This window comes from Hoplias malabaricus, chromosome 6, assembly GCF_029633855.1.
Source record: "Hoplias malabaricus isolate fHopMal1 chromosome 6, fHopMal1.hap1, whole genome shotgun sequence".
NCBI classification, from domain to species: domain Eukaryota; kingdom Metazoa; phylum Chordata; class Actinopteri; order Characiformes; family Erythrinidae; genus Hoplias; species Hoplias malabaricus.
Window position 1 is genome coordinate 17267583 of NC_089805.1, and position 288358 is coordinate 17555940.

At 38.7% G+C, this 288358-nt stretch overlaps 1 protein-coding gene across 1 annotated transcript; it reads left to right on the forward strand.

Moving 5' to 3' along the window:
- The first annotated feature begins 81539 nt into the window (after positions 1 to 81539).
- efna3a (ephrin-A3a) lies at positions 81540 to 243308 on the forward strand. The gene is made up of 7 exons (XM_066674605.1): positions 81540 to 81617; positions 81940 to 82090; positions 82209 to 82557; positions 226391 to 226692; positions 235014 to 235079; positions 236269 to 236340; positions 241555 to 243308. Exons 3-7 carry the CDS (start codon positions 82448 to 82450, stop codon positions 241671 to 241673), a joined length of 669 nt encoding a protein of 222 aa, XP_066530702.1. The 5' UTR covers positions 81540 to 81617; positions 81940 to 82090; positions 82209 to 82447; the 3' UTR covers positions 241674 to 243308.
- The last annotated feature ends 45050 nt before the right edge of the window (positions 243309 to 288358 follow it).

Here is a 288358-nt window from a genome sequence, read left to right on the forward strand (position 1 = left end):
TCGGACCCACCATTGGATAGAAGAATGCAAGAAAAGGTTGGAGACAAGGTAGAGGTTGGAGCAAGTTTGTCCGACGTGGAAATGACATGAGTTTGCAGGGTATATATAAAGCTGAGTTTGGGCATGGTCCTACTCCCAAAATTGTTATTACATAACTTCAATAAATATTTAAAAGAAAAACTTTGCTTTGAGGTCAACCTGAAGTGAAAATTTGGATCACTGACCAACTGTACAACTGCTTTTGCTGACCTTTAAACAACTGACATTTGAAAAGGTTTGTCTGAAGGCATTTAATGTTCAAAACAAAAAGAGTTATGGCTATACAGTTTTTTTTCCGAACGGTCTATAAATGAATAACAAAATGAAAGGTGACAGACTGTGGAGGCACACCAAGCCAGGAAATTAGCTCTTAATAACATGACTTTTCTGCTTTTATTATATATAGCGTGCAAGTTTCCTTATTCTCACCACAGTTTCATCATTAGTATTTTCCCAGTGTCCCCAGAGCTCTGTAGTTTTAAGGCCTTAACTCTCCAGGGCCTCGTACTACCAGGGTCCTTTGATCCCTAACAAAAACACAAATATACATACCTCTGAGATATTAACAATTTTTATTCATTCATTCATTCAAAGTAACAGCTTGTGCATTTCAGGGATGAGTTGGGTCCGGAGCCCCCCTGGAGTCACTGGGCCCAAGACAGGATCACATGGCTATTTATAATTTTACCAAGTTTAATATACTGATTGGAAGCAAGATTTATAAATGTCAGGATCCTCTCAGATGGTTTGCATCACAGTGTTTTGCAAATGCAGCTAACCCAGTTGAGTGTTTTCTCCCCTCATATTTCCTCAAATCACAGTAGTCATACCTGTTTCACGAAAAGATGTGAATTGCAAATGTCTGTTGTGACTGCAGCCTCACTCAGAATGTGTCAGGATTAGAGCAGGAGGTGAAATAATAATTTCTGTAAACTACTCTAGCCCAGATTATTACTATCTCAATGTGTCATTCTCCCTTAATACGTTCTGTTGTCTGCATTAGTAGATGACCCTTAGCTAACTCCAGCTCATCTTGAGACATGTTATCGTAGAATGTCTCAGATGTAAAAAGGCCTAGATGGGTTTTTTAAAGCCTGGTCGTCATCAGAACTGTCCCTTCTGTGTCATGTTCTGATGGAGTGCTGAGAGAAAAGAGCCTCCAAATGGCAGAGGTAAATAACACGTAACAACATAAAAGCCATCATAAACTCAAAGAGGTCTATTTCGCTGCAGAGAAGTTTTGCAGTTAAAGGAGTTTGCTGAAAATGAATAAGTAAAGTGAATTTACCTTCACATTGATAGTCACAAGTGAAGCATGTTCATTTTCCATCATCAGTATTAACAGCACAGTTGCATACAGTGGTGGGATGTGACTTTAGCCTTTTTGTCATTGAATAATTGAACAGCAGTACAAACTGCTGCTTGTTAAATCTCTTAAGTTATAGCAGCTTTCACATGACTCACAACGACAGCACATAATTTTACCACATGTTGTTTTGAAGAGGTTTATATGCTCCTTGGGCCAATGTCTGACAAAAATACATAGTGAAAGGCAGACGTGCAACATGTAAAACTGATCTGTGAGAACTGGGGCGTGGAGCTGTGTTTAGTCTAAAAAACAAAAACAACACACCAATACAGTAACTTTACCACTGCCGTTGTTGTGGTTTTCAAAGCCAGTGATTCGAACCCATGTGGTAGAAAAGCAAAACCCCATTTTCTGTGATTAAACTTAATATTTCAATAACAAAGCTAGCTAGTGCTATAAAACTGACAAGAATACTAATAACATATAACATAAAACTATCCATGCGCTAAAACAGGGAATATTGGGAATTTTCCCTGAAAGGAGTCTGTTGCCCACATGTTTAACTGACCTGACTGAGAGGCATTAATTTCCCATAGTAAACAAATGCCTACATATACTAACAGCTCAGTTGTTTATGTCTGTGGAGTGCTTCAGTGGCTTTAGCCTAGCTGTCATTGCAGAGCTGCTATTGCTTACACAGCTCATTAGCAAAGCTCTGATGGGCAAAGAGTGTAAAGCTAGCTCTATAGGAAATCGATGGCTAATCAGGGTGGGAGTCTTCTTTAAAAAAAACAAAAAACAAAACAAAACAAACAAACAAAAAAAATAACATGCAGTGGTTTTCCTTTTTCCGGAAATGTATAGTAAAGACATGTGGACGCAGGACTTAGTCATGTTAGCAGCCAGGGATAAAGAGTTGTACTTAGTGAAGGAGTAATATAGCAGAAAATGCTGTGACAGATTTACCGTCCCCTTCACCATCCTATCAACAATCCCACTGAGGTTTCACTGTTTGTTTGGGTTTAATGGCTTTTTGAACACAGGGTGACACAAGCAAAGTACTTTGCAAGCAAAGCCGTTGAGAGGCCGCTTATCTCCGCTTTATCTGAGGCAAAACACAGACACACACAGACCGAAAAAGAGACAGACAGACATACTGAGAGAGAGAGAGAGAGAGAGAGAGAGAGAGAGAGAGAGAGAGAGAGATGAGATCACTAGTGCAGAGCCTCATTTCTAATGCATATGATGCACTTTGAAATACTAAGCAAATAGGTGACTTCTGATTAACATTATCACAACAACCTATCAACTCCAGTGGCCTCAGAATGAAGAGCAGAAATGGCAACTACAGTTGAAATGTCACCATTGTTAATCTAAAATATTTTCCAATCATATATTAAGTTAGGTTTTTGGGCCAATTTGTTGTGTTGTTTACACAATCCTTGCTTGCCCTTTATGTGGCCCCATCACAGGATTAGTAATTGTGCCACAAGGATAAATTTTTAATGGTCATAAGAGATTTATTACTCATAATGTAGTTGTCAATATTTCACAGTGTTAATAACATGTTCAGAAATAATATAAACCCATTTCCAAAAAAAGATGGAAGGCTGTACATCAATGTTTTCATATTCTTGCTTCATATAGGAGTTTAGCTGTTCAAGAGGTCAGGGACTCATATATTTTTCTTTTTGTAATGCACCAAGTGCTTTAGCACCTGAACTCTTTCAATAATCCATGCAAAATGAAGAGTGGCCTTGTTTAATTTGTATCTGTGGATGCAATGACAAACTATAGGGTCAGAGACAGTGGGCTTCTCAGGGTGAAGAAGCTCACATTTATTATGTCCCGCATGTGATGGATATGCAATGATTTCCCTTGCCCTTTCCCAACTTGTAAAGTGTACACATCTTGCAGAGAGTGCAAATTAGACCCATTGATTTTAATTCTGCAGACCTGATTATAATTTGTAGCCTGTTTATGTCTTGTTTGGAAGCTGCAAATAATCAGACAATGATGGATGTACAAAAGGACAGATTCAATAGCAACAGGGTAGAATTGGACTGTTGTATTTTTTTAATTGTAGTGGAAGGAATATCCACTGCTGTGCTTTTGTCTCATGGCCAAATTTGTGTTGGACTCCCATTTTAAAGCTTTATAAATAATGGTGCCAAGCAATCTGAAGTATTACACAATTGACACTATGCTGTTCAAGATGTTAAGGGGATTGGTATTGAGGGTTCTTTCTTACTTCAATTTTAATATCCACATTTGTTTTATTCAAGGGTGGCACAGTGGTGCAGCATATAGTGTCACTGTCACAAACTGAGGAGTTTGGTGTGTTCTCTGTGTGGGTTTCCTCCCACAGTCAAAGAATTTATGTTGGTAGGTGGAGTTGCAGCTCAAACGTGTCCATAGGTGTGAATGTGTGAGTGTGTATCGCCTTGCGAAGGACCGGCGCCCCCTCCAGTATCTGTTCCACCTTGCGCCTTGTGATTCCGTGTAGGCTCCGGATCCACAGCGAAGTTGAATTGGATAAGCAGTTACAGACAACGAATGAATAAATTAATGAATTAATGTGTCATTTAAACTAGAAATTGTTAAACATTCATTTATATTACCATAAGATCTGTTATGTTCTATGTGAGTAGTTTCTAACAAAATCTTAATTCAGGATATTTAAGACAGTAATAAAACTTATGTCTGTTCATTAATAGTAAGGCATAACAACCTACTTGTAACCAGTAGTAACTGTATTTGTTCATGAGTTGTCTTTGTATAGTGACTAGGTTATTATAGACCCTTATTGTAAAGTGTTACAGAAAAGGTTACCAAAATTCTGCCATTAGAAGTTTACCAGCCCCTTAAGCTAAGTTCTTAAGCTAAGTTAGCAGAAATAAAGCTTCAACATTATCATCATATAATTTATCATCTCTCTGCAAGCAAATTTTTAAAGTACTTTCCAAAAAGATATTTAAATCCATAAAAATGTTTTTTTAAAAATATATTATCTTTGTAAAAGCAACATAAAATTAGTAGTTCACTGAAACAAAACTTTATTGTTGAAATAACTACCAAGACACATTTTGTAAAAGTTGTTTTATCTAACATAAATAAATAAATAAATAGGACATTTACTAATTATATATTTTTCTGAACTGTATCACCAATACTAAGTTAGCAGGACTGTAGAAGATTTCACAATCATCACTAGTGAAATTTCACTGGTTTGCTATTCATTTGTGTTATTGGGTGTAATTAAGATTGTCTTTTTTTTTGGTGTAACAACATTTACCTAGCTATACGTTATGGGGAGACTCTAGATTGCTTGTTTTTATTCCAGCAGGAGTACTGAAAGGCCACAGGGAGGGAAAAAAACAAGCAAAAAAAAAAAAAACAGAAGGCCATTTCTCTGGTTTGGTTGAGACATGATCTCATAAGCCTTATAACTGTGACTTATAGCCGTAGGGAGAGCCGGATGGTGCTAAGGAGAAGGATGCTGCTCTCCAGCTAGTGCTGTTCCAGGCTATTGATTGTCGCATGAAGAGGTGCTTGTGGAATGTGAGCGGGCACTTGTTCCTCCATTACAATAATAGTGGCGTGCATCAACCCCAGCACTCGGGATGAATAAACAGCACCGATAATGACGCTCCTTTGTCTCAAATGTCTTCCCCCTGTCTTTCTAAGTGCTGCTGCTGATGGCACATCACTAGGAAGATCATCATGAGCCTTGAGGCGCCCAAAAATAAACATAAATCATTAACAGGGAATAAATACTCCACTATTTGATCAGTGAGACGAGGTCTGAGGGGCTGAGGAACAGAATACAAAGTGCTTCATTAAAACTGTAACCTATGTTTGGAAGAATAAGGGGTCGGAAAAACTACTTATGGGGCTCACTTCGAGGCATTAAAACACATTAAAGTGCAATAGCTTGGCTTATATATATATATATATATATATATATATATATATATATATATATATATATATATATATATATATGAGGTGCACATTTTTTAAACTATTGTGCTTAAAATATCAGCGTTATATAAATGCATGCAATTCAATTCATATTTACTTACACTTACACAAATCAGCTATTACATTATGATCACCACCTTGTTTCTACACTGACGGTTCTTTCTCTCTGCTCAATTACCATACAATTACAAATGGTAGTCTATCTGTTGCTCTGCATAAATTGAAGAACCTCTCTGTTCTCCAATGCTCAGTACCCCCACAGGACTACTAAAGAGCAGGTATGATTTGAGTGGTGGATCATTCTCAGCACTTTAGTAACACACATGGTGGTGTTGCATTAGTGGGTGTTGCACTGATATGAGTGGATCAGACACAGCAGGGCTCCTGGAGTTTTTAAACCCACAGTGTCACTTCTGGACTGGGAATGGACTGGTCCACCAACCAAAATTATCCAGCCAACATTGTCCTGTGTCCACTGATGAAGGACTGGAAGATGACCAACACTAACAGTGAAACAACACTTTCTGACTTACATCTACAAGGTGGACCAACAAGGTAGGTGTAGATAACAGAGTGGACAGTGTTTAAAAACTCGAGCATCCCTGCTGTGTCTGATCCACTTTCACCAGCACAACACATGAACACACCACTACCATGTCAGTGTCACTGCAGCACAGAGAATGATCACCCATTTCATACATGCTCTGTGGGGGTCCTGAATATTAAAGAACAGGGTGACAGGGAGCAAACAGATATGCAGAGCAAGGGATGCACTACAGTCATTGTAGACCTACAAAGGGACCATGAGTATGGAAACAAAGAGGTGGTCATAATGTTATGGTTGATCAGAGTACAATGAATGAATTAATTCATACACACTGCTTGTGTAGGCACCCAAAGTGCTTTACACTTTTGGAAAAACATAGGGGAGTTGCCTCAAGCCCACTACCATGTATGGTATAAATCAGATTTATTCCCTGTTCGTTGTGTGTCAATCATAAAACTACATGGTCTGAGCTTTGGTCCAACTGAGATTTGTAGATATCGGCTGTGACCCTTCTTGCCATAAGGGCACAGCTCCTAGTGTTCTGTTTGACATGCTGGGGTCATTCTGAAGGGGTTTTATAGGCCGGAACACCTAGAATTAGCATTTGACAAAAGGGCAGCAGTGTCGGCACATCACAGAAGCAGAAAGGTCACCGGGTTTGCTGGCAGAGAAAGAGCCTTTAAATTTCACAGTTAAAATCTGCCTCTGCCACTATGCCTTAGAGCTGCTGCCTGAGGTGTGTTCTCACACGCAATGCGAATCTATCTCCAGTGACATTATAAGGGTCATTTAGCACAGGGGATGGTGGGTCATAATGGGCCCAGTGTTGTCAGTGGGGGCCTAACTCTGAAATATGGTACCACTGCAGAAAGCAAAGGAGTGTTTCTGATCTATCAGATCAGACAGTCAGAGCTCACATATTTTAGCAGGAACACATGATCAAGAAAATATTTGTTGGGAAGTATGACCATTAAAATGTGAAAATTCTAATTCCAAATTGGTCTAAAGGAGCTTTGATACTTTTAGCATTAAAAACTAGCACACTATTTACTATACTTAAATAAACTGATTTGTAATCCTGGACTTATCCTGTTATACTCTATAGAATGGCTCCCCAAACATCAGTAGCCATATTTAAAATAGATTTATTATTGATGCCAGGCCACTTGCAGTTTCATATTTTTAAAAATGTATCATTTGCCCCATATAACACATGAAAATATCAAAATGAAAGGATTCACACTAGGGATTGTCATTTCAGTCAGGTTTTATATTTGACATAGTTATCTTTCAGGACAAATATTATTCATTCTATTCCGTATTAATTTTTCTCTAAAATAATTGAACATACAGAGTGGGGAAGTGTCAGGATCACGGGGCGGACTGACAGAGGCGGACGCACTCGATAAAACACAGTACTTTAATAACAAAAAAGAACAAAACAAAGAGACTTTAACAGAAGGAAAACAAACAGGGAGCCAAGCAGGATAAACTAGACACGGGGAGCTAAACAGGGCAAACGGGACTGACAGACTAAAGAGTTAACGAAATAACGACAGAGGAAATGAAACTACAACATGAAACAACGACTTAGAAAACAATCACGGAGAAAATGCAGAGAGAGACAGACGGACTAGATAACATGACCGACTTGACATAGTACAAAGGAGAAATGTTCGACAAACAGGAGACACACAAGGGAACTTAAATACAAGACGCAGACAAGATACACCTGGACAGATAACAAGGAGGACGGACAAGGAGGCAGAACAAAGGCGGGACTAGGGCAACAACAAAGAGCCATGTGCTGAGAACGAGCATATGGTTGCAAAAACACATGACAGGACGAGGGTGACAGGACAGGAAGATTTTGGAACTTTTTGTTCTTCTCTTGTTCTGTCACCAAGGGACAAAATTTTGTACAAATTTTTTTTACATCAAGATAAGATTATTGCAGTGAGCTATAGTCAGGATGCTCCAGCAGAAACCTGGAGGTTAAGGTCTTCCTTAAAACAAGAAAATTTTATCATATCAGCCCAGTTTTATCAGCCTTTCTCTGGATTCCTGTTAAATTCTATATTGCTTACAAAATTCTTTTACTAACATATAAAGCCTTGCATGGTCTTGCCCCCGAATACCTGCGAGACCTCATCACGCACTATGAACCACCAAGATTACTTAGATCACAGGACACAGGCCTCTTACTAGTTCCCAGAATTCATAAGACTTCAGTGGGGGGAAAAGCTTTCTCCTACAAATCCCCTCAGCTCTGGAACGATCTTCCAGCTAGTGTTCAGGACATAGACACAGTCACTACGTTTAAGTCTAGGCTGAAAACACACTTGTTCAGTTTAGCTTTGGGTAAGTAACTTCTTCCTCTAGATTAAAGTTGCTGTTTCAGGAGCTCATGGACATGGGTAAAGTCGGATGCTGCGCTCTATGACGCTGTGCTCACAATCACTCTGGTTTGACGATGGTGAAGCGGGTGCACGCTGATGTTTCAGGGTGATCTAATGTCTGTTCCCTTTGGTTTCCTTCCTTCCAGTCAGTCTGTTACAGTCAGATCAGCTGGAGTCACTACACTAATAAAATTATTTACATTTGCTTTTCTATTGCACTCAACTAAACTAATTCCTTCTCTTTAATGGAAGAGAATCTCATTGTCCGATGGGTTCTCCTGTGGTCCACACCAGACCAGCTGCTCACCTTCATCTACTGCTGCCAGCCTCGGACTACTCATCATTACCCGACATCATCAATTACACTGATGTAAAAATGGAATTTGATTAGCAACACTCAGACTGATGCTTCTAGCTATTGTAACTCTAATAATTACGCTATAGTATAATTATAGACTTGATGTCTGTTGTAAAAAGCGCTATATAAATAAATGTTGATTTGATTTGACATACTGATTTGTAAATGTGCAAATTTGTCCAAAGAATTTGTGATGGTGTAAATATTATGTTGTATGTGTAGGAGATATTTGGAACTCCTAAAGCATTTTTTTCGATGACTTTACTGATATTTAATAATTTACTGATAAATTTACTGATACACATGTGACTATTTTCTACACCAACAAATTCCACCACCACAGGTGCTCAGTTGTTTTGCTAAAACAATACCTTTATACAAAACAACTATTAATACATTTGATTGCAAAAGAAAGGCTCAAAGAAAATGTGTCCACACATTTGCCAATGTTGTGTACTTGGACAAATTACAAGAATACTGTTTCAATGTCTGAAAGGAAGCAAACAACTCAAGTACCTGAGTATCCATAGCCATGACTGTTTGTAGGTGGCATTGTGGCTCAGTACTGATAGAGTGGTTAGATGTGGGAGAGTGGGGGGTACTGGAAGGAGCCTCTGTCTTTTGTCCTGGGAAGTGGCGGAGCATGGCATGCACATTGCTCTGAGAAACCAGCCAGCCAGGACCTCTTTGGAGAGTGGTAACAAGGAATGAGAGTGTGTGTGTGTCTCTGTGTGTGTGTCTCTGTGTGTGTGTCTGTGTTACTAGGCCCATACAGTATTTACATGGTTGAGCTACCTAAGCTGAAAGATACAACAGGCGTTGAGAGGATTTGGAAGATGTGCTCTTTGGGAGACTTCTCATGGTTAGAAATAAATTTGTCAAATTGTTCCATATAGCACTTTCAACATATTTTTACACTAAAATTGCAGCTTCAAAATCATTGTGGAGTTTAACAGACCTGTAAAAAGGGAAATTTAGCCTCTGTCATTATTACTCCTGGTTCAACATTGCAGAAACTGCATTGTGTAACTGTTGGAGGAGGATAGGACTATAACTGATCATTAAGGACATGGTCTAAAATAATTAAATATAAATATAAAGTTTATGGTTTATGTTCAGAATTTATGAACACCATTTATCCTATTCAGGGTTGTGGTGGGTCTGCAACCTACCTGGAATCATTGAGCATAAAACAGGAACACACCCTGGATGGGGCGCCAGTCTACCACAGGCCTTCACACACTTACTCACACTTATGGACACTTTTGCACAGCCATTCCACTCACCATCACGTGTTTTGTAGACTGCGGAAGGAAACCGGAGCACCTGGAGAAAACCCACACAGGCACTGGTAGAACACAACAAACTCTTAAAATGCAGAGTCTCAAGATGGTAATTGAATACACAACCCCAGGACCGTGGAGCTGTGTGACAGCAGTAGTACTGTTTTGCAGACGCATCTGTTCAAACACATTTTATATAATCTCAAATAAATAAACAGGAATGCAAAATGTCCTTGTAGCAACATGTGGTAGGTTGCATGATCAGTAACAAATGTCCCATTAACATAACCTACGACTGTTTGATAATAACCATGATCTCTAAATGCTGTATCATACTTATTTTATACTTGGGGCAACAAACAAACTCATCAGCAAGGATCCCAACATATTTTTATATTAATTATTATTTTTTGAAAAATCATTTTGGCCTAACTTCTGATTTTTGTTCTAAACCATTATTCCATCTCAATATTTTTCACTATCAGATGTTTATGATTATCAACAACTTTACACCTCTTCTACCCCTCCCCTCCTTCTTCTATTTGTCCTTTAGTCTACATGGCATAAGCTGGAGCAGGTGAATAAATCACGGAGATGCTGAGCTGGAGATAACGAGGCAATGGGGGATTCTTCGAGCCGCAGATGCGTGCAGATGCATTGCCCAAGGCCAAATGGAGGAGGACCAAGACAACCCATGCACACATACAAACACACAAAAACATTGAGGAATAAGTGCATCATGTTTCAGGACCTTGAGGGTCTTGGATCATATTCAAGCTGAATAGAGATCAGGTTGAACTCAGTCTTCAGATTTAAGGTAATGTTCATTGGAGAAGACACTGATCCAGAGTCAGCAGGGCTGCATGAATATCATGTCTTTGTCTTTCTTTATCTTGCATCATTGATTTATGCCACTAACAAAGACATGGAGGGCTACAGAACTGTTCCAGTGCATCCCAAAAAATGTGTCTGATTCTGTCACTAATATTAAGCAGCTAAAAATTCTCCTTTGAATTGAGCTCACTGAAGTTCTGCCACAATTCTCAAATTGGTAGCATGCCCACGTATAGTTTGCTCTATGTGAAAAAAGCATATCAATGAGCATTATGGTAATTATCGATGCTTTTTTCCCATGAATGTTACCTGCTTTTCCATTTTCTCATCTCCACTGACGAGAGTTCTACAAAACACCTTGTAGTTCTACAATTACAGGCTGGAGTCTATCTGTTGCTCTGTATATTTGTTTGCATCTTCAATGATCAGAACCTCCACAAGACCACCCCAGAGCAGGTATGAATTCTCACTGCAGTGTCACTGACATGGTGGCGGTGTGCTATTGTGTGTTGTTCTGGTATAAGTGGATCACACACAGCAGTGCTACATGAGTTTTTGAAAACCCACACTGTCACTGCTGGACTGGGGATAGTCCCCCAACCAAAATTATCCAGCCAATATTTTCATGTGTCATTTCATGTGCTCAGAGAATGGACAGTAAGTGTAGAAACAATGAGGTGATCATGATGTTATAGTTGTAAACATGGCAGTGCGACAACTGGCCAGAGAGACTTGTTTTGCTAGTATAGGCCTATGAAGGCTGAAAAAGGGAGTCAAACATACATATAATTTTGTACATGAAGCTGAGCTCTCTCATTGGATAGTGTTGAAAATAATTTTTCTTACACTCTCTTCCTCACATGAACTCTAAGATAATTCAGGATGCAACCACCTTAGTGACTTTGTATAATGTAATTACCATGGGGTGCCTTTTGTTCCAACCATTTGGGCCAAGCTGAAGACAGACTAGATGTCCCCAACACAGCAGGGGTTCTCCATTTCTGTTAACCCGATTGCTATGGTAATTGATTAGGTGTGGTTAAGGGTGGGAGGATCACTGTGTTATTCTTAAAAGGGTATTGTACAGAGAGAGTTTCAGACTTGTTTAGGAAGAGACCCATGCGCACCCAATAAACTTCATTTTCATCTCTACTTTATGAGTCTCCTCTCCTATTTTCAAGAAACAACTTGCCAGCAGAAAAACAACAACTTCCAGCGACGAAAGCAGGAACAAAAGAACAAATTTTGAAAGACAACAATAGGAAACACAAGAAAGAAGGGTGGAGAAGTTAATGAAAAGTGAGGTATGATCAAAGTATGATAAAACTTTACAGATATGTCTGAACCTGTACGTGGCTAATCCATTTTGAGTCCCAGAAGCAATGTGAGAATACACGATGGGTAAACAGCAATTAAGGTTACTGCCACTGTTGTTGTAGTTTCCAAAAACCAACAGCTCCCATTAGAGACCGTGTTTTGTCATCTCTTGGGAAGCCATTGTACTGGAAAGCCAACAGGTACCAAAAAGCAAGTAGAGCCGAATAGATTTGAGTAGTGTAGGTGCCATGCAGTGGTAAAGTGCCATAAAAGTGCTTGGCTGTATTAGAATACTATTTATAACTTTAATTTTAGATTCATACAATATCAATTCAGCTCTGTCCAAAAGAGCTAGCATGGGTGAAGCAATATTCATAACTCAGAGGATTTAATCTGAGTGAAAATATACATACTTCTGTTACCAAAACATGAAATAGAACATCATTCATCTTTCTGAGAGAAAGAGCTTTGCCATTTTCCAGTCAATTTCTTTCAAATATGTGAAACAGATAAACAGTATTTTAGAAATGTTTTTGATTTTGATTTCTTTTTATATATTTGTCATATTTATGTTTCAAATGATCAATTAAATTCAATTAAAACTTATTTAGGAGCTTTTTACAGCTGCTGTTGTCATAAAGTAATTTTAAAATATTCCATGTCCTAGTTCCAGGTGGGCAAGTGCTTAAGAGGGCCAAGGAAAAAAATCCATCATAAGGAAAAAACCCACAAAAAGGGTAACTTATCCTCCTCTGTCCAACACTGGAGTAAAATAATCAGGGGTGTTGTGAAGGTGTAAACAAACAATGCCATTTGTAACTTTTGAAAATATGAATTAGTGTTACTTCACTTGTTAAATTTCCTCTTTGTATTTTAGTGTGGCCCTGGTGTTCTAAATGTATGTAAAGTAGCTGGTTCTCTCTGTACCTCAGTGTAGTTTCATTAACATCAGAGAAGATCTAATGGAATTAATATCCACTGCTTGCTGTTCATATTCTCAGCAAATATCTGAAGATTTTTTTTGACATTTTCAGATTTATTTCTTCAATAGCTTCCAAACAATGCATGTAAAAAGTTATTATTTATAAATTATCATTGCTGACAAAAAGTAAGCTACAGCTCTTTTTGTGTATTAAAATTTTTAAGAATGTGATGGCTTATGTTTCCTGCTGTTACCACAACAAGAAACAAATAAAGGATGAAAGAAACAAAAAGGATGTTTGGTTTCTATGCTGTTGGCACAATAGGTAGTGTCGCTGTCACAGCGCTCTTGGCTCCTGAGGTTGTGTGTTCAAACCCCACCTTGGGTCACTCGGGGTAGGTTTTGCATTTTTCTTGTGTCTGTGTGGATTGCCTCAGAGTGCTCTCAGTTTCTCCCTTAATCCAAAAACACATAGTGGTAAGTTGATTGGCAATTCAAAGTGTCCATAAGATGTGTGACTGAATATGTCATGTATGATATCCTATGATGGACTTGCATCTGGTGATTCCAGTTGGGCTCCAGCCTTACTGCTACGCTGAACAGAATAAAATAGTTAGAGAAAATTCCATGCTAATGACAGATGTGTTTTCTGTTCCTATACCGATAACAGACGCTGAATTTTCAGTTTAACAAAGTGTTCTACAATGTGTTATAAACTACTCCATACTACTTCAAAAACAAAAATACAGGAAACCAAGTGGCAGCGCAGCACCCAGGATCTAATAACAAAATACTCACCTTTTAACCACTACATAATTATTTTATATGATATAAAATGAGCCACTGATTATTTGTGGTTTGTTGATGGGTACATTGCTGATAGAGGTCATCTTGTGATTCCATGTAGCCAAAGAGGACATCTACGATTGTAGGGAAATGCTGTTCTCTCTGGTTTGTTTACGTTGAGATGCTCTGTGTCTATTAAGGTGGAATGGTATATTTGAGTGGAAAAACTGTCTGTGTATTTGGCTGAAATTGAACTTTCCTGTAAGTTTATATTCACTCATTGAATTACCACAAAAACAAATTTGTGTAGTTTTGTTGCACTTGCAGTAGTACAGTTAGATGTCTTCCAAGTTTAAAGACATTTACACCTTAAGTAATATGAAACAGCAAAATAAGTCAGTATTACTTACTTATGAAGCAGGAATAGAGCATCTTTTCAATGTTTTGAGTTCTCTCTGTTGTCTAAAAACCCCAGATGTCTTTTCTCTGTTGTGTGGAAAGAGAGAAAAAAAGCCTAGCAAATCTGACAAGGACAATTTGATAGTTTTGCTGACTGACAGTGGGGCTTTGTAAACAGGTTAGACTGGCTTTGAACACTCAAACAGACTGGACAGCTAGCAAATGGTGTGGAAATATCCTCAGAATTTTATAAATAATAAATTATAAAAGTGGGAACGTCCTCTTTAATGACAATATGAAATAGCAGTTGGGCCCTATTCAATACATCTAAACTTCGAGAATATTGTGTCTTTTCTGAAAATATAGGGTTATTAAAAGAAAACTAAAACATGAAATGGTGATAAAGGACATACAAGGCGTTTGCCTTTGGCATTTCTCATGTTATACCCTGTAGTTACTTTAAGCTCCCAAAGCACTCTTATAACTTGCACATTTTGAGAGAAAGAGAAAGAAAGGGATGGAGAGGTCTAGAATTGAATCTCCATGAATATACTGTCTCCTCCTCACAGATGAGAGCAGTTTGTCAATTGCCACAAGGAGATTGATGAAAATGTAATTACCAGATGCATTACAAGAGAGAGGATAAGCAGTTATAGACAATGAATGAATTAATGAATTACAAGACAGATGAATGGCATTGTTGCCGGGACACATATTGACAGACAGGTGGAGATTGATTGGGCTGGGGCTGTTTAGGCCACAAATGCAGCATGCAAATAAAGGGCTAGAAATCCACTGACACACTTTAAACTTGAGATCAAATTTCTGTAAATGGAAAAAGATTATGCTCATCTGCAGTTAGAGAACAGCTAGATATCTGTCATGATTGTGTTGTCTAACCATGCCTTGTACATTGAGCTGTTAATGGGTCATGTGACAGAGCTCACAGGTGCTTTGCGTTGTCTAGCTATAGGTTTTTAAGCTTGGTGCATTTGTCTTTACACTGTTTTTTTAATTTGATGTAGAGATGTTTAAGTCAATATTTGGTGTTGATATTTCTACATTTCAATGTTTGTAGGTTTTGTTCTCTACATCTTAATATGTGTTATTGTAGTATTCACCTTTTGTATAATAAACTTCCACCTCTACAAGTGCATCTGCCATCCTGTTCTATCTATTCCTCTCTCAGAGACTCACCCACACTATCCACTGCCTCTTTATTAAATATAGAATAGTGAGATAGCAGGAAAAGGAGTGAGGAAGACACTAAGCAGGTCAATATAAATCCAAATAGAGAGCTTGGGATTTAGCAATATAAAGATAAATGGGTAGAACATTTAAACTTTTGAAGGAGAAAGATAAATGAAAAAAGAACAATTACAAGCACACACTGAAGAGGGGACAGTTTTCCAGCATCAAATTATGTTTCCATAATTAGTGTCACAATTTGATTTGGACATGAAAAGATATGCTATTAAGCCCCTATACCATTATCATTTTCACAGAATATCATTAAGACTGCTTTTAAAGGACCTATTACTCACTTTTATTAAGTGGGTTCTACTCAAATCTGGGATAAAAACAGATAAATCTCTACATTAGCTCAATGGCCTAATGATATTTTGTTGATCTTCTACAAAAAATAAGCATTCATTAACAATAAACACCCTTCTACAGACTTTCAATCATAGGTATTTTAATTTCCTGAATTTAAAATAATGTGTGTCCTGTTTAAAAGTTACAATACATCATGTAGTTTCCAGAATAAAAGACAATTTTTTTCCCAGAAATTACTGTTCACTTAAAGGAACTTATATATAATAAACATTTAAAACAGAATAAATGTGATACAAATTAATGTTTTTTTAATTTATAAAACAATAAAACGAAAAGAAATGAATTGAAGAAATGAGTCAGTCGTGAAGGATGACTTTATAAAAATGAATAAGCTGTTCCATAACCCTTAGGCTGTGGCAGAAAAAGTCAGCTTGCCTTTACCTTCATCTGAGAGCATGAAATAGTAAACAGCAACTTGATGGCATGTCTTAAAGCTTTGAAAAAAGAATGGAAACAGAAGAGGACAGAGATCGAGCTAAAATCCTTAAAGTATCATGTAAAGTCTATATTTAAACTACAACCACTGAATAAAGGATTTTTTCCCTATCTTCCTCCAAAAGATACATAGTGTAGTTCAGTTTTTGCAGTGCTGAGCCCAGAGTAGCAATGACAGAAGCTCTATTCTCCCTGTCATGGTTGAGCAGGGAGGACGAGGGAGGCGGACGTACATGCAAGGATTTTATTTAACAAAAGAGAGAATCAAAATAAACACAGGTAGATACATGGAAACTAGACAAGACAGCCATGAACCGGGGTAGACATGGGAGACACAGAGACTGAGTAAAAAAAAAAAAACACACACACACACACACACACACACACACACGGGTACATCAGGACAAGACAAACGAGGAACACCTGGAGACAATAATGAGACAAAGGCAGGACTAAGGCGGAACTAGGGCGGAGAGAGGAACAACAACAAACAGAGCCATGTGCTACATGAGCACAAGGTGGGGAAAACAGACAGGACAGGGCCAGGGTGTGACAGATGGCCCCTCCTAAACGCACAACTCCCGGGGTGTGTAAACCTAGACCTCCCAGGAGCTGGCGCAGGAGAGGAGCCTGGCAAACTAAACAGAACAGAAACTCAGACAGGGGACTGAACTAGAGACTAGAGTAGAGACTGGACTGGCAACTGACAAAGGGGTGCAGGAGATGGGACTCCTGACAGGACCAGAAACAGATGACAAAACACAACCAGACTGGGAAGGGGATGGGACAAATGACTGACAGGGGGACTGAGGCTAGGTACTGGGACTGGACAGGATTTGGCAGGGGAACAGGGACCAGAATGTTCACAGGGACTGACACAAACACAGTGACAGGAACCGGGACTGAGACAAGCAGATAAAGGTACAGGAACATGGACAGAGACAGGAACCAGGACAGGAACTGACAGAGGAACCAAAACAATTGGGAAGTGCCAGGACTGGTAAAAGTCTGAGGGAATGTCTGAGAGGCCAGCCTGGTCACAGTTCTAGGGATCAGCCCCAAAGTCCTTGGGGCCAATCTAGGGACACGAAGAGAAGTGGCCGCCTGTCGCCTTCACAGGGACAGGAGCGGCGGATGCTGCTTTCACAGGCACAGGAGCGGCAGGGTTTTCCGCCATCACAGGAACAGGAGCGGCTGGGATCACCGCCATCACAGGGACAGGAGCGGCTGGTTTCGCCGCCATCACAGGAACAGGAGCGGCTGAGGAAGCTGCCATCACAAGAGCAGGAGCAGCAGGGTTCGCAATCACAGGAGTAGGAGCAGGAGGGACAGGGTTCTCTGGTGTCACAGGAGCAGGAGCGGCTGAGGAAGCTGCCATCAAAGGAGCAGGAGCGGCGGGGTTCGTCACTATCACAGGATAGTTCATTACAAAGGTCTGTTGTTCTGTCATGGCTGAGCAGGGAGGATGAGGGAGGCGGAGGTACATGCAAGGATTTTATTTAACAAAAGACAGAATCAAAATAAACACGGGTACATGGAAACTAGACAAGACTAATCTATGAATTAACCAAAGACAAACAGGAGACAGCCAATGAACCGGGGTAGACATGGAAGACACAGAGACCGAGTAACACACATACACAACACCAGACAAAGGAGCACTCAAACCACAGGGGTATATCAGGACAAGACAATCGAGGAATACCTGGAGACAATAATGAGACAGAGGCAGGACTAAGGCGGAACTAGGGCAGAGACAGGAACAACAACAACACTCCCTATTATAGGTTATAGCACCATGTTGTGGTCAAATAAACAAATGGCAATGTAATGATTATAGCACTAATTATTATTTTATTTGCATATGGTATTGGGTTTAATATCTGTTCTTCTGTACAGGTCGAGATTCTAACAGTTATAGCAAATAAAGGTCTCTTGAAAAAATTTCATTCACTTTTCTCACTCAATGTGTATATAAGACACAAAGTCCATTTAATACTTGTGAAGCCTCACTGGAGGCTCTTTGGGCAATATAATTTCTGTATAATATGTACAAGACTGCTCAATTTTAAGAAGACTAACCAAACCTCATCAGCTCATATTTCAAGTATAAACATTTTTTTTAGGTAATTAACAATTTTCTGTCCATGGGAAGGCTTGCACAGTAGGCCCAATTTGTCCATTTGAGGTGAGAACCCTGCTAATTTCTTCTTGCTGCTACATTTACAGAGATAAAAGTCGAGTGGTTGTATGGACGGTTGATCTGGGTAGCCATTACATAGGACTTTTGACTCATCCTGTATTATTATTGAGGATAGAAGGGCACTCATCAAACTCACTCAGCATATTTGGCTTCGCTGACTAAGAACATTAAAAACACTTTTAGAGTACATTTTAAACGTATAATCACACTTGCAAGTTTTTGACAATATCAAAAATATTAGGGAAAAAATGTGTATTAAGGACAACTTGTTTGTCATGGTCATGCCCTGGTCCTGTCATGTGTATGTTATCCCCATCATATGCTCTTGCACTCTGTTCTGTTTATTATTGTTCCTATCTCCACACTAGTCCTGACTTAGATCCACCTCCTCATCAGTGTCTCCATCTGTGTCTCCTTTGTAATCCTGCCCCCTTGTTATCTGTAACAAGTGTCCCTTGTCTGTGTTGTATATTTAAGTTCCTTTGTGTGACTTCCTGGTGGTTAGACATTTGTCTGTCTGTTCCGTCTGTTCCTTCCCTGTGCTTATGTGCTCTGTTTCCCTCTGGTATGTTAGTTTCCCTTTCTGTACTCGGTTTGTCTGTTTCCCTTTCTCTAGTCTGTTAGCATTTCTCTCTCTCTCTAGTCGGTTAGCATTTCCTCCTCTCTCTAGTCCATCAGTAATTCCCTCTCTTTGGTTAGTATGTAATTCCCTCTCTCTCTAATCTGTTAAGTATGTCTCCCAGTCTAGGTCTTTCTGTATCTTTCTCAGTCCAGTTTTGTCTGTATCTATATCTCAGTCTAGTTCTCTCTATATCGGTCCTCTGTCCAAGTCTTACTCTGTCTTAATATCCTGTCTAGTTATCCAAGTATAGTTTTCTGTGTTGGTTTCCTGTTGTGTTAATAAAAGTCTGTGTTATTGCACTTGCGTCTGCCTCTGCCCGCTCCTGACAGTCATGTAATTGCGGCCAATATAAAACCATATGTAATTACAGAATTACCCTCTTCCACAGCTAGAACTGGAGAAAATTATAATTTGAACAATCTAAACTTTCAATGCAATTCCCTTTCAACTAGTTAAAAGGGGCGCAGCAGGAAATGTCGCAGTCCAGGGACCTGGAGGTTGTGGGTTCGAGTCCCGCTCTGGATGACTGTCTGTGAGGAGTTTGTGTCCTCCCTGTGTCTGTGTGGGTTTCCTCTAGGTGCTACTGAGGAATTGTATGCATTGAGTATTAGAAAAACAAACAATTATATAAAATAGGTTCAGCAGGTAGTGTTGCAGTCACACAGCTCCAGACTAGTATCTACATGGGTTTCCTCCGGGTTCTCTGGTTTCCTCCCACGGTCCAAAAACACATGTTGGTAGGTGGATTGGCTGCTCAAAAGTGTCCGTAGGTGTGAGTGTATGAGTGAATGTGTGTGTGCAGGACCAGTGAAGGACTGGCTTCAGAGTGTATTCCTGCCTTGCACCCAGTGATTCCAGGTAGGCTCCAGACCCACCGCGACCCTGAACTGGATAAGCGGTTACAGATAATGAATGAATGAGTTATAAGCAAATCCATTTTGATGATTGTAAACCTTTTCCTTAGCCTCTGTCACATATTCAAAGCTTTTAAACTACACTTTGCCAAAAAGGCAACATAGTTGTCACTAAAGGTACAAACAATGCAACTGTACCATTAAAGTTAAAGTGGTTTTTAAAGTCCAGTTTTGTTCCCCAAAGGTACAATAAATTCTTTTCTCCAGAAAGAGGTTAATATTTGTAAACTTTTATTATAGAATCAACAAAATCAACACAATTTTTAAATCTACAATTAAAATAGAACAAGGTACAGTCATGTTCTCTAAATAAAGGTAGAGAAGATGTACCCTAGAGGGTACCACCACAGTGACTTTTTTTTTCTGACAGTGATGCAGTTATTAGACCTCGGAGCAAGAAACCAAATACTGGCCATACGGCATTGTCAAATTATTTCTAATCTACGGTTTATAGCTAAGATCTTAGAAAAAGCAGTGCCCCAACCACGGTATTCATACCTGCATAAGAATCACATATATGAAAAAATCCAATCCAGATTCAGGTTGCATTATAGCACTGAGACAGGTCTTATTAAGATAACAAATGATCTTCATTTTGCCTCCTATGAAGGCTGTGAGTCCACGCTGGTGTAAGTCTGCCTCAGCTCAGCTTTTGATAAAACAGACCACATTATTTTCCTAGAAACATCAGAGAATATGGTCGGAGGCTCAGGAATAAGCATATCAGGGATCAAATCCTTCCTAAACGAATGCTATCATTTCATAAACATAAATTATTTATTATTCTTCTAATTATATAAGAATGGTGGCACGATGGCGCAACATGTAGGGTCACTGTCACACAGCTCCAGTTTCCATGTGGGTCCATGTGGGTTTCCTCCACGCACTGCAACCTGGATAAGCAGTTACAGACAATGAATGAATGAATGAATGAATGAATGAGCTGTGCACCATCTCACTTCTGAATACCTGCAAGACCTCATTTCTTATTATTATGAACCACCACAATTTCTTAAATTACAGTATGCTGGCAACACTATTATTATTATTATTATTATTATTAACTTAGAGAGTGTAAAATTATTACACTAACAGTGTTAATTTAACACTAATAGTGTTGATATAACACTGGTGAATTTACTGTGTAGTTCAGCAGAAACCAGAAAGCTTAGCAAGGGGAGGAACTTTTTCTCATAAAACCCCCAACTCTATAACTGGTATAATATTCCAGATAAAGTTCCGGACTCAGACACTTCAAATATAGGCTCAAAACTTACTTGTTTTGGATGTAGGGAATTGTGCTTCCTTCTTGCTCTCTCCTTTTTAACTTGTTATATTCAGATTTGATGTTGCCACACTCTAAAAATACACACATTCGCCACACTCCAAAAGCCCAAAGTCAATTTATATGATATATTTACTCTTTCGTGAGTAAATGACTGCCACACCTGTCCTGTCTTATACTGACTGATGACTGTCTGGCAGGGTCTGCTGCTACCTGCCCCCAAATCAGCTGCTCACATCTACTGCTACCCATTGCAGATTAGTTGCCCACCCTCCATTATCAACTACATTGAAGTTTACATGGACTATTGCTGTTATTATAGCCATTAAACATCATTCCTTTTATTTTTCTCACTACACTTCTCATATTTATTTCTCATTTTATTATCACTACAATGTAGTACTATATCAGTACATCTGAGAACATCAATAGAGCATCTATAATCTATAATTGGTTTTGACAAGAGGAGGATAGGTCCCTTTTGGGAATCTTAGCTCGTCCAAAGGTTCCTTTCTCCTGTTTTGAGGGAGTATTTTGTGCCATTGTTGCCTTTGGCTTGCTCACTTGGCTGTTTTATTTTACATGTTGTTCATCCTTTGGTGATTTCTGTGAAGTTGCTTTGTGGCAACATCAATTTTGATTGATTGATTGATTGATTGATTGATAGATTGATTGATTGATTGAGATGTTTGGTGTTCCTTTGTCTTTGTTTAGTACTTTAAATGGAATGTCTACAATTGTGCTGTCTCTCTGGTTTGTGTACATTCAGAAGTTCCAAGTCTTTTAAGATGCAACAATATATTTGAGAAGAAAAAAGAATGTGGTATGTTTTTATTCACTGTTTGAATTACAGCAGAAACTCATTTGTAAAACTAATTGTTTACTTTAATACTTTGGGTCTGTTACATTCATAAAGTTCACAGTCTCCTGAATTTTGAGTGGGTTTCTACATAAATATTCTGAAACAGCAAAAAAAAAAATTGTCAATATTACCCACCTATTGAGCAGAAATAAAACAATAACCTTTCATGATTCTTTCAATATATTTTCATGATTTTCAACATTTGGAAGTCTCTCTTTGCTGTTTGTCTGCCATGAGCAGAGACAGAGGAAGCCTAGCATGTTTGATCAAGACAAGTGTTTCATAAAAACATTACACTGATTTGCAGTGTGCAAACAGACTGGAGAATTAGTGAGTGGTGAGCTAATATCTTTTTCTAAAATTTATGTCTGAATTTTATGAAAAGTGTTTTTGATTACAACAGTGAACGTCACAATTAAGCCACAATAAATGTTGTAGAATGTTCCTCTCAGCACGGTGTTGCAAAGCCCAGAAAAAGCAACTGCTCCACACAGACGGATCACAAGGGATGATGTGAAGTGACATGCCTTTATGATCACTGTACTGTACTAAACACACTCACACTATAATATTGTCTTCTACATTGTCTATTATTTTTTCACTGGAGGAATATTTGGATGACTTCTTTCACCTGGAAATTTTGTACTGCACTCTGCCATCTTTCATGTACAATGGTGTGTGAGGAGTCACTTTCTTGTCTCTTCAGGAAGACAACACAAAATATGGGGAGGGTTAGTGTTTCCTGTCCGGGTCTAAAGTGCTTGTATAACCAGAAAATCTATGAATACAAAGAGACGGTATTTGAGAGAGGGTAACAGATGAGACACAGACGAGGAGGCGGAACAAAGGCGGGACTAGGGTAACAACAAACAGAGCCATGTGCTGATAGAGCACATGGCCGGAAAAATCAAATCAAATCAAATTTATTTATATAGCGCTTTTCACAACTGATGTTGTCACAAAGTGGCTTCACAGAATTCCAGTAAGACAAGATTTGACATGAAATGTAAAAACAAAATGTAAAACCCTCAAGTGAGCAAGCCAGGGGTGACAGTGGCAAGGAAAAACTCCCCCAGCTGAGGAAGAAACCTTGGGAGGAACCAAGGCTCACAAGGGGTGACCCATCCTCCTCTGGTCAATCTACTGGTGATAATAGTTAGTAGTCCATGAGAATTTCAGTGTAGGGGCAGCTTCAAGGCACTTGGTGGTTGCAGGAGCGTGGGCAGCTGATCTGAAGTGTGGAGGAGGATTCTTAGGAAAAACAGACATGACAAGACGAGGGCGTGACACACAGGGTGTGTGTGACTTCATTCTATGCTCATGATACCTTTATTCTATGTCTTTGCATAGAAATTAATGTTAGATAGATGTTAGATAATTAGTTCTGGATCACGAATGCCACTTCAGATCATCCCAGAGCGATTGGTGTTTCTTCATCACTCCAGAGAAAATGGATAGGTTTCCTGAAGTGTGTTTATTATGGCTGTGTATTATAAGGACTTAATTACTAGATATTTATCTCATTATTTCAAATATTTTTTGCAAAAGTACATTAATACTTTTAAAATTTGATTACATGCATGGATTTACCAAATAATAGCAGTGGGAATATAATCACTAATTGGAATTATTATTATTATTGGGCTTCATGGATTAGGCTGCCTTCCTGGAGGGGTTCAATTTGGCCTCATTAACACAGCAGACTCACTGTGACTATCTCTATTCTGATATCACTGCATTATAGCTAAGCTTTTAACAACATTGCTGAACCAACTCATTGGCAGTGCTGAAATCAAGCTGTCTGTGCCATCCTTTAAGTGGATACCTATTATATATATATCCATCCATTATCTGTAACTGCTTATCCAATTTAGGGTCGCGGGGGGTCCAGAGCCTACCTGGAATCATTGGGCGCAAGGCTGGAATACACCCTGGAGGGGACGCCAGTCCTTCACAGGGCTTTTATATATATATATATATATATATATATATATATATATATATATAATAATGAACAACACAAGCAAAACAGTGGATATAAACAATACCTATTAATACATAACATATTTTTAAGTGTAGCAATTGGCTATAATGTTTTACATTCACTTTCTAAATATTAATAACAGTAACAACAGTTATCAGGTTGTTATTTGCTTCTTCCTTATTGGTGGATAAAATTTCACATGCAGTGTCTGTGTACCAAAAAGGATACCATTTATTATAAATAAATAACATTCTGCCCATAGCCTGGCAATTAGTTCATGCCAGTAATGTGTGTGTGATCCTGATTTTTTCATTTTTTAAATCTGTAATTGCTATTTTATTAATGCTTTTTAATTAACATGATAAAGCTGAACATTCTTAGAAAATTCCTGTTGGCTTGGAGAACTGAGAACTAGGCTAATTAAATTTTATGCAGCTTGATAAATAATGTTATGTATTTAAAACATAATACATCACGGACAGGAACACACAGGAATGACCTTGAACCAATGTGGACATACACAAAAACACTCAGATGTAAAAGCCCACACACACACACACACACACACACATATATATATATATATATATATATATATATATATATATATATATATATATATATATATATATATATATGTATGTATGTATGTGTGTGTGTGTGTGTGTGTGTGTGCAAGGAGCACAGACAAAGAACACCTGGGAAAGGTAACAAGAGGGCAGGGCAGCAAAGGAAACACAGGTGGAAACACTGATGACAAGATGGGGGGCTAAGGCAAAGGAGGAGACTCTCATTGTCTTTGACAAAGAACAATACAAAAACAGAGCCATGTGTAAAAGGAGTACATGGCAGGGAAACAGCAGTCACAAAACCAAGCAGGAAAGCATGAGACAGGGCAAGAGCATGACGCGTAAGATTACTATGAAGTAATAAATAGCATAGCAACATCACTATTTTAACCCTAGCATAAATAGCATTATGTGATTTTACTTCGGCAGGTGGATTGGCGACTTGAAAGTGTCCGTAGGTGTGAATGTGTGTATGTCTGTGTTGCCCTGTGAAGGACTGGCGTCCCCTCCAGGGTGTATTCCTGCCTTGCGCCCAATGATTCCAGGTAGGCTCTGGACCCCCCGCGACCCTAAATTGGATAAGCGGTTACAGATAATGGATGGATGGATGGATTTTACTTCGTTATTTATTATTTAAATTAAGTACATGCATTTTTCGTAATATTGTCATTTTCTAGCTAGCCTATTAACAGACTTTTCTAGAAGAACAGATAACATTTCTCTCCCGAGACCTAATTTATTTTTAAATATTATAAGGAATAATGGTTAATGCATGATTATAAATATAAATTAGTACTAACACATTATTAACTTATTAGATTGAAGAACTAAAAGTGTGACTTATGTAACATATAGAGCAAATATCAATACTTACGCTTACACATTGCTCAAAATACCACAAGGAATACGCACCACAGCACCATTCTTACTGTGTTTAATTAACCACAGTTTTCTGGAAAGCTGGTTTCAGCACCTGTTTAAATGAGCCAGTGCAGTTTTTGTTGTATTTTGCTCAATCCTTTTGCTTCTCCATTCTTATTTTAGCAATTTTCCTGGTTTTACATCGTTTAACCTCATCTTTGTGTACTAACATATACTTGTGTTCAGCACAGTGTTTTAGAAAATTGTTGATTATCTTAAAGACAATTTTATCATAGTTGTCCCAACACATATATTCCTCTAATGCAATCATATATGTTAATTATGAGATTATACCTGAGCATGCTTAATACCAAGTGTGGAATCAAAGGGTATAAAGGCCCCCATTGTCACGCCCTCGTCCTGTCATGTCTGTTTTCCCCGCCATGTGCTCTCTCAGCACATGGCTCTGTTTGTTATTGTCCATGCCTCCGCCTATGTCCCGCCTTTCCTCCTCCCCATCTTTATCTGTCTCAGGTACGTCTCATCTGTGTTAAGTATTTAAGTCCCCTTGTATCACTTCCTCTTGTTGGTCATTTGTACTGTTTCGGTCCCTGTTATCAAGTCTGTCTGTTGCCGCTGATTCTCCGTCATTGTTTTCCATGTCGTCGTTTTGTTTCGTTTCCAAGTCTAGTCTGTCTCTGCTGTTCCTTGTTTCGTTTCCTCTGTCGTGATTTGTTTTTCAGTTATCGTGTTTCCTTTCTTTTGAAGTCTCTTTGTTTTGTTATATTTCGTAAATAAAGTACTGTTTTTTAGCGAGTGCGTCCGCCTCCGTCAGTCCGCCCACCGTGATTCCTGACACCCATGAACTGGCCATTGGACCAGTGTAACTCATCTCTAGAGTGATCAACCAATGTTGAACTCTTTAGTTTCCACTGTGGAGGTGCTTCATTACTCCAGAAAAATTTCCACTGCTCTACAGCTTTAGGCAACATTTACAAATGGGCTTGGAGACCTTAGGCTCACATGTAGCTACTCCTAAGCATATCTCTATTGCCCTAATTGCTAAATGCTAAACACATCCTCACAACAATGGCACTGAACAATGTTAAGTTTTCAAGCAGAGTAGAGAGAGTTAATGTAGTCAAATTTGTAACGAATGACAGAATTCTGATAAATATTCTTAACCATTATTTTGCCTTGTGAATGGATAATAGGTTTGTGTGTGCGTGTGTGTATGTGTTAGGATGTGCTTTGTTAAATACTTAATGGTCACTACAACAATGCCTTATTTATTAATGCCTCTGCATATTGGCTAGGCAAATGGAAGCTCAATTAAGGAGAATAAATTAGGATTAAAGGGGGAAACATGCAGCATTTTCATTTTAATTAAATGTGTTTATTATTTATTTTCAGTGTATATAGTTTGGGGAATAAGAGCAGATGAAATGCTGGGCTTGGCCTCCAATACATAACAGGAAAAAATAAAGAAACACAGGAAACAAGTCAGAAGTTAAGGTTGTATACTAGAAAAAAATGCTAGATTTAATTATTTCAATGTCTAACTGCATTTAAGAGCTCTGCAACTTTTTCATGATTGCTTTTTTGTCCTCTGTTTTCATAAATAATGCATTACCCCACAGAGTTATTCATGTACTCCATTTACTTGAGCTGAGTTTAGAAATAGCACAGCATTGTAGTGATGCAGGTAATATCGCTGCCACACAGCTCCAGGGTCCATGGTTCCTGGGTTTGATTCTCCTCTAACATTATCGTGAGAGTGAGTATGTTCTGCCTCATCTTGAGTGTATTCCTTCCTTGTTTCCAATGATAACAAGTTGGCTTCGGACTTTCTACCACAAGACGGAATGTCTGATACTTTCAGTGCATTAAGCTGGCCTCGCTGTCAAGATTCTGCCAGTTGCATTCTGACTGGCTATCTGTATCTGCTTACAAGTACTTCCGTACACCCTCAGGAAAAAAAGGTACAGTAGAGGTACACTAATGGTCACTAAAGGTGCAAGCAGTTTTTGCACCTTTAAAGGCACAACAGTGGTTTTAAAGTTCAGTTGTGTTCCCTAAAGGTACATTACATTACAATGCATTACTCTTCTCCAGAACAAGAGGTGAATATTTATGTTTTCATTATACAAATGTGTAAAATTAAAGAAGATAATATAAGTCTTGGAAATGAAATGGGGTGTATGAAATTAGCACCGTTTTAAAACCTACAATAATGTTTTCCAACTGAAGGTACAAAAATGTACCCTTGAGGGTACCACCACACTGCTGTGTATTGTCTGCACTGGCTCTAGTACTGGTCCAGCACGAATACACAAATTAATGCATGAATATTATGCCAAAATAGCAGACCTGCGATTGTTCTTTTTGCATGTCAGTCACATTTCTCTTCCCGCAGAAGTAGGTCGATCTTGCTTGTGATTTAATCTCTGAATGACAACTCCCAAGCTGCAGTCCCACCCCTATGAAAAAAACAATCAAATCACAGAACACTGTAATCCCGCCCTATAGGAATACAGCCCATCAGATTCTTTGTGTGGCAGAGCTTTCAGTGCTGCTGCCCCCAAACTTTGGAATACTCTTCCATCCTTTCTTCATAACTGCTCGTCCCACTCATCCTTAGGGATGGCTCTGAATATTTGGCTTTTCAGACATTCGTTCGTTGGATAGGAAACTGGTTTATAATTTTGAGATTCAGATATTAATTTTTTTGGATATATGTGGCAACCCTCCACCCCACATGTATTCAGCCTTGTCATCATAAACAAAGCCTAAAATAATACAGCATCCTACTTAAAACGAAGCATAGCAAAGCTACAATTCATTTTGTAAGCTTTACACCTCATATTAAAACACATCCACGAAGCTCTAGTTTATTTGTGTAAACTCTTTGCCCTTAGTGGCATCGTGTATGCACGAGTTAGTGAATGACTCAGCAAGTGGAGCCATGCTGGGAGCTGCATCCATCATCTGTAACTGCTTATCCAATTCAGTGTCACAGTGGGTCCAGAGCCTACCTGGAATCATTGGTTGCAAGGCAGGAATACATCCTGGAGGGGGCGCCAGTCCTTCACAGGGCAACACAGACACACACAAACATTCACTCACACACTCACACCTACAGACACTTTTGAGTCGCCAATCCACCTACCAACGTGTGTTTTTGGACTATGGGAGGAAACCGGAGCACCTGGAGGAAACCCACGCGGACACGGGGAGTCACCCGGAGCAGGAATCGAACCCACAACCTCCAGGCCCCTGGAGCTGTGTGACTGCGACACTACCTGCTGCGCCACCGTGACCCGCTGGGAGCTGCAGTGCAGCCTTAATTTTAAAGTGGACATTGAGCGCTGATTTTCTGAACAATAGGGCTTGCCTGTTGTATTTGGGTATTCAGGTATTTGTTGGTTGTGTATGTATTTGGTTTCTAATTTTGAGATTCTGATTTTCAGTTTTTTGGATAATTGTGGTTATGGACGAAGGCAACGTTCCACAACATTCAGGTTCTCCAGCAGTAAAAACAGTGCTGTCTCCACTCCACCTATATTCAGTCTCTTTAACATAAAAGCTTTTGTGCAAGTGAAGCCTAAAACTCACATAAAACAGCCTAACATGCTAAAACAACACACTTACAACAAAGTGAGGCGATGACACAGTTCATTTTATCAGTTTTTTGCCTGAAATTAGAAAACCTCAGTTCAAACTGGTTAAATTGTATATACTCTGTGTCCTTAATTAGCGAGCTAGTTAGCAGGTTAGCCAGCATAGGTAGCGAGTGAAGCCACGCTGTGAGCCATAGAGCAGCCTGGAGAGAGGGATAGTAAAGCAGGTGTTGGAAGCGGATTTTGTTAATGACAACAATATACACCACCCCACTCTCCGAGTTTTCGTATATTCACCGAATATCCCGGCCAAGCTCTGAAGCCCTAAACATGGTCAAATATTTGCTTAACACTTTCCTGTTTTCTCTCTGGATTAATCATTACTTTTCTTTTGTAACTATGTATAGCGTCCTTGGGTTTGTGAAATACACTATAAAAACTGAACTTATTATTGTTATTATTAAAGTCTGCATTTCAATATTTGGAAGGGCTAAGCGTCTGTACTTCTACAGCTTTTGGCAAACCAGTGACAATACAGGTGACATGCTTATGAATAAAGCTAACATTTATAACAATAGTTAGCCAGTTATATGGCATTCCATCACTTTTGTTATATGTTTACAATGGCAAAGGCAAATGCAAACTCTTACATCACTTGGAAAACATGATTAGCTATTCTTCTAGCTATTCGTTAACTTTTTTTTTACTGAAAAGGCTGAGCTAGTTTCTTGTCAGACTGGTATGTGTTTACAGCCTCAGAAGCAAGTGATAATCTTGATGCCTCTGAAGCTGTTAGTTACACATATTCTCCTTCCAGGCTCTTTATTGGGTACTAAGCTAGTTTCCTGTCAAATTGGTAAGTGTGCATAGCCTCTGAAGCTGTTTGTTACACACTTTCTCCTTCCAGGCTCTTAAGGGGCCACTGAGCTAGTTTCCTGTCAGGCTGGAATGTGTGTTCAGCCTCAGAGGTAATAATGATCTTGACGCTTCTGAAGCTGTTTGTTACACACTTTCTCCTTCCAATCTCTTTTTTTGCCACTGTGCTAGATTCCTGTCAGGCTGGTAAGTGTGTACAGCCACAGAGGCAATAATGATCTTGATGCCTCTGAAGCTGTTACACACATTTTCCTTCCAGGCTCATTATCAGGTACCGTGCTAGTTTCCTGTCAGGCTGGTAAATGTTTACAGCCTCAGAGTCAATTAATGATGTTGATGTTTTAGAGCTGTTTGTTACAAATGTTTGCTTTCCAGGTTCTTTATTATCTGTTGTGCTAAGGGTCATATGGAAAAGGGTGAGCTAGAGGTCTGTCTGGTTGGTTCACTTCTGTTGCCTGAGACATTTAAAATGTTGATGCATTCTAGGATTTTAACAAACCATTATCTTACAGCAGGCTGCTTATAAAATAATTATTAGTGTCAGACCAAAACATAGATTAGATTGATTTTGGGCTCCATGTTGTTAACAGCCTGAGATGTTGTTAAAGACATGTTTGCCTCTCAGGGAATTTATTAGTCCTTCCCGACTGTTTATAGGTAATTGTGCATTGTTGCTGTCAGGCTGGATAGTCTACAACCTCATAGGCAGGTAAGTATGTTTATGCCAGTAACTCCAGATATGTTAATAAATTCAACAGCTCTGTTGTGTCTGATACATCCCTAGCATCCTACCATTGCAACACACACTAACCTACAGTGATCCACAATCCAAATAATAAAATAATTTCTGGTCATCTGTGGCCCTATGGACCCTTTCCATTGATGGAGAAGCTGATAATCTGTAAAGCAAATGATGGCCTATAGGTGCTATATTCCTGTGGGCTTAGTGAAATGGCGAGCAAGGTGAGGGAGCCTAATAGTCTGGAAGCTCAGTGTATGTAGTGTTATTCTGTCATTTTTCTACATCTGTAATTATTTTCAGAGTGAGAACACATGTATTTTAATCACTAATCATTCCAATTTTTGCTTGAACATGTTAATTCTGTAAAAATGTTTGAGCATATCACATTGACTTATGTTCAGAAAATGTTATTTTTTGAGATTATGATGGAAGACGTCTGGGTGAAGGCAGGGGATGAAAAAATCCGTAAGGACAATGTCACGCCCTCGTCTCGTCATGTCCGTTTTCTCTGCACATGGCTTTGTTTTGTTGTTGTTCCTGTCTCCGCCCTAGCCCCACCTTAGTCCTGCCTCTGTCTCATTATTGTCTTCAGGTGTTCCTCGTTTGCCTTGTTCTTATATAGCCCATTGGACCTCTCGAACCCTCAACAGCTCCAACACGTGCCGTGCAAGTAGCCCAAGCCCATGTCTCCAAGGGCGATTCCGGAGGACTTCACACTCCAGATCCAGCGAGGGTGGCAATCCAGGCCGCTACGGATCCAGAGAAGGCAGCGCCTCCAGCCGCTCCTGTCCTCGTGAAAGCGGTGCCTCCAGCCGCTCCTGTCCTCGTGAAAGAGGCGCAGCCAGCCGCTCCTGTCCTCCTGAAAGCGGCACAGCCAGCCGCTCCTGTCCTCGTGAACGCGGCTTCCACAGCCGCACATGCCCCAGAGAAGGCGGTTTCTACGGCCATTTCTGCCCCCGTGACTGTGGCTACGGCCATTTCTGCTCCTGTGACTGTGGCCCCGGCCACTCTTGGTTGTGTCTATGGGACGGCCCCAAGGACTTCGGGGCCGATCCCCAGAACTGTGCCCAGGCTGGTTCCTCAGACTTACACTCAGATATTTGCCAGTCCTGGGCACCCCTATGTTGTTTTGGTTCCCCTGTCCTAGTTCCTGTCTCTCTCCTTGTCCCTGTACCCGTGTCTGCTTTTGTTTCGATTCCTGTCCCTGTCACTGTGTTCATTTCTGTTCCTGTAAACATCTTGGTCCCTTTTCCCTCGCCTAGTCCTGTCCAGTCCCCTGTTAGTCCTGTCCAGGCCCCGTTTCAATCTTCTGTCCTGTCTCAAGTCCTGTCACCATCCAGTCTATGTTCCAGTCCAGTATCTGTCCCCCTATTTCCAGAATAGTCCGGTCCCTGTTTCAGTCCCCTGTCTCTGCTCCTGTCTTGTCCAATGTTAAGCACCCCGTCAAGTCTCTTGTGTCCACTCCCATCTTGTCCAGTCCGTTCCAGTCTCTTGTTCAGTCACCTGTCACCCCTCTTTGTCGGTCTACTGTCCTGTCCCAGGTCCAGCCCCCAGTTTCCAGTCCTGTCAAGTTCTCAGCTCCATTTCCTGTGTCTGTTCCCGTCCTGTCCTGAGTCCTGTCTCCCACGGTTCCTTGTCTTAGTCTTTTTTGTTTTCCGTGCTCCCTCCTGCGCCAGTTGCGCGTTCAGGAGGGGGCATCTGTCACGCCCTCGTCTCGTCATGTCTGTTTTCTCTGCACATGGCTTTTTGTTGTTGTTCCTGTCTCCACCCTAGCCCCACCTTAGTCCTGTCTCTGTCTCATTATTGTCTTCAGGTGTTCCTCGTTTGCCTTGTTCCTATATAGTCCCTTTGTTTCAGTGCTCCCTTGTCTGGTGTTGTGTGCGTAGATGTGTGTTAATCCCTTTTTGTGTGTCTCACAGGTCTACCCCAGTTCATGGCTGTCTCCTTTCTGTCTTTGGTTAATTCATAGTTTAGTCTTGTCTAGTTTCCGTGTATCTACCCGTGTTTATTTTGATTCTATCTGTGTTTAATAAAACTTCCTTGCGTTTACGTCCGTCTCCTCGTCCTCCCTGCACTGCCGTGACAGACAAAGCTCCTCAGATCCAGAGAACTATTAAATAAATGAACAATGAATCGCAAGAAATTTTTATGAAGAATCATTTGCAAAGTATAATAAATGAGAATAAGGGCAAATTTACTTACAGGAAAAACAGACCAAACCCTTTACCATGGAGGCATGAATGCTCCAACTGTTCATCTGGAAGATCTTCTGGAAATCCATAAAACACTCGTGCAAATTCTTGCATAGCTTATGTGTTATTTCAGTTTATTAATATGAACGAACTCAGGGGTGTGTAATAAGAGCCTTGCTTTATACATACTGACATATTGAGACATAGTTGCCACAATCTTTATAATCACAAGGAAAAATCCATCAGTCTTACTGATGAAGGCTTATGGCAACATATTTTTGAATGGTTATCACAAGGCCATTGCAATATTGCCATTCTACTAAAAACTGTTAAATGGACAGAGGGTACTGTTACACCTAAAGACATCAGAAACATCAGGAAGATTTTTATTTTAGAGCAACGAATGGATGGTAATGACTGCATCACTGTGGACAAATTGATCAAATCAGGTATAAAGGACAGCATTCTTTATTATCAACCACTATCACATTGTCAGGACTGGCGTTCCTTCCTTTCCTATTAGTCTAGTTTTGTCATTTGTATTGGTTCTTCTCACATTTTCTCACCTCTTTAGGTCTCTGCTGTTTGTGTTTCCTGTTTACTTCTTCCACGTGCTTGACTTTTTGTGTCTGCCCTAGCCATGCCCCTTCCTCATGTGATTGGACTGCTCCAGGTTTCCCTCGTTTGTGTGTGTGTGTATGTGTGTGTTTGGTGATTTTTCTGGCACTAAGTATCTTTTTCTGTTTCCTGCATTAATCACTGTGTTCCTCCCATTGGTTGTTAGTTGGATTTTTGGCTTGTTTAGGTTCATGTTCCTTGTACTAATTCTGTTTATCTCTTGTACAGGTATGTTAACTAATAGTTGTACCGTTGCACTGGTAGTTGAAAATAAGTTTTCCTATTTTCAGCCAAGGGAATGTCTCGAATTAACAATAAATAGATCAGTGTGTGTTGGTTGGTATTATTGAATTGTTACCTAAATTGGCATTTGTATTACAACTAAATCTGCACCAATTAATATTATTTATTTCCCATACTTTAATATTCTATGTATGAAAATGTTAATGAGATTGATTCATTAACATACTTCACTGAACGTTTTGCACATTTCTCTATTTGAGGTATTATAGCTCTGTATTTAAAGGCATCTGGTTGCTATGACAACTTAATTTCCCTCAATGGATTCATAAAATTCATCAAATCTAGCTAGCAAACTATTAATAGCATGTTAACAGCAGGTTGTTAGCTAGATTTTATGGACTGTGAACTGGAACAAAGCTGAATGCTGTCTACTATGGGTAATACACTGACTAGGCATAGGTACCTCATACATACCCACTTCAAAACAACAGAAATATTTTTAAAAGGAATATGATGTTCAGTAGACTTCAAATATTTTAATAGGCATGTTCATATCTTCATATTCAGAGTAAATTTCAAATGCATTACTTGAGTACAATATTTTGGTACTATTTCCACCTCTGCTTACTAATTAAATGTTTCTCTTAGTATTGCCATTTACATTAATTGTACTGTGTTCCATTTTGCTGCTTAGCATTGTCTTTGTTAGTTACATTGCAGTTGGAAATAAACCAGATAGCAAGGAGACGAGAAACCACTGTTGGTCTTCTGCACAGTTGGGTGTCCATTGGCATTTTGCACTGCTTTTCTGGGTGGACAACTGGTGATTGAAACAAATTTTAGACAAAATGCCACATTTTAGCACTTTTCTATACACAGTACAATTTACTTATTTTTCCTACATTATAATCTTTTAATATACTTTGCAAATTAGATTAGTAAATATTTTGAACCCAACTCATTATTATATCTCTCATAGTTGTAGATAATATTTGTATTAGTTTGTTTTCCAGAATAAAAGTCTCTGTGAATGTAAAATCTGTTTGAGGAGATTAAAAATTAGTTATATCCTGTACAGGACAGTAATCTGAGTGGTTCGTTCATGGACCAGAAGTGGTCTACAGTCAGTGGTGTGCCAATCTTTTTACGTCAGTGGACCGATATATGCTCGCTGTATGGGACAGTGTTTGTTCTGGGGTTAATATTTCACTCATCAGTAGATCTTATTGTGATTACAACTGTTACATTCTCTGTGTAGCTGTAGAGTACAATGTGTTGTAACAAAGGTTTCTGTTTATTTTTTTCATTCTCTGTTGTGCTCTCAGAGGCATATCGTTTGCTGGAAAACTTTGGTACATGATTTTCCTTCAAACACACAGTTCATATTCAAATAAAGGTGTTGCTTAATTGTTTTGTTCCTCTGTCATTCCATTATCGTCATCATCATCATCATCTTTTTCTTTTAAACCATTTCAGGGTTGCAGCATTTCATTATCAACAGAACATTATTAAAGATGGTCACCACTTCACTTTGAAGGCTACAAACATCATGAACATGTGAAGAAATAATGATTTAGTAATGCTTAACAGTCTTGTTCTATTAGGTGTTGCCTGGCCAGCCAGTGTTTATTTATCTGATGACTACCATGAAGACCTGTATGAACATCATGATTAAATATTCATTCATTCATTATCTGTAACCGCTTATTCAATTCAGGGTCGCTGTGGGTCCAGAGCCTACCTGGAATCATTGGGCGCAAGGCGGGAATACACCCTGGAGGGGGCGCCAGTCCTTCACAGGGCAACACAGACACACACACATTCACTCACACACTCACACCTACGGACACCTACCAACGTGTGTTTTTTGGACTGTGGGAGGAAATCGGAGCACCCGGAGGAAACCCACGCGGACACGGGGAGAACACACCAACTCCTCACAGACAGTCACCCGGAGCAGGAATCGAACCCACAACCTCCAGGCCCCTGGAGCTGTGTGACTGCGACACTACCTGCTGCGGCACCGTGCCGCCCATGATTAAATATTGTAATTTGATATTTGTACCTTAATTACCACTTTAATTGACACATTGCTCCTGCATTAAGGCATGCATGAGACATGCTTACTTCATGTATATTCATGATGGCTCAATCCTGCAGGAATTATTCATTCATTCATTCATTGTCTGTAACCGCTTATCCAGTTCAGGGTCAGGGAGGGTCCAGAGCCTACCTGGAATCATTGGGCACAAGGCAGGAACACACCCTGGAGAGGGCGCCAGTCCTTCACAGGGCAACACACACACTCACACATTCACTTACACCTATAGACATTTCTGAGTAGCCAAATCCACCTACCAATATGTGTTTTGGATGCTGGGAGAACACACCAAACTCCTCACAGACAGTCACCCAGAGTGGGACTCAAAGGGAACACACCCTTGAGGAGGTGCCAGTCCATCACAGGGTGACTCACACACACACACACACACACACACACATTCACACCTATGGACACAGTTGAGTTGCCAATCCACCTACCAATGTATGTTTTTAGACCTCACAGACAGTCACCTGGAGCTGTGTGACTGTGACACTACTTTTATTATATATTTTAATATTTTGAGATACAGAATTTCTGATTTCAGGAGCTATAAGATATAAGCCATATTGATGAAAAGTAGAACAAAAAGGCTTGAAATATGCAACTTTACATTTGACCATTCTTAATTTCTTAATGAAATTAAATTATTATATATCTTTTAGATGCACTGATATTCTGTAATACTAAGTACGAATTGTTTCATATTCCTGGTATTATTCTACAACAGATACAGGCTTGATTAAAGGGTTGTAACTAGTGCTTAGAAACATACATCCTCAGTTAATTTTGTGCACATTGACATCTCACTTGTTGTAGGTCCAGGGCTGACATGCCATGAACCCTTTGTTTTAACCTTTATTACAACTTTTTTTTGTTTTGTTTTTATCATTTCTGCAGTAGGAGACAGGAGTATTTGTAGACATATATTCTGGGGCCCCTACACTCCATATTAACTCATCCACTGTCACTTGGTTTCTTATGTTAGGAAGGTAACATAAAAAGTTAAGTAGGTCACAACACCAGTTATTTCTAACATTACAAAAAAAAAAAAAAAAACTGAAATAGTATAATGTAATACACAAAATGTAAAAACATAAATGCCAAGTTCATTTTCTGTCTTTGACCAAACGAAAATGTTAAAACATGCTGTACTTTTTGAAAAAATAGCTTTATTGTGGGACACTGGTGTAGTCTGAGAGCTTGTGGAGGACAAGGCAGCCTGAGCACTAGGTATTAGAGTATTAGACTGAGAAGAAGATATGGGTGGAGTAGTTTGAGCAGTACATATGGAAGGGGAGGTCTGAGAGATAGACAACGGAGGTGTAACCTGTTGTGGGATATGGGGTTGGGGCAGTCTCACTGGTTGATGTGAATGAGATAATCTAAGGGGTAGATGAGTGAGATCTAGCACGTGGTTTTGTAGAAGGTGTTGTAGTCTGAATGGTTGATTTGGACAGAGTAGTAGGACATGTTGCAGTTGGTGGGGTAGTCTGAAATGTAGATGGCATTGTAGAAAGGTTATTAGGAGAAGTGGGGCAGAGTTCAGAATTGTGAAACGGTTGTACTGGTAATTGTCTCACATTTGAGGTTGTAAGTGGCTTTTCATTGAAGGTTTTGGGAATGTGCATTGCCAATTGAACATCAAGAGATGAGTAAGAGTGAGTTATTAAATTAGAGGAAGCCACTCTCATCCTGCGTTTGCTTGGCTGAGTACTGTGGTCTGGAGAAAAATAAAATATTTAGTTTGCGCACTGCCATATCTGCCATGTTAATATCTTATTCCTCCATTTTAAAAATGAATCACCTCTGTTTAAATTATTGTTTTCTGTTTTATATATGATTGGTATTTACATCAAATCTTTTTTTGACTCAGACACATTTGAAAAACAATCAAAACCAGAAGGCCACACAGACACGGGAGCATTCTGAAACACTGGCATCCCTCCGCTCCACCGTCAACAAACCTGAGTGATCGCGTGAAGCGGCGGGACGACAGCACCAGCGTCTCAGTTTACTATAATTCCCTGTGTCCATGGACCCCCCGGATCTGCCGCATTTATCTATGGGGGAGCATTAGCTACCAAAAGATAAACTAAACCAATTAGTTTTTAGCCTAGATTTGAAGATTGCGACTGTGTCTGAGTCCCGAACATTTTCTGGAAGATCATTCCAGAGTTTGGGGGCTTTATAAGAAAAGGCTCTTCCCCCAGCTGAGGCCTTCTGAATTCTGGGAACAATTAAAAATCCAGTATTCTGTGATCTGAGTAAACGTGGAGGCTCATAATAGGAAATTGTATCTTGAAGGTATTCAGGAGCAAGCCCATGTAGAGCTTTATATGTTAATAACAGAATTTTGTAATCAATGCGGAATTTTACAGGCAGCCAATTAAGTGATGATAAAACTGGACTGATATGTTCAAATTTTCTAGTTTTAGTGAGGACCCTGGCTGCAGAAATTTTGAACTTGTTGAAGTTTTCTTAAATTGCTGCTGGTGCATCCTGACAGTAGTGCGTTACAGTAGTCAAGCCTTGAAGTAATAAAGGCATGTACTAATGTTTCTGCATCCTGAAGGGATAAGGCATTTTTAATCTTAGCAATATTGCGAAGATGTAAAAAAGCTGTCCTAGTGATACTGCCTATGTGTTGATCAAATGATAAATCCGGGTCAATTATGACACCAAGATTTTTTGCTGCTGAACCAGGTTTAACTTTTGACTGGAAAGTCAGCGAGATTTAAAATTAAATCTGATAATTTATTTCTTGCCACTTTTGGACCCAAAAGCAGGACCTCTGATTTGTTGCTGTTTAGAAGGAGGAAGTTACACAACATCTAGCCTTTCACGTCTTTTACACAGTCCTCTATTTTCTTTAATCTGTGTTTGTAATCGGGCTTGGTTGAAATATACAATTGCATGTCGTCTGCGTAACAGTGAAAGTTAATGTCATGGTTTCTTATAATTGTGCCTAGCGGTAACATGTATAATGTAAATAATAGTGGTCCTAAAATAGAGCCTTGTGGAATTCCAAATCTTTAATTTGAATTTAGATTGTTTACTTTTACGAATTGATAACGTTCCGTTAAGTAAGATTTGAACCATAATAGGGCTGTCCCTGTAATTCCAATCATGTTTTCTAACCTTTCTAGGAGAATATAGTGGTCAGCTGCGCTGAGGTCAAGAAGCACCAACAGGCATACGAGGCCTTGATCAGAGGCAAGAAGAAGATCATTTGTTATCTTGACTAGAGCTGTCTCTGTACTATGATGTGGCCTGAATACCGATTGGAATTTTTCATATATATGATTCTTATGTAGATATGAACTAAGTTGTTGGGCCACGGCTTTTTCTAAGATCTTGGACAGAAATGGCAAATTTGAAATAGGCCTGTAATTAGACAGTGTACTAGCATCAAGATTTGGTTTCTTGATCATAGGTTTAATAACTGCTAGTTTAAAAGTTTGGGTACATGGCCCAGGCTAAGGGATGAGTTTACTATAGTTAAAAGAGGATCGATAATAGCTGGTAGTAATTCTTTGAGCAATTTTGTGGGAATTGCATCAAGTGTGCAAGTTGTACAGTTTGCGGAGGTGATAATCTTCTCTAGTTCTAACTGTGGGAGTGGGTAAAAGGTTTCAAGTCTTTCTTTTACAATTACATTATGTTTCATATCATTCACATTGGGTGGCAGCCAGGACGGATTTAATCCTGTGGCTTGAGTTTGTTGTCTAATATTCTCAATTTTATTATTACATAAGTCCATAAAATCTTTACTGGTGAGAGTTGCTGGAATTAGTTGTTCGGAACCTGCTTTATTTTTTTTGTAATTCTAGAAAACACATTAAACTGTGCTTTCGGATTATTTTTATTATTGGAGATCAGCGAGGCCAGATATGCTGAGCGAGCTTTAGTGAGGGCATTTCTATACTCTATAAGGCTGTCCTTCCAGGCAGAATGGAACACTTCCAGCTTGGTTGATCACAATTTCCGCTCTAGTTTCCGTAATGTTTGTTTTAAAGTACAGGTTTTATCATTATACCATGTTGCGAGCTTTTTCTGTCTTATATTTTTATGTTTAAGTGGTGCTACCTTTTCTAAAGTAGATCGACAGGTATTTTCTAGGGAATCAGTTAGTACATCTAGGTCCATTGGGTCTGATGGTGTGGGAACTGGTGTTGATATTTCTGGGAGGTTTTCTATAAATTGTAGGGCGATAGATGGTTTTATTATACGCCTTGTAGAATAGCGAGGGTTCTTACATATATTATGGCTAAGACGTAGCTCATATGAAATTAGGTAATGGTCGGAGATTGCTGAGGATTGCGGTAAGATATTAATTTTGTCAATGTTAAGACCTAGTGTCAGAACTAAGTCTAAAGTGTGACTGCAGTAGTGTGTAGGCCCTGTTACATTTTGAGTAATACCAATAAAGTCTAAGATTGAGGTAAATGCCTTTTTAGTGGGTCACTTTCCTTCTCAAAATGGATAATGAAATCTCCTACAATTATAACTTTGCACACCACTAGGTTTGTAGCAAAATCGCTGAATTCTTTCAGAAATTCTAAGTAAGGCCCTGGTGGTCTGTAAATGTTGCATAATAAAAATGTGTCCTTTTTTTGTGACCGGATTTGTAATAGTAGTGGAGAGAACCTCGAAAGAAGTGAAGGTGTCACATTGTTTAAGACTAATTTCTAGGGTATTTTGGTAAATTACACATACTCCACCTACTTTGCCTGATATTGTTGGGCTATGTACATAATTATAGCCTAGGGGGTGGCTTCATTTAGTGCTGAATATTCATTTGGTCTAACCCATGTTTCCGTGAGACAGAAAACATTGAATTTATGATCACTTATGATATCATTTACAATGACTGCTTTTGAATTTAGTGATCTTATGTTGAGTAACCCAAATTTTAGTTCTGAGGTGTTGCTGCTAGGTGTTGTGTATGATTTAATATTGATTAGGTTACTGAAACAGGCTGATTTTGTTTTTCAACTTTTACATTTAGTTCGGGGGAAAGACAGAGTCTCAATACAGTTGAACCTAGGTGACGCCTTAAGACAGTTCGCAGATGGTTGGTTTAGCCTGTCTGTCGCCGGCCTGGTCCCGGCTCTGGATTGTCAGCAGCTGTCTACACTACTCTGCTGACTAACTAAAATACTATGTGCTATGCTGCAAGAAAGTAAGGCAGCACCCTCCCGCGTGGGGTGGATACCATCCCTACCTATAAGACCAGGCTTGCCCTCGAAACGTAACCAATTGTCTATAAAGCCCACTTGATTTTTGGAACACCACTTGGACATCCAGCAGTTTAACACTGAAAGTCTGCTGTAAGCTTCAGCGCCACACCGCATTGGTATGGGACCAGAGCAGATTACGGCATCGGACATCATCTGGGCCAGTGTAATCACCTCTCTAATATTACCCTTAGTTACCTCAGACTGCCGCAGACGAATATCATTGGCCCCTACATGAATGACTACCCTCGAATATCTCCTATTAGCTAACAGTCTAAGGTTGCCACTAATTTCTGGCACTCTGGCTCCCGATAAACAGCTAACTGTTACTGCCGGCGCCCCTAAAGGAGTAGCTAATTTCACGTGTCGAACAATAGAGTCTCCTATAACCAGAGCACTCTTAACAGGCTCCTCAGCGGGTGCTTCGCTGAGCGGGGCAAACCTGTTTGACACGCGAATCGGAGGAGTGTGGTGTCCCGGTGGGCTAGCTTTGGCCTCAGCATTAGCATCAGCCTTAGCTTTCCGGCTATGACGCCGAGACGTCACCCATTCACCCTGCTGTGAGGGCTCTAATGCCGGAGTCGAGGGGGTGCTAACTCTCCCTAAGGCACCCGGAGTTGCTAGCACTGAATCTCGCTGTTTATACCTTGACAATAATAAGCTCCGGATGCGCACTTCTAGCTGGTCCACTTTATCCACCAGAGAGCTAACTAGATGACACTTAGCACAAACACAACCACTATCATTGTCACTAGAGGTGGAAAAGTGGGTTAAGCTAAACATGCCACACTCTGAGCAGGCAAAACAGCCAGTAGTAGCCATGGAATTGCAGGTACTTACTGCTTTTAGTTGATTTTATTAACTTACACCAAAAACGTTACTCTAAGGTCCAGTGGCAGTTTTAGTGCCTCTGTAATAAATATTCCTGCAGAGACAATCTAAAAGATAGATCTATGGATGGTTAGTAGGTTATAAAAACAGATATAAGTACAGAAATAACAGTAGAAACGAGTAAACAGGAAAACCTGAGCGATCAAAACAGCTTCTTCTAAACGGGTACAGGAACAGCCAAACGGGTTGCCTCATAAGCTTATACCTCACTGAGGGTTACCTCAGTAAAGCTTATAAGAAAATGGACTTACCAGTTGTCATCTTTTTTATGTATAAAGAAAATTAATGTATTTGAGAAATTGTTTTAATGTCAAACTGAGGCAAAGCAACAATTCTGAGCAATTCTTTGATTTGAGTAGTGCTCTTAAAAACTTGTCACAATCGTAAACCTAATACTTAAGATTTCAGTATTGTTATCAGAAAAAAAATCAAGCGTAGAGCTCTACCATATCTTACCTCATTCTTTAATCAAATACTAAGCACAATCTTCAAACAGATGTTAAAAATACATGTATAAAACTGATTAAATATCCTAGAAAGAAAATGTCTTTTAAACATTAGGGCATTACACTGTTTAGACCCAGCAGCTACCTCTAAGTTTTATGTATTAAACATAGTTTGGAAAGATAATTTCCATCGTAAACATGCAACAGATGTGGCATCAGTCCCTTAATTAGTCTGTTAAGCTGCAAAATGTCAGCCATGTACCGAGGTTAGGCCTGGGAGATATCTTTCAATAATTATATTATTGAAGTTGCCACCAGGATAACACACACCTTAAATGAAAACATGTATGGTAATTAAAAATGCAGAGGCATCTTGGAGCCAAAAAAATGTTCCTTTGTTCAGTCTATCATGAAGCACAGTGGCCCCTGAAAAGCATGGAAAGAGGATTAGTATAGTAAATATATTTACACACATATTTGCAGGCCACATAAACATGATTACTTGTCTCTGAGGCTGTGAGCATTTTCCAGATTAACATGAAAACAGCACAATGGATAATAAACAGCCTGGAAGAAGAACTTGTGTTATAAACAGCTTAAGAGACATCATGATCATTACCTGCCTCTGAGGTTATGAACAATTATGAGCCTGACAGCAAACTTGCTAACCCTTTTCAGAATGACACTTAGCACGACGGCTAATATAAAACCTAGAAAAAGAGAATGTATAATAAACAGCTTCAGAGGAATCAAGATGATAACTTGTCTCTGAGGCTGTAAACACTTATCAGCCTGACAGGAAAATAGGTCAAAGCCCGATAAATAGCTTGGAAGGAAAATGTGTGTAACAAACAGCTCCAGAGGCTGTACACACTTACCAGCCTGACAGGAAACTAGCACAGTGGCCCTTAAAGAACCTGGAAGGATAAATTGTGTAACAAACAGCTTCAGAGACTATATACACCAGACTGACAGGAGGCTAGCACAATGGCCAATAAAGTGCCTGGAAGGAGAAAGTGTGTAACAAACAGTTTCAGAGGCATAAATACCATTGTTGTCTCTGAGGCTGTACACATTTACTAGCATGATAGGAAACTAGCACAGTGGCTCATAAACAGCCTGACAGGAGAAACTGTGTAACAAACAGGTTCAGAGGCATCAAGATCATTTTTGCCTCTGAGTCTGTAAACATTTATTAGCCTGACAGGAAACTAGCAAAGTGCCCGATAAAGAGCCTGGAAAGAGAATGTGTGTAAGAACTTCAGAGGCATCAATATCATTATTGCCTTTCAGGCTGTACACACATTCCAGCCTGACAGGAACCTAGCACAGTGGCCCATAAAGAGCCTGGAAGGAGAAAGTGTGAAACAAACAGCTTCAGAAGCTGTACACACTTACCAGCCTGACAGGAAACTAACTCAGTGCCTGATAAAGAGCCTGGGAGGAGAAAACGAGTAACTAACAGCATCAGAGGCATCAAGATCATTACTTGCCTCTGAGGCTGTAAACACTTACCAGCCGGACTGGAACCTAGAACAGCCTTTTCATTTAGACACTTAACAGAATGGCACTTAACACAAGTGCTAATTCTGAAACATACTAAGAAATTTACACAATTCCTTATATTTCTAGCAGATGTGTAGCACTTCCATAAATTGAAATGCAGACTTTAGCAGTGGAAAAATGGTTGAAATGTATTATTTGAAATCCCTTTATGCAATCTGATTAGCTGCGTTCCTATAGGGCATGATAACAGAATTCTGTGATTTGATTGGTTTTGTTGTTCAGGGCTTAAACGCCTCACGAGCGAAACAGGTGGATGCGAGCAATAATAGTATGAGACCTAGCGCCCTCCTCAGGACGGTGATAAAGTAAGTAAGTAAAATTTATTTTTACAGCACTTTTCTCAGACACAAGCCACAAAGTGCTTTACAAAGACATGCCATAACATGAAATACAACAAAACACATAAAAAAGTAACAATAATAATAATATTAATAAAATAAAATAAAATAAAAAAATCGGAAACATTGCTGTCTTATCCAATTATCCAAATGCCTGCTTAAAAAGGGAGCAATGTGTGAAGGAAGCAGATCAACCACATACAGAGGAGCCTGACCATGTAATGCTCTGTAAATAACTGTAAGGATTTTAAACTGTATTCTATACTTAACAGGAAGTTACTACCAGTTACTAACAGAGATACCAACAGATGGGTAACATGAGACTGTCTGTTTGATTTATGAAGTAATTTTGCTGACGCATTCCGAACCAGTCACAAGCTGACATATTAAGTGAAGAAAAATGCATGTATAATCATCTCTAGTTCATCATCTCTAGTTCTAGTACAGACCTTAATTTATAACATTTTCTCCAGTGGAAAAAACAAGATCTCACCAGCAACTTAACATGTGCATCGAACAACAAAGGCTGATCAAATATAACACTCAAATTACACAGGCTAGAGTGGACAGCAGGGGGAAGACGCCCAAGATTTTGTTTAATCATTCGGGAAACCTTTTCAGGAGCAGCAATCAAGACTTCAGTCTTTTCTTCATTAAGCTGTAAAATGTTATTTGATGTCCATTCTCTGATAGCTTTAAGACAGTCTATAAGCCCACATAAATCATGCAACTCACTAGGTTTAAATGAGAAATAAAGCTGAATATCATCAGCACATAAATGATAAGCACTATTAAAACTATTTATAATCTGCCCCAAAAGCAACATAAATAAAGATAACAAAAATGGCCCCAAAACTGAACCCTGAGGAACCCCACAGGATAATGGAGTAGACTCCACAGTAGGAGTAGACACAAAATCAGTGATGGTCACTGTGAAACGTCTCTCAGTGGGATAAGATGTAAACCAATCCTGTGCTGTGCCAGATATGCCCACCCAGTCGCATAACCCATTTATCAGTATATGATGGTCTACCATATCAAACGCAGAGCTAAGGTTGAGTAACACTAACACAACTAAAATAACCTGTGCGCATGATCCACCAGCAGCAATAAGTTAAAATTTTCTTCATCAAGGAGCCTAAGCAGCAGTTCAGCAATAAAATCTGCGTGTCATATTCCCTCTGCTCCTTTGGGAATTCCAATGATCCAAATATTGTTTCTCCAAGACCAAAAGATTCTTTAAACTCATTCACTTCCGATCTGTCAGCTGATAAGGTCTGTTCCAAGCTGCTCAATCAGGGTGAGATGTTGTCAAGCCCTCCTTGGATAGAAGTCTCCAGGTTTTTAGCCCAGTTTGGTGGAGAATCACATTCCACTTTTTTTTTAATTTCACCCTTTTCCTGCAATATTCTGAGTCCACTAGAGGGCACACGCCAAACACTACTGACCTTTGCTAAAACCAAGTCTATTAGTTCTACAAATATTCATCTGTCACATTTGCCATTGAGTTGACTGCTACTACCCCTCTGGAGTCACAGATCATGCCAGTGTGATCTAACCACTTGGCTGGTTTAAGACGTCACACATAAACGATTAAATTTTGTTAAAAGTGCTGCCTTAAATGCTGTATTGGTTTTATTTAGACTGCAATACACCAAGCAGAAACAAAAATAATTAAAAAAAACATTACGAAATCGCATTCACACATAATTAAATGAGTCTGGCATTTCATTTATATTCAAAAATTCATGATTTATTCATTATGTTTGAATGTGCTGACTCTGGGAATGAAATGTTTGAATGTGTTCGTCAGGGAGAGTGCACAACTAAATTGTCTCCAAACTTCGATACACTTGCAGAAAAGGGTGACCAACAACACTGTTCCCACTAAAACTGAATAAGGTAGGTAGGCAAACTTTAATTCTTAGGTTTCCCATGTAATTTATTATATTAGTTCCCACTCCCCATAGCCCCCACCTCTCGGCCCTGCCTGTTAGTGCCCTTGAGCTGAAAGGTTTGCCCATCCCTGTTTTAGAGCATATACCTGCTCTGTATGAATTATTGATTATCTTTTCTCGGTGGCACCTTAAAGTAGCTGAATTTTTTAAAACCTAGGATGTCTACAAATACATATGTCACCCATAATTATTAGGTGTACAATTAAGTTCTGGAGCTTTTCTTTTTGTGTAATATATTATTGTAATTTCAAACATCCTCCTTGAAGGAGAGTGAGAGGACCCAGTCTCTCACCCTGAAAATGGTTCTCAAGGCCTAGAGGACCTAAAGCACCCTGCTGCTGTCTCAAACACACTGACAACACACTGTAGTATGCTGGACAAGAGGAGATGAAAGAAATTTAAATGGAGACAGACCTTGAGCAGTGCCTTTGGCTGCTTACACACCCTTTGAACTTGCTGACATACTTACCGTGAGCTAGATAAATATTTTACAAAACACACACACACACACACACACATATGCATGGTCAAATCCCTGTGTGAGGACACACGCTGTCTATCACTGAGGAGAAAAAAAAAAGTCTAACCTAACCTTTGTCCAAATCCAAGCAGACTTTGACTCATTTTTGCTGCTTGGTAAATAAACTACACAACACTACTCGGTTCATCTCAATTTTTCGTACCTGGTACCACCTTCCCAACCCTCACCCCTCTGACCCTAAAATGTAGCATCCCTACTAGGAACAGAGCCTATATTTTTACTCATGCAAGACCAGGCTCATTCATTCATTCATTCATTCAATATCTGTAACCGCTTATCCAGGTCAGGGTCGCAGTATGTCTAAAGTCTACCCGGAATTATTGGGCGCAAGGTGGGATCACACCCTGGAGGGGGCACCTGTCCTTCACAGGGCAACACATACACTCACACACTCACACCTATGGACACTTTTGAGTTGCCAAACCACCTACCAACATGTGTTTTTGGATTGTGGAAGGAAATCGGAGCACCTGGAGGAAACCCACGCAGACATAGGGAGAACACATCTCCTCACAGACCTGGAGCAGGACTCCAGGTCCCTGGAGCTGTGTGACTGCAACAATACAAGCTGCCCCAAGACCAGACTCTTATCTCTTTAAATAAACTTAAAGCCAGAGTAAAATATCAGAAACTTATTTGAAATTACTGGTAAAATTTGCTGAATGTATGAAATAATAATAATAATAAAGCATACCAAAGTGTTTTTGTTGTTGTTTTTGTTTGTTTGTTTGTTTGTTGTGTTTTCCCTGTGTCCGTGTGTGTTTCCTCCGCGCGCTCCGGTTTCCTCCCACAGACCAAAAACACACATTTGTAGGTGGACTGGCGACTCAAAAGTATCCATAGGTGTGAGTATGTGGGTGAATGTGTGAGTGTGTGTGTTGCCCTGTGAAGGACCGCCCCCCATCCCCCCCAGGTGTGAGCTTGTGCCCAATGATTCCAGGTAGGCTCTGGACCCACCGCAACCCTGAACTGGATAAGCGGATACAGATAATGAATGAATGAGTGAATGTTTGTTTGTTTGTTTTGTGTTTTTGTTTGTTTTCCCCCCTCCCCAACCACAGTGAGCTTACTGTCTCTTGTCACTGAAGGATGAAAATCTGAACTGGACCAAATTGGACTGGACATGCTAGATTCAGCCTGTAGTATAAATCTCATGAGCCACATGTCAACTAAACAAGATACAGATGATTAAGACAGTTGGAGCCTTATAACATTTAGAGCATTATTTGTCCTCGTGAACAATCTCAAACACACAAACTCACTCTCACACCAGGGTGTCAGGCAATTATTCAGACAGTTTATTAGGCCAGTCCTCTGTCAGCTTTCAACAGTGAAATGTGTGAGACACTGTAGTCTGACCCACTGACCCATCTACCCCTAGGCATCCCGTAATGCAGCCTACCACTGGCCTGCTGCCCACTTAGGCCATACACAGGCTGTCTGTCAAAAAGAGGTCTATGGGCAGGAAGTCTCAAGGGTTTTCTATAAATAATGGATGTCTTGTGGAACCTTCTGCAGTTGTGGAGCATGGTTAATGTTCCTTCAGTGAAGTTAAGCCTGTGATTGAGTAGTGAAGTGTTAAGGGGGTATTGTTAGCAACTAAAAGGCTATACTGTCCTCTGGCTGTTTTGGCTGGTAGTTAATGAAGTAGCATATTATTTAAGGCTTAAAAAAGAAATACAAGGAAATCAAGTTTGCTTCTCCTTCAGGAAATGATAAGGTTAAGGGGAAAGACAGTGGACTAACACAGGATAACACCCCCCACTCTCTTCCCACCACCTCCTTGTGTCTGGCAAAATCAGACCCCGTTGTGTTCTTTCTTGACTGTCCACCAGTACAGAAGAATTACCCTCTATAAAAACATGATAACATAATTAAAAGGAAGCAAGTGAAATATTCTTCTCAACTTGTGCAGTACCCCAATGCACATGGCTATTCCTAAACTTTATTGGACCCAACAGCCTGCAGTTCTTCCATTCGTTTTTGCCCCTTGAAATCCATACATGTTTTAAAAGTTCTTTACATGTGTTAAAATATAAGGTACCGTTTTAGAATAAGACTACACTTACAAACCGGATTCCAAAAAAGTTGGGACACTAAACAAATTGTGAATAAAAACTGAATGCAATGATGTGGAGGTGCCAACATCTAATATTTTATTCAGAATAGAACACAAATCACAGATCAAAAGTTTAAACTGAGAGAATGTATCATTTTAAGGGAAAAATATGTTGTTTCAAAATTTCATGGCATCAACAAATCCCCAAAAAGTTGGGACAAGGCCACTTTTTACCACTGTGTGGCATCCCCTCTTCTTCTTTCAACACTCAACAGACGTCTGGGGACAGAGGAGACCAGTTTCTCAAGTTTAGAAATAGGAATGCTCTCCCATTCATCTCTAATATAGGCCTCTAACTGTTCAATTGTCTTGGGCCTTCTTTGTTGCACCTTCCTCTTTATGATGCGCCAAATGTTCTCTATAGGTGAAAAATCTGGAATGCAGGCTGGCCATTTCAGTACCCGGATCCTTCTCCTACGTAGCCATGATGTTGTGATTGCTGCAGAATGTGGTCTGGCCATATCTTGTTGAAAAATGCAGGGTCTTCCCTGAAAGAGATGATGTCTAGATGGGAGCATATGTTGTTCTAGAACCTGAACATAGTTCTCTGCATTAATGGTGCCTTTCCAGACATGCAAGCTGCCCACGCCACAAGCACTCATGCGCCTCCATACCATCAGTGATGCTGGCTTCTGAACGGAGCGTTGATAACAACTTGGGTTATCCTTTTCCTCTCTGGTCCGGATGACATGGCGTCCCAGTGTTCCATAAAGAACTTCAAATCGTGACTCATCTGACCAGTCTTCCATTTTGCCACACTCCATTTTAAAAGACCCCTGGCCCAGTGCAAACGTCTAAGCTTGTGGAGCTTTCTTAGAAATGGTTTCCTCTTTGCACTGTAGAGATTCAGCTGACAACGGCGGATGGCACGGTGGATTGTGTTCACTGACAATGATTTCTGGAAGTATTCCTGAGCCCATTCTGTTATTTCCTTGACAGTGGCATTCCTGTTTGAGGTGCAGTGATGATTAAGGGCCCTGAGATCACGAGCATCCAGTAGAGTTTTACGGCCTTGACCCTTACGCACAGCAATTGTTCCAGATTCTCTGAATCTTTTGATGATGTTATGCACGGTTGATGATGATAACTTAAAAGTCTTTGCTATTTTATGCTGGGTAACACCATTCTGGTATTGCTGCCCTATCTTTCCGCGCAACAATGGTGGAATTGGTGATCCTCTTACCATCTTGGCTTCAGAGACACACTGACACTCTGAGAAGCTCTTTTTATACCCAATGTTGTCAATTGACCTAATTAGTGTTAATTGGTCTTCCAGCTGTTTGTTATATGCTCAATTTCCTTTTTCCAGCCACTTATTGCTACTTGTCCCAACTTTTTGGGGATTTGTTGACACTGTGAAATTTTGAATCAACATATTTTTCCTTTAAAATGTTACATTAACTTAGATTAAACTGAGATTAAACTCAGATTAGGCTTAGAATGGCAGAAATAGCTTAAAAATAGGCCTACTTTGCAACTACAAAGACAGAACAGCGATCTTAAAGGAACTCTATGTAATGATTTTTTTACCTTAGAATTACAGCTTCAAAATTATTTTGATGGTTCACTGAGCTCTTAACAGAGGGAATAGAGCCTCTGTCAAAGCTAATCTTGGCTCAGCACGGTAGAAACTGCACTTTTGGAGGAGGGTAGGCACATTTTATTGTGTGTCCCCACTCCTCATCGCAAGTATTTTTATTTTTATTTTATTTATTTATTTGGAAACATCTATATTTTTCCTTTTTTTAACCTCTTTATTCATTCTGTGACATCTGTCTGAGGAAATATCTGGTGTTGAATTGCTGCTGTCTGTACTGTGGAGGAGTTCATATTTTTGGACTTCCTCAGTTCAATTTGTTCCATGTTTATCTGACTGCTGATCAGTCACAGTCATTGTGGTCTGCGTCGATGCAATGCATAGTTAGTTATATTTCTGGAGAGGTGTGAGTCAAGTTACAGTGTAGGCTTCAGTTCGATGCATGCACTACGGCATAGGTTTAACGCAGAATTATAAATTGGGCTTAATACTCAGGAGACAGCGACGTCTGTTGGTTTGGAGGGGAAAAACCTTGGGTGCATGTGGCAGTTAATATAACATTCATTGTAATTAATCTTTAGCCGTTTCTGTTGTGTTCATCAGTGTCCGACTAATTAATGACATTCTATTAAAAGACCAGTAAACCAACAGTGACACTAGAGTCTTTTCACCTACAACATATTGATTAAGCATGTTACAAAATTTATAATAGGACATTAGAACCATAATAAATAATTGTACTTTTACTTTTGATACTTAAGTACATTTGAAAGTAAATATTTTTGTACTTTTACTCAAGTAGAGATCTAAATCAAGGACATTTAATTTTACTGGAGTAATATTTTGCATTGACTATCTGTACTTTAACTCACATACACGGTTTGTGTACTTTGTCCACCACTGCTTCAGACACACTGCAGCCCTAATCAAGATGAAGCCATTTCAGGAGATTCATTAATTTTATAATTGCTATTAACTGTCAATTCATATGTTACAATGTTTTATTTCATAAAATATAATGATTATTGTTGTAGATGCTATTAATATATAGCAGTGTTAGCGGAGTGTTCCATCCATCCATTATCCACCGCTTATCCGGGTCCGGGTCGCGGGGGAAGCAGTCGGAGCAAAGAAACCCAGACCTCCCTCTCCCCAGCCCCTCTCCAGCTCCTCCAGGGGTATACCAAGGCGTTCCCAGGCCAGTTGAGACATATAGTCTCTCCAGCGTGTTCTTGGTCTGCCCCGGGGCCTCCTCCCCGTTGGACATGCCCGGAACACCTCTCCAGGAAGGCGTCCAGGAGGCATCCGAACCAGATGCCCGAACCACCTCAACTGGCTCCTCTCGACGTGGAGGAGCAGTGGCTCCACTCCGAGTCTCTCCCGGATGTCCGAGCTCCTAACCCTATCTCTAAGGGAGAGTCCAGACATCCTGCGGAGAAAACTCATTTCAGCCGCTTGTACCAGCGATCTCGTTCTTTCGGTCACTACCCAAAGCTCGTGACCATAGGTGAGGGTTGGGACGTAGATTGAACGGTAAATCGAGAGCTTTGCTTTTCTGCTCAGCTCTCTCTTCACCACAACGGACCGGTACAGAGCCCGCATTACTGCTGTAGACTGGTTGAGCAAACTCCCATGCACCCTCCAGGATCCTAGCGAGGGTAAAGAGCTGGTCCTGTGTTCCACGACCGGGGCGGAATCCGCATTGTTCCTCCTGGATCCGAGGTTCAACTATCAGTCGGACTCTCTTCTCCAGTACCCCCGCATAGACCTTACCGGAGAGGCTGAGGAGTGTGATCCCCCTATAGTTGGAACACACCCTCCGATCCCCCTTTTTAAAAAGGGGAACCACCACCCCAGTCTGCCAGTCCAGAGGCACTGCCCCCGATGTCCACGCGATGTTGCAAAGACGTGTCAACCAGGACAGCCCCACAACATCCAGAGCCTTGAGGAACCCGGGGTGAACCTCATCCACCCCCGGGGCCCTACCGCCAAGGAGTTTCCCTACCACCTTGGCCACTTCAGCCCCAGTGATAGACGAGCCCCCCCCGGGGTCCCCAAGCTCTGCTTCCTCTGCGGAAGATGTGCTGGTGGGATTGAGAAGATCCTCGAAGTATTCCTTCCACCATCTGGTGACGTCCCCAGTCGAGGTCAACAACTCCCCACCCCCACCATATACAGTGTTGGTGGAAAACTGCTTTCCCCTCCTGAGTCGCCTGACGGTTTGCCAGAAACTTCTCGGGACCGACCGAAAGTCGTTTTCCATGTTCTCACCGAACTCCTCCCACACCCGAGTTTTTGCCTCAGCGACTGCCGAGGCTGCGAGCCACTTGGCTCCTCAGTACCCGTCGGCTGCCTCCGGAGTCCCTTGAGCCAACCAGGCTCGATAGGACTCTTTCTTCAGCTTGACAGCCCCCCTCACCCGGGGTGTCCACCACCGAGTGATCCTCCTTGGATCACCACCTTAACGTGGTGGAGGGGTTTGCGTGCTTGCGTGAGCCTAGGAGCTATGTTGTCGGGGGCAATAGCCCCTGGTAGGGTCTCCCAAGGCAAATTGGTCCTAGGTGATGGGCCAGACAAAGAGTGATCCATAAAGACACGGATGAAAAAGTTAATAACATGGACACAGCCTCCCTTGCCCGGAGCAGGGTTACCGGGGCCTCACCCTGGAGCCAGGCCTGGGGAAGGGGCTCCTTGGCGAGCGCCTGGTGGCCGGACTTTCACCTATGGGGTCCGGCCGGGCTTAGCCCGAAGGAGATACATGGGTCCACTCTCCCATGGGCCCACCTTCTGTGGGAGAGGTAGTAATCCGGGTCTGGTGCATTGTGGATGGGGTGGCGGTCGGGGTTGGGGGCACTGGCGTTCTGATCCTCGGTTGATGGAGTGTTGTTGTGAATCATTTGCAATCTAGATGAACAGGGTCAGAGTTGTGTTTAAGGGAGTATACATTAAATTTGTCTCAACTGTTTTGGCTATTATACATAAAAAAAAATCAACTACAATCCAGGCCTTATCTTTTTCACAAGAGCTGGACCTAGTTCTTCCCATTCATTCAGTTTCTGTAAATGTAAAGCTTAGCTGTAAGAGCTTTATCAAGTCTGCTGGCAGGTCTTTTCAAGTACTTTCCATTGCAAAGTGTCTCAGCAAAGCCTAGAGAAGATCTGCTTGCTTGACTCAATATGTGATCATGTTAAAGCCTCACTGAATCAGCAGGAAGTGACACCTACTGTAGTGTCTCTGGGATTGTGGCCAAGTTACAATCCCCATGCACTACTGACCACAGACGGCACATGGCACAGCTTGGGTTTGATCCCAGCTCTTGAGATTTATCTGCTTTGTATGACAATTCTTTAACAGACAAAAGTGTTAAAAGGCCCATATTCTACCATTTAAACTCTATAGCATTTTCCCCTTATGAATGTATTAGGTTGGTAATTGTTACTGCAGTGTAAATCTATATAAAAAAAAGCAGACTGAAGAATTCACCAGTGTTGTTCCCATATATGGACTAGGAATTTAATGGTGCATTTTACATTTTTTATGTTTATTTTACATGAAACTCACACTTTATAAATGCAAATTGTGTGTGTATGCGCATCTGTGTGTGTCTGTCTGTGTGTGTGTGTGTGTGTGTGTGTACCAGGAATATATCACATTGTAGTGGCTAAAATCTGTATATCCAATTATACAGTGGGAACTTTGAATCCTGGTGCCCACCAGTGCTAATTTTGGCAGCTGAATAATTTCTTTGAGTGTCATTGCCGTGACAAAAGCAAACAAACTGATTTAATTTCCTTGTGATTTTCAGGTTTCTAATCAGAAATCTGGTAACAGGTCTTCATCAGTCTTGGACATAATCATTAAGTTTTTATTTGTTGGCAAAATATGGAAAACATATCATCATAGTTCTCATCGTAAAATGATTATTTTTTATTTTAGATTTCATTTTTGTTGGGAAAAAACATATTTTGGCATAATTTGAATCCTCTCCTCACAATGAAATCATATAATTTCAAGTTGAAAATATGTTTAAATTTAAGGTAAAATTAATGTTAGGTTTAGGGTATGTTTAGGTTTAAGCTAGCCACAGTTGCTCTGCCCACACATTGACAAAGATTTTTATATATATATATAAATATATAGCAGTGTGGACACAGCTCTACAATCATTGTCTGACAAAAAACCTTACTATCTGAACCTTAATTACACACACACACACACACACACACACACATAAACACACACTGTGAGTGAGCCCTTGCACTGATAGCCACTGTGACATTTCATCTCTTCCCCCTCAGGGCTCTGCAGATCCCTTGCGTCACCTCAGCCACTTTCATCAGGTCTTCTCTCCATTCTCCCCTCCTCTATTCATCCTTCTATCCCAGAAAAAAAAAAGGTCAACAGTGCCATTATTTTACTCTGAACCTTTGACATAACATTTGTAGTGAAGGCAAAATATCCTCTGAAGTGAAATATAGAGAGGAAACACAGACTAAGGTGGAAAACTGTGTCGTTGGAAAGCCTTATGACAACTGGTTAAAATCTGTCAGTGGAATGTTTAAAAAGATGCCTAGATATCAGGTACATTTAAGGGAAAATATAGGTTTGTCACGGTTGGGACAGCTCTAATCTACTTTGTTGTTGTTGTTTTTTACATTATTTTTATTCCCACATAGTATGGAAATGCAGGTTGTTCTTAATATGGTGTTAATAAGTGATATTATATTATCAAGTGACAAATAGCAAGCCTCACTATGCATCACTGCTTTAAAACATGCTGGGCACAAGAATGCAGACTTGGTGTTGAATTCAATTCATCTGCAGATATGCTTTCCCTTTAAGAAAACAGGTCCTGGGAAATCAGTACTGGGAAGATGAAAGGTTTTATTGACTCATTTTTCAAGTGGTGGTCAATAATATAAAAAAAGTATCAGCAATATGGTTGAATATATATTTGTGTGCAGCTTAACTCTATTTATTTGGATTTATTTTATATTTATTGTTTTACTAAAGAAGTGTCATTTGTGCTTCATACATTTTGTGACAAATTATGAGCACAAACCTTCATTAGGTACGTAATACATTTCATTTTATTGACAAAAAAAAAAAAAAAAAATATATATATATATATATATATATATATATATATATATATGTTTTTTTTTTATTCAAATTATTGTTGAATGAATGAAGCAAAGACAGAAAATATATTTGGTGTGTTGGGGTTGCTGTGCTGATTTTGGTGGGGACAAAACCAGCGAGGTCTGATAGTGGTGTGGACATGTGCTTTGTTATTTCCCCTAATTTCTCCTGTAAAGTTGCCATTTTGGTACAAGTTGGTGTCCTGACAGCAAAGATGTAATGTTTAGATAAGTTGAAAACAGATGATTCTATAGGACACAGTGTTCAATTTTACAATACCGAAATCTGGTTCTACTTTATTTTACATGAAACCTACAGTGCTGTAGCTTTAGGTTTGTTGTTTTTTTAAATTAAATATGTCAAAACAAAACATTGTTTGTTATTTTTCTGCTAATGCTACTAAGGGATTGTTTGCATTGAGTATTAGAAAAACAAACAATTATATAAAATAGGGCAGCACATTGGTGCAGCAGGTAGTGTTGCCGTCACACAGCTCCAGACTAGTGTCTGCGTGGGTTTCCTCCGGGTTCTCCGGTTTCCTCCCACAATCTAAAAAACACGCGTTGGTAGGTGGATTGGCGACTCAAAAGTGTCCGTAGGTGTGTGTGTGTGTGTGTGCGCCCAATGATTCCAGGTAGGCTCTAAACATGCTGATATTTTATGAACACCCAACACCCAACATCCAGCATTTCATCCAAATGTAGGGTATTACTAGAAAGTTTGTCCCATCTATGTGACATTCATTCACATGTTTAAATGAAATAAATTCAATGTAGCACTTGTTTCAGTGTAAGTGTAGCATAGAAAATGCAAGGAAAAACTGTATATATATATATATATATATATATATATATATATATATATATATATATATATTGGAATGAATAAAGTTATACAGAAATTTAATGTTTAATTTTAATCATTAATAAGGAAGGACAAATGGTTGATTGCACATTTGATGAGGTCATAGCATTAATCACCATTTAAGTAATGCCAGGAAAAATGATTGATGGTATCACTTTTATATCTGTTCCTGCTCTGTCTGCAATCTACATTATATGTCCTGAAGTATGTAGACATTTGCTTATCCTATGCTTTTTCTCTGCAGTTACTGTTTCTACTTTATGCAAATAAGTCCTGACACCACACTGCATTTAGCTAGTCAGGTGACAGTGGACTGATTTTATTCTTAATGACAAGGAAAAAAAGCTCTGCAGTTAAAGAGAGGAAACAATGGACCATTCGGTCCTATAAATCCTTAATATAAACAGCATAAAAAATAAATGTGGCAAGAAAATGAACGTGGATTACTTGCCATATAACTGAGAAATTACACATCTGACACAGTGATGCCACAGACAACCACATATGGTCGAATATATATGCCTACACCCATTGCTCAGCATGATGCCAGCTGGTGGTGCCAGTTGGAAAAGATTCAGTAGTTGGCTTCACAAGTCCCAGAGGATGCCTGTGATAGCTTTCACCCACCCAGCAGGGTGTGATTGGAGGAGACCTTGGAACTGCACATACCTGAATTGTGGAATTAAGTGATTAAAAAAAAGTAGCCATTGCCAGTAAGTTTAAAAAAAAATAATATGAATGGTGTGAGCCAATGATAAAAAGACCTTTTTTAAAAAAGATGATTATATTATGTGATTAGGTGTACAAAACCTATTTAATGCATGTTTGGTATATCATTTTTATTAAAAATGCAAAGATTCTCCAGCAGTTTTTTTTTTCACTTTATGGTAACTGTTGTGTAGTAATACAAATGAAACTTGTCCTTTAATAATAATAATAATAATAATAATAATAATACAAATAAATAAATAATAACAATAATAATTTGAAAAAAGTTTGAAAATGGCCGGTGAAAAAATGTATTAGTCACTGCATTCATTATCAGTTTATTAGCATGTGCATCAATTTGTTCAGTATTTAGCTATAATATATCCAAAAGTGCGTATTAGTTTTGATTAAGGCTATTTAAAAATAGTGATTCCAATTTTTTTAAACATAATGACAATTGTCATTTTTATATCTATGCAACAGCTAACACAAAATGATAAAAAAAAGAGCAGGACAATTTTAGAATTTTGAATTACAGCTACTTTAAACAAAAAAATGCTTTGAAACATTAATAAGAAAGGACAAATGGTTCATTGCACATAGGATGAGGTCATGACATTAATCACCATTGTTATGCAAGGAAAAAAAGATTGATGGTGTTAATATATATCTTTTCCAGCCAGCAGGTTACATTAAATGTCCCAAAGATGCCCCATTAGATAAATACTATGAAGAGCAGGAGGGCGGAGTTACAGAGTATACAAAGAATATAGTACATAAACAAATATATATATATAATATATTTATTTTTGTCTATGTACTATATTTTTCTGTAACTCTGCAAATTGTCACGCCTTCCACTGAGTTACTAGACACTTTCTTTCAGGTTTCCATTGAAAGAAGGGGAAGATTTTAAATGGTAAGTACTGCCAGCCGCACTTACAAAAACGCTCACCCACTGTAAACTGTGAAATGCTGGAAAAATGCTGTGGCCCTCCTGCTCTTCATAGTATTTATCTAATGCTGAAAGCTGAACCTAAGCTTTACCTTTTGAGCCTGCAGTTCAGCATGAATCAACATTAGTGCACACAAGGTCATTAGATGGTTTCATCAATCAATCAGAAGTGCAATCCATCAACAATCACACACATCTTTGACAAAGTGGCAAGCTAAGCAGAGTTGTTGCAGTTCTGGGGTGTCACTTTTGATACGGTATTAATTCTGACATCTCCTATTAATTTAGAAACATGCTTATCTTATTGGCACAGGTATGAGAGAGAGAGAGAGAGAGAGAGAGAGAGAGAGAGAGAGAGAGAGAGAGAGCTGACCCACTGTAGGAGACATATTGAGAAAGGTAGTAAGAAATATAAAGACATGAAGAACTGAAACAAAGTGGACTGTAAGGGGAAACAAGCCGATAGGTTCATTGAGCACCTTACTTAATTGCTTCCTTAATCGATTGGGCCGGTTGTTGCTCGGTCAGTAGAGATGGCTGGTCTGGGGCCAGTTATTGACCCAGCTGTTGATAGCGCATTTGCTTTGTTGTACAGAAACCAAACCCTCAGTCGGTTAAGAAAGAGCCAGACGAGGGAAAAATTCCTGTGCTGTACTCAAAACAAGAGAGGTGGATTTATGTATAGCAAGCCTTTACTTATGCTTAAGCAGCCTTTGGCTGCACTGAAGCCACACATTTCCTTTTATACAGAGCTGGCAGATCACCGAAAACTTGCAAAGTGACACCAGTTGCTATAAATAGTTACAAACTATCAGGAAAACCTAAAATGAATAATAATATAAAAGTGGACATTGTCAGCCTAAGGAACTGAACAAAAACATAATTTGACAAAGTACGCCAAAGCTCTTGCTCCCAACTACATTTGAATAAAACAACCAGTGTTTACTTCATTGAATTGTGTAGAAGGGGTTAATTTGAGTCAAGTAGAGTACATCGACACAATTAATGCACATCTTTTTACATACTTTTAGCAAATGTTTATTTACATATAAACATTAGAATAAATAAACGTACAAAGATAACCAATGCAAAAATGCTTCCCAGAAGGTGAACAATATTGTGGCATATTCAGAGGTGGAGCAATGAGATTAAGCCCTTGTTGTGTTTAATAAGGGCACTAGCTGTAAAGAGCAAGTGAACATTTGGGATTAGTGTGTGGCAGGACTGGTGATGACTGTCATCTACCCTCTACCCCAAACTCTGGAGGGAATAATACTCGGCCTATGGAGATTGCTGCACAAAACGTCCAACAAAAACACATCCACCCACAAACACAACAGTAAGACCACAAAATTAATCACAAATAAACCCAAAAGTAACAAAATGGGTTGCCAGATATAACAAAGTAGCAAAAAATGCAGAGCATATTCAGCAGTGGGTTAATATTTATTTATTTATTTCCTGTAAACCCTGCATTATATTTATCCAGCTAGCAATGAATGTTTGGCTCAAAACTGGGTACATGTGCCATTCTATTTCGGCCCACATTTGGTCTATAATTTGGCTGCCTCCATTCAGCCCCAAATTTATCTATTATAGGCCAGATGTCAGGTGTGATGTGGAACAAATTCGGAACAAACCAAAATTTGGCTCACATCTTGGCCAGGTCATGATATCTAGCCCAAATCCAGCCCACACAACATGTGCCAGTGCCATAATTGAGCTGTAAGTGCCAAAAGCTAGACCGATTTGGCCCAAATGCTTTCTGGGTAGAGTTGCGGTGAGTCTGGAGCCTACCCAGAATCAGACCCACACATTGTAACTTTACACAGCAAATCTACCTACCAGCATGTGTATTTCGACTGTGGCAGGAAAAATGAGCACCTGGAGGAAACCCATGCAGACAGAGGGAGAACACACCAAATTCCTCACAGACCTCAAAGACCTGAGATTATGGCAAAAAGGAAAATGTTCAAGTGACTTTAAAAGAGTGTTAATCAATATGGTAGGAATGGCAAGAGCTTAAGTCACAAAAACTGCTCAACTGACCACTGTTCTAAAAGGAACTGTCACTTAAGATCAGCCAATAGATTTGGAAGCTGTGGTCAAACATACACATTAGTGAGTCAATATAATATATACAGATAAGTCAAAACCAAGTGTTTCTGCACTCATTGTACACTGTACTGGCTTCACTTACCATACAAGTGCCCTTTGTGGTTCAACTACTACAGACTGTAGTCCATCTATTGCTCTGCATACAGTGTTAACCCAAATTCAGTCATTATTGTTCGTGTCCTCCTTCAGATATATGGCTCTTAAAGGGTATGTCAATGATTGTTCAGAACTGCAAGCTCTCTCTGGTTTGTTTACGCATTTTTTAAGGTGGAATGGTATGTTTGAGGAGAAAAAATACTGTTGTTTGTGTGTGGCTGGAGTTTAACTTATCTGTAAATTTGTATTCACTATTTGAATTACCAAAAAAATTAATTGTTATTCAAGTTGTTTAATTTTAAAGTTTGACTGTATTCGAGTCATCAGTAACTACTATTCATTCAAATACACAGTTTTTGGATCTGTAGTAGTGATGGGAATTTCGACTCTTTTTGGGGAGCCAGATCTTTCGGCTCCTAAATGGCTCTTTGCTTTACCACTTATTTCCACTGGTACAGAACAATATTACCTACATTTTACAAAACTATTTGGACAAAATATTATTGTTCAATATTAAAAATAATAAATACTGTTGCAATGGCCATTTTTTTTTATGGCTGTCTTGTAATAACTCACTGATTGCACTCACACATTCAATTGTATAAATAACTGGATTTTTATTTTAACACCTTAATAAAAAATCACTTGTAAACTCTGAAATATAGCCAATGGAACCCAAAAGGTAGGTATTAAAAAATAGCTTATTAAATTAAATAATCATCCATTTCTGGGTAATAAAATGAACAAATACAAAGTGCAAAACAGCAGCATTCAACGGTAGTGATTAAAACAACCACAACTGTCAACAAACATTTCACTGATTTAACATATTCTTCAACTATTTTTTGGAAGGCAGATTGGCATTCAGGAAAACCAAGTGTCTCATCTTGGAGGGTTGGAGGGTTGGAGCTTGCTCGTTGCTCTCTGATTGGTTGAATGACAAGCCTTAGAAAAAAATGGCTCGGTCTTAGACGAGAACCGGCTCTCATCGTTCACTTACAAGAGAACCGGTTTGTTTGCGACCGACACATCACTAATCTGTAGAGTCTCAAATCACTCACTGCGGGTCAGAGTCAGTTGGAGATTTATTAAACACAATACTTGAAATGAGGTCAAAACCAGAAGAAATATTCCAAAACCCAAAAATCAGTATAGAGAGAAGTCCAAAAGACAAAAACGAATATCCGGCAAGAAGTCAGAAAAACAAAACCATAGCCTGTTTAAGAAACAGGTGTCTCAGAATAGCAGAAATATCTCGAAATGTACTCTGCAACTATGTAGATAAAATTTTCATCTTACAGTTACAGCTTCAAAATCATTGTGATGCTTCACTGACCTGTAATAGAGCCTCTGTCATGCTCAGCACTGCAGAAACGGTACTATGTAACATTTGGAAGAGGGTAGGAAACCACTGTGCTGTAAAGGTTAACAACTGGTACTGATGCCTCCTGAATGCCTTCCTGGTGAGGTGTGTCGGGAAGACCCAGAACATGCTGGAGAGATTATATGTCTCAACTGGCCTGGGAATGCTTTGGAATCCCCCCGGAAGAGCTGGAAGAAGTGGCTGGGGAGAGGGAGGTCTGGGTTTCTTTATTTACTGCCCCCATCCATGACCCAGACCCGGATAAGCAGTGGAAAATGGATGGATGGATGGACTTAGGAGACAGCTACTTCTTTTGGTTTGGAGGGGCAGCACCTTGGGTGTATATAACATATAACATAAACATATAACATATAACAGCTGATATAACATAATTCATTTTATTTAATTTTTGGCTATTTCTGTTGTGTTCAGTGTCAGACATATTACTGATATTCTATTAAAAGACTGGGGAACCAACAGTGACTCTAGAGTTTTTTCACCTACAAACTTAAACTTGAGTCTTGTTACAAAAATTATAATAGGACATTAGAGCCATAATATGTCATGGTACTTTTATTTTTGATACTTAACTACATTTGAAAGTAAATACTTTTGTATTTTTACTGAAGTGGAGATCTACAACTTTGACTTTTATTTCTTGAGTATCTGTACTTTAACTCAAGTACATGGTTTGGTACTTTGTCCACCACTGAGTTAAACACTGAACAAATTAAAATGCCATGAATGAGAAATCATTACACTAAAGAATTCAATAATTTTGCTTATGTGCATTTTCTTGAACAAACAAAAACAGAAACTTTTGCAGCATTCAGTACACTGAAAATGTGAGAGATATGTATAATCACCTTACTTCTGCAATTGCTTATTTGATATATTGTATAGAATTAAATGATTCAGAGACTACAGTCTTTAAATGAAAATGCTCATGAAAAGTTATGATAGGTGGTGTTATGTGCTTTTTACCATTATTTTCTGTGTGCAGGGAATGTCAGACTTTTTGCTTTATTGGTGTAGTACTTTTGGTATATTTTTGGTAGGTTATATGATTATAAGTGGCAATAAACAAAACACTTTATATGAGCGATTATTACCTTGTCTGTTGCATGGAAGACATTCTTTAAATGTTTGAGAGTGTCCATTACTCTGTTTAAATTTTAATCTGGCTCTGACTAAGAGCAATAATTGCTCACATTTTTGGAAAGAAATGTAGTCCCTGTAGTGAATTTGCATGCCATGTTGTGTAGTTCTGCTCAGCAATCCAGGATAAGTTAGATTTTTAATCGCAGGGGCACAAAAAACCCCCACAAACTTTTGTTTCATAGGCTCAAATATATAACTTCACTGAATGCAATTCGCTCTTCCTGTTTCTCTAATTTAATTAATGGGTTTGGCCAATATTCTACAAGAATTTTCTCTAACTCAAGCAGTTAAATCCTCACCTACTTCTCTTCTCAGTCCTTGCAGCAGTTTCTTCTCTAACTTCTGTCCTGTTGAGCTGAATACATCTATGAGATAATCTCCAAACCTAAATCCTCATCAGGTTAACTTGACCCTGCTTCAACCCCATTCATAAAGCTGTCTCTTTGACATTTCTACCCTGATTTTCCTATCTCATTAACATCTCACTAACTTCTGGCTATTTTATTTGTGCTGGAAAAAGGCTGCTGTTACCAATATAATTAAAAAACAGTGCCTTGACAGTTCAGTTATGGAAAATTTGGCTGCAATATTCTTTGAGAAATTTCAGTTGGGTTTTTGCCCTCATCGTACTACAGAGGCTGCTTTTATCCATGCCTTAACTATCTGCTCCCCTCTGACTATGTCATGCATCTTTTTTCTGCTTGAATTAGTGCAGGCTTTGATACAGTGTATCATGTCATACTCTTTTCACAACTTTCTAGTATTGGACTCTCTGACACTGTGCTATCTTTTATTACATCTTCCTTAACAGATAGGTCTCATTTTGTTATTATTGGGAGGCACAAATCAATTTCTGCTTCAGTTATTCAGGGAGTTCCACAAGGCTCTGTTCTTAGTCCCTTGTTATTTATCTATATGCTTCTCCTTGGAAAAATAATTTGCTCCCATGACCTCAATCTCAATTGCTATGCAGATGATGCCCAGATCCTTTTCAGCCTTAAACCCACAGAATAATTTCCGATCATTTATGCTGTTATCTTTTATTCAGTAGTTAACACATTGGTTGAAATCAAAGGGTGGTTTTCCAGACAGGGTTTAAGCCTAGTCTAGGACTACACAGATATTTTTTTTTTTTTTATTTATTGTGATGTTCCATTGAAAGGAGCATATAGTCAAGGACTAAGCTTAATCCCTGTCTGGGAAACCAACCCTAAACATTTTAAGCTAAACGAAATAAATAAATGAATAAATAAAATGAATCTTTTGATTATTGTTAAATCAGTCATCTCGACCTTTTCAACTTACACTCTTGTTGTTGGTGATACTGTTGTGTGAAACTCTGTGTCCTATTTGATCCATGAATACATATATATATATATATATATATATATATATTCCAAGATGGAAGAGATTTTATATATATATATATATATATATTAAATCTCTTCCATCTTGGAAATATTGCTAGACTTCACCCAAAGCCTAAATCAATTGCTTACCAGCTAAAACTCTTCACTCCCTTCAGTACATCCCAAATATCTGCAGCTCAGTATCCACTAAAAAGTCTGCCTATATTACCTCCATTCTTTATCACTTACATTAGCTTCCAGTTTCAGAATGCCTCAAAGTCCTGCTGTTAACCTTTAAAGGCTTGCACCTAATAATCCCTCTGCTTGTTACATCGTAATGCCCCACCAGGCAAGCTGATGTCCTCTGATTCTGGTCTTCTAGTTGTTCCTAGGTTCAGGCTTTCCACTATTGGTGGCAGGCCTTTTAATATTGCTGGTTCTGTATTATGGACGTATTTGTCTTTTTTGTATTATTATATTTATAATTTTGTATTACTATTATTATTATTTTGTTGTAGGGCGGCACGGTGTCGCAGCAGGTAGGGTTGCAGTCACACATCTCCAGAGACCTGAAGGTTGTTGGTTCAAGGAGCTTGCTGTTCTCTCCATGTCCACCTGGGTTTCCTCCAGGTGATCCGGTTTCCTCCCACAGTCCAAAATTACACGTTGGTAGGTGGATTGGCAACTCAAAAGTGTCCCTTTGTGTGAGTGTGTGAGTGTGTGTTGCCATGTGAAGGACTGGTGCCCCTTCCAGAGTACCTGCCTTGCGCCCAGTGATTCTGGGTAGGCTCCGGACCCACCGCGACCCTGATCTGGATAAGCGTTTACAGATTATGAATGAATGAATTATTTTGTTGTTGTTGTTGCTGCTGCTGCTGTTGTTATTGTTTAATAGTCAGGACCACCATTTGTATTCTCGGTTTATTCTCATCACTGCAGTAAATCAAACATAGTGGTAGTATGTCTGTGCGTTTGTTGTTGGTATGAGTGGATCAGACACAGCAGTGCTGCTGGATTTTTAAAACCCTCAGTGTGACTGCTTGAAGAACATTAGTCCACCATCACACATATCCTAAAATATACACTAAGTGGAGCTGATAAAATGAACAATAAATGTAGAAATATGATCATTTTTATGTTATGGCTAATTGGTATATAGGAAAACATAGAATACCTTACCTCAGGAAAACTAAGGATACATGCTAATATAGAAAATGTATAATAATTATAGTAAGACATATTACATGAGCAGGTGTTCACAAAGTTCTGGCCATATTCTACACAAAATTCATAATGTAAAATATAATAAACATAATATTTTATGATTTACTTAACAGTGAGTTGATCTAATTACATTAAACATGAAGTAAGTATAATACAATATAACAGTAACTCTAGGCTTAATATTAAGCATTAATAATCTGATTAGATCTGATTAGGCATGTGTCATAGCTGAATGGATGTCACATTGCAGTCAGTGCATACTGAATAATAATGGATGTATCAGAGTAATTATGATGTTGCCAAGTACATACTGTTGCTCCTGCTCAAATTATGTTTTGTCAAATTTCTAAATGAATATAAATAAATGTCCCATACAGCGAATACACTTATTTAATATACAGTTTGTTAGTACAGACCCCGCACGTAGAGGCTGTAACGGGGAGGTGAACTCAGAAGTCTTTTGGGGACTTTTCAGGGCGGCTTATGAATGCGTATGAAGCCGGATCCCCCCCCCCCTTTGGATAAATGAATATGAGAAAAGGGTGGAGACGGGGGTGGAGGCGGGAACAAGTTTAAAACAGGAGGCTCAGTGGGCTTGATAAAGGCCAAACATGGCTCCAAATGTTATATACATAACTTCACTTTGCTAGTACGGACCATGCCCATAGAGGCTGTAACGGGGAGGTGAACTCAGAAGTCTTTTGGGGAAGAGTTCAGGGTGGCTTATGTATGAAGCCGGACCCCCAAAAATTTACAGGAGTACATTAAATGCTACAGAATGGATAGGTTCAGGTACTCTGGTCAAGGGTTTGATTGGTGTCCTGACTGTGTGTAGGTAAATGAAAGAGGTGAGTCTTTGAATGAACTACTTTTAATAAACTGGTGCATGACTGAGTGTCGGTGGCACGGTGGCGCAGCAGGTAGTGTCGCAGTCACACAGCTCCAGGGGCCTGGAGGTTGTGGGTTTGATTCCCGCTCCGGGTGACTGTCTGTGAGGAGTTGGTGTGTTCTCCCTGTGCCCGCGTGGGTTTCCTCCGGGTGCTCCGGTTTCCTCCCACAATCCAAAAACACACGTTGGTAGGTGGATTGGCGACTCCAAAGTGTCCGTAGGTGTGAATGTGTGTGTGTCTGTGTTGCCCTGTGAAGGACTGGCGCCCCCTCCAGGGTGTATTCCTGCCTTGCGCCCAATGATTCCAGGTAGGCTCTGGACCCACCGTGACCCTGAACTGGATAAGCAGTTACAGATAATAAATGAATGAATGACTGAGTGTCATGTGAGACGGTAGAGAAATAGCATTAGGTTGAGTAAGTTGAATGTCCTTTATTGATTATGATAACAGACATTCTAGCATGACTGGTAATTTGAGTATTCAGATGCCGCAGCGGTAAAGGGTTGATGATTGCGAAATGTGATAGAGTCAGAGTTGGTCTTAAGATGGATCATCGCGTCAGCAGAAATCAAATTGATCAACTAATAATAGAATTTTAAAGTATCACCAGCTAAATGTCATTAAGCTACGGTGTAACAATAATAGTAACATTTATCTGGGGCCTCCATGATAGTGCATCAGGCTGGATGCACTGGACAGAGTGTTGCTAAGTCCAATTTCTACTTCAGTGTAATTGATGGGGATTGGGTAATAGTGAGGGGTCTGAGGCTGGCAACAATAGGTGGAAAGTGGATTAGTATCAGCCTTGAAGTCAAGTAATACAGAGGGGCAGCATTAATAAAGCAAGATGTGCTTTGTTGGCAGGTGTGAGGACAGGAGGACAGGTTGAAGGTCCACAGCGCCTGGAGGAATCATTGTGAACAGTACCATAGGAGGCAGGGTGAGGTGCTGTTGCTAGCCGAGAGATGAAAGGTTAAGGTCCTCGCTGGCACGAGCTGGAAAGTTAGAAGCTGAGAGCGACAAGGCTGCATGTGCGAGGGTGAATTGAATTGAATGTGAGGTGGCGTCAAGGGCCTGAGTGCTGCGTAGGGGGGCTGGTGCAAGCAGAAGCAGAAGGTAAGATCCAGCAGTGGACGCAGGTCACCGTTTGTTTGTGAGGGGAAGGCATGGGGATGAGCATCCACAGCAGTTTCTGAGGAGAGAGTGCAAGCTGAGAAGTTGGAGGTGGGCGATGCGGCCACAAAGCTATGGGGTTGGGACGAAGGTCTGTGGCATGAGAGAGGAGGGCTGTAAAGGAAGAGGCAGGAAGATGCAGCGAAACCACAAGGTGAAGGGGATTAGGATGAAGGTCCACATCAGGAGAGGGTGTGCTGTAAAGGAAGAGGCGGGGTGTGGGACAGCCGCAACGGAGAGGATTAGGACATGGCCCATAACAACACCCAGGAAGTTGATGAGTAGTGCAGCAGCAAAAATTGGGGGATGAAGGTCCACCGAAGCACCTGAAAACAGAGCAGGAGCTAGAAGCTGTAGAGTGTGAGCAGCAAGGCAGCACAGAGGAGGGACCATTATGATAGTCCACAGCAGCATCTGAAAAGAGAGTATAAACTGGAAGCCGAGGGGTGGGAGAACACATCAGCAGAGGAGTCAGGATGAGGGTCTGCAGCAGCACCTAAATAGAAAAATGAGAATTGTAATGTTAGAGGCAGGGTATGGCATGGTTGCAAATTGAAGAGGTTGGGATGAGCGTCCATGAAGTATGCAAGCTGCTGATGTAGAGGCTGGGAGAATGAGATGATAGGATGAGAGCGAATCTAGGGTGAGGAAGCTGTGCAGCAAGGAGACTGCATAGAATGCCCAGAGCGCCAGGCAGGAGGCAGGCCCGCAACAGCAACCTGTAGAGGGGGTGCAAGCTAGAAAGTATGATGCATAGAGCAGCTGCAGGGGTAGAGGGTGGGATGAAGAAACAGGGGGTGTGTGGGTGGAAAGAAAATGAATCAGCAATGAGGAAGCCATGCAGTGAGAAGATTGCATCGAGTGCCCAGGGCGCTGGACAGGAGACAGGCCCGCTGCAGCACCTATAGAGGGGTGCCGGCTGGAAGGTCTGAGGCATGCAGCTGTGGCTGAAACGGGGGAAGAGGTGGGATGATGAAGGGAGGGGTGGGATGAAAAGGGGGGGGGGGTGGGATGGTGTGTAGAGTAGACCTACGTAGAGTAGACCGCGTTGAGTGCCCAGAGTGCTGGACAGGAGACAGGCCCGCCGCAGCACCTATAGAGGGTGTGGGCTAGAAGGTCTGAAGCATGCAACTGTGGCTGCAATGGGGGAAGAGGTGGGATGATAAAGGGAGGGGTGGGATGATGCTTAGAGACAGATGTAGAGGAAGAAAAAGGGAGGGGTGGGATGATAAAGGGAGGGGTGGGATGATGTGTAGAGACAGATGTAGAGGAAGAGAAAGGGAGTGGTGGGATGATAAAGTGAGGGGTGGGATGATGCCTAGAGACAGATGTAGAGGAAGAGAAAGGGAGGGGTGGGATGATGCGTAGAGAGGATAAGCGAGAACGAAACAAACTTGGAGGGCTGTGTCTAAATGGGTGCAATGCTGTCAATCAAGGCAGTGTTCAGATGGAAAGAGGAGCTGATTTGGAATGGAGGCTTAAACATGCTGCCTGCTTTCTTTTTCAACATTTCAGATAGGACCATCTTGGCAAGCAGTGTAGGTAAACTACTGACCTGTAGGTCTGCATAAATATTGCAGATTCTAAGCCATTATCCAATGCAGCTCAGATAATTATATTATTATCAAAACAGCCCTCTAAGGCACCAACCTGTGAGACAGCAAAGACTATAAAGACATTGAGGCTAATGTCTCCAGCTTAGACACAACCAGGAAGGGTAACAGGAAGATGAAGAATGCTCCAGCAGGGGGCGTTGAGTCGGAGATAGAAGGTTGTGACATCATCGCATTGCTGCGCAGGGGCTCCTTACAGAAGGGGACGCCATTGTTTCGGAGCACGTTCCCAAAGGCTGTTCTGCTGGAGAGGAGGAAATGGGAGTCTCAAGGCTCTGTAGAGCTCAAAGCTGTGGAGCAGCAGCCGTGACGACGGTAGATTCACATTCCCCAAAACATGAGGCGGTCCCGTAGCAGTGTAGCCGGAGATGAAGGTAGAGGGAGGCTCGAAGCCTTGCGCCAGCGTCAGAGGCAGATGAAGGGGGTCACTCGGGAGGCCGAATGCAGTGGGAGGAGAAGCAGGAGAACAGAGCAGTGGGCTTGATAAAATACGGGGATCAGCAGGAATGATCCAGCACGGAGGAGCGAGCTGACGTCGTGAAGCAGTTGAGTCAAGATCCATCTCCTGAATGAGGTGAGTTTGTCCGGTGCGGAAATGACGTGAATTTGCAGGGTATATATAGGGCTGAGAGGAGGAGTTTGGGCGTGGTCCTACTCCCAAAATTATGTTATTACATAACTTCACTTACTACTTTTATTGAATTTGACACTTTAGGGGAAAAAAATAGTGTTCTTTTCTTTCCTTCTGATATGTTAAACTTACAAATTGAAATGAATGCTGCATTGGTCTAAGCACAGTCAATTTTATTAGACAATCACCAGTTCAATCCCCAGTGATTTTCCAGCCATCCTAGGCTAGTCCAACAAAATGCTAACCTTATAGCATTATAGAGTGTGTGTGTTGGGGGTGTCCAAATGTTCAATAATGTTGTGTTATTTCAAAAGTAGCACTGGCTTCACATGTCTGGGAGAATTAGCTAATGGGTAGACTTAGCAATAAACAAATTTGGTAAAAATGGGTAAGAAACATCTTAATTAATTTGAAAACCAACAAAACCCCTGATAGCAAGGAGATGGCGGACCAATGTTGGCCCACTGAGGGCAAAGTTCCACTACTGTTTTGCACAGCGTTTTCTAGGCAGACCTAGGCAGGTGATTAAACAGATTTTAGACAAAATGCCACATTTTAGCACTTTTCCAATTTACAGTCCAATTTATATATTTTTTCTTCATTAAGTTCTTTTGTTATCCTTTATAATTAAGAATAGTAAATAATTTTAATCAAGCACAGTGTCAACATTTTTAGCATAATCATTTTATATCAGGCATATACTCATTATTATATCTCCCATAGTTTTTGGTAATATTTGTATTAGTTTGTTTTCCAGAATAAAAGTCTCTGTGAATTTAAAATCTGTTCAGGAGATTAAAAATTATTTATATCCTGTACACAGGACAGTAATCTGAGTGGTCCGACAGTGGACCAGCAGTGTTCTACAATCAGTGGTGTGCCAGCCTTTTTATCCCAGTGGACCGATATATGCTCGTTGTCTGGGACATGTCATTTGTCCAGGGTCTAAACATAACATTGCATTCTAATTTAATTAAAACAATTTTTATTATTTAAACCCTTTATAAATGAACATATAAACGCTTATTAAAACATTAATGCAAAACCTAAATAGAACATACAATAGGGAACCTGAAACCCCTCACCCCTCTTAGTATGGAGAATGGTACCATCCTAACATTGGCGCAAACTCTGGACTACATGACCCATCAACCCACTGTGCTCAGGTCCTTTGACTCACAGCAGGCCGCAGGCACTCTGGAAGAAACAAGTCAAACTCATTTCAGACACATTTTGAAACCGTTATTTTAGTTAAATATGCATACAAAATGATTATAAAAAGTAGAAATAATCTACACGTTCAGTTGGCCACCCTGAATAGTGCTAGAAAAGCATGATCGTTTGTGTTTGTTTTTCCGAGTCCAGCAAACGGGTGTGTTTGACCGGTGCTCCCGTGGTCACAGGGAGTTGAATAAAAAAGAGTCTTTAAAACCATGTAAATTGTCCATGCTTTTGTTTCTGGTTAACCCTTTATAAAATGTCCTCAGCATGGAACGGTCCAGAGTTACAATCAAGTACGACTGCAACTTAACACTTATAAAAGTTATAAAGCTTTGACAGCAATGTGTTTTGAGTGTCAAGTAAATGAACCAAGCTGCAAAGCTTTCAGTCTTGCATATAAATGTAGTCTATGAAAAAAATGGGCAAAATGTGGAATTAGCAAATTACAGAGTGGATATTAAGTTCAGAACTAAAGTCAACTTTGTGCCTCAGTCTGTTAACAATAAGTTTGGCTCTCTATCTATTTGTTCTTTTCCTCTTCTTGTTGCATTAAACAAACTACCCCCACAACCCCCGAAACAAACACAAAAGTCAGGCCCTGTCCACATGGATTTGTTTATTTTTAAAAACAGACATTTTCCTCTCTCCATTTTTGAAAATATCACTGTCCAGATGAATATAAAAATGGCTGCATTATCATGCCAGTCCAGTAGGGGGCTATAGTACCTCTTAAAGAGAGCCATCAAAACACCATGATGAACCAAAGAAACAGAGGTGTTAATCCCAAATCAACACACTATGCAAGTCATGAGATTACCAAATCTAGACCTTAACAATAAATGATATATCTCTAATACAGCATCATTTTTATTTTTTCATATATGGAAATCTGAAATCTGTGTGAGGAGAGTGAAGGAGGTATTAGCCTTTCAGTAATTAGGTTTCTTTCTTTCACATGCAGTGACAACGGCATTTTAAAAAATAATATATATATATTATTGCTCCTATATGAATGTTAAAACATTATTTAACTAACATTTCTCATTATCATTAATAATATATGACAATTATTCAACTGGTATCTGGACAGTAATACTACAGAGAACGCATCTTATTTCATTAAGAGATTATATGTATATTTCAATAATTATATCTTAAAAGTAGGACAATTAATAAATCTATGACAGCAAGAGTGCTGTAGGTAGTGTTGCTTAAACACACCACCAGGCCCTGACCTGGATAAAGCCATTACAGAAGATGAATGAATGAAACTGGAGCACCTAGGCGTAAACCCACACATGGACTCTACACAGATTGTAACTTGAGGTGAGGACAGAAACAGACCTTGGACCTCGAGACTCCAAAGCTGTGTTGCAATGACTGTACCTGTTGTTCTACCATGCCACAAACAAAACATCAATTTTGACATTATAAAAAATTATCTCCCAGTGGAATAAGACACTCACTGGATAAAAACTCTAAAAACAAGCAAAAACATCTAGAAATATTTTTCTTACAACATTCATATAATGAGAAGTGTTTAACATATAGAGACTCGATTTAAAATTGCTTCACTTGACAAGGTGTTATTTGTGGCAGGGCATCTGTTTTTCTGGTCTTCATTGCACAGATACAAATATCACTGTTGCTTGTTCTCCTCAGTCTCCTCCTCAACATTTCATGTAATTGAAATTGCACCTATTCTTGGCCTCCTCCATAGCCCAGCCACCTCCGGACTGTCAAAACATCATTTCATTTTTGCTCTACATCTCTCACCAACACTAAATTTTTACCCTTTCCCTCACCTCTCCAAAACTCCTCTAATTGGTCCATTAGGCTGTGTTCACATTACAAGGCTGATGTGACTCAAATCATTCATTCATTCATTATCTGTAATCGCTTATCCAATTCAGGGTCACGGTGGGTCCAGAGCCTACCTGGAATCATTGGGCGCAAGGCGGGAATACACCCTGGAGGGGGCACCAGTCCACAGAGCAACACAGACACACACACACACACACACACACATTCACTCACACACTCACACCTACGGACACTTTTGAGTCGCCAATCCACCTGCAACGTGTGTTTTTGGACTGTGAGAGGAAACCGGAGCACCCGGAAGAATCATTGGGCACAAGGAAGGAACACACCCTGGGGCACCAGTCCTTCGCAGGGTGAGATACACTCACACATTCACACTTTTGAGTCACCAATCCACCTACAAACGTGTGTTTTTGGACCATGGGAGGAAACCCAAGCAGACACGAGGAGAACACACCAAACTTACTCGGCGCAGGAATCGAACCCACAACCTCTGGAGCTGTGTAACTGCGACCCTACCTGCTGCCCTTGAATCACACTTTTTTTTTTTTCAGGGCTGTGTGAACATGGGGTGGCACAGTGGCGCAGCAGGTAGTGTCGCAGTCACACAGCTCCAGGGACCTGGAGGTTGTGGGTTCGATTTCTGCTCCGGGTGACTGTCTGTGAGGAGTTTGGTGTGTTCTCCCCGTGTCTGCGTGGGTTTCCTCCCATGGTCCAAAAACACACGTTGGTAGGTGGATTGGTGACTCAAAAGTGTGAGCGTGATTCCGGGTAGGCTCCGGACCCACTGCGACCCTGAACTGTATAAGCGGTTTCAGACAATGAATGAATGAATTCATGTCTGAACATGCCAAATCCAATGTTCTCAAACCAGATCTGAGTCACTTTCATATGTGAGCCTAGATCAGATATTTCCTTGATTCCATGGAGGAGAGGCTTGAGCTGAGGCATTTCAAATAGCTCCATACCCCCTATGTAGTGCACTTCACAGATTATAAATATAAAAAACTATACGATACAGGGCACTAGTTCAACAAAGACATAGGAGGGTTACATATAAATGGTTTTATACTCTGACATACAAAGCAGCAAACCTTTATTGTATGACATACACTGTGCACTACATAGGGTATACTGAGACTTTTGAGATTTATTGGGGCAGCAGTAAATATGGGCTGGCTTTTTTTTTTTTTTTTTGCATTTTTGTTGATGAGCTGTTTGCTGTTCTCTCAAGCAGAATGATATGCACACATGATCTACTAACATCTGTCTCCCATTTTAATACAAAGAGTCATCTGATATACTTTTGTTGTTTGTTAAGGAGGCAAAGTCAATATATGTATCCATGTTCACATATGTGCTTTTTCAGCTTCCATAGATTCCACAGTTCAATGCTGGAAGTGCTTAATTCCCTCCTGCCAATGCTTGACATGGGCTATCCACAAATTAAAATAGTTCCCTGTGGTCTTAATTCAATGGTTGTGACATGCTTTGGTTCACAGGGACCAATCATCACAAGCCTGAAACACCAGTTTCAGCATCTTTTCCTTTAAATGATACTGAGCCACACAAAACCTAGCCCAAGCAAGCAGCACAGAGAGTTTCTGTTCCTGATTTAGCTGCTTTAAGTTCCTGATTTAGCTGCTTTAAGCTTGGTTCTCTTACTTCTCTGCTTCTGTTTTCAGTGGTTATATTTGCTTTGGCTCCTCCTACATTCTCATTGTTTCATTTATGTAGCTTAACCTTGTCTTCATGCTCTCACATAAACAAGGGCCCAGCAGAGTACTTGGACGTATTTAGATGAGGGGGCAAGCCCTGAGTGCACAAAATGGGTGCACAAAAATGAAGCTGAATTCACTAATTATATGTATTGTAAACAAACTGTTGGAAACGAGTGTATGTAGGTGTTGGTGCTACAATTTCTTGCATGGTTGACTGGGATTCTTGCCAGGGTTCTGTTGCTATAAGGGAGTGTAGTTTGTGGACTGAACATGAATAGGTGGACTGTTCTTTTCTCTGAATTAACGGTTTCACTTAACACCAAGCTTGGCATGTTATTTTCTGTTTCCTTCTATCCTTTCTGTCTTTCAGAGTTAATTCATCCAAGGCAACTACACTCTCAGGAAAAAAGGTACGGTAGAGGTCCAGTTTTGTTCCTTAAAGTCACATTACATTCCCTTCTCCAGAAGGAGAGTTACATGTTTATAATCTTTCATTATAGAACTGCGTCATATATAAAACCATAATAAAAGTCCTGGAGATGAAACGGTGCATATGAAATCAACCCAATTTTTAAATCTACATTTACAATAAAGTAAGGTACAATTATGCTCCCTAATTAAACGTACAAATATGTACCCTTGAGGGTAACACCAGAGAGTGAGAGTATATATTCTGAGAGTATATATTCTATCACTTATTCTGTTATTTCTGTCTTATTTTCAACATTGCCATTGTCTCAGGTCAATACACCTTTTCCTGCCCTACACCAAATCCGCTTCTATGTTGTGACACTGTGGAACTTTGCTGCTGAGAGCCTGGCAGATGCCTTTATTCAGGGCCTATGCTTCCACATTAGCCATCAGTACAGCTGGAGATGCACTGGAGCGAATCAGGTTAAGTAGGCGCTCAAGGGTACAAACAGTAACGGCCCACCTGGAGTTCAGACCTCTACTGGCAAGCACTCTTGCATACACATACAACCACAAGCTGCTCATATGCTCATCATCTGATTTGTAAACTAAACAAACAGATGTTTTATGTCAGGGCATGGGGTCCTACGTCTGCGGTATGCCTCATATGTATTACATATACGGTCACCAAACTTCTTCTCAATGTCATACATTATGACATTAGTGACATCGCTAAATATGAAAACTTTTAAACAAACTTTTGGACCTAGTGTATGTAGGTGTAAATATTTTGCCACACCAAGTTTCAGTCTTAGAAGTTTGTTGCACTTACTTTTTCCAAGGAAACGCAAAAACGTTCAGAGATGTTCAGCAGTAGATTCACTGTTTGATTTGCAAATGTTCTTTTCTCAGTAATAGCTTCTTCACACAGTGGAAGGAAAGTAAAGAGACACCCATGGGTTATTTTCTGATCCGAAATAACAGTGAATCTTATTTTTTTTCTTCTTTCAGAGATAAAATCTTTGGTATGATTTCCCAGACAGGGATTAAGCCTAGTTCTGGACTACACAGCATTTTGAACTGTGATTTTTCCATTGAAAGCATGTAAAATCCAGAACTAAACTTAATCCCTTTCTGGGAAACAAACTCTTTTTAGGTTGCTTACAAGGTCTTGCATAGGGAGTCCATTTTTCTGTACATCTTCAGAAACTCCAATTTCTCTTTAATTTTTGTTTGTCTTTCTCTTTCAATTTGCCATTTTTTAAATATCAGAAGTTAAATAAATGAAATATGGTTCTGGAAGAATTGTTTGCTGTTTGTTTAACATGTTTCCTACTTAATGCACAAAAACAAAGCATAGACTCCGTTGTACTCTCCTTTTACCAGTGCAACACATGTTGTGAATTATCAACCACCCAAATAATACCTGCTCTGAAGAGATTCTTTAGGGGTCCTGACAATTAATAAACAGGGTGAAAGGGGGCAAATAATGTATCCAGAGCAACACTGAGTCAGTAATCAACTATCAGAACTTCCATTTAATATACTCTTTCCTATATTGATTATATCATTAAAAAAAATTAATCTGCTAATTTGTGTGCATATACTTACCCCTTAAAACAACATTACTGCACATGTAGTCACATGATTCTGCCCCATCCAGTCTGCCATGTGGAAGCGACATGGAGACCCTAAACACTAAGACCAACTGAGCAACTTGAGCAGCTTATACCAAGAAAAATGCTGTGAAACACTGAAGAGAAACAGTTTCAGCAACCAAAGTCAATCCAACTAGGCTTCTTGAAGCACAATCACAACACAAAATATGAACAGTGCATGGCTCAAAAACAAAAGACTGACATGCTCCTAGCAACATTAAGAAAAATAAATGAATAAATCTCAGCTTTAATACGTGAGCATACTTACAGTACAAGCCTTTTCAGTGAATTAAAAAAAAATAAAAAATACAATCTATCATTAATTGTAAACGAGGTGAAATGTTAAAACTAAATGTGATGTTGATTTGGGGTCATATCACCCAGCACTAAATTGTAGTTCTACAAAATGCCCCTATATGGTAAGTGGAAATAATAAAATGGACAATGAATGTAGAAAAAAAAGTTGTAATTTTCATGATATGGCTGATCTGTGTTTGTGTACGTACAAACACACATACACTAACAACAACACATAAATATACCACTCTCTTGTAAACACACAGACATGCCTCCATTGTAATTTTCTTCCCCACCCTCATGTACACATGTGTATGCTTTTTCCCTTACTCTCTTCATCTCAGAATATTTTTGCACCGTGGGGTTAGAAAAACAGAGTGATTGCAAATTCATGTTGGGCAGTGTGGGTGAGAAAGTGGGAGGAACAGAAGGAGAGGGTGATAAGAGGGCGAGGAAGAGGAGTGAGGAGAGTAGTAGGCTGGGTGGTAATATCACTACAGTTTACTTACACCACACTGAGCAAGTAAAGCAGGTTATATGTCATTTTTTTCTTTATTTTTTTCATGCTGTGTATTATATTTCAACATTTGTCCTGCTTGAATTGCTTACATGATGCATAAACCACAATATGAACAATAATAATAATTAATAAATGTGGAGGATTCTTTAACATTAGCATTCAGCATCACAGAACTGAAGGACGTTTCAGGACCATGAACAGTGCCCCTACCCAGCTTAAAGGGGCCATACTACATACTTTTTCATGCTTTAATTTGTTTGGCAGATTGTGCTGTTTGTCATTATCATTACCTTTAGATGACCGTTTTAAACAACTGAAAAACTAATACAACTATGGATATCTTGATACATACACTGATCATCCAAAACATTAAAAACCCTCCTTTTTCCTACACTAATTTTCCATTTTGTCAGCTCCATTGTCCTTACATTAGCACTTTGTTGTTCTACAAGTATAATCTTTAGTCCATTTGTTTCTTTGCATACATTGTTGCTCTGCAAACTTTCTGAATCTTAAAATGCAAGACATCCCAAACACACTCAGTGATGTAGACTGTTCTAAAAACACAGCTTCTTTGGTTTATTTGGAAATGTTATTCTGTCTTCTGTCTTTCCATTTCTCAATTGCAGCTTCTTCTTCTTCTTTTACTGGATTTTAAAATTATTATTTGTTTTCTGATATGAATCAAGAGTGGCACTTGTAACAGCAAATGGTATTTAATTTGTCTGGCAAATGGTACTAAATAGTATTTGGACCACTCCTGGCAGTTTTTCTAGTGCAATGAGTCAAACGTTGTTTATATTGTGCATAGATGAAACTGCATTCTAACAGTAAATTGTGAAATTTTACAAAACTGAGAACAAATCAACACAGCAATGTCTGCTGGAGGGTGACTCACAGCAATAGTTTGACATCTACGTCTGCAGTGTCTCACACCAGTCTCTATCTGCAGTAATTGTCAACAAAACAATCATAGCGCAGAACACTGACTCACAAATAATCAGAACTTGCTCACTAGCTCATCTATGCTGTGTTATGCTGTGTATGATCAAAGGTTTGTGGACACCTGCTCATCCAGTCCTTTTTTTTTTTTTTTTTTGCTGCAGATTTGTTACAGTAACAGCCTCTACTGTTCTTAGAAGGCTGTGAGAATTTGATAGGGTGGAGACTACAAGGAGATAATGAGACTACAGGAGACTAAAGGAGACTACAAATGAGATAATGTATGCCACATATCTCAAAGATAATGGATGGAGCTTCATGTTTTTCAGCCCATTACTAGGCATGATTTTAGATATGTCATTAGGCATGATATGCAGATACGTAATTGGTATATATATATATATATATATATATATATATATATATATATATATATATATATATATATATATATATATACAGAGCAATGAGTGAGGAGAGAATGAGAGATCTGAAAAAAGAGGTCTATTTAGACCAACATAAATGAACAGACAAATGGTTAGATAACCGATACATGACAGATGGGTTGATAGATGAATGAGGAGAGCAGAAAAACAAAGGATGCAAGCCAAACAGGATTGATAAAAAGAAGCAGCAGATTATTATTAAATATGTAAATACACTTCAGTTTTTATTGGTAGGCCTTGTGGATGTAAATGCACTGTGATATATAAACAATTATTACATTTGGTAAAATGTATATGGGCACCTGTTAAGACAAAAAAAAAAATAATAATAATATAACGTGAAATTAAGGGTATTAAGGGAGTTTATCTGTTCGCTGCAGTAACAGCCTCAGACACTTCTTAGAGATAGACTTTACACTGGATCATTGGAAGACTGCTGTAGAGAGTTGAATGCTCCACAGCCCAGTTCTGGATGGCTTTTGGAGAATTAACATTGTGAACTCTACTTAAGCTCATGTGCATCTGCTCCAGAACATTCCATTTTGTTACACATTTTGCAAACATATTTTAAATGCTTTTCACTTTTCAGTGGATGTTCCACAATGCCTGTAACTAAAACAGGTGTTTTATAAGTTATATGTTTGTTTGTTTTTTAATTTTAACTGGTTTTATTTAGAGTAACTTTTATGTTAAAATAATAATAATAATAATAATCATCATCATCATCATCATCGTTATCATCAAATAAAAATAAAAAACACCTGTTCCATTAGTAATTTATATACCCCTTTTCCAAATAGGTCTACTTATTTATTTTCTCTTAAATTATTTTCTACATTTATGGAGCCTCTGGGAGGTCTTTCCTTGCTCTGAAGTAATCCAACTGAACAGGGAAATCTGAGATCTGATGATAATTTTCTTAAATATGAGAGCAGGATTCAGAGCAGCAATGACTTAGATTAATGATAATGGATTATCTGGATAATCAATGTGCCCATACTAGAACCACTCCTGAATTAATCACAGCCCACACGAGAAAACAAACAGAAACAGCCTAGTTTTACTAATGTCTCCCGCTGCCTAGCAACGGCACCAGCCACAATGTACACGTAAGCACCTTGCCATTGCTCAAAATCAGAACCCAATGCATCTGATTATGGGTGACATATAAGAAAGCACTGATGCTTCACACATCCACATGCAAAACCCCAAGCCACACTACTCAACGAAAAAGACACCCACACACATTTGTCTGTATATACCCAAAAACTTCAAACAGTGCTAAAAAGTTTAGTGAGACCCTCAGTTTAAAACAAGATGTGAATAAATGAAAATAATAATAACAAAATAGTCTAAAGGAACCAAAAATAACAAGACACTTATTTTCAATCTCAGAGAAGAGGAAAAGAGGATGATTGGCAGCAGTTGCAGGTGACATGGCGTAGTAAATCCTGACTAGAACAAGGACGATATAGAGTCTGGGAGAAGTGATGGTCCTCCCTCCTCTCTCTCTCTCTCTCTCTCTCTGTCTCTCTCTCTTTCATCCCCCCTTACCCCTGTCACCACAGCAACATGCCTGGAGGGGACACAAGAGAGACAGCATCACTGACAAAAACAACAGAGTAAAATGGAGCTAAGGAGAGAAAACGCATGACAGCGGGTAGGGAACCAGAGAGTTAGAATGGAGACTTATACATAAGTGTGAATCTACCAGTGCACAAAAACCTAGGCAACTACTCACCTCACAGCAATAAATAGAACAGAGCCTTATTTCTCACACTAGCTATCCCCTACACCAACTCTAAATTCCCCAAATGCACTGCATGGTTTCATTTTACCTGATGTAGCTCAAGTACTCAATATATTTTTTATATTCATTCAAAACAGAGAAATGAAAAAACATGGTATATAAAAACTTAAAACATTGGTATACCCAGCTAATTATGATTGTCTACAAGTTATCCTATACATGGCTGTATAAAACTAAGAAACACAGGCCTGTCTCCAATGTGTGTGTGTGTTTGTGAGAGACTGGTGTATTAACAGAGTATTTTATAAACATAAAATACAAAACGCACCAGAAGTTTTCAGCTCCTGAAACTGTTTGATTTAAAACTGTGCAACCCAAAAAATCTAGTTGAATGCAATGTTCTCTTTAAGTTCTGGTCAATTAGCATCAAAGCCATTGAGATATACACTTGCTCCTCCATCTCTCCTCTCACATCATGCTAAGACTTTTTTTTCTATCAGCTCATCTCAGAACACATCTTCACTCTCTTCATTTTCCCTGATAGCAAGGAGACAGCAGACCACTGTTGACCTACTGACGGCAAAGTTGGAGGTCCACTAGTTTTTTGCACAGCATTTTCTGGGCGGACCACTGGTGATTAAAAAGAATTTTAGATAAAATGCCACATTTTAGCACTTTTCCATTCACAGTCGAATTTACATTTTCCCCCCCTTCATTAGGTTCTGTTGTTATCCTTTATAAATGTCAACATTTTTAGCATAATCATTTTATATCAGGCTTATACTCATTATTATATCTCTCAAAGTTGTGGTAATATTTGTATTAGTTTGTTTTACAGAATAAAAGTCTTTATTAATTTAAAATTCATAAAGACCAGCAGTGCTCTACAGTCAGTGGTGTGCCAGCTATGCCATTGGACCGATATATGCTCGCTGTCTGGGTTCTTGTATGTGTCTTGTATTTGTAAGAGAGCCATAATTCATGTGGGTATTTTGCATGATCATTTTAGAATAATCACAGACATATTTCATGATCTATACCTTCAAAGCTGAAGATAGAACATACAGAGTGAGTATGGTATAGGCCTCCGAGTAAGAGCAGAAGATAAATGCTCTTCGATTGGTAGAGTTAAACAGGACAGTGGAGAAAACGCGTGGGTGGAGGGAATGTGGCTGCTGGGCGCGAACGCAGTCAGAGAGAGCGAGAGCCAGAAGAGAGACTGCGCTGCGCGAGGTGATTTTAACGTCGAGAGGGAAAATCTGAAGTGAAGTAACGACATTTCCTCTCTTTTATTATTAATGACAGAAAGGAAAACGACAGGAGTGTCGGTCCGGTTCAGAACAACTTCCCTGAGCTGAAAATGCCGCGTACGTGGAGAGAATGCTTTCAACTCTGAGGTAAAACTGACCGTTACTTAAAGCTGCAGCAAGAAGCTAACGACGAGCTTCGTATAACGGTAATTCACATTGTTTTTAAATGTGGTTTTGCTTGATTGAGTTTTAAAACATTGTAACGACTTCTGAGGGGGGGTGTGACATACGCTATAAACACAAAGGAGGCTACTTTTTCCTCAGAAAAGGAGTTGTAGCGTTCAGGAAAGATGCCTGGGTGGATGACACGGTCGAAAAACGTCCAGCTTTGACTTTCGACGACGACGGGACCCGAGCGAGGCTACGTCGACTATATTACACGTTTTACGAGTTCAGAGAATGTTATAAAGAGCCTGGCCATTTCCGCGGGACAGAAAGACTGAGAGAAGAAGAGGAGGAAGAAGGAGAAGGTCGAGAGCCGGAAAAAACCTGAGGATATTATTATGGCTCTCACAGCGGTCTCCCTCTGTCTCCTTGTCTTCGCTTCCACGAACTTACACCTGGTCAACGGGAATAACCGCCATGCCGTGTACTGGAACAGCTCAAACATTCAGTAAGTGGAACGAATGCTTCGTGTGTCTGCTATATCAGAGCAGCAGTAGATACATTTGCTTGCTTTTCATGAATATGTTTGAAAAATATCCCCAGGCTATCCCTAACTGTTTTTTTAACCAGCCCATTATTTGACATGTGAAAAATCTAAATTTGTCCGTTCGCTGTAGTTTACGTATTCACACCTGTTTCAAGTGAGTCAGATTAGCCAGTGTCACGTTTGGTTTTGCTTCTGGGACGTTTTACTTTTCTTGCGCTCAGTCTGTTTCGTTGGGTTTAAAAGTGCATTGTTCTCCGCAAAGCGAGAATACACTGTGCTGGCAGAGAGATCTAAATAATTTAAACCCCTCCATCTCACTTTGTCATGAGTCATCCCTGGTTTCCCCATTACTTATTTTAATGCTATACATTCATTTTCCTTTTCTGTGTTCCATATTGCATATCATTTTACCCTTATTATCCACTGATGTTTTTTGTATGTGTACAGTACCTTGTCTATGTAAACTATTTGAATTTATTATATAACCATGACAACTCCATTAAACAAGTCATTGCGTTTGTATATCTGAGTTGCTGTCATCTTGTGAGGACTTAAATTTATATCTCCTCTAAATGTACTCTGCAACAACCCCTCCTTCTTATCTCATGTCCATTTGTATTCACCTCACCCACTTATCTGTTCTCTATCTCCTGCCTCTCCCTCATCCTTACCTCTCTACCGATTATCTTGTGTTCTCCCTTTTCTCCTCTACATTATTTTGTATTTAGTTTTCTTTTACATCTGAATGAGACATCATTTAGCCACAGAGCTCCACAGTGTCATATGCTGGACAAGAAAACTCCAATGCTAATAAATAGCCCAATAAGCGGCAGCTGCAGTGGCAATTAAGTGTCAGCAAAGGTGTGTGGGTGTGTCCGTGCTTGTGCATGTAAATATGTGTGTAGGAGTGTGTGTTTGTGTGTGAGTGAGTATACTCATTAGAGCACTTCATTAACATAACCACAGCATCTTCAAAGTGCAGAGCACAGTCACAGGTCTCCAGGCATGTGGCATATTCTGTTTTTAGTATTATTTATCACTGTTAAATACCACTGTCCACTGGAAATGTGCGATCAGATTTGTTTGGTCAAAATGACTTGTGCAGCATTAACAAAAAAGTTCTAGTAAGTTTGTTGAACCAACTGGGAGAGGTGTCAGAATCTGCAGTATCAGTGGGTAATATGTGTATAAATATATGTATAGTGGAGACCAAACCAAATGTGATATTTATTACTTAAGCAATATGTTTATGATCTGCAATATGCAACCAGAATGCCTAAAGCAAAATCTAAACATAAGACAATTCATGTATATTTCTCAGTGAGAATTCTTTCTCCTCCCCATCCTCTTATATTGAGATAAGACCTATAAAATAATGCATAAATTGACCCAGATTGCAGGTAGCTCAGGTGCCCACTGAGGCCTCACGGCATGAATACAGATCCCATATCAGTCCTGTGAGGTTTGAAGCTCCAGGCCAGAAGCTTCTGAGAAGCGAAAACTGGCCCAGCTCTGCTGCTGTGGGGTAACAAGCTCCCAATCAGGCTACTACCTCAAGGACGTGAGAGGGTGTCCATGGGCAGGGCAGAGGGCCAGGGGGCTTGTAGGGCTCGGCACTGGGTGACACCCTCGTTTGCTCCACCCTTGGGCTATGTACTCGGTCCAGATGGCAGCACAGAGGCCCCGTGCTGTGAGAGATGAGGTGGCGGAGGAGATGAGTGAAAACTTCATGTGCACTAAGGCTTGTGAAATCGGCACTTATGGCTCTCTCTGTCTTTCTCCCTCTCTCCTTTAGCTGCAATTCTGAGACAGATGAAAGCTTAGACAGATAAAAGCCATTTCAGGAATGCAGCGAAAGACCTTGCTCACAGAGTCTGTTTGAAATCTTCGCTGAAAAAGTCAACTGAGGGGAAGATAATCAATCATGTGAAATGGAGTATCTGGGGAATCTAGAAGTGAAGGAAAGAACAGGACCTTTTGTGTAATGTAACATAAAATACACACACTTTCTGGAATGACTCAAAAGAACATCTACGGCAAAGCTAAATAGCGATGGTTTGTCCAGAGAGATTTAGCAATGGGTCCTAAACCCGTGGTTGGGCTTTGATTGCATCTGCAAAGCCCATTAGGTGGATGTTTTCTTTGCCTCTGTTGGCACAGTTACAGCTACCCAGGCTCATTACAGCTGTTGGAACTAATGGCTGAGTGACAGTACACACATACAGAGTTACTTAAATAATATCCTCTTCTATACGCAACAGTTTTCTCATGTGTAACCATATAAATGTCTTTAAGTCATATACCCACATGAGCTCGTAGGCATACATTATTAAAAAATAAACGTGATACAGAAGGTTCTTTGTGTAATGCCATTAGAAAAACTACTTGTAGTTCCATTAAAAACCAAAATACATTTAAATGGGTAAAGAACCTTAAGATAGAGTATTGGATTTTTTAAATCTAAAGTTTCTTCACACTCGCACATCTCTTAAAATAATCTTTGTTCTTTTGTGTAGCCAAAAGTGGTACTTTGTGGCATCGCTCAAAGGGCCCTTTGTAGCACTTTTATTTTTAAGAGTGTACTTCATGCTTATGTGTGTGCTAGTATATAGAGGTAGGCTGTTCCTTTGTATATGTGTGTGTTCTGTACAAATAGGCAAGAACATTTATGCAGTTAAATCACAGCAGATTCTAAACCCTCAGAAAAAAATGCCCATTTTGATGGGGAACATGAGGCGAGCTCAATCGCTCAGTGCTGTCCCCTTTCCTGTGGCAGCTTAACCTCCAAGACCTAGTGTCAGGTGGGCAGCAAGAGCACAGTTTCAGCCTCAGCAGGCATTAATTGGTTAGTATATGACAATATGATGAAAACAAACGAAAGTACTGCTATATTTTGTCAGGTGTCTGGTGAGAAGTCTCAAATCTTAAGGAACTTAAGGTTTGTTTGAGAATGTCTGATGCAAGCGTGGGTGATTTTTGAGTGAGATGTCATTGATCAAATTGAGATGGTGCTTTGCAGCAAAATGCCAGGAGAAAAGGAGTTCAAAAATGCTTCAACTTTAAACCATAAGAGATGCTATGGAGAACAGCTCATATACCTGCAAAAAACATCAAATATCCACTGCAGGTTATGATGTGAGTAAAAATACCTAAAAAATCTACTCTAATCAACTATTATATTAAATATATGAGTGGAAACAATAGAAGTTGCAAAACAAAGATTTCTCACTCCTGCTGGACAATTTCCTGTGCTACAAAACTAATTATCACCTTGACAAATGGCTTTCCTGAGAGATTGAGGCATAAGGCAAAGTGATCAATGCAATGGAGCGGCTGGGTTCCTACACAGCTTGTTGCTTGTTACACATCTATACATCCCATTACTGTATATAAACACCACAAATACACAATTGATATGGGGCATGTGGTATGTTCTGCACAGTCACAGTCCGTTCATTAAAGAATAGATTTATGTATTTTGAATACTTCAAACACAAGGAACCTTGCTGTATATTTCTAAGGACAGGAACATAAGATAACCAGAGAATACATTTAAAAAGTCTCAAAATCTTCGAAGGTGTTCATTATCATAAAATATATATATATATTATGACAGGCTGAAATCATTGCATTTCAGTTTTGCTGCAGCGTACTCTGACGTGGATTCACGTCAACTAGTAAAAACAAGGATGTGTGGGTAAAGGAAATGAAAGAAAAGCTAAACTGGGCACTGTATACTCTCCCAGTTATGTATGATGCATGATTGGCAGAATAGACTGCCTCTTCCTACACATCATGCCAAAATAGCAGATATGTGATTGGTCCTTATATGTGTCAGTGAAATTATTTTTCCTGCTCTAGTAGGCAGTTCTTGGCCACTTTAAGTGATGGTAGTTAACAGACTCTCCCTAGAGAATCTGGCAATTGGAGACAAGCTCCAAGTTGAATGAAAAAAAATATGTTTGGATGAAGGGATGACCACTAAAGCTTTTACAAAAACACTGGTGATTTCAAGAGCATGATTTTTAGAATGTTGAAGATTTAAAATTACACTAATTCCGTGGTTCTCAAACTTTTTAAACCAAGTACCATTCATTATCAAACCAAAACCTCCAAGTACCACATATGATTTTCACCACAGAAACATGTGCGCCCCTGGTTTTTCCTTTAGTTTTGGGGGCATAAGGCAAAATCTTGCTTGGCTTTTTGCATGTTTTCTTTGCATTTTATTTGAAATTTGCACGTGTAACACAAAATTATCTGCAATTATTACTAAAAATTAGAGAGAATACAAATAACTAGATCTAAACTGAATGCTTTGTGCAAAATTATAGAGAACATATAAAATTTATGGGCAACAATAAGAAATAAAAAATGATAAGGGGTCAATTTAATATCAGTTATATGCTTTAATAGGCTACAGATGAAAACGGTGCGATGCTTGGGGCAGGTGCTCACAGCGGCTATCTGAACTTGTAGCAGTAGGTGAAGGCGGTGCTGTGTTAAACCTTGTTTTAGGGCTGTAATGATGTGAAGATCGGCCATGTTTTCCTTCAGCTGAATGTTTTCTTCTATTTTGTCTTCACGTGTACAGAATTCTTGTGTAGTTTTTCTCTATTTTTGCCTCTGGGTTTTTTTTATTCCTTCTGGGATTCAGAGTACTTCTTGGGCTTGGTCTCGGCTAGTTTTTGCTTTGCCCTTTTTATAATAAAATCCAAATTGTCCACATCTGTTTCTAGTCTTTGCTTATGTCCAGTAAGCAACTGAAACTGGGTTTTCTTTACACAGATTTCTCAACACCCCTCCCCCCCGCCACCCGTTCTTCCCTTACAGACATTATCAACTACAGTGTATGTGTAGCACATTGTATTTTTCTATTTTCTATTGAATTTCTTGAAACTGTGAAATTTTATGCAATTTAAACATTAAAACTTTTCAGTTATGAATAAATTCCTTAATTAAGTAGTAAATTTTTTGAGGTCTTTTGATGTACCACCTCTTGCTGCTTCATGTACCACTGCTGGTACCTTTACCCCAGTTTGAGAACCACTGCTCTAATTAATTTAAGAGAATGCTCCAAAATGCTGGCACCCCCCTTCCAGGGTGTGTTCCTGCCTTGTGCCCAATGATTCTGGGTAGGTTCTGGATCAACCGCGACCATGAACTGGATAAGCATTTACAGAAAATGAATGAATTATTATTTTTTGTGTGTATGAGTGTCATGTCTATGATTTGTTTATTTTCTATGCAGTAATATAAGCTGAATGAACATTATCTATATGTGGTAGTTCCAAAATTTTGCCAGGGTATGTGGAACAGTACTATGCTGGATGTTTTACATTTGCAAGGGCATTATTTCAGTATAGATAAGTTCATGATTGTTATTCATATATAGAGATTTATTTCAAGCACCTGTTCCCTTGGAGACTCTGCAGTGCATAGTTTTCTCAGTTAGCTGCAGTAGCCTATAAATCCAGAGGCTGGTGAATAAAAAAAGGCACATTATAATCCACAGCATATATGAAAGTACTAGGAACTATTGAAATGGAAGCTTGCAAATTTGGGATGTATTTGAATTATCACCCATATGACCTTTTTTCTTATGGTCATTGGGATTGTTAAGTAAATAATGATGAAGGTTTTATTCATGTTGACAGCCGCAGTAAGACAAAGAGACATGTGCTATGCTAATCTATTTTAGGCTGCTAAGCATTTCTCTATCTTTCACTCTCTACCCCCTAAAAAAGGAAAGGCTGCAGGATTTGCTAGGTTTTGCTATGATTACATGCAAGACCATCCGTCTGGCTTTGCCCAGTGGAAAGCAGATCCCTCCACTATAATTCAGTATGCATGCCACTCACCACTGCTAAAGTAGACCATTTCAGGTTATCGCCTAAATCATGACAATGGGTTCAGTATAGTTCTGAATCTCTCTTACCCTGACGAGTCAGTGTCTGGACCGTTAGATCACAACCTCACAGCCTGGATTAAGCAGATATTTACTTGATGATCTCTGCACTTCTGTTTTTCCTTTCAGCCACACTAAATCATTCATGCAGGTGCTTCTCCATGTGTGGTATGCTTTCGTTTGGTCTATTGCCTCTTGGTGTGTGCATGAAGCGTGGGTCTGGTGTCTGGGAGAGCACATCCTAGAAACGCTCTTAATGTGGGTGTATATGTGATTTTACTTGTTCTTATCTGCCTTTATTTATTTATTAATTTTTTTTGCGTTGGCGATTATGGACTGACACAGCTGTAGTGAGTTCCCTCCTGCCATATGACTCATACATGTGGATGGAGCCTAGCAGAGAGAATTCTCTGTGATTCGTCAGCACTCCCATGGGGAAGCATGTAGAGGAAAGAGAGTGATTGATTTAGTTGAACATGGGCTGGGAAAGCAGGCTTCTAGGTGTTAAATAAATAAAAACATAAAAAAACAAATATACAAAAATGGCGTCTGTGACTAAAATATGGTCGATGGTAAGATTTGCGCTAATCAGCACTCACACGCATTTTGAATTGGATGGGAATACTAATAGGAATTCCGAGAGGAAAGCTGGGGGGTTTCAAGCACATCATCCTCAGGTCATGCCTTCCAGACACCTGAGCTATTGCTAAGGAATATAATGTGAAAGCCACAGCCACACAGAAGAGAAGATAAAATGGAGGATATAATGCCTGTACAAGGATGACGGTTTTGGAATCATATGACTATTATTTTACATTTAACCTGAAAAAGAAAACAAAAATTGTGGATACATTATTAGATCTTCCTTTGAAACGATTGAGCACTGAATTGCAGGGTTTGGGCGTTGTTTCCACAGGTCACGTCAACAGTTACAATATTTGTATATCAATATAATAAGCTCCCACAGCCCCGCTCTGGGTTTATGAGAAAACTTGATCTGTTTGAATATTAAACTATAAATCATTCAGCACTACTCTTCATATTAAATGTGTCATTGTTTGTTCAGAAGCAAAAAGCAATGGCATTCAAAAACAAGTTGAGGAAGAAGGAGAAGAAGGGCCAGTCCCTCAAAGGATATTAGCATACCATCCATTCTAAGGTAATGGAGTGAGCACTTAACCAGTGCTCCTATCCCTGCCTCAGTCCAGCCAGAATGCAAATACAACACTACCGCGCCATCTCACCCACCCACCACAACATGGTTTTACAATGCAGAGATATACCTGTCATTTGTACCTGCTAGGGAAATTGCTTTTGTTTTAAGATGTAATTCACCACAAGATGAAAACTGATGAAAATCACACATGCATGAGGGCTGTCATTTGATTTTACAATATATCAGTCTGTAGAACATGATTAAATATGATAAACACACCACTAAGTTTTACAAGATGACCAAGCGTTACAGTTTTGTAACATGAATACATTATCCCATTACTGTTGCAAAAGCACAACAGTTTCACAATGCTTTTATGTTGGTATGCCTATAGCCCTATTCAGACGGGATTAGTTTTACATGAAGAGCTGGGGTAATGTAATTTTTCCACATGACGTCAGTAAAGTTTATAAGGAATTTGCACTGGATAAGTAATTGCGGTGAAAATAAGAGAGGTGGGAGGGGCTACTCGATTCACACACTGCTGTCACACACAGCAGAGCTTCTGGAGTTTTTAGACTTAGACTTAGTCTTAACTGTTCTGAGATCTAGCGTTTATCTTTTTTTTTTAGTCTTTCATAACAGATAATGAGCGCGAAGGTGGCAAATAACTTTACTAATCCTTCTCGCAGATATTATAAACCTTTTAATGGTAACAACACATGTTCATAACACATATGGAGGCTACTAGTGTAGACAAAACATGCCTACAGGTCGTTTTGTGGATTTGAGGATGGGGCGTCCTTTAGCGAGCTTAAACAGTATATTTATTCACTAAACGCTTCATTCAGCTCCTCTGTTCTTGAGAAAACCCATGAAAGCCTCCTTTTCTCAGGGATGTGACACAGCATTACCCCACATTTCAATTTGGACGGGATTTGCTTAACCTGGGATCATTTTTGTTGCTCGTTTTACATTAGGTAAAGTGCTCAGGAATCTTTCCTGAAACGAGAGCGTGTACTCTGGAAAAATGACTGAAATGGTGTATTCAGACGGGTACACAGGTAATTCCTTTACCCCCACATCCACAGGTAAAACTAATCCCGGCCGAATAGGGCAAATGATAGCTATATGTATCGCGATACACATCTTGGAAAACACTATAGTTTACAAAAAAAGGTAACATTCAAAATTATAATCAAAAATCACTTTTTACAAAAGCTCTACAGTCAGTTTGCACTCTTGAAAATCAGTCTAATGTGTTTACAAACACCCCAGTGCCATTTAACGAGTAAAAAAACAAAGCAGCTTGGTCAGACATGCTAGGTTTACTCTCTCTGCTCACAGAAGAAAAAAGAGCAAAGGGAGACATCGAAACAGTGAACATCATGAAAAGAGATGAGGATATTTCTTCATTCCTGCTCCACAAGTGGGGAAATATTGATATTTTTGTTGATTCAGATTATTCAAGGTGGGAACCCACACAAATTCAGGAGACTGTGAACTGCCTGAATGTAAAGAGACTGAAGTGCTATAAGACAAACAACTTGATCTACAAAGGAGATTCTTTGGTAATTCACACAGTGAATAAAACTTGTATACAACAAATTAGACAGCCATGTGCAAATAGTGTTTTTTCCCCCCACAATCATAGATTTTCCATTTTAATTGTGGTCAATGTGAAACACTAGGAAAACACAAAATGAATAGGCAGTGTTTTTGGTTTTATGAATAACCACCAATATGTTCCTGCCCTGACTCTTACACAGTCTATCAGATCCTTTTACAATGGACCATGCTATGAGTAACACTTGAAAAAGCCAATTAAATGAAGCGTTCTGTTGCATCTTGCTTGAGAAATTATGAACTGTAGCTAAAACAATTCTTAAAAAGCACTGGGCTCTTTTTATCAGAACATGCACTCTTTCAATCAATAGTGGGAATATAGTGTGCAAACTGATTTGTGGTCAATAAAGTATGGTTAACCTGTGTGTTTGTGTTCAGTGATCTGCCTAGAGCTTTAGCCTACGAGCTAATAAAGTGGTTTAACAAACTGTTAGAAAATGTCATCTGATACTATGCAGAGGTCACGATACAGTGCTAGATAATGCCATTAAAGTATTTGTTACTGGTGAAGTTGAGCACAGTGGAGTGATTGTAAGTTCATTTTGAATAGCCAAAGCGCTAATTAGCTAGTTAGCATTAGCTAACAACAATAACATCTACACGGACAGAAATATGATTATACAGTCTCCTGACAGAATGCTTTAACAAATATCTGTTCATCTGTACAGCCCTACCGGAAGGTAGGATACACCTACATTTACATGTTTTTATGTATCAGTTTCACAGTAGAAATTGTTAAGAAAACTAATAGTTTTTGGTGCATTTATAGAAGTTTTATTATGTTGTCATGAAAGGCTTATGAAAGGAATGTATTCTTATGAACCATGACCTACAGACAGTATTTTATTACTGTCATTGCTGAAATTCACAATTAAAATAAAAGGACATTTTATAAAAATACTCTCGGGAAAAAAAAAAACACTGTAGATGTATAGTATTGCCACAAACAGTGGTTTTAAAGTCCAGTTTTAAGAACTGAGATATTCTTCCCACTATTTTTTCCCTAATTTCCCACATTTTTGTTGGTTGCATTATCATGCCAGTTTGGTAGGGACCATTGTACCTTTTTAAGAGAGACACCAAAAAACCATGAAGCATGAGAGAAACGCTTAGATTTAGATCTCCATACTCCCTATGTAGTTCACTATGGAAGTCATGACATTACTGAATCTAGATCTTAATAGTGCATTGTTTATATTATATATATGTAATAACATTTATTTATGTATTCAAATGTGGGAATCTGAACTCTAGTGATATCTGAATGTATACATTATTGATTTATGACTTAAGCAATTCACTATATAGAGAGAATTTCATCCAGAGACAGCGTGTGTGGTGTCAGTGTATCCAAAAATATCAGTTTTTCTAGTCTACAGGACATCAAGTCATTTCCATTTTGGAGAGCTTTTTTAAAACCTCAGTTTTCATTCGTTCATTCATTCATTCTTTCATTATGTGTAACCACTTATCAATTTCAGTTTCGCTGTGAATTTGGACCACAGCTGGAATTATTGGACGCAAAGCACTTTTCAATTTTTTGTGACCTAAAAGGCAATTTTAGTGTGGACGGGAGGCCAAAATTGTAATAAAAACATTCATTTTTTAAACATACCCGTATCCGCTTAGAAGGGGTCTCAGAGTGTAGGTGTTGAACAAGGGCTGAGGTTAGCTGACACCAGTGGGGTGCAGTTACACTTTAAAGTACAACAATGTGATTATGCTTGTGCATAAATGTAATCCAAATAAGCAGATGCAGCAAAAGAAAATGCTTCCTTTTGCATGAAATGCACAGTGTCTTTTCTAAAAGTTGAAACAACAAAAAAAATAAACATTTTTTCATTAATTCTATTATAAAAGTCTATTATTAAGTCTATTATACAGATTTTAGTGTTCTCATTCTTTCCTGACACAAGTTAACTTTAATATAAATGAGCTTGAAAAAAAATTGTTACATTATACAGAATTAATTAAAGGAGGAATCTGTAAGATATTTACTGTACTTATTTGTAAAATGTCCAGGGTGTGTGATCATAGATTAAGGAAACAGTCAAAGCTAAAACACTGCTGTCTCTCATATCATTGCTGAAGCAGTATATGACCAGAGATGGAGTAAAATGAGAGGAAATATTGACCTTGTGTTTGAAAAGTGGAGGCAGTTTAAAAGAAGCAACACTAGCTACAGAACAGAGCCAGAGCTGGCTAATTTCCAGCAAATAATTTCTGAAAAGATATAGAAGTACAGATGGCTATGTATAGATTAAAGGGAATAAACGCCATAGGTTATGTGTTTCATATTGTCACGCCCTCGTCAGGTCTGTTTCCCAGGCCATGTGCTCTTTTAGCACATGGCTATGTTTGTTGTTGTTTCTTGTCTCCGCCTTTGTTCCGCCTCCTTGTTCGTCACCCTCGTTACCTGTTTCAGGTGTGTCTCGTCTGTTCGTGTATTTAAGTCCCCTTCCCTCACTTCCTGTTTGTCGAACATTTCACCTTGTCCAATGTCAAGTCGGTCATGTTATCTGTCTATCTCCGAAGTTTCATTTCCTTTGTCGTTGTTTCGTTTTGTTGTCTGTCTGTCCCGTTCGCCCTGTTTAATTCCTAATGTCCAGTTTAGCCTGTTTTCCTTCTGTTACAAGTCTCTTTGTTTTGTTATTTTCCTTTAATAAAAGTACTGTGTTTTAGCGAGTGCGTCCGCCCCCCTCAGTCCGCTCCGTGAGCCTGACACATATAAAGGAAGTGAGGCATAGCGATGTTTGAAAGGTGTTAGGACTGTGTTTTTTTTTTGTGTTTTATACGAAGAAGGTGAATAAAAACTTCATCGAAGTCTAAATACCATTGTTTGTTTGTTTTAAAGAAATTGATGCAGATTAATGTGCATTTCTCCATGGTGTGTGTGTATTTTAAACAAATTAAGGAATAAGAATTGTGTTTGAAAAATGTATCTATTTAAGTGGAATGGAGAAATCAAACTTGGTTGTACACAGCAAATATAAGCATTTCACTAGTAGGAAGATGTTTTAGTGATATGATGCACACTTGGTTGTGTGTTTTAAATGGATAAAATGGGAAATAAGAAGTGAGTTTTGCTTATAAATCTTAAGTGCTAACTTTAGCTTCACCTTTACCTAGCACCACTTAATAGACCTCCATGAGTATTTCACATTTATTTTAGTTACTGACATATAAGTATGAATTAATTTGAAAATACCGTGCTTAATTTGCTGACAATTTTATTAAATTGACTGAAAAACCCGAGCTCGCAAGGGAAATTCTTGAATGCAACCGTGACGTCACTGGTGGACAACAGCTGAGCAACACCGCGGTAAAACACCGTTATGACTGACTGTTATGACAGTATCTAGCTAGCTAAATAATCGAAGTCGAACTCGAATTCATCCGACACTATAAACCTCCGTAATGCAACTTATCGCTACGTAGCCTAGTATAATCTGAGCCACCAAGTTTAGCAAGCCAAGCTAACGTTAACTAACACCAACTAAAACTCAAATTCCACTGTATTTATTTGTTTGACACTTTCATATAGCTGGTGCTTAGCCTTTAATGAGGAAATGAGTATTTAATAAAAAGCTGGAGAATAAAGCAAAGAAGACTCTCAAACAGACCCACTTAAGGTTAAACTAAATGCTTAAATATGAAAATTTTTAATAAGAAGCAAGGATCTGCCTCCTAAAATTACATTTATGGTTGCAGAGAAAATAACACTAGCCTTGTCTAGTCTAAATTCTTTTCCATTTTGGCCCTTAAAGTGGAACAGAATAATATTTGCAGCAACGCGAATAAGACTCAGAAACGGACACATATAAGGTAGAACATAATGTTCGGACAAAGTTCAAAGTTCTGCCTCCTAAACGACATTTATGATGGATGGAAAAAGTAACACAAGCTTTGTCTAGTCTAAATAGATGGATTTGGATAGTAAAGGCTTGTAAATGCAGGGAAATGATGGTCACTAGTTTGTTGCCAGCAATTTTTTGTCTTTTTCTGTTGTAGGTAGATGTTTTAGTAAAATTATGAATACTTTTCTGTGTAAATATGTTGATTATGGCACATTCACCTTACCTATTATGGTCCATAGTCCTTAAACTGGCAACCTGGTCAAGCTTCACATCTGGGAAGGAGGGGGAGGAGGCAGACAGCTCCCTACATTGCTTTGAAACTGTATTATAGTTCTGATTTTAAACGCTTGGAGTCAGGGGTCTGTGAAACTCTCTTGACCTCTACACCTTAAAAAAAGCAAAAAACATTATTTAAATACAAATGATTTCTGGCGCAACAGGGAGTGTCACTGTCACACAGCTCCAGGGTCCTTGGGTTCAAGCCTCGCTCCCGCTGACTGTTAGGAGTTTGCTGTGTTCTCCTTGTGTCTGTGGGTTTCCTCCCACAGTCCAAAAGCACATGTTGGTAGTTTGGCTTCTCAAAAGTGTCTATAGGAATGAGTGTGTTAGTGAATGTGTGACTGTGTGTCACCCTGCAAAGGTGCCTGCCCCTTCCTGGATGTGTTCCCACCTTGCAGTCCATGAATGAACCAGATTATGCTCCATAGTGGCCATGGTTGAATGAGCTCACAAGATGCCCAGATTGCTTTAGACTCCATAAATTAACCTGTTTATTCTCCAAAGAATGGGTCATATTACATAGAGGCAGCCATATTTAAAATGGGTTTAGTACATAAACTCTGATACATCTAGGCCACAAGGTGTTAGCATAATGACTGTTGAATAACATGAAGAAAAAAATTATTGCTCCTTTAAGGAATGACACAAAATATATAAGAAGAATTTGGAAGTTGCATGAATACAAGAACATGAGAAGTACATAGCCAAATGATTATTTTTCCTCTTTGTTTGAACTTAATAAAACTACAAATAGTTTTATTTCCCTTGAGTTTCCCTTGAGCGGTCACAGAAATAAAGCTCATCAGTACGTTAATCAAGGAAGACCATTTTGTATGTGTATGTAATAATTAGACATTCTAATATAATTGGTAAGTTGGCCATTGAAGCTGTAATTATAGGAAGGTCCCAGACCCTTTGGCTGCTGTCAGTGGAGTAATGAGAACATCAGAGGGGAGCTGAAGTCTCTCTCTGGTGCTTTGCACATTCGGTCGGGCAAAAATGTAATTTGACCTCCCTTCAGTGGCAGTCGTGGGCGACCAGAAGTTAAATGTGCTACTTCAAATGTCTGGACACATTTATATCAGGCGAGAACTTCCAAGCGAATCCGTTTCTATTACAGTGTCAGCAGCAATGTCGTTAGTCTGGGGGAGTTTGTTATAAGTAGTGTGGACAGGGCACCATTAATACGGAAATAAGAAGGACTGTTTCTGCCGAGGGGCAGCAGAGTAAGAAAACTCCAATGACAATGCTGCACAAGACAAGTTGATGGAGCTAATACCTCCTTCTGTACCAAGGTCCGTGTGCTGGTCTAATGTGAATGTCTGCTTCATCTCTTATTGGTTGACATTTGTTCAGTGATTGAAAAACAAAGACGGCAATTACCCTCAACGTGTCATTTGAGAAAATAAAAAAACTTGAGACATAGCCCTCGTCCACACTGATTATGTTTAAGCTGCCTGTAGACTGTCTTCTCATTCTCACTGTTAATCTCAGAGCAGATATTACTAATCAATACAAAACATCATACAAAAACTATGGTTACATCCACTGATCACTTTAAAGTTGGTATAGTCTAATTAAGCACACTAAAGAGGTTTGTATAAACTAAATTGATGCATATTATATATATATATATATATATATAATAGGTAATCAAATAACTTTTAAAGTATTACTGTGTAACATACAATTGGAATTCAAAATTCAAACCTTCTTTGTCATTTTATTGTAACTGTTGCATAGTATTAAAAATGGCAATTGTAATTTTATTCACAAAAAACCCAAAAATAAAATATTCTACCTTCACGATCACTAACATTGAAGTCACAATTTGAAATAGTCTAAAACAAAATGAATGAATTCATTCATGCATTGTCTGTAACCACCTCACCAGTTCAGGGTCGCACCCCCAGAGCCAACCCCGAATCACTGGGCAGAAGGTGGGAACACACCCTGGAGGGGGCACCAGTCCTTTACAGGGTAACACACACTCACTCACACTCACACCTATGGACACTTGTGAGTCGTCAGTCCACTACCAACTTTTTGGACCAAAGGAGGAAACAGGAGCACCCATGAGGAGAACAGACCAAAATCCCCCTCCTGAATTCAGTTCCCGTTAAAAATATACTGTATAGTGGAAAGTATAGGGAATAATGTCCAGGGAATGCTTTCAGACACAATGAAGGTTTCTGCCAAGGTTTAGAATTATTTATCATTCATTCTCTGTAACCGCTTATCCAGTTCAGGGGCACGGTGGGTCATCATTGGGCGCAAGGCGGGAATAGACCCTGGAGGGGGCGCCAGTCCTTCACAGGGCAACACAGACACACACACATTCACTCACACCTACGGACACTTTTGAGTCGCCAATCCACCTACCAACGTGTGTTTTTGGACTGTGGGAGGAAACCGGAGCACCCGGAGGAAACCCACGCAGACATGGGGAGAACACACCAACTCCTCACAGACAGTCACCCGGAGTGGGAATCGAACCCACAATCTCCAGGCCCCTGGAGCTGTGTGACACTACCTGCTGCGCCACCATGCCGCCCCTAGAATCATTTAATGAAACAGTAATTCTTTTGAGAGTTCAAGATTCTGCATTTAGATGATTTCCACTGTGTGAAGCATTCATGCTGTGTAAGTGATCAAATCTAAATTAGACTAGCTGTCTTAGACTAATATTAAGCTATTGCTGTGCTTGTAAACACTGCAACTGAAAACATGTTGAACCATAAAGCTTGGAAACGTCTTTGTTCTGTGGGAGCTCATCATTAAATCTGGTCTTGTGTAGGTCTGAATCAAAAATCTATTCGGAATGCATTTGGATGCCTTGATGTGTAAATGTCTTTATGGTTTATAGATGAGCAAAGGCATAAGCATAATCACATACTGTTTTCTTCACACACACGTGCATACATGACCACGCAAATGCAGCACTGGTCTCTGGACTCCATTGGAGCATGTGCTTTATATGTGTGTGCGTATATATCTGACCAAGACATTAATCATTGGAAACATTTTGCCGTTCAGCTGTGTGATTTGTGCACAGTGTGTGCGTGTGTTAGTGTCTGCGCTGGCATGTGTGTATGTGTGTCTGCCTAATGATGATGGTGCAGAGCACTGCAGCGTGTTAACTCACACAGAGTCCAGATCTCAGATCCTAACCACAGTGTGTGTGTGTGTGTGTGGGTGTGTTGAATATCAATGTCCTGCTGTGCTCCCTTCTTGTCTGCTTGTTGTCTGTGTCTGTGTGTATCTCTATGCACAGGTATGCTTTTCACATCCATTTGAGACATTTTGAGGATAAATACAGACAGTACATTGACAGAGGTGGGAATTGGAAATGGGTTTTTGGAAATAGGAATGCATTTTTTTGGTCACCACTAAATCTTTAAAAGTTTACCTCATGATTATTTAATCAACTAATAAATGGAGGAGTATAGTGCATTTCACTTGTATTATTTAAAAATAATACAGTAGGATGTTTTTCCTTTTTCCCCCAGACGAAATGAATTATTTATTTTCTATTTGACCATTTTTGTTCAGTTTGAAAAACCTTCAATTTCTAACTTTGTAATTTAAATTAATTTTATATTATTAAGACTATAATACAAAAACATTTCTTTTAGTGCAGTGGATAACACAGCTGTTTTGCTTTGCTTTCACACAATTCCCACATAGGGTGTGTTCTCCCTGTGCCTGTGTTGGTTTCCTCTAGGTGCTATATGGTTTCCTCCCACAATTCTAAAACACATGCTGCAACCGATGGTCTGAAGTCCTAAAAAAGATATTAGAGACAGCCCTACAACAAAATCTATCAACAGTTTTGTCATTAATATGTATTGCTTAGTATTGGGAATAGCTGGAACTGACATGCTGGAATTCCTGGTGCATTCCAGTCCATTTTTTCCCCAAACCAGTGTGTTGTTAGATAGAGGTCCATGGACATAGGGAAAGCAGGAGTATGTTCTGAAAGACAGTAGAGAGGGAGATTGAATGAGGATGTGTGTTGGTGTGTGAGTGGGTAGAAGCACCACTGTGTGTATTGTGTGTAGGGGGCTGATTTTCTATACACTGGTGTCAAGGAGTCAGCCTGGGCTTTGTCAGTGTCTTTCTACACCTACCCAAAGAACAAAAAATGTTCACATTTCACCTCGTAAATATGCTCCCCAGTGGCATGTGGGGCATATTCGTACTTAATGAGCAAGCCCTGTGTGCGGAGGTGTGTGAATGTGTATGTGTGGATGTCTTTTTTTGAGGCATCTTAATGCAGCCCTGTGGTATGGCTGAGCTTTTTGTGTAGAGTCAATAGGAAATCCCAGTGGAGAGAATGCTGTTCCGTGTGTGCAATTTGTTAAGGAATGCATAGTTGCAAGGTTATGATTCATAAATTTGCGTTTACAGCAGTTTAAAAATTGTCTGCCACATCCAGAGAGAGAGAGAGAGAGAGAGAGAGGCAAAGAAAGCCTCATCTAGAGACAGTAACACATAACAAAGCTGGGAAAAGGTATTACACATTTTTTGCAAATGAGAACATAGCAGAGAAGGTAGAAGAGTTTAAAGTGAGAAAAGACCAATGCAGAGAGGACATCTACAGTACAGAAACCTGGGGATGCATATGGAAAAAAAAAACAGAAGAGGAGGAAGAAGGAGAATGAGAGTAGAGGAGGCAGTGAGAATATTAATGCTTCTTCAGGATGTGGAGGGGTCTTCATATACCTGCTGCATTTTCTGCATTGCTTGCCCCAAGACATTCAGCACTCATACACATGTACAGCACAAACTCAAGGTAATTCATTGGAGTGTTATTATGTAATTGCAATTTTAATTACATATTTATTTTTTTTTATTTACCTTTTCCATTCCATTTACATCCTGTATCTGTCTGCACACGACTCACCATAAAACAATGAGGAAATATCTTGTGGATTGTCACGCCTTCGTCCTGTCAGTCTGTTGTCCCCGCCATGTGCTTTATTTGCACATGGCTCTGTTTTGTTTATGTTCGAGTCTCCGCCTTTGTTCCGCCTCCTCGTCCGTGTCATGTGTTACCCGTCCTCGTTATCTGTCCAGGTGTGTCTCGTTTGTGTGAGTATTTAAGCCCTCTTGTCTCTCATCCGTGGGTCGTACATTTCCCCTTTATCCTGTGTTTAGTTGGTCATGTTATTTAGTCTGTCCGTCTGTCTCTAGAGTTTCCCCGTTTCTTCTCCTTTTTCGTCGTGTCGCTTTTCGTCCGTCTGTCCTGTTTTCCCTGTCCAGTTTCCTTTGTTTTATTTAGCTTGTTTGGCTCCTTGTTTGTTTGTGTCCTGTTTAAGTATCGTTGTTTTGTTTATATTAAATTATCCCGTGTTTTAGCGAATGCGTCCGCCTCCCTCAATTCGCCCCTCGTTCCTGACAGAATGTACGACCCACAGGACGCAGCTAGCACGGACTATTACCTTAAGGGGTGTGCCGTTCGCCGGACTCCATTCCGCACAGGCCCCAAAGATCCTGTGGAGGAGGCTTTGAAAGCGGCCTCGGAATGGAGTCGCCGGCTCCAGCTCCTGCCTGGCGCTGTTCCGGATCCTATAGCGGAAGAGTCGACTCGGGAATCGAGTAGTTGCGCCAGCGGGAGTCGAAAGAGCCGGCGGAAGAAGCGTGCTGGAGTTCCCCCCTCGCTGGAGGATTACCCCCTCAGGTCCGGGGAAATTTTTGGGGGGGCGTTAAGGGTAGGGGCTGTTAGCCTCACCTCCGGAGCTCTGAGGTCTGAGGCTAACAGGGGCGCACCTCGAGGTGATCTAATGGGTGCGCCTGTGAAACCCCCTAAACCCTTTACAGCTCCAGCGCGAGCCCGGCGAGCAGCACAAGCCCCTGTCTTCGTTAACGCGGCGCCTCCAGCCGCGCCTGTCCTCGAGAGCGCGGCGCGCGCCTCTCCTGTCTTCGTGAGCGCGACGCGCGCCTCTCCTGTCTTCGTGAGCGCGACGCGCGCCTCTCCAGTCTTCGTGGACGACGACGCAGATTCCTCTGCCTCCGTGGACGTCGTCGCACGTTCCCCAGTCTTCATGGACGACGTCGCAGACTCCTCTGCCTCCGTGGACGACGTCGCAGACTCCTCTGCCTCCGTGGACGTCGTCGCACGTTCCCCAGTCTTCGTGGACGACGGCGCAGACTCCTCTGCCTCCGTGGACGTCGTCGCACGTTCCCCAGTCTTCGTGGACGACGGCGCAGATTCCTCTGCCTCCGTGGACGTCGTCGCACTGTCTCCTGCCTCCTTGGACGTCGTCGCAGGCCCCCCTGCCTCCTTGGACGTCGTCGCAGGCCCCCCTGCCTCCTTGGACGTCGTCGCAGGCCCCCCTGCCTCCTTGGACGTCGTCGCAGGCCCCCCTGCCTCCGTGGACGACGTCGGAGGTTCCCCTGCCTCCAGGGACGACGTCGCAGGGCTTCCTGTCTCGGTGATGGCGGCGGCACCCGCCGCTCCTGTGTCCGAGACTACGGCGGCACCCGCCGCTCCTGTGTCCGAGACTACGGCGGCACCCGCCGCTCCTGTGTCCGAGACTACGGCGGCACCCGCCGCTCCTGTGTCCGAGACTACGGCGGCACCCGCCGCTCCTGTGTCCGAGACTACGGCGGCACCCGCCGCTCCTGTGTCCGAGACTACGGCGGCACCCGCCGCTCCTGTGTCCGAGACTACGGCGGCACCCGCCGCTCCTGTGTCCGAGACTACGGCGGCGCCCGCCGCTCCTGTCCCCGTGACTGTGGCGGCGCCCGCCGCTCCTGTCCCCGTGACTGTGGCGGCGCCCGCCGCTCCTGTCCCCGTGACTGTGGCGGCGCCCGCCGCTCCTGTCCCCGTGACTGTGGCGGCGCCCGCCGCTCCTGTCCCCGTGACTGTGGCGGCGCCCGCCGCTCCTGTCCCCGTGACTGTGGCTACGGCCTCTCCTGTCCCCGTGACTGTGGCTACGGCCTCTCCTGTCCCCGTGACTGTGGCTACGGCCTCTCCTGTCCCCGTGACTGTGGCTACGGCCTCTCCTGTCCCCGTGACTGTGGCTACGGCCTCTCCTGTACCCGTGACTGTGGCTACGGCCTCTCCTGTCCCCGTGACTGTGGCTACGGCCTCCCCTGTCCATGTCCGTAGGTCGGCCCGAAGGACTTCAGGGCCGATCCCCAGAACTGTGCCCAGGCTGGTTCCTCAGACTGTCCCACAGACATTAGCCAGTCCTGGGCACCCCCCTGTTATTTTGGTTCCCTTGTCTGTCCCTGTCATGGTTCCCGTCTCTGTCCTTGTCCCAGTACCCGTGTCAGCCTTTGTCTCTGTCCCTGTACCTGTTACTGTATTCATGTCTGTCCCCGTAAACGTCTTGGTCCCTGTTCCCCTACCAAGTCCAGTCCAGTCTCCTGTGAGTCCTGTCCAGTCCCCTGTCAGCCCTGTCCAGTCTATGTTTCAACCCCCTATCTTGTCTCATGTTCAGTCCCCTGTTAGTCACGTCCAGTCTCCGTATCCGTCCAGCGTTCAGTCCCCTGTCTTCTCTCCAATCCAATCTCCGTTTCAACCCCCTGTCTTGTCTCCTGTGAGTCCTGTCCAGTCCCCTGTCAGCCCTGTCCAGTCTATGTTTCAACCCCCGGTTCAGTCCTCTGTTAGTCATGTCCAGTCTTCGTATCCGTCCAATGTCCAGTCACCCGTCTTGTCTCTGTTTCAACCCTCTGTCTTGTCTCCTATCCAGTCCCCTGTCAGTCCTGTCCAGTCCCTGTTTCAACCCTCTGTCTTGTCTCACGTCCAGTTCCCGTATCCGTCTCACGTCCAGTCTCCAGTCCCGTCTCCGTTCCAGTCTAGTGTCATGTCACCTGTCCTGTCTTCTGTCCAGTCACGTACCCCTGTCCAGTCTAACGTTCCTATCCTGTCCAGTGTCTTGTCACCAGTCTCTGCTCCCGTCCAGTCCCAGCACCAAGTTCTGTCACCTGTCCCGTCTTCTGTCCAGTCCCTGTTTCCATCCAGTGTCATGTCCAATGTCAAAAACCCTGTCAAGTCCCATGTGTCCACTCCTGTCCTGTCCAGTCCGTTCTCGTCTCTTGCTGCCCCCCTTTGTCAGTCTCCTGTCATGTCCCATGTCCCGTCTTGTATATTCGGTCCTGTCGTGTCCCCAGCTCCTGTGTCTGTTCCCGTCCTGTCCTGAGTCCTGTCACCCGTTGGTTTGTTGTCCTGTCTTGTTTTCCGTGCCCTCTCCAGTGCCAGCTCCTGGGGGGTTTAGGAGTACGCGCCCGGGAGTTGCGCGTTCTTGGGGGGGGCATCTGTCACGCCTTCGTCCTGTCAGTCTGTTGTCCCCGCCATGTGCTTTATTTGCACATGGCTCTGTTTTGTTTATGTTCGAGTCTCCGCCTTTGTTCCGCCTCCTCGTCCGTGTCATGTGTTACCCGTCCTCGTTATCTGTCCAGGTGTGTCTCGTTTGTGTGAGTATTTAAGCCCTCTTGTCTCTCATCCGTGGGTCGTACATTTCCCCTTTATCCTGTGTTTAGTTGGTCATGTTATTTAGTCTGTCCGTCTGTCTCTAGAGTTTCCCCGTTTCTTCTCCTTTTTCGTCGTGTCGCTTTTCGTCCGTCTGTCCTGTTTTCCCTGTCCAGTTTCCTTTGTTTTATTTAGCTTGTTTGGCTCCTTGTTTGTTTGTGTCCTGTTTAAGTATCGTTGTTTTGTTTATATTAAATTATCCCGTGTTTTAGCGAATGCGTCCGCCTCCCTCAATTCGCCCCTCGTTCCTGACATGGATATCATACATGAAGGTTCTCTAGTCTTATAATTTGTAGACACGCTTTATAATTTGTGCTTTCAGCTACTTTAAGGTGCACACATTGTGGACACAGATTTTCAGCATTGCTTAAGGTCAGCTGGATGGGTATAAAGCACCCCAAGCACTGGACTGTGAAGCAGTTGGACTGTGTGGAGTGGTGGAGCACTCTCAGTTGGATTGGAATTTATGATCAAGAACTAATCATTCAACTTTCAGCATAGTTACTGGTGCTTTTCCACTGCATGCTACATACTCTATTTGACACTACTTGCTTTTTGGACATCAATGGTTTTCTATTAACAAGGGCCAGTAGAGGTTTATTTGGGTTCTTTTGTTGACCATCAATCCAAGTAAAGTTTGCACCTCTTCAAAACACCTCGGTGTAATTTTACCAGCTTGGAGATTGGAGATTTTACAAATTTTGCAAGGTGTCTGCATTTCATCATGATTGACACGTCAATCTGGCCAATTAGCAATCCCCAAGGCTAATACATCACATTTGGTCCCTACTCTGCTTGCTTGGAACCACAAGTGAGCAGGTAATAAATAAAAAGTAAAAATGTATCCGGTTCCGTGTACCAGATACCGGATTTGCCTAATAGAAAAGCAAAAAACTGAGTAGAGTAGAGACGTATATGCAGTGGAATATTGCTCACAAATACATTGCAGGAATGTTTCAACATTTAGTGTAAAGTCACCCCAGGTAAGAATAATTTATAAGATAAAACAGACCTTTTAATGCCACTGAATTTCAATGAAGTTCTTCAAGATGTCAACCTTTTCACATGTACTATATAAACATTGAAATGGTGATGAATGTTCTGTATAAACTATAAGGCTTTTTATATATATTATTTCCATTTTAGTCTATGCTGAACATTTATTACCATTAGATACTATCATTAGATTGGGATGATTCCTCACTGATTACATGCCATTTTAATCAAACCATGGTTTATTTATAACCTGCCATGGATCTCCCTTTTTCAGTAAGGTGCCATAAATATACAATGCTTCACACTCACACACACACAAAAATACACACAGGTGGTGGCTGAGTTAACGCTATGTCAGGATTGTGAAATCCCTGACAAGAGCTGTCATAGGGCAGACCCAACCTGGAGACAGAGTGAAGAAGACAGCCAGCAGAGAGGGAGAGAAGCAAAAGCAAGAGAGGCTTGTTCAGATGCTCATTATTGTGAGACGGGGGGTAAGGAATATCCCATCGTGTCACACATGACAGCAAACCCACAATGCCAAGCACATGATACACTCGAAGAGTAATACAAAGCATGGAAGAGTAGGGAAAATATGGAAACTCGTAATGGGCTCCTCGAAGAGTGGAGGAGAAAATATTTTGGTACTTCCTTTGACGTTGATATGACAGGGAAAAACCTCCCAGGCAGTGAGTCAACAGAAGAACCAGCTCGTATTTTCATGCTACGCACTGTTAGGAGCCTGGAGTTGTACGAATTAGTAACAGTTTCTACACTTTTCTAGTGTTTCTAGAGTCTCCAGTCATTTTAATTTCCTGTTGCTTTGTTTTATCATCTCAGTGTAAGCCTTCAAATATTTTAAATTATTTTTACTGCCAAACTGTTAATATATGTAAAGTCATTTTTAGCATGATAAACTGACATCAGGGTGTGTTTCTGATTCGAATCCAATGATTCTGGGTCAGCTCTGGGCCTACTGAGACAATTATCTGTATAAAGTGATTACAGACGATGAAGGATGAAGTCTTGTTTTTTTCCTGTATACCCTTTACTGTCACTTCACAAACATCTTGAATTATCCCCATGAAATTGCATTAAACAAAAGAATTGGGTGTGTTGCCATAGCTGTACATGTGTCCAAATAAAGTTGTGGGGAAGGAAATGCAGCGGGTGTTAATAAGAGGTGAGACTGCAAAAAAATATATAAAATAAAAATTTAATTAATAAATAACTCTATAATTAAACCTATTTATTGTCTAATTCTGACATTTACTTATTTTTCACTATGTGATTTAGTTATGTTGTTTTAATTTATTTTTAAAACCAACTGGGGGATTAGGAGACAAGTTTAGCGTGGTGGAATTTAGGCTGCTTATGGACATGTGGATGAGGAGAGTAAATCACCCAGAGCAGGAGCATATGCTATGTCCACTTGTGCTGAAATGAGAAGCTATTGTCATGTGCTGCTTTATATTGTTATTTTAGCCAATAAAAACCTCATTCATTCATTATCTGTAACCTCTTATCCAGTTCAAGGTCATCGTGGGTCTGGAGCCTTCCCAGAATCACTGGGCGCAAGGCAGGAACACACCCTGGAAAGGGTGTCAGTCCTTCACAGGGCAACACATACACACACACATTCACTCACACCTATGGACAATATTTGCATTGCTATTTCACCTACCAACATTTGTTCTTGGACCGTGGAAGGAAATCAATGCAGACACAGGGAGAATACACTGTTCTTTGCAGACAGTCACCCGGAAAGGGGCTTGAACCCACAACCTCCAGATACCTGGAGCTGTGTGACTGCTCATATTTACCTCATATATGTGTGTGTGTGTGTGTGTGTGTGTAAAAAATCATTAGGATTCTTTGGAGGAAAAAACTGAATACACCTTGTCTACTGTTAAAATTCTGAAAGCCTGTCATTGGCTACAGTTATTACAACGCTCCCCCGGGATCGACTGTGAAGCAGCTGGTATATCTGGAGTAAAAACTTGAACTAATGAGCTACCATCAAGAAAAATAAATATTCATTTAGAACCGTTTTTGTTATAGCTGGCAATAAACATAACTTATAAAGAATAAGAAGCATTAATACATGGAAATAAATGAAAGAAAATCATGTGCTTATAATACTGGTGTAAAACTGCAAAAGGGGTCACTGAGAAATTGTAAAATTCTCTGTGCTATCCTAAGTGACACACTAAATGGAGGACCATTTTACTGTTGCTAAGTAGGGGCCGATTTAGGCAGAAAACGTAGCTATGAATGGAGTTTGACAGTGCTGAGCTTGGGTGTCAGCACCTCACATTTGCATCAGTGAGTCAGAGACAGCAGCTATACATGGTATTAATATAATTGGATGACTAAAAGAGTTTAAGCATGTTTTAGAAAAAAAGAAGCCAATTTAAAGTTTTTAAAGTCATTTCAAGTGGGCTGTAACAGAAAAGTGTGTTTTTTCATTAGGTTTTTTTTTTCACCTTACTTGAAAGCCAGTTAAGAAAAATGAGATTTACAGCTATTACACTGTCTATGCTGTGAAACAAAATGAGAGAGTCGTAAAAAAGCCGAGCCCTATGTGCACACTCTATACGTTAACATTAAATGTATTTGACAAGTATGTTCATTTGATGGAGACAAGGTTTATTACCATCGTCAGGCGCATTGATGAGATGTTTACAGGGGAATTTTGAAGGGAAAATGTGTCTGTCACTCAAACAATGACCTGTCCACATACCCCTTTGATTGCTAATGGATAACTCAAGTGCTGTATCCCAGAAGGCATAACCCAAATGCTGAGAACCTTCTAGAGATTGATGCAATTAGAAAAGCAATTTATTATGAGCCAAGCTCATAATTCATTTTTTTAATCAATTTTTGTATTTTGAAGATGCAATTGTCTTGCAATTATGCCAAGCTGTATGTCTATAACTGTGATAACATCACTCACATATTTTGTATTTGTGAATTTGCCCAGTGTGTCTGTATGCCAGGAAATTTATGATCTGAATATCATTGTACGTTCATATTCGATACAGGGAGTAGGAGGCTGTGCATCAAATTTTGTTCCACCTGATTATTGATATTGTTATTATATACCATATTTAATGTAAATTAATTTTATTTTTAAAACAATTTAATTGGAATAATGTAAGGTAGTAAATATCACAGACAATAAATTCTTTTTATATGGAGTTGTATTAAATTTTCAGAAAAGTTGGGACATTCGGACATTTACATTTTGTTGTTGTTGTAGTTAAGTAAATATTTCAAAAGAATGAACCAATCACAGATTATTTTATTTTTTATCTTAATTTACAATATATTCAACTTTTCTGGAAATAGGGTTTGTAAACCACTGGACTCCCACCAAACAAGTTGCTGGCTCTGTTTAAACAGCAGTGGGTGTTAGAGGACGATAGCCTTTCTAGTCTTTACATTGAAGACCACTCAGCAAGTCTTGTCACTGAACATGACATCACTGTTAAGTGACCATCACAGCACAGAGTTTAAGATTACAAAATACATATTATACAAAATGACACAAAATGGAATGATGTTCCATAATATTGCAAAAGAAATAACCTTGAGAGTAAGGATAAAGCTACCCCTGTTGAAACATATGACCTAGCCTTTACCCTGCCTTGCGTTGTTGTGATCTCTGTTGCCATGTGTAGCATTTGTGAGCTTAGTACATTTAAAATTTTAGGTACTGTGTCCAGTTTTGTGTTTTAGTTACTTTAGTTCTGTTTATTTTACACCATATACTTCACAAATAAATAAAACAAAGTTGTATTCTGCCTTCATACCTGCTACATCAAACCTGTGCTGCACCTGAAATGTTTTACAGATTGTGAATTGATGTATCATGTAAAATATCACGTAATTATGCTTTCGCTAGACACTGCAACCTAGTCTCAGTTGGTCTTTAATAATAATAATAATAATAATAATAATAATTAATGTTAGCATGGAGTCATTACTTCTTAAAATAATAACTGCAGTGCAAAAACAGTAGATATTGTTTTACAAACTATCATTGCAATGTCTGTGCGTCTGATGCTGTAGATGCAGGCTTGTGAAAATATTTGTGACTGTGGTGGGTAGTGAATGTGACCTAGTGAGAGCTAAAATCTTTGGTGTTGCACAGATTGCCTGCCTAGATTCGGTTTTGAAACCCTGTGACATGTCAACACCCCCAACCCTGCCCCTAGCCTCATTAGACAGCTCATCAGCCATCTATTGCTTCGTGTATTATTCATGTGAGGCTGTGTTCCTGGTCGTTTTGAACACTATACGAGTTTGTTTTTTAGCTTTAAACTGTTGGTTAGTGTTAGCTTATTGTGTGCTCTAGATACAGAGTCTAATACATCAATAGGGCTTAGTAAATAAAAGAGTCGGTCTAGTTAAAAAACAAGCAAGGTCGGGTCTCAGGCGCTCGATGGCAGGTACGTATTCTCAATCAAGCGCTTAGCTTGGTCCTGGCTGCATAATGATTCGCCTTGGATTCATCTGACCCACAAGGTTAGCCCATTAACTTGCACATTTTTAATCACTCTAATCCTCTTCATACCATGTAGTCTGATCAGTGATAGCCTTGAATAGATCTATAAGGAGGAAGACAGAGGTAATGCAAATCACTTAACAATGACAAAGCATAGACAGCATTTAAGAAAAGGGGCATGTTTCGTCCTGTTTTACTTTTTAAAATGTTTTACTGTTTTAGAGTCAATATTTATTTCTAACTGACATGTCCAATAGCTTAAAATATGTTAAAACATCCAAAATTATGGAGGAAAAACAAAACAAAAGCGCACGAAGGAATATGCCATATTATTTCTTTAAAATCATTTTGCATTTATTTAAAGGAACACTTGATAAGATTTGGGTTTTTAGCTCCTGGGCTCCCCCTAGTGTAACACATTTTTTTTTACATCAGTGCCTAGTGTAGTATTCCAGGTAGGCTTCGGACCCACGGCAACCCTGAACTGGATAAGAGGTTACAGACTATGAATGTAATGAAATCAGTGGGGAGACTGAAGTGAAGGTGGGTCCCTACTGTCCTCCACAATTTACAAAGTGCAGTTTCTGCAGGGTCGAGCCGAGATTGCAAAACAGAAGTGCTGTTCCCCCCTACTACAGGTCACTGAAGCATCATCACTATTTTGAAGCTGTGATTTTAAGGTAAAAATATTACTTATTGTTCTTTTAACATTAGCATGAATCTTTAAAAACATAACATTAAAAATAAACCTTTACATTTACAGTATTCAGGACATATCGGTGTAAAAAGTTTTTTACAACTGCTCATCCAATATCTCTTATGAAATAAAGTGTTTTTGACAGTTTATCCCCCTTTTCTGCAATAACATTTTCAACTCTTCTGGAAAGTCTTTACACCAGATGTTGGAACTTTTCTGTGAGGAATTAATTAACAAGCCACATAAACATTAGTGAGGTCAGATATCGCTGCTGGATAATACGATTTGGGTAAATAAAGCCACTCCAAGTCATCCCAGAGGTATTGGATAGTGTGCAATCTCTCAAGAGAACACAGTTACACTGCTGCACAGCCCAGAGCATCCCATTCTAATTGCAGTGATATTCTGTGGAGATAATCCTAACTGTGTGTGTGCAGTTGAAAATCTCTAATTGAGCAATGAGAGTCCATTTAAATAGTGGAAATTAATGTGTCTAGTAATGTTTGGACCTTTGTAGTTCTTCTGTGTCATCACTCCCAATAATTCTTCTGGAGGTTATATTGATCAGGGTAATAACATCATTCCTTATTTCCTTCTGAAAATGTAGATACTGAGAACAAACCTTATAGTGTATTGTGTACATATGTTCTAGAATAGAATTAGTTAGAACAATTAATCCGAGCCTTCAGCTAATCTATAATACATGTGGTTAGGTGCTACACTATATGAACAAAAGTATTGGGACACCTACAAATTACACCTACAGAAGTTTTTACAATGTCCCATTTTAGATCTATGGGGTCTGGACTGGAGTTGGGACTCACTTTGCAGCTACAAAAGCTTCCACTCATATTTGGATGATTTCTGAAATATGAAAAGATTTTGAAATATGCCTATTTGAATATTTGCCCATTCATCCAGAAGGGCATTTATGAGTTTACTGGTTGTGGATGAGATGGTCTGGTTCGCAATTCTAGTTCATCCCAAAATAATTTGTTGGGGCTGAGGTTAGGATTCTGTGCAGGATATTCAAGTTCTTTCACACCAGACTCACCCATCCATACCTTTATGGATCTTGCTTTGTGCACAGGGGCACAGTCATGCTGGAACAGATAAGGGCCTTCCCCAAAGTGTTCCTACAAAATTGGAAGCATACAATTGTCTTCCTATAGGGAAGCATTAAGATTTCCCCTTCTCTGGAACAACCCCTGAAAAACAACCCCTTAGCATTATCTCTCCTTCACCAAACTTTACAACTGGCAGATTCCTTGGCATTGTACTAAGGGATGTAAGGCTTGAATGCACCTGCTCAGCCAGAGAAATCCATGCCATGCAATGACAAAAGAAGGTTTGAAACTCTGCAGTTCGTGTGTCAGTGGAGCATTAGTGACATTTAGTACTCAGCAGTCAGTAACTCCTCTGTGTAACTTTCTGTGGTCTGCCACTTTGAGTTGCTGTAGTTCTTAAACACATCCACTTTTAAACATTTCCATTCACAGCTGATGTTGGAATATCTAGGAGGGAAGATATCTCACAAACTAATTTGCAGCAATGGTGTATTTGGAGTTTAAAGTTCCACCCTCAAATTCAGTGAGCTGTTTAGAATATTAGCTGTTTGTAAACCTGGACTGCATGGCTATGTGCCCGATATTATACATTTGTGGCAATGAAACTGAATGAAAAATCTGAATTCAATGATTAAGAGGTGTATCCCAAATCTTTTGTCCATTTAGTGTATTATTCAACACAAGTCTACAACCAAGAATTATGTGAAAAAATAATATACCCATAATATTGTCACTAAGTGTCCTGGTTGGCCATTGCAAGAAAACTAACTTCAGCTTTGTCTACATTTGTAACTTGCAAAATTGTTTTTCAAGTGATTTAAAATATGATATTGCAACACTCTATTCTGTGGGCTGTGGATGCATACCTCCACATTCTTGGGTTCCCCTTTCCTGTCACTGTTGTAAACCATGGTGTTGAATGTTTTAGCGTGGACTATCATTGGCATTCATTTTCTGTTCTTAATTCCCCAGTCTTACTCAGCACTACTCCTCCCACCACCACCACCCAATAGCGTTCTCCCCCACTTGATTGAGGACTGCAGGTTAAACACCATGGGGAACGCTCCATCACGACTAGATTTGATCCAATTAAATACAGATTTAATCAAGACCTGGTGCTCAGGAGGTGAATGCATAATGTGATCCTCTCGCTGGTCACAGACTCCATTGGAATGTGGGCGGTGTTTCGTCCATGACATGGTCATTGGCTGAGAATGGGTGGAGGGGGTAGAGGGGATTTAGAGTGGCTCACCAGCTGGGCCTTATTCATGGAGATAGTGTTGTGAATGGAACCCTTTTTTGGATTTAATGAAGGAGGTAGCTAGTTACAACTTTAATGAGAAATCAAAGCAGCTGTGCTTGAGAAGAACAGGGAAGAAAAAAAAATAAAATAAAAAAGTTCTTGACAAGAGCTTGAATAGCGGTCTAAAAAAGCCCATCCAGTATTCATTCTCTTCACAGCTCTCAGAGTGGAAATTTGCTTAATTGACTTTGCAGCAGTTGAGCCCAGTACCCCCAAAACAAGGCTAATATAGATTTCCTGACTGGGCTAAAACTCTCGTCTGGTTGGAGCTAGCAAATCGCATGTAGCTGATAAAGCCAGTTATTGTCTTGCTCTCTCTGCCTGAGTTAGCAAGTCTAAATACAGCACATGAATGCAGGAGGGCGAGGGTACTGAGTGTTACTTAAGAAAAAGACAGCAAGGCTCATCATTTCAGATGTAAACACTCTGTTAATACAGCAATAAACTAATGGAATAATTCACAGAAGAGACTGTGGGAAGACAATGGAGAAGCTTGTCTTTCATTACAAGCAGCAAATGAGAATGCTGTGGTAATTGAGGATGTGGGAAAGGAGCTGAAATAGGAGCCACACTGTGCCAGGTATTGCTAACAGTTGTGTCAGATTTGGTACGCATCCTTTAGCTGAAATGCTGCAGTGTTGGATGAAATATGGCTCCCCGGTGACCCATCTCTCTCGCTTGTCTAAAACTGCTGCGTCACCTTCTCACTTTTTGGAGGGTGGGCCTTGCTAACGCTGGTCACTTGCCAGTGAATTTAATGGCTAAAAAATGGAATAAAAAATGCACTGCAAAATAAAACAAAAACAAAACAAAAGCGCACTACATGGAACAGACTTGTAGCTTTTTCACTCTTAAACTCACCCATTCATTACACCTTTACTCAGGCAAGAGGTAAAGATTCTCCACATGTGGGTCATTATTACCATTCAACATGTTGGTTGTCCTTTATTTATTAGCACATATAAGTTATAAAGCATTTCGTGTAATGTATATTTCATCACCGTCCAATATCAAACATGTATTTTTAAAAATAGTAACTTTACAGGAGAAGGAAAAAATCTTCTTAACTTTCAATGGAAGTCAGTGAAATAAGATTTTATTCCAAGTAATTCTGGAGCATTTCTATTGGTCCATCCATCATAAAATTTTCCTACACTGTGCTGTGTTTAAATGAATGAAATAAAATATAAACAACTGGTCTTTCAGAATAAAAACATTCTCCTGCTCTTTTGTCATTTTATGGTAACTGTTGCATAGTATTAAAATCGACAATTGTCATTTTATCCAGTAAATGAATAACTTAACAAAAATTAAGTCATTTGCAACCTGAAAAGTGAGAAGAATTCATTGATAACTGAATTTATATGCGTTCCATCAAGGAAAAAGCTATTTAAAACATTGCATATTGAATTGTTTTGTTCTTGGTGATAATACTATATCCAAAATATATGTAAGTTTTGGTTTAAATTATTTTAAAATTGTGATTTTTATGTTTAGTGATTGTGAGCTTATTATATTAATATATACCTTTTCTTATTATAATAATTCACAGCAGTTACCCTTAAATGATAAACAGTGGCATAATTTCATTGGAATTAAATTCATACATTACACTAAATCACTTTAAATTCATTTTTTGTACTCCTAATACTTGTTTTGCAATTAGAAAATGTCAATTAAACTATTGATATAACTATTTAATTTATTTATATATTATTTGTAAATATACACAGCACAAGGCTGTATCAAACCCTGGACAGGGTGCCAGTCCATCACAGGGCATCACACACTCACACCTACCGCTTTTGAATGACTATAGGAGGAAATGTAAGGACCTAGAGGAACGCCACAGACATGGCGAGAACACACCAAACTCCTCACAGACAGTGACCAGAGGGGGGGTTTAACAGACAATCACAGAATTCTGTGGCTGCAAAGCTACCTGCTCAACCAACTGTTGAGAATACTCAAAAAATTTTCCTTGATATTTTGAGTTTCTTCTGACATGAACAGTTTGCATTTTCTAAGGTGTGCAGGTAAACATCTCAGTATTTAAACCATTGTGTTAAAAAATGTTTGGGATTTCTGCAGCTTAAGTGATTCCTCCAAGAACATGAATGCAAATGAGGATATTTAAACTCTGTGATTGCTTGAACATTGCTTGTGCTTTTGCCTGATGGCTTCATATTTTAAACAAGTGCGTCTGATTGGGAATATGTTTTAAGTCTGCGTAATTTATATCATCTTCTTCTGAGAGTGTTAGGCTGAGGCTTTTGTCAATTTCTGTCAAAGTTTTGATCTGAGGCTTATCATAACAGTCTGAGTCTTGTTGTATGTCTGATTCTGAACACAAACTTAACAACATAAAGAGTGTCTGGCAGACTATGCCCACACAGTCTATCAAACAATATTTGTTGCCACCAGTCCAACTGGCATGTACAGAGAATTCACCAAGCTGTTGGTTTGTTTTTCTTTTCGCCTGTCTGTCGCCTCTTTCACTCGGAAATAGTGTCGTGTGTAACGGAATGGCAGACTGTGCTTTAGGATCAAAACAGTGTGAAAGAAAGGCAGATTGTTTAGTTCGCTTAAGCAGCAGTGCTTTTTGGTTCATTTGTTCTCTTTAACAAAGCTCATTGCTCCTCATCTCAAATGAATTACAGATATACCTTCTGCTGTTCTTGCACGATTAGTTACTGCTGGAGTACTATTAAAAAATAAAAGCGGGAACATGGCTACCTGTACTCAGCCTGTGTTTTCTTTACATATTTAATCATATTTTTGCCAGCTGCCCTTTTGAAAATAAAGGTGAAAAGAAGGGATCTTAGAGAAAAAGTGTTGTAACTGTATTGAACACACTTATTAAAAGATTCTTAAAGAATCAAATGTAGTTCTTTATATAGCCAGTCCAGAGCATGTTTTTTGGCACTGGGAAACAGCAATTTTTTTTTATTAATATATATTTTTTTTTATTTTACCTTAGGAATTAAAATGTTAAGACATGAATTTAATTGTGGTTTGACTATAAATACAATAAATAAATATTATTTCTTGATAGGTTTTTAAAAACAGTTTGTCTATATATTAAAAACATTATTGGCAGAGAGATTCTTGCAATCTGTGTTTAAGTTTATATACTCCTGGTTCTTTTATAGTTATGATTGACAGATATTGAAATGCAAAGTGAATTACAATTGAATCATGTTATAGCAGTGGGTTAAATTATTATAAGGTGTCTTGGTCATGGTACCTACTCTACTCTACTGGTTCATTTGCCACTTCAACAGTGCTCACTGCAAAATGTAGCCGTCAATGTCGCAAAAAAGTTATTTGTGGAATTTAAAAAGTTCCCAATTGTGAGTAACATAAAATCAAATATGATCTCATGCAGTATGGATATTTTACAGTTGTTTGTGCTGTATGTCATGTATTGACAAGTCTCTTTGGCAAATCAGCACTCTGCAAGGTTTATGTGTGACAGTTTAAGCCACTGTCTGAGAATCTGTGTCTGTGTCTGAGAATTTTTGCATGCAATACTCCATTCATTTTAATGAGATTTGCTGTGACATGTGAATTTCACATACACAACTGGGAGAAAATATTTTTATTTGGACACGTGAATTCTCATCCCTGATCAGTAGCACTGCTATGAGCCAACATATAGGAAATGCAAAGTATTTCAAAACTGGAGATGTTATGCAGCTTTTTGTGCAGATAAAAAAATATAACACAAGAGAAAGTAACAGTAAAAGTAGAGCTTATAATCCTCCCCTCCTCCCTCATGCCATTTTCACCACTGCTGCTAGAATACCATTGCTGTTCAGATATCAAACTGCTGAACCAAAATGTAGGACAGTTTACGGAGCTGATTTCGAGCCTCACTCACAGCCACTCACATTTTGCTTGGCCTCTCGAAAAGAAAAAAGAGTGTGACTTAAGCTTTAGTCCCAACTTGGCTCACTTGGAACCATGAATAAGCAGGTAATAAAATATAACTCATTCCAGGTACCAAACTGACCTAATGGAGAAGCAAGAAAATAAGTAGAGTCACATAGAGTAGTGGAGGTACTATGTAGTTGAAAAGCACCATCATATGGTACTGTTCCACTGCTCAGAACCTACTCGACTTGACTCCGCTCTTTTGTTTTACATTAGGCAAATCTGGTGCCTGTTCCAAGGAAACCAGGTTTTTTGTCTCTGCTCTCGCCCAGTAGGAAGCAAGCCAGGTAGGTATTAAATGTGACGTGTAAATCCCAGAGAGACTTGTTTTCACTGTGAAATGCAGACAACACAACTAGCTACTAGTAAAACCTCCAGTTACATCAGCAGTCACATTTATTTGTATCGGAAACACAACAGCAGCTCGTAAAATTATGCTATGGTGTCTCAAAGAGGTTCAAGGAAAACTCTGCTGATCTGTGAGAACCAGGGCTCAGAGCCATGTTCAGTCCCAAAAAACAAAAATAACATGCGAATACACAATAAGTAAACAGTGACTAACTTTACCGCCACTGTTGTTGTGGTTTTCAAAGCCCACTGTTCATGTTACAGACAGGGTTTTGAGATGTCACTGGCTACATATCGTGGGGGAACTGTGCTAATGGAAAAGCAACTAGGGAAAAGCGTGTCGAGCCATGTAGTGAAACATCACTATTAAATGTAGTGTGGTGTGTTTGTCTAAATCAGGAATCAAACTCTACTCTGCCATTTGGAGAACAGCTGTGTTGCCCACTATAATAAACTACCATTACACATTAAAACATTCTGAGATTGTTTATCTCAAGCATTGAATAATGCAGAAATTGGTAAACAAATGGTGAAAGTCCTCATACGTGGGTATTTATATGATCAAAACATCCTGTTTGATGTTGAAGATTGGCTGATTCCTTTCAGCTGTCATATGACTTGACTGGTTCTGCTGAACTTCTCCACAGAGCAAGGCGAAAACTAGTTATTAGCAATTCATGTCTCACTTTAAGTTAAGCCTTTTTTACTTTGGGGACAAAGAAAAAGAAGCCACCCACAAAGGCTCCAAAGAAGGTCACATTTCAACATGTCGCCGTAACGATGTGAGGAATACTAATACTCCTCTTAAATAATTGGACTTTTTAGACTCTGCTACAGCCATGTGTTCTCTGCCCTTGGGACGGTGCCATCGACTTTTCCTCCCTCTTTTTTTCATGCCGTAGTGCCATCCTCTGTAATTGAATTCCGAGGCCTAGGTGAGGAAGAAAGCACAAACAGCAGTGTTCCCTCCTGTTGTGTTCAGGTGCGAGTGTGAGTGGCAGAGGGAAAGGTCGCTGGTGAAAAATAAAAAAAACCTCCCACTCCCTCCCAAGCCTCTCAGGATCGGCTTTTCCTCCAGGACGAGCTCAGCTCACCTCCTGCCCCAGCCTGATAGCTCAGACAAGGCCATGTTTGAAGTGCTCGGTTGGGTGCCCCAGCGTACCACACAGTGCATCGCTCAGCTTGAGCTGCCAAGCAAACCCCACCTCCTCCTACACCACCACCACCCACCTTACCACACACACTCATACACAACCTCTCCCCCCACCCTACTGTTAGGTTTCTCATTTTTCACATTTGCATACAGAACAAACAGGAAATTGTGTTCATTTGTATGCAAATGCATTTGTCCCCCAAGGCAGTGCTTTTGAATTAAAAGTTTTTACCATCCCATTAATTCAGAATTACACTCAGGCATCCACACAGTCTCCTATATCGGCTAGGATACAATGGGGAAGAAGACCACTGTTGACAAGGACTGGGGGGTGGTCTTCGTTCCCCGCGTGTTTGAGTTTGCCATCTGTTTTTGGTTTTCTCCGAAATATTTGCCTGCCTAGCAGATTGATCGGCACAATCTTCGACATATTATCAAGAGAGGAATATAAGCAGCCCTCGGCTGTGATTGATATTCCTCCATATTTTCCAGGACAGACAACCAAGGACCTTGGAGGAGTTTTGATGGACAGGTCGTTAGGGAGAAGCAAGATGGTTACGCTCGATGAGGGACTGAGTGGTGCATCGCTAGCTCATTAACATAGATGCTGATCGCATGAAATATGTATGTCTTTACACTGGGCTGACATATGTGCTTTATCATCTCCAGTGCAGCACATGATATTTTTTATGGTCTTGTAAATGGTACAGGTGGGCTTTTATTGCATCTTGTGTGCTGTGCTTTGAGAAAGGTTAGTGTGTTTTCTTCAGTGTGTGTATTTTCAGTGTAAAACAAATCTGTGGGCATATATGTATTTCATCAACTAATGACTGTAAATTGATGTGTTTTTGGTCTTGACGTGTGCTTTATGGAATATGCAATGGTTTATATATTAAAATATTAAATAAAATGAATTCAAGAACAATTTTTGGTTTAGAAAAGGCTTTTTTTTAAATGTCTGCCATTCAAATTATGCTACAGTTGTATAATTTTAAGATGCTCAGATACTATTTTGTTATTATCTCACTCTCTGATAAAATATTTTTAACCATCTGTGATGGAAACATGTCATAAGACCCCATGATTCAAGATTTTGTTTTGTGACAATGTATTAAATTACATTATATAAAGGAGTCCATGATATAAGAAATGATATATGATGTAATCTCGATATGTGACAATAAGATATGGGTCAGTTTTGGCCATAAATATTAAGACTCTGTTAAGAATATATCGAATTAATATGCCAAGTCCAAGATTACTAATATCAAAATGTAAACTGAATCTCACCAGTAATTTTGGATACAATATTATCCCCAAAAACCAATAATAAAAAAAAAAAAAAAAAAAAAAAAAAAAAGCCCATGATTTTGCAGTGCATTTTTCTTGATGGAACTTATAACTACTGCAGTCTTGAATAAATTCATCAGGCATGCCATTGTCAAACTATTTAATAGGTTAATTTTTTATTAAAATGACAGTTGTTCATGTTACTACACAACAGTTACCATGAAATAGCAATTACAATTATACGTTATATAAAAACTGCTTTAAAAAATATTGGTACACCTAATTCTTATGCTAATTCCTTCTAGTGCCCTTATGGGATATTTATTAATTTGTTAGAAAATGTTTATGTATATACATTTTTTATTAAATTCTTTTGGCTGTTTCAAAGAAAACAGAAATTTTAAGCTTGTAAAAGACATTAACTTATACTTTTTTATTAGTTTCTGTAGTTTGTATACCTTGTACTATTGGTGTTTACAGTGAGTTATTTATCTATTACTGCCTGAAACCCCACATTGGCTTATTTTTCAAGAACTTGATCCACTCATTGTAAAACATGGTTGATTTTACTGTCACTTCTTAATTTCGATGGTGGTTAATATGACACATTAGGCATTCATTAGGCATGTGGTAATGATAGCTTATAACATATTTTGGTAAAGCGATATATTTATAGCCACTTAATACATAACAGTATAACCCGAAAATACATACAAAGGTTTATTATTTTATTATTATTTTTTTGTATTATATTAATTAGCAAGTAACACCATCCAATATTAAGTTCTCCTGAGCCTGTTCATTTTAAAGGCTGTTGTTTATGAATCATTAAGTTCTAGACAATGTCATATTTAAAAAATTGGCACTGCAGAAGATATCTAGTTACCATGTTCTTTCACATTTCCTGTGCACAACATGTATATGTCACATGACTGTGGATATTTGCACATAAACAAAATGAATTAAATTAGTTGTTTATTCTTCTTTCATCCATGGCAGTGTAACACCCACTTTAGTGTTAAATCACTTAAACTATAAGTGTTAAACCAGCTTTCTACTAGATGCACAGTTCTGGCCCTACTACTGATTGGCAGCTCTGCCCCAGTACAATGAGTAGTCTAGAAATGCCCCTAAACCAAACCAAAGTGTTGTTAACAGTTTTTTTAAACTCTTTGTTTGTTTGTTTAGAATATGCTGCATATATTTTGCATGTTCATGTAAGTAATTTCCATAGATTGATTTATCTGCTCCGGAGCTAATGGACTGTGCGTGAATAAACATGAATAATAAGATTAGGGAGATTAGTAAATTAATTTATCATAGAAGGTGTTTCTGATTTGCATAAGCTCATGTGTGCCTTATAAGGAAGGATACAGGTTTTGTTTATCTGAATAAATTACTTGTACCTCATGGGACTAAGTAGATACTATCAGATCACTGCAAGGGCAGGCAGGTAATGCTGTTGCAACTGTATTTTATACACCTAAGCAGAAAATCTTGAATAAACCTTTACAAACAGCTTAAAGAATGAAACTGAATGAAGGAAACCGATTAGCCTTAACAGCTACCCACAATAAGAAAAGGAATGACCTGTTGTTTAACCCAATGATGAAAGCTGCCTCAAGTGCATGCTTTCATTGGGAGAGAATGCTAAAACCTGTAAAAAAATAATAATAAATAAAATACAATAAAATAAAATAAAATAAAAATATAGTCTAAGAAGATTACTGTTACAGATAGGGTGACAGGCTGATTAAATGTGTCCTTTTCTTGGAAAATGGCACTTTCTCAGGCTGCTGCCAGTGGAGATGCTTGATAGAGACACAATGATGGAAGAGGAGGCAGTGGCAGTTTGGCAACCACATACTGTCTCCACCTTCACTCCCAGTGTTTTAAGGCCAATCAGCCACAGAACCACATGCCAAAACACAATATGACTTCTGATGAATGGCAGCAGCCATCATGCAGGTTTATAATCAGGCACGTCTCACAGGGACCAATGTTTTAGAAGGAGAGAAAGGACCAAGAGTAGATTTGTACATGTTTGTGTTAAATTTAAACCTATACCTATAGACCAACTGCGACCCTGAAATGGATTAAGTGGAAAAGTTGATGATGATGATGACCTATAGACCACCTCATAAGCTCTAAAAGGAAGGAAACAAAGGTTCCCTAAGGATTACATTTCCTTTCTATGTAGTTAGGGAAGAGATGCACTCTCACGCACACTTCTTTTATTACAATACAAAAAGTAATGCTATGGTCCCCTGAGCTTCATAATGATCTAAGTGTTTGCCCTATCATCAGGTGATCCCTGGTAATGCTATTCGAGTCCTTGGTCTCTGTAAGTGGACAGAATGGCCCCCTCTACTATCACTCAGTACAATACTAGCAAATATATATGTATCAGGGCGGAAAACCCAGGTGGATGGAAGAGATGTCCCCCCCAATAATCATTTTATCCTTTTAAATAATAAAGATTGATATGCATAAAAACTTGTGCTAGTTGAACATGCAAGAAATTTGCTTTTAGGTTTTTAAGCTTTGCATCCCCTCTTTATGTTCCTCAAAGTGGTTGGGTCCACTGCCTCTACTACCATTACAGGAGTTGCCAGGTCTGTGTGAAGGAACAGTACTAACAATTAGAGCTACAAAATACTTTTGATGTTCCTGTGACCTATAATAGGGAGATTAGACTCTGTTGATTCTACTCATGGCTCAGTGCTGCAGACACTGCACTATGTAACTTGTGGAGGAGGGTAGGAAACAACCCCCCCCCCGCCCCCCCCAAGCTAATTTCAGTGCTGTGGTGTAAACATTCCTGGAGCCAAAGGGCAAAAAGCTTGAATTTTACCTAGTGTTCTTTTAAGCAATATTGGGCTTTTTTTCTGTGAAGTTGCTCCCACATGTTGAGAGTCACATGTTGCATGCTTTTTTTGGACTTTAACTCCCTCTCCTTCATGTCTGTTTTCCCCTGCTGATTTACTGAGGGTGTCCGGCTTCAGTGCTAACATCAAAGCCACCTGATGTTGAGTCGTCTGACCTGATAGAAACAAGAATGCACCATCAATGGAATGAGATCCATACTATGTTTTATTTGTGAGAGAAAGCTTTCTCACTTGCTCATTTAAGGTGGATAATGCATATGTTATTTATGGTCATTAAATGCAAACATTTAATTCAATTCAGCCATTAATTTATAGCTATTTAAGCTGTCTATATACAGGTGGTTTCCTACCCTCCTGAAAAGATACAATGTGCAATTTCTGCCATGTTGAACCCTATCTGTAATTTTAAGGTAAACATACAGCCTACTGTTTCTTTTATTCTTAGTGGTCAATAGTTTTTTTCAGTGGTTAATGTCAACACTGATATTTAGAGAGCAGTAGAGCTCTGGAGTTAAGCTGTAGAGGCTGGGGTAGACTCCAGGACAGCAAAACCCTGGAACTCTGCAGTAGACTTGGAAAAGCTTTCCTCTAACCTCTGAAATGTGTTTACCTAAATGTGCTCTGAGACCTCGCACTACAAGCTGCAGGAGCAATCACATGTGTTTTTTCTGACTCTCAATGGCAGCTGTTAAAAAGATTCTGTTCTTTTGATAATGTTCAAATGTTCCTAGTATTGCTGGCTGAAGAAAGTCTTTAGGTGGACAGTGCAGCAAGGAATGAAAAAAAAACTCTACTGATCTATCTGAAATGATGCACAGCTAAGCTATGTTCTGTCCCAAAACAAAAACAACACCCCAGATATATGAGTAGTAGGCAATTCTTTACATTCCTGCTGCCATTGTGTGGTTTCCAAAACCCATGGTTCGTATTAGCACATGGAATGGCATTGCAGTGCAAAAACGAATGAGGTTCCAGGTACTAAAAAGCAAGTATATTTGAGTAGTGTAGATAATATTCAATCAAGCACCAAAAGAGTCACTTTTTGATAGGGCCTTTTTGTTGGACGATTCAATTGTCAATGTCCACCTGCATACATAATTAGCCCATGCTTCTTCTGGAATTGGCTGGAATTCTCTTAGAAGGGAACAGCTTGAATGATCTCATGCAATGTGTTTTGCTAGAACACAGTAGTTGAAGTTTGTGGCAAATGTCTTCCACTTGTTGAAAATGGCCCCCAATACTCTCCCCAATAAGCGACTGCTCATCGCTTTGTTTACTACAGAAGTATTTGTGCACTGCAGTTAAGACCCGGTTTCTCTGTCTGACTCGTGTCTTTGATCATGCTTGCACCAATGTCTCTGAGCACAAGTACCACATTATCTAAGTTGATATCCTAATTGTCCATCATGTTCAGAAACATCTTACTGATGTATTTCTCAGTATGGGAGCCAGACATGACCTTGACATTTAAGACTACCTTTCTCCTTTCCCAGTTGTAGTGTATAAAATGACATGGTAGACTCATTGTTGGTTCTGTTTCTCCAGGCCACGAGTCTGTGGTCAAAGACAAGTAGGGGCCAGCAGTCTTTAATGCAATCAGTCATTTGATTTTCATCACAACCATTGTGTAAACAGCATCCAGCGTGATAGTATGTCACGCTTCTAAGGTTATACGTAGGTTCTGCAAGAGCTAGTATCTACTGAAAACCCAGCTGTAACCTGGGATTTTATTCTCTTTTACATTAAGTATTAAACATTTGTGTTATAGTAGGCTGAAGTGAGTCAGCTCTAGTTGCATGTTTTTGGGCACCAGTCCTTCACAGAGCAACACACACACACATTCACTCACACACTCACACCTACGGACACTTTTGAGTCGCCAATCCACCTACCAACGTGTGTTTTTGGACTGTGGGAGGAAACCCACGCGGATACGGGGAGAACACACCAACACCTCACAGACAGTCACCCGGAGCGGGAATCGAACCCACAACCTCCAGGCCCCTGGAGCTGTGTGACTGCGACACTACCTGCTGCGCCACCATGCTGCCTGTAGTGATTAATCTAGAAATAAATTCAAAGTATGTGATAGAAAAATATTAAATTGGGATATTAGAACACAACTTGTATATAAGGGTCAGCAGGTATATAAAAAGTGACTGCGTTCACCTCTGTTGTTCTGTGTGTGATAACATAATTTATATATAATGTCAACCAGTAATCATTTTATATTATATTTGCTGTCATTTAGGTTTGGAGAAACATACTACTATTTAAAAAAATATAACGGTGATTAAGGAAATGTATGCAAACTATTATAGTGCAAGAGTTTCACAGAAAGGTACATGAATGGTGTTTACATGCATTTACACTTCAATATATTGTGTTGCTATTTTGTTTTTTCCTGGTAGTCTTTCACTGTTGGTGTAGAAACCTTTAGCTGGCAAGCTAAGATATATGTTTACAAAGCAAACAAGCAAAAAGACACAATATTCACAGTGTTTTTATTTTTATTCTTTAAAAGGAGCCAATCCAGATAAAAATCTTGGGAAAGTTTATTATATGTCACTTCATAGGTCATAGCAGATTTTAAGTGTTTACTTGGTTTACTTAAGCTGGACTCAAAACTCAGGAGAGTGGATCCTGTGTGCTAGTGTAATTGGTTAAAGGCTGAAGGTAGGCAATTGCTATGATTACAATCCATAACTAATCCCATTCTTTCATTTTTTCTCACTAAAACATTTTAATTAATCTAAATATCTTTGCTGCATGTAGAAAAACATGCATCTCCAAAATAGTAACTTTACAGGAAAAAACCTTTACAACTTCCTATGGAAGTCAAAGATTTTATTCGAAGTAATTTTGGAGCATTTCTATTGGTCCATTCATCATGAACGTTTTGCACAATGCTGTTGCTGTGTTCAAATGTTCAAATAAAAAAATTATCAAAATTGAGTTATTTTTCTCTGGACAGCAATGATATACAGACAGTAAACACTGTATATGTTATGAAGTGATTGAGAGGACTTGAACTGTTAATGCATGGATTTAAGTGTAATACTTTTCTCTCAGGTAATGTTATATACAGCATTTGCACATTTCCCACTGTTTTACAGCTCCTACTGATGTCTGCCCATAGGAGGGTGAAATTGAAACAGCAGCCACACTGACAAGGCTGCCTGCAGATTTATCTGCAGACATTCTTTGTTTATCAGGCTTGAGTGTGCATGTATCGTCCAATGCTTATTATCTTAAAAAGGAAAAAAAAAGCATTAATCACTGATTAATTGGTCAACAACTACATAGAATGCAGTAGTCTCAAAAGCCAGACATCCACATGTTGGCTATGAGCCTTGTAATTGTCACTGCATATTGCAAACATTGTCATGAATAGATTTTGTTTTAAAGCTGCATGTAACTACAACTGTAAAAAATCAGATGGATGTATGTTCTACCGAATGGCTCTTTTTTTTTTACTATTGCTGATGGGAAATTAGTTATAGAGACTACTTTCTATAGAAATTGTAAGATTAGCTGCTATCAAAACAGCAATAGAACTGTCATCTTCTGCAGGCTTCCTTAAATTTAAGAACACTAATGAAAGCTCACAGCAGTACTGAGACCTACAACTTGTTTTTAGCAGACTGGTGTACTTCAGTATCAAAGCGATCCAAGAGGACTGTTGTTTGGTTCTCTTTTATTGTCCTGTGGATTTATTGAGCAACACCTATATTCAACATTGCAATGTGTCTCTGCATTAACCTTATGTTTGTTTACCTAAGGTAAAGTTAGGTGTTAAGTCCATCACCAGTGGACACTCAAATTACCCACAGGACTGAGCAAAATAAAATACTCACTCTTCATAGACCGGTCAATCAAGTTAGCTTTCTATTCCAACTTAAATGATGCAACAGGTACATGGCATAAGCTGCACCACTTAAGGTGGAATGGGACACTGGCGAATGAAAAGCTGACTTTTGAGGTGAGTATTTTACACAGCTGTGTCGTTGCTGTGTCTGTGCACTGGTGATAGATTTAAACAACAACTACAAGAAACACAACTAAATTCGCACAAGACATTTCTAAATAGGAAGCTGTCTTCAGTCTCATCCTGAGTGCAGGTGGTGGGTCTTAAGCCATTTTTCAGTCAAATTCTTGTAATTTTCTTCCTCATGAGCAACAGATTTTGGAATTTCATATGTGTTTCTTGTGATTTATAGGTTGAAATATTAGTGAGCAACTCTAAACAACACAAAACACAGCCTTTATTAGAACATCTCATAGAGATCCCAGTGTATAAAATCACTTCCAGCCCTCCATCTGCAGTTCACCCAGTGAAGTTAAGTCATTTGCAAACAACCTATGTGGGACGGGGGGAGCCACATTAAATCTGACCTTTTGTTTTTATGCTTTCTTTTTTTCCTCAAACGCATTCAAGTCAGATTTTTAGTTGGATATAAGTCAGATTCTGATGAGATTTGAATCTGAATGTGACTTAGTCTGACAATTAACATTTGAGGTATTTTTATAATAATTCAGATCCCACACTCAGTATATTTACACCTGTGTCTTTACAGCAAATGTGGCAATGTGTGCAAATGAAAATCAGGCCATACATGAAATCTCAGTGTGGACACTGTAAACACTGGATTTAAGAAACACATCTGATGTGCAATTCAAAGTGTTCAGTGTCTTAGTTTTATGTGCAGTTGTTTATTAAGTTCGATGAGCTGATGTGGATTGCATTGCATGTGCTGTTGTGGCTTAAACTGAGCAAACTACTGTAGCTTAAGCTGATCCCACAGGGGGCAATTCGGAGTCCGAATTTTCTGATAACAACAAACAGGGCGATGGTGGAGGAGTTTCTTATAATGTAACATTATTTACTACAAAAAAGACATTGATTTAACATCAGTGGTCTGTGTGGCCATTAAATACTTCGCATCACATGGACAGAGATTTCATCTCACATATTTTGCCTTACTTTTAGTTGCGTTTCGTTTGAACTATTGGCTAAACTGCTCCAATGGTTTCCAGTGGTACTGCTCCTTTCTGTCTGTATCCATAAGCTTTCAGAGGACATGCACAGTAAGGACAGGAAGCTCAGTGCATATCTCTATCCATACATAATGTTGAGCATAAATGAGCCTTTAATATACACCAGCACTTAACCCATACAGTAAATGTAAATTTACTCTGAATAGATTCAGCTTAATCCACACTAACATAATTCACATTGAAGCTATCAGCTCCACTTACCATAGAGCTGCACTTTTTGCAGCAAGGTGGACCAACAAGATTTTTTTCTAATAAAGTGGCCAGTAAGTGGAAGCATTGATTTAAAAACTCCTGGAGCAATGCTGAGTCTGATCCACTCTTACTAATGGAAAACACACTCTCACTCAGTGTCAGTCCAATACAGAGAATTATCTACTATCCATATAATACCTGCTCTGCTAAATTTAAATACACCATGTTTTTACAGTGAGTGAAAATTTCAAGATTGATATATTTTTAGAAGCATAATACAAGGGTATGTGAGCAGGAAATCACAATGAGCCAGAATCATCCTGAAACATGCATTAATTCAGCATTGGTGAATGCATCTCCTGTACACAGAGGAATTTAAAGTCTGCTGTTGACCATTTGAAACACGAAACAAAGCCTCAGCGAGACTAATGTTTATTCTGAAATTCCTTGAATGTATCCCTTTCCATTCCAGAGGTACAAGTAAAAATGTGAGGATTTGCAGAAGCTGATTCTCAATTGTGGTTGGGGGTTTCAGATGGGAGCTATTACACTGTGGATGATTGAAGAATGATCCCCTGGAGTAAAATGGAGGCAGCGTTAGTTACAGCTACAGGGATATATAGGGTATCCCCCCATCTTATCTAATAAATGGAAACCATCTTCTATTAAATTCAGAACCACATGAATCATACTCTTGCATAACCCTGGCCAGATATTATATTAGACACTCTTCATGCACTTCGTCATCTTCCATTTGGTGCAATGCCTTACTGGTACTGAGGGTCAACATTTCTGGAATCTGCAGTTGCCCTCTGGAAGGGAATGTACAGTACCAGTCAAAAGATTAGTGGTGGCATAGAGCTATTCACTGTATATAACTGTGTACCAGCCCAAGTTCTGTTCTCAAACACATTAAGAAGGTGAGCAGTTCTACAAATTAACACTTGACAGGCCACAGCTGTTCACAGAAAACCATTCCAGGTGACGACCTCATGAGGCTGGTTGAGAGAACGCAAAGAGTGTGCAAAGCTGTCATCAAAGCAAAATGTGGCTGGTTGAAAAATCTAAAGTATAAAACATATTCTGGTTTGTTTAACATTTTCCTGTTTACTACATAATTCCATTTGTGTTCTAATGCCTTCCATATTCATTTACAATGTAGAAAATAACAAACAAACAAAAAAACATTGAATTAGAAGAGGTCCAAACTTTGGACTGGTACTGTACATTCTCAATATGTGGAAAATGGCCCAAAACAAAGGAAGCCCTCCCTGAGTGGGCTTGTCCAAACATTCAACCGGTACTGTATATTAGTAAATCGAAGCCCATGCAAAAACCTCAGCTTTCTTTATTTCCTGTATTTTATGATACTTCTATAATATTGCAAAATCCCTTTTGGATTTTCCTTTACCTAGTCATGCTCGGAGCACTCATTGTCAGTATATGGAGGCTTCACATCTGATCTTTATGAAAGATATATGTTACAGAAGCCTACTGTTATTGATGTGTTAAAAAGAGCATCACTCCAGCTGGAGGAGATGAAGCAGCACTGTCTTTTACAGAACTACGCAGAAATATTTCATCTCAGACTTGTGTGCTGAGCCTTTCCTTTTCTCATAACTCTCATAGACTCTACTCTAACTGTTGTATATCTGTATACACTGTACTATGCTATAAAAAGCTATACCTCTCCATATACATACATACACACACACACACACACACACACACATATATATATGGTACAGGTGGATCAGAAACAGCAGTGCTGCTGAGTTTTTAAACACTGTGTCCACCCATTGTTCACTATGTTAGACACACCTACCGCGTTAGTCCACCTTGTAGATGTAAAGTCAGAGATAGTAGCTCATCTGTTGCTGCACAGTTTGTTTGGTTCGTCCTCTAGTCCTTCGTCAGTGGACACAGGACGTTGTCAGCTGGATATATTTTTTAGATGTTGAACTATTGTCAGTCCAGCAGTGACAGTGAAGGTTTTAAAAAGTCCAGCAGCACTGCTGTGTCTAATCCACTCATACAAGCGCCACTAACACACTAACATCTCATCCTCAGCCCATGGATGCTTTTGTTGTCATTTCTGTGCTTCATCTAGAATGTCTGTATTGATTTCTTTCTATCTTTTAGTTTGAATAAAATATGAATACATTTAAATAAGTTATTAATACACAATATATAGACACTAAATTGGGTTCAACTTCAGTACTTACAAGTAGGAAATACAATTATAAAATATTTCATCACAGTTATACACAAATCAACAATTACATTACAATTATTACAACCTCCTGATTTCTACATTCATTGTCTATTTTTTTTTTTTTTGCTCCACTGAGCACTTGTTAGCCCTCTTGTTAATCATATTATTATATGCTCAGGACCCCCATACAGCAGAACTAATTTGGGAGGTGGATCATTTGTAGTGCTCTAGTGACACTGATGTAGTGGTAGTTTGTTAGTGTGTATTGTGCCTAATCCAGTGGTGTGTAACCACTTATCCAATTCTGGTTTGCGTTCTGGAGCCTACATGGAATCACTGGGTGCAAGGCAGGAACACACCTTGGAGGGGGTGAATATAATTGGTGGGTCATCAAGGGCCGTGGCCTGAATCTCAAAGAGAGATGTGCCTCTTGTTAGTTATCTTTCTATAATAGCAAGCTGAAAATAAATTTATTTTCAACCTCTGTATTTTTTAAAAGAAAGAGCCTTTACGGTTTCTGTGGGGTATGTTTATTATGTTTCTAGGACAAAAACTCCAGGATCCTGGAGCTGTGTGAGCTAGTGTAGCTGTGTGACAGCGACATTACCCACCATGCCGCCACTTAAAAATCAGGTTTTTTTTATAAAAATCTAATGTACAAATGAAAGTTTTCGTTTGATTCAGTTTAAAGTCAACACTAAAATATAACTGCTTAACCAGAGCAGTTAAATTTTCATAGTCCTTGGATTCCATACTCTCCATTGTCGTTTGCATGACACTTGATAACTGCACTTTGTGCCTGTATTACAGCGATGGCTTCTGTAAAGGCGATCCCGATAATTCTGAAGCACTTTAAAAGCAGCAGAAGTGGCAAAATGGAGTGCTTCATCCTTCTCATCTAAATAAGCTTCATTTAGCTCAGCATGTATGGAAAAATAAAAAGAATGCACCAGTCCAGTTTTCTCCACACTGACCCACAGTTGTATGTATATATATATATATATATATATATATACTCATGAGATTATTACTGTCTTAACAATTGTGAACTACTATGTACTATGTACGAAATACTACTATACTATTTACACTATTTTCACATATACTCAAAGACGGTTTGTGAGGAAAGATGTTGGTGGCTTACCTAAATTCATGAGAGAATTAATAAACATTTTAAAGAGAACATTTCTCAGTGAAAGATTACAAAGAATGTAGGTCTTTCTGTCTTATTGTGAAAACCATTGAATTTTTCCAACCTATAGACCTTAGAAAGTATTATATTACATTACATAAACAATATATGCAGCCATAGGTGATATATATACAGTGTCATGGATTAAACAGTACAGCTAATGTAGAGCCACTTCTGATTTCATTTATGTAATTTCACAAGTCTGTTTTAGATACAGTGTATTTACAAGCAATTACAGGAGTAAATCTGGAACTTGGTAAATACAAATAGGGGGACACACTGACAAAAGGGAAAGGGTTGACATTTATTTCTCTTTCATTCTACCACAGTATTAAACCATCTCTGCCAAGTAGTTTGCTCACCTCTCAGTATCTCTGTCCAATCTGTGTTAGATTTTTTTTTTCCACAAAATCTTGCCAGGATGCTCTTGTAGACTCTCATGTTACATTTAATTTTTTTCAACCTGCAGAGACTTCAGTTAATGCTCTATAGGTTATGGGAGGACTCACCCCAAATTGCAGAATCCAAATGCACTATATTTGGCCACAGCCCCATACATATAAATGGAGAAGCTAGCAATCTGGTCAGTATAGTCAGTATTTTGTTATAGTATTACATTTGAAGAGTCAAATTACTGTAAGAGTGAACATTATTTATTTAAAATAATGTTTTTTTATATGAGTAATGATAAAGCTGGTCTCTCTATCCAATATATTAGTGAGGGCAGATTAATTATTATTATTTTTAATGACCACACCTGATTGTTCACTCATTGTACAGGCAATGTAACTTTATTAAAGAGACTATTATAATAATCCCCCTGATACCGGTATCCACAAATACTGTTCAGCATTTAGATAAAGAGAATACATGGTACTGTGCTGTGACAGTGTCAAATTAGTTTACCTTTTTTTCATAATTAAATGTCTAGAAGGCTAGTTTTAATAAACCCATTGAACAAGTCACCTTAGCAACTATTGCAACCATAGGACAATTGCAACTATTGTCCGAAGAGATTTTTACAGTGGCCCCCTGAGTCACATCACTACAACATTTACAAAGCAAACAAAAACGCAGTATATAACCAGCATTCAGGAGAACACAAATACATTTGAAAAATTAATAATAATAAAAAAAAAATGGCTGCACTGGAGGATCGCAAATACCCCCGGCCACAAGAGGCACTGTATATGATTTGTTGTGATGGCACCAAAAGCCTTAGCAAAGCAAGAAACATGTGCTGAAGTCAAAGAAGAAGAGAAGCAGTGGATAGAAGTTTATCCCAGGGGACATGATTAGAGAAATGGTAAGCTTTCTAGTATGCGAAAGTCAACAGTGTCCCTTGTGGCCAGGGGCATTTCCAGTGTGAGCTATACTCCAATGCAGCGTTTTTTAAATGTAGTTGTGTTCTCCTTAATACTGTTGTGTTCTGAGTTTACTCAGCATTTTTTAAATGCAGTGCTGGATAGTAATAAAGTAAAGGTAATGCTGTACTTAAGTACTTTTTCCATGCATCTGTACTTTACTAAAGTATTTCCATTTTGGGCGACTTTTTACTTTAACTCCACTACATTTCAAAGTCAAATATCTTATTTTTTATTACTCCATTACATTTTGAAAATCTGCCATGCCTTTTGCTTTATGTGTGATTAAAAACGTAACGCTTTTTTTTTCTACCCAACGGCACCGTGGCTCGGAGGCTAAAACACACAGTCATCGTATTTCTCAGTACTTGTTGCTCACACATTTTTACTATTTTACTATTTTACTACTATTCTTGAGATAAGTGTGAAACACCGATAAGAAATCCTCTCCCCAACATCAAAGGTAATGACCCATTAGTCTCAACTCGCATAGTGTCGATGCTAATCCACGTCAAACATGCTTCAGAAAAATGAGCCAAATATTTTTCATATACTCATCACAAAATGAAGCTGTTCCTCCTCAGGCAGCTGAAATGCATGACTGGAGCTCTGCACTCAGTCTGAAACCACAGCCATGAGCATTTGTTTATATGATTAAAATGAGGGTTTTCACTGCTCATAATCCTCCAATAAGAGTGGCCAGATTATCATGCTATTACCATATGAATATGAATGGGTGGGTCATCAAGGGTCGCAGTCTCAGAGAGACGTGCCTCTTGTTACTTATCCTTCTATAACAACAAGCTAAAAATAAAATTATTTTCAAAGTCTATATACTTGAAATATAGACCCTTTAAGGTTTCTGTGGGTATTTTTATTATGTTTCTAGGACAAAAACTCGCTAAGTTGTTTTGGCGCAAGTTCTGATTTATCCTGCTGGCTGGAACACAGACTCCAGAGGGTTAATGATTTTCTATTAAAAGACTGAGGAACCAAGGGTGACAGCGTTTGAACGCAGCATTTTTTAAATGTATTTGTGTTCTCCTTAATGCTGTTGTGTTCTGAATTTTTCTTTGCTTTGTAATTGTTGTTGTGATGTGACTCAGGGGGCCACCGTAGATTTTACACAAGGCATAATTTTACCTTACTCTAAAATAAGGTAAGGCTTATTAATGCTACAGACAAGGGCTATAAGGTTTCTGTGATTATATAAATCTATATGGCTGAAATTCATACTGCAAGGGATCCAGAGAATGAGGCTAAAGGACATGACATGGTATAGGACAAAGATATAGTGAAATCAGTTATATAATAGTGACTAAATCACTCACCATGACCGCTGTCACATTTATAACAAGCACAGCAGAAGAAGGAGCAAGCTTCACACTCGAGAGGGACACTAAGGGCTATTGATGGAAAGGCAGAGCTGGAGGAAGTGAGAGGGAGGTGTAGATAGGGAAGAAAGTGGTGATAATGGACTTGTTCTGACCCACAGAGTGCTGGTGGGAGAAGGGGAGCTTTATAGTGGAAGTGGAAGCGCTAACAGTGCGGGGAAGACATTTGAAAAGCTAATCTTGCCACTCCAAACACCACGTGCAACTTCACAACTTCCAACAAAACACAATGTACCCTAACCTTACTTCAGTTACTCGATGATTAAGGCTTTAAAAGCTTCCCCGCCCACAGACTGTGTACTAAAACCATCAAGAGCTTTCACTGAACAAAAGGGCAGAACATTATAGATGCATGGCATTATACTTTGCTACTTAAATTTCAGCAGTGTCCCTGTGGAAATGCTTTTGACAATAATGTGAGAGAGAGTTCCTTAACCAGAAAGTCTGAAAGTCGATTTATTGGAATTTAAAGGAACAATATGCAGTATTTTGACCTGAAAATTAGTTTCAAAGTCACTGTGTTGCTTCACTGACTTGTAAAATAGAGAATAGAGCCTCTGTCATTTCTACTCCAAGCTCAGCACTGCATAAACTGCACTATGTTTCCTCTACAGGGAAAAAAGACCAACTCTTATCTAGTGTTACTTGCATATTTTGTTATTAACTTTCAGGCAAGGAGGTAAAAATTACACCACCAATATTTGATTGTACAACCTTTACTGAACTCTGAGGATAGAGTTTTGAATGATTTCTGATACATTGCCTTTTTAAATATAGATTGATCACATTTTATTTACTGTATCTTAGTTACATTTTTATGTTGCGTATAATTTGAGGTGGAATCAAAAGCCTTATAACCTTGAAAAGCACCAACAAAAAATGTTCCCCTCTGGTATGTAGGTAGATACACTCCAGTTAGCTTTCCCATTGGTTAAGAATTTTGGAGTTGAACAAAATGGCTCATGCATTAGATTTATTTCCACCCTAATTGGGATATGAAAGTGGAAACATGCAATATATACTGCTTTACAATGGTACAAATTTGGTTAGGAAGTTCTAGATACATATTTTAGGGCTGAATTCTGTGGTTTAAGCCAGTATTTCTGCAGTTCCCCAGTTCTGTAGATGAGAATATTTCCAAGCCTATCCCCTGTACACATCCTTTGCTTCCAACCTGCACTGGAATTTATTTTAAACATTTGTTTGTATGTGACTGAAGTTTAACTTGTCTGTGAGTTTTATTTGCTGTTTGAATTACCACAGAAACTCATTTGTTACTGCTCTTTGCCATTTTTGTTCTGTGAGCAGAAAGAGAGTTTGCCTAGCATGTCTGACTGAGACTTTATTTTTTTAACTTGTTTAATGACACTAGGGTTTTAAAAACACATTATACAGTTTCCAGCATGCAAACAGACAGGAGAGCTAGCAAATGGTAAGGAAACATTTAAATATTATAAAAATTGTTTTTTCATTACTAGTATGTGGCTCACTGCCACTGAAGGGTTCAGTTCAGAGGAAAGATTTCATTGTATATTGAACAATGACAATAAAGTGTTTATCACACTTCACAGTTTGAACTCACAGTTCAGCCGGAGAATATAACAATAGACAAATAGCCATGTTCTATCGCTACATCATTCTCACTGTATATACTTTTTCCCTTCTTACATGGCTTTTATCTCCAAATCCCTAGTTAGTCCTACTTCCCCCACAATATCATTAGCAGTACATAGTGGCTTATCACAAGCTAAAATTCAGAACTGGATTTTAACTCCAGAAATATAAGCTCCTGTTCACCACACTACAAGAACTGCATAAAGAAGCAAATTCATGGTGAGATATTTCCTCAGACATTGGTTTAGACATCATGGAATGGAAAAAAAAACAAAACAAATAAAAATTAAATAAAAAATATTTTATATGATCAATTTAATTGAAATTAAATGGTATGCAGCTTGACGAATGAAGTCAGAGACATAGTCTAGTATGCTGCGTAGTCTCCTAGCAAACTTGCCGTTGTGTTGCGTTTGAGTTAAAATATTAGTTAAAAAATATTAAGGAAACTGATTGCCTTAATTTTTTTTTTGAGTTCTGCTAATTTATTCAGGTTTACAGTGCACTGTTGTTGTGGAGCTTCTGAACATAAACAAACCAGAGAGAACTACAGTTCCACACAATCATAGAATTTTCCTTTAAAAGTGATATTTCACTTTGTCAATTTTTTTTTTTTTTTTGCTCAATAATATGTTGCAGCTTTGTATGAATTAGTTTTTCTCCTCAAATATACTGTTACACCTTAAAAGACATGGAGCGTCTAAACGTGAACAAACCAGAGAGAACTGCAGTTCCCTACAATTGTAGCCATTAAGGGAACATCAGCTTTATAGTCCGCGTCTATAAACATTAGGCTATGAATACTTCACAGTTGTGGCCGTTAGCTCTGAGTGGAGATGATTTCAATTACCAATGCACTTTTTAAAATTTATTTTATTTATATTACTTAATGCAATAAAAGTGAGAGGCACCATGGCCATGCTAATAAAGCCCAATAAAGTCCAGCCCCTTGCTGTGTAAGAAAAAGTGCCAGGATATTGTTGAACCAAAAGGAAAGAGTGGGGGGGATCCTTCATGACTTAGGGGCAAAGAAGAGTGAGGAAACAAAGGTAGCCCTGTTCAGAAGAGCTTTCAGTCCAGAGATCCCTTCGGCACTGCTCAGGACTGAGTGACATGCTAACAATAGCTCACGCCCCAGTGTCTTCATCAATGTAGACTGCCTGGAACAATTGAGGCGACTTCAGAGTACTTTCCGAATAGCGGGGTGCTGCAGTTTAGGCATAATTGCATTCATCTGCCCAATCCTGCGTCCCAACTGGCTGTCTATTGCAAGTATGTCACAGGTATCCTGAGTGTTAGTGCTGAGCCTTTTAGCTTACATCTGCACAGGAATGTGGCACGAATTGCAAGGCTATTCCAGAAAGCAAGGAAATTAGCCCAAAGGGACTCCAGCTCTCCTGTAGTTTTTCACATTCTTGCAAATCCTTATAAAAAGTAAAGCTGCTCTTCAGAATTTAAAGGTGCCCAAAAGGTTTATTGTGCGTTACAGTAATTCAACAGAACAACCACCAGAAAAAAAGCACTTCGGGTTCTCTTAGGAAACATTTACAAGTGTTTTTTTTTCTATTTTTTAAATTATTTTTTGGATTTGTTGTTGTTGTTTTGTTTATTTGCTTTCAAATTTGCAGCAGCTCATGAGCTCATGAGCATTACTCACACACCATTAAAAAAAAATCACTCAGTGACGTTTGGCAGGTTGATAATTCCTCAAGGGGATGCTATTAGCATCAAGGGGTAGTGGTTGGTAAGGTTTAGTGGGTAAAACTGCTGCTGTCTACAGTCATTCTGGACAAAAGTGTCTGCCAAATGTATGTCACCAGCGAAATTCTGTTAAAACATGTCTGAGGTAATCTGACATGCCTTGACATTTTTACAAATTTCACCTACCTGAAAAAGTTTGTTCAGAAAAAAGCTACACATGCACGTTCAGCACAAACTCAGCAACAATAATGTGAGAGAAGTATGTATTCCATTCATCTGTTTTTTGTTTAAATTAACCCTAAAATTGGACTTCCCAAAAACCAAAGAAATTTCAAAGGTGCTGGTAAATAGTGAAAAATCACATCGCAAACATTTATGAAGTTTTCTTTAAAGCTCAGCACTTTGTAGACAAGGATGTTGGCTACACACTGGTAATTACATCCATCCATCCATTATCTGTAACCGCTTATCCAATTTTAGGGTCGCGCGGGGTCCAGAGCCTACCTGCAATCATCGGGCGCAAGGCGGGAATACACCCTGGAGGGGACGCCAGTCCTTCACAGGGCAACACAGACACACACACATTCACACCTACGGACACTTTCGAGTCGCCAATCCACCTGCAACGTGTGTTTTTGGACTGTGGGAGGAAACCGGAGCACCCGGAGGAAACCCACGCAGACACGGGGAGAACACACCAACTCCTCACAGACAGTCACCCGGAGCGGGAATCGAACCCACAACCTTTAAAAAGGCCCCTGGAGCTGTGTGACTGCGACACTACCTGCTGCGCCACCGTGCCGCCCCTCTGGTAATTAGTGACACTGTTTTTCTCAATACCTGTGGCTCACACATAGACTATTCATGAGATATGTGTCAGAATATAATGGCCCATTAATCCCCACACTATCAGTGAGACCAGATGAATTGTTTGTTTTTAAATGGTGGTATTTTAGTTATTTAGCAAAGACACAGACTGCTTTGGAGGGAGAAAGCTAATACAAACTTCAGATGACTGTTTGAAAGCAGCAGAGAGCATCCAAACTTTACTGCAAACTGAGCTATGTGACTCTGTGCAATTACAAAACATGTATTGTCAGCTTCACAAATTCTGTCGCTGGAATATATACTAAACTAAAGCATGGACACTAATTAGCACCAAACATGCTTCGAAAAAATGAGTCAAATATATTTCAATTATTCATCACAAAATGAAGCTGTTCCTCCTCAGGCAGCTGAAAAGCATGACTTTGCCATTTCGGGACTCTGCGCTCAGTGTGAAAACACGGCAACGGGCTTCTGTTTATATGACTAAAATGGCATGCCTAACATTAGCATGCTATTATCATATAAATATTAATGGGTGGGCCATCAAGGGTCACTGTCTGAGTTTCAGAGAGAGACGTGCCTCTTGTTACTTATCTTTCTATAACAAGAAGCTAAAAATACATTTATTTTCAACCTCCATATATTTGAAAAGTAGACCCTTTAAGGTTTCTAGGGGTATGTTTATGTTTCTAGGGCAATAAAACACTGAGTTGCGTTAGTGTTTTGGCGCAAGTTCTGATTTATCCTGCCTACGGGAGCTTCGACTCCAGAGGATTAATAAATGTGTGTCTAAATATATGATACCTCAGGATAATGTGTTGTTCCCATATTTATCATGTATTTGTGTTTGTTTAAAATAGAAAGAAATTTTAATTGCAACTCTCAGACTTGACTAAATCTATATAAATATTATAATGTGAATTTGTATAGAAATTAGTGTGCAGATTTGTAGTTTTGTAATATATGATTATGGCAATGTACAAAGGAATAATTCATTCATTCATTCATTCATTGTCTGTAACCGCTTATCCAGTTCAGGGTCGCAGTGAGTCCGGAGCCTACCCAGAAGCACTGGGTGCAAGGCAGTAACACACCCTGGTGGGGCACCAGTCCTTCACAGGACAAAGGAATAATTGTAGAACTTAAAGGAACAGTATTTTCTTCTGGGCTCCTCTTACAGTTGCAGAGTGTATTTCATTATTACTGCCCTAAAATCAATGGGAGAGGCAGGGCTGATTTCCTACCATCCTACAAAAGTTACATAATGCAGTTTCTGCAGTGGTAAGCCTGTAGTAGCAAATACAGAGGCTCTATCCTCTCTGTTACAGACCTGTGGAGCCTTAAAATTATTTTGAAGCTCTAAATTTACTATAAAACCTCTACCTAATGTTCCTTCAAGCACATTTATTGATAACCTTGGATTTCTAAAGACATTCCAAAAGATTCCTTGAGTCAGAATCTCATTAATACATTTTTATATGTCCTAAACTGAATGTCTTAACCACTTATACATTCTGCATGAGCTGTGAATTTTTAGGTTCACAGCTCATAGGTCAAGACTACACTTATGCTCTGAAAATGGTTTAAACCATCAGGTTGGCCCTGCAAAGTTTTGTGCCAGATTGTGAAAGCTCATGGATGGATGGAGTGCTACATCGTGAGCACCTAAATCCCCAGGAAGAGAAACGAACCAAAAACCAAAGCCATGTCGGAGAAAGTCGACAGTGAGGAGTAAGCAGAGCGTGGATTGTACCCCACCACTACGACTGGTCAGAAGCGTGACCATTTGTGCAGGCTAGTCAATGAGAATCTTCATGCAGGTTCACACAGGGAGGAGCGGGTGAAAGGAGCACTTTGATTAATCCTGGGATGGATAAAGTAACGGCATGCTGCGCCACTTGCTGTGCTCCCAGGTAAAAAAAATAAAATAAATAAAAAAAAATCAATGAACCGAAGCACTTCCTCTAATTGTGCACTTCTGCACTCTGTCTATTGCAGGAGTGGTGAAGGTGATGCAATCTCTCATCTCTCATCACTGCCAGCAGCATGAGGGGCAAATGCAGCCTGACAGGCAGTGTCTAGAAACTTTACTTTAAGGTCATTTAATCTTCAATGACACTGAATTGTCTTTTGTTATAATTACATTTCCTGTAGCATGTCAATTCTGTTTACATTTCTAACCTTATTCTATACTCCCCAGTCCATATAGATTTTATATATTTCTTAACCCTATCCATTCATGCTGAAGATATTAGCAGTGTTTCAGGCAAGCTTGCCTTTTGAATGTTCTGGTGGGCTTTACTAGGGTTGGCATTCATCTGGTTGTCACAAAAACAGCCCAGTTTACAGGATATCTGTCTGGCTGTCTGGTTTTGAATGTCATTTGTCTGTTTTTATAAGGCTCTCTTGAATTGTGAGGAAACAAAACAAGCAATAATCATGTTGGTCAATCATTTGTCACTCCCCAGATCTGGTACCAGATTACAGTTAGCAGAGTGCAGTTACATTTTGCCACCAGATAACAATTGGAACAGATTATATGAGTGTTGCTATTGACCGTAATGTTAGTACAGTTGCCTGTCTCAGCATTATTAGAAAACTACAGATCCTACCCTGATCAAAGCGAGCCAATATACTATATTAACTAAACAAAATTGCCCTAAAGGGCGGTGCAGTGGTTCAACAGATATTGTCGTAGTCACACAGCTCCAGGGACCTGGAGGTTGTGGGTTCTAGTCCTGCTCTGGGTGACTGTGTTTGAGGAGTTTGGGGTCCTCCCACAGTCCAAAAACACATGTTGGCAGGTGGATTGGTGACTCAAAAGTGTCCATAGGTGTGAGTCCGGACCCATTGCAACCCTGAACTGGATAAACTGTTACAGATAATGAATTGCCATAATCACATCTATTTAAAAAAAAAAAGCCATAATGAACTGATTTTAGCTCATCTTCATCAATACAGCAGCAGACTCCCTCTGTTTGAGGATACTGGAGCTTGTTTCTGCTTGTTTCTAGTGGCAAATTACACTGACAAATTAATGTTTTAATCTGATGTTTGGTGAAATATTGAACATACAGAAAAGTTTGTCTGAACTCTCGTTTCAGCTTGAATACGAAACTGACTGCTGAAAAAGAGTGGAAAGGTGATTTAGAGGATTGTGGCTGTTGTATATCTGTTGTATTTTCATGAAGCACATTTTTTTCCATGATATTATGCACACACCTGAAATATTATTTGTTACCCAGTCGAATTCCGCCCACTTTCATTAGCTAGCCAATCAGGTTTCAGTGTGATCAGTTGCTATCCAGTCAGTTTGACTGACATTCATGCGTTATTATTTTTAGTGAATGGTGTGGTGGTAAACAGGGCAATAGAACCAAAAAATGGACCAGATGGACTTAAAACTATTTTTCTTATATATTGTATATATTAATAGTATTATCACTGCTTTAAAAATATTTTATTTCCAAGTTTAATTATGTGGTTCTTTGAGGGTGACATCTAATTAAATATGTGAATTTAATGGAATTTTGATTTAGTGTATTTGTGGCATAGGGGTGTCTGTTTCTGGGTTGTTGAAAAGGTGGTATCCCCAGACTTTACACTCCTGAAGGCCATTCATGGAACTGGGCATGGTGATTTAAGCTCAGAGCACCTCATTTAATACTTTCCTATCGACATTATACAAGCTGTGCAGACAAAATGAGAGGTGTCTAGAAGACCAAGTGATAAAAATTGCTTCAGCGTTAAAAGATTAACAGGGAGATAAGGCACAGCCAAAGTGACTGTTGTTTCTAAAGCCCATTTTGACTGACAGAGAAGAGTTAAATGTGTTACTAAATCACAGTGTGGTGTTTGTGGCTGCAGGGCAGTTTGGCACAAACATGAGTGAAGTCCATTAGCGTGTCCTGTGGGCAGAACATGTCAGAGTGGGTCTTTCATGTGCAAGAATTTGGATGTGGAGAGTGCAGTGTAGCACAGTAAACTGTTGATAATGAAACTTTTCTAGTTCCAGCTGGAAAGCCATAACACAACATTTGCATTTGAAAGCTTTTACCACTATCTGTGGCTATGTGTGCTAACAGACTAACCTTTTATGCAAATTTTTACTTGTGGTGCTAATTTGATCATGGCATGTTGTGAAAGTGAATTGCACATGGGGTTAGCCATAAGCAAAACAGCTAGCTCAGAGTTGCCAACATTAAGATTTGGCAAAGGGTATTTAACCTGTAGCATTCTGAGTCCATTTTCACTGGCTGACAGAATACATAAGTCTGCCAGGTTTTAGCAAGGAGTAAACAAACCCCACACACCTCTTTGGCCTGCTCTGGTAAACTCCCAATTGCCCTTAGTGATAGCAGAGGGCATGTGGAAGCTTATTTGCTTCGGCATGAAGCAGTCTCCAGGGTGCTGGGAACTAGTTTAGAACTTGCTGGAAACTTTATTGAGAGGTTCTCCAGATGTTAGTTTGGTAAGTGGCTGTTAAAATGCACCTGTTGACCAGCTGTGGCATAATAGGATGATAGGGAGGTATAGTGGATGGGGGTGTGGTGTATGAGGATTTTTTTTTCATTTCTTGGTAGAGTGCTGAGCAAATATGGACAGCAAAGGTGTGAGTCTGCATATTTAAAGGGCACATATGCTACAGTTGTCTTGTATTTTATAGGAATATTTTCTGTATTAAGTCAGAACCCCTAAGGTAAAACGATCCATTGTGATTTGGTACTGCTTTCTACCTAGAATGCAGACACTGAAGAATGGTCCAGCCTATTTGTCTGAGTCTTTCCAATTACATGACTGCATTGGGGGTTATGTGAGGACACAAAGTTGAACTTAAATGGAGCAAAGAGAAAAAAAAAACATTCAAGAAAAACATTGAGAAGAAAGAGAACCAAGTGAAAATGGCTAACAACCGGAGCTTCTGTTCCTCACTCCTCATTCCTGGGCTCTTGCACTGAAGTCCGTCATGGCCCATTCATGGCCACCGAGACTGGAAGAATGGTGCTGTTGTTTAATCCTCATAGTATTTTGACAAAAGCAATTTTCAGACGTTTCATTTAAGCAAATTGAGTAAACTTGTGATAAAGGGTTTATAATATGTTTTCATTAATAAGTAGTTTGTTCCCCTCTTTGCTACAGTAAAAGCTTCTACTCTTCCTTCTACTAAATACTGGCAGATTTTAGAGAGGATTTGATAGCATTTAGCAACATATGCAATAGCTAGGTCTAGTACTGATAATAAGTTCCAGCTCATCCACTACATACTGGATGTAGTTCCACTCACAAACCAGTGCTGGGGGGGTCTTTATATTTTTCTAGCCCAAACTTGGTGACTTTAAGCTCATGTGTAGCAGCTTTAGAGTATCCCATTTCTAAACAAGGGCTTCCATGTTTCCTTTGGTAAACCCCAACGGTTATGTTCCCTTTATATTCTCCACTGTATATTTCATATTCTTTGATAAGTGTCTGTTGTTGTCCTAAACACTTTAGTCTTGTTCAGCTTTAAATCACATCTCAAACGGCTTGATTTTTCTTGTGTTCAGTTCATTAACATGTCCTTATCTGCCCCATAGCCATTTTTTCCTCAATTTGCTGCTATAACTGCTTTACCAATCAATTTCATAGACTCTTAAAAAAGAAGAAAAAAGACTCCAAGTCCAATCATTTTGTGGAGTGTCAGCTTGTCCCTGTAGGGAAGCAGGTAAAGCCCTTTCATTGACATACTGTAAAGCCTGTTCTGATGCTCAACTTCTTCAAATTCCCCAAAGCCTGAACTTTTCTCTTTTACATTACAGTTGAGTGTCATGTCTCATTTAAGTGCACAGAGCGCTTGACAGTCATGTTTATACTTTGAAGATATTTGAAACCTCCAACCTCATATTGACTGTTTTTTGTCATGTTTATCAAAAATTGAAACCCTTGCCAGATTAAATATTTTGTTGATTTACACATCCTCTGTAGGAATGATCTTAAATATGGCATACTTATGAGAATTTAGAGTAAAATGTTAAATTCAGCAAATTAGTAAATTTGTTTGACTGTTGTGTGACCATATGTACACTTACACACACAATAGCATAAAACCACATAAATTATAATAATTTATGTTTATGTACAACCATTCTACCATTCTGTAGTCAAGTGATTCTGTCACATGAAAGCAACACGGAGGAGAACCTAAATGCTGAGGCAGACCGAGCGACTCAAGCAGCTCATACCAAATAAAAACACAGCGTCTGTGGTTTGGATGTGTTTTGCTTTGACTTTAATTAAGACAACCCTGAACAAAAATAAATGAAATGTAAACACTGAGAAATAACAAAGTTTTAGTGAGAGGAACAAGCTCCCAGCAACATTAGAAAAAATATCCTTTAATACTGGAGCATACTGGAGTCACTGAACTATGAGGGTCAAAAAAACAAAAACAAAATTATCATTCATTAATTGTAATCATGATTAAATGTACAATTAATTGTGATATTGATTTGCACTCATATCGACCAGCACTATAACAGCCTCTACTATTTTGGGAAGGTTTTATACTAAATGTTGGAACATTTCTGTGAGGATTTGTTTGCTTTCCACCACAAGAGCATTAATAAAGTCAGATGCTAAATCAAAAACACTGTTCCAACTCATCATAATCATATTGAATGGAGCCATCACCCTAAAGAACACAGTTTCACTGCCCTATAGTCATAAAACTTTTGGTAGTATTTTTTGTTTTACTAAACTGCAAAATAACACTGAAGATAACAATATACACCTAAAAATATGGTCCTAATATGTGTAAACCTCCACTTGCCTGCTGTATTTAGATTGCAAAGATCCACTGTTTCGCTACACTCTTCATTTGTGTTACCACAATGCAGACCTTTACAAGAATAATTTATATCATTACTTGTCCTTGTGATAACATTGACCCACCGCAACCCTGCCAAAGACCTTCAAATGCACTCGCAGAAATCAAAGCAATCAAAATGTCACAATAACCAGTTAAACAGCCATGCTGTTCCACCCAGTCTCCATTAAATGCTCAGATGCCTGTTAAGAGGTTTCAAGGTAGCATTAATTTGTGGTTAGAGAGAAAATGTAGTGAAGTTGCTGAAACAGCCTGATAAATGGCTTTGTGCACACGCTACCCATCTGCTCTCTCTGCCTTTGTGCTGTGAAGTTTTGCTTATTTCAGCAGTATGCTAAATTTCCACGCCTGTCCCATTGGCAGCCTTGTTTTGGCGCAGGGTGAGATAAAAGCTCTCATTTGTTTAGTGGACACAGTGGGTGTTTTTAAGGGGATGTGATGTCTTAGTCTACACGGTTGCAGAGATGCCGGGATGCCTAGTTTATTTTGAATATCAAGACAAACATCTCAAGGGGACACACATCTGAGAGGGTCTTTATATCTATAGTTCTGCTCCCTCAAACAGACCAAGGAAGGAGATAATGCTTTGTTGCATTGTAGCATGAGTTCAATTCTGGTCCATGCTGACATTTTTGACATTGAACTAAACCAAAGCCACGTGTATGGAAAATATCACAGCCTCACTGGATAGATTAAATAACCTAAATAATGTCCTGTAAATGTGAAATAAACAATTGGCATGAAAAGTGGTTTGTGATTGTTGTTGTTTGGGCTGCGGTTGCCAAGCATTCCTGATGAAATTCATTCCTGATGAATTTATAGAACCTAGAAATATTTACCACAACATTTTTATTTAATTAATTAATAATTTTATTATTCTATAAAGTCTGCAAATGTTGTAAAAGAACTCCTGTTTCATTGTTAAGTTTTGCTTGGTATCTTAGTCGCAGCCATGAATGCACGCCCGCAAGTTCACAGAGAGTCTGATACTTTCAGTAAGTTGGCCTCACTGTCAGGATTCTGCCAGATGCGTTCTACCTGCCTCCTTCTACAAGGCATGCCAAAATAGCAGACTTGTGATTGGTTCTTTTGCATGTCAGTCAAATTTCTTTCCTGCAGTAGTAGGTGGTTCTTGGCTACGTTCAGTGACGAACGCTACCAGACTCTCCTTACAGAGTCGAGCAATGTGACACGTTATCTAGGCTGATAGAGTTAAGTGAGTTTCCACATTTTCTAGGGCTTAAGGAGCTGAAAACAAAACTTTTTTTTTATTGATTAGAGCTGTCAAAGATAATGCACATGATTAATATGAATGTTATTATTTTCTTCATGCAAATTAATTATTTGACCAAATTTGGCCACAACTTAATTCCACAATTCACTCTTTTTTTACAGAGCTTAGTGATGTATTACCCATTTTATTTAGCGATGTGAACACAATGTCACTAATGTTAAGCTCAGAAGCAACATCAGAAATTACATTTTAGTTATGTTGTAATATGTACTAAATCATAAGGTCACCATACACAGTGCCAAGTGTTGACTAGAAGGGTATAAAGCTCTCCAGCAGTGGGCTGTGAAGCAGTATAGTTTTAATGGGATAGCTGGAATGGAGCATCTGATCCAGAACTAATCAACCAACACAGATGGTCTCATGGCTGATTGCCATCAAATCCTCCCAAAAATGTTCCAACATGCCTCCCTGAAGAGAAGAGGCAGTCACTGCAAGAGGGACGAGCTCCTATTAAACCCCTATATTGATTGTAATATTCCAATTATTAAGTGGAAACTAGATGGACTTTATAGCTCTACTGTTAGAAGAAATTTTCCCACTCTAGAGCAGCAAAAGAGAATTCATGGTTATATTGAGCCGCTTTGTGCTGGTCTTTATCTTGATCTAAAAAAAATATGCTGCTGCTGAGCTCAGCCATTCGTCTCTGTGTTCTGTGCTAATCATTTTTCAGGCCAGCCTATGACGAAGCAGAGGGCACCATCTTTTTTCTCTTATCATAATTTGAGCATGATATTATTAATTATATATTTCTTTTGCCTTACATTTTGCTATACTTTTTTTTAACTGCTACATTTGTGCTCCCTAAATTCGATTACACTTCAATCCAGCATGCTTCAACTGACAAAAGACAGTTGTTTATTTTGACAAACATAAGACAGTATGTTTGTTTGTTTTGTCAGCTTTGTGTGAGCAATCCATGATCAATGGACCAGCACACAATATGAATAAGCCTCTCTATGTTAAATAACATGACAAGCATGCTATCTCCTTCTAGGTAGCTTCTTATGGTGCCCCATGCTCAATTGTGCACACACAGAGTGTAAATTCTCCATAGAAATAAATTAATTGAAACAGGGTGTTCTGGAGCACACATGCCCGAGCTTAAGGTCAATATGTTCAATGCCAAGTGGAGGGGTAAAGATGTATCAACACTAAATTTTTACATTTTTCAGCTCCACTGACCATACAGGAGCACTTTGTTGTTCTCAAATTACAGAACGTAGTCCACCTGTTTCTCTGCATATTTTCTTACCCCCATTTTACCTTGTCCTTCAATGTTCTGGACCCCCACAGAGCAGGTATGATTGGGTGGTGAATCATTCTCAGCGCTGCAGTGACACTGACGTGCTGACGGATTTTTTACCAATCAGTGGACTGAGCTGGACCAAGAATAGTCCACCAACCGAAAATGTCCAGGCAAAATGTGCAGCAGCAAATGTTGTACTGCCTCAGACTGTACCTCTTCAGTTTGGACTAATGAGGTAGGTGTGTCTAACAGAGTGGATAGTGAGTGGAAAAATTATTTTAAAATTTGAAGCACACTACTGTGTCTGATCAACTTGTATCAGCACACTAACACCACCACCACATCAGTGTCACTACAGTGCTGAGAATGATTCACCAGCCAAATCATAACTGCTCTATGGTGGTCCTGTGGAGGTTCTGATCATTGAAGGGCAGGGCAAACATAGGTTAACAAAGTATGCAGAGCAACAGGTGGACTACAATCTGTAATTGTAGAACTACAAAGTGGGCAATGAGGGTTAATACAAGGTCGGTTGTCTTAATGCAGTGATTGTTCAGTGTGTGTGTGTGTGTATTTATTTATTTGTTGTGTTCCATGTTTAATTCATGTTCCATTATTTTCCCCTTTATAAAAAGCATTTTCATACATCCTATATTTAAATGACCTCAGTTCAAACAAGAACGCTTCAATTGCAGTAACAATAAAAATTCATTTTTTTTTCTTTTTGTTGTTGTCAAATGGTGAACACAAACAAATAATCAAAAGAACAACATGAGAAAGTCAACAATGAGCGAGAACAATAAGTGGTAATTATGAGGAATAATTATGCTACTAATCCAGCAGATAAATGCATTACAATTAGCATGTGATGGTAAATCGCTTTTGTAGTGGGTATAGTGAGGGGCTGCAGAGGTCCTACTGAGAGGTAGGTTATGACAGGTGGCTGATGCTACATGACTGCCATTAGAGAGGTGTTTGTGTTTGAGGTTGGAAGGTGGCGGGGGTAGGGGGATTATCCCTAAATCAGCCAGTATTTGTGTTCACAGTGCGAAAACCACCAGCCATGCCCAGCACACAGTCATACTAGGGCTGTCTCTGCTCGTTTATTACACACAAGGTAGTAAACAAAACACACAAAATCCTGTATACACAGGACCACTGTACTGTCATCATATTATGTCATCTATTCATATTCAAAAGGCACACACACACACACATACATACATACATACATACATACATACATACGTATATATATATATACACACATACAGGGGTTGGACAATGAAACTGAAACACCTGTCATTTTAGTGTGGGAGGGTTCATGGCTAAATTGGACCAGCCTGGTGGCCAATCTTCATTGATTGCACATTGCACCAGTAAGAGCATGTGAGTGTGAAGGTTCAATTAGCAGAGGGTAAGAGCACAGTTTTGCTAAAAACATTTGCAACGCACACAACATTATGGGTGACATACCAGAGTTCAAAAGAGGACAAATTGTTGGAGCACGTCTTGCTGGTGCATCTGTGACCAAGTCTTTGTGATGTATCAAGAGCATACCACCAAGAAGGACAGTACACATCCAACAGGATTAACTGTGGACGCAAGAGGAAGCTGTCTGAAAGGGTGCTGTGTTCGGGTGCTAACCCGGATTGTATCCAAAAAACAGAAAACCACAGCTGCCCGAATCACGGCAGAATTAAATGTGCACCTCAACTCTCCTGTTTCCACCAGAACTGTCCGTCGGGAGCTCCACAGGGTCAATATACACAGCCGGGCTGCTATAGCCAAACCTTTGGTCACTCATGCCAATGCCAAACGTCGGTTTCAATGGTGCAAGGAGCGCAAATCTTGGGCTGTGGACAATGTGAAACATGTATTGCTCTCTGATGAGTCCCCCTTTACTGTTTTCCCCACATCCTGGAGAGTTTCTTTATGGAGATGCCCCAAAGAAGCATACTACCCAGACTGTTGCATGCCCAGAGTGAAGCATGGGGGTGGATCAGTGACGGTTTGGGTGTCACGGCTGCGCAGGAAGGACGAGGAGGTGGACGTGAACGCATGGAACTTTATTAACAGAATCAAAATAAACACGGGTAGATACATGGAAACTAGACACGACTAAACTACGAATTAACCAAAGACAGACAGGAGACAGCCATGAACCGGGGTAGACATGTGAGACACACAAAAACAGAGTAACACACAACACCAGACAAAGGAGCACTCAAACCACATGGGTATATAAGGACAAGACAAACAAGAACACCCGGAGACAATAATGAGACAGAGGCAGGACTAAGGTGGGGCTAGGGCGGAAAAAGGGCGGAGACAGGAACAACAACAAATAAGGCCATGATGACATGAACTACAAACATGAGCACATGGTGGGGAAAACAGACAGGACTGGGCCAGGGTGTGACATTGGGCTGCCATGGCATTCCCTTGGTCCAATACTTGTGCTAGATGCCAAGGACTACCGAGCCATTCTGGAGGACCATGTGCATCCAATGGTTCAAACACTGTATCCTGAAGGCGGTGCCGTGTATCAGGATGACAATGCACCAATGTACACAGCAAGACTGGTGAAAGATTGGTTTGATGAACATGAAAGTGAAGTTGATTATCTCCCATGGCCTGCACAGTCACCAGATCTAAATATTATTGAGCCACTTTGGAGTGTTTTGGAGGAGCGAGTCAGGAAACGTTTTCCTCCACCAGCATCACGTAGTGACCTGGCCACTATCCTGCAAGAAGAATGGCTTAAAATCCCTCTGACCACTGTGCAGTACTCGTATATGTCATTCTCAAGAGGAATTGACGCTGTATTGGCCGCAAAAGGAGGCGCTACACCATAGTAATAAATTAGTGTATATATTAGTATATATATTTATATGTGTGTGAGTTTACAGTCCAAAGAATGTATTACCATTTTTTTTTTCTATTTTTATTTTACTACATCATTTGAACACAGCAGCTGTCCTACACATTGTGTGAAAATATAATCATGAATGGACCAATAGAAATGCTTCAAATATTACTTCAGAAGGTTTTTTCCTTCCCCAAGTTATTTTGGAGATACATGTTTGTCTTAGGACAGCAATAATATGTAAGTTCTGCTTATATCTAAAAATGTGTATATGTTGTATTTATATACACCACTTACCTAAAAGCTTCTAGGAATTACACTTCAAAAACAGCCTGTTTTGAATTCAGTGATAGGTACCCATAGATTCTGATGAGAGTAGTTTAGCCCCCATTCACTCAGTATGATATAAAGTTTTAGCCCTGTCTGTAATAGCTTAATAACCTTTTGTTCCAGTATATCCAACCCAACAGTAAACAATCTCAAGTACAGCATTTTCTGACATGTAAGCACGATGTGTACTCATCTGTGACATATTGATAAATTGTAAAGTATACTTCATGTGCCAAAATTTCTCATTTTCTCATTTAATAAACCATGATAAGCATTGTATTATCTTAATTTAACAGAGCTTCTGTGTAGTATGTCCCATTATTACATAACAAGCATATAATATTGCTAGTAGTTTCAGATGTCTCTGAATTTCCAGTTCCACCTTAAGTGCTGAAGCAATTACATTCTTGTGCCTGTGGCAAAAGCAACATTTAAGGTGGAACAGGAAGTTTTGAATGAAAAGCCACAGCATAAGCAGCTGAAATCATATCACAAGTTATGATTGGGTGATAAAACATGAATATTCAGTTTTGTGGTAAGTGGTAATAAGTTAAGCTACCTAGAGTGGGTGAATGTTCTGCCTTGTGGTAAGTGATTTCCAGCTAGACCCTGAAGTTGATGAAGTGGTTACAGAAGATGAATTAATTAACTAATTAAATAATTAATAATACACACACACACACACACACACACACACACAAACATAAAACCACTTAGAAACAAATGCTATATTCTCCACAGGTTGTACAAGTAACTGTTGCATGCTGGAAAAGCAGGATATTTTTTTCTTTTTATTTGTTGCAAACAACAACGGCGGAAGAATGTTTGAATGATGGCTGTATCCTCTTGTGATGAATTACATTAGAGCTGTTCAAGCAGAGTAGGGTCTGATTCAATTGTGAAGGACTCCTGGATTATGCAGAGAGGGAATTACCTCAGACTACAAATGTGCCCTTTCATGTGGAAGGCCTTCTAATTCTTTTAAATGCAATGAATGCTGTTAGTGAAGTGACACCCTCCTGTCAATTACGGCTTCTGAAAGAGGCATTTGATCATCCTGCCTGGCTTCACTGATACTTTCAGACTCCAGCACTCCTGTCAGTTAGCCAGTCATTTCAAATTAGCAGCATGAAAGATAACAAATTGCCCGGCTACTCTCAGAACAGTGATATTTAATATACTTTTTTATTGCCTGCCTTTCCTGAATTATTGATGCTTCAATCATTTTTTTAAAATCCATAGTTCTGAAGGCAATTCTCCATACCTATTTATGACAATGACTCTGACACCTGGATTTATCATCCCTTAACATGTTTTTAATTAGTCATTCAGGATAAAAAATTAAAATACTCACATACACAACGAGTCCAAATTTTGTACAATCCCTTAATAGAAGAGAATTTAGATACATGTATAATGTCATTAGAAAAGATAACAATAATACACTCATGGCTGTATGACATCAAATCTTTACAGAAATGTTTAAAACTTCTAATTTAACACTTTCCCAGAAGAGTAGAGGCTTTTACTGCCGTTAATGTGACCAACACCTATTAATGGTTTTCTACGTGTTGATTCACTTTAAAGGGAATGTCTACAATTGTGGGGATCTGTAGTTGCATCTCCGTGGCGTCTTTTAAGGTGGAGAAGTTAAGAGGTGTTTGTTTATAGTTTAGCTGGTGTATATGTTTTTTATTCACTGTTTGAATTACCACAGAAACTCGTTAGTAACTCGAGTTGATTAGTTTTGTAGCACTTAAGGTCTGTGTGTACTTTCATTTAGTTAGCGGTCTCCAGAATTTAGACTGGGTTCCTACCTAAATAATAGGAAACAGCAAAAATAACTCAATATTACCCACCTATGGAGCAAGAATAATGTAATATACTTAACTGTATTCATGATTTTTCTGCCATGAGCATGAGCCTAGTATGCCTGACTGAGCCAATTTGTATTTTTGTATTTTTACTTAGTTACTCACACTGGGCTTCATAAACATATTAGAATGGTTTCTAGTACTCAATCAGACTTGAGAGTCAGAATGGTGAGGGAACATCGGAATTTTATGAAGTGTTGATTATAATAATTAATGTTACCTTTAACTATTTAGAAACTATTATTCAGGTAGTCTACAGCATTTTTAACAATTAAAGTGAGGAAAAAAAATCAATAATCTGAAATAACATATAATAAAATAAAAGCAAAATTAGGGACTTGATTCCTTTGTGCTTCGCTCGCTTGTTTCTGGCACAGTGTCTGTTTAGCTGGTTTTACGTGAATTGGTTCCCATTGGGGCAGCACAGTGGCCTCAGATAGTGTCGCAGTCGCACAGTTCCAGGGACCTGGAGATTGGGGGTTCAAGTCTCGCTCCGGATGACTGTCTGTGAGGAGTTTGATGTGTTCCTCCAGGTGCTCTGGTTTCCTCCCATAAATGTTGGAATGTGGATTGGTGACTCAAAAGTGTCTGTAGGTGTGAGTGTGTGTATATGTGTCGCCCTGTGAAGGACTGGCACCCCAACCGGGGTGTGTCCCTGCCTTGTGCCTAGTGATTCCGGGTAGGCTCATCCTGAACATGATAAACGGTTACAGACAATGAATGAATGGTTCCCATTAGTTAATTTTGTTTTTGTGATGGCTCAAATGTCCTTCTCGTTAAGCCAATAGGAGAACCCTGCTTAGTGATAAGTCTGAAGCAGTAGCCTGATCATCGGCAAACAACCTATTATTAGTGAATATCTGGATAAACAGAATTAATATTAATAATTTTATTTTAATGAATCAGAAATAAGCTAAGAACTAGCAGCATTTTGTTTATGTGCTATGGGTGTGAAATGGCCTTCCTTAAAGGTGTGCTATTACAGTGCCTTTTTTTTTAAAATAGTGCTTATGCATTATAAGAGTGCCAAAAAGAATCTAATTGTAGCTGCTTTGCTCTTGGTGCTGTATATTACTCTGACCCATTTCTGTCTTTGTGCTAATTTATATGAGAGTGAATAGTCACCAGGCAGCAGTGGTCTCGCTTGCAATTGTCTTATCAAATAGAGAAGCTCAGAGCTGCTTTATCCAGGATTAGTTTGTGAATCATGTTTTGTGCTTCAAAAGATGTTACATTAACCCCATTTTACATTTTCTGTAATGAAAGAGCCACAAGTGAAAAAACACCTTTCACTGGAGTAATTTCAGTTGCACTGTAAATTATTTGGGGAACCAAACGTTGTTCTTCTATGCCATCACACCACAGATGTCTTTTTGCCACATTTGTTTTTTTAAGAGAGAACCTATTGTCTTAGAGTCTTTGAAGAATTTGGGCTGTAATATATAACAAATTTACTCAGACTTCCAGATTTTCTACAACTGTATAAAAGAAGCATGTAACGTTTTGTTGTATGCGTTAATAGGAGAGTGTGTGAAAGGACATTAAAAACACAACTCATTTAATCATTACACCTAGTAAAAGCACAAGATCTGCAGAAGAAAAAACAGCAATGGGGTATGGTGACATAGATGAGACATAGATGACAAGCTTTTTTGCCATATCATTTAAATTATGTATTTTGACTTCTTATTACAGATTAGGGAATTAGGGAATGAAGAAGATTCATTTGCTCTCAGAAGATTAACCAGTCCTCAGGAGCCAGCAGTTTTTACTCTTCTAGAAAGGTTTCAAATCAAACATTAGAACAATTACATGAAGATTTGATTGCATTACAAGAGGATTAGTGAGGCCAGGTTCTGATGTTGGATAAATAGTTCTGTATCACAGCTACCGAACAGCTCATCCCAAAGTATTAGATGGAGCTCCATTAACATGCCATAGAACACAGTTTCTCTGCTCCGTAGTCCTTGAATATTCTCTGTAGGACAAGAGAGCCAAATACACTGAAGCAAGTGTTTGAATCCCATGAACATTTGTCCAGCTTGAAGCTTGACCATTATGTACAGACATAGCTCAGCATAATGTAAAAGAGGAACCAAATCTGTCCATTTTTGTTGCTGGAAAGAGCACTATCTAGCCATTAAATTTTGCACTAAATGTGAAACAGTTGTTCACTGCAGTGGCAAAGCACATTCTGAGACTCAATTGTTGCCATTTTCTCAAATTATTTGTGGCAAATAACCGCCTCAAGTCACTGGATGTGCAAATAAATTAAATTTACTTTGCTCTTGCTAATGAACCCCACGGGAGTAATGCAATTCAAAGCTTTCAGGACCATTAGTTTCCTTGAAGCTTTTGAGGAAACCTAACCAGCCCAAAGCGAGTCCCGTCCCCCTGCAAAGCAGTCCTCTCTCATAATGCTTTCTCTAATGGTGGAGATGATCTCAACAGCTCTGTGATGTTGAGAATCCTGGTCGGTTTCAGAGGTTCTAAAAAGAGGTAGTAGAGCCGGAGTGAGTTCTGTTTGATCTGCTGCCATGTTTGTGGTCAGCAAGAAATCCCTCTGGCTTAGTGGAACACACTTTCTCAGTGGCTTGCAGTGGACAGTGGATGACTACTCAAGTCAGGATTACAGCACAGGGTGTCCAATCCCTCTCCTCCACCTCCCCCCTCCTTCCCCCAAAAACCCATCCCCAAAAAAATCAATACAGGCCTTTACTGTGTCCAACTGGCTGGAACTGGCTCCTTTTTCCACACCTTACCTTATGACTCTACAAGGAACACTCTAAAAGCTTTGTAAAGGTTCATTCACTCACAGAAATGTGAAGGTTTGGACGTGGTTCTGGGATGGACATGCATTTCTAGGAAAGGTTTTGTAAGGTAAAATGACAACTGCATAATCCTTTTAAAGAAAAGTGGTATACACTGCTCTAGACATTCAAATGGCTTTACACTCTGTGGGACAATAGGGAATTACCTCAATCACCACCAGTGTGCATTATCCACATGGAGGTACCTCACGTGCTGGGTAGAGAGAATACAAGAAAGAATGATTAATCCAATTCATTTGTAGATGGTGATGATTAGGAGGCTGAAAGTAGCCACGGTGCCAGATTTAGCCACACATTAGGGTAACATGCTGACTCTTTTATAGAAGATGCCCTGGGATTCTCTTAAAAAAAACACGATTTATAAAATTCTGAAGATGTATCCGCATAATTTGCTGCTCTCCAGTCTGTCTAATATGTTTATGAACCCCCCTTGCCAATAATGAACAACAAACTGTATCTGTCTGGTATGCTAGGCTTTCTCTCTCTCTGCTAATGACAAAAAAGGCCTCTGGAGGTTTTTAGACAATGGATTGAACTCTAAAGTTTGAAAAGCCAAAATTGAGATGAGGATATTAGGTAACACTTTAAATGACAGCCCGCTAATTACTGGGTAAGTACAGAGTAAGTACCTGTTAAATAAGGTGTAAGATAAAATAAGTACTGAGTAAGTAAAGGGTATGAGAGTAGAGATATGTAGTTATTACTGTTACCTTACAAATACTTTACATATAAGGTACACCATAAGTACAGAGTAAGTACCTGTTAAGTAAGGTGTAATATAAAAAAGTACTGATTAAGTAAAGGGTATGATAGTAGAAAGTATCTTACAAATACTTTACAAATAAGGTACACCATAAGTACAGTGTAAGTACCTGTTAAGTAAAGTGTAATATAAAAAAGTACTGCGTAAGTAAAGGGTATGATAGTAGAAAGTATTTTACAAATACTTTACAAATAAGGCACAAAAATATGTTCTGAATCCATTTGTACATCTCGGCATAATTAAGTGTTACTGGATGTTGCTCTATTCCTGCTCCATAGGTGGGTAATATTGACAGATTTTTTGCTGTTTTGGACTACTTAGTTTAACAACAGTCTAACATTTAAAGTTTAACATGTCTGTAAATTTTTATTCGCTCTGAATTAACATAGAAACTCATTTGAAATTTGAGTTGTTTAGTTTTGTAATACTTTTGGTACTTTTGAGCTGTCTCTCAAATTTAGAGATATTTTCACTCAAACATACCGTTCCACCTTAAAAGATGCAGAGCTTCTGCAGGTAAACAAACCAGAGAGAGCAGAGTTTCTCCCCAATTATAGACATCCCTTTCTAAGATCTCTGTTAGCTCTTTTCCACCAATGTGGAACTGGTTTGTATCCCATTCAAAGACCTTATTGGAGCTATTTGGCATGTATCCACCAACATAAATTGGTTCCTGAACTATTTCCTACCTGAAACTAAACAATTGTAGGTTGAGCACTGGAATAAACACAGACAACTAGAACAGTGCCCCCTCTCTGTTCCACCAAGTTCACTTTCACACAAACTTTCCTTGGAGGTTTTGGAGGTCCATCCATTTACTAAGCAGGCCCAAACCTGCTAGCTTCAGTGCTTTAGTATGTTCTAGTGTTCAGGCACCTATGTCTGCTGTCAGTAATCATTTAATATGAAATTTCAATAGCTAGGTAGCAAGTCTACTTTATGAACATTGTTCTAAGCTGATGATTTGTTGTCTGAATTGCATTTCTTATGTCCTTCAGTTATTAACATCAAAGCGATTAAATGCCCATATTCATGTACCTTTGATTCAGTAAAGGAACACTAGGTAAGATTTTTGCTATTTGGATTCCTCCTACAGTTGCAGGCATATTGGTTAGATGTTGCTTAGGTGCATGAATGCTGCCCTTAACAAATGTTACCAAGGACATTTTATGTTGTTCAGAGGGTCATCATTTATCTTCTGTGACTGCTTCCCTTCACAAAGGTCACGGAGGTCCAGAGCCTACCTGGAATCATTGTAATGCACACCCTAGAACACACCCAGGAACACGTCTCATCTAGAGGTTGTTTAAATTTACTGGATTGCTGTCTCATACACATTAATCATTTTTTAAAGAACCATAAGGTTCTATAGGGAACCAGAAGTGGTTAATTTTTAAGTCACTGCCCCAAAGAACTGAAGTGGAAAGGCTGCGATATGTGTGTGTGTGTGTGTTTAAAGAGTAAAATAAAACACTGTCTTACAGTTTGATTGATAAAGACACGGTTGGGGGAAAATGTGCTACTTTCTGTTCTACTTTAATCATCCCACAGCCCCCCATCTCTCTTTCTCTCTCTCTCTAACTCATTCTATCTGTGTGGTTCTGGTTGGCTACGCTTCTCAGGCTGTGTATTGACTGTGAGTGTTCGGCCATGCTAAAACACTGCTGATGTATTAGCAGGCATTAGCCTCCTGAACTGCCGTTAATCTTACTGTAATAAACTTACACTGCAACATTGACAAGCCTCTTCTCTCTTGCTCTCTCTCTCTCTCTCTCTCATGAAATCCCTCCCTTTCTCCTCTTTCATTCTCTATATTTTACCATCACTCTTATTGTTAAATAGCTGAACCTTCCCTCGTTCCTTCTTTCTTTCTCTCTTTCTCTCTCTCTCTCTCTCTCTCTGTAGCTCACTCTCGTATTCCCTTCTTTGTTTGCAGAGCATGTCAGTCATGTTCAGTGGAGCGACACTGAGGAACAAGCCCCCCTACTGGACCCTGGAGCAGCAGGGTCAGGGTGCAGGCAGACCAAGCGAGGGATCATCTTCAGAGAGAGAGAGAGAGAGAGAGACCAAGGGAATTACACAATAAGATGAGACACAGGTGGGAGGGAAATGGAGTTGGACAAAGAGCAGGGGAGAAAGAGCAAGGAGAGGACAGCAGGTTAGGAACGCACCAGATGATGAAGAGATTAAAAAGAGTTTTCATATTAAATTTCATTCTTAAATAATCATGCCTATTCCCCAGTGATGTTCAGTACATTGTCCTGTCAGGGGCCTCAGTAGTCCTGTATAGTACTTTGGATATTGCTTGAGATCTGCATGTGGTGATGCTAAAAAAATAAAGGTATATATATATATATATATATATATATATATATATATATATATATATATATATATATATATATATAATCTGTTTAATATCTTAATATGTGCTGGAAGATATTGTAGGGCATTCCTTTATGAAACACATATCATCACTTTCCACATTAACAAAAGAATGGGACACAGCTGCACAGGAACTCTTAATGACCATGCCTAATGCCAAGCATAAGACAGAGGAGTATATAACTCCACATCTTTGTGTGTTCCCTTGTAACTTCTAGTATCTTTGGTATAAGTTTGATATAAATGATAACAGATCATCCAACATCATCTGATTATTACTTCTCTTGTGGTTGAACTCTATCAGATCCCCTTAGCTGTGTTCCTACACGTCCATAAAGACTTTCGAAAGGAGTAGGTGTTTTTGTAGCATCGAGAAATGTGATAAATTTATAATGTTAATGATTATTTTCAAAGTAAGTTATATCAGACCTAGTGTCAACCACAGACGCTCCACTCACTAAATGACAGGATTCTGCCAGCTGCATTCTGACTGGCCCTGAACCTCCGTGTATACGCACTTCTGTATTTTGTTTTGTACGGACTCTGGTACTGGTCCCATATTAAAGACTGCCTACACACATCTTGCCAAAATAGCAGACGTGTGATTGGTCCTTTTGCATGTCAGTCAAATTCCTTTTCTTGCTGTAGTAGGCGATTCTTGGTTCTCTCTCTCTCTGGAGAGTCTGGCATACGTAACTTTATCAGAGCAGCTAGCCAAGCAGGGTTGAGTCCTTTCCCTTACCATTCGTTTTGAAGTAACCTTTTGTCCTGGAACAGATAGAAATTATGTTTAGTTAGATTTTCAAAGCAAGATTACCCATAACAACTTCACTTAAAATGCAAATAATAATAAATTATCATCAAACTCTTATTGATTAAATTTTTAGGCTACATTCACATTACAAGGATAAAGTGACTCAAATCTGACTTATTTATTTATTATCATTATTTTTATTATTATTATTTTTGCCTTAATTTGTTTCAAATCGCATCTTTTTAGGCCTGTGTAGACATGCAAAAAAAATTCACATTCGATTTGAGTCACTATCATATGTGGTCATAGATTGGAAATGAATGTGAACGCCAGATCGGACTTAATTTGTTTTTGCCTGTTGGCAAATAGAGCCATATACTCCCTAGAGCACTTCACAGATTTTAGAACTAAAACTACTATACACGGAAGATTATGTCTTGTATAAGCTTATGGCCGATTATAATCTCTTCTAATTTGACAGACAAGGCACTTACTTTTATGAATGTGAACAACCTAAACAGCCAAATATGTTCTGAGCAAATAATTGATGGATGAGTTTGATGAATTAAGCTTGTAATGTGAACGCTAGAATCCCCATTTTGTATAGAGCCTGTGAGTAGCATGTGAGAATAATTTAAATTTTGGTTGTATTCTATATACTATTTATTCAGTAACAAATTCATTGGTCTCATTAAGACCAATCAGCCATGCATGGCCAGTGCCAGGTGCTATGGAGGCAATGAGAGAGAGAGAGAGAGAGAGAGAGAGAGTCTTGGAGAGTGGCAAAGGGTGGGCCGAAGCAAAGCAGGTGAGAAGGCCTCTGCCTCACCTGTAGTAACAGTAACAGTACCCGAGCACAGGCTACTGATTGAGTTTGAACTGGAGCAGAATCAGTAACGAGAGAGAGGAGAGAATAAAGGGAATGGGCAGTGGAGTGCACAGAGGAGATAAGAGATAGAGAAAGAAACAAGGCATTAGAGGAATTCAAAGCAAGCGCTGAAGAAACTGCACAAAGGAGCGCTTGCTTCAAGTCCTCTTTCACATTCATTAAAGACACAAGGAACAATGCAGCGTTAAGGAAAGGGAATGGTTTAAAGGGATGCTGTACTGTCGTTCATGATCTGTGTCAATGCAGTGGAATCCCACAGAGATTTTATTGGAGCACTCCGAACTGGAAATCGTTAGGGCAAGATTGCTCTTTTTCCCCTATTCTCTTTGTTTCTACTGTACTAACAGTAGGGGTTAAAGCACTGCCTGGTGTGGTTTTTTTTAAGATTGCAGAAGCTTTTCTTTTCAAATTTGCTTAGTTTGATTTGTATCGAAATCTCAAAGTATTTGCCTTAACCCTTATAAATAACAGTTAATACTAGTTTTAACAAAAGCACACTAAAATTCAATATTACTTAATTTTCTATGGTTTTTCATTGAGTATAGTATTTCTGGCAGAAATGGATAAGTCTGGCAGATTTATCCACTTTCAGTTGAATTTAATGAGTTATTACACTATTCTGCGCACAACCTGACAACCAATCTTCTATGGAATCAGTCCAAGTACCCTTTGTAGCACCTTTATTTTTAAGAGTGTATATAACTGCATCTCAGCCTCCAAGAAAATGTAATAAATCTCAACATCTGTTGGCTAAAACATGGAATGGCATGTTACCAAATTAAGAAATGCAGAAAAAATGAACTTTCATAGACCTACTTCTATCGATCTGTCAGAGTTTCAGCTAATCATGGTTGTGTACAGCTTAAAAAACATCAGCTAGGTGCAGTGAAGGTAGGAAGGTGCATTGGGGTAAAAATAAATAAAATGTCACTTTGAGACATTGGAGAAAGTGCTTTTTAAATACACTCGTTTTGATCCATCTAAGTTTGAATAAGACTTTCTAAGACTGAATGCACTAAGAGACATGGTTAAGGCTCAGCTATTTATAATTTGGCTGCCATTTATCCCATAGAGATTATTCATTTTTACAGTTAGAATATCTGATGCAGACAGTGTTGTCTTAAATATCTTTTTGTGCATTTTAGTTAAATAATATTAATTGATTAATTATAAGGTTATAGTTAAACATATCATTTGTCCCAGTTGCCAAATAACTTTCTTTGAAAATTCACTCTCGTCACATGTGGGTATTTGGTGGAGACTATTTTATTATTATTATTAATTAAATTATTAAATTTTGTTTTGAGTTTAAATCATAGGGAAATTGATCAGTTCATGATACAGTGGATTGTAATGTCAGAAACATGAAGTCTTAAAGCTGTTACTCAATAAATATAATGATGAAAATAAAGATAATAATAATAAACACAAAAACACGTTGGCAGGTGGATTGTCGACTCAGTAGTGTCCATAGGTGTGAATGTGTGAGTCTGTGTCACCCTGAGAAGGACTGGCACTCCCTTCAGGATGGTGCCCCTCCAGGCTCCGGACACACTGCGATCATTAATTGGATAAATGGTTACAAACAATGAATGAATGAATAAATAATGGACACAAATGAGCAAAAATATTCATACCCTATTTTTGGCATATAGCACATATTCACACTGAATTTTTGTTATAAAGTTTTTTTCTTAATCTTTGTTGTGTTGTTCACACCTTGACAAACAAACAAATGCTCAGATTGGTTTCAAGCACATGAACACATTTTTAATTAGGCATTATAAGTCATTTTGGCCTGTTTCACATGTAGCACAGATGTCTGTAATCCAGTTTGAGTCTCATTTGAGCTGCTTTACACAACCCATGACAAAGCAAATATCCATCCAACAAATCCTTCTGACCATGGATGTAGTTTTGCTGGGGACTTTGAATAGTGCTGGGCACAAACAAGTGTTCCTGGTGTTGTATTCAATTCTGCTGCCTCTATAATTGGCATTCGAGTTTAGAAATGAAGTACTCTGGCTTAAGCGTTCACTGACAAGACATCAACACTGGGACTGAAAGAAACTTTTCAAAACGTTCTAGTTTGTTTGACCAATATGTTTGACCATATATGCGTTGAATAATAGAAGAAATATCAGCAGTATGGTTAAAGATATATTTGAGATACAGTTTTCTCTATTAATTTTGATTTAAATATTTCTTTTACAATTTTCAGTTCACCAATCAAAAAATATCCAGCCAACAACGTCCTATGTCCACTGATGAAGGACTAGAGGACGACCAACACAAACTGTGCAGTGACAAATAAGCTAATGTTTCTGACTGTACATCTGCAAGGCGGATCAATGAGGTACATGTGTCTAACAAGAGTGGACAGTGAGTGGACACAATGTTTAAAATCTCTATGTGTGGATGATTAAATGAGACTAATAAATTATATGATACAATAGCTTTTACACACTCTTGATGTGTAGGCAGCCATCTTGGATCCTTAACTCTGGGTTGGTGAGGTTCCCTGCATTTCTAAGAAAGGAATATTAATTGTGGGCTGTTCCAGTTGAAACTTCCTACTTAAAACTTGAAAAACGTGACGTCTGACTTTAAATGGAATACAGCATTAGGCCTGTGCTTGTGACATTTGTGAAATTTTGTAGTGACTGGTCTGTCAGCTTGGTGGTCACCATGGCAACAGTGACAACAGTGAAAGGTCAGTGAGTTTGCCAACAAAATTTTACACAGAAAATAATTTAATATTTTCACATCCAGAAAAATATCTGTGTACTGTCATCAAAAAAAGTGGTTGTTGTGTAAAGGCCTTTAAAACTTGACCCTTTAAACCTGTATTATAGAGGGTGAAAGATAGGAGTGATGCTTCAGACTGGTAGAGCAGGAAAGAATGAGTGCATGAAGGGTGAAGCAGTCATGTAAGAGAGGACGAGTGAATAAGAGCGAGAGAGAGAGTGAGAGAGAGAGAGAGAGAGAGAGAGAGAGAGAGGAGATGGGAGAGCTGTCAGGGGAAAGACGAAGAAAGCGAAGAGTGAAAAGGAGAGAGAAAAGAGGAGGGGGCTGTTGTTTTAAGATCAGTACGGATGAGTGCGTTCCCCCTCTTCGGGGAAAAGGCCTGCTGCCTCTCTCTGTCCGTCATTCCACTTGTCTGCACCCAAGCAAAAGGACGCAGGAGGCAGTAAGAGGCACCATGCTCTCATTGCAGAATTAGAGGAGCTTCATCAGGAAGCTGGGCCACAAGAACCTAGCGACCTCAAGGACTTTCTAATGCTCGCACTACATGAGTCATATCCCCTGTTTGCATATATTTTAGGGGAAGCACTTCTCAAAGAAATGAAACATGTTCAAACATACATTCAAGCTTCAATCATGGATATTCAGTTTTTTAGAAATGATTTAGCACTTAATGTCTAATTTCATTTCAGTTAAATTATTTTGCCCAAAATATCTGGGCAGTGTAGAAGATGGAAGGTTTGTATTTGGCTCGGTATAACCATTTTTTTTCATGTTTGTAAGTAGCAGAAAGGATATTTATTATGACTTGAACATGATGTGATAAGTCAGGTCAAATGTATTTTTATAATGCCTTTTAAAACGAATGCATCATAAAGCAGCTTTAGACACCTACAATTAATGGGAAAAAAAAAGAAAAAATAATAGAAGACTTTACTGAACATAATGGCTGGTAAGACACCTACATGACATCTACAAACTTTCTTGGATGAAACTGACTCAAGCAGCTTTTATGATAACTAATGTGATTGAAAAAGTATTTTTTGATTGATTGGTTGATTGTAGTTATTATCAGATTTTCTGTAGCCTAAAAACTAAAAATGCTGTGCGAGGTTGACCTACTTAAGGTTAATGCTGGTCGATATGAGTGCAAATCAATATCACGATTAATTGTACATTTAATCACGATTACGATTAATAAACGATTATTTTGTTTTTGATTTTTTTTTACCCTCATAGTTCAGTGACTCCAGTATGCTCCAGTATTAAAGCTGGGATATTTTTTCTAATGTTGCTGGGAGCTTTTGGAGCACTGTTCATATTTGGTGTGTGATTGCGTTTTGGTCTATAAAACTTTGCTACTTCTCAGTGTTTACATTTGACTCCTTTTTGTTCTGGGTCGTCTTAATTAAAGTAAAGCAAAACACATCCAAACCACAGACACTGTGTTTTTCTTTGGTACAAGCTGCTCGAGTTGCTTGGTTGGCCTCAGCGTTTAGGTTCTCTTCAATGTTGCTTCCATGGAATTTATTGGAATATTCTTTTAATCACTCAGAGCTAAAAGAGAATAAATGTTTTCTAGCAGGTCATGCTTTGTTGTATATGTATGTGTATATATATAATGTATTTATTTATTCATTTATTTCAAACAGAGCACCACTCAGTTCTAAAATCTGACAAGCTGGCTGTGTAAGCTATTCTCCAGATCTGTATGACTGCACTGACCTCCTCTATGAACTGTTATTATCACATATATTACGGTCATGATGAGCATGTACCACTACTGAAGCACCCTCTGTACTCTCACAAAGTGACTCTCTCCCTTATTTTTCTCTCTCCAGCTGTTTGCCATTTTCATCTTTGTCTTTTGATTCTCTCTCTCTCTCCTACTCTTTCTCTCTCTCTCTCTCTCTCTCTCTCTCTCTCTCTCTCTCTCTCTCTCTCTCTCTCTAATCTGTGTCCTCTGTCCTGTCTCTGATTCCATTCATCATTCCCCCTCGCGGCCTCCCGGTGAAGGTTACTGCCAGCGGGATGGAGGGATGGAAAAAGCGTGGGGGCGTAGAAATAGGCATGGGAAGAGTGACGGCGGAGTGCAAGGGTCACTCTCTATCCTCATCTCTTTCACTTAAGTCTTCCTCACTTATCTTCATCTGTCTATCTGTTCTTTCTCACTCTCACATACACCTCTCTGTATTTCTTTTTTTTCCATCACTCACCCTCTCTCTCTCTCTGTCTGTCATTTGCTTTCTTGGGAGCAGGTGGTGACATTTAGAGTGTAATTTTATTAATGGGGAGATACATAAATATTAGCAACCATGTATTTAATTGCAAAATTATGGAAAGCCTGAAACCATAATGTCGTAAATGATGACAAATATGTGTAAGAGTAGGAACAAAAAGAAAAAAAATGGCTTGAGACTAGAGGCATCAAAGTGTCACAACAGGTCGTGACACACAGCTCCAGGCTTCTGTTGTGGGTTCAAACATAATAATAATAATAATAATAATAATAATAATAATAATAATCGAAAGAAACACATGCTGGTAGGTGGGTTGGCTGTTGTGAGTCAAATAGAAACAAATTTGAGCTCTACTGTAGCTTGGAGATTTTACAAAAGGATAGTTTGTTCTGGGTGTCTGCATTTCATTGTAATTGACAAGTCTCTCTGGTCAGTCAGCGCACTGCAAGATTTGCAAATGTCATAATCTGCCTTTTCCTTGTGTGTTTGGTCATATGTTCCCTACTGTGTTTTGTCTGCCACATACTTCTTTTTTGGTTTTGCTTCCTCATTTGCTCTTCGGTCACTCCAAATAGCTGTGAAGCCCTCAGGGATCGTGTGACCAACTTCACAGGTGTGTTTTGTACACCTAGTGTATCCAGCCATGTTTTGTCAGCCATTTTCATGGTTCTGTGCTGTCTGTCGTGTGTATTTTTTCAGTTTTGTTACCTCGTTTCCCGTTCACATTTGTATTCATTAAATTACCACTTACCAACAAGTTGTGATTTAGTCCTTAATTGGCTGGCTTAGAACCTGGGAGAGCAAGGCCTGAAAAGTAAAGTAGTAAAGTAGGATAGGTACAATGCAGTAGGACAATGTGTGAGTGCGTGATGCCTTGCGCCCAATGATTAGGGGTAGGCTCCAGGCTGAATAAATCCAATAAGTCCAATAACATGAGTAAATACTATGTATTAAATACGTAGTAAAATTAAAAATACTTCAAATTGTGTAAAAATGTTACTTCTATTTTTTGCGCATATTCAAACTGACACTTCAGCATGGAATGTTGTCTGAGCCCTTGCGCTCTGCTTTCTATTAGCATTCTTTTATTCACATTTATCTTTTAATAATAGGTAGCTTAGTAAATATGTACTTAGAAATGTGTAGGTGTGTAATTGCAGGTTGCTGGCAGGAGGATAGACGCATGTAGACCAAAATTGGTGGAGAGAGGAGTGTAAGGAGTGACAGCAAAGAGCAAGGATCACGTTAGCTTTGTCTCTTTCCATTCTTCACTTATCTTTGTCCATCCATCTGCTCTTCCGTTTCTCACACTTCCTGACACTTCTGTATGTTTCATTCTCTTTCCCTCTCTCTCTTGCTCTCTTTCTCTCTCACTCTGTCAATCTCAGGCCTAGCAATAGCAGAATGGAGGACCACACTTTGTGTGTTTGTGTGTGTGTGTGTGTGTGTGTGCGTGTGTGTTTGTGTGTGTGTGTGTGTGCACACGCATGAGCATGTTGGTTTAAAAGGTTTATTTGATTTGATTCCATTTGAAAGCACTCATATACTACACCTGCACTTGCACTGAAATGAAACACCTTTATAGCAATCAATTCACTCTCATTTCACATAAATGGATCAGTCACGACGAAAAAACTCTAATTAATACTTTGCACTATTGGCTATATACTACAGTGATGCACGATGCACCTCACATATTAAAAGCAATCAGGTGCTGATTAAAAAGCAATGAGCGACATGCACTCTTCCATTACATGTGCATTATGTTACAATAAGCCTTAAAGAGCAATTGGACATGCTCCTGCACTGGCAGCAAGCAGAAGGTAACAGGTTTATACTTCATGCTGTTCAATTCAGCTGTGTGTACTGGATGTATGCAGTGTATGCCTAATCTTTAAAGAGTATAGAATGTTTTGAAAAAAATATTTATGTATATTAAATGAGAAATATGTGCAAAAGAGTTCCCCATTACAGGTTCTTTATTCCATATTTAGTCTACAGAGCCCCTAAGATGACTAACTGGTCATATCGAATAAGGCATGACAACAAAATAATATATTGAGGCCACAAGATAATATATTGAGGCCAATAAACAGCCACAAATTAATTTGTTGGGGCCATGGAATATTTTATTATTTTCTGTCCTCAATATATGATTTTGCCTTGCGCGTTAATTCCAGGTAGGCTCTGGACCCACTGCGACCCTGAACAGTATAAGCGGTTACAGATAATGAATGAATGAATGAATATATGAGTTTGTGGCCACAATATATTGTTCCATTCCTACTATTTATTAACCAAATATATTTAACATTAATATATTTATTAACAATGGCCAAATATTATCCATCTATCCATCCATTATCTGTAACCGCTTATCCAGTTTAGGGTCACGGTGAGTCCAGAGCCTACCTGGAATCATTGGGCGCAAGGTGGGAATACACCCTAGAGGGGGCGCCAGTCCTTCACAGGGCAACACAGACACATTCAGCCAAATATTATCTCAGTATTATTTAGCAGCCTCTGTATTTTATTTAATGGACTCGATATATTATCTTATATGTATATGTATATGTCCACAGTATATCTTATTGTGGCCCCAATGTATAATTATGTGGCCATGCCTTATTAAAAACAACCATCATGTCACCTTCGGAGCTTTATAATAAACCTTAATAGCATAAACCTTGCTTGTTTAACACTAAGTAAAATGGCTATATCTGAGTAAGACACACTGTATCACCTGGTTCCTGTTACCACCACTGTAAAGAAACATCTGTGTTAGTCTCTACATATAACACAATTTCATATCATACCCCCTGAATACCTACCATTTCAGCCAGTGAATTATGCAGACATTTAAAAAAGAACTCCTTTTAAGCATGAATCATAATGTCTTTTAAATATTCTATTGAAGTTCAGTCACATTTACATATCTTTAAATCAAGTCTTTAGAATGGTCCTTTTAAAGAAATAATTATTAATTTCTGCTATTACAGTGCGCTAAAATAGTGATGGCCACAAGCTACAGTTGTTAACTCCTATAGTTACCTTTTATCATCTGAATAGTGTGAAATAAAATAAATGAGCTGAAAAGGGGCACATTTTGAATGCTGCCCACAGTGATGTGCTAATGTGTGAGAAAAGACTCACAGCATAGAATTTTTTATTGAAATTTTTATATCAATAAAGGTATGGAGCAGTCAAGTTATTTTATTACATGCATTTACAAATTATTACATATTTCTTTGGTATTCTATCATTGCTAAATACACACTACACTTCCTCTACTTATATATATATATATATATATATATATAAATCAAGGTAATTATATATTTGGCATCATGTGTATCAGCTTCTCTTGCAGCAGCTGATTGTCATAGACATTAATACTGCATATGTGATTGTTTAATTTATAATATTCGCATAGAATTTTTTATGTTTGATTCTATGTTTTTGAGTATACTGTCATTTTAAGAGCATTCAGCTTTATTCTCATACTTTCACTGAGAGTAACTTCACAATATTAGTGTTTAGATAACTAATATAGACCTCCCAACATTAAAATGCATGAACCAAGAGGAGGAGATTGCTCTATTCCTGCTTCATATGTAATATTGAATTCTTTTTTTGCTGTAGATGGAACTAGCTCCAAATTCATGAGTGCTCACTGCATGAAAGTAAACACAAACTGAAAGTGCTACAATACTAAACAACTCAAGTTACAAACCTGTTTTACTTCAAAAAGTGAATAAAATCTTAAAGACAAGTTCAACTTCAGCCATGTACAAACAGCCATGTTGTTTTTTTCATCTCTATCAACCTATCATTCCACATTAAAAGACGTGGAGCTTCTAACAAACCAGAAAAGACAGCATTTCCCCACAATCGTAGATGGCCCCTTTAAGGGGAATCATTAGAGTTGTACTCTCCCCTCATCTGAGTATTTACATTCACAGAAACCAGGGTTTATGCAAGCACACAAAGATGGGGTTAAAATCTTAAAGTAGAACCATCAAGAGCAGATATGAAATATTCAAGTGAAAATAGGAGATGTGGAAGAATTAAGAGAATTGAGCAAAAATGACTAAAACGAGAGTCTCGTTGCATCTGTGGCATTTAGTGGAGAGTCTCGTCGGTGAATCGACGTTGGCTCATTATCATTTAAAGAATCCTGTCACTGAAAAATAAATGAGGGAGAAAGGGGCTGTGGTGCATCATTGTGGTTTTTTAGGCAAGTCACAGATAAGGGATATATTTATATGCTACCTTAAATATAACTGAATTCATTAATTATTAGGGTGTGTTTATAATAATTTTCAGCCATATATTCTCCACAAACACACCCAAACACATATAAGTGCATTGAAATGTATGCCAGTTACCTAACACAAGCCACGTAACCTCATACGCAGGGTGTCTGAACATGCATCACTGCCCTAACTGGCTCCATTAGGCTCTACACACACTTGCGGGTACAAGAATAGATCTACTGTCCGCTCTCCCTGTCCCTCTCCACCTCTCCTTTCCTCTATCCCGTCGCCTCTGTCACACTTTCTCCATCACTTCAGATGATTTATAAACGCCCCTCTCTCACCTCTGTCCGCCCCTCTATCTCTCTGTCTCTCTCACTCATCTGAGGAGGAGCCACATCATTAGAAATCTGGTGGCATATGATTCGAGCTTTCACTTGGTTGTACCAAAGCCTTTGACAAGTCTTTATAAGAGTAGAAGGAGTTTTGAGCTTTTTATTTCCCAGAACATGTTCCACCCTTTCAGAAGCAGAAGCAGGATTCCCAGGATTTGCACATAACTGACTAGCTTTCAAGTTTGAAGTGTGCATATCATGGGAAAAAAAAAAAAAAAATATAGTATTGGATATATAACAGACACCAGTCACAAAGTGTTTTACAAAGACATATAAACATAACACCTTACAGAACAATTTTAATACATGAATAAACATAAAAAACTATATAAAATGCTACATAGTCCAGTGTCTATGCCTGGATAAAAATGTAGGATTTTAATTATTTTTACAAATTTTCTCAATCATCCAAAAGGGGGAAATGTGGTCTGTGTAACATTTATTAGTTTCCTGATCGTTTGAGGCTAAATACAAATATAGGAAATTGAGTTTAAAACTTCATTCTTCTATTGTTTTCATTTTGTATATAAAGAAAAGAATGGGTTATTATTCGTTCTTCCAATTATCTTATTATTAAAACATCCATGTGTGTTCCCTATTCATGTGTACTGTTTAAATGCAGACACTGCTGCTCTGTGTCTATGTTTAATGTCAGCCCTTGAGTATGAGGACATTATTCTCTGTTTGGTGGGAAGTCTGTGGTTAACGTGCAGAGAAGTACAGCATGTTGGTGTCCGCCCGCTCTGATGGTACAGTCCTATCACTTTCATTACAAGACGCAATAAAGGGGAAAATGAGAAAATGGAACAAAGTGTCATTTTTAAAAAAAAAAATTCTGAAATTCTGATTTTGAGGAACAGAAATTTAAAAAAATGAAAATTGTAATAATGAAGGAAAACCCATTCTTTTGTAAATATACCAAATGAAAAAAACCTTTTAAACCCAGTTTCCTACATTTGTATTTAGAATCAAACGCTCAGGAAATTGAACTGATAAACGTTTTACGGACCCAGTGTGTTCCACAGTTTAGTAGCAACAACCTCAGATCCTCAATCTCCATGAGTCATTAAGCAAGAACGTGGAACAGAGAGTAAGTTTAACATATGGATGAAGCAAATCAACCACATACAAAGGTCTTAATAGTGCATTATGTATTTCTAACACGACATCATTTATATTTATCCATATGTGGGAATCTGATATCTTGTGCTAGCTGCATGTAAACATAGTAGTTTAGTGACCTATGTAATTCACCATATAGTGAGGGGCTATTTGAATTTCTGCCAGAGACAGGTGTGCTTGAAAAATGTCCACATGGGAACAGTGACAACGGCGTTTTCAAAAATCTCCATCTTGGAGAGTGTTTTCAAAAACCTGTTTTCTGTGACCATTTTTGAATACTAATAGTTCTAATAGCCAGGAAGCAAATGTATCACTGCAGGCATCTATCAGATCCCATTTCCTTTCTCCCACGTCCCTACCTTATTTCACACTGCTCGTTGAACATGGCAGAATACAGACCTTCTGAAGTAGGTCAGACACTCATAGCAGAGGTCATTCTCATAAACTGATCGTACATTCAAATGTTACGTATCATTTGAAAGGGCAAGTATGCTGCAAATTCATGATCAGGAGAAGAGAAGCCAGGTTGACAGTGAGAAGGCCAATGTCAGAGATTGAAGATGACACAGAGTACAACCCAGAGAAGGAAGACTCATTTGGGCTTTTGTTTTCAATAAAATGATCATCAGTTTAATCATTTAAGTTCTTATGTTGTGCCACAGTTTAGAAATATTAACTGGCTTCAAAAACAAGTGACTGGTATTTTTCCTTAAAAAAACATGCTGTATGAGCTCAGGTAAATGCAGGAAATAAAGAGCAATTACAAGTTCAAAACTTGTAAGATTCATGATAGCAGAAGTTGATAAAAAGATACATTTAATTAGGTGATCATATAGGTATTATTGTTAATTTATAATGGAATAAAATGATCCCAGTCAAAATGACCAGGAAAGTTATGAACAAAACGAACATAACAGGAGGGTTAATTAAATCATCATGCATCTGCTTCATGTAATTTGAGTATTAATACATATACTTTGACATTAAAAGATTAAGTAATTTCAAAGTTTTTATTTTTTTCAGTGCGTTCTTGAAAGTACTGTTTTCATACATTTGACTGTTGATTACAAGCTTTAGAAAACTTTGCACAGTGACGATAATATGTAATTGTCAAGAATGTAGAAAGTAGGCTCTTTGTGACTAATCTTTAGCAATATTTTAGTCCTGACACTGGAGAGGACTTGGAAGGCAGACATTATTAATGTTTTCACTGTGCTAACTCATGATTCACTGATGCTACAACACTGCTGTTATCTAGCTGTAACTCAGTGTCAGGTAATAGTTTCTCTACTTTTTTTGAAAACCGTAGGTGGCAATATGTCTCTATTTTCTAGAGAAACTTGGTGAGTGATAGGAACCAGACATCTAAATAAATGCACCATTTTACATTCTGTGATAGAAACCAGACACCGCTATTGATTCAAAGCCACCTCACAGAATGTTGTTGGTTGTATAAAATGGTTATGAATACACTGTCTGATGCATGAAGCAGTGTAATGAAGATGCATGAAGATGTAATAGATGTGGAATAAGATTTTGTCTTAAAACATACTTTGTTTTAACTACACAGCACATTAATGGTGTGTGTGTATTTATAATAAACCATTATTAGCATTATAATATTATGCGTGCAATTAAGTTTTACAGGAGTATTTGTGTAACATATAATTGTTATTCAAAATCACGTCTTCTTGGGGATAATATTGTATCCAAAAGCATGTGTGAGTTTTGGTTTAGATGATTTTAAGATGGTGATTTTGATATTAATGACTTAATATATTAATACTTAATTTATAATCATTTTTAATATTATTAATTTAAAATTTGATAATATAATTTTTAACGCTGTACAGTAGTTACTATAAAATGATAGCGGAGTAAGAGAATGTTTGAATTTTTAATTTCAGTTACACATTACACATTTGTACAACTAATTTGTAGTATAATATCTCAGAAGACATAAAATGATTCTCTGCTGGTATTGTAAATAAAATAGAGTAAATAAAATGCCTATATTTGTACAGTACACTTCAGTACTGCTAGATCCTGTCACTGCTTCCAAGTTTGAAAGAGTCTAATATAGACCTAACATATAAGACAGTGCTTTTGAACAATAAGAGTTGGCCCTTGCCTACATTGCTTGGCCGGACCTGTCCTGGGATATGTTGAACGGTTGTCAGAAACACTTGTAGCTGCAAAAAAACAGCTACACTGTGGCATTTAGTGGAGGTGGCAGGAAGGCCCCAGGACAATATCTCAGCGATGGCACTGCAGCTGGTGTCCTGGTCGGTGCATGTAATTGGTTAGATCCTGAAGAGGTGTGGGAGAGCACTGTCACACTAGAATAGAGTTTTCCTGCAAGGCTGCACTTGCAGAGAGCTCACTTTCCAACGGATCGAAATCTTTCCCTTGGGCATTAACAGCATTCTCCTCGTCACAGCTTCTGTCCACCCCCTTTTGGCTTTGAGTGGGGTTTCGGTCTGGAGTCAATTGGGTGGCCAGATAATGCCCCAAGCTTGTAAGAAATTGTTAAATTAGAAGTCACTAGCAATGTTTATACCAAAATAGCCTGAGTTATTTGTTAATCTCTAAAAAATGTCTGAACCAAGAATTGGTTGCTTTTAGTATAAAGACAAATTTATTCTTAGTCCTGTTTTACATGCAGACCAGCATAGCTTGGTTTTACTACATTTAACACAACCTTCAGGATCCAAGTTTATTTACGAGTTTTCTGTTATTTGGAAGTACTTGCAGTCACGCTCCCAGGTGTTGCACCTATCAAAGAGGTACATTTGGCCGCATTTTTTTCTGGATTGTTAGAATGACCTTCACTTTGTCACTCAGCACACTGCTGTTCAATATGGATGTCTGTTACCTAAAAAAAACAACTAAGCATAGATGCATAGATTGGTCTCCTGCAAGTGTGTTGGGATGTCCAGTGGAGTTGTGCTAATGTTCAAAAGAGTACCAGTGGATGGCTTCCTATATCTCAGAGAAAGCCAGTGCTAATATTCACCCTCCCAGCTTCGTCTCAGACACACTAGTGGGTCAGTTTGACAGTGATTAAATTGGGTAGAACATTTCTGCTTCTACTTAAATAGCTAATTAGGTCTATTTCAGACAGAGTATTTATCATGAGCAATGTGTCTTCCATTCAAATTTCAACATTCTGCGAATTTTTTATGGTGTCAAAATGCTATGTTTTACTTAACATTTCAAAAAGCTACAAAATTTGAAGCAGTTACACGTTCATATATTTCTTGAATAATTTTGTTCTGAATCATGCATATTATTTGGGCTAAGCTTAGCTTGAATATAGTTGGCTACAAAACTAAAACAATATAGAACCGTGTGTGCATCAGTGTCGTCAATACAAAAAAAGGTGTATATTTAATGTGTATTTTATTAAGGAAACTTAAGTAAAGTCAAAGTATATTTTCCAAATATATACTTTAGGTAGTATATATATCATTGTACTAGTAACAGGGTATATTGTAAGTATAGTATTTCAGTAATTTTTGGGACTAAACTGACCCACATTTTAGTTCATGAAAACTTATTTTAAGTATATTTTATGTGCAAAACAACAGTTTACAGTCAACAGTTTAAAGGTAAACTAATATATAATTTACTAGCTATATAATTTTATTTAAATATATTTACTAGCTATATAATTTTATACCACTTATAATTGTAAAGAATTATAATATGCGTTAAGCCTGTTACAATACTCTCAAACCCAACCTGGTATTATGGTGGGAAAAAAAAATGTGTTTAGTTTTTATGAAAGAGACATATATCTGGCAATCCAGAATGAAAAAGAAGCCTTAAAATCCTCCCTTACCATAACCGTAAACATAAGCCTAAGCCTAACTTTGATCTTAACATGAAGATTGCAGAAAACTGCAAAATCCTGAAAGATATAAAAGCAGTCTTTTGTGTTTGTGCAATTCTATTGTTAACAGACAGCTCTGATGTTTTCATAGTGCTTCTCTGGGGACATAAGATTGTTTGAGTGTATGCAGTGAAACAGCGCCACCAGTGGATGGGAGCTCACGTAGTGAACATACTGTAGGTACGAAATATGATGACGCATAGTTTCCTCAAGTAGTCTTTAAGTAGATTATTTATGTTATAAATATGAAATCATGTTGCTCAGACATGGAAGAATATTTAATAAAATCTGTTTTTCTGTTTCTGTGTTGTTTAATGGAAGCCCATCTAATGCAGTAGGCATGTCACACTTTGTGGGGGGAAATCATTGTGGGGAGGAGGTCTCAGAATAAAAGACACATTGATTAGGAGATTTTTTAGCAAGCAGTATATATTGCACTCTACAAACTCGTACTGCCACTTGTTTTGGGCAAAATGTCATATTCTCCTGTTTGTTTATTCTTATTTAGACTAAAATGTAAACATTTGTGTACTTATACACATCGTATATGAGAGTTTTTGCTAACAGGCTGTGAACTGCAGGTCTTCCAATTGTTAAACTAGCACAGGGACTGCTTTAGTAGCCCACACCAATAGGAGTCATTGACAATATGCTTCACTGCAGTGTAGATTTATTGCAGTTTGTTATCCTTTCTCTGTATGTGTGCTAAAGACAACTGTCTGCTCTGTGTACAAAGAGTAGTCTCAATTTCAGCCACCATTAGTTCCAGAACAACAGATGGACTAGTTACAATTTCATTGCTGAATTAAATGGAGCGGGTCTGATTGGATTCGTGTGGCAGGCACAGCCAATCCGGGAAGAAAAGGGTGCCTTGTAGGGTCTCTGGGTTTATTTGATTCGCTAACAGAAAGTGCAAGCACTGATTCCAAGGCAACAGTGCTCCATGCCTAGGCAATACTGTCAGGAAATCAAGGCTATACAAAGGGAAACAATGCACCACTGTCGTGCACAGTGTGAGATCCGTGCCACAGTTCGTGCTGTTGGAAAGAAAAGTGTTTTCCGCTTGATTGTGTCCATTTTTGGTTGTTCACAGCAAAAGCAAAAGGGAAGCAGGAGTCTGTTGACTTATTTCCTTTTGGGATGGGGAGGATGACCATGTCCCCGAGCAGACTGCCAAGCTTACAGTCTGGGCAGGTGCATGACTGTATGGCAGGATTTTGCAGATTGGCACTAGATAACAGCCCACTGTTTTGTATGGTGAAAAACAAATTGGTCTTTGCTGATAAGCTTGTATGTAGGTTCATATGTGGTACTTGAGAAATCATTTAACCTTTTAAAATGTATGCAAAATAATACTCAATTATTAAATGCAAAATAATACTCATTCATTAATTAATAAATTTTCTGCAACTGCTTATCCAGTTCATGATCATGGTGGGTCTAGAGTCTGTCCGTTATCTCTGTGTGCAAGGCAGGAACACAGTCCTTCGCAGGGTGACACACACTCACACATAGGAGAAGGAAACGGTTTCACACAGAGGAAAACCACACAGACACAATCTCACACATATATATGAATGAATATAAATATAAATTTATCATATATATATATATATATGGCAATTTTTACACTCATTTTTCATTTTGTCTGCTCCACTTTCATTTGAACTACCATTACAGGCTGTAGCCCATCTGTTGCGCTGCATATATTGATAGCCTTCTTTCATCTTGTTCTTCATTGGTAAGGACCCCCACAAGACCACCACAGAGCAGATATTATTTGGATGATGGATCATTCTTAGCAAAGCTGAAACGGTGATGAGATGAAACAACCAAAAACTGTGCATAACTGAACTTCCAGTCATAGAGATGTTGTAATGGCAGTGTTAGGGGCGATAAGGGATGAGGGGTGCGGACTGAAGGAGGACGGACGCAAACGCTAAGAACACAGACTTTATTTAACCAAACTAAACGAAACAAACACAACACGACTGGGGCATGAAACGAGCAAGGGAAACGAGCAAGAGAAACGAACAAGAGAGACGAAGGCGACTACAAAGAACACTACGAAGAACAAGAAGAACAGAGCTAACGACACAAGGCACAATCCAAAGAACAACGCGAACGAAACAAGTAACAAGGTACAATGAACGACAACAGGAAGTGAGGGAAGGGGACTTAAATAACACAACAAACAAGAAACACCTGAAACGGATAACAAGGGAAAAGATGAGGAGGCGGAACAAAGGCGGGGCATGAAAGTAAACAAAACAAAGCCATGTGCAGAGAAAACAGACCTGACGAGACGAGGGCGTTACAGGCAGTAACATCTGTCATTTTTATATTGATAATTATAATCAATATTTGGTATATATGAAATGCGTGTTTATTTTATTATTTTACATTTATTACAGTGGAAATAAGTGACTTAACATTTAGCAACAATGTTAATGAACAGAAAAGTTCAGACTAGGGGTGGCCTAGTGGTTCTCTAGCACTTTTGTAAGTATGCCCCTGAAAGCAGTAAAAGGTGTGGATGTAGCTAGACTAACGGCTTTAGCCATTGTCATCTAGAAGTCTTTCATCCTCAGTGTTACCCCTACAACCTAAGGAGATAAACTTTGTGTATAATACCAAGAGTCATTCATCATCTAGTGTTGAACCTATTACTCCTACACTACCCCCTAAATATCAGATATATGGAAGTTTAAACTTTAAAAAAAAAATCAAATTCTGGGAATTTATGCTAATAAACATTATGGATTTGCTATATTTAATAAAATAGATTTTTTTTAAAAATCTGCTGTAATAGATAATAGTATTACACCTCACACTTTGCCTGTTTAAGGCAATGTCTTCCCCAAGCAACAAACTTAGTCATGAAGGTCACAGGCATTATGCAGCTCCACATGTCAATTATTAATATCTCTGCACTGTCCATCTCGATCTCGCCATTATGACAATCCCCTGGAGCAGGACTGAACCTCTTATCTCCAGCGTCCCACGCTAATTCTCTGCCGCTGCTTGCTAAAGGTCACATCGCTGTTAGCCTACATGCTATGGCAGCGCCTATGATGTTGCAAAGGCCTGTGACTGCTAATCCTTCCTGTGCCGATAAACTTACCCAGGTCTTTATACTTATACTTCCACACTTTTTTCTTCTCTCTCTCTCTCTCTCTCTCTCTCTCTCTCTCTCTCTGGCTCGATTACTTTTGCTAACATTAGCTTCTTGCTGTTTGTGTCTTGCTAACAGTTTCTTATCCCTGTTACTCTGTCAATGTTGTATCTATGGTTCCCATATTTGCCGTGTCCCTGCTACGTTTGGCTCAGTGTAAATGCCTAAATAATCTCCTCACTTACCTTCCTCCTCCCTCCTCTGCCTCACTTCCTCTTTATTCTCCTCTCTATCCAGTGACACACCTACCTCTATCTGCCACGCCCTCATTTCCATCCATCCCTGACCTTTTTGGCTCGGCCTTCATCTCCTCCCTTGTTCTCTAACTCTCTGCTTGTTTGCTGTACCTCTCTCTCTTTTTATTTTTCTCTCTTTTCTTTCTCTATTTATCTTTCTACCTCAGTCTCTCTGTGTTTCTCTTTCTTTCTTCATGTAACACCCCCCACCCCCATTCTCTGTCCCATATTCCCTTGTGTAATGAGCACTGGGTGGCTTTGGATGGGTCAGTGCTTCCCTCTCTCTCTCTCTGTCTCTCCCTCTCACTCTCTCTGTCACCCTCACTTTAAGAAGCGGCCAGGGAGAGAGATTAGGCACATCAAGCTGTGGTGGCCTCTGCCCACACTGGGCACCCAGAGGTATTTTTAGATAACCGTTTCACTTTCTGCAACTTCCTGGATCTGTGCTTGCATTCCCAAACCAGACACAGATAGATAAGTATAAACAAACACACACACACACACACACACACACACACACACTTCACTTTTTTTTTTCTTACTACAAGCTGTCCTTCACACTGTGTAAAAATGATGAATGGATCAATAGAAATGCTCCGAAATTACTTTTACATTGATGTCCATTGACAGTTAACACCAGTGTACTCCACTGTAATGTTACTATCTTTACATATAAAACACGTATATAGGCTAAAGGGACAAATTAACCTGTGTGTGTGTGTGTGTGTGTGTGTGTGTGTGTTTATGCTTGTCAGTAATGTGTTTATACACGTCTGTAGTTTTAGTTCATTTTATTTAATTAGTATTAATGTGCTCTTATTTAAACTCAGCAAAGGCTCGCGATAATAATGATAATCTTATTTCATTATTTTGGCTGAGATAGATGCAGTCAAAACCAGATTATTAAGATCTTCAAAACAAAATCTGGTCTCTCCATTTGTGTTTTTATATATTCTTATAAAAAATGAAATTGCCTGTCATTTATATTCTCCAAATGCTACAAATGACTCAATCTAGTCTAAAGGCCTATTCACACAGAAGTAGAATTTGTTTTGCAGACCAAAAACAAAAAAAGTTAATTTTCTTTTACAAAGTTATGGAACATTCTTAAGCCTTTTTCTTTTCAACACCCTGAAATCTTGGGAAAATACTAGAAGTTAGAAGGAATTAATATGTATAGAAGTGATTATAATTTTACTTTAAACACAGCAATTAAATGACACATGGTTAATTCATCTCATCCTACATAACATCATGGAGAGTTCAGCACCTCATTCAGCATCTAAAGCAATATAACAAGCTGTTTGATGGAGGGTTCTAATTGAAAAAAATGGGATGTGATGATGAAGCTCCATGCAGTAACACATCCAGTGGCGTTGTGATTCAGAAATTATCATCTAGTCTCATTAAATATTATATGTCTGAATTCTATTGAATCTTCATAGAAATGTTCCAAGACTCAATGTAATAGATTAGAAAGTGCTCTTGCAGATAAGGGAGCAAAAGTCTGTTATGGTGTCAAAATAGGTTCTAAAGTTCTGAGAACCAAAAAACTTAGAAGGCTTAGAGTCAGACTACTAACTGGTTAAACTAAGGTGTACAGAATGGGTGGGCGAGGTTTAACTTCAGCAGTAAATGATGGTCTAGATCCCGTAACTGAGAAAATGTGGAATGAAAGCGAAAACAGATTCTTCAAGAATATTAAACTCAAAATATACGATTATATACAGAAATATTCTGCTTACAAACCTGTTTTTATAACTCAAAATTAATGACAATGTTCTCAATTACAAAATGTTCTTTGGTTAGGGATTCTGTTCTTTGGTTCTCAGAACTTTAGAACGTTTTTTGATGCCATAGTCTGTTTTCATGCTCTAACAAACTCACACACACAAAATTAACTACAGCATCCAATTTATATAGAAGTAACAGGCTTCCAAACAGCTCTATCAGACTATTAGTATTTCTTCCTCCTGGTCTGAGTTACCTTTTGACAGGTGGTACTCACTGTCGGTGAGTAGAGTAATTAACACTGATTAGAAGAGCTAACAAGCCTGTCACACGTGTATCTGCAGTGTGTGTGTGCAGTTGTGCATCTGTGGGTGTGCGCCTGCCTGAGTGTAAAGTGTCATTTGTTTAACGGAGGCTGTGTGGAAATGAGGAATGGAACAGCTGCTGTAATGAACGGCAACAGAAAACGCAAGTGTGCTGGGGTGAGTGTGTAACAGTATGTGTGTTGCCTTTTTTTCTTTGTTCCATTTTCTCTGTCTCACACATACACAGTGAACTGATTCAGGCCTGTCAGAGGTGATGACACCATCATAAGGGCTTCTCTATGAATTATAGAACACAGCCAGTGCTTACAATGACTGCTAAGCCATCTGTGAGACAAGTGTGCAAGTGTGTGTACATGCATGTGTGTGTGTGTGTGTGTGTGTGTGTGTGTGTGTGTGTGTGTATGCATTTTAATTCTTAAAAGCTTTTAGCAGTTTTTTCGCTGTATGGCAATTCATGTTAATATGGAATGGTAAGCCACATGTAAAGGTGAGGATTTTAATAATAATAAAAAAAGGTTTTTATACTTCTGTGGATATTTCCCCACCATTGGCTAGCTCTCCAATCTGTTGGGGAGATGGCTAACTGCATGCTCTTAAAAATAAACGTAACACAAATGGTTTGTTGAGTGATGCCATAGAAGAACTACTTTTTGTACAATTGAACAATTTGAAGAAAAATTTGCTAATATATTTAAATATGTGAAGATCAAGTGATGGATTTTTAAACTTTTAAATGATTCTTCACATTCACACATCTATTTAAGAAACATGATTCTCTATGAAACCTAAATTAATTCTTCTACAGCATGGCTCAAATAAACCATTGTAGTACCTGTATTTTTAAAAGCTTGAAAGTAAACACAGACAGCAAGCTTTACAAACAAGTCATCTCGAGTTACATATGTGTTATAGATGAGTGAATAAAAACTTACAGACTAGGTACACTTCAGCCATGTACAAACAACAGTCATATTCTCTTCAAACAACTTGTTCCACCTTAAAATAAGTGGAGCTTCTGAATGTAAACAAACTAGAGAGAACAGCATTCCCCCTTTTTTAAGTCATCATTACTAATTTTTTTAAAGGAACACTATGTAGTATTTTACCTTAAATATACAGATTCAAAATGATACTACTATGGGTGTTCAGGTCCGTGTAACATTTATCAGTTTAATTTTTGTTTGAGGCTGAATACAAATATATTGTGTTTAAGACTTTTAAGAAAAGAATGGTTTATTCTTCATTTTTCCAGTGATCTAAATTTTAATTTCTGCTCCTCAATATCAGAATTTCAGAAAAATGATAAAAATTCTCTTTACTGCGTCGTGTAATGAAAGTGATAGGACTGTATCATCACAGCAGGGAGACATGCTCTCTGATTGTAAACCATTCCACCGGCTTTTCACTAAAAAGCAGATAAAGTCTTCATACTTGTTAAGGGCCAATTTTATACATTGACACACGAAGCAGCAGTGTAAGCATTTACTTGACCACTGCGGTCAAACCATCTATACTTCACTAAAACAGTCATACCATCCACACTAGGCTTCACTGTGCACGTCTGTAGTGGTGTTTCTTGTAGAAAACTGGACTCTAAACTTTAATTACACATTATTTACTGAATTTTATTCACAAAATCAAACCTTACTGGTCAAAAAATAAGTGATATAACCTGATGTTGCAGTCCTATCACTGTTTTATCACTATCACTGGAATAAAAAAAATTGAAAATTGTAATAACAAAGGAAAACCCATTCTTTTCTAAATATACAAAGATGAATATACAAATATACAAAAATGAAGAAAAAAATATTTTTCAAACCCAGTTTCCTATATTTGTATTTAGCCTCAAACGATCAGGAAATTGAACTGATAAACGTTACACGGACTTAGCTTGCTACAAAAAGGAGTAGCTTGGTATTCCTGGTAAAGACAATATGTCACAGGCTAGACAGAGACTGAGTTGTCAGAGGAGGCAAGGAGGAGAAAAGGAGAGTGACAGTACATGAATTAATATTGGACTGATTTTGACCTGAAAAAGACTAGTAAATAGTAACATGCTGTTGATATGAATGTTGAGATCAATGTGCCTTAGAGTTAGCGGCTGCTAACTTTAACCAGATTTGCAAACTATTTAGCCTTACATTAAGACATTGATTCTGGTAATAATGCATTTTCTGTTGGTTGCTGTGTGGTTGTATTGGCTGAAGTTATAATTTGTGATGGTGGAATCCAAGTTTTGTTGTTAGCCAGATTAACACACTTTAAGCCTTACATATGGACCTGGATTCTGGTAATAAGTGATGTTCTGTCTCAGGTTTCTGTCTCAGGTTTTTGTGGCATATTTCCTCTGTTCTGTTAGCTTGGCTTCCTATGATACTGAGCTGTGGGTATTTCAGCTTATGTAAAGATTTGTCTTAATTTTATTTTTATTCATTTCATTTGGTTACTCTTTGTGTGTGTGTTTGATTGGACTTGTTGATTACACTCATCAACAGGTGGGGGTTGCCCAGGAGCCATAAAGGCAATTCTTATCCAGCTTTCTTGTAACACTAGATCAGGGGTCTTCAAAAATTTAAATCAAAAGGCCAGCTCACAGTCTTTCAGTCTTTTGGGGGCCGGACTGCAGTCAGAGGAGAAAACATCGAGAAAAATCTACATACCATATCATAAATTCATAAATATTTAAATTCAAATAGTAAAATTCATTTTATTTCGAGATTGAAGTCATAATATTTTAAAAATATAAAGTCACTGTGGAGTACAGGATGACACTTGTGAATCTACACTGAGTTACTTGTTACACATGAGGGAGCGCACTTCTTACTGAAAAGCACAGATATTGAATCTCCAAAAGAGCTCGATTGAAGTGGCCCTAAAACATAATCATAGCAGGTGGGACTGTCCCTTAATCAATATGAGACGAGATGTGGACATCATATCTCACTCAGCCATGTGTTTACAGCGTTTGCCTCCTTACAGCCACAGCCTCTCACACGTTACGGAGAAAGCATGTGGGTTCAGGAAGAGGGACTCGGAGTAGAGAACAAGATCTTCGTCTAAAATGATTGTGAGGGAAAATTCTGTAGTCACCGGATTGGTATAGCGATATGTCCATGCAGTCTCTACCCAACTGTACGCCAAGCAAAATGCCATTGTTAAAGGGTCCGGCCACATGAAAGCTGTGGGCCATACATGGCTCACAGGCCATAGTTTGAAGACCCCAGCACTAGATCTTAAACAAATATATTTATTTTTGCATAAAATGATATATCTATAAAACCAAATTTAACTGTACTTGTATAAACTGCACACCATGAGACACGGCTTGGTATATATGTATTTGTGAATAGTGAAAGATATTTGTGACTTGTGTTTAACTTGTGGATTAACATTTATGGATTTGTCAATCTAATCTCTCTCCATGGTTTGTTCACTGTTTAAACAGCAGGTCACTGTTGCACTTTCTAAGTGTTATAACTGATTATTAATTAGATTATATTACTTTTAATGTGTTTACAACTTCATTAATTCCATTACTAAACAGATATTAAACCATTTATATACCATTATAAGGGTGCCATCAAATTATCACTGTAACATTGATGATAAATGCAAAGTGCTCGTATGAGTTGGTTCAATGTATCCAAACGAGAGACATGAAACAAGAAACAAGAGCAATGATATTAAATGCAAAATAAATAGTTCAGATACAAAAACATTGACCATTATGTATGAGGCAAAGACAGGATTGAGACAAAGAACCACAGCTGTAACATTCACAAAACAAAGCATTGAGGTCAGCCTGATAAGGAAGGTGCAGAGCCAATGGAACAGCAGGGACAAGGGCAGATGTGGGCTGAATCCCAGGGGCTGTAGCCAATGGAGGGAGCTACAGGGACAAGGGTAGAAATTGTCTGAAGTGTAAGACTGGGGCAAAATCAAACTGAACAACAGGATAAAACTGGATATATCAAGACCCATGGCAGAAATGATATTTGTATCACACTCAAAAAAAAAAAAAAGAGGTAATATTATTGGTCACTTAGAGTAAAAACCGTGTAAATAGTTTTGTTCCCTAAAGATGTGTTTCAAGAAGGAAATATGAATATTTGTAACTGTTCATCATAAAACAAAATGTAAGACCTCGAGATGAAATGGGGCATATGAAATCAACACAATTTTAAAATGTAAAATTAACATAGAATATGGTTCAATTATGTTCCCCCACTAAATTACAAGAATGTACCATTAAGGGTATCAGCACAGAGAGTGCAGGATTGGGGCAGTAAACAGAGGCCTGTAGTTAGGTATGGGAGACTAGCTTCAGGGCTGCAGGGGAAACCAGCCTTGGAGCTTCCACACCCTTTACATCTCAGCCAGCCATCTCAAATAGAAAGGCAGGCTGTGACTGACTGTTGACACAGAGGTCAGAGCAGGACAGTGCGCTCCCCGAAGGGAGCCACCTTGGCTGTGCAGTTTGGAACGCTGATTGCAGCTTCCTTACAAGGGGCTATCCCTCCAAGGCCAGAGTGACAGATTTGCTTGGCGTCCCTTTCTAGAGTGGATTTACCTAAGCCCATAAAGCCAACAGCTGCATTTAAAGTTCAAAAGTTGGCCTCGCAAGGTTGGATTTATTTAAAACAAAGTCTTTAAAGAGAGACAAAGACACGACAAGAAAACCAAGAAAAAAGCACTTTTAAACACATGGAAAAAGTGTCAGAGTTGCAAAAAAATAAAAAATAAAAAAATCATAGGTACGTTACAATTCAAGGCAAGGACAACACTGAAACTAACAGCTTTAACCCTCAGGAGTCAGATTCACGCCAAAGTCACAAATTCACGCAAAGCAGAGCACAGTCAAAAGTACAGGCTTTGTGCTCTATGTTCCTGTTGGTTTTATGAAGATATACAAAGTAGAAAAAGAAATACCATCATTTAAATGTGATTTTAAGAAATCATGCTTATGTGAGTTTAAAAGTGTGCAAAAGGGATGGCACATGTGCTGAATGGATAGAGTTAATGCTATTTTTCGTCTTATAAATAAATGGGAGAAAAAATGGGAATCTACTGACTCTAGTTCAGACTACTGCAAACACAAAGAGACATGGGAAAAAATATATACAAACCTGGGCATGGTAAACATTGTTTAATGTCGCATACACACAAAAGGAACACCTACCTTGTATCAGCACTCATTGTCCATTTTATCAGCTCCACTGACCATACAGGAATACTTTGTAGTTCTACAGACTGTTTCTTTGCATACTTTATCCCTATTTCACCCTACTCTTTAATGGTCAGGACCACCATGTATAATTTGGGTGGTGGATGATTCTCAGTGCTTTGTGTTGTACTGATATGAGTGGATGAGACACAGCAGTGGTGCTTGGCTTTTAAAACCCCTCAGTGTCACTGCTGGACAGAGAATAGTCCACCAACCAAAAATATCCAGCCAACAACATCATGTGTCCACTGATGGAGACCTAGAAGACGGGCAACACCAACTGTGCAGCAACAGGAGCACTGCTGTGTCTGATCCACGTATACCAGAGCAACACACCAACACATCACCACCATGTCAGTGTCACTCCAGCACTGAGAATGATCCACCACCCAGTTCATACCTGCTCTGTGTTGGTCATGTGAGGGTCCTGTTCACTAAAGAGCAGAACAGGTGGACAACGGTCTGTGACCATCAGTGGAGCTGATAAAATGGATAATGAGTGTAGATAAAAGGTAGGTGTTTCTTATCCAGTGTTTGTTCGGTGTTTAGGCCAAATCAAAGGTGCACAAAAATTGCCAAAATACACCAAGTCTCTTAAGGACTACAGCCACAGATTGTAGAAGCAGCACCTGTGAGTAAATGTTAGTAAAAGCATAGTGACTGGTCATTCTCATGTGCAGCAGCAGATGGCAAATAGCAGGCTACCCCTAGCAATACATAAATCAGATCAAATGCACAGGGACAGAGAAGCACATGCACTGGAAAACAAGGCAAGACTGACAGATTGTTACAGTCACAGAAAAGTTTCAGCATCTAGTGTAAAGCCACAGTTTTCACTCTCTGCCCTGTATCACAGGCATTACAGAGTTGGAGCCAGTAGGTCACAGGTTTGATTTCCTGGACCAACTGGGGTGGAGGGGAGGAGTGAATGCATGACATATTAGAGAATGGTTCTGTATGGCACCAAAAAGGGTTCTTGTATTGTTAGGATGTCAAGCTTGTTACAATACAAGAACAGTTTTTGGTTCCACACAGAACCCTTTTCAAAAAGTGCTATGTAGAACCATCTGTAGTACATTTTCCATCAGTCTGAAGAACCCCTTCACAAGGAAAGAGCCCTTTAATCATACAAAAGGTACTTTGTGTGTTCAGGATTCTATATAGAGCAATTGTCTTTAATAAAGTACCCTTGTAAAGCAATATGCTGCCATCCAGACATCTTTTTCGAGGAAGGCCTTCTTTATTTCAGTAAGACAAGGCCAATTCACATCCTGCATGGTTCACAACAACATGGCTTCTTAATAAAACAGTGTTGCATTATAAAATGAAAAACAATATAAGAAGACCCTGAGCAGCTCAAATCTTATAACAAGCAAGAATCAGAAAAGAGTTCACTTTCAAAATGATAGTGACTGGTCTCCCCTGTTCCCAAACGCTTAATGTTTTTAAAATATGAGGTGATGTAACACAGTGGTAAACATATCCCTTTCCCAAATTGTGTTTCTGCCATCGAATTCAAAATATTTAGATATAGTTAAAAAAAAAAACAATGAACAGTTTCTAATGTAAATTTTATTTATATTGGGTTTATATTATTTGCACATTATTGCATTTTGCTTTTATTTACATTCTGCACAATATCCAGTGTTTTTTTTTTTTTTTTTTTTTGGAAATGTGGTTGTATTCTAATATCTAATGGGTAGAAATTATCCTTTTATTGTTTTAATTTAGTACCCTTCATTTCAGAATGAACACTTGAAAATTCAGTGCACTGTATAATATCCTTATTGGTTTTCTCACTACAGGAGTAAACAGCCTGTACACATATCAAAGCATCATATCTGCACACATAAACTAGCTGCTGTATTTCCCTCCCGTGCTGCAATGGGGCATGGAGCGTCGCTCCCTCTTCATAATAAAATGTCAAATTTGATCCACTTTTGATGCTTTTGTGCAATGGCGTATTGAACCTCTGCCTCTTGGAAGAACTAGCCTGCTGTTTGACAGGTGTCAGAATAAATCCACCAGTGAGAGGGGAGTGCTAACAGTAGGGTCTTTGCTAGCTATAAATGCTCTGGTGATGTTCTAGGTACAGACGATTTAGCCTGTTTGTTGCTGCCTTCGGCGGAACACTTTTGGAGGCCATGTTTCCCCCTTAGAAATCAAAATTATTACTGAGGTTTGCTGTGGTATTCCCAGTCCTATATGTTAAGACAACCCTGGTCTGGTGGCTGAAACAATGCATAAACTTACACATGCATTGCATTTTGTTTTTATTTAGATTATGCACAGCGTCCCATAATTTTTTAACTGGGGTGTTTGCTTTTAGAGAAAATGCTAATTATAAAAGTTACAAATAGGATTAAAGAGTAGAATCAGTGTGAGAGACTTTTAACACGGAGTAAGCTATAATCTTTGCTAAGGTCAGAAAATTGGAACGCATGAGCAATCTGGTTGTGGTAGTGAGTAGGGACCTAAGAACCTGCGGGCTACGTAATGCCCCAAATTATACTTGTTTCATTCTAAAATTACCCTACATATTGAGCTTTAGAGTCTGGGTAAAGACATCCAAAGCCACACTTTATAATTATCCTCTTATTAAAATGTATTTTCTTCCTTAATTTGATGAATATCTGGCATCAAATATCTGCATGCTAGATTTTATCTATTTGGATTTCATTTGATCTCTAAAACTATGTGTTCTCAACAGAAATAAATAAGCCTTTCTTTGAGCAGAATGTACTTAAAGGCAACATTCACAAATGTAATCACCATTTGCTAGCTCTACAGTATGTTTGCACTGGTATACGGCCTAATGTGTTTGTGAAACTCTGCTGTCAGTAAATAAGTAAATAGACAAGTGGTTTGGTCAGGCATACTAGGCTTCCTCTCTTTGCTCACAACAGAAAAATGACATAGAACACTCCAAACGAAAATCATGAAAAGAGATGAGGATATTGCTTTATTCCTGCTCCATAGGTGGCTAATATTGACTTATTTTGGCTCTTGCTGATTATTTAGGAACATGCTCTTAATTTATGAGACTGCTTGCTGAAGTGTGTGGGCTGTAAAATTATGACTAGTGACTGTGTTGCACACAGACTCACAGTGTGGTAGAAAACAGAGTAAACACTGGCCTATATCTGAACAAAATTCATTCCCCCGTATCTGAACATCGTATCAAGCCCCATTTCTTTTGATGTGACATATAAATTCTGATGTAATATTGCAGTTTTCTTGGGCTCAATAAAGTCTTGTCTTATCTTCATTAATTTATTGTCTGTAACTACTTATACTGTTCAGGGTCGTGGTGGGTACAGAGCCTACCCGGAATCACAGGGCACAAGGCGGGAACACACCCTGGAGGGGGCGCCAGTCCTTCACAGGGCGATACACACACGGACACTTTTGGGTCACTAGTCCAGCTACCAATGTGTGTTTTGGGATCGTGAGAGAAAACCGGAGCACCCGGAGGAAACCCACGTGGACACAGGGAGAACACACCAAACACCTCACAGAGCAGGACTTGAACCCACAACAGGTCCCTGGAGCTGTGTGACAGTGACAATACCTGTTGCTCCACCGTGCCGCCATTATCTTTTCTTACCTTATTTCATCTTATCTTATATATTGGTGAGGGTGAAGGTGGAGGGGGAGGGGAGAAAAAAAACATGCCAAAGTATTTTTACAAATTGAAAGGTCCAAGGATGTTTATAGACAGGTACATTATCATGAACAATTACTGTTGAAAGAATAATTCTGAATGTTGAAATTATGAATTGTGATTAAATGAATTCACATAGTTAAAAAAAAAAGTTCAATTTTGATTTCAAACTGACTTAAAGACAGAAGTGATTTACTGTAGCTTCAAAACACTAAATTGTTTTAATGCCTGGGTAATTTAGACACAGTTTCTGCCACTTTGACTGTAAATGAGATGTTGCCCTGGCTTCAGGCCTGCACAGTGTTTTCCCTCCTCTAACACCTCATTTACCCCATGAGGAGCTTCACTGATGAGCTGAATTAGGTGTGTTCACTTGTGAAAATGCTAAACTGTGCCATGCTGTAAGGTCCGGAAGTGGAGTCTAGCATCTAATGCTGTAACTAATTTACACTTCCACACATCCAGCATTTAGCAAAGCTGACAAAATTACAGGCAGCATGATGATTATGCTATGACACAAACAACCACTACTAATTTTCAGTCAAGTTGTTGACTGTGGAATTAATAAAAAAAAGATTGTTTGTTTAAAGGAGCGATCAGTCATTGTCTCATCGTTTCGTTTTCACCTTATGAAACAATTAATATATTGGCATCTAGTGACATAGATGTAGGAGAGATTTGTACAAAAATGTACAAACAGGGGAGCAAGTTTGAGGTTGGTGCTAATGCTTGCGTTGTTAACGGTGACATTAATTATAAAAAATATATTTTATTAAAATACATTTTACAAACTTCTGAGGATGTTTCCTCAAGATCTGCTACTCTGTTTATGTGCTCGAGACTAGTCTAAAATAACAAAGTGCCTTGTTCAGTATGCTAGGCTTTCTCTCTCTGCTCATGGCAGAGCAAAGGCAGCTGGAGTTTTTAGACAATGGTGAGAATTCCAAATGTTAAAAAAGCGTGAACCGAGATGAGGGTATTTCTCTATTCCTGCTCCATAGGTTTGTAATAGTGACTTATTTTTGCTGTTTTGGATTACTTAAATTGGAATGTCTCTTAAGGCCTTTCAGGGGACATCTAACTGCATTGCCGAAAGTGCTACCAAACTAAACAACCAGGATAACAAATAAGTTCCTGTGGTAATTCAAGCAGGAAATTAAATATTACAGAGAAGTTAAACTTCAGCCATGTACAAATGAGTCATTTTTCTCCTCAAACACAATAGTCCATCTTAAAAGACAAGGAACATAAACAAACCAGAAAACATTTTTTTAAAACAATTTTAGATGTCCCCTTTATGTTGTGCTAGGCTATAAGCATACTTTAAGCATATATTATAAGCATATATTGTTTTTTTTTTGTTTATAACCATCTTTGTACAGCACTTTGTTTCAGCTGTTTTTTTAAAGTGCTCTATAAATAGAATTGAGTTGAGTACTGAACATGTTTAATAACACCTGAAGTAGCAATGTTTGAAGAGGTTCTAAAATGTTAAATTTTATTAAATATTGTATTTGGTTAATTCTTTAGTAATTTTTTTATTATTTGTGCTTTTCTTAATGGTTTCATTTACAAGATGTATGTTCTATACTTTAGTCTCCTTTTCATGGTGTGTGTTCACATTTAATAATCATTGTTGGATTTCTGCAGTTATCTAACTATTTATTGGTCATTTAAACAGCACCATCTGATTTCTTGAATCAGGTTAAAACTTTTATGAAATTTAAGAATGTCAGATCTGGATCTTTGCGTTTTTAAGAATGTCAGATCTGGGTCTTTGCGTTTTTCAGTTCTTACCCCTATTGTGTTCTCGGAAATCAGTAACTTAAATGCTACAATCAGGAAACCGTAATTACTGCAGTCATTATTCTGCCCAAGTAATCATAGTTTTACTTGAGATGTAGGCTTCTCTACCCACCACTGTTAAGTAGTTAGTGCTAATTAGTGCTTACTGTGTTGTTGCATGGTGGGATTGCTAATTGGTTGCTGTGCCCTTGTGGTTGCTAGGGTACTGTTAAAGTGTTTGCAATGGCATTCCTGTTAGTTCTAAGGGTGCTGTTAGGTCACTGCACTCGTATCCCATGTGGTTGCTATGATTCTGTTTTTAGATTATTAATATCATAGTAATATCAAAGTATATTAATAACTTGCATTATTTATAAATTTACAGAAAACAATACTCTTTTGTCTGCAAATTAACACAAAAACTTGGTTAATTTACATGAAATAATTTAAAATACACACAGCAAGTTCTCCACAGTGTTAATTTAACACTAATAGTGTTGATTTAACACTGGTGAATTTGCTGTGCACGCGACCCTGAAATTGACAAGGAAAAAAGGTGATGATGATGATGATGATGATGAATTTAAAATGCAAGCAGGAAAATCTGTGCCAGTATATTTTTAAAAAAATGCAGCTATTGTGTTTATAGAGTTTACTTGTGCCATTATTTACATAAAAAACTGCAGCACAGATCAGACAAAATCCAAAGATGAAGTGAAATAAATGAGTCTGGAGCAAAATTCTACGGATTCTCACACATTCCTATTTAGCTTTACTTATTTGGCATTATACAATCCTTAAAATACACCTCAATATAATCCAGGAACAAATTCACATTCCTGCACTAAACTAACTGCCTGTAATATTTAATGTGTAATTCATGGCTCCTGGGAGAGAATGTGAAAGTATTTTAACCAGCTCACTATGTCAAAGAAAGTCTAAAAATTATATGATGACATCTACTCACCGTCACTGTAATCAGGAACACTTCACGCTGAGATCTTATATGTCTTAGGAGTACATATTTTTAGATAAAGTCCCCTAAGTGGGAAATGTGTATGTGAACCTCAGCAATTAATCACTTTGAGTTAATAGGCCATTTACTGCAAAAGACAACCGGAATTAAGCCTGTCATGCAATGCATGAGCAGAGTTTTCATTAAATGTGATCTTGGGGATGTGATGTATGATCAATTACTGTGTGGTCTACAAAATGCTTATATACAAAATTATTATGGTTGCATGGTCAGATGTTATTGAATGATTATTTTTTATCAAAATTAAGAATGAATTACATTTCTATCTATCCCTCTCTATGAGATACAGTTCATTAACCTCAGAGGTCTTTATATGGGTGCACACATTGTCACAACAGTATTAGTGAGGTCAGGAACTGGTTTTAGATAAGTAGATCTGCATTGTAAATACCATACTAAAACATAACAAAGCATATTGAATAGAGTTGCATTATTCCAGAGATGGTTCAAATGGTCTACAACCCCATCCTAGAGGCTTCATATCGTCCTAACTGACACTTGATATTAGGCAGGTTAATCTTGAACTTTTGGCTCTTACAAAGTGTCTATTTATGCTAATAATTATCATTGGACATTACATAAGCCTGTGGGCAACTCCACATCTGTTCAATATTTATAAATAATGCTTTGTGTACAGTGATAATAAAATTTAAGAATGTGTGTGTCTGTATGTTTTTCACGTAATACTCTGATACCATGGATCTGTGATATGTTTTGACTAACTTACCATACCCTGAACATTTCAAACCATAACTGTCCCACTCACATTCACAGTATGACATATAGTCCCTGTGATTTTCTGTATTTATATGGAACAGTCCACTGGGGATCGAGAGAGGTAGCTTCGCCTTGGGCACTGCAGCTATACCTCAAGACAGCCTTGCCCAGCACAGTTTCCCAGCTCCACTGCGCTAATGCAACATGTTTGGCAGACTATTTTTGCTTATAATGTGGAATGGAAAAAATGAGAAGGAATAGGAATAAATCATTCCCCAAAACATAACGTTTATAAATAATGCATTACCTGGCGTACAGATTCTCAGCATTTTTTATATTATTGTTATTATTATTATTATTATTATTATTATTATTATTATTATTATTATTATTTTACCTCCAAGGCCCTGAGCAACCCGTGAAATATTCCAGTGCTCTCGTGCAAATGATGCCTTTCTAAATATATTTGCCTACCGCTCCAGTGGTGACTGAAAGTGCTTACATTTAGAAATGTATTACGCATAGCTCTAAAAGTGCTTGCTTTGCTGTTGCCAAGGTGTCTAATGATTTAAAGCTGTAAAATTTGGTCAGGCAACCACAGTGTTCAAATATTAATGGCACTTTTACAGTGTTATGGCTCTGCAGCACTTTACGATACTGTCATTATTGATGTGTCATTTACGAATGACAGCCTTTTTTTTTTGGTACAGTATCCTCATTCAAAATCTCAGCCTTGCTTTGCTGTGTTTTTGTGGAAGCTATGTGTCCAAGTGTTTTGAATACTTGATGATCCAAAATTTCTTTTGAAATCAAGTGTATGCATACAGTTTACCCCATTTGGCTTTTCTGCTAAAACTTCTCTGAGGATTTGATGGTATTAAACCATGAAAACATGAGTAAGGTCAGGTTGAGTGATTAGCTCCAGATCCAAAACACCACTCCAACCCACAGACAACTGTTCCGTTGTTCCACAGCAAAATATTGCAGGGTTTTATACCCCTCTAGCCAGCAGCTGGCATTGAGCACACTCAAGAGCTTAGTATTTTGAGTCATACTGTTTTATGGAGATTATAAATGCATTCACTTAACGATACATTCAGTCATTTATTCTTTTTCTGTAAGCACTTATCCAGTTCAGGGTCACAGGGCACAAAGCACTGGGCACAAAGCAGGAACACACCCTGGAGGGGACACCAATCCTTTGTAGGGTGACATGCCATGGGGAGAACACAACAAACTCTTCACAGACAGCCATTTTTCAGTTCAAAAAATGTTTTGGCTACTTTTAAGAATGTAAATTATACAACATATTCTGGTTTGTTTAACACTTTTCTGTTTACTAAATAATTAAATTATTCCATTTTTGTTCCTTCACAGTTTTAATGTCTTCCATATTCATTTACAATGTGTGGAAAATGACCCAAAACAAGGGGTTCATTCTATATATATCAGGGTACACTATGAGATATATATATATATATATATATATATATATATATATATATATATATATATATATATCGATGTTCATTTAATGTGTGTGTGTTTGTGTGTGTTTATTCAATGTATATATTGACATTCATTCCATATATATCACATTTCATTAAATATTTCCTTTTTGACTTGCCATAATATGTATTTACTCACTTTAAAAGTTATACAGGATGGGCCATTTATATTGATACACCTTAAATGTGAATGTGTTAAATGGCAACAAAAGAGTGTTCCCAATTCCCAATAAGTTTGATGTGTCACATGACCCTTGAAAAAACAAAAGTTGGATCCAAAAATTGCTGCCATGGTCACCACCCATCTTGAAAAGTTTCCCCCCTCCCATGCACTAATGTGCCACAAACAGGAAGTTAATATCGCCAACCATTCCCATTTTATTAAGGTGTATCCATATAAATGGTCCACCCTGTATTGTTGATTTTGAGAACATTTCAACAGAAACATTAAAGAAATAAAAACCTTTATTCAGTCATTTTCTGTAACAGCTTCATTCTGCTCTGGGTCATGATGGGTCCAGAACCTACCCACAATCATTAGGCACAAGGCAGAAGAGAGCACCAATCATTTGCATATGTTCAAAACCTGCAAGACACTGTTCAGGCAGTCCCTACAGAAAAAACTCTGTTTAGTTCAATTCACTGGTCCATGCTAAAGACACAAGCTCCACATTCCTGTGGACTCAGTTTGGCACCATTGTAATGATTAAAAAAGTTAATTGATCGCTGTTTCCCATTGTAATGCAACTCTAATAGTGAAAACTCAGAGCTTAGCCTTATTATAGCCTACTGTTTTTGGCCAATTAGTGCTCTCAGGAGCCCTGTAAAGTGAACCAAACTCAGACCATCTCAGGAGGTGATCATCAGTATGATCTTATCTTCTTTGCAGGCTAATTGCCGTTTGATTGTTGAGATTGTTCAAATTATGTAAATGACTTTTCAAGAGAAGTGCTTGACTTTTTATTACAATACATAACCTAATATTATTAATACCTACGACTGATTGCACATGATTGAAAAGTTATTGGTCTGGGGCTGCTCCTTAAATCATGCTTTGAATAATTTTTCTATTACTTCAGTAGAAAAAAAAGTGCCAAATACAAGCACTGATGCTCTACTGACTGATTCTCTACTGACAAGTGTGCTCCATGAATAGTATCTCCAAATTGGGGGTAATTAAGTATTCAGAGTGAAAGATGATAGTCTTAATTATGTGTGAATTCACACCAAGTTCTGGAGTGTTTTTCATTTCTGAATTCAGAAATTCTGGAGTGTTTTTTTATTTTGCTCTGTGTCCGAAATCAGGGGAAGCACCCCCCACCCAGTGATTCCAGGTAGGCTCTGGACCCACCATGACCCTGAACTGGATAAGCGGTTACAGATGAATGAATGAATCTCCGAAATCATGGTGAACATTTTTCAGTGCACTCAATCAATCCCACAATGTAAAAATTTGTATACAGCCTGTGTATTGGCAAGAACCTGTCGATACGATACATATCAAGATACAGGGGTTACAATTCGATATATTGCAATATTGTAAGCAAGGCGATATATTGCAATTTTTAAGAAAAATGCCATGGTATAACAAAATTAACCCCCATAAGCATAAAATCTGTGTGTATAAAAATACACTTATTTTGTGGCTTCTGCATGTGCAACACTGAATTCTATTTTCCTAATTTGTTTACTTAAAGAATCCTGCAAGCATTATTTTTTATTTTTATTTATTTATTTACTTTTTAACTAATATATGCCACTGTTAATTTGTTAAGACGGCAGAAAAAGTAGTTTGGATGCTACATAATAAAGGTACATGCAGATCCCACTGTTCTGATTAAAAGAAAAGTGTACAGAGCTGAAGTGTGGCTTATTTTGGATCCTGCTTTAAAAGGTTCACACATATATATATATATATATATATACACACAAGTGGACATGTATGTAGTGTGTATTGCCTTCTTTGTTGTGGAATCCAAAAATTTAAAATAAACCCACACTTCAACTCTATACACTACGGAAGCCAGTCTAGCTTTCACACATGACCAGTAACCCAGAAATATTCTACAGTTTACCTGGAGGAGCTGTATATGTGGACGCAAACAAACACAACATCCATCGTGGACTAGTAGCTAAAGTCCGAATCCGCACATGTGAGAATGCAGTGGGAAACTCCCAATGGTTCATCTCCCATTATGAGAACACGCCTGATACAGAAGATCTCCCGCAGTGCACTGCCTGTGTTAAAGTACGACTCTGGGACATCTCCGGACCTGGTACTCAGGAGTTTCTCTAGAAAGTCTCTGGAGTTCATGCCGTACTTGGCCAGTGTCATCGGCTAGGTTCGCAAATGCATTTAATTAGAAAGTACATGAATGGAGGTTAACATGATAATATCATTTTACTGGCACTACTTCAGCCAACATTTCTTCTGAAATCAAGAGCATTAATAAGGAGTTTGTACCTCTTTGCTGCATAAAAGCTTTTACTTTTATAGGAAGGCTTCTGACTAGATGACAACCTGATGGCATTCATGTAAGAGAATTAGTGTAATCAGGTGCTCACTTTGGTTGATTTATGTTAGATCACACATCTCACTTCAGTTTTTCTTAAAAAACACAAGTTTATTCTAATGTGCTATTAGTGTACTTTATTTAACCTAAAAAAAGTGAATACACTGCACAAACCCTGTGCCCACACACTGTCCACTGTTAGACACACCTACCTCATTGGTCAGAATACCTGCAATTGGATAGGCCACTACAATTGGATGGGCCTGCTTTTGCTTCTATCTTCATCCAAAACACTCCCACTACATAATGTACAGTACACTGTCTTTGTTCTAAGAATATCTCAGAATAAACCAGACACAATGAACAGAATATTTTAGCAGCAGCATGAGTGTGCCTGGAGCCTTGGACACAGTTGCAGTATATCCAACCTTAACTATGAGCTTAGTGTAATTCTTGCATGAAAATCTGCATGTTTTTAAGGCTTGTAACATAGACATAGCTACAGTAGGTAATTAATTTATCACAACAGATTTGATAGAGTCAGAAATCTAACCACGCGAACAATCACATTTCACATTGAACAATTAAAATCCTACACATAACCATTAGGGTTGCTGTGGCTGTTTACGATCAGATTAGCTACACCCAACAGCTAAGTTTACTCTTTTGACCCAGTCCATGAATGCCAAACACACCCACCACATCACTAGCTCTACACAGGAGGTCATCAGGTAAGCACCTGCCCCTCAGTGTTTTATCAAATTAAGCCCACAACACCTCCAGAAGGCACAACAGTGGATTCTTGCATCCCAGACCCACCCACTCCTCCAAGCTAGCTTTACAACTCCACCATACTCTTATATATAGGGTCATCTTGGTCTCTCTGGTGACTAAGGCTGTACCAAAGCCCGCTGGCATCGTTAATGCATACTCGGTGCCACTTTAAGAAGTTTAGATTTTTAATGCTTTGTTTTTTAGTTTCAAGAACTGTTATGTGGCAAGTAAGTGTCATTTTACACCTCTATGCTAAAGAGCACTTAATACTTTTGTGTACCAAAAAGGAGTTTACATAGAACACTTATATTTGTTACATTGTTTCTATGTAGTGTAACTCACATGGGATGAAGCGTCATTTTGTGAACATTTATGAAATTATGTTTATGCTCTCAAAAAAAAAAACTGTCACTGTGGTGGTACCTGACCCTCAAGGGTACAATTTCAGACTTTTAGTTAGGAAACTTGCTGTATTATAATTATAGATCAAAGTTAAAGTTGTGTTGATTTCATATGCCCCATTTAATCTCAGGATATTATGTTTTTTTTTACAGAGTTCTATAATGAAACTTTACATATATTCATCTTCTTTAGAAGAGAATGAAATGCACATTTAGCGAAAATACTGGACTCTAAAACCACTTTCCTTTAAAGGTATGTTTAGACAGTTTGGACAGACCTACAATGTACCTCTACCATACCTTATTTTCTGTGGAATGGAGTCTCTCACATGGGGTGGCCATGGATGGGTAAGACAGATTTAATACAGTATATTCAATACATCCAGGTCACTAGATGTCAGTAAAATAACTGTTCCATAACAAGTGGAGAAAATGTCTTATAGCTCCTTTTAACTCAAATGTAAATCCAAAACAATATGTATTCCCACTTGCTGGAAGAGATGTAAACTTAATTTGCTAAATAATATAACTCAAAATAATTATATTTTTTTATTTACAAATAAATATGTATGTATTTATTTTCATTCATTATCTGTAACCACTTATCCAATTCAGGGTCGCAGTGGGTCCAGGGCCTACCTGGAATCATTGGGCGCAAGGCAGGAATACACCCTGGAGGGGGCGCCAGTCCTTCACAGGGCAACACACACACATTCACGGACATTTTTGAGTCGCCAATCCACCTAACAACATGTGTTTTTAGGCAGTCACCCGGAGCAGGAATTGAACCCACAACCTCCAGGCCCCTGGAGCTGTGTGACTGTGACAATACCCGCTGCGCCACCGTGCCGCCTTGTATTTATTTTATTTATGTTTATTTATTTATGCCCCAAAACAAAAAAATCTTCTAGGCTATGTACCAATATGATGCAATGGGGAAAAAACAATTAGGCCTGCTGCTGGTACTACATCTCCACTGTTTTAAAACTGAAGTGATAAGCCAGATTTAGCTTATTTCAACAAACATCTAAATGCATGTGAATATTAGCTGTGGATTGCAGTGTCAGTGTGCATATGCATCTCTGCAAGCAAAATCGATCAACTCACTCTATTATCACCCCAGCCACCTTAACCTCTCAGTTCAGTCAACTAATCAACATTAATACAATATAGTCATCAATAAAATAGAAGCATATTTCTCAACGCTACAGGCAACAAATGGCTTAATCCAACCCTGATAATCAGTACTAAATAATTAAATAATGTAAAATTTATCAAGACTCCTAAAGGGTGTCTGTAAATTTACAGCATAGTACCTGATTGGATCGCAGTTCATAGGTACATCCTTTTATTATATTATTTGCTTGACTTCCCAGTTTACTTTATACATAATGTCTGCTTTTTACATTTAGTAAATTTAACTGTATATCTTTAAAAAAACAAACAAAAAAAAAACTTATATACCAAACTTAACCAAAATATTGCTAATTTAGGAAGTGTGTTATAAATTTGCTATATACTACTGTTGAATGCACTGTGATTCTTTTGTGAGATCTGTAAAAACGTATGATGCATTTCTTTACTCAAAGTAACATTAAAAGTATGGTTAATACACCTATTTCTTATTATATTCATACATATAATGTGCTTTTGGGGGGATTGCTAGATGACTTTTCATACATGACATTTAGATTTTTTATTTATTTATTTTGATTAAAAAAATGACATCAGCTGACATTTTAACATAACATAAATGCACCAAAGAATAATTTATTTGTCTTGAGTGCACTGATGTGTCACACATTACTTTAAAATAAACAAAATGAAATAACAGAAAAACACAGATATATGAAATTTCAGCAGCATTCAGAAATTACAGTTAGGAAAAGTAGATGAGCAGGTGTGGTTCCACAGAATATCCCACTGTAGCACTATTGGGAATAATACCTGATGATCTAGGTGGGATGTCCAAAAATGATCTTGGAATACTACTCACAACAGCCCTGAAATGTAATACATCAAACTCACAATTGATTACAGATGAAAAAGCTGTGGGATAACTGTATAAAATTCAGTATGAATATGCACACAGCTGGAAAATATAACATTTTTTAAAATAAATAAAATATTTTTAAACTACATGACAATAAAAGAATAAGAGCCCTAAAATAATATCATAATATTTCAGGCTATTTTATTAATTGAACAAAAAAAATCATACTATTGTAACAAAATAAATGTTAAAGTTTTATATTAATATAAACATACAAACATTCATCAGAAACAACAACAACATAAATCTGTAAACATCTGGTCATTTTATAAACAACAGTAACTTACCAAGATTCAGAATTTTCTGAAGAAAATTTAGTGCATGCATATTAACAGCAAACATAAACAATTAAAACAAACCCCTTAACAGCAAAATAAATAAATAATTAAATAAAACATAATAAAATACTGTTTGCTTGGGTTGTTGTTACAGGCTTCTTGCATATTTTACATATAACTAGGGTTTGTAGTACTGATATTTTGTAACCAACCACCTCCACATGACTGAATTTGCTCCCCTTTTCAGAACATTGGATCCAAATTTTTGCTGTGCCTATATGATTGTAATAAACTTATTCCACATTATATAATGGCATGACATGATCTATATGCTTTTAATTATTGTTTTTAAAATTGTACCTATATCATAGTGAATGACATGATATGGAACAGCCCTCGTAGAAACAGCCACTTCTTTTTGTAACCCACAAAAAGTTCATAAAGCCCCTCCTCTGTACAAGTTACTGTACTGTCTGTCTACCTGTGGTTTTTAGCACAGTGTATATAGAGTTGATGACATTCATTTGTTGTGATCTGGATGCCAGCGGGTAACCAAGTAATTATCAGGGTGTGTGTTTGTATGTGGTGTATTTAAAATAATGCAATTAATTAAAGGTCACTTTGGGTTTTGCAGTTATTTGCTTTAAAGCTGAATGCTAATGCTCAGCTCCTGGCAAAAGCAAGTTGCTGGAGGTTTCCCTCAGGGTGTGGGAGGAGGATGGAGTGCCAGACTAGCATTCACGCATGGAAGGAAGAGAGAGAGAGAGAGAGAGAGAGAGAGAGAGAGAGAGAGAGGGGGATTTAACAAGAGGGATTTTATGCTAATCAACTAATGTATGATTTCTCAGGGCTCCCTACAGTGATCCCTTTGGTACGCCTGCATTCCTTTCCCTTTTTTCTCCCCTTTTCTTGACATCCTCTATTCTTTCTTTGGTACAGCTCTGAATGGACAATGTTTTCAGTATGCTTAGAGCAATTTGTGACTAAATAAGTGCTACTCTTGAACAGGTAGCCTATAGTCCTATAAATAACACACATTCAAAAAAGCTCAACTAGTCTGCCCTGTTCATAATTCAGCTGAAAACATATAAGGAGCAAAAGCAAAGAAAGGAGCTCATTTAATCTATATGCACTTCTAAGCTGATGCTGTATGGATGCCAACCTAGAAATAGATAGTCAATTTTAGTTATTGTCTATTCCGTCCACTCGCTAAAGCACATGAAGCCAGCCTATGCTTCTTTTTGAACAGTCAATAAGACAACTTAAACACACTTGGAGGACAATGCACTTACTTCACAGATCTGTTATGCTGGCTACAAATGCCCATGGCCATCCTATCTACCCACAGAATGAGAGACCAGTTATGATTTCTCTGAGTCCTAGCATTTGAACACTGAAGGATCACTGGGGATCTCTCAATTAAAGGGAGCCAACACATGCCCACTCAGCCCCACAGTCTGCTTTATTAACATTTTCTTAATTATTAATTAATCATCTGCAGCTTTGCTCATCACTTCATTTCTTCATTTTTGCACATACCTATATTTGGGATCCTGTACATGATGTCCAGAACTGTGTGTGAAATAGACAGACAGAGAGAGAGAGTGAGAGAGAGTGAGAGAGAGAGAGAGAGAGAGAGAGAGCAGGGCTGAAAGACAGGGTTTAATCTGTATATTATTGTGGACTAGCCACATCTGTACTCACATCTATTCTGATCTAACCTTATACCATTCACTTTCATACGCTCTCATACTGTGTGTGTGTGTGTGTGTGTGTGTGTGTGTGTGTGTGCGTGCATTATCTGTGAATGGAAAAGACAATGTTGTTATCCTTTCTTCTCACTACAGATGTGCAGAGTGAGAGATGAAGTATAAACTCTAGGAAACAGTGCTACATTCAGCATAGTGTCACTGTTCAATGAAAAATATGTATCTCAGTTTTTAGTTCACTACATCAAGGGGCCACAGCAGCTGTCCTTTGTGTGACCACACATTGTGTGCCCATTTCATGATGAATGGACATATGCTCTAAAATTGCTTTTACATGGACTTCCATTGAAAGTTAAGAAGGTATTTTTCCTTCTCCTGTAAAGTTGCTATTTTAAAGATACATGTTTTTCAGTGACGATAAAGTAGCAGCAGGGCAGCAAACAATAGTGCACATACACAGTAAATAAAATAAGCACAGACAACAAACACTGTACAAAACGTCTATACAAACAATGTACTCATATATATATATATATACACACACACACACACACACACATATGAGTGTGTGTGTGTGTGTGTGTGTGTGTCTTTATCTCTCAAAATAGTAACTTTTTACTTTCAATGGAAGTGAATGTAATAAAAAAATGTTCTTCATATATTTATAATATTTATTCTAATTTGATGTAATTTTGGAGCATTTCTGAACAACGCGTGTTATAATGATGTAGTAAACTAAAATCACCAAAAAGGATATATAGATCAGATGTGGATGTACAGTGTGCATCATTATCAGTACCCTGAAGATGTAAATATCTGCAGTCTAATAGGCAGATGGGTTCCACACTCTGACTATCTCTTGGAAGAAACTGATGGTCTGGATGATCTGTGTATAAGAAAAGTGTGTGGGGTGAGAGGGATCCTTCACGATGCTGCAGGCTTTCTTTCTCTGTGGAAGGTGTAGATATCAGACAAATGAACCCACCCAGTATTGCACTGGGCGGTCTTCACTATCTGCTGCAGTGCTTTACTGAAAAGTGAAAGTCAGGATGATGTCTTTGATGGTTCTGTAGAAGCAGTTGAGAATGAGTTTGAATGCTGGTACTTTTCAATCTTCTTGGTGCCTTGAGAATGCTGTACCTTTACAAGAAAGAGGTCTTCAAGGACAAGGAGGTTTGATCTGTGAAGTGTACACCCAGGAACCATCTCCACTGCTGAACCACTGATGTGCAGAGGAGTGTTCACAATAATCACTTGTCTTGCATCAGGGTGAACATCATTGAGACAGGTGACTGAGGACTTCTTTGGCACTGGGAAGGTGGTGGCAGACTTGAAAGTTGTCAGGACCGCTGCCTGAGCCTTGTAGATATTGAGTATGTCTGTAGGGATGTCAGTCAGCTGATAAGAACACACCAGGGATGTTGTCAGGGCCAGAAGCTTTGTGTGGATTCACCTGTAGTAGGGTCATTAGGTAGAAAATGCATACAATCAGTGGTTTTCCAGATACCAATGGTGCCTTGAGCACTGCTCTGTCCCCATATCTAAATGCAGCAGTGAACCTTGAAAAGGGAAAGACCCTCAGCATTCAGCCTGCGATTTAATAGCGTATTGGTTGTTCCTTTATTATCTATCTAACATGCTAGATAATGTTGCTAGCAACAATAATTCTACACCTGGGTTGTGTGGGTATAAACTAGGGCTGTAAATTGAATAAAAAATTAACCTAATCACAATTTGCTGCAATTATTCATTCATTCATTAATTCATTCATTCATTGTCTGTAACCGCTTATCCAGTTCCAAGTCGCTTTCGGGGAGAGCTTTAGCATCAGATACAAGCTTTAATAGAGAAAATTAGTGTGCAGCTTATGGTTGAAACAATAAACTCCTCCATATTTCAGCTTGTGCGGCACAGTGGTGCAGCAGGTAGTGTCGCAGTCACACAGCTCCAGGGACCTGGAGGTTGTGGATTCGAGTCCCGCTCCGGGTGACTGTCTGTTAGGAGTTTGGTGTGTTCTCCCCGTGTCTGTGTGGGTTTCGTCCCACAGTCCAAAAACACACAATGGTAGGTGGATTGGTGACTCAAAAGTGTCCGTAGGTGTGAGTGTTTGAGCTAATGTGTGAGTGTGTGTGTTGCCCTGTGAAGGACTGGCGCCCCCTCCAGAGTGTGTTCCTGCCTTGCGCCCAGTGACTCCAGGTAGGCTCTGGTCCCACCGCGACCCTGAACTGGATAAACGGTTACAGATAATGAATGAATGAATATTTCAGCTTCAACACTATTTTAAGAGATTAATGGAGGGATTAATCAAAGTAGAAGATGAAACAAGTTCTCTTCATATGTGTATATGAGAGAGACATAGCTTCGATATTTAATACATATATCAGCATAAATAAAAATCTTCTGAACTCAACGAAAGCAACACTTCGTTTACATTGCTAAATAAAACCATTGATCTGTCAGTAGGCTCTGCAAAATGAGTAAATTATGAAAGAAATTTATGGCCAAAATTGGCATACTGATTAAATGACTTTTTAAAAAAATAACATGTTAAAACCCTGCATGCGTTAACACTCATTAACGCATTAACACTGACTATACTAGTATAAACACAATCTTGGCATGTTTTAGTCCCTCGTATGGAAACATCTGGGAACAATGTAGAAATCATATTCCTCAGATTTATTTGTTTGAAATCACTTGCAATGACAATGAAAAATTCAGGGTGATTGTTCTGAAGTGAGCTCACAGCATCATTTTGTAACCACAATGTGTCCCTTGAAACCCTGCTCAACACAGTGTAAACACAGAAGATGAGCACAGTGCACAAGTCTCGGGGTAAATAGCAGAGACTGCAATTTCTTGTTATATACCACTCTACAGTAGATCAGTGGCTGGAAATGATGGAATCGCTTGTTCACCAGCCTTTGTTTGCATAGATTCACCAGCCCTCCATCCCTGGTCTTCCCAGCTGTGCGTTCAGAAGCATGTAAGCCCACTTTACTGCACTGCAGAATTAGGAATGCTCTCCTGAAGCCACATGAACATCAGAATTAAAACACAGCATTTCCTCATCTCGAGCTCTGAGGTTCCAGGCTGGGTAGTGGAATACCAGCTAGCCGTTTTAAAATCCTGACTTGGAAACTGGATCCAAGGTCCTGATTTGAAAACTTCTGCTACAGAGTGTACAGCAGAACTAAAGAGCCTTTAGCTTCTCCCAGTGCCTGGGAACTTACCACTCTTGTAATAGTGTTTTTTTTTTTTTGCAGTGTCTGCAACTGTTCTTCCAGCAGCTTGTAGCCTCGTTGCTGCAAAACACTGCATTATTTACATTTGCCAACAGAGCTTGGCTGTACATTCTTATGTCAGCTTGACACATTGGAGATGTGTCCAGTGCAGTGTCCAGTCCAGTGACAAGTTGGGCACTAAATAAATGTAATAAACACCTTGTCGTGACCCTGAGAAGCTTCAGTATCTACTCATGCACCGCCATCTTGAACACAATTATTACTCTGCCACTCTGGTGTTGCAGGAGATCTGCAGGTTATTTTAAAAGTGTACAGACTTAAATGGGGTGGCGCAGCAGGTAGTGTCGCAGTCACACAGCTCCAGAGGCCTGGAAGTTGTGGGTTCGATTCCCGCTCCGGGTGACCCTCTGTGAGGAGTTGGTGTGTTCTCCCCGTGTCCGTGTGGGTTTCCTCCAGGTGCTCCAGTTTCCTCCCACAGTCCAAAAACACGTGTTGGTAGGTGGCTTGGTGACTCAAAAGTGTGTGTGTGTGTTGCCCTGTGAAGGACTGGCGCCCCCTCCAGGGTGTATTCCTGCCTTGCGCCCAATGATTCCAGGTAGGCTCTGTAACCCTGAACTGGATAAGCACTTACAGATAATGAATGAACAGACTTAAATATTAATACAATGCAGAGACCTGCAAAAATGAAGTTTGTGTTGGTATGTGTGTGCATTTATTTATTTTCCCCCAGCATTTGAAGAAATCAAACCTATACATCATTCCACAACAACCACAGTTATTGTCTAGAGGCCTAATCAAAGACCTTTATATGTACAGCAAAAAACATTTACACACCTTTGACAATATTTATCTTTATCTACCTTTGCAGTCAGAATTGAACTATCCTGGTTTTAATTTAGGAAAAATCGTGATTGCATCCTCTATTCTCAATGATCTACAGACTTTCTGCTCCTTGGAGATCATTGCTAAGTCATTTGGTCTTTCTTTAAGCATGGTGGAGTACAGGGAATTTTTATTCAACTTTAAAGACAAGAAGCTTCTTTCTCCTGAAGCAACAGCAATGGGCAAGTCAAAAGTAAGCACAGGGAAATGCCTAAATTGCCACAAAGCTCCAAGGGATTCTCCTTGTAAATACAGTATAATGTAACATATCTGCATGAGAAGAGATGCGATCTGGAAAAACACTGAAACTACAGTACCACTTGTACCAGGCTGCTACCGACAATAGCAGGAGTTTGGTAATAATCGTTGTTATTGTCCAAGATTTAAAAAATAATCAGGTTAGCTTTAGGATTAAGTAATGTTTTAACACATAAAAATAAGGCCTTTGTGTTGCTGTTTGTGCAGTTATTACTCATTACATGATCACTTACAGATGGTAAAAGGATAGGTTGAAACTAAATAGCCTTACAGGCTTTGTGAAATGGAGCCAACTTGGACGAGGTGTCTTGAGAGAAGGTTGGCCTTACCCCACTTCCCCAATGAGAAATAATTTGCATTGTTTATATATATATATATATATATATATATATATATATATATATATATATATATATATATATATATATATAAATATTTAAAATACATTTTAAAACTACATTATTTCTATGTCTTTCACTTGACCAAAACTCTATTTCGCCCTCAATACAATAACTTTATTTGCTTCTTATCCTGTAAAAGGTTTGTGTTTATTTTGGCATTTATATGGCCCTGCTAGCTGTGATAATGAATTGATACATTGATATATATATATATATATATATATATATATGTGTGTGTGTGTGACTAAAAGAAAGAGTTTATTACTCAGCTTTGTTTCAATAAATAAAAGGTAGTTATTCGTTTATGCATGCAGTGTTCATTTTAAATAATGTCCCTCTTGAACCTGAGATTAAATGAAGAAGTATCTCTTCTCTCTCTCTGTAAATGTGAAGAGTTTTGTGAAAGCTAACACCCCACTGTGTCAGACTTCCTAGCAGAGCAGCACTGTACACTTCAAAGCCTACACTGCACACATACATCTGTCCCTCCACACACACACACAAAGTGGGTCTGCTATAATATGGCCGCTGAACTCCATCCAAATAAGGCTCCCCTCTGTGGCTGTGTGTGTATGTGTGTGAGTACACACATGCTCTCTGCAATGCAGCAGCAATTACCTGGAATGAAATAACGCTATTGTTTTATATATTGTGCAGTGGAAGTTTTACTTTAAGTCTATATTTTATTAGTGTTCATATACACCCATCAACCATATCATCATGACCACCTCTTAGTTTCTACACTTACTGTCTATTCTCTCAGCCCCACTGTCCACAGGAGCACATTGTAGTTTAACAATTACAGACTGTTGCTCTGTATACATTGTTTGCCCTTTTTCACCCAGTTTTTCATTGGTCAGGACCCCCACAGAGCAGGTATGATTTTGGTGGTGGTCATTTTCAATGTTTGTTGTGCTGGTATGAGTGGATCAGACACAGCAGTGCTGCTTGAATTGTACAAACTTTCAGTGACACTGCTGGACTGAGAGTACTCCAGCAACCAAAAATGTCTGATCCACTCGTATCAGCACAACACACACTAAAACACCACCACCACAACAGTGTCAATGCAGTGCTAAAAATGGTCCACTGCCCAAATAATAACTGCTCTGTAAATAAAGTATACAGAGCAACAAATAGACTAATCTAATTTCTTCTTCTGTGTATTGTACAATATTATTTATTTATTTACTTTTATGCTATTACAGCTTCCATTCTTTTCAGGAGACTTGCTTTTCTCACACTTCCAAAGCTTAGTCTTAGAAATTGGTGGCTGTGTTGATGCTCAGTTCCAACGTTCTAGAGCAATATTTTTTCTAGTTTGAATCTTCCTTTGTATGAAAGCTTTTGTCCTTTGGCACCTTTAGGAAAAGCCTTTTTTTTGGGAGGACACAAGAGCATCCCATTGCACTTTAAGAATATGTGTGTGTGTGTGTCTGTATGTGTGTGTCACACGCACATGTGATTTTGGGTATGTGTGTTGGCCCGGAGCTCTTCTTCTTTTCCAAATAATCGGCCAGGTGCAAAATTCTCAAGGTACTGGCCAATCCAAATTGAAACCCTGTAGAAAACTTCAGAAGGAGGATGATTGAATTGTCAAAATAAAAAACGACCTACACTACGTTTCAGTGGGGTGCCTGGCAGCTTGTTCAGTTTGCTTGCCGTTTCAGAAAAGGGAATTGCAGAAATACAGTTCTGTGATTAGAGATTACATTAGTATTCATTAGTAATCAAGTAATCGCCCAGTTGTTTTTTACTTCTTTATTTATTTATTTATTTTCCAGTTAATACGCTGCTGCAATGAGAGATACCATTGATATTCAGAAGCATAGTTAGATAATAATAATAATAATGTTAGATTTATATAGCGCCTTTCTAATACCCAAGGTCGCTTTACACAAAGAGGAGGGGGAGAAAAAAAATAATACGAATAAAAAAAAAAATATATATATATATATATATATATATATATATATATATATATATATATATATATAGAGGAATACACTTATGCCTGCAGAGTGCAGAAATAATGAGAGAAGAGATAGGTCTTTAGCTGGGTTTTAAAGGCAGAAAATGAAGAGCAGAGACGAAGACTTTGTGGTAATGAATTCCAGAGCTTGGGTGCCATCACGCTGAATGATCTACCACCAGCGGTAACCAATTTAAATTTTGGTACTGACAAAAGACCGCTCTCAGAGGACCTCAGTGATCTTGTAGGACAGTATTAGTGTAAAAGTTCAGAAAGGTAGGCTGGCGCCAGACCGTGCAGAGTGTTGTATGTGAGCAGGAGAACTTTAAACTCAATATGGAGTGAGACAGGTAACCAGTGGAACTGATGAAGAACAGGGGTGATATGAGCTGATATTTTAGAACAAGAGAGGACCCGAGCAGCAGAGTTCTGAACACACTGAAGGGAGTGTTTGGTCGTGGAAGGAAGGCCAATGAAGAGAGAATTACAATAGTCTAAACGGGAGGAAATGAAAGCATTGACCAGAATTTCAGCATCCTTAACAGAAAGCAGGGGACGAAGGCGAGCAATATTACGTAGATGGAAGAAGGATGTTTTGGTTAGGTTTGAAAGACAGGGAGGAGTCAAAAAGTACACCTAAATTGCGAACAACTGGAGAGGTTTTTACAGCTACACCATCAAAGTTAAGTGTGATATCAGAGATTTTTGAAAGAGTGGACTTGGGGCCAATGAGCAAGACTTCAGTTTTTTCTGTGTTGAGTTTCAAGTTGGCATGCAACCAGTGTCTCAGATCCTGAACGCAGGAAATAATGGCAGAGGGGGGCAGAGTGGAGGTATTTTTGGTGCTCACGTATATTTGAGTATCGTCTGCATAACATGATAATTAAGACCATGGCTGTGGATGATCTGACCAAGTGGCAGCATGTATATAATGAATAGTATAGGGCCTAGGACTGAACCATGGGGGTGTTCCCTGTGTAACAGTAATAGGGGAAGATCTGTGTGTACCAAGAGCAACAAAATGAGATTTATTGGTAAAGTAAGAGATGAACCAGGAAAGTGCTGTGTCAGTTATGCCAATAGCTGAGAGACGAGAGATGAGTATGCTGTGATTAACCCGCAAAAGGGTTGTCTCAGTACTGTGGTTTGCGCGGAAGCCAGACTGAAAAGGCTCAAAAAGATTATTGTCCATCAGGAATGACTTTAACTGAATGGCCACCACTCTTTCTAACAGCTTAGCTAAAAAGGAGAGGTTAGAAATAGGTCGGAAATTATCAAGGTTGTCTGTGTTCAGACCAGGTTTTTTGAGAATGGGTGTGATGGCAGATGTTTTAAGGCCTATGGGGACATGACCTGAGGCAATAGACATTTTAACGAGATGGGAAATGGGGCTGGATATGACGGCAGAATATTTTTTTAAGAGGTGGGGTAGGAGCAGCATCGAGGAGACAGGTACAAGCGTTGGAATTAACTATAAGCTCTGGGTCAATGGGAGAGAAATTAGCCAAGGGTTTATGAGCTGGGCTCAAATGGAAACAATGCTCAGGTGAAGAAGGAGATGAGAGCAGCTGATGGTAGATTTTAGCAATTTTGTCATTAAAAAAATCTATGGAAAACTTCACATTGCTCAGCAGTGTTAAAGTTCTTGACTGTTTGTGGCTGAATGAGTTTACTAACAGTAGCGAAAAGTGTTTTGGGCTTGTTACCAGAATTATTAATAAGAGATTAAATGTGTGCAGAACGGGCAGATTTTAAAGCAGTATTATAAGAAATCATGTGGTCAGTATATGCCATTAAGTGCACAGTAAGACCAGAATTCTTGAAGTGGCGCTCCAGGCGCCTACCAGTGGCTTTTAAAGTTCAGGAGTGAACCAAGGGGAGGAGCGACCAGCAGGGACCTGTCTAGTCTTTAAGGGAGCCAATTGGTCTAGTATACCAGAAACAGTGTCATTAAAGAGAGTCAGAATTTCATCAGGACAGGACAGCCGGGAAATAGAAGTGAGTGCAGAAGACTGAAGAAGGGCGGAAAAAGATTGAGGTTCAATAGCTTTGATATTATGGAAGGAGACAGTAGATTTACTGCACTGGCGTGAAACCGAGATGTTAACAGATGCTTCAACAAACTTGTGGTCAGAAACACCAACTATAGAGCCAGAGACAGAGGTAACAGATAGACCAGAAGAACAAATTAAATCCAATGTGTGGCCATGTGAGTGTGTGGGAAAATCAACATGTTGGGTCAAGCTAAAGCAGTTCAACAGAGACTCAAATTCAGTTGTCAATGAACAGATAGCATCAACATGGATGTTAAAATCCCCTAGCATGACCAGTGCTGGACATGCAGAACTGGCCAAGGTGAGTATCTCACAGAGTTCTGTGAAGAAGACAGAGGAGGTCTTTGGTGGGCGATAGATTAACAGAAACAGCACAGGGGTTGAGCTGATCAGTTTCAGAGCCATGTATTCAAATGACTTTACCTCATGAAACTCATAGCGACATACATTAAGTGAATCATCAAGAATTACAGCGAGACCACCCCCTTCCCCTGTGGCCTGGGCTTAGCTAAATACCTAAAACCACTAGGAGTCAACAAATTAGGGTGGAAATGATCACCAGGTTTTTGCCATATCTCTGTGAGGAAAAATACACTGATGTGGTTCACAACCATGAGATCATTAAGTAAAGGAGCTTTATCTGTGATAGAGCGGGAGTTAAGTAGTCCAAGTTTAAGTCTGTGTGACGTGTTGGAGCAGTTCATCGATGGCAGTGGGGCGGCTCGAGGGAAAGACCGGAGAACGTCAGCGTTGATTCCTCGAGAGCTGTACGGAGATGCGAAGCGCTGATTTCGCACACTAGACCATATGACATTCATCTGTTTTAGTCTTTAATCCATTTTTGCTTTGAGATCTAGGCACACAAACTACTACTACAAGGAAAGACACAAACAGGATGCGTACATCATTTATTCATGTGCCGGTAGTTCTTTTTTTGTTTGTTTGTAGAGCTCCAATTTGTCTTTCACTTGTACTCACAGTCACAGAATATGCACTCAAGTCAATAGGCATATGTTGGTGTAATTCCATCAAAAAAATCACAGATACACAAAATTATATGCATGTTTCATTGGAAGATAATGTGTCCCACACAAATACAAAAAGTGTCCTGCATTTTTAGGTGTCAGGTGACAATTAAATATGATCAGGTCTACTAAATCCAGTGGTGCACAGTTAACTTTTGCATTTGAATAAAACCTTTAGTGGTACAAATATGTTTTAAAACATTTTCTCTCTCTCTCTCTCTCTGTGCGTGTGTGTGTGTGTGTGTGTGACATTTAATTGTAATTCAACCTTGGTTCAAACATTCTTCCACCATTTTGTCAGTTTATGATAACTGCTGCTTAGCAGTAAAAAGCAAAACAAGACAGTTGTCATTATATATAAAAAAAACAAAACATAAAAATTAAGTAGTTTGAAAATGAGAAAATGTATTTTTCTCACTTTTAAGTCACCCCCCAAAATAAACACCAAGTTGTCTGGACACAGGAATGAGACAAGAGACAACAAATCAGTCCAGTGACAGTGTCCCCCACATAACTGTCCATCCACCACATCACTACCCCCTACTGATCAGAACTTCACAGTCACGTTCATGATTCATTAGAAGGGTTTTCAGTGACTCAAAGTGGAAACATCTAACAAAGGGGCTTTGCTTTAGCCTCCAGAGCCTCCCCCCCAATATCCACTTCTTGTAATCTCATCAATTGGACCAAGAGATATGAAGAGATTATCATGTGTGAACTTGAAGCATTCCAGGCACATCACTTTCCTTGACAAGACCACACTCGAGCCTCGCCACAATCCAATTTCAGACACAGTGGGCTTCCCGCGTCAAATACAGACCCCCTCAGGCAGCACTGCAGCACACAGAGCTGCAATGAATTGCCTCACCTCTTAAAGTTGATATACAAATGGCTGGAAGTCAGGCTATGATTTTTTTGCACTTATTGACTCATATTGACTCTCACTATTCAACAAAGCCTGGGAAATATAGGCACATCATCCCTGGTTCTATATTTAAATGTACATTTAGCAGATACTCATATCCAGAGCAACTTATGACTTTTAATAACGTTACAGATGTAGGCTAATGCAAAGTCATGATAAAGTGTGATTATATGCATGCCTGAGATGGGAATCAGTCAATAATGTGAATTGTTTTCCATTGTTTTACCAATAGCTGCTTTACCAAATGAGATAAAATTGTTGTTTTATTGGTTATACATCAAATCAAATAACCCTTTTATTTTTTAAATTGTATTTTATAACCAGTATCTCCAGCAATGCAATTTTTAATTACTGAAAGATATTTATTGACTGACCCTCTTACCATGGCTTAATTTAACAAACCTTGGGGATTCTAGTCATGACATTAAAACTGACACATTTGTAACTCTGGTCTACTTAGTAGACGAACTGAAACTGTAGTTGTGTTTTATGGCTTGTACGCAACATTAATGGTCACGTTAATAGGCTTTGTTTATTTAAAGCGCTAGGCAGCTTGGTCATAAATGGCCTGGATAAATGGTGGCCTAACATCAGCTGAAAACACTTTCGCTATAACCTGAGAGTAATGGATCTGATTGTTGGTGTTTAGCATGAAAGCTAGAAAAGCTTTTGGCAGCAATTCAAACTTGCCACAACCATGGATTTATTTGCTTCGCTGGAAGAGAGAAAGGGACTTACATTTGAATGGGAAGTAGTAGCAAGTTCCATGTTCCAAAACTGTGAGTGGGTTTCATTTACTTGAAATTTGCATGCTTTAAACAAAAAATTTCTGCACTAATTGCTAAAAATTATAAAATACAAATAAGGTATAAACTCCAGGGACCTGGAGGTTGTGGGTTCAAGTCCTGCACCCGGTGACGGTGAGGAGTTTGGTGTGTTCTCCCCGTGTCCGCGTGGGTTTCCTCTGGGTGCTCCGGTTTCCTCCCACAGTCCAAAAACACACGTTGGTAGGCTTGGCGGCTCAAATATGTCCGTAGGTGTGAGTGTGTGAGTGAATGTGTATGTGTTGCCCTGTGAGGGACTGATGCACCCTCCAGGGTGTGTTCCTGCCTTGCGCCCAGGGATTCCAGGTAGGCTCTGAACCCACCGCGACCCTGAGCTGGATAAGCGGTTACAGACAATGAATAAATGAATATTTTTTTCTCATTTCACTTCACCACCTTTTTGTGCACTTTCACAAGGTCCTGTATGTGTTTAAGCACATATTTCACTTTCATTCAGTATGGTCATTAAATAGTAATTCAGGATTAGGAAAAGAAATAGTAACGGAAATATAAGCAAGCGTGCATTCATCTATTTATTTAATTCATTAATTCATCTTCTGTAACCATATCATCCTAATCAGATTCACAGTGGATCCAGAGCCCCCCAGATGGGGCACCAGTCCATCCCAGGTTGCCCACACTTGCCCAGTTACTCACACTTATGGAAAGCAGCCAGTCTCCCTACCAACATAGGGCCTTGAAGCTATGTGGCAGTGACACTACCTGTTGTGTCACAACGTTACCCAAGTATCAATGACTCCATATAAATGTTTTATTACTTAGTAGGATCCCATTTAGCTATTATTACAGCCTTTATTATTTACAGGTCAAGTTGGAAGTTCAGTGATAGAAGTGGGTTGTATTATGTGTGTTTTATGATCCAAATAATTTAAAAATACTCAGTAATGTTAAGGTCTGGGCTCTCGGGTTACTTTTGACAGATACAAGCATGTTCAGATCTATTGCACTACAATGGAATTGTTCTCTTTTTTCTTTTTTAGAAAGGATGGACAGTGTGTTTTTTTTATATCTGAAGCAAGAATGAAGTTTTAATGTTCTCCTTTCTCTCATGTTTATCTGAAATTTTAGGAAGTGTATACATTTTATTTATACAATTTATTCGAGTTTCATTTGAAGCGTGTAAGGGCCACTGATTGTCTGGTTCAGTTTTGCTGTGAGCTGTAATGGAATTGGAACTTAGACTGATGGCCCCCAAAGACTTCATGTGGAGCTTCTGGCTTCAATACACTCTTAAATATAAAAGGGTGAGAAATGCGTTTGAAGAACCATCTATGGTTCCCTAAGGAACCTTGTGATAGATGGTTTTGTAGAAAAAGCTCAATTGAAACCACTCAGCTGAAAGGTTCTTTAATGAACCACAAGCAGTTCTTCTACAGCAAAGAACAAAACAACTCTTTTTAGGGAATTTGGTTTTAATGGTATGCATTTTAGATTTAGTTAATTCAACACTGAGCAGTGAATTGTGTCAGCAGCATAAAGCTTTTTTATAAATGTATTTAATACTATATTTAACCTCAACAAAAGATCCAAGAAAAAGAATAATAACACTTTATTAGAGCAGTCTACAACATCTGTGTTAAAAATTAATTATATTTTATACATTTATTTTGGCTATAGAAATAATGCTGAGATTTTCCCTTTTTTTAAATGTTTTAATTTGTGTTTATCTATTGACAGTTTCTTGATTTTATTATTAAACAAAGACACAAACTAATCTTTAGTAAATTTATTGTCAGTTAATGTGTTAATAATGCAATAACAAACTAATATTTTTATTTTTAGTTTGTCCCTGTGATCTGACACAGCTAAATGACTTAAATATAGATAAGATCTGATTTAATTATTACATTGAAAACATTATTTTAAAAGAAATTTTCATTAAGAGCAAAGGATGACTGTAACCTTATATGATCTAAACAAATCTATATAGTGCTTACATAAAGGAAAATATGATGTGAAAGGCTCTGTCTAAATAGAGATATTTTCCAGTGCTATGCAGGAATGTGTTTTATCCTTGTGGAAATTTGAAATTTGGAAGGGATGCTTTTACAAATAAATATGCAAGTGACACTATGTTATATTTAGGCAATGGTGTGCTTTGAATGTAATACTTACCAACAGAAGGAATGGCATGCAAAGAAGCAGGGGCATTCGACCCATAAAAGACTTTACGGCCTTTTATGACCTAGGTCATGTGAATGCTACTTTGTACTTTACCCAGGTTAATGTCTTGAACCTTATCCCATTTGAATAAAGATTGAGACCTTTTTTCTTCTAAGCTGAAGAGTCCTTTTGAGTGAAGTGGGTCAAATTTAATAGTCGTAAGTGAAAAAATCTTTACAGAACCATCCGTATAGGCTGTGCTGAAGCCACAAGATTGTTTCTCATGGGAGGCAAAATTGGCTGGCCTCAGGGTAAATGGTTTAACAAGGGGCAAGCAAAAGACTCTGCTGAGTGAATGTAAACAAATCTGTATGGATATAGATCATATTTTAACCACCTCAATGCATGTCATTTGTCTTCAACAGGGTTTCAGCAGGGTTTTTGAGTAATGACCATTACTCAAACAAGCCATAATGTATAAAAAAAAAATAAAAATAAAAATAAACAAATATATATATATGTATATGTATATATGTGTATATGTATATATATATAATACTCACTACTACAACTATACATACACACACACACACACACACACACACATTCCAGGTAGTCTCCACACACACCGTGACCCTGAACTGGATAAGAGCTTAAAGAAAATGAATGAATGCGTTAATGAATGAATGAAGAAATTCATACAAAACAGCAACCTTTTATTGAACTTGTAACATAATTTTAATGTTTACTGTGCAGAGTACCTACAGTTACTCTGCACCATCCCTTCCCCTCCAAGGGGGTGCCCCACACATTTTGGTAACCACTGGGATACTGAATGATGTACCATTTTAGTGAAACTGAACAGGGGTGTACTCAGGTTTTTTTATACACTGTAAGTCTTAAAATGCCAGTGTAGGTGCCAGGGAAATTTATAAGATGTTGACAACCACTGTATTGACATGAACTCAGCAAACTGTGCTAAGGGGTGTATTACACTCTATTGCAAAGCAAGATTTTCAGAGTTAACTGATGCCTCAGCTTTTCTCACCTACAAGTGAAGAAACTACAGGATCAGACAACAAGAAAAAGAAATAAATTTGAATGTGTAGAATTTGGATAAAAATCAGGAATATTTTCCAGAATTACAAATTGGACTTGGGTACTACAGCACTTTGAATTTCTTATTTTATTAGCTTCTTTGGGCTAGATAATTAATTGCTGCAGTCTTGCTTTCACTGTTCTAAGTATTAAGATCAGTGCATATCGATTCAAAAGAGATGAATATGTAATACTGTGGAGGTTCAGTGTAGGACAGAGCTTGAATTTTATATCTTGACACTGTCAATTAATAAATAGTGCTAAGTGTACTTAAACCGTAAGGGTATATAAGAGACATATAAACCTAAGTGTGTTTGTATATATATATATATATATATATATATATATATATATATATATATATATATATATATATATATATATATAAGAATTACTTATGTATTTATCCATGAATAAATAAATAAGTACTTATTATATAAGAATGAAAGATTGTTAATCTTAAAATTAATCAAGCCACAATTCTCAAATAAATTGTTTTAACAGGTTTTCACTGTTTGCTGTTATCTTTGCAGCACAAGAGATTACCAGAATCCCATACTTGCAGAAATAAGAATTATTGTTTGTTTACTTTTCGCCTGCAACTGTGAACTACACTTGGGGAATCATAGTTATTATATTTCACTTTGTCCTTTTCTCTTGCAAGCTGGAGCTCTTTCTCCTTGTCTTGAAAGCACAGGAACCCTGGCAAACAACGTTCAATCACTGTCTGTGTCTTCAAAAGTCACTGTTAGATACTGAAGTGTTGTCAGTCTTGACTTTAGGTCTTTCTATAATAAAGTTTTTGGTTTTTTTTTGGTCAGTTGGCTGGCAGCTAGTCTACAGGTCTCCCATTCTTCTTGGGAGAGATTTGTTGTGAGCAGTTACCAAACACTACTTTACAGTACTTAATCTGTGATTTTGCAAAATAAAAGCAACAAAATACAATACCACTTCTGTCTAGAAAGCTAGGAGTCTTATCCCAAGACTGAATTTCACCTTGGCAGAAATTCACATTAAAATAGAGTTTCTGAATGCCTAGCTGTAATATTCACAACTGACCGCTGAATAAAACATTTACCATTGTTGAATTTGCTGTAAATCAGTTGATGACATTCTAAAATCTACAGCCTGGATGTAAAAAACCCCGTTTCCAGAAACGTTGGGCCACTTGCTAAAAATGTGATAAAACTGAAATCTATAATTTGATAATCACTAGAACTTTTAGAAATTATTGAACAGAGTAAAGAACAAAGAAAAGGTTTTTGGTGTTTTCAATGAAGAGCTGATTTCTATCTGTTAAATATAAACAGATTTATAAATTGATGTGTGCACATTAAAAAAAAGTATAATTTACAGACTGATGATACCTATTGTTAGTTTTGCTAGTGGAATTTGGCCCAATCTTGCTTTATACCAGATCTGAGTTGCTCAACAGTCTGTAGCAGCTTGGAAATTTGCTTTCCATGTTGGTTTCATTCTGCCAATGTTTTGTCATAGAAAACAAAATGTACTGAAATACAGAAAGGCAGTTTGTAAGCCCCTTCTGAAAACTATTAAGAACAAGTTCAGTCCTGGGATAAGTTTAGTTTAATGTCTGAAAATGTGGTACATTAGTGTGTTTACTGTTAATGTTCTGATACTAATTTACAGTTAATGTCCCAACATAGGAGTAAACATCTTTTTAACTTCAGTGGGCACTTAATGATGTATTTCTTTCCTTCTGTATAAAGCAGATAAGGGCTCCACCCATTAATCAAAGGTCAGTCTGGTCAGGTCCTGTTTGGGATGATGATAATGGCAAGAGAAATTTGCTGCAGAGCTATGTAGTTGCTAATGTTAATGCTTCACAACATAGCTCCAGGTGTTCCTCCAGCTCCTTAGTGAACTGATATTCCATGCTGCCTCTTTTGTATGCTGTGTCCAAAAGAGTTATCTGTTCACTATATAGTGCACTATTTTGGGGTTCCACCATTTTGTAGCAGTGTCCAAGAACATACTGGAGAACTTTCAGTGTACAGTCCCTGTTTCAATCCAGTATCATGTATTCAAACAGTGCACCTTTAAAAAGTAGTGTACAACCCGTGCACATTTAAGCAATTATACACTCGAGCTTCGTGCTATAACGTGAGATATTTGGCACTGGTGTGGCTGAGTGCTCAAGATCAGTACACCAGTGCCAATATCTCACGTTACAGCACGAAGCTCGCGTGTATTATTGCGATAATACCAGTTTGTTATCGATGTTTATTATTAGGTTTTAAGACAAAGAAAACTTTGAGTATGTCGGATTCTGAATATTTTGGAGTATCGCTCCAGGGAAATCAATCTGTCTGAGGTTTAAATAAGACAGACTCCTCCAATGTCCTCTTTAATGATGGCCTAATCATTTGCAGCTGATGTGGTGCATCTGATTCTAAATATAGACATTTTAAACAGTAATAAATGTGAGGGTGTCCTAACTTTTTCCTCACAAGAAATGTACATTTTTCTTCATTACATCTTACAACTTATGTTTTAGTATTTTAGTTATGAAAGCTCCATCTCTCAGTGATATTCAAGTGAAGCTAAAATGTTCAAAAAGACAAAGGTTTTCATGGGGTGTCCTAACTTTTTCCACATAACTGTGTGTGTGTGGGCCAGCACGGTGGCACAGCAGGTAGTTTTGCAGTCACACAGCTCCTGGGATCTGGGTCCCGCTCTAGTTGGACTGCCTGTGAGGAGTTTGGTGTGTTCTCCTTTAGTCCGCGTGGGTTTCCTCCGGGTGCTCCGGTTTCCTCCCACGGTCCAAAAAGTGTCCATAGGTGTGTGTGTCACCCTGTGAGTGACTGGCACCACCTCCAGGGTGTGTTCCCGCCTTGCACCCAGTGACTCTGGCACCACTGCGACCCTGATTTTGATAAGTGGTTTCAGACAGTGAATGAAAGAATGAATGTGTGTTTATTTTAATGTTAATGCGTGATAATATTAATGTTAATGTAAAGTCTTTTGGTCCAGCTTGATGGCCTAACCAATCCAGTACAAAGATTCATCAAATACGTTTATTAAATTAAATTTCTCTGTTGATTTTTAAAGATTTTAACTCAGCACTGCAATACCAAGTCTTCAAATACAACACAAGTATAATATTTAAAAAGTGAACTAAAAATGACAGCTATATATTGCCTTCTGCTGGGGTTGAACTGGGATTCTTATTTCTGTAGTGATTATCTTGATTGCATAATTACACTCAAATGTTTTGTTAAGTACATATCCAGGATAAAATGTGTCATATCTGAACAACTTTACATTAGAAAAGCATGTGACAAGCTGCATATTAATGAAAATGCCAAAAATTAAAATGCCCCAAGGCCAGTGTCTCAGTGATTTTTCTCAATCAACAGACAATTACATTAATCAAGAAATGCATTCATAAAGTGTTACTGTGTGAGAAAATGACTGAAACAGAAAAGATGACAGAAGTACAGAGAAAGAGGAGGAAAAAAGGAAATACTTGACAAATTGATAGCAAGTAAACAGAAATGTCTTGAGTCTTTTATTCACTCGTCCTTCACAATGGAGACATCACGAAATATGATCATTAGCTGTGTGAGAAATGGAGCATCTCTGAGCGACCTCTGCTCTAATTGTTTGTGCTCTGCAGCCAATCTGAAAAAGAGCAGGTGAATTCCAGTGGCATATCAGTATAATAAATGAGAAATTAATAGCACCTTATCATGCTGCCCGCCCCACCCACTTTCAGCCAAATTTCGTTTCACACAAATACAGTATCGTCTCTGAGGCTAATCAGAGTGTGCAAATCAGTGCGTGGGTTATGACTCCTTACTCATTCTCTCCAAATCACTCTCTCACACACACAAACACACACATAGAACCATCACTGGATTACAACCACCTATTTCGTATCTATACTCATTGTCCATCAGCTACACTGACCATACGGCAGCACTAAAATCAGGAACCCCTAGAGTTTTTAAAGCACTGTGTAAACTGAGAATAGTCCACCAACCTAAAATATCCAGCCAACAGCCTTCTGTGGGCGGTGATCTGTGTCCACTTATGAAGGACCTAACATAGACCAACACAAACTGGGCAGCAACAGATGGAGCTACTGTCTCTGACTTTACATCTACAAGGTGGACCAACAAGGAAGGTGTGTCTAACAGAGGTGAGAGTGAGTGGGCAGTTTTTAAAAACTTAAACAGCACTGCTGTGTCTGATCCACTCGTACCAGCACAAACACACACTAACACGGCACCACTATGTTAATGTCACTGCAGTGCTAAGAATGGTCCACCACCCAAATGATACGTGCTCCATGATGATCCTGTAAGGATCCTGTAAGGGTCCTGCAGAGCAGCAGATGCTCTTCTGTATGGAGCTGATAAAATGGATTGTGAATGTAGATACAAGGTCACTGTCCCTAATCCAGTGATTGTTGTGTGTATGTATGTGTGTGTGTGTAAAATCTCACTTCTCCACATTTTAATTAAGCTCATCTTACTCATATGACCACAATGATGAGTTAGCAGAAATGACAAGGAAAAATCTACGCTGTATGACTAAATGTGTGTGGATTGTGCACTCAATGTTTCTGTGCCTTTTGCACTTAATATTATGTCAGTTATCTTCTCAATGTGTGGTGTTTGTATACATTCATTCATTCATTATCTGTAACCGCTTATCCAATTCAGGGTCACAGTGGGTCCAGAGCCTACCTGGAATCATTGGGCGCAAGGCAGGAATACACCCTGGAGGGGGCAGCAGTCCTTCACAGGGCAACACACACACATACCTACGGACACTTTTGAGTCGCCAATCCACCTGCATCGTGTGTTTTTGGACCGTGGGAGGAAACCGGAGCACCCGGAGGAAACCCACGCAAACACGGGGAGAACACACCAACTCCTCACAGACAGTCACCCAGAGCGGAAATCGAACCCACAACCTCCAGGCCCCTGGAGCTGTGTGACTGCGACACTACCTGCTGCGCCACCGTGCTGCCCTGTGTTTGTATACAATTATACAAAAATGTAAATGCATTAAAACTTAAAGGATTTTTCCTAAAATTAGTACATGTGTTGTGAGAGTTTGAAAAACATTGTTTCCAAATATTCTCCTTGATCCTATGGATTTGTTAAATTAACAGCACACTTGATTTAACAATAATTTACCAGTATTTATTTACTGGTAAAACTAGCTATTGGATGATAACCTCAAATTCATTTCTCAAACTCATTGTCTGTAATCGCTTATCCAGTTCAGGGTCATGGTGGGTCCGGAGCCCACCCAGAATCACTGGGCGCAAGGCAGGAATACACCCTGGAGGGGGTGCCAGTCCTTCACAGGGCAACACATGCTAAAACATTCACACCTATGGACACTTGAGTCACCAATCCACCTACCAACATGTGTCTTCGGACCGTGGGAGGAAACCGGAGCAACCGGAAGAAACCCATAAAACTCTTCACACAGTCACATGGAGCGGGACTTGAACCCACAACCTCCAGGTCCCCGGAGCTGTGTGACTGGGACACTACCTGCTACACCACCAAGCCACCCCAAATAATATTTGACTTCCACAAAGTGAGATTAGGAAAGGGTTAAACCAACACATTCACACACAATGTCACTACTTACTATAATAATGTTATTTGTTTTTATCCCAAATTAGGATGTTCTTAAGCAAATAATCTCAGATAAATAGTCTTCCACAAGAGCATTAGTGAGGTCAGTTTTTGTTTAAGAACCTTTTATTTTGTTTAGTTTTGAAACACAAAATGTGGATGGAGCTCTATCACTCGAGAGATTCCACAGAGATCCACTGCTCCACAGTCCAGTGCTGGGAGGCCTTCTTTAGTTCACAATGGGCATTAAGCATGTTTAAAACACTGGCCTATCATTGGTCACATTGTTGGTCCACCTTGTACATGACAGTTGTTTATCTGTTGCTGCACAATTTGTGTAACTATTTATTGATGTGATACACAGATTACTTTTTGTATGTGTGTGTGCAAATTACACACACACACATTCATACACATGCATCTTCTCCAAATCATTAAACCTGTGTCTAACATCGTCCCTCTCTTTCTGCCCCTGCATCAAACATTTTCATCTTTCCTTACTGTTTCATCTCCCTTCTCCGTTTCTCTCCCTCTCCTTTTTTCTCATACTTGCTCTCCCTAAATATAGCCCTCTTTGAAGAAATACCTGTTTTGTCTCTTCCCAAAACCCTTCAAGACAGAAAAAAAATCTGTCAACTGTGTGTGTGTGTGTGGTTTTCTTTTTCTTTTTTTTTTTCTTTTAGCACAAAATTTTGGCTTTCATTGAAATAAAACAGAAACATCTAAAAATCCCCTTTGCGTATTGATGTGTAAACATTTTTTTCTTCCCTTATTTAGTTTACGAATTATTCCCACAATACTTTTGTGTTCCTGAGATAAATACACAACATACAGGTGTGGACACATTTGTTTGTTCTGTTCCATGGAAAAAGAAGAACCCACTATTTTCTATAATGTGAAGCTGACCAAAGTAATTGGCATCCATCTTTGTTTATTCCACAGCTAATAATCTTTGCTAAAAAAAATATTTGCTTTGGTATTTTAACAGAACGGTACTGTGCTGGTATGAATGGATCAGAAACAGCAGTTCAGGTGGAAATTTTAAATGCTTCAGTGTCGCCGAAACTGATCCAAAAACTGATGATGGACTAGAGAATGAAATTGTGAAGCAGCAGATGAGCTACTGTGTCTGACTTAGCTTCTACACCCACCACTGAGTGGGCACAGTGTTTAAAAACTCCAGGGGCTCTGCTGTGTCTGATCCACTTATACCAGCGCAAGATACCACCATGTCGATGTCACTGAGAATACTCTACCACCTGTTTCATACTGGCATTGTGGTGGTCTTGTGAGTATGCAGAGCAACAGATTGACTGCAAACTGTACTTGTAGAAATGGAGAGAGAGAGAGAGAGAGAGAGAGAGCCACTTGACAGCTTGACATCATTTCAGACCCATAGTGTTCTCAGAGTGGAAAGATTGACCCCTTTTTTTTCTCTTGGATAATTACTAAAGCCTGCTTGTCTTATTTTAATGCTTTTTCCCTGGAGAGTAATGGCAGGTTGGTTGGTAGGAGTCGTAGTAATTTAATACATTTTCTTTTGATGTGCGTCTTCCTATAATGCACTTGGATTATCTTATCTATGATCATTTAATTTGATGAACTTGTACTTAATGGCAGATACTATCTGAAATTGACACACGAGAGGTGGTCGCATATGATGGCTCTAATCAGGACTGTGATTGCCATCTGTCTTTGTTGAAGGAAGAGAAGGAGACTGAGTGAGGCACTGATTACAAGAAGGCAGCACAAATGAAGGAAGCTTAAAAAAAATAAGGAAAAGATGCACAAGAAAAAAGGGAGCAAGGAATATATTTAGAAAGGTAGGAAGGTATGAACAATACACACTAGAGACCGCCATGGATCCATGTGTCATTAGAGAAAGAGAGGTGCGAGAAAAACAAATGGTGAAGGGGGGGATACAAAAGCAGAGGAAAGGAGGTGTAGTAGTGTATATTTACAGAGGGGAACAAGAAAGGGTGGCTGACATTTCTGATCCTCATTTTGTAATTGAATAATAATCTCCTACGGGACCTGACCTAGAATTGTAAATGTGTATGAGAGAAGGGGACTGTGTGTGTGTGTGTTGCTGTTCCTACTACACAAAAACAACAGGCCAGTTGGGGCTAACATGAAATGAAATACTGCCACCTATTGTTTGAAATCTCTTCTCACAAGTTTCTCATGAATAATGAGCTGCCTGCATGTTCTCAGACACAGTGCAGGAATAAAATGTCTGTTCTCTCTGAGCTGGACACATATTTTAGAAAGGTCAATGAGATAAATCATCTTCTCTTTTTCTCATCTCTTTTTCTTACTCACTCTTTCTCTATTGGACAGAGCCCCAGAGGGGTAGGGGTAAGAAAAACTGCATTAAGTGAAAAGTGTGTGCCCATGATTTTTTGTTTTAATAGTTCTCACAACAATATTATATATATATATATATATATATATATATATATATATATATATATATTGCTGTTAATGCTCCACGATACGATATATTTTCGATACAACATGTAGAAAGAACATGATTTTAACTTGATGTAGAGGTCAAAGAGGCTAATACAAACACAACAGTATATTTGGGAAGGATGACTGGAACCAGAAATGTTCATAGAAAAATTCAAATATATATATATATATAAGTGGGCGGATATGGTGCCAGCATAAGTTTTATCTAATAATACCTTTAAGTTCCTAGTTTTTCAGCACTGACCTGCTGCTCTCAGCGCAACAGTAAAATAACCCCACTGTAGGAGGGACTGTGACTCCATTGACTGCTGATCGGCTAAATAAAGGTGACGACCAATGAGAAGCGCGTTCTCTGTTTAGGAGATGTGTCGTATATGCGCTTTGCTTCAGCTAAAAGAGAGCTGCGTGTTTCTGTCTCAAACCAACGCCATAAGAGTGTGACCTCAAAAATACGGATCAAAACGTGTCCCGTATCAGTTCAAAATATAAGGCATCTTTTAGTGCCCAAATACGGGACGATTCCATACTTTACGTGACGGTTGGCAGCATTACTTGTAGCCCAGTCTTGCTCTCTCCGCTAGCCATTTCACATCCAGCTAATTGTCCAATAGGCTAACCAAAACAGTAGCATGGCGTTGTTTCCCCAGTAGCTCTAAACACTTCTCCGGCGTCGCCATAGTAATGGCTGCAACTCATTAACGCAGTTTGACCAAGAAAAAATTCATATTACTATGTGTATTGTGGTGGCACGGTGGCGCAGCAAGTAGTGTCGCAGTCACACAGCTCCAGGGGCCTGGAGGTTGTGGGTTCTATTCCCGCTCCGGGTGACTGTCTGTGAGGAGTTGGTGTGTTCTCCCCGTGTCCACGTGGGTTTCCTCCGGGTGCTCCGGTTTCCTCCCACAGTCCAAAAACACACGTTGCAGGTGGATTGGCGACTCAAAAGTGTCCGTAGGTGTGAATGTGTGTGTGCCTGTGTTGCCCTGTGAAGGACTGGCGCCCCCTCCAGGGTGTATTCCCGCCTTGCGCCCAATGATTCCAGGTAGGCTCTGGACCCCCCGCGACCCTAAATTGGATAAGCGGTTACAGATAATGGATGGATGGATGGATGTGTATTGTGACACACCTTTTTGGGTTCCACAAAGAATCGTTTTTTTTTTCTGTTTTGTGGCTAAAATGTATTATTTCCCCCCCATTGTACTAAATTTAAAACAACACTTGGTAGTATGTTCACCTTCAAAATACTGCTTCAAAATCATTGTAATGCTTCACTCACCTGTAATAGTGTGAACAGAGCCCCTGTCATTGCTACTCCAGGCTCAGCGCTGCAGAAACTGCACAGTGCAACTTTTGGAGGATGGCAAACCTTTCTTCCTTCTCCCTCTCCTTTTGTCAGACAGTGTTGTAAAAGAGAATGACACTCTACAACTGTAAATGGAGGGGCACCAAGGTCCTAGGGATTGTGGGTTCAAGTCCTGCTCCAGGTTGAGGCGTTTGGTGTGTGTTCCAGTTTCTTCCCACAGTCCAAAAACACAGGTTGGTAGGTGGATTGGCGACTCCAAAGTGTTCATATGTGTGAGGATATGTGAGTGTCCCCACCTTAAGGGTGTGTTCCTTTCTTGCACCCAGTGATTCCATGTAGGCTCCAGACCCACGATGACTCTGAACTGGATAAGGAACAATTTAAGAGATGGAATAAAATTAAATGAGAGTAGGACTTTTTTCAAAAGGGATTTGTAAGAGGATGAACTTTCTTGTTCTTTCTCTCTTGTTCTCTCATGCTCAATTTTCAAATAATCCTATCTGCTGGCTCTGCCACAGCAAATTTAATTCCATTAATGTCACTTAGTCATAAAGAGATGATGATGTAATATTTTGGACTCGCCCAGTTTGCTTCAGTTTCTCAGTAATCTCTCTTTCTCTCTCTCTCTCTCGCTCTCTCTCTATGTGCAGCTTGCGAAGGGAAGGCTACACAGTGCAGGTCAGCGTTAACGACTACCTGGATATCTACTGCCCACACTATAACCTGAGCCAGCGGGGGGCGCTAGAGCGAGGCCTGGTGGAGCAGTACATACTGTATATGGTCAGTTACCGTGGATACCGCACCTGCGATCCTCAAATGGGCACCAAGCGCTGGGAGTGTAACCGGCCGCACGCCCCCAACGCTCCAATCAAATTCTCAGAGAAATTTCAGCGCTACAGCGCCTTCTCGCTCGGATACGAGTTTAATGTAGGACACGAGTATTACTACATATGTAAGTATTGTTTAGCTACTCTACCTCACCTTATATTTCCACTTAATGTTTTCTGTTTTGCTTTTGCAAAAGAATTTGGACGGAGTAAGTTGCTGCACTTTTAATCATATATAGATACTGTAAAGTGCTGCATCAGGAGCCTGAAAACAATATTTAATTCCAAAATATACAAGCTAGAATGAGGAATAAAGGCCATTTCACATGACTCAACTATCTTGGGCTAAATGTGTTGCATTCTGAGAGCAGAGAAAGCTCTTAAATGTACATTGATACTCTGGGATTAGGAAACACTGCTGCTCTGTGGTCAGTAACTGACCCATGGTTAGATAAAGATTTCAAGTTACAGTCAATAACGGGTCTAAAAGGAGTAAGTGAACATCAATATTATTATTAAATATGTAACCATTTAATAATATGGTACAGTACAGCATATTTAAATATTTGATGAATGACACAGTTTTGTGTGTCACATTGCTGAAGCTGCAGTTGATAAATTGAATGAGCACTTCTGTGCCAGTGCTGGATGAGGTTTGCCTGTTATTTCATCAGTGCTACAAAATGCTGTCTTTTGATGTGCTGAAATACACATGGCAATGTGTAAATATTCATTTAAACAATGAATAAATAATAAACTGAAACTCAAATGTGCCAAAAGCTCTGATAAAATCACACTCAAATATTATTTTAAGGCTGTGTCTCATGAGTAACTTGATAAAAGCTTATTCATTCATGACCATGGATTACTAACAACATTATGTTAGGAATTTTATGCAGTATCTAAAAAAGCCCAGTGGAAACAGCATAAAATAATGCTGTTTTATAAGCAGTTATTTGTTTCATGGCTGGAAGTTTGATTATAATATGAATTCATCTTTGTGTAGTCTTAGCTCAGTCCTCGTCAAGTCAATCCTCTACCTCATCAACCACCATGATTGCAAGGAATTTGCAGACAATATTAGAAACTTAGAAAGATTTACTGAAAAATAAAAGCACTAGAGTTATCTAAAACTAGCTTAAAGTCTTATGTAACCATGACGTTTTTAAATATGTATTATTTCTGAACCTTGCAGTTTTAAATCACATTGATTTTAATAATTTAAATTATTACATGTTTTTTCCTACATGTTATATGTGGACACAATTTAATTTAGACAGAGATTGCAGCTGGATTGAAGTTGTGCGTAAAATTTTGTCTAGTGGCTTTTTTTCCAAGGCCGTAACACTACTGAACTTATCACAAAATGTTAAGGCCACTACATTTATTTAAAAGATTCAGAGCATAAAGTCAGAATAATTCCAAGATAAAAGTCTGAATACTTCAGAAAATAAGTGGAAGTTGTATTAATATTCTGATTTTATTTATTTATTTATTTATGAAGCACAGTTTTTAAAAGCAGTGGGCCTGTAGTGGTTAAGACCACTACACTGTGTAGATTACTCAGGGACAGGAGTCCTCACAGCTGGCTTAAAACATGCAGGGACATTACTAAGGGTGAGTGACAATTTTAAAATGTCTGTAGAGACAGGAGTGAGTTCATTAATGCGTTCCTTCAGGGTGGATGTAGATATCATTTCCCGACCAGGAGCGTGACTGTTCTGTTGCTTTGGCAGAGCTCTGACTGAGTGCTACAATATTACAAACGGGTGTCCACATGGGACAAGAGGGCTGCAGCCTCTTGAGTAGAGATTCTGGGACATCAAAATGACTATAAATTCATGTAGTTTGTTCCAGTGAACTGGGATAGTCACAGGGAATGATGTTGTGCGTCGTCATCTGTGAAATGCTTCAGGCAAATCCAAACCTCTTTGCTTTCTCTGGAATGAAGTATGGCTTCAATTTGGAATAAATACTCTTGGTTGGAATATAGTCTTGGCTGTTTCACAGAGATGCATATGTTCTCCATGAATGGATATGAGAAGTAACTGTACTTGCATATACATTTCACATTTGTACTTGCATACACATATGGGGCTTTTCCACTGCATGGTACTTACTCTACCCGACTCTACTCACTTTTCGGTACATGGTACCTGGTTCGTTTTCCACTAACACACACACACACACAAAATAAAAATGCCAATGTAGCTAGTGACATTTTAAAACAGTTTATAATGGGAACTGCAGGCTTTGGAAACCACACTGACATTGGACGTAATTTTATTTGTTGTTTACTCATAATTATATTTGCATTTTACTGTGTATGGGACTGAGCCCAGCTTAGGCATGCACCAGTCGACACACATCAAAATAATTTTTCTTGTTCCTTGTTGCTATACATAAAATCGCTACTGTATCTCTGAGGTTAAAGTACGTTATTGTTCACTAAATGTACAAACTGTGTAAATAATCTTTTAAAGGTACAAATGCGATTTTAAAGTGCAGTTGTGTTCCCTAAAGGTACATTACATTCTACATTCTCAAATAAAACAAACAAATACACGTCCTGGAGATGAAATGGGGCATATTAAATACACCCAGTTTAAAAATAGAATATAGATATAGAATAACTATGTACTGACTATGTACCCTTGAGGGTACCATCACAGTGACAGCAAAAGGTATCACCATACAAAGTTTTTCTGAAAGAGTGTGCTCATTTTGCTTAGACCCACTAGCGAGCAGGTACAAATATCATACTCAGTTCCAGGTCGTAGGTACCAAATTGGTCTAATGGCAAAACAAGATATCAGAAGAGAGCAGAGTACAGTAGATACCATGCAGTGAAAAAGTCTCTCAATAGCTTCAGAGGACCATAGTTTCTGTCCTAACTCTAGGTTTATTAGTCTTCAGTGTCTGGTGATATTTTGGCATCAATAAAATCATTATACGATTGGATAGTCCTAAGTGGGTGCTGGCAACAGCATGGATGGCACCAGGAATTACACAATAACATTGATCAAGGTCTTTGTTTTACCTTTGGGCAGCATGAATCTGCTGTTTAAATCTTGGCTGGGTTCTCCTTAGGCCAGCATTATTAAAATCCATGACAAATATTACTACCGAGTGAGGAAAAGCATTCTCAGCATCTGTAACCTGGTGTGCCAACTGCTGAACGGCAGCTGCGGCAGAGACTCGAGGTGGAATATAATCAGCAATAAAAATTACACTTGTGAAGTGTCTTGGTGAATAGAAAAGTCTGCATTTCACGCCAAGAGCTCTGGAAAGCTTGTTCTATAGAGGGTCTTTGAGTCATTACATCATTTTTTTTTCTCAAATAAATACATAGTACACAGTGGCGTCTCTGATGTGAAATGCCTGGTGGGGCACAGTAAATACTTTATGGGCAGCCTCTAAAAGAAACACAAAAGATATAGGACTGACTCCACCACATGTTTTACATCTCTAAAAAATAAATAATGGCAGTACATTTGTATATGAGTAAAGTGAATAACAGTGAAAGCCTTAACATTGTTAAAGTAGTTTCTAACACTGTTTTAGTTCTGTGTGTGGAAGACATGAAAGAGAAATATAGCCTAGGTTAATAATGTTGGAGGATCCAGTGACCTGTGTAGGACTTTAAGGTTCTCTGTTTGACTGTGTTTGTATGATTAGCTGTATATAAATGCAGACCAGTGCAGTGTACCTCTGAACAAGCTAGAGAATGTTAATAATGGTCTGCTTCCTCTGAGGCAGAGGCTAAGACAAATTGAAGATTCTGTAGCTAATTCAGAGGCAGCTACCTCTCACCTGGGCAAAATATATATCTAGGGAATCAGCCTCGAAAAGAGAGCAGATTTGTGTTGTATAACACCCTGCAGCTTCCTCAGAGGCAGTTGCATTATCCTCAAACAAAATGCTGGAATTTGTGCAGCTTTTTGTTTATGAAACATAACTAAGTCTGCAATAAACAAATAGTATATTTTCATGACACGGAATTTTAAATTCTCTGCCCATTGTGTGCTAACCTATCAGGTTCATCCCTGCTTTTGGCTGGTAACCAATTAAATTCCTTCTGCCTTGAAGGCAGCACTGCCTCCAGAACCATTTTGAGTAGTGATTTTGCACCCAAGCTTTCTCTGCATACATTCGTGTCCACATTGCATCAGGTCATGCAAGCACAACCCTATCATTATCAGTGTTACTGCGGCACTGAGAGTGATCCATCTCCCAAATCATACCTGACCATTGAAAAACCAAGGAAATGGGGATAAAAAGGTATGCAGAGAAACAGGTGGACTCTAGTCTGTAATTGTAGAACTACAACGTGCTCCTTTATGGTCAGTGAAACTGATAAAATACACATTGAGTGTAGGTACAAAGTAGGTGTTTCTAAACCAGTGATTGTTCAATGTACTTTATCATGTTAAATCAAGTACTTTGTTGATTTAACAAATCCATACAATCAAGAAGAATCCGATATCAAAATCTGGTACCTTTGTCATTCACACTTGCTCATAACACATTTAATTTTGAAGGAAAAAAAGTCCATTTACTGTATTTATGTTTTTGCATTTATTGTAATTATATATAATTTTACCACAAGTATTGAGAATATTTCAAATAATAATAAAAATTACCTTAATACTTTGTTTGAATGCTACTTTGTTAATCTAATCTTTTGCTTCACTCATACTTTTCCAATTTTGAGCTTCAACACTTTATTCTAGAGTGTATTTAAGCCAAATTAATGAAGAATAGTTGATAACAGATTTAAGGTCCTCTGATGATAGATGGCGCAAATACTCATGCAACTCTATACAGAAACAACTGGTTGGCGTCAACTTGATATGTTATGCCATTATTCAGCAGTCTTTCCTATTGTGTCCCAATGCCTACTTCTACGAGATCCCTTTTAGTGTATGATTCAGAAAGGGTCTCTTGAGAAGGGCCCCTGATCCTAAGTGCATGCAGCTGTAGAGAGTACTTTCCGCCATAACCCAAGGGAGCGACTGAATCATCTTATCTTTTCATTACACTTGGGGAATTAGTGGCTTGTACAATGGCACGGTGACAGAGACCAAAAAAGGAACAGGAACATTAAGACCTGAGCTTTAGTATGCTGCACATTAGCATTATGACCTGGTTTTATCACACAGCCTTTTTAACGCTGTATATTAATAAAGTTCCTCCGGGTGCTCTGGTTTCCTCTCACAGTCCAAAAAGCACTTATTGAAAGGTAGACTGGCTACTCAAGTGTCCATATATGTGAATTAATGTGTGAGTTTTCCCACCTCCAAGGTGTGTTCCTGCCTTGCGCCCAGTGATTCCGGGTAGGCTCCGATCCCACCACAACCATGAACTGGATAAGCGGTGACAGAAAATGAATTAATGAATTGTCATTTAAATCCTACACAACCGTGAACATAAAATAACAAAACATAATGACTGAATTTGGACTTACAATTATTTCTTACAAACATACACACACAAACATTAAAACGTATTTGTAATACAAGCTGTGTTTGCAGAATGGAATATCTGCACCCATTATTAATAGTAATTATAAGGCTTGTCAGCAAACTTTTGGGCAGTATAATTAACCCTGATTTCATTTACGCTTTCTATTACACTGTCTCCCTGGTGATGCATTTTTACTTTCTTGCATAATAGCATTGCATTTAATTTCCTTTAGCATATGCAATGATTGTTTGAATGATTTCAGTGGCCCATAGTGCAAGAAAATTAGCAGATATAGAAAATCTAATTATTTTAAAACATTTTTTAAAACTGCTGTTATGTACAGATGTTATATGACCTATGAGTATTTAAACCTGACTGCATTTAAAAGCCAGATGTAAACTCCCCAAAGTTGCTTTGCAATTGGATTACTAAAATCTGTACCACATTACTCTTAAAATTTTATAAATTGTAGAAAAATAGTTATCAATTGTTATTAACTGGGTTTTAAACACCTTAAAAGTAATCAATTATCAGTTATAATACAGACTGAAAGTGCAATAGTCACCTATTTTTTTTTCTTTTTTTTTGCCAAATAGTGAACCCATATCCAGCTGTACTGTTAAACCTCATATCTTGCTGAATAATCAGCTTAATCACATATTTGTCAGGAGGTTTAACTATGTAACCAATAGAATGTCTTTTTAGTCATCAGTGCAAATGTGGCACACTTTGAAACACAAAATGACAAATTCACATTCTCAGTATACTTAGTATATTCTTTATCTTGACAAGTTTTTTGAAACCTTTACTATTTGGCAAACAACAGGTTACTGTTAATTACATGCATGTTATTAATGCTTTTTTAAGATGTTTAACACCTAATGAATACACATTTAATAAACAGGGCAATCTTGTTCTAAAGTGGTACCCTGAAAGCACATTCAGAGGTCATCAGAGATTGGTTCTGAACATATTTAAATACAGAATGTGTCTTCTGTATCTGCAAACTGTTATTATGCAGACAAAACATGGGAGGTTTGCTTTTCTCAAGATTGATAGTTGCACTTTCCCACCAACCGAATGTCTGGTATCATGCATGAAAGACTGACAGGTATTCTGCATCTGTGTGCAGTATGGTTCTGGAGGCAGTGCTGCCTTTGAGGCAGAAGGAATTTAAGTGATTACCAGCCATCAGTTACTCTGGAGGAATAAATGTACAATACAGCTTTCTTTTATTGTTACCATAGACTTAGTTCTGTTTCATAATTTGTTGGAAGTGCTACATAAATCTCAGTATTTTATTTTACTTAAATGCAGGTTAATGTAACTCACTGCCTCAGAAGAAGCTAAAGAATGCTCTGCAGCCTGCAAGGCAAATTCTTAAGAAGTACTTTCCAGCACACTGAAGTTAAGATTGCTGCCTTCGGAATTTGCCTTGGAGGCAGCAGAGCATTCTGCAGCTTCTTCTGAGGCAGTGGGATTATTAAGTCTACAATATATTGCAAATTTATTTCTTGCAGAGACATTCAGAGCTGGCAAATCACAAGGGTCTAGTTGGGGCTTTATTGGTGTATGATGTGGTATTTGAAAATCTTGCCTAGTCTGTTTTAACCAATCACATTCATCCCTGCCTACTGGCTGGTAACCAATTACTTTCCTTCTGCCTCCAGAACCATTTTGAGTAGTGAGTTTGCAAACGTGTGAATCGAACTACAATGTCCCCACCAGTCCTGATTCTCTCTTGTGTCCAAACCATTCTCTTGACAGTATTAGCGCTGACAACTGCAGAAATTACAGCAGCTGCCACATAAAGGCTTTTTCAATGACAAAGCAGACACTTAGTTGCTTGTTGTATATGGTGGCTGCCAATAATTTACAGCTTAATATACACTGGTACTAGCCTGTGATAGTATTTTTCAAAGCATGAGTACAGTATCAAAAGTATGATATGTGGGTTGGCTTGCATTTTACACAGGCAAGTAAGACTCACTCTCTCCTGGTCATAGTTTGTAAACCAGATGCAAAGTATATCCATATAGCACTTGAATATGAAACACATGTTAAAGCAAGGTGTAAACAGGTGTACGGTAGCATCCCAGGTGAGCTTACACCTGACTTTTTATGCAGGAAAAAGACTTGACTGCAGACAACATTAATTTAGTTTACACTAAGACATTTGGGGGGGGGGGGGGGTATTCATAAAAAGTAACGAATATAGAGAAAACCTATACAAATAGGGAGTTGTGGTTACAAACACAGTCTTGGGTCAGATTGTTAGTGTGTTCTCCCTGTGTTTTTGTGGGTTTCCTCCAGGTGCTCCAGTTTCATCTCACAGTGGAAAAACACATAGGTGGATTGACTGTGCAAAACTGTCCATAGATGTGAGTGTAAGAATATGTGAGTGGGTGATGGAAGAAGGCTCTGCACCCTCCGTGACCAAAAACAGGATAAAGCAGTTATAAAAAATTAATGATTAAACACGTTGACCAGTATTTATACAAACAAATGGAAAACTATTATTAGCAATTTAGTGAAATGTTTTGAAAAAATCCCACATGATCATACTTTAGTATAAAATACCATCCAGAGGAGGCCTAACTCATTTTATATATCAGATATATATCTGTGCTGTTTACAATTTCACATCTCAAATATAATTTGCTGTTTTTAATCACATATTTTCACAACAATGGTTGGTAAACATTAAGTTGTGGCTATCTAAATCATAATAATTTTGTACTTCAATTTCTAGTTGTTTAATGTGTTTAATCCATGATTTTGTTGAGTGAATTTAAGGTGTGGTTATGCAGAACACTGTATGGAAACAGGTATATGGTAGTGTTAATGTTAGTGTAATATGCGCATTGTCCTGCAGGGTGCATTATGGATTTTGCACTGAAAAAAAGTGGATTTGAAGGAATGTGAGTGATCAGTAGGTGGCAGCAGACTGATGTGTTGGTTGTTGATGTGTATTTTGCAGCTACGCCCACTCATCACCATGGCCACAGCTGTTTACGACTGAGAGTGTTTGTATGCTGCAATACAGGTGAGTGCTATGCCTCTCTAACTACTTACCTACCTCTCCAAGCCCCTTATTTCTTGATCTTTCTCTCTTTCCCTGTCTCTCTCTCACTCTGTGTTGGTGTTTGTTTGTGAGCAAAGAACACAGCACAGTTCTTACAAAGTATCACTGATAATCCACTCAAATCAGACTCTTCCAGCCAGTGTACTTCTGTGTGGTCTGTTTGCGTGTGAGAGGGAGAGAGAGAGATCTGTATGTACCCTAAATATGTAAATAATATATAAATATATATGAATGGGTCACCGGTTTGGTTTATTTTCCCCGTTTCCACGTGGGTTTCCTCTGTGTGCTCTTGTTTCCTCCCATGGTCCAAAAACACACGTTGGTAGGTGGATTGGCGACTCAAAAGTGTCCAAAGATGTGAATGTGTGTCGCCCTTCCAGGTTGCACACATGCCCAGTGATCCCGGACCCACCGCAACCCTGAACTGGATAAGTGGTTACAGACAATGAATGAATTAATAAATGAACAATATTAGGAACACCTATATTGTATCTACACTCATGTTCCATCTTATCAGCTCCACTGACCTTATGGGAACACACTGTAGTTCTACAATTGCAGGCTGAAGTCCACTGTTTCCCGAATACATATCCCCATTTCACCCTCCTCTTTAATGGTCAAGACCCACAAAGGACCACCACAGAGAAGATTTAATTTGGGTGGTGGAGCATTCTCAGTGGTGCAGTGACACTAACGTGTTGGTGGTGTGTTAGTCTTAGTACATGTGGATCAGACACAGCAGTGCTGCTTGAGTTTTAAACACTGTGTCCACACACTGTCCACTTTTTTAGACACACCTACCTCATTGGTCCACCTTGTAGATATAAAGTCAAAGACAGTAGCTCACCTGTTGTTGCACAGTTTGTGTTGGTCATCCTTTAGTCCTTCATCAGTGGACACAGGACACTTTTGGCTGAATATGACAATGAGATGGCTTTAAAATCTCTAGCAACACTGCTGTGTCTGATCCACTCGTACCAGCACAACACACAGCACTGAGAATGATCGACGACCCAAATTATACCTGCTCTGTGGGGGTCCTCTAAATCAAACAAACATGCCAGGGGTTGTAGTCCACTGAACAATTGTAAGAAGTTTAGAATCCTTGTTTTAGAACAAGAGTTCTAATTACTTTTCTCTTTTTTAATAGTTTCACATGCAGTTGATGACTCAGATGAGAGCCCCCCTGACTATACAGTCAGACCAAAAATACAAGACATTGGTGAGTGCACACACACACAAACATTAAGCATACTGTATATATTGCTGTTCCACCAAACAGTGTATATTTTTGTTCCATTCTGAGCATACGTTGGGCATCATGAATATCAGCTAGTGTATACACACACACACACACACTAAGCAGGCATTTTCCATTGCTACCAGCCCTGTGGCCAGCCATAGTTTTCCTCGGCAGATGGAAAAACTGGAAAAAACTCTTTGAACAGTTCAGTAATCTGATTGTTTTTTGTTCAGCAAATAGTTACATAAACACTCTTGCTCTTCCTGTCTCTCTTTCTCTCTCTCACTTTTCCTAGAATGCTATTTTTCTGTTTCAGCAGTTTTAGCTCAGGGTGATTAGCATATTGAACATATGTTTTATATATTATTTAACATCATACCTGTTAGCTTAGTTATGTCTAAGGAAACATTTTCATCTCTCTCTCTCTCACACACACACAGACACACTCACACACACACACACAAATGTACTTATACGTGTACAACTTCAAACAGACAAGGACCACAGGACCCCCTCCCCGGCCACACCACCCCTGAAGAAATGCAATGGTGTAATACTCTGTGTTCTGAGTAATAATCGGGCACCTTGTCTCCATGAATGGTCCGTGGGAACACAGGCAAACAAAACTAACATTTTAAAATCTGCTACACTTTCCTACCCCCATCCCCTTCGGCTGTGTATTTGTTGTTTTTGTCTGTCTCTGTGTTTTAAGGTACTTTCCATTAAAATGGAAACAGTGCCCATATACAAGCACTTAGAGGAATCATATAACCTACATAACCCTGTTCTTCCTCTATACTGCCTACCCCTGAGCAAATCACATGACTTATCCTACACATACACTGTCACTTTTAACAACAAATACAGTTAACAGCCTGAAAACATTAAAATGCAAGGTCAGAAGGAAATGCAAGGTCACTGTGCTCAACACAATGGCTCATTTAATGCAGGTCTTTTTTTTTCCTCACGCGAGGATTCATGAGAATTTGAGTCATTTGTTGATAATTCAGAAAGCAGCCAAGCTGACATTAGATTATAGAAACATGACTTAAGCCTTGTTTGGATGAGACTAAATGAAGCTTGAGCTCTAGGTTACTTTCCTTTTGTTTTATAGGTTTGCCTTTGTAATTCTGTTGCTGTCAGATTGGCAATGTGAGTGTTTTTCTCTTTCCTTCCCTGAGGAAATAACATTCAATTCAGTAGAAGTTTGGCAGGGGTGTTTTAGACCCAGTTTACTTACCGTTTTTCTGTTTTTATCACATACATTCCCCAGTAAAATGTTCTTATTGAGCTTTTCCACTGCATGGAACCTACATGATCCGACTCGAAGGTGGAGCTGTTTTGCTGTTCCACTGGCCAAATCTTCTATCTGGTCCCTGGACCAAGGTACTTTTTTAGTCCCTGATCACTTACCAAGTAGGTACTAAATGAGATGTGTCAACCCTACTGAGCGCTGATTGGCCAGAGAGACCTGTCAATCAAAATGCAGAGCTCCAGCACAAAATAGCCTCTGGTAAAATCTCGGAAATTACAGCAGCTTTCACGTTTTATTTTTATCTTTCTCACAATGGCAGCCTGTAACATTGAAGAGGGTTAAAAACTCGTTGGGGTGATGGCTGACAAAAATCTCCAGCGAAAGCCAAACTTGCATGTTCAATCCAAAAAAAGAAAAACAACACACGAATACTTTTTCCGCTGGTGGTATTGTGCTTTTCAGAGCCTACGGTTCCTGTTACAGACAGGGTTTTGTGATGTCACCTGCTCCATTTTTTGGGAGAGTTGTGCTAGTGGAAAAGCAACCAGCTAAAAACAAGTGGAAAAGCACTATTAGTGTGCCCCAGTAGTGCGCAAGTAGTTTACAAAGCCCCTGGTATTTGGTGATTGTGGTCCTGTCGGAATACACACATTTTTATTACTCCATACATATGCCTCATTTAAATAAATAAATAAATTAATTAATTAAATAAATAAAAGTAAAAAATACACTTGAACCAAATCCTTATTCCCACTGTATTTAATCTAGTTTTTTACCAGACCCCTTGGTAAATAAATCCTATCTAAGTAGGGCTTTATTTACACTCCTACAGTTTTACAAAAATGATCAAAGATCTTTTCATAGATGATCTTTAATTTTCTCATCAATGGGATGCATCTTCTCATCAGATGACATTCATTAATGCATTAATTATGCAACAACCACCATTCATTCCTGATGGCATAAGGCCAGACCGCAATAGCAATGATAGAGTGTGCAGATGGTGTTCTGCACAGTTTGTGCTGACAGTGTTTGCATAAAGACGCGAGTCAATAGATTATAGAGATTCGCATTCATTTATATGGGGAGCTGGATTCATAAAGACAAACAAATTGATAGATGCCGAGGCTAACAAACTCCTTGGAGCCACTTTGCAGATAAAATCACTTTATTCCGCCTCACTGGTTGGATTAATTTAGCATCTGTTTGCCTCCAGATGTCCTTGCTGTTCTATTTCCAGGTTATATACACTCGCTAGCCACTTTATTAGAAACACCTGCCTTGTAGCCCATCTGTTGCTGCGCAGTTTGTGGGGTTTTTTTTTTCATCCTCTAGCCTTTCATCAGTGGTCACTTGTTGACTACAGAGCCACTCTTAGCTGGGTATTTTTGGCTGGTGTACCATTCTAAGACTAGTAGTGACACTGATGTGTATAAGAATTTTAGCAGCACTGCACACACCAGCACACTTGTGTCACTGCTGCATTGAGAATGAAGTACCATGAAAATAATATCTGCTGACTGCTAACCCTGTAGTCAGAAGCTGACCAGTAATGAACAAGGGTGAAGGTGGCTATTCAAGCAATAATAGCAGATAGTGCTACACTGTATACCTATATACAGTTTTTTATAAAGTAGTTAGACCTCACAGACTTACCAGTGAGTGAAGGAAGGTTTTTCTATTACAGTGAAGGGTAAGTATTCATCATTTTCAATTATTATAATTATGTAAATAATTGGTGGCCTGGTGGCGCAGAAGGTAGTGTCGCATTCACACAGCTCCAGGGACCTGGAGGTTATGAGTTTAAGTCTGTGAGGAGTTTGGTATGTTCTCCCTGTGTCCGTGTGGGTTTCCTCCGGGTGCTCCGGTTTCCTCACATAGTCCAAAAACACACCTTGGTAGGTGGATTGGTGGCTCAAAGGTGTGTGTGTGTGTGTGTGTGTGTGTGTGTTGCCTTGTGAAGGACTGCCGCCCACCAAAACACAACAAATTTCCCCTCACCTTATATGTATACACTGATATTTAATTAAATATTAAAGATCAAAATAAAGATATAAGACAATTAACAGGTTTCTAAACATTATAATTACAAAAGAATTGTAATTTGAAAAATAAAAAATTATTGAAGAAGGAGAATCAAAATGTCTTAAATGTAAGTAAATAAGGCTTGTGATGCTTGTTGTCAGCTGACAGTCTTAGAGCAGGGGTCAGATTACCAGTGGTGTGTGTGTGTTTTAGGTGTTGTAGGAACTCATTGTGGGGACTTGCTTCCTTGTGGAGACAAAAAGAAGGGATAAAATGGTGTAAAATGATCACATTAAGTTGAAGATATGTTGAGGTTTAGGGTAGTAGTATTTATAGTTAATGTCTGGTGAAGTCTTTGTAATGTCCCTGTAGCCCATAAGAGCCCATGGTGACATGTGTCTGGAAAAGTCCCTACACAGCGTTATCCTTGACTTTATAAATCATGAAGGCTCTAAGTGGCATTTACTGAACATCCTTGATGCAGTGAAATGACATGATGCTATGCTTGGTGCGTACTTATTGACCATAGAAATGCTTCTGACCTTTATTCAAATGCTTTAGTAACTTGTCCTATGTTACTTATGACCCATTCTAATCCCATTTCAAGAACAAAATGTTGAGATACAAGTTACAAAATGATTGTTGTGATTTTTATGTGTGAATTTTTAGTGAATCATTTCTTATCATTTGGATTTATGGTGAACTAAGTCTGGGCTCTTATGGGTTTAAGCATGGAGACAAGAGTCTATGTAAGAGAGAGAGAGAGTGACAGACAGAAAGAGAAAGAGCATTTGTGATCTAAGCAGGTAAGAGCCGGTCAAGCTTGATTTTTACACTCTAGAGACAACAATTAATCATCACAATAAAATGCAATGATAGAGCATGCTGCAAGAAAAGACACAAAAAATAAAGACAGAATTAACAGGTCCAGATTTTCAAAGACATCTGAAAAGAAATCAAATCAAAAACTGCATTTCTCACATACAGTTATACACAGTACATACAGTATATGTAGTATGTGTATACAACTAGCAGCAACAAAAGGCAAAAGGTGTATATATATATATATATATATTTAAAATATGTGTGTGTGTGTAAAATCAAAAGAATTATATTATGACAAATTGGGTTTTGTGCCCCTTACTGATCATATCTTCTGGCATAGCTCATGCAGATAGGTCCCTCTGTCTGCTCTCTGATTTCTTTCTTCATATTTCACTTTCACTCTCCATTTCCTCTGTTCTCTCTTCCTCTATTATGCTGTTATGTAGATAAGCAGTCACCTCTATTGGTCTGCTATCTCTTTTATCATAACCTGAGCTCTACCATGTCTGAGCCAGTAATAATAGAAGGAATGAAGGGATTTTTAACCAATGCCTTTTTTTTAATCTTTCTTAGATTTCAAAGACAGCTGTAAGGACAACAAAAGAACTATTACTGTGGCTTTCTGGGATGTGATAGAATTATTCAAACTGGGAAACATAGAAGTGTTTATGTGCCCTTCAGTGCACTGTTTCCCCTTCTGACTATCTTTGATATGATAAAAAAAAAATTATGCTCTTTCTCCATCCATCTCTCGCTATTATTTTTTTATCTCTCCCACTTCCTCTTACTCTTTCTACCTCTCTCTCTCTCTTTCTCTCCTCCCTCCTCTCCTGCTCTCTCTTTCTCCTTCCTCACAATTCTGATGGGTTTGAGGACGTGTGGGGCTATGGTGGGGTTCTTTGCACAATAAAAGATGGAATTTTAACCTTTCATGACATTTTACAGTAAACCTTGTATCTTATGTTTGAGTGACAGTCTGTCAGGCAGGTTCAAAACTCAGATTCTCTCTGCTTTCTCTTGGTTATTCTCTCCTGCTTTCTTTTTCTTTCTCTCTCTCACTCTGCTCTCTTGTTCTCTCTCTCTCTCAGATGAGTTTAACCCCAAGATTCCCAAACTGGAGAAGAGCGTCAGTGGCAGCAGTCCATCTCGAGACCGGCTGTTGATCACCGTGGCAACATTGCTCCTAGCAGCCCTCCTCGTCTCCTAGCAACCATCCTCAAAATGAAGTTGCAGAGCCAATCTTGGGATCAGTCCAAGTGAGGGGTCAATATAGAATCGAAAAACTACTAGTAGAATTTTGATAGGGAAGCTTAACTATAGACCTTCTGCACCCAAACAGTGGCCTTTGGCACAAAAAGTCGGACACCTACCGAAACGAATGGAACCGAAAAAACCGGCATTTGGATGAATGAACTTTCTGAACTTTGCCTTTTTTTTTTTTTTTTTTTTGACAAAGACATCACCTCTAAGATATCAATAGAACAAGAGAACCTTGGCTTTCTCCTCTTTCTTCTGGATTGTGGTGGGCTCTATGGGTCTTGTGCTGCTTGTCCAGTTGTCCAGGTGGTGGACCTCACTGGATATTTCCTGCAGGTAAAATAGAAACATCCATAGCAGGACAGTCAATATTCACTGAACAATACTTAGAAAGACAGTGGTCACTTTTGCAAGGTTGTTTCTAATTAGGTCCCAATAAATCGCTTATTTATTTCTTACAGTGGGAATTTCATTGAGCAGCTCAGTGTAAACCTCTAAACCTGGCCATCAGATGCTATTCAATAAAAAAAAAGAGTGTCCGATTTTGGGTCTGAGCTTGGATCAACACCATGAGGTCAATCCTGGGTCATGGCCCCTTCCTAACGTGGCATGTTTGACCAAAAGCACTCCACTGTCGGCGTATCCTCTATTCACCTCACGCTTATGAACAGGATTTTCCAGTGAATAAATATGGAGTCACACCTATCGCTAAACCACCTGGCTTGTATGAAGTTGTTCTGTCATAACAGAAATGAAGCCTGAAATAGAGAGGGTATGTCAAGGGTTTGTCACTGTTTAGTGTAGCGAGCATTTTGTAAAAGCGCGCTGACCGAAAACACCTGCAGTTCGCCATTTTATATTGTAGAATTGCAGCACGGAATTACTTTCTACTGTACAGTTCACGTTTAGCCAGTCGCTTGGTTGCATAGCATTGGGGCTTTATTTATTGATCTGTTATTTATTTATTTGTTTTTTAGTAACATTGTTTCTTAAAGGGTTAGCTCCCGGATTTTGCCAAATACCAAAATCTTTGTTTGTTTGTTTTATCTTTTTTTTCTCTCCAGGTTTTATACATGAAAATGTGCCAGCTACTTCAGTTAATCATTGTGAAACTTCACCAAGCCAGAATGAAAGAATGAAAAAAGAGAGGAAACATAATAATAAAAAGACGTTAGTTCAGTTCATGCATTTAGGACAAACAGGCTTAGGGCTGCATTAGAGGTACGTGAAAAAAATTGGAACAAAAAGAAAAAAAGAGCTTTGCTCATATTGCTGCACTACCAGTCTTACATCCAACTATTAGAGTGTGTGTTTATATTTCTGTACATGAGTATGTGTGTGTGTGTGAGTGAGTGTGAATGGCACTTTACGGCAGTTGCGTGTGAGTGAGGATGCACATTTTAGCATTTTTGCTATTTGTTTAGGTACACATTTGTAGGTTTTCAATATGCAAGCGCCTGTGAGAAATTGGGACAGTTTTGTGGGGGAGGAAGTGGTGGTACTGAAAGCATTTATTGTTGGAGACAGCAATTGCAGTCTTGTTTACTTTGGCGTACAATGACTAAAAACATGTGGAGAAACCATGATAACCTTGATAATGAGAATGAAACTGAAAATAAACCATTCTACTTTTAACTGCCTTGTGTCTCATTCTATTAGTGTAATCTAAACGGCCTTGGTGTCCGCCTGTGCTCCCACGGATCTTTACACAAAAGGATCGCTGATTCGCTCATTTCACAGATCATCCAATCATCATGCAGAAACTGTGCATCCGGGCCAGCCGAGGCCAGCCCACTGCCCCATAGACCCCCAGAGACGCTGAGCGTCCGATGGGCGGGACAAAGCCCAGCATTTATCCAATGACTCGTCTCGTTTCGCTGCTTCGCTATTGAACTCTGTGGACGCTCAGCGTCCGCACTGTTTAAAGCACTGTGAATGATTGAGAGGAAAGCCGTGTCTTTACCAGTGATAAGAACAAAAGTTGAGCACGTTGTAGTGCATATTTATTCAATGACATGCACACACAACAGTATATATTTGATCACTTATTTTTTGACATTTTAGGGGAAGCTGAGCTTCCCTTGCAGTCTTAGAGCAATCGCCTCTGAATATAATATAATATAATATAATATAATTAATTCCACCAGTTTAAGTTTGCAGTGGGTCCAGAGCCTACCTGGCATGGACACACCTTGAGGGGGAGGCAGTCATTCGCAGGGTGACACACACTCACACATTCACACCTATGGACACTTTTGAGTCACCAATCCACCTACCAGCGTGTGTTTTTGGACCGTGGGAGGAAACCAGAGCACCCGGAGGAAACCCACATGGACACAGGTAGAGCTCCTGTCAGACAGTCTCCTGGAGCAGGGCTCGAACTCTCAATTTAGGACCCTGGATCTGTGTGACAGCGACACTACCTGCTGCGCCACCATGCCGCCCATAATACAATATGAAACTATTGGAATGGTCGCTGTCCAAAGAAAAACATATACCCCTTATCTCCAAAATAGTAACTTTATAAGAGAAGGAAATCTTAAATAGTAGTCAGTGTAAACTTCTAATTCCTAGTAAAACTCAATCAATCAGTGATTTTATATGTGTAACAAACTCAAAATATTTAAAAAAGTTATCTTATTTTATGCATAATATTGTTATTATTATTTTTATTCTACTCACTAATGATTAAAAGAAAAAAAAATACTCTTAGTACATTATATGTCCTCTTTATCAACTACTTCAACTACAAGCCATTAAGCTGCAGCAACTGTGAACACAGATGTTTATTATGTTCAGAGTTTGTATAAACCTCACAGAGAAGCCAGTCAGCTTTAGCGGACCTGCACACAAGCCTAAGATCACCATACACTCTTAAAAATAAATGTGCTACAAAGGGTTCTTTGAGCGATGGCATAGAAGAACCTACTTTTGGTCCCATAAATAACCATATTTGCTGATATGTTTAGATGGGTAAAGAACCTTAAGAAAGAATGATGGATTTAAAAAAATTCTTCTATGGCATTGCTTAAATAATCTTTTGTAGCACCTTTATTTTTAAGTGTGCACTCAGTACCAAATGTGGGCTAGATAGGTATGAACCTCCCCACAATTGAGCTGGTGAGCTCCTTCCAATACCCATGGGTTGAGTTAAAGTCAAATGATGTAATCAAATAATTTGATGCAAGCAACGCTCTCCAAAAATGTATGTAAAGGGGCACAAATATGGAGAAAATTTGTAGATTATAGTCATAGTCTAGACTCCAAAATATTAACTTCATAGAAGGTAAAAACCTTCTTATATTTCAATGGAAAGATCTGATTCCAAGCAATTTTTGAGAATTTCTATTGGTCTATTCCTCATGAAATTTTCACACAATGTGAAGCACAGCTATTGTTCAAATGATGTAGCAAACTTAAAATCAACAAAAATGGAGATGCGTGTTTTTCTTTGAACAACAAGGACATTCAATCAAATATATAAGTGTGTGAAAATAAATGGTATAAAAGGATCATCCAAATAAAGGCTCAGCCTTTTCAAGCAATGATTGAAAGCACCACATTATGCCAAATCTTGTGAGAACATTTTCAAACGTTACAAAAAAAAATTAGTTCTCAACACTAGATTGCATTAAAGTTGGAATCACTGTTAAATATGTGTTTTTGAGCACTCAGATGGCACTGCATTAGAAACTATCATGCTGCTGTGATTAATTGACTGCAGTTCAGAACTGCCTACTCTATTACACCATGAAGAAAAGGAGCAGAAAACACTAGCCACGCACTCCTGAGCATCTAAAGCAGGGATGAACAACTCCAGGCCTTGAGGGCTGGTATCCAGCAAAGTTTGGTGATTCCTTTGCTCACACACACTCCTCAGCAGAGGAATCACCTCTTTGTTGACCCTCAAGGGCTGGATTTGTGCACCCCTGAGCTAAAATCTTGCAACAAGCAAAAATGGGCAATAATTCTGACTGTAAAACTGCAACAATTTGTCATTCTCAGTTTCATAACTATTTAAAAGTGTAATTAAATGGAAGATGACTTAGCACATGTTTTACAGACACCAAATGTATTAGTACTTTTTAATATATTTAAAATCCAATTTGGTCATTGTAAACAATGAAGATTTAGATTTTAGGGCATTTTACCAAATTCCCATCTTTACTGGAAAGTAAGTTGTCTTCCCTCACGACAGTGTCAAAATCTGAAAAGGTTTCAAAAAGTCATGGTCTTTCAACATGTCTTTTAACTTTTTCGTTTGCATTTTTTCTACCTTTCTGTTCACATTGTCTGTGCAATCTTTCTCTTTTGCTACTTAATCAGATAGTTCTTTCACAACTCATGCTAAAGAATGAAGGTCTACCCAGCTATTTTTGAGGAAATTACATGTCTGCGATAACCATGCTTTCTGAGATTGACATAGACTTGATAAAGTTCACCACTTCTGATAACTGTGAACATCATGTCAGAACTATATTTAATCCCTGAGAAATAGTATCACAACATATTTCACTTTGCAGTTGGATGAAAATACCTTTAAACATTTGAGAAATGATTTGTACACATATATTTATGATTCCCCAATCTATACAGCCAATTTTTGGGGCATGATTATAATAGCTAAAAATATTTCTATCCCAGTGTTTCAAAATGTTGATCACTGAAAATAGAAACGTAGCTAATAACTGGCTAATCGTAATCTCACTAAGCAAAAGATAATTGCTTAATAATTAATATTTTTATATAAAAGATAAAAGCTTAATTTCATTTGATGATTTGGCCTAACATTCACACCAGGCATTACAATGATTCAACCCAAGATAAAGTACCCTAATTATGCCAAACCAAGATGTTTGTCAGCATAATAATCACAAAAAATACTTAAAATTGTCATTGGTTCATGAAGAGCTCAGTGATTTTTAAAAAGCTAATTTATTCATTGCAGTATCAAATATTGTGTGCATTCATATGTATATGTCAACATCAAAGCAAAACTATATTTTTACAAAGACAATATCTGCAAAATATATAATGTCATGAGTGCATTTATCATGGGGCAATGTGTATTCTAAATTATTGTGATGTATAAAAGTTGCTGAACTTACATGTTACTCATTCCAAGAAAAAAAATCCAGGTGTTACAATTATTTAAATATATTAAGGTTACTTTAGCTACTCTTTTCCTTTTCTTTCTGTTTCAACAATGGCAAAAAATATAATTAATTCAAAACAAAATAGCACCCCTTTCCCTTTGTGGGGCAGTCCCTAAACATCAAGGAGTATGTTAACCTGTCCCACCGGGTTTCATATCTAACACAGAAGACTATACTCTAGTACCTAGATTGTACTCTAGAGGATATATGTTGTGTACGTTTGAATTGGCATCTACCAAGTCATGGGTATATAACTTAAAATTGCTGTTGTATAAAATGGCTGACCACAGCATTCAGCTACAGAGTGAAGTTTTGCTAGTTGTGATCCTCTGTTAATTGTTATGGCTTTCTTATAGCTCAGGTGATGGCAGGGATGGAAATCCCAAGGGGACACGCCCACCCTTTTGGGAAAAACAGAGTAGTCCCCTCAATAATCATTGTATATCACATAACTAGAGCAATTTAAATAATAAACATTAATATGTTCGTGTTAAATACAGATGCTAGGAATTCGGTTTTAGGTTTTGAAGGTTTGCATTCCACCCCTTCATAATGGTTTGCTTCACTGCCTCCTTTACCATCACAAGATTTACCAGGTTCGCATTATTTAAGCAGTATTGTTGTTTTTTGTCTGTGAAATTGCTCACAAATGTTGGTAGTCACAGGTTGTTTCTAAACAAAGTCTTGTTCACTGACCCTATCCATCTCCAATATACCTGTTTAATAAAGAAAAACTGCCAGTTTTTATCTGCTGAGAGCGATCATGATGCCATGATGGTTTTCCATAGTGTGCCACCTACAGGCCATTCTTGGTTTTACTGGTTGAACATACTATCTGTAGCATCAAAACAAGTAAATGCCCCTCAAGAAATGCTTTTGAGAAATTTTTACCAAACACTGAAATGAAATTTACACCCCTGGTGGTTGGTATAGTGTAGTGGGAAAAAATGCAACACCATTCAACAGAGGCCAGTTGACTTCTAGTGTTTTAGTAATGTTAGCATCACAGCTCCAGGGCTAAAGAAGCAGAATTTGGGTGTCAAACCTGTCTTTGGCTTTTCCACTACTTCTGTGCTAAGCATACATTTACTTATTTGACATTTATTCTGGGATGAAGTGTATTAATATACTTTGTCTCCATTTACTGCAGCCTCGACTTTTCTGGGAAGGGTTTACACTATATGTTGGAACATTTCTGTAAAGATATGATGACATTCTGAGCATCAAATAAATAATAATGGTAGTGTTGCTGAAAATAGTTCTGGATCACAAACATCACTTTAGCTCATCCAAGAGGTATCAGACTTTCCTGCAGCTCTCCAGATGCTTGCCATACCAGATGCTGGCTCATGTGAATCTGCTCCCTAGTGTCCAAGTGCATTTGTATGTGATTTCGCAAGATGTACGTGCACAGTTGAACATTTGTGTTTACTGTGGATGCACTTTGAAGTTGCAGAATGTACAAGTTGTAAACTGTGTCTAGGAATTATGATAAGATATTTCTGCCTTGAAAAAAACAATGTACCAGAACAATACCCTTCATACTCACACTGTAACAAAGCATTCATTGCCTTTGTGGTTGAATGCCACATTTATTTTGTAAAGGAATGCTTCCTTCTTTGAAGTTCTCAGTCTACTGTTCTCATCCTTTAACCTTAGGTCAGATTTTTTTTTTTTTTTTGTCAGAACCAAATGGCATTCCTTACGAGTCCTCTCTCTTTCTCTGTCCCTCAGACACATCTGTCTCTCACTTTTTATCTTTCCATCTACATTCTGATGTCTGTCTGCCTCTTTCTTCCATTTCCCTTTGTTCTTAACCCAGACATACTAATGCAAATTCAAAAGCACAAGATGTAAACACGAGTCATCTGTTTAAATAAGTGCTACACACACACACACACACACACACACACACACAAACAATTTGGAACATGTAAATGCACCAAAGAAGCTTGTATACATCCCACCCTCTGCCTGGTGATATAATTCAAATTTGATTCTTTAAAAGCACACAAAAACTCACACACAAATATATAAATACATTTAGTCACAACAACACACATCAGCATTTTAAACATCAGCTGTTTTTGTATTTAAAAATCACTCACTGTCTATTAGTTTTTTAGCCTCTCTCTCTCTCTCTCTCTCATATGTTCATATAAAAATGCACTGTAGATACAACTAACAAAGTATAAACAAACAAAGAATTAAATTAAACTAAAGAATATCATTCATTCATTCATTGTCTGAAACCTCTTATTGAGTTCAGGGTCACGGTGGGTCCAGAGCCTAGCCAGAATCACAAGGTGCAAGGCAGAGTGTTCCAAATATGTGCTCGCTGTAGTTGGTAATTTAGTTTACTTTGTTTACTGAGGCTGCTGTGTATTATGGGTCAGTGTGTTACTTAGTCTTAGAACCAGCTGACGGAGAGGAAAAAGTGTGAACTTGTGGGTTTTATGCTTTATCTATTTAAGAGGTCTTCAAATCCAGATCTGGGATCCAGGTTCCAGGCTAGGATTTTAAAATGGCCAACTGGTATTACACCACAACAAAGAACCTAAGTAGCATAAAGTAAAGTAAATAGATTCTTGGTTTAATCTCTGTCTCTTGCTCTCTCCATCTTTCACTCTTTCTTTCTCCCTCACTCTATTTTAGCTGCACGTCACAGATAAGAGATTATTAGTGAAAATACAGAAAGAGGGAGAAAAAAGAGAGAGAGAGCGAAAGAAAACAAAGAGAGAGGCTGTCATGATAAAATTACATTGTGAGATAAAATATTTAATCACCTCTACAGACCAGATTTGATTTGCTACACAGTGAGACTGACATCACCCACACATTTTGAAAGGGAACACACAGAGAGAGAGAAAGAAAGAGAGATCCATAAGAATTATTTTTTATTATGAAATGTATCTGCCTGCCACACACTCAGTGAGTGACCAACACACACACACACACATATAAACACACACACACACCACATCTGTTACCATTCTCACACTTCACTTAAGTTTTAAGTGTTCACATGGCACTTAAGTGTTCCGAAAATCAAGTGGGCTTTATAGACAATTGGTTACGTTTTGAGGGCAAGCCTGGTCTTATAGGTAGGGATGGTATCCACCCCGCGCGGGAGGGTGCTGCCTTACTTTCTTGCAGCATAGCACATAGTCTCTTAGTTAGTCAGCAGAGTAGTGTAGATAGCTGCTGACAATCCAGAGCCGGGACCAGGCCGCAGACAGACAGGCTAAACCGACCGTCTGCGAACTGTCTTGAGGCGTCACCCAGGTTCAACTGTATTGAGACTTTGTCTTTCCCCCGAACTAAATGTAAAAGTAGAAAAACAAAATCAGCCTGTTTCAGCAACCTAATCAATATTAAATCATACACAACACCTAGCAGCAACACCTCAGAACTAAAATTTGGGTTACTCAACATAAGATCACTAAACTCAAAAGCACTCATCGTAAATGATATTATAAGTGATCATAAATTCAATGTTTTTTGTCTCACGGAAACGTGGGTTAGACCAAATGAATATTTAGCACTAAATGAAGCCACCCCCCTAGGCTATAATTATGCACATAGCCCAAGAATATCAGGCAAAGGAGGTGGAGTATGTGTAATTTACCAAAATACCCTAGAAATTAGTCTTAAACAATGTGACACCTTCTCTTCTTTTGAGGTTCTCTCCACTATTACTACAAATCCGGTCACAAAAAAGGACGCATTTTTATTATGCAACATTTACAGACCACCAGGGCCTTACTTAGAATTTCTGAAAGAATTCAGCGATTTTGCTACAAACCTAGCGGTGTGCAATCATAAAGTTATAATTGTAGGAGATTTCAATATCCATTTTGAGAAGGAAAGTGACCCACTAAAAAAGGCATTTACCTCAATCTTAGACTCTATTGGTATTAATGTAACAGGGCCTACACACTACTGCAGCCACACTTTAGACTTAGTTCTGACACTAGGTCTTAACATTGACAAAATTAATATCCTACCGCAATCCTCAGCAATCTCCGATCATTACTTAATTTCATATGAGCTACGTTTTAGCCATAATATATGTAAGAACCCTCGCTATTCTACAAGGCGTATAATAAAACCATCTACCGCCCTACAATTTATAGAAAACCTACCAGAACTATCGACCCCAGTTCCAACTCCATCAGACCCAATGGACCTAGATGTACTAACTGATTACCTAGAAAATACCTGTCGATCTACTTTAGAAAAGGTAGCACCACTTAAACATAAAAGTATAAGACAGAAAAAGCTCGCACCATGGTATAATGATAAGACCCGTACTTTAAAACAAACATTACGAAAACTAGAGCGGAAATGGCGATCAACCAAGCTTGAAGTGTTCTATTCTGCCTGGAAGGACAGCCTTATAGAGTATAGAAATGCCCTCACTAAAGCTCGCTCAGCATATCTGGCCTCGCTGATCTCCCATAATAAAAATAATCCGAGAGCACTGTTTAGTGTGTTTTCTAGAATTACAAAAAATCAAGCAGGTTCTGAACAACTAATTCCAGCAACTCTCACCAGTAAAGATTTTATGGACTTTTTTAATAATAAAATTGAGAATATTAGACAACAAACTCAAGCCACAGGATCAAGTCCATCCTGGCTGCCACCCGATGTGAATGATATAAAGCATAATATAACTGTAAAAGAAAGACTTAAAACCTTTTACACACTCCCACAATTAGAACTAGAGAAGATTATCACCTCCGCAAGCTGTACAACTTGCACACTTGATGCAATTCCCACAAAATTGCTCAAAGAAGTACTACCAGCTATTATTGATCCTCTTTTAACTATAGTAAACTCATCGCTTAGTCTGGGCCATGTACCCAAAGCTTTTAAACTAGCAGTTATTAAATCTATGATCAAGAAACCAAATCTTGATGCTAGTACACTGTCTAATTACAGGCCTATTTCTAATTTGCCATTTCTGTCCAAGATCTTAGAAAGAGCTGTGGCCCAACAACTTAGTTCATATCTACATAAGAATCATATATATGAAAAATTCCAATCTGGATTCAGGCAACATCATAGTACAGAGACAGCTCTAGTCAAGATAACAAATGATCTTCTTCTTGCCTCTGATCAAGGCCACGTATCCCTGTTGGTGCTTCTTGACCTAAGCGCAGCCTTCGATACAATAGACCACAATATTCTCATAGAAATGTTAGAAAACATGGTTGGAATCACAGGGACAGCCCTATTATGGTTCAAATCTTACTTAACGGAACATTATCAATTCGTAAAAGTAAACAATCTAAATTCAAATTATTCTAAAGTAAGATTTGGAATTCCACAAGGCTCTATTTTAGGACAATTATTATTTATTTACATTATACATGTTACCGCTAGGCACAGTTATAAGAAACCATGACATTAACTTTCACTGTTACGCAGACGACACACAATTGTATATTTCAGCCAAGCCCGATGACAAACACAGATTAAAGAAAATAGAGAACTGTGTAAAAGACGTGAAAGGCTGGATGTTGCGTAACTTCCTCCTTCTAAACAGCAACAAAACAGAGGTCCTGCTTTTGGGTCCAAAAGTGGCAAGAAATAAATTATCAGATTTAATTTTAAATCTAGCTGACTTTCCAGTTAAACCTGGTTCAGCAGCAAAAAATCTTGGTGTCATAATTGACTCGGATTTATCATTTGATCAACACATAGGTAGTATCACTAGGACAGCTTTTTTACATCTTCGCAATATTGCTAAGATTAGAAATGCCTTATCCCTCCAGGACGCAGAAACATTAGTACATGCCTTTATTACTTCAAGGCTTGACTACTGTAACACACTACTGTCAGGATGCACCAGCAGCAATTTAAGAAAACTTCAACTAGTTCAAAATGCTGCAGCTAGGGTCCTCACTAAAACTAGAAAATTTGAACATATCAGCCCAGTTTTATCATCACTTCATTGGCTGCCTGTTAAATTCCGCATTGACTACAAAATTTTGTTATTAACATATAAAGCTCTACATGGGATTGCTCCTGAATATCTTCAAGATACAATTTCCTATTATGAGCCTCCACGTTCACTCAGATCACAGAATACTGGATTTTTAATTGTTCCCAGAATTCAGAAGGCCTCAGCTGGGGGAAGAGCCTTTTCTTATAAAGCCCCCAGACTCTGGAATGATCTTCCAGAAAATGTTCGGGACTCAGACACAGTCGCAATCTTCAAATCTAGGCTAAAAACACATTTGTTAAGTTTATCTTTTGGGAGCTAATGCTCCCCCATAGATAAAGGCGGCAGATCTGCGGGGTCCATGGACACAGGGAATTATAGTAAACTGAGACGCTGGTGCTGTCGTCCAGCCACTTCTCGCGATCACTCAGGTTTGTTGACGGTGGAGCGGAGGGATGCCAGTGTTTCAGGATGCTCCCGTGTCTGTGTGTCCTCCTGGTTCTCTCCTTTTAGTTAAAGCTGTCATAGTCAGATCTGCTGGAGTCATTAGCCACACTCTGGAAATTTTCATATTTTCTACTTTACAAACACAAAACAGTTCAAAACTAATTCCATCCCTTTACATCTTTCCGAGTAAACAACTGCCCACCTGTCTGTCTGGACACTGATGGATGACTGTCGAGACCCTCCTCCACGCTTCAGACCAGCTGCCCACGCTCCAGCAACCACCAAGTGCCTTGAAGCTGTCCCTACACTGAAGTTCTCATGGACTACTAACTATCATCACCAGTAGATTGACCAGAGGAGGATGGGTCACCCCTTGTGAGCCTTGGTTCCTCCCAAGGTTTCTTCCTCAGCTGGGGGAGTTTTTCCTTGCCACTGTCGCCCCTGGCTTGCTCACTTGAGGGTTTACATTTGTTTTTACATTTCATGTCAAATCTTTGTCTTACTGGAATTCTGTAAAGCTGCTTTGTGACAACATCAGTGGTGAAAAGCGCTATATAAATAAATTTGATTTGATTTGATTTGATTTTATTATAATTATTATTTATTTATTTATTACATATATTGTTTTAACTGGTTCTTTTTATTATTACAGTTCTACAAGATTGCTGTTCATTATTATTATTATTCATTCATTCATTCATTATCTGTAACCGCTTATCCAATTTAGGGTCGCGGGGGGTCCAGAGCCTACCTGGAATCATCGGGCGCAAGGCGGGAACACACCCTGGAGGGGACTATTATTATTATTATTATTATTATTAATAATAATAATAATAATAATAATAATAGTTAAAAAAATAAATAAAAATGTTGTAGTACTCTTAACATTCCATATTATTGTATTAATGCTTTGGCAATACTGTTTTTAAATATGGTCATCCCAATAAAGCTTATTGAATTGATTTGATAAGCATGTATTCTGCAGCACTATCTATCAGTAGTACAGGTATTAAAGTTATTGTTGTTGCGGCAACAATTCGATGTTTAGAGTCAATACACAAGTATGGCGCAGCAAGCTAATGGCATACACTTGCACATGACTGACAAATATTTTCTGGACACCTGTTCAACCAACTTTTTTTTTTTCCAAGAAATGAAGGGTGTTACACTTTTTGTCTCATATACTGAAATATATTGGATGGATCTTCATTACTCAGCAGTTCCACTGCTCCAAATATCAATGCTGGGGTATTATAACCCTTTGTTTGACACAACACTGAGCATAGTTGTCCTACGCAAATGCAAAATGGTGTGCTATTTGTATAATTTATTAATACTAAAATAAGTGAATATATTTACAGTGTAGTTTGATATATTAGTTGATATATATGTTGGTGTTGTGGGTTATGTGATAAGAACATTTGGAGCTATCAACTGATAATTTTGATTAACAAGAATGCTTCTGCACAAGGTCACATCCTTTTTTTTTTCTTTTTGTTCCCCCTTTATATTTATTAATTCATTCATTAATTAATTGTAAGGGGTATATTGTCTTTTTGTGTGTGAGTGTGTCAACTGAGCTGCAGCCAAGACAGTGAGCATATGTCTGTCCACTGGTTTTTAAAGGCACAAGATCTAAGTAGGTTTTAATCTCCTCAAACTGAATTAAAATTTACAGAAATCTTTATACAAATACTAATACATATAATACCAACAACTATGAGAGCTATAATAAAGGGTAGGTTCCTTATAAAATGTTTCAGTTGAAAAAGTTGACACTTCTGGATCTAATTTACAAATAATAACAAAACATTATTAAGGAATAATCAGTAAGTTGGACAGTGTGCCCTGAAAACGGAGCTCATGTGCAGCTCCTCCTGGTGTTCCATTTCATTTCAGGCTTTACCATATGCAACATATGCATCTTAAAATAAAAAAAATCACAAACTAAGGGATGCATATACATTTTTTAAATACATTTTTTAAACATTAGAAACCATGTGTCCTCAGTTAGAAATCTCACTCAGGTTCCTCAGAAATAAAAAAAGCAAGAAATGGTGGATTGTTTAGGTTTTGAGATGCCTTTGTGTTTTTCATGGTAGGCTGTTTGGCCTTGGGTATGGGAGGAAACAAGTTCATCCAAGGCCTGCCTTTCTCCAACCGGTCTATTCACATCAGCAACAACCATGCTGATTATACTTAACGTTAAGCATGCACTATGTCAATATTTTATTACCACAGGGGACATGTTGTAATCCCAGCCGAGATTTCTAATATAATGGTGCAGAAATCATCTTAAATTCAAATATCAATATTGTGGTCTATCTTCTCTAATTAAAGGAAGCCCATTGCCAAAGTCATTATTACACCTGTTGCTGTAGGTATTGTATCACCATGGTAGCATTGCAACATTAGTAGACAATAACAAAGCCACAGTAAGCTTGTTCAGGCAATGTCAGAGTCATTTAGTGTTCAGCTGAGAAACCGTACACATGCTCTCAAATGACACACCAGAGTTTACCAATAGCATCTGCAAATGTTTAATCAACATGTGTGAGAATGTGTTTCTGACTTACAACTGGTAAATGTGTAATGATACATAACAATATCAGCTCCAATACTAAGGAATCTCTTCAAACAGAGCAGTAAACATCTATATCTGAGATGTAGAGGAGAGTTTTACAACTAGTGTGAAATTGACAGCTGCATCAAATAGCAACACTTAACGTGTTACCATGTTTAATATATATATATATATATATATATATAATTTATTTTTGGTTTAATCACATAATTTTCCTGTCTTACACTAATTTGGACTTCCAATCTCTTTGTTCAATTTATGAGCTCTGTGCTCCTTAAAATCACTGTAAAGGTGTCCTTCTATGTTTTCATAATTGGTCAGAGTCTTACCACAGCACTGCTGACCAGATAGTATTTGTCTGATTCAACATTCTCAAAACTGTATAGTGCCATCCACATGGTGACGGTATCTCTCTCTCTCTCTCTCTCTGTGTGTTTGTATGTTTATGTGTGTGAGATCATCAGGCCATGCAGTGATTTGTAAAGTGGGCCAAAAAGGGACAAATTGCTGGCTTAACAATATTAAAAACCTCTAATATATCAAGAGGTTTTCTGGTGCCCAGACTTCAAGAAAGTCTACAGAATCATGAAAAAGAGGTCAAAACATAGTCCCCAAAGATTTAGTATGGAAAAAAAAGACTCACAGTTTTGACAATGGTTCGCCTTTATCGGGTCAGAATTTTAATCAAAATAATTCAAACTTCAACAAAGACCGGGGAACTGTAGAATGTTCTTCAACAAGAGATGCAATCATGCAACCAGTAAAAGTCTAATCCTTCATGAGCAAGGATAAGGCAAGGATTGATACCCTGACAAAGAAAAAAGCACTATTCACACAATCATTAAAATGTCCTGAAAATCTGTGCATACTATTTAATCTAAGGACACATCAAAAAGGCAAAAACCATAGCTAAATGTATGCAACCTTCAAACCCACAGACAGCACTGCATGAAAAACCAACATATTTCTGTAACTAAAAGAGTTTGGAAATACTTTGATAAATCATTTACAATTGCCAGATTTTGTCGGTTTAGTTCAGTCGTGCTCAGCAAATGGCAAGTAAATAATGAGGGGGAAGACCATCCAGATTGTTACCAGTGTAAAGTTTAACAGCAAACATTGATTAGAGCTTGGGAGTATATTCAAGCCTGTGGCCTGGTTAGCATCCGTAAATTCATAATTTACAGTGGGAGAAACTTCCATATTTTGTGAGTCATTTTCAGGGAGCTCCAACCTCTCTTCCTTATGGTTATGACTGCAAAGTCAGAGTGTAAGTGCAAGGCTGGCCTTCCACTGAATTGATCTGTTTTTATTAGCATTTCACATACTTATTTTTGAAGGTTTGTACATCAGTGCCACTGTTGGGTTAAGACTAATCCCACATGCAAAAAATATCCAGCCAAGAACAACTCTGTGGTCAAAAACTGAACGCTTATGAAGTGTTTGGGGATGACCAATGGAAAATGAGCATCACTGGATGGCTTACTGCAGTAACTGCACACCAAGAACCTGTTTCTAATAAAGTGGCCGTGATTGAGTATATTACTATAGTGATAGTTTTTGCTTATTGGCTATTACTGTTTTTGATTATGTGAGAATTTAATTGCTCATTGGGTTTAATGTAGGTTTGAGTATATGTTTATGTGTCCCCTATTGACGGAATGGTTTAAAATATGTCTGAGTGTCGCTGCAGGGCTGTTCTGATTGGAAGATAAACCCCATTCTGTTTGGAGATCAGTCAATTTGACACGCCTGCCATCCTTTTGCTCCTGGCTGAAATCCGAGAGCTAGCACAGATCCAGAATCTGTCCTTTTCCAATCCAGAAAGACATCTTCAACATTATCCACTGAAATGTGACACTGCTTCTGTGGGCAACACTTTATTTTAGATTTTTAGATTATAGTGTTATAGTGGGATGATCTGATGATCAGATGATCTGCCATGTCTTAAATGAACCAGCATTTGTCAACTTAATCTCTACCTGCCACATCTATAGATTATGGCTTATTCCCACAGATTTCCAGGTAAAAAGCGTTACCATGTAGAATGTAATAGAAATCAATGGGCAATAACTGAAGTTCCTGTCCTAATAAAACCCATGGGTAATTATAAGTAACTTGAGAAACAAGTAAAAATTATTAACCCGCGACAACTGAAGTTATATAATAACATAATTTTGGGAGTACGACCATGCCCATACTCATTTCCACGTCGGACAAACTTGTTGCACTTGGCTCACATGGTGGACCTCGACTCAATTGCCTCACAATGTCAGCTCGCTCCTCCACTCTTGGTAAATCTATGCTGATGCTCTGCCTCATGTTTGGAGCCGCATTGGGCCGTCATCAAGTACACTGAGTCTCCTATTCCCCCACTTCTCCGGCCAAACAGCTATGGGACTGCCTGTATGTGAGGCTGCATTTGGCCATTGTTGCACCTGCTGCCAGCTCCAACTGCTCTAAACTCTGTAGCGCATTCTGGTCTTTCCCTCTGCGGATTCGTACAGCCTCTGCTCTTCTGCTTCTCCTCCCACTGTGACCGGTCTCCTGATTGAGCTCCTCATCTGCCTCTGACGCCAGCACGCGGCTACGAGCCTCCCCTTACCTCATTCAGCTAATGGGAGGAACCCTCTCTCGCCTCCACTGCTAGTGTTCAGAGCCCATGCACAGCAATGCTGTGACATCACAACCTCCTCTCTCCCAACTCAACGCCCCCTGTGTTCCTCAACTTCCTATTACTCTTTCTGGTTGTCTTATTGTCCTTTCTGTCTTGCAAGTTAGTGCCTTATAGGGCTGCTTTCCAAATTAATAATTTTACCTTAGCTGCATTAGATAATGGCTTGGAATCTGCACATTTCTGCACATTAGCAGGACACTAGTTCACCTACAGTGCCCACCAAGAAGATTGCATGTTTAAGCATTCATTCTGAATCTGCACCTTCTTCCCTCAGAACACTGCTCTGATAGACAGCATTGCACCCAATTAGACGCAGCCCTCTCTGCTCCTCCTGTTCTCTCCTCTCCTGTTCTGCCTTCCTCCTCTCTTCTTCTGTCTCTACTCATCATCCCACACTGCTTCTTCCTTTACAGCCCACCCTCTCTCCTGATGTGGATCTTCATCCTAATCCCCTCCTCCTTGCAGTTTTGCTGGCCCCTGCCTCTTCTTTTACAACCCATCCTCTTTTATGCTGCGGACCTTCGTCCTGACCCCTTGCATTGCAGCCACATTGCCACCCACCTCCTCCAACTTTGCAGCCTGTGCTATCTCATACGCATTCATAAGCCACCCTGAACTCCTCTCCAAAAATGTCTGGGTTCACCTCCACATTTCAGCCTTTACGGGCGTGGTCTGTACTAGCAAACTGATCATTGGCAGGACAACACAGTGTAGTATTTCAAAAATAGTATCTTTACAGAAGAAGCAAAAAACTATTTGTTTTCAGCCATTTTGAGTCATTTTAGGCCATTCCTGTTGGTCCATTAATATTGATATTGCAGCCCATAAACTGCTTCTAATTTGTAAAATATGAAAAAATTTAAAAATGGACAATAAACAAAGGTACTTTTTTCTTCTTCTTCGATAGTTATAGTACGCTATATGTAGCAGACAGAGATTAGGCTGAAAATTTGTTTCTTAATAAATAGGAACATATATTTAAGAGGAGAACTGGCTTTATATGTTTCAAAAAAGCAAATAACTGTAAATAAATTCAGTGTAAACCTATTTATTGTACTATTATAAATACTATTAGATTGTTTTCTTTAAAATGCAGATTGTATGACCAACCATCTAGGTGTCTGTCAGGTAGTTCTAATCCAGACCTGGAACATAGAGTAATACATGTAACAGTGTGATATAATGGAGATATTAAAAAGGTCATTCAGTCACAGAAATTCTCCTGTTATGTAAAATTTTAATTCCCAAATACAAATGCTTATTTGAGCACGTGATTAAATCCACAAAAACAACCACAAATCCACAACCTTTTCAGGCATGTTTCATGCTAATCATTTTCTGGACATATTACTGTTTAGGTTAGACTCTTCCCAATAATATGACCTCCTTTACTTTCCTTCCTGCCACACTTTCTCAAGCTGGGTTTTCATTCCTTATCTCTTTTCCCTTTTGATTAAATATTAAACCACTTATTATATGTATCACTAAAACTGCATATATATCAATATAGCACAAGACCCTCTCTCAGTTTGCAAGATATGACTTGACTACTGTAAAATGTCTTCCTGCAACTGCCACAAACTACATCTTGTAAAAATGCTTCTGTCATTATCCTTGTCTTTCTCATCTTCCTAGTATCTTCTGCTCTCTTTCCATTCCAGAGGCTGTGATAGATTTACTCTTTGTCTTTTCTCTTTTCCTTGTGCTCTTCTGTATGCACCTCAGCTTGAGCAATCCTGCTTTATCTTGTATTACACCATTCCAGACTTCAGCAATTCCCCTGAAAACAATCAACTGGAGCTTGAGGAAGAGAGCTATTGGGCAACCCTGTGTGTCAGGGCTTTTTAGATTGGAGAAAGCATGGAAAGGAACCAATGTGGAGTGTTTATTCGACTGAGCAAAAAAGTATATTTTACCCTAAGTTGCAAAAATACTTGCTAAGATAAAGCCATATGGTGCTTAGTGCAATTAAGGAGCCAGTTGTTGCCAAATTAGTCACCAACTGTGTTTGAGTTGGAAATAAAGTGATTTAATGTGTGCCAATATTTGCCTGAACAACAGGACAAAATTTGCAATTGTGGAGAAAAGCATCAATATTTCATCAGACTTGAAGTCTTCCCTTGAGAATCTATTTCCTTAGAAAATGTACTTCTGACAGAACGATGGTCTCATAAATCTAAAGATTTATAGGATATATAGATTCATGATACTGTCACTTCTTTACTATTTATGACTGTGAATATAAGTGACACTCTGATTACATTTCAAAATGAAAACAACTGAAGTTTAGAAGTTTGGCTGTATTTTCTGATTCCAAGGAATTCAAAACACATCAGCAGCTTCCTTGTTTTACTGGCATTCCTCAGACTCAGTAGCTGTAAGTACAGCTTGGGTGTGCAAAAGCCTTATGGTCCGTTTCCACTAAGTAAAGTCAGTGGAAAAAGTGGATTGTGGGAGGAAACTGTAGCACCCTGAGGAAACCCACATGGACACAGTGAGAACACAACAAACACCTCACACACAGTCACCCAGAGACAGGCTGAGTAAAGTCAAGTCGAGTAGGTGCAATGCAGTGTAAAAGCACCATAAGGCTTTTGCACAGTATGTGGTCCTGTCAAATAGCCTTTAAACCCAGGCGACTTTGGAGCAGAAGACAACTTTATAGAGATTATAAAATATAATCTACCTGCATAAATTATAGGAGAGTCAACATTAAATAAAGACAAAAAGATACAGAGAAAATGGGACCCTGCACTTGACCTAGCAGAACACCCAATATATTACCACCAAATAAACTGCAGCTACAGCTACTGAGTCTGAGAAATGCCAGTAAAACAAGGAAGCTACTGATGTGTTTTGGATTCATTGGAAGCAGAAAATGCAGCCAAACTTCTGAACTTAAGTTGTTTTCATCTTGAAACGTGATCACTCAAATTCAATCAGAAATAGAAAAGAAGTGACATTAACATGAAGCTATACATCATAGAAATGTTTAGATTTCAGTATTATTTGTCCAGATGATATTATTACCCAATGCCTACTGTGCCTTGTGAAAGTATTCGGCCCCCTTGAACTTTTCAACCTTTTGCCACATTTCAACATAAAGATATAAAATAATTTTTTTTTGTGAAGAATCGAAAACAAGTGGGACACAATCGTGAAGTGGAATGAAATTTATTGGATGTGTCAAACTTTTTTAAAAAATAAAAAACTGAAAAGTGGGGCGTGCAATATTATTCGGCCCCTTTACTTTCAGTGCAGCAAACTCACTCCAGAAGTTCAGTGAGGATCTCTGAATGATCCAATGTAGTCCCAAATGACTGATGATTATAAATAGAATTCACCTGTGTGTAATCAAGTCTCCGTATAAATGCACCTGCTCTGTGATAGTCTCAGGGTTCAAAGTTCAGACCTGAATCCAATCGAGAATCTGTGGAAAGAGCTGAAAACTGCTGTTCACAAACGCTCTCCATCCAACCTCACTGAGCTCGAGCTGTTTTGCAAGGAAGAATGGGCAAGAATTTCAGTCTCTTGATGTGCAAAACTGATAGAGACATACCCCAAGTGACTTGCAGCTGTAATTGCAACAAAAGGTGGAGCTACAAAGTATTAATGCAAGGGGGCCGAATAATATTGCACGCCCCACTTTTCTGTTTTTTATTTGTTAAACATGTTTGACACATACAATAAATTTAATTCCACTTCACATTGTGTCCCACTTGTTGTTTATTCTTCACAAAAAAATAAAATTTTATATCTCTATGTTTGAAGCCTGAAATGTGGCAAAAGGTTGAAAAGTTCAAGGGGGCCGAATACTTTCTCAAGGCACTGTAGATATATTGAGATAGATACCCCATTATGTTCAATCAATCAAGTGTGCTGTTGATTTAATGGTGGCACAAGACGTAGTGTTGCTGTCACACAGCTCCAGCGTCCTGGGGTTGTGAGATCTCTGGGTGACTGTGTGTGAGGCGTTTGGTGTTCTCCCTGTGTCCATGTGAGTTTCCTCTGGTTGCTCCAGTTTCTCCCACAATTCAAAAACACAAGTTGGTAGGTGGGGGCTACTCAAACGTGTCCATAAATGTGAATATGTGAGTGTGTGTCGCTCTGCGACAAGAATTGGCACCCCCTCTAGGGTGTGTTCCTGCCTAGCACCCAGTGATTCCGCATAAAAAACGGTTTACCTTTTCTATATTCTTGTTTTTGTATTTTTTTATAATTTATTGTAATGTACTCTACTTTGCTTTGCTCAATTTTGGCCAATGGTACTTGATAGTAGGGCTGTGCCATACTGCATCATTTGGAATAATATTGATAACATTTTTTTTTCAAACTGTATCTTGATAATAGCAATATTCTGAGTGGTTTACACGAGGATGTCATGTGGTTACACATAATATGGGCTATGTTCATTGAGTAATGTATGCACAGCAAGTATGTCTGAAATTGTCTCCATGGTGGAGGAGTTTGTTCAAAAATTAGAGTATTTCAGTAGTGTGGAGGTGGTTTGATTACAAAATATCAGAAGTACACCTAAAAGAAAAAAAAAAAAACATTTGGCATTTATTTAATATAGTATGTGCTTGAAAATAATTAAATATTTTTCAAAGGTTTGTCATGGTGGCAATCATGATATATTACAAAAATATCCTGAAATACCATGATAGAATTCATATTGCCCATCCCACCTGGTAGCTTTTCCACTATCACAGCTTCATCCCGGAAATGTAGATTCTGATTCTAGATTCTGTTGCAAAATAACATTATTCATTTGTGTATTGTGGTTGTTGTGTTCTGGGACTTAACACTACTTCACTGTGTGCCCATTCAGATCAATAGTGATTTTTCGTTCCTTGTTGCACCATCTGGCCCTCACTGGATTCTTTTGTTGGCCACCAATCCAATAAATGTTTGAACCTCTTTAAAAATCCATGGTGTAACGGTGGGATACCAAGGGAGACCGAAGTAAACACAGGGTAAGTTTTTATTTAAATAAAAAGGGGACAATAGAAACAAACAATGAAATAAACTAACTAAAAACATCTAATCTAAAGAACAAGAAACACCAGACACAGGGCTGAAAAGCTAACCTAAACACAGAGACCTGAAAAGCAAAAATGTAACCTTGACAGACAAGGAACACCTGGGAGGGGAAACAAGAGGGCAGGACCACAAAGGAGACACAGGTGGAGACACTGATGAGAAAGCGGAGCTAAGGACCAAGGTGGGGCTAAGACAGAGACAAGGGAGGAGACAGGAACAAAATAATAACAGAGCCATGTGCTCCTAGCACATGGCAAACATGGAAATAAGGGAGACAGACAGCAGGAAATCACAAGACAGGGCCAGAGACACATGTGATACATGGCATCATTTTATGAGCTGTGAGTCAGTAAAAATGGAATTTTGTCTATACTGTATCTTAGAGATGTTGTGCTGGGTTGCTGCATATTGTCATAACTGACAAGTATCTCTGGCCAATCAGCGCTTTGTAAGTTTACATGTCACAAACGAGCAGGTGCTCAAAATTGTTCCAGGTAAGAGGTGCCATCTGGACAAATAATACTGGACTGCCACAAGGAGGTTTGGAAATGGTTAAACCAACACATTCACACAGAACATCATTACTTTACATTGTAAAATGTCAGTATGTGTGAGTGGCTGTGTGTGTGTGTGTGTTTTGCCCTGTGAAGGACTGGTGCCCCCTCCAGTGTGTATTCCTGCCTTGCGCCCAATGACACCAGGTAGGCTCTGGACCCACCGTGACCCTGACCTGGATAAGTGGTTACAGATAATGAATGAATGAATGAATGAATGAATGAAAAACAATAGTTTGATCATTGGTCTCCAATTGGAATTGTAGCCTCTAAAACACAGTCAGTGGGTTGCCATGACGTAGAAAAAATAAATACTGAAAAAAGAAGGGATTTTTGGACAGTGATGATACAGGAAAGAGCTGAATTAGATATAGAAGGATATAGATTTCCCTCATCTATCCTAGGAATTAACAGCAATGTAGAATTGTCATAATTAATAATGAATGTGTTATTAATTTCCCCCGTGACCCACAGGAGGCACACAGAGGCCTCCAGGAATGTTACATAAACTCTAGTTCAAATGCATGTTCACTAGTAGGAACATTATGCAACAGGCTTAGCAGAGAGAAGTCCACAAATTGAAGGCACCATGCCGTGCTCTGATATGATCTTGATGTGCAAGCAGCTCTCTATTATTCTGATTTTATTGTTGAGTGACCACACATGACTAGTCACTAAATCTACTAGATATTAATACAATTCTATATGACCTGCTTACCCGGCTTGGCTGAAAAAAAGTGCCTTGAGAAATACTGTATTGTGCCGTTTTTAAGGTTATTACTTGTCTTTTTTTCTTAAATCATTGGGTCTTAAGAGCAATGAATGAGTAATAAGTGGGGGCTATTTCTGGTGCGTTTCATAGCAAGCAATCAAAGATAAACATGCACAAACGGACAGGAGCGTGCATGTGGAACATTTATAGACTGGATATGAAACACGTGTTTTTCATGCTCACTCACCGACAAGCAGTTCTGTGTGGCTCATCAAGCAAAATAAACATGAAATGTGATAATGTTTTGGAATGAAATGCAAAATTCACAGGAAATCACAGAGAGAACCATTCTTTAGAAGATGAGACTAGTAGAAGCAGGTTCTACCACACTAGATTTGTATGTGGTACTATGCAAAATCAAAGACCATGCATTGTTTATTGATTTCTGTCCAGTGCTCAAACATACTGGCGAGCTAGCAAACGGTGAGGATACATTATCTGAATTTTATAAAATGTGTGCTGGATTAAAATCACGACCATCACCTTACAATGTTCTCCTCTGCAATTTACACATTCATATCATTCAACACACACATGTACACACTCTCACACAAGTGCACTGAGGGCAGTGAGCACACACACAAACCAACCGTAAGTGGTGGCCATCCCCAGCACCCAGGAAGCAGTAGGGGGTTAGGTGCCTTCCTCAAGACAACCTCAGCTGTTTATTGAGTGGGGAGGACAGATTTCCTTCAAAACCCCAGTCCTGCCAGTCATGGGCATCAAGCTAGTGACCTTCTGGAACCAAGCCCACCTTAAAGGCACTGCCTACAATTGTGGGGAACTGCTGTTCTCTCTGGTTTGTTTGCATTCAGCATCTTTTAGGGTGGAATGGTATGTTTAAAGGGGACAAAATGACTGTGATTTTATTCACTGTTTGAATGACCACAGAAACTGATTTGTAACTTGAGCTGTTTGGTTTTGTAGAATCTGTGTTTACTTTTATGCTGTTGACACTCTGCCAAATTTGGAGTCACTTCCACCACAATTAATTACACACAGCAAAAATAAGTCAATATTACCCACCTATGGAGCAGGAATAAAGCAATATCCTCATCTCTTTTCATGATTTTTTCAACAGCTTCTTTTCATATTAACATCATCTCCTTTACTCATTTACTGACTTTAGGGTTTCATAAACTGTGTACAGTGTGCAAATAGACTGCAGAGCTATAGCAAATGTTGAGGAAACATGCTCTAAAAAGTTTTTTTTAATTAAGACCATTAGAACATAAAAACATAATTTTTGAGGAAAAACTGTCCTTTCTTTTCAACTTTCCACTGTTCGACAACAATACCCCCATGGGTCTAAAAAATTGTGTAGCTGTCAAGAAGCTGTTACTGAGCAAAAGAAAAAGGAAAAAATGGATTTTGGCAATTTTAACAAAAAAGCTTCTAGTGTTCTAACAACAGAGTGTTGTGTCAGCTCCAAAACCATTGCACAATAGGGTAAGAGCCAGTGTTATAAACTGATGAAGAGTAGACTAAACTGAACAGGGACAGCTGCTTTAGTTGAGCAGCATTTTCAACATTAAAACAATATAAATCTGTCCTCACAATTTCTGAGTCTAGTCTCTAATGTATCATGTACACTTTGTAAGCAAAATATGGGAATTTAGTTCCATCACTGTACAGAATGCAGTCTTACTGCTCCACAGCCCAGTGGGGAGGTTTATACAACTATAGTGGGGAGATTTATACTACCTGAAATTTGACATGGGCCATAATAACTAATAACTCATGTGTAGATGTTTTTTTCACCGTTTGCTAGCTCTTAACTCTTGCCTGTTTAAGACCAATTCATTTACAAAACCCCAGTGTCAGTAAATGGGTGAAAAAATACACAGTCTTGGTCCCGTATGCTATCTCTCTCTCTCTGCCCACAGCAGAGATATGGCATTTGGAGGTTTTTGGACAAACAAATAGAGCTTTAAACTCTGAAAAGTATGAAATGAGATGAGGATATTGCTGTATCCCCACTCTGTCAGTGGGTAATATTGACTTATTTTAGGTGTAAATGGAACTTACTCTAAACTCAGTAGAGCATTAACTGCATGACACTAAATGCAGACAGAAAGTGCAACAAAACTAAACAACTTGATTTAAAAACAAGTTTCTGTGGTAATTCAAACACTGAATAAACCATTATAGACAAGTTAATCTTCAGCCTCAAACATACTGTTTCACCTCATGGAGCTTCTGAATGAATGTAAACAAATGGTACCAATCTCTACAATGGCAGATGGTGCCTTTAATAAAGCTGAATTCACTATATATATATTTATTTATGTGTCTTTATTATGGCGTGTTTTTAAGTAGGTGTCTTTTAGTGCATATAGAGTGTAAATGTACCCTGTATGTGCAAACATCTGTCATAAAATTAAGTTGTTTACAGTGTCTTCAGCAGTGAGCATGACCCGCCACCACGTATGCAGAGCAACAGATGGACTACAGTTCCTAACTGTAGATCTACAATGTGCACCCTATAGTAAGAGGATACAATGGACAATCAATCAGTGTAAAACCTTTCTAATGTTAAGATCAACTGGTGTAGTTTGGGACAGTCAGAAAGAAAGAAAGGAATCAATAGCTGAAGCTAACAACAAAGGAACAGGCTAATGCTAAGCAACACAAGTCTGAAAAGAGCAAGGCTGGCAAAAATCAGGGAAGGCAGAGCAGATGCACATAGGAGGGGCAATGCTGCACAAATGTGGGAGGTGTAATAAGAATCCTTAAACAGTATGGAACTGAAAAGCAGCTGATGAATGTCAGAATTCCTGGATGTTGGGATATAATTGGGGATGTAGATTTTAGTTTGGAATGCAGAATTGTACTTTTGAATGTTAGAAGAATTTTAGTTTACTGGGATGCAGACAGTTGTTTGGGATGCAGAGTGTAGTTTGAGATATAGGATGAAATTAGGGATGTAGGATGAATTTTGGGATGTGAGCTGTAATTGGTAATGTAGTATGTAGTTTGGCATTTAGAGTGTAGTTTGTGATACAAAATGTAGTTTGGAATGTATGATGTGGTTGGGGATGCAGAATATAATTGGGGATGCAGGATGTAATTTGGGAAGCAGGATGTAGTTTTGTATATAAAATATAGTTTGGGATGTAGGATGAATTTTAGAATGTGGGTTGTAATTGTAGCGATGTATTATGTTGTTTAGACTGTAGTTAGTGATACAAAATGTAGTTTGGAGTGCAGGATGAATATGAAGATATACAATGTAGTTGGGGATGTATCATAAAATTTGGGATGTATAGTTGTATTTGAGGTATAGATGTAGATGGAATGTAGGATGTATTTCTTAATGTAGCATGTAGCTTGGGACATAGACTTTAGTTTGGAATGTTACAGTTAAAAAGCCAAAGAGTAAAACTTACCATGACATGCACTGAAAACGTTTTCATCTCCAGAAGAGGGCCATAGAAAATCATTTTTTAACAATTCATGCACTTCTTTGAAATGTTGTCACTGCTTGTATCCAGAGGTCAGATAGCACACCGCCGCTGGTCAGCGAGAGGCGGGGACACTGTTGTGGCTGCTGGACTAACAGGGGCACGTCCGCCACTCCGGCTCTGTGTTTGGGTGAAAACGTGGCGGTCTGCTAGTGGGAAAATGTCAGGGCTCATCTGAGTCTGAGTTGTGTGAAGCTCCTTCTACCTCCAGGGCTTTTTCGGCGAGCACTAATTTGGGGGGCTGCCAAGACTCTGTGGATTTTCTTGGCCCAGCTACTTGACAGGCGAGGAGAGAAGAGGGGTAAGGGAAAAAAAAGAAAAAACATTAGCTTTTACAAGCAAGAGACGGGCCTAAGTATAGCACCGGTCTGGATGCACTGGCTAGGCCTTAATCTGCAGGGGCCCTGGACGTAAATAACATTTTAAGTGACGAAAAATACAGGAGGCAGGCCAAAGGAGCCCAAACAAGTGCACTGGGGAAGGGATGGCCTCACAAGAGCTGCCTTATATTGAATTACATGCTCTCTGAAAAACAGCAGATAAAAAAAGAATGTGTGCTACAGAAGGAATTCATGCATGCTCATTTAAAGCTATAAAGCATCTCTAAATGCACCTCCAAGAAAGTGTTGTCATTTTTGTATTTTGCCAAATCATAAGCTGCGTCCCAATTGCACTCTTAATACTATTTGTAGTTAAAACATTTGGAAACTAGTGTTTGAGTGTGAAATATAGTTAATTCATTCATTATCTGTAACCGCTTATCCAGTTCAGGGTTGCGGTGGGTCCGGAGCGTACCCGGAATCATGGGACGCCAAACCACCTACCAACGTGTTTTTGGAGCGTGAGAGGAAACAGGAGCACCCAGAGGAAACCCACACAGACACGGGGAGAACACACCAAACTCACAGACGGTCACCCGAAGCAGGATTCAAACCCACAACCCCAGGTCCCTGGAGCTGTGTGTGACTGTGACACTACCTGACACTACCTGCCACTACCTGCCACCGTTCCACCATGTAATATAGTTAAAAGTGTCAAAGTTGAGTATACTATAAATCCACAGTGCCTACTTAAAACCAGGTTCTTTTTGAGTACAATAATGATGGCCAGTTTTGTCCCACAATCAGGTAGGAAATGGAAGTAGCTCATGTTTGTCTCAAATAGTACCCTACTCCCTACAGTAAATTCTCCAGTGTTAAATTAACACTATTAGTGTTAAATTAACACTGTTAGTGTAATAATTTAACACTCTCAGTTTTAAGTTAACACTAATAGTGTTGATATAACACTGTTGAATTTACTGTGTATATTCTGCACTTCACTGATTATAAAACTAACACTGCTACACTTAGACAGTGCACTAAATGTTAGAGAGTATTTGTTCATGCATTCATTGTAACCGCTTATCCAGTTCAGGGTCCTGGTGAATCCAGAGACTACCTGTGCACACTCAGCACTTTAATATAAAACCCAGACAATTTACAGGTATGAGTGTGAGACAGTGTGTGCATATGGGAGGAAGGTGTGGTTGTTGTTATGTTTGTACTTCAGTGAAATATTGTCAATCTACCCTTTTCAAACGAAATGTGCTTCAAAAGGTTCTTTGATCAATGCCATAAAGAACTATTTTACTAATAGGATTACGTGGATTAAAAAGTCTAATATGAAGTGATGGATTTTTAAACATTAAAAAGTCTCCTCACATACACACAACTCTTAAGCAAACATAGTTGTTTATGGAGCCAAATGTTGTTCTTCTATGGTAGCGGTTCTCAAACGATGATGAGCATAACACTAAGAGTACATGAGGAGCAAGAGTTGGCATGCCAGATGACCTAGAAAAATGTGCTACTTAATAAATGTTCATGAGCAAATTACATAATATAGAATATTACAGTACATTACATCTGTAACGGAAGAAAGGTGAACTTTTTTCCAGGGAGAGAACGCGATCTTCAAGTTTTTTGTGAAACCCATGTGAAGAAAGCCCAGTTTCAGCAACAAATATAAGCAAAGGCTAGAGAAAGGGCAAAGCAGAAACAAGGAAAAACAAGCCTAGACCAAGCCCAAGAAATACTACGTAGAGAATAGAGAGAGACAAAGCAAGAATTTTGTGCACATGAAGACAAAATAGAAGAAAGAGCTCAGTAAGCAGAAGGAAAAAACATGGCCATTTTACACATCACTGGAGCCCAAAAACAAGATTTAACATTTCAAGCACTGCGCCTCCTTGAGATACTGATACAAGCCCCAAGCCCTACAATGTTTTCATCTATAGATAAAGCATAATGGATAATAAATTATCATTTCTTCTTGTTTTTAATTCTTTCAAAATGTTTAAAATCATTTCCAAAAAAGACATTTTTGTATGTTCCATTAATGTATAACTTTGTTTAACACATTTAGTTTAGACCTAGTTATTAGTACAATTTTTAGTAATTAATGTACAATAATTATGTGTTATGCATCCAAAAAAAAGCATGCAAAAATGTAAGCAAGACTTGCCATATAACAACCACCCCAAAATGAAGGAAGAACCAGGGTTGCATGTGTTTCAGAGATAAGACTCATAGATGGTCTATTTCAGGGGTGTCTAAACTTTTTTCAAATGGGGCCGAACTGGATAATTTCAAAATTCTTAAGGGCCAACCTCTTTTTTTTCCAAATATATTATAAAGAAAGTTTTTATAACAATGTATTCAAAATATGAAAAACACAAATTTACAAATTTATGAGATAAGCATCTCGTTATTATGAGGTAGTATCTAGTTATTATGATATATTATGTCATAGAAATGACATAATATATTGTAATTATGTGATATGCATCTTAATATGTATTCTTAATAGTGATGCTGTGGGCCAATTCAAATCTTACCCCTGGTTTAAAACATTTGAGAACCATGATTATGATATCAATCAAAGGACCCTTTGTAGCACCTGCATTTTTAAGAGTTTATGTTCTATCCACTTTAGCAAACTTTATGCAGTGAAGAGTGAATGGGTAAATGAGGAAAAAAAACCTACACCCCTCCAAACACAGTGGCAGAAGCTTTATTTGGGTACATCACTAACGACTGGATGTCACTTTAGGACATGATCTCACCCAGCTGGAAGCAGTCAAGATTTCTCCAAAAAACGGCAATAATTCGTATAATTTATGCATCTTTGGTAGATCATCATTTGCAGGGGAATTAGAGAGGAGCTCAGCGACGCCCTTTAAAAGCCTCAGCACGGCCGGCAGAGCAAAGCCGTGCCCTCTGGAGAGACAGAAAATAGAAGGATGAAAAAAAGGAGAATAAGATGCTTTAGCCACACTTTAAATCTGGGGTGATGTTGTGTAATCCAGTTCTTTCTGCTCAATGGCATGATACAACACAAATAAATATACTACAGTGAAGAAACAGGGTTGTTTTTAGATTACACACAATGATTATGCAAACATTCACTTACAATGTTTGGCCCAATTTAATTGTGTGTACATTTACATTTACAGCATTTAGCGACTCAAAATGTGGGCAGAATACGATTGATAGAGGAGGAACAAGGAAAAAAAGGAACAAGAGGCTAGGGATCAACATCAGGAAGCACGGGTGATCAAAGTATTAAAAGTAAATGAGAGTGATAAAGCAGATAAAAATAGTGTATAGTGTATTTGTTTGTTTTAATTGTAGATTTCCATATTAACAATACGTGAAACAAAAATGGAACCACTGGTGATGTGCTGAGTGTTCTAGTTCTAGTGTTCTAGTGCAGTAGTACAGCTTATGCACATGCTTTATAATATAAAGACAATTTTCGCTCATGTATTTACATGTAGTAACTATGAAACTCTATACCTGTAGATACTTCACCAGTAGTTACACTGTTGTTGCTGCATTTATTTAACAAGCCACTTAGTTATTACAGACATAATATTCATTTGTAATCACTTTGTGTAATCCCAATACACTTTATTCTGTCTATTTCCTTTCAACTTTATGCTTTCCTGCCGACAGGCACTCTTGTTTTGTTATGTACTCTATATGCCTTCTACCATCTATCTCCAGCTTTAATATTCACTCCTTCACTCTGTCCTCTGCACTTTTGTTCTTCTCCAGACTGTTTTTGTGCTTCTCACTCTCGTTTACTTTTAATACTTTGATCGCCCCTGCTTGTTGATGCTGATCCTTAGCCTCTTGTTCCTTTTTTTCACTCATACATCCGTCCCTCGTATTCCATCCCCACTGCCGGCCCTCATTCTCTCTATCCCTTTTAACTACATTTAGATGATAAGCCTCATTTTGTTCACCACAACATCTGCACTGGCCTAAACAGCTGATTTTACACACTGTGTGACTGCATCAATAACTGCTGCCACCATGCCGCCCTGTGTACGTAACATAATTATAATCCAAATTCAAAAATGACAATATTACATATGTGACAAAGTGCTTATGCAAAACATTTGCATCAATGTGTTCCATTCTTGGGGATAATATTGTATCAAACATATGTGTGAGTTTTGGTTTAGCTGATTTAAACATGGAGATTTTGATGATAGCTATCGTGAGCATATTAATAATCAATTCACATGCTTTTGCAGTGCTTTTTCATTGATGGAACTCATAACAAATGCAGTGATGAATAAATTCTTCTTGCTAGACATTTTCGAACTACTTATTTCGGACTGTGGGAAGAAAATGGGTATATGAAATTGATATAATTATTCATACAATTAATATAGAATAATGTACAGTGTGCCCAGTTAAAATTATTTTATTATTGACAGATATTTTTTGTTTGTTTGTTAGTGTTTTGTTTAGTTTTTTTTCTTTCTTTCAGAGAGTGTACCTACAGATAGCCTTGATTTCTGAAGAAGGAAATAAGAACACTATCTCCTTATTAAACATTTATAGACCACCAGGGCCCTATTCAGAATTTATAAAAGAATTTGGTGAACTAGCTGCTAATTTAGCAGTGTCATGTGATAAGTTAATAATTGTAGGAGACTTTAACATTCATTTTGAGAAAAGTGATGATCCCCTAAAAAAGGCGTTCACATCAATCATAGATTCTGTTGGTTTCACACAAAATGTATCAGGTCCTACTCATTATTGTAATCACACACTAGACTAGGTTTTGACCCTGGGCACGAACATAAAAAACCTAAATATTCTCCCTCAGTCTTCCACGGTCTCAGACCACTACCTAATTTCATATGAACTGAGTTTAGATGTTAAAAAATGTACATGCCCACATTATTATCTAAAGCGCTCACTAACCCCATCTACAGCCCCTAAATTTACTGAAAACATCACTGATTTATTGACCTCAGTCAGTAGTCCAGCAGACCCACTGGAGCTGGACAGACTAACGGACTACTTAGATAACACTCTTCGATCAACTTTAGATAGTGTAGCACCGCTTAAGCGTAAAAAGCTACAACAGAAAAAACTCGCTCCCTGGTATAATGAAGAAACACTCACCCTAAAACAAACCGTAAGGAAATTAGAGCGGAAATGACGGTCGACTAAACTGGAAGTATTTCACTGTGCCTGGAAAGCCTTATCCAATATAGAAGGGCACTCGTCAATGCATGTTCAGCACATCTGTCCTCACTGATTGAAAATAATAAACACAATCCTAGAGCACTCTTCAATGTAATCTCTAAACTTACAAACAATCAGGCAGCTACTGATCCACAGATCCCAGCCATTCACAGCATCAATGCTTTTATGGACTTTTTTAACAATAAGATTGAAAATATTAGACGAACAATAAATACCATATTACTAAATCCAGCCTGTCTGCCATCTGGTGTGGATGATATAGAACAAAACATAGAAGAAAGACTAGAGGACTTTGACCCACTACCACAGCTAGAACTGGAGAAAATCATCTACTCGTCAAATTGTACGACCTGCACACTTGATGCAATACCAACAAAACTATTTAAAGAAGTATTACCAGTCATAATCAATCCCATTTTAACAATCATAAATTCGTCCCTTAGACTAGGTCACATACCCAAAGCATTTAAACTAGCAGTTATTAACCCCTGATCAAAAAACCGAATCTTGATCCTAGAGTACTATCCAATTACAGACCCATCTCTAACCTTCCCTTCATATCTAAAATCTTAGAAAAAGTTGTGGCCCATACTTGCATAAGAATAACATATATGAAAAATTTCAATCTGGTTTTAGGCCACACCACAGCACCGAAACAGCTTTAGTTAAGATAACAAACGACCTTCTTCTCGCCTCTGATCGAGGCTGCGTATCCATGCTAGTTCTACTAGACCTCAGTGCAGCTTTCGATACAATTGATCATACTATTCTGCTAGAAAGAACCATAAAAAACATGGTTGGAATAACAGGAACAGCCCTATCATGGTTTAAGTCTTACCTCACAGATCGCTATCAGTTTGTAAACGTAAATAATGTTTCTTCTACTCATACAAAAATGAGATTTGGAGTTCCCCAAGGCTCCATTTTAGGACCTTTACTATTCATATTATACATGCTGCCACTGGGCAGAGTTATTAGCAGGCATGGCATTACCTTCCACAGTTATGCAGATGACACACAGTTATACATATCAGCCAAACCAGATGACAAGCCTACACTAAAGAAAATGGAGGACTGTGTTAAAGAAGTGAAGCATTGGATGTCATACAATTTCCTTCTGCTAAACAGCGACAAAACCGAGGTTCTCCTTCTAGGTCCAAAACCTGCTATAAATAAGGTATCAGACTTAATACATAATTTTGACTTCCCTGTTCTCCCTAGCTCATCAGCTAAAAATCTGGGTGTTATAATTGATTCAGATCTATCATTTGATCAGCATATAGGTAACATTACAAGAACAGCTTTCCTACATCTTCGGAACCTCGCTAAGTTAAGAAATTCCTTATCCCTCCCAGATGCGGAAAAATTAGTTCACGCTTTTATTACATCAAGATTAGATTATTGCAATGCACTTTTATCAGGATGCTCCAGCAGAAAGTTGAATAAACTCCAATTAATTCAAAATGCTGCAGCCAGGGTCCTCACTAAAACTAGAAAATTTGATCATATCAGCCCAGTCTTATCGGCCCTTCACTGGCTTCCAGTTAAATTTAGTATTGATTACAAAATTCTTTTACTCACGTATAAATCCTTACATGGTCTCCCCCCTGAATACTTGCAAGACCTCATCACACACTATGAACCACCAAGATTACTCAGATCTCAGGGCGCCGGCCTCTTACTAGTACCCAGAATTCATAAGACTTCAGCGGGGGGGAAAGCCTTCTCCTACAAAGCCCCTCAGCTCTGGAACAATCTTCCAGCTAGTGTTCGGGACGCAGACACAGTCACTATGTTTAAGTCTAGGCTCAAAACACACTTGTTCAGTGTAGCCTTTGGCAACTAACCTCTGTCTAGTTTAAGGTTGTCATTTCAGGAACTCATGGACATGGAGAATCAGGGTAAACCTGGATGATGTGCTCACAGTTTCTCTTACTTGGAACGAAAGGATGTCTTTGCCTGAGCTCCTTCTGGTTTCCCTACTCCCAGTCTGTTACAGTCAGATCTGTCACTACACTAAAGAAAATATTCACATGCTCTTATTCTCTGCTGCACTCAACTAAACTAACTGCTTCCCTTTACTGTTTTACTGTTTTCTGAGAGAATGGTGGCCTACTGATGGAAGATTGTTTGTTGGATTCTCCTGCAGACCAGACCAGACCAGACCAGACTAGACCAGACCAGCTGCACACCTTATTATTATTATTATTATTATTATGTAGCATAATGACACTTCATTGGTGATCATTTAAAATTCAATCTATAGTTTGATCAGAGGAGAATGGGTCCCCTTTGTGAGTCTTGGTTCCTCCCAAGGTTTCTTCCTCCAGCCTCGAGGGAGTTTTTCCTTGCCACTGTCGCCTTCGGCTTGCTTGCATTGGGCTTTGATTTAAATGTTCTGTTTTGAAACTTTGAAGCTGCTTTGTGACAACGTCAGTTGTAAAAGGCGCTATACAAAATAAATTTGATTTGATTTGAATTTGAATGAAATAAAGCCTCACACAACTGTAAACTCAGCTTTAAATTGCTCCACACCCCCACACACCACACCCCCGTATTATGTTCTGCCACATTAATGAAATCAAATCCACACACTCATTCTAAAGCACGCACACACACACACACACACCACACACACACACACAGATTAAGAATCTGCTCACACTTCAGCAGTGAAGTGTGTAATCTCGATCCTTAAGGGCAGCAGTGGATCAGCAGATTTTCCGGCTCGCTTTAATCAACAGACCCAGCCTTCTAGCTCCACCAGGGAAAGTAGCGGATTAATTGCTGGCAATAAAGCAGTCATTAGTCTCTTGCCGCTGTCCCACTAAATAAAGAGAAGCACATGTATTCCGGTTTAAGGAGAAATCTCTGACTGAGGGTGCACTTGCATGTTAATTCTCCAAATGAGACTGGAGATGCTGCTGTTATTCTGAGAGAGAGAGAGAGAGAGAGAGAGAGAGAGAGAGAGAGGGAGCATTCATTAATTCAGTGGCGCTGTCCAATGCCTTCAGATTACAAACCTTCCAGGGAAGTATACAGTCATACACAGTCATACACTACAACATACATTACCATACATTACCGCTAGCTTAAGCATGTGGAAAACACATTGTTTTAATTAGACCCTGTGTCTAATTGTAAATATACTTGTAGCATGGGTACTAATTTGATCTGACTGGGGTAATTGGGAGGTTAAAGGGGGCATTTTATGAAAAACATCACTATTCCAGTACATGTACGTATATATTTGGGTGTCTGGAATCTCTACTGTTCCACAAACGGTATAATAAAACAATGCAAATGTGGAGTTAAAACAGACTCTGCAAAAACAAGAGCTTCTGAATCCTGCTTCTGTGTTGCTGAGGCTGAGGCGAAATATGTTTGGCTCATTTTAATGTAAGGTGACATAAAATCAAATAAGATGTATAAAATCAGTCACAGCAGTGCTGCTAGAGTTTTTAAATCCCTCAGTGTCACTGCTGGACTAAGAGAAGTCCTCCAACCAAAAATATCCAGTCAAAAGCATCCTGTGGCCACTGACGAAGGCCTAGAGGACGACCAACACAAACTGTGCAGTGACAGATGAGCTACTGTTTACATCTACAAGGTGGAACAATGAGGTAGGGGTGTCTAACAGTGTGAACAATAGGATAAATTGTGGAATAGGGATAAATTGTGCAGAGAAACTGATGGACTACAGTCTGTAATTGTAGAACCACAAAGTGCTCTTGTTTGATCAGTGGAGCTGATAAAATGGATAATGAGTGTTATCTCCTACTCATTTAAGAATATAAATTGCTGACAAAAAGTATTGTACAGTTTGAATGAAAGATCAGTTTTCAACTGTCAGTATTCAGTAAGGATTGTCTTTTTATTCTCTGCTATGTGATATATCTTAGCTCTCTTTAGTGTAATTATTTTTGCCCACATTTCATTTAAAGCTTTGGATATTTGGTGGATTTAAATGAACAGACTGCCACCACATCTCTCCTTTGCGAAACATGTAGTAATCTATTATCATAACATCTCTTTCTCCAGCTCTATTTCAAAGAGAAATTCCATTAGTATTTTCAGAATTCCTCTCTAATTCAGTCAGTGAGACACAGAGACCTTCAGTTTGGGCCAATGTGAAAATGTTCACTGTAGAGTAATGCTGGGTGGTACACCAGTTCGCATCAAAAACCGTTTTTGGTATGATATGAATTTTTCATATACAGGCCTCACCAGTTTAAAAAAGCCTAACCATGTCTGGAACACAGTGTGGTGGTAAATTGTTTCACAGGGGATGTTTTTCATTGCTGCGCCGCTAAACACGCATGGAGCAGAGTGCAAGTATTAGTGGAGCTGTTGAGCGGTGAAAATGGACATGGGAAGTTCTGAACCAGAAGTTGTACCAGCCATTAAAGTAAAAGATGATGACCCAGAAGAATCAGCCGTGTCTGTTGTCTGGAGGTACTTTGGGTTTAAAAGGTTGGATGTGGACCAAACGAATACTTACTGCAAATGCCATCGAGCTAAAGCAACAATATTATTTTTGCTTATTTATGATTATTGTTATTATTTATTTGTTTAAATATTGTTATTTAATGAATATATTAGGGACTCCTTCAGTGCAATACAACCACTGAGAAGCAGCCCTGGCTACTTTATATATATAAATATTCTGAGAGAGAGAGAGAGAGAGAGAGAGAGAGAGAGAGAGATCTCTTATTTGTCTAAACAAACAAACAAAAGGATTGATAACATTAACAGTGTGTAGCTGGTTTACATAAGTTGTGATAATTAGCCTATAGTCCTGAAGTTGTCTGATAAATGTGTTACATAAAAGGTTCTACATTTTCACTGCAACTGTCATGCCATATGATTCCTTCACTAATTTAGTGCCACTCTCTGAAAACTGATTATGACTGTGGGACCATGCAAACCTGTATTACTAATGTATGTAATACTAATGTGGAAATGGTTTTATTTGTTTATTTATTGTACAATGTACAATTCTCATGACAGTGGAGTAGGGTACTCTTAACCACTCTACTGCAGAAATTCTTTTCTTAATTAATACGGTTAATACGTCAAATACAGTGAAACCGATATAATATTGAAAAATACCATGATATCGAATTTTGATCATACCATCCAACACTACTGTAGAGGAACAGACCATTTCTCTTCAGATGGCTACTACTAACAATTTGTATAAGAGAACAATAGATAAGGTTAGATGGTTTTGCTCCTGGGCTCCCCCTACAGTTGCAGAGTGTATTTTTCTTTTACAGTACTGTCAGTCAACACAATTAAAGCAAAACACAGTCCCAACGAGGCAGTCCTAAAATACATGAAGAGTCAACGGAATCTTCCAGTATTTTTATTTATCCAAAAGTTAACAAACACCTGCTTTTCCAACCTGCTCTTCTGAAATGAAGCACATTAATTTGGTTTCACTTTGCTGCAGTAACAGACCAGCTTCTGCTTTTCTGGGAAGGCTGTACATGAGAATATTTGACCAACTGAACTCAGTAGAAGTCAAAAAATGGGACAAGCTACCTTTTGCTGAGACTGTATCAATATACGACATGTCTGCAGTTATTTGAAACATTTTATTGCCTCTTACATACTCCAAAAACTCACTGAAATGGTACTTGTCATATCACTTAAGGGCGGCACGGTGGACTCAAAAGTGTCCGTGTGTGTGTGTGTGTGTGTGTGTTGCCCTGTGAAGGACTGGCGCCCCCTCCAGGGTGTATTCCTGCCTTGCGCCCAATGATTCCAGGTAGGCTCTGGATAAGCGGTTACAGATAATGAATGAATGAATGAATATCACTTAAGTTTCCATTCACTCTCCACACTGTTAGACAAATCTACTTTGATGCTCCATCTTGTAAATGTAACGTCAGAGAGAGTAGTTCATCTGTCACGGCACAGTTTGGGTTAGTCATCCTCTAGTCCTTCATAAGTGACCCACCATGACCCACCATGAAAATCATACCTGCTCTGTGGTGGTACTCAGGGGAGTCCTCACAATTGAAGAACAAGGTGAAATGGGGCTAAACAAAGTATGCAGAGCAAAAGGTGGGTTACAGTTTGTAACTGTAGAACAGCAAAGTTCTCCTGTGGATATTGAAGCTGAGAAAATGGACAGTGCCTGTAGAAAAAAAAACAAGTGGTTACAATGTAAATGTCGATCCATATATATAACTGCATTATAGTGCAGAGTAGTGATACTGTGTTACCTGTCGTGATACATGCAGTACCTGTAGGTTGAGCTGGAGTTATGTCTGTGTGTGAAGCATTGGAAGGTAACATTGCAGTTGACATACTAAATATTTCGGCTATTACCCATTGTGAATGGCTGGACTAGTAGCATGCATAAAAATCGATTAATATATAATGGAACAGGTTTATGCTAGTGTGTCTAATCTGAAGGCATCCTGTTGAGTCCTAATGTGACTCTGAATACTTAGAATGGGCTCTATATGCCTGCGGGACCCACTCTGCCAAATCGGCCCATTCATTTGAAGTAAATCCATTTATAATCTGTACTGATAGCTATTTCCACAAACTCTAGTAGTTTCTTTTCATCAGTTCCACAGTCAAGATCATTAATGGAGTATCAGGAATAACAGATGTCCCCAGTTAGCTTGGTTAAGTGAAGCCAAGTAAGTTCAATTTGTCTGTGGGAGCTGGTAATGCTGCAAAATAGCCTTATGTTACCCTCCACATCGATGGCGATAATGGACCCTTAATGGAGCCGATCTTGCACACAAGATCATACCACACCATCTGTCCACATAGTTCCATTTAACATTTCAGGAATTAGGGATTAGTGATGATTAGAGCGATTACAGATGACCTCAGACAGCCCCTTGTTGCCTTGAGTTATTTTCCGTTTCCAAGACAGCAATTCGGCAGCTAGTTCCCCGAGGACAGGAAAGGGGCTAAGTATGTTGTCAATTGTCATGCAAACAGAGTCCCAGAAATGCTGGGACAAATTTTAAGATGAAATAAACCATAACCTGTAATTTGTTCCTATCTTTAGAAGCTTTATTTAACTGGCAGAAGCACAAAGAGTTGATCTATAAACTCATTTAGTATGTAATGCCTTTCCTCTTATTTACACCATTTCATCATTTGGGAACTGAGGATACTTATTGTTTTTTTACTTATTTTTTGCAAGTGCAATATTTCCCATCGGCAGCACGGTGGCGCAGCAGGTAATGTCGTAGTCACACAGCTCCAGGATTTTGGTGTGTTCTACCCGTGTCTGCATGGGTTTCCTCCGGGTGCTCCGGTTTCCTCTCATGGTCCAAAAACACTTTGGTAAGTGGATTTGTGACTCAAAAGTTTCCATAACTGTGACTGTGTGAGTGTGTGTTGCCCTTTAAAGGACTGACTGGGTGTGTTCCTGCTTTGCGCTTAATGATTCCGGGTATGCTCCGGACCAACCGCAACCCTGAACTGGATAAGTGGTTTCAGACAATGAATGAATGAATGAATGAATCCCTTCAGATGTACTCCCATATGCAGCATTTAAAAAGAATTAAATTAAATGATAAAATGTTGTCCGTCTGTGTTCTACTTTTTCAGTGTTCCTTATGCAAGGGGATTTTAGTATTTCTAATCTACTCCAAAATATTGTCAGAAAATAGAATAATGGCCATTGTTACTGTACATTAAATAAACAAAGTCTCCTAAAACGATCTTTACACAGTACTGAAATGTACTGAGAACTCTGGCCCACTTTTGAGACTAACTGCTCTGGCAAGAGATTATGGATAGTTCTTGTGGAATCGCTGTAATGATATTGGTGGCTTACCGTTATGATATTGGCCAGGAAAACTGTTCAGTTTCATCTGTTGGCCATAAAGCTGTGTGGCTGGGTTTATTCAATGAAGACATTAGCTGGGAATGGTTGCCTTGCATCCTGTTCTCTTCCACACTGTAATAATGTATATACAATTGATTATAAAATGTATAAATGGTTCATTAGGTACACATATTAAATTTATTATCTACACACATTGGCCATTTTTGAGCTACACCATATATATATGGGAAGAAACCCTCACAGGACTATTGCTGACCAGATATTATTTTGGTTTGGAATGCTGAAATATATATTACATTTAGTAACTGGTTGTGTGTGTTATGATCTGCAATAGAATGTGCAACAGCACTACTTAAAATGGTTCTGGAGGCAGCTCTGCCTTTGAGGCAGATGGAACGTAATTGGTCGCCAGCCAACAGGCGGAGATGAATGTGTTTGGTTAAAACGGACTGGCCAACGAATCAGTAAACTTCCACCTAGATACTCATAATTCACCTGCTCTGACTTAGCTCTGTTTCATAATTTGTTAGAAGTGTTGCAATTATTCAGCATTTTGTTCTGCTTGAATAGAGGATAATGTAACTCTGTGCCTCTGAGGAAGCTGCAGAATGCTTCTGAAGAAGTACTTTCCAGAACATTTGTGTTAAAGCTCATTTATGCTCAACATTAAATACGGATACGGATAGTTTTATGAAAGCTTACGGATGTGGATGGAACAGCGATACCACTGGAGACTGTGAGGGGCAGTGCCAGAAGCGGATGGTGACAGCTAATCGCACTGCCTCATTCACAGGCGCACAGAGTTCTCATGCCTGATGTGCAGGGCCACTCGGCAAAGCAAGTTATTGGAAAGTCATTGGTAAGTGAAGTGAATAGAAATCTTCGTCCAAATGTCACGCAGTATCAGACCACCGCCGTTTTTGAATTAAATACAGAACTACAGGTTCCTCTGCCTTCACCATATTTGATTTTTACTCTGAACTGCCCTCTACTGGATGCGTTGCTCGACAACTTTGCCAATGGAAATGATGCAAGGAAGTATGTGTGCAGTGACGGTTATATTGCTTGAAGCACATGCATATATACAGGGAGTATAAGTGAGTTTTTAGGGTGCCTACCCACTAGAAATGCATTCCTCAGATGTATTTCAATTAGGACGCTGCGTCAGCTCTGACAGAATACAAACATGCCTGAATGCAGTTAACAATGTTCCATCAAGCATCAGGAAAGTTCAAGCCATTCAAAACTTTTGCAGCAGCAGACTTGTCAACCAAAGGAAACATGGATGGACAGCACAGAACATTCATTCATTCATTATCTGTAACCGCTTATCCAATTCAGGATCACAGTGGGTCCAGAGCCTACCTGGAATCACTGGGTGCAATGTGGGAATACACCCTGGAGGGGGCGCCAGTCCTTCACAGGGCGACACACACACTCACACATTCACTCACACCTACGGACACTTTTGAGTCGCCAATCCACCTACCAATGTGTGTTTTTGGACTGTGGGAGGAAACTGGGGCACCTGGAGGAAACCCCTGCTCCAGCCAAGTACACTCCACATAGATGCATGAGTACTGCATGCATATGCATCTATCACATTTTCTAGTGTGTAGGCACTCTTAAGCTTCAGAGTGTTATACAATAATTTTTCACAATTATGATTTATGATTTGATATATAGTCTTTTTTTCACAAATCAAATCAATGAAGGGTTGCATAATGTATCTATGTACATTCTTAAGCTTATACAATGCAAATGGAAAAAAATGTATATATTTTAATATGTTCCACTATTAACAATAGGTCCAGTGAAGTGCAGAATCTGGGACAGTTGCCCTGGTTGCACTCTCCAAAGTGATGGCCATTTTTTCGGACTATGTTTATGCATGACCATTACCTTAATCGAGTCACATTACCATATGGCATGCAAATGAGATCACATCTTACTGAAGGTTAAGTTAGGCCACTATCAATGAATCACTCCACTATACTCTGTTAGTCATTTAGTCATCAGCCAAGTCAGGGACATGTCCTTATTCTGGCCTGAGATGAGCTCTTTCCAACTCTGCTCAGCTTCCCTGAATGACCAGAGACAGCAAACAGAATACATGGAAATGCAGTCTGTGGTCAGGCATTGTTGTATTTCCATCACCAGGCAGTTCGAGTTATGTATCAACATTTCCATAGTGAATCAGCTCCTTTTGCTTCGCACAGTACGTTCTTTCCTTCTGTTCATGTATTCAGTTATACCTCTCCTTTCTTTTCAGCATGCAAATGGAAATATCATGTATACACTATTCAAATCAGGTTCATATATATCATTCTTTGTTCACTTAAAGGCAAAGTTCATGATTTTAATCAAGAAACACTTTTTTATATAATTTTCCTAACCATTTGCTGCTCTCCAGTCTGTTTGCGTAATCGAAACTGCATTTCTAATGCGTTTCTAAAGCCAGTGTTTGTAAATGGATAAAATAGATAAATAAATAAAAATCAAAGGGTCTTGGTGCGGTATGCTAGGTGTCCTCTCTCTCTGCTCACAGCAGCAAAATAGCATTTTGGAGGATTTAAGACAACAAAGAAACATTCAAATATTGAATAAATGAGGATATTGCTCTATCCCTGCTCCATAGGTGGGTAATATTGACTTATTTTTGCTGTAGATGGGACTGACTACATTTGGGACAGCGCTAACTGCATGAAAGTAAGCACAAACTGAAAGTGCTACAAAACAAAACAACTTGAGCTACAAATGAGTTTTTGTGGTAATTCAAAAAGTAATTAAAATCTTACAGACTTGTTCAACTTCAGCCACATACAAACAATAGTCGTTTGTTTCTTCTCAAACATACCATTCCGTTTATAAGACTCTGAGCTTCTGAACATAAACAAACCAGAGAACAGTCTTTCCCCACAATCGTAGACATTCCCTTTAAGTAAGCACTGCCTTTTGGCCTTTTCAGAGTCGATGTGATTTCATTTCAACTCCACCTTTATTTTGCTTTTCTGTTTTAAAAAATTGAACAATTTATAAAGTATTTCATTTACCTTCTTGAGAAGACAAGTACCTTCAATGTAAGCAGCTGGGCTGGTTTTCTGGCATACACCAACTCACAATAGCAAGGTTTCTCTTGCAATGCCATCTGGGGGTTCGAAAGTCATGATCATTCCTTTGGCAAGGTTTCCAGCCTTGCCAAAGGTTAATGGGTTCGCCACCTTGGACTGGCAGAAAAATTGTGAACTGAAGGCAATGATAATTAATCATGTCTCCATAAAATGTCTTCACAATTCAACAATAGAAGTATGTATATATGTGGGGGAGCACATACAGATGTGTGGGCAATCAGAGGTTCCCCCACTTTTGGACAAGTGCCTGGTTATATCTCTTATTTATTTATTTCTTATTTATTTATTTATTTATTTATTTTCTCATGAATTTAAAATTATTGTTAGTGCGTCTGCCTTTTTATTTGTTTTTGTTTGCGTATTTTAATCCATGATTTCTGCTGACCCACAACCATCTTCTGGGTTACTATATTAAATACAAATGTGTCCTTAATGGCTTGGTTAGTTAAATAAAAACTTTTATTCATTGGTCTTAACCAAAGACTTTGATAAATTTGCATTTCATTTTCTAAGAGAAAAGATTGGAAAGCTTGAAAAGATTTCAGAATTAGTTTTCTTCCAAATACAATGTTTATAAGCAATGAGAAATATAATAGCCCATATAAACGGGATGAATAAGATTTGATCAAAAAGGCTTTTAACCGCCTACACTGGCAGCATCGTTTGCATTAGAATGGAAGATTTCTGATTACACAGAGTTTAATACTATTAAGTCAGCCCCTCTTTTTCTTCTTTTCTCTATCCTGGACCCACACACACACACATGTACAATTACACACGCACACACATATACACCCTTTGACACACACACACATACAGGTGGTGTTTGGGGCCCAGTGGGTTGTGTTCTTTTGTCCATTCTTCATGGTCAGTGGGTCTCTATACTGTTTGATGATGTTGGGGCTCCAGTGGGCTTTATTGTTCACACTGGACCCTTTTTATTCCAACACATTCTCACAGGTCCAATTCATAAGAGAGAGAGAGAGAGAGAGAGAGAGAGAGAGAGAGAGAGAGAGAGAGAGAGAGAGAGAGAAAGAGAGAGAGAGAAATAAAAAGAAACAAATGTGAAAGACAGAACTCATCCACATCCCTTGGATTTCTACAGTTACCCATCCAAACATCAAAGGATTAAAAACTCTTTAAAGTTTACAGTCAACACACTGAAGAAAGTGATGTACTGGGAAGTGTGTTGCATTTCCATATAAATAAAATATATTATATCATATAAAATATAACATCAAAACACATACATTTTTGATTATTTTTATTGCATATTTTGGCATTGGCTGTGCTGATGTCCTATATTGCACCACATTGTACTCAATCTGCACACATATTAATATATAAACATGCATTTGGGTATCCACTAAATAAGACAACACAGTCCAGTTTCTGTGGCCTAAGTCAAAAACTCTTTTGATCTGTTTATTACATAAAAATTACAACACAAATCATTAGAATTGCACTGTACCTCATATGAGTATCTCCAATCACAGCCTGGACATGCATTTATGCAATAGAACAAAGTTTGGCGTTGAACTAAAGACATGCCAAGAGCCGTGAAGTAAGAGAACTGAGAAAAAGCTGAAATCAAGGATTTGTGCCTTGCTTCTTGCTGCTGCAAACTCAGGGTTGGAGAAAACTGTGGCTCATTGTCATTTAAAGGAGCAGGGGCTCAAAGCAAACAGGACTGTTTAGACAGGGTATGAATGTTGTTGTGGTTCTTCGTCCTTGTGATGTTTGACCTGACCATGTAACAAACAGAAGTGTCTGTAAGACCATAGAAAACTATTACACTATGAACATGTGTAAAGTTATTATTATTATTATTATTATTATTATTATTATTATTATTACTATTGTGAGTAACATTGTGAATAATCCCAGCCCTAACTTGGACAGAGGATCAAGTCAAGTTATTACTAAATAATGAATGGTACATTATTACTCAAGACCACCCTTACACACCCATGTTTGTTTTTGAGTCATACAGTTGTTCTGTTTAATAAAGAAAATGTGCTTTCAGGCTGGCACCAGAAAAATCCTCTAATCTTTAAACCAGTTTTGTTGCGCTGTAATGACGTCTTATGAAAAATATATTTCTCTTAGGTAAAATGGAAAGTATGAATCATGTATTTAAGCTAGATTAGATATTAAGCTTGCTATACACCCTGGAAAGAAAGAGAACTTATACTCAGTAATAACCACCTACTAGTAAAGACATTTTGTATTTTGGGCCTGTTATCAGTGATATACTGTTTTTAATGAAACTTGGCTTAGAAGCATTGGGCATATTTTGAGTTTGGGGAAACACACTCATCCTTGAGTTTTTGTTTTTTGTTTTTTTTTCTGAAATCAGGTAGTCTTCCCCTTTGCTGCAGTAACAGCATCTACTTCTGGAAAAGCTTTCCAATAAATATTGGAAAAGTTTCTGTGAGGATTTGATTGCATTTTCCCACAAGTGCATTAGTGGTCATACAGTGATGCGAGATCATTAGTCCTGGACCACAAAGATCAATTCATCACCAGTCCTGAGTCCATCACTTTGTACAATCTTAATTTTCCAAGATAACAACACTGAATCACATTGTGATGTAGATCAAAAATTTGCTCAGATACATGTGCAGTTGCTTCAGTATATCCCTTTGCCACTGATTATCCTTCTCCATGAATTTAATAGCTGAGATTTTGAACTGTATGTGCACTATGGAACACCATTGTTAGGAATGGAGTGTGTGTGTGTGTATTTGTGTTGTTCAGAGTGTAGAGACTAAAATCTGTTTATACACTGACATTGTGGGGATTTGTTTTCCTTAAGGGAAGAATTCATGCTCTCATAAGGTAAAATATGACATTTTAAGGTGAAAACATTTGTTAGTAAGGTTAGGATTAGGGTTAGAATAAGCTTAAGAGTTCTAACTGTGTAAGTAGCTAAATAATAAGGAATTAATATAATTGTCTATGGAAAAAAAACTATAAATATAATCCTCATTATTGTTTGAGTGTTTTAAAATGTGTAAATAATACCATTAAATCATTTTCATATTATTGACAAATATAAATATTAATCTACATTATATAACTAGCAATTAGTACTTGACAAAATCAATATATTCAATAGTATATTGAATATACAATTTTTACTTTAATTATCTTAAAGGGGATATCAACAATAGTAAGAACATAGTTCTTTCTGGTTTGTTTATGTTCAGAATTTCAGCCTTCTCTGAATCTGTTTCTGTCTTTTGAGGTGGAATGTTTTGTTTGGGAAAAAGAAATGAATGTTGTATGTATGTGGCTGAGGTTTTACTTGTCTGTACATTTTTTATACCCTTTTTAAAATGCCACAGAAACTCATTTTCACTTGAGCTATTTAGTTTTGTAGCACCTTTGGTCTGTGTTTACTCTCATTCATTGAATGCCTTCCTACAAATAGATTGAAAAATCTATATAGAATTTAAACCATAGTAAAGTAAA

Excerpts from the sequence above, each read along its gene's own strand:
- efna3a (XM_066674605.1), top strand. The coding sequence starts at position 82,448 with ATGGCTCTCACAGCGGTCTCCCTCTGTCTCCTTGTCTTCGCTTCCACG. Across the intron at positions 235,080-236,268 it reads GTTTGTATGCTGCAATACAG|TTTCACATGCAGTTGATGAC; the intron begins GTGAGTGCTATG and ends CTTTTTTAATAG. Across the intron at positions 236,341-241,554 it reads ACCAAAAATACAAGACATTG|ATGAGTTTAACCCCAAGATT; the intron begins GTGAGTGCACAC and ends TCTCTCTCTCAG.